This window comes from Phyllobates terribilis, unplaced genomic scaffold (assembly GCF_046119375.1).
Source record: "Phyllobates terribilis strain yellow unplaced genomic scaffold, ASM4611937v1 Scaffold_10__3_contigs__length_209671492, whole genome shotgun sequence".
Classification (NCBI taxonomy): Eukaryota; Metazoa; Chordata; class Amphibia; order Anura; family Dendrobatidae; genus Phyllobates; species Phyllobates terribilis.
Genome location: NW_027362770.1, coordinates 100,790,702 through 101,079,059, shown reverse-complemented (window position 1 = coordinate 101,079,059; position 288,358 = coordinate 100,790,702). Strand labels below are relative to the sequence as shown.

The 288,358-nt window shown below is 46.3% G+C and overlaps 1 protein-coding gene across 3 annotated transcripts; it reads left to right on the top strand.

Annotated features, from left to right (window-relative positions):
• Positions 1–93,425: 93,425 nt before the first annotated feature.
• LOC141164439 (protocadherin gamma-C5-like) lies at positions 93,426–285,705 on the top strand. 3 transcript variants are annotated; one of them, XM_073649672.1, is made up of 4 exons: positions 93,431–96,246; positions 269,144–269,202; positions 269,534–269,622; positions 278,560–285,705. In XM_073649672.1, the coding sequence occupies exons 1-4, from the start codon at positions 93,802–93,804 to the stop codon at positions 278,775–278,777; spliced, it is 2,811 nt and encodes a 936-aa protein (XP_073505773.1). In that variant the 5' UTR covers positions 93,431–93,801; the 3' UTR covers positions 278,778–285,705. The 3 variants fall into 3 exon arrangements, 1 of the variants encoding a protein (XP_073505773.1); XR_012250907.1 differs by lacking the exons at positions 269,144–269,202; positions 278,560–285,705 and having other exon boundaries at positions 93,426–97,771; XR_012250906.1 differs by lacking the exons at positions 269,144–269,202; positions 269,534–269,622; positions 278,560–285,705 and adding an exon at positions 116,545–116,694 and having other exon boundaries at positions 93,426–97,771.
• Positions 285,706–288,358: the final 2,653 nt, after the last annotated feature.

Genomic DNA, 288,358 nt, shown 5'->3' with positions numbered 1-288,358 from the left:
GGCTACAGCTGTCCCTGATTACCCCAGTCTCCTTCATGTCTCTAAGCATCCCCTTGGCGTGTTGGTAGTGTGCAGGGGGTACGGGTCGGTATCTCTCCTTTATGGGAGGATGGTCTCCCGTGGGGATGTGGTGTTCTACGCCCTTTACTCGCCCGAAGTCTAACGGGTGTTTACTAAACACTCTCTTGTACTCTTGAACCACCCGATAGACTCCTCGTTTCTGGTGTGAGGGAGTGGAGTCAGTACCCAGATGTAGTTGCTGACACCAGTCCCCCACTGGTTTCTTAGAGCCGTTACCTTCCTCTGGTTGAGATGGAGGCAAGGGTTCCATGGCCTGTACAGAATTCTGGTTTATGGTGAACAATTTAGCTAGCGTGGCATACCGGGGCAGGTGTACTTCTCTCTCACCGATATTTATGATGTGAACGGGCACCCTCCCATGGCGTACATCGACCACCCCCCGTGCTGTCAAAATGGTGGGCCTACTGTCTGAGTAGACGGGTTCTACCATTGCTTGGTAGTCTCTACCTCTTAGACCAATAGCTGCCCGGCACCAAATCATCATCTCACTTTTCGGGGGCATGGCAATAGGGAACGGGTCACACATTCTCACGCTACCTATCTCACCACCAGATAGTTCCACCTGTTGCCGCTTCATCAGTGCCCGGATCTCTTTTTGGAGCACACGCTGCTGGCCGGAACTGGCGTTCTTGGCAACCTGCTGTAAAATGAGAATCACCTCTGCAAGACAATTTTCAATTACATTGGTTCCCAGGGTGATTCTAGGGTGACTCTCATGACGGTCTATGTCCCCTATAATCAGTCCTTGTGCCGCCAGTTCGACTTTACCGATTTTAATGGTCACCTCCTTGAATCCCACCTGCGGCACGGGCTGACCATTGCTGGCGATGATACTCAGGTCGTCGTCTGGGTAGCGGGTTATGTCCGAATCATTCCAGTACTGCTTGAAGAGCACGTACGGGATGGTGGTGACCTGTGACCCAGTGTCTAGTAGGGCACTCATAGGAATGCCATCCAGTACCACAGGCAAGATTGGACGTCCCCCTACGTATTTATCACGCCAGTTTGATGGGCCTGATGGTCTTATGCCTGGGGGTTGGCCCTCTACCCCAGGTTCTGCCCGTTTAAATGACAGTACCTTGCCACATGTCCGGGTTGATTGCAGCGGCGGCAAATAGGTCGTCCGTCCTCGTTGTATCGATCGCTGGGTCTTCCTCTGGCCGGTGGGGTCCTCCTTGGTCGGCGCCACGGGATGTCCTCCGGTCCGGATGCCAGCTCAATCTTCCCTGCAGTAGAAACCTGTAAAGACTGCACAGTTCGGGTTAGCGCGGCAACGCTTTTAGTTAGCTCTTGGACCTGATGGTGCAGGTCTGTAGCCGGGTCACTGTTTAAAGCCTGCGCATCAGCTCCCACAGGCCCTGCAGACAAGGGCGCCGTCTCCTGGTGATAAGTGATAGCAGGGCGCCTGTGGGTCACAGCGCCACCTGGTGCCGGTTCTCGGAGCACCCGGATGGCTCTGTCCTTGAACTGTGCAAAGTCCAGGTCAGGGTCCTGTAAGGCCATTGCCCACAACTGGGTTCGGTGGGCATTGCACAGTAGACCCTCAATGAATTGTTCAGTCAACAGCTTATCTTCATTTCCCACGCTGTCAGGGTCTGCCTGCTTAATGGCTCTCAGGGCCTCTTGTAGGTTTAGAGCATAGTCTCTTATACTCTCATGTGCCCGTTGTTTGCACCCATAAAATCTTAGTTTTATTTCGGCTGAGGTGCGGGTGTCAAATGTGTCTTTCAGCCGGGTTAGTATGTCTCTGACAGTCCTCTTCCTCCCAGGTGGCCAGGACTTTACCTCCCTTTGGGCTGCCCCGATTAATTGGGCCACCAGGATGCTCACTTTTTGCGCCTCCGTGAGGGGATACACCTGGAAGAGGCTATCCAGCCTTTCTCTGAAGTCATTTAGGGTATGTGACTCCCCTGAGTACTGGGGTAGCCAGGCTGCCCCCGGGATATAGGGCATGGTGAAAGGCATGACCGCAGCAGCGGTGGCGCTGGCGGCGGCTGTGGCGGTGAAGCTCTCCTCCGTATCCGACATTCTCCTCCCCCCTAGTGGACCGTGGCCTACCTTGCGATGATCCTCTTCCGTAGGCCGCGGCTCCGCAGTGGATCGTCAGGGTTGAGGACCTTCCGTCGCGCTCCTGTGACGTCGGCGTCTGCTGGGCTCCTTCCAGGACCTTACGCAACGTCCGGACGTGAGGCGGGGCTTCAGTTCTCGCGGGCTTTCGGAGTCAACGCCCCTCTTCTTCCCGCGCGGCGCCCTCAAGATGGCGTCCAATGGCGTGAAAACTCCACGGATGGCGGGAAGAAGGCAGAAGATGGCGTCGGATGGCGGGAATCGGCTCCAGATGGTGGGAAACGACTCCGGACGGCGGGAAACTTCACCACAGGTAAGTATAAAAGTCTCTTTTTCAGGCACGCAGTACCCGGTGGTTGCGGGCACGGAATCCTGCCGACTACGCCAAAGTTGACTCACCCCCTGGGCCAGTGCTGTAGTGCGGCGCGCGTGCGCGCGGGGGATACCCGGAGCCGGATCTGATGGGGGTAGTAGTCTTCGTGTGGCGGTGACCCGGTCCGCGCCCAGGGTGGTCAAACTAAGTGGCGGTTATTGGTATGATGGTATTAGTGTCCGACTACGCCACCCGTTGAATGCAGTTATGAAACCGCCGCTGCAGGGCAGACCGCTGAGGCCGGTGGTATAGGTGTGCAGCAATGTTGATATAACCCCCAACGGGAGAGGTATGGCCTCAGGGCAGCGGATGTGGATGATGTTGGGAGTGATGGTGTGGATGTCCCAGCACTAACGGTGCGACAAGGAAGCACGGAAACGCGAGGGTACAGTTCAGGGCCTTTACTGATGGTACAAGGCAAATTCCCCCGGGAGTACTGGCTAGTAGTTGGGGCCTGGTTAGTCTGCGAGTAAGCCGGAGTTCTCCTGGCCAGGTGGAGTTGTAGGCCTCCCCGTTAGTCTGTACCCTTCCTGGCTACCCTGCTTTCGGCGGTTACAAGTAGCCCACGTCCCTGGGTATACCGTGTGGTGCTCACCCGTATGGCTGGTGACCTGGGGCCTCCTGTTAGCCTCCGCTCTGGGATGGCGGTGCTGGTCCCTTCGTTGTGACTGAGCCTCCGGGCTTTTATGGCCAGAGGACCTGGAATCCCCTGCCGGATGGATTCTGCTGCTGGGTATATCTTAGTCCCCACAGCCTCGGACTCCTGTGTCCGGTTTTAGTACCTTCTCCCAGGGCGAGCTCTGCACAGCTCCAGCCCCTGGCGCTTCTCCTTGGCTCCTACAGAGCTCCTGATGTCTAACTGTCCCTGTTTCTGCGTGTCCAGACCAGACTCCGTCTCTGTCTGGAACTCCTCCCTCTAACCCTGCCTCAGCCCCAGTTTATATAGGGGAAGTTCTTCCCCTCCCAGGACTGGGCAGGAGGTGTGGCATGCTTAGGATTCCTGCCCAGGAGACCTCCCACCTGCTCACAGACGTAATACTGTTATTACTGTGGAAACCAGACCCTGGGGTGCCACATATGCCCTCTGGAGATCCGGTAATCACCTAGAAACACTACACCAGCATTTCTACCTCCCTGCATGACAGACGGCAGGAGCTCCTTCAGTCCCTAGCAGTACAGATATTATTCATTCACTTCATTTTAGATTTTTTTAAAGACATCAGTATACAGCAACCTGCCAGAGGGTTGCTATATATTTTACTTTTGCATGTGATTTATAATTCTGAGTTTATTTTCAGTGCAATTGGTTCTGACACGTTTTCTTCAAAGCTTTTGTGTCCAATGTAGAAAGTACCGTATAACAGGCGTTTCCCAGAAAAATGAAAATCAGCAATTCTGTCAAATGATGCTCAGCTATTGCTAAACATTATAGTAATAAGTCAGAAAGAAAAAGGTGATGCTTATCCTTTGATTCATACGCAAGTGAATATCGTGTCCAAGAATGGCATTTTTTTTAAAAAAAACTTCTGAATTACAAGTTGAGTGTCACTGTCATCCTACTGACCTGTAGAATTATATTACCGAGTGATTTTTACCATACAGTGAATGTAATGAAAAGGAACCCTAAAAGCCAATGGAGAAATTCATTGCATGTTTATATTGCGCTCCAGGGAGGTGCAACACTTACATTTTTGCCTCAGTGAGCAGGAAAGCTAGAATTGGTGCTGCCAGCTGTCCTCACTGACACTTTCCACATCTTAGTATCACATTGCAGTCACCAACAAAATGATTCTGCACTGTGATCATAAGCACTATCCTCTCCTTTACTTTTACAAACTCCCAGAAGAGAAGAGGAGTGACATCAGACACATGGAGCAGATCCTGCCCACAATTACAGCAGCCGTAATGCGAGGTAACAGTAAACTAGGTTTTCAAGCATATGGAAGCAGCTTCTTCCCCTAGTGTTTAAGAATTGATAATGCCAAAACTTTTTACATCGTTCATATTTTATACCATTATGTTATTTAATATATGAAAAATGTAAAATAAAACATTAATACAAAATACATTTTTTTCTATTGTTGGCTTTTTAATGACGCATTAATTCTGAATAGCCACTTTAGATTTGCTACTTATTGTAAAATATGGCACAGAAAATATAAAAGATGCTAGAATGGCTTCCTACATCACAAGACTAGCATGTGTTTTTTGACCTTGCAAGTCAAAGTTGCAAACTTTTTTTCAAGTGGAAAATCAGAATGTGATTATTACTAGTGTTGAGCGAGCATGCTCGACACTGCTCGGTACTCGCCCGAGCATCTCACTACACGGGATGTTCGACGAGCACCGAGCATTTTCGGGTTACTCGGGCGGGAGCTCGGGTCTCCGCCCTGCATGTTTGGCGCTCTTTACAGAGCCAATGAACATGCAGGGATTGCCAGCCAGTCACTGTAATGTCGCAGCCATGTTAGTTGTGGACATTACAATGATTGGCTGGCCACACAGCGTCATCTCGAGTATTTAAAACCGGGCGCCGCCATCTTGGACACAGTCGCTCCGGATCAGACAGTGTAGGGAGAGTGCTGCTGAGCTAGGTAGAGATTTATACTGCAAAATAGGTAGTGTAGGGTCTCTAAAGCCTGCAAAATCAAACAAACAGTCCTTCTCAAGACTAATATCCATCCCAGATATCAGGCAGGCAGGCAGGCTGTATAGGAGACGCAGTAGTTATACCAGCAAACACTGCATTACAGTCCTGTGTGCTGCTGCTCAAATTGCTAGACTTAGCCCCAGGTCTCAGGGGCCAGGAAAAATCCTTTTTTTTTCATCTACAGTGGTGGCCAAAAGTATTGGCACCCCTGCAATTCTGTCAGATAATACTCAGTTTCTTCCTGAAAATGATTGCAATCACAAATTCTTTGGTATTATTATCTTCATTTAATTTGTCTTCAATAAAAAACACATAAAGAATTGTCCTAAAGCCAAATTGGATACAATTCCACACCAAACCTAGAAAAGGGGGTGGACAAAAGTATTGGCACTGTTTGAAAAATCATGTGATGCTTCTCTAATTCGTGTAATTAACAGCACCTGTAACTTACCTGTGGCACCCAACAGGTGTTGGCAATAACTAAATCACACTTGCAGCCAGTTAACATGGATTAAAGTTGACTCAACCTCTGTCCTGTGTCCTTTTGTGTACCACATTGAGCATGGAGAAAAGAAAGAAGACCAAAGAACTGTCTAAGGACTTGAGAAACCAAATTGTGAGGAAGCATGAGCAATCTCAAGGTTACAAGTTCATCTCCAAAGACCTGAATGTTCCTGTGTCTTCCGTGTGCAGTGTCATCAAGAAGTTTAAAGCCCATGGCGCTGTGGCTAACCTCCCTAGATGTGGACGGAAAAGAAAAATTGACGAGAGATTTCAACGCAAGATTGTGCGGATGGTGGATAAAGAACCTCGACTAACATCCAAACAAGTTCAAGCTGCCCTGCAGTCCGAGGGTACAACAGTGTCAACCCGTACTATCCGTCGGCGTCTGAATGAAAAGAGACTGTATGTAATATATAAAAAAGCCAGGCTGGAGTTTGCCAAAACTTACCTGAGAAAGCCTAAAACGTTTTGGAAGATTGTTCTCTGGTCAGATGAGACAAAAGGAGAGCTTTTTGGCAAAAAGCATCAACATAGAGTATACAGGAAAAAAAAAGAGGCATTCAAAGAAAAGAACACGGTCCCTACAGTCAAACATGGCGGAGGTTCCCTGATGTTTTGGGGTTGCTTTGCTGCCTCTGACACTGGACTGCTTGACCATGTGCATGGCATTATGAAGTCTGAAGACTACCAACAAATTTTGCAGCATAATGTAGGGCCCAGTGTGAGAAAGCTCGGTCTCCCTCAGAGGTCATGGGTCTTCCAGCAGGACAATGACCCAAAACACACTTCCAAAAGCACTATAAAATGGTTTGAGAGAAAGCACTGGAGACTTCTAAGGTGGCCAGCAATGAGTCCAGACCTGAATCCCATAGAACACCTGTGGAGAGATCTCAAAATGGCAGTTTGGAGAAGGCACCCTTCAAATATCAGGGACCTGGAGCAGTTTGCCAAAGAAGAATGGTCTACAATTCCAGCAGAGCATTGTAAGAAGCTCATTGATGGTTACCGGAAGCGGTTGTTCACAGTTATTTTGGCTAAAGGTTGTGCAACCAAGTATTAGGCTCAGGGTGCCAATACTTTTGTCTGGCCCATTAAGATAATAATACCAAAGAATTTGTGATTGCAATCATTTTCAGCAAGAAACTGAGTATTATCTAACAGAATTGCGGGGGTGCCAATACTTTTGGCCACCACTGTAAATCCTCTTTTTTTTTTTTTCCTCAGTCAGACAGTACAAATACCCGTCGTATTAACCTTTTGGTATTTTTCACCCCAAAAAAAATTGAGTATGTCTGTGAGTGTTCAGACACAAATATATCTGTTTAAAAGAGTCTGGTTTCGGCCAGATAACTAGAACTGTGGTTTTGCAGTTCCACTTTTCAAATCTCAGTATTATCCACTTTTTGCCTTTTTTCCATTAAAAAAAAACTGTTTGAGTGTCTCGCTGACTGTTCAGTCACGAATATATCTATTTAAAAAAGTCTGGTATATGCCAGGAAATTAGAACTGTGGTTTTCCTCTTCCACGGTTCAAATCTGGGTGTAATCCACCTTTTTGCCTTTTTTCCATAAAAAAAAAAACAGTTTCAGTGTCTCGCTGACTGTTCAGACACAAATATATCTGTTTAAAAGATTCTGGTGTAGGCCAGAGAAATAGAACTGTGGTTTTCCTCTTCCATGGTTCAAATCTGGGTGTAATCCACCTTTTTGTCATTTTTACATAAAAAAAACAGTTTGAGTGTCTCGCTGACTGTTCAGACACAAATACAGTACAGACCAAAAGTTTGGACACACCTTCTCATTTAAAGATTTTTCTGTATTTTCATGACTTTGAAAATTGTACATTCACACTGAAGGCATCAAAACTATGAATTAACACATGTGGAATTATATACTTAACAAAAAAGTGTGAAGCAACTGAAAATATGTCTTATATTCTAGGTTCTTCAAAGTAGCCACCTTTCGCTTTGATGACTGCTTTGCACACTCTTGGCATTCTCTTGATGAGCTTCAAGAGGAAGGCGACGCTGGCAATTTGTCACAAGAGGTGGACGATGACGAGACACAATTGCCACGAAGTGAGGAGGAGGACCGTGGTGCGGAAGTGGAAGAGGAGGAGGTGGTGGATGATCTAGTAACTGACCCAACGTGGCAGGAGGACACGCAGAGCGAGGCCAGTAGCACACAGGGGGAAGGAGGCAGAGTACCCCAACAGGCAGGAAGAAACAGTGTGGTGGCCGCACACAGAAGGTGGGCAACCGTTCCCCGTAACACCAACACGAGGAACGTTGCCAGTACAACCGGTAGGTCTTCCAGAGTCTGGAATTTCTTTAAAGACTCTGCTGATAACCCCAAAAAGGCCATTTGTACAACCTGCCATGCCAGCATCAGCAGGGGTGACAAAACTACCAGCCTGACCACCACCAGCATGATCAGGCACATGTCAGCAAAGCACCCGACTTTGTGGGGTGAACCCCAGGGTCCACGACCAGTGTCAGCGGGTGTCACCACTGCTTCTTCCGCTGTTGTGCGTGTAAGAGAACCCCCTGTTGTGCTTGCAAGGCAATCCACTGTCCATACTGCATGCAAAGATGCCCCCTCCTCTCAGTCTTCACTTGTTATGGCAGTTTCTCAAGAAACAGCATCAACGTCCACATCCACGTCCCACCGCAGCGTTCAATTGTCCATATCCCAGACCTTTGAATGAAATCGCAAATTCGCAGCCAACGCCCCACAGGCCACAGTCCTAAATTCGCACATTTCACGACTGCTTGCGTTGGAAATGCTGCCTTTTAGGCTGGTGGAGACGGAATCCTTCCGCAACCTTATGGCGGTGGCCGTCCCTCGGTACTCGGTCCCCAGCCGACACTATTTTGCCCGGTGTGCCATCCCCGCACCACACAAGCACGTGTCCCAAAACATCTGCCGTGCCCTCAACAATGCAGTTACTGGGAGAGTCCACCTGACAACAGACACGTGAACAAGTGCTTGTGGCCAGGGACGGTACATCTCCCTGACGGCACACTGGGTAAACATAGTGGAAGCCGGGACCCAGTCGGACATTGGGACGGAACACATCCTCCCCACACCGAGGATTGTGGGCACTATGTCAGTCAGAGTTGCCCCCACAGTGTACAGCTCCTGCGCATCATCCTCCTCCTCCTCCTCATGTTCAGCCTCCATCTCAGATTTCACCCCATCAGCTACAAGCTGGAAGCACTGCAGTACTGCCTCAGCCAAGCGGCAACAGGCTGTGCTGAAACTCATAAGCTTAGATGATAAACCTCACACTGCTTGTGAGTTGTGGACAGCTGTGAAAGAGCAGGCAGATCTGTGGCTGAGACCGCTGAACCTACATCCAGGCATGGTCGTGTGTGACAATGGCCGTAACCTTGTGGCGGCTCTGAGGCGAGGTGAGATCACACACGTACCATGCCTGGCCCATGTGCTTAACCTCGTGGTTCAGCGGTTTCTTAAATCGTACCCCGAGTTGCCAGATCTGCTCGTCAAACTACGCCGCCTGTCAGCTCATTTTCGGAAGTCGGCTACAGCTTCCGCCGCCCTTGCTGTGTTGCAGCAGCGTTTGCAGCTTCCTGCACACCGACTGATGTGTGATGTCCCCACACATTAGAACTCTACCCTCCACATGTTGCAAAGGAATTGTGAGCAGAAGAGAGCAGTTGTGGAGTACCAGCTGAAACAAGGCCGTCGATATTCAGGTCAGACTCCACACATAAGACCTCAGGAGTGGACCTGGATGTCTGACATATGTACCATCCTGACAAACTTTGAGGAGTCCACCAAGATGGTGAGTGGCAATGACGCCATCATTAGCGTCAGCATCCCACTTGTCTGTCTTTTTCAACGCTCTCTGCAGAGAATTAAAGAGGAGGCATTGCAGTCAGAGTATGATGATATGGATCAAGAAGCCGTAGCGGGTGATTACACACAGCCCAGGCTCATCTCATCCCAACGTACATTGGGGGACAATGAGGGAGAGGAGGAGGAGGAACAACAGGAGCTGGTATCATGCGCTGTAGACGGTAGTACCTGTACAACTGTCATAACGTCGGTTCAGCGTGGGTGGCCTGAGGACAGGAGGGAGGAGGAGGAGGAGGAGGAGAGCATGGTCTGTCGTCTTGGTGAGGACTCGGAAGTCTTGCCCGTTACCAGTCTGACACGCATGGCTGACTTTATGTTACGCTGCCTAAACCGTCACCCTCGCGTTGTCAAATTGTTGGGTGATAGTCATTACTGGTTGGTGACACTTTTAGACCCCCACTACAAGGAGAACTTTCACTCTCTTATTCCTGAGGTGGAGAGGTCTACAAAAATGGGTCTGTACCAGAAGGCCCTTGCTGCAGAACTGTTAAAAAAATTCCCATCTGAACACGCTAGCGGCAGAGGTCACAGTTCGTTGACCAACCAAGGCGTACAGGCGAGAGAGACGCAACTCCAATCCAGCAGAGGCAAGGGAACACTGTCAACATTCTGGGACAGTTTTCTGAGACCCGCCCAGCTTACAGGCCCTGAGGCGCGGGGTACTCTCACAAGGAGTGGAAAGTTTCAAAAGATGGTGAGGGAGTACCTTGCCGACCGTACCAGCATCCTCCGTGATTCCTCTGTGCCGTTTAATTATTGGGTATCCAATCTGGACACTTGGAATGAACTCACTCTGTATGCCTTGGAGGTCCTGGCCTGCCCTGCCGCTAGCATGTTATCGGAGCGTGTTTTTAGTGCCACTGGTGGAATTATAACTGATAAGCGCACTCGCCTGTCAACTGACAATGCTGACAAGCTGACCCTTATCAAAATGAACAAGGGCTGGATTGGGCCAGACTTCTCATCACCACCAAATGACAGCAAAGTAACATAAAGGGAGGTGTATCCCCATGCACCGCTTCACACCCACACATGGGTATACGCTTCCTCATTTCAGCTGCTTTTTGCTCTTCTCCTTGTCCTCAGCCTTCACCACCACTATACCACCACGGTGACTGTGGTCCATGTTGCCAGGATTGCAAGTTCCTCTGTCCTAATTTTTGGCAGCTTTTGCTTGGAAGGCATAGGCAAAGACTATGGGAGACCCACTCCCCAATAATGGGAATAATGTTTTTAATATGCTGTACTGCATGGCTCTTGTAAGGGGCATTGCAAGTTCCTCCGTCCTAATTTTTGGCAGCTTTTGCTTGGAAGGCATAGGCAAAGACTATGGGAGACCCACTCCCCAATAATGGGAATAATGTTTTTAATATGCTGTACTGCATGGCTCTTGTAAGGGGCATTAAAATCGTCTTGTTAAGCTACTGTGACCTCCACGTCTCTTCCAAGGGTTATTGATATTGTCTTTTTATTCTACTGGGACCTCCACGTCTCTTCCAAGGTGCATTAATATTGTCTTTTTATTCCAATGTGACCTCCACGTCTCTTCCAAGGGGCATTAAAACCGTCTTGTTAAGCTACTGTGACCTCCACGTCTCTTCCAAGGGGCATTAAAACCGTCTTGTTAAACCACTCTAGACTCCACGTCTCTTCCAAGGGGCATTAAAATCGTCTTGTTAAGCTACTGTGACCTCCACGTCTCTTCCAAGGGGCATTAAAACCGTCTTGTTAAACCACTCCGAACTCCACATCTCTTCCAAGGGGCATTAAAATCGTCTTGTTAAGCTACTGTGACCTCCACGTCTCTTCCAAGGGTCATTGATATTATCTTTTTATTCCACTGGGACCTCCACCACTCTTCCAATGCCATTGATATTGTCTTTTTATTCCACTGCAACCTCCACCACTCTTCCAAGGGGCATTGATAAAGTCTTTTTATTCCACTGCGACCTCCACCACTCTTCCAAGGGGCATTGATATTGTCTTTTTATTCCACTGCGACCTCCACCACTCTTCCAAGGGGTATTAATATTGTATTTATATTCCACTGTACCCTCCACCACTCTTCCAAGGGGCATTGATATTGTTTCTTTATTCCACTAGGACCTCCACCACTCTTCCAAGGGGCATTGATATTGTCTTTTTATTCCACTAGGACCTCCACGTCTCTTCCAAGGGGCATTAAAATCATCTTGTTAAGCTACTGTGACCTCCACATCTCTTCCAAGGGGCATTAAAACCATCTTGTTTTAAACCACTCTGAACTCCACGTCTCTTCCAAAGGGCATTAAAATCGTCTTGTTAAGCTACTGTGACCTCCACGTCTCTTCCAAGGGTCATTGATATGGTCTTTTCATTCCACTGGGACCTCCACCACTCCTCCAAGGGGCATTGACATTGTCTTTTTATTCCACTGGGACCTCCATCACTCTTCCAAGGGGCATTGATATTGTCTTTTTATTCCACTGGGACCTCCACGTCTCTTCCAAGGGGCATTAATACCGTCTTGTTAAACCACTCTGAACTCCATGTCTCTCCCAATGGTCATTAAAACCATCTTGTTAAGTTACTGTGACCTCCACGTCTCTTCCAAGGGGCATGAAAACCGTCTTGTTAAATCACTCTGAACTCCACGTCTCTTCCAAGGGGCATTAAAACCGTCTTGCTAAGCTACTGTGACCTCCACGTCTCTTTCAAGGGGCATTAAAACCGTCTTGTTAAACCACTCTGAACTCCACGTCTCTTCCAAGGGGCATTTAAACCGTCTTGTTAAGCTACTGTGACCTCCACGTCTCTTCCAAGGGGCATTAAAACCGTCTTGTTAAGCTACAGTGACCTCAACGTCTCTTCCAAGGGGCATTAAAACCATCTTGTTAATCCACTCTGAACTCCACAGCTCTTCCAAGGGGCATTGAAATGTTGTTTTTAATTACCTCTAACCTCCACGACTCTTCCAACGGGCATTGCGTTTCCTCCTAATTTAGTCAGGTTTTGCTTTTCAATGCATAGGCGAACACTAAGGGAGACCCACTCCCCAATAATGGGTAGAAGGTTTTTAGTACGCTGTAATCCACGTCTGTTTCAAGGGGCATTGCAGTTCCTCATAATTTTTGGAAAGCCTTCCATTCACTGCTTAGGCCAACAGTGTACAGGAGACCCAGTTGCTATAAATGGAAAAAACAGTTTAGTTAAGGCCCTCTGACCTCCATGTCACTTCCAAGGGGCATTGGAGTGCGTCGAAATTTTTGGTAGGCATTGCACTCACTGTATGCCCTATAACTGTGTAGCCGAACCACTCCTTTTGGTACAGAAACATATCCTACAAGACATGTGTGGTTGACTGGCCTGATATTGATGTGAATGGTCCCTGTTTCCTCCTGCTCTTTCTCCTTTGCCACCACCTCATCCATCATTCATCACCTGAAGCTTTGTTTTAACGGGAGTCATAGAACTGGGATAGTAGCAGGAAAACATCCAGCAATCCTCGGAGGAGGTAGGATATGCGCCAAAACACTGACCACCTCAGGCCTAGCCGCTACTACATACATGCACTTGCATTCCAAGGAACAGAAAGCTAAGGAGATGGATGGTCTCATGATCATGAATAATTTACTCGTTGTGTAGGAGGCCGACGACTGCTGCTGTCTACCTTATGAACTTTGAGTTGAAGCCTGATTGACCCAGGACCCGAAATCCTCTATGTCTGGAGGACGTGTTGCATCCCAGTGTCCAACTGTGTCCCGGCTTCCACAATATTAACCCAGTGTGAAGGCGTCAGTGAGATGGACCATCCCTGGCCACATTCACTTGTCCACGTGTTTGTGGTTAGGCTGTCCTTCCCACTAAATGCACTGGGGAGGGCACAGGTAATGTTTTGGTATGCGCACTGGGACAAATAGGGGCGGCTGGGGACCGAGTATGGACACGCGGCTGCCCCCTGGCGGCTGGGGACCGAGTGTGGACACCCGGCCGCCGGGCGGCTAGGGACTGAGTATGGATACCAGGCTGCTGACGCAGCCATAACATGGTGACCGGCATCTGCCTCCACAAGCCTAAAAGGCTTCATTTCAAGTGCAAGCAAGCTAGCAGTATGGTATTGCAGCCTGGGGGTGGGTGGGTGGCAGGCTGCACACTTACGCTTGCATTCCAAGAAAACAAAGCAGATGCTAACTTCTATCATCATCATCCTGCTCCTCACCTTGGCACTCTCAACTCCCCTGATGGAGAAGCCAGGGCCCACCGGAGGAGTCTGGTTGTCTGGTGGGCTCATCCAATGCTGCCCTAAAGCAGGCCAGGCTAAGAAAAGTGTGGGGAAGGTTCCCGGGACAAATAGTGGCGGCTGGGGACTGAGTATGGAGACCTTACCGCTAATGTAGCCATGAGGTAGTGGCCAGCTTCGGCCTCCTCCAAACTAAAAGGTCCCATTTCAAGTGCAAGCTAGCAGTATCGTATTGCAGCCTGCGGGTGGGTGGGTGGTTGGCTGCATATTTGTGCTTGCATTGCAAGGAATGGGGGTGGTACAATTGAACACTGCCCTGGGACAAGGACTTGCACGGGGATAGTTGCAAGTCTGCATCTTCAGATGTGGCAAGGATCATGGGCACACTTTTAGGCAGTGACCTGGGTGTCAGAGATGCTTCCAGGGGTCTTCCCCATGCTGCTCCCATGTCTTTTCAGCACTGTATGCATGTGTCACACAGCACATGGCCAGATAAGGTTGTAAAATGTTAAAATGACATTTCCCGGTGAATGCATTTGTCACTGTTGAAAGCAATACAAAAGTGCAAAAACGCATAAAAAATGCTACTTGTGAACATAGACCAAGGTGTGGAGGAGTATTTTTGTTTTTGGTTATTTCTTTTACCTTATACACAAGTATTTACCCTGGAAAGGATGTTCCTTAACATATTTCACAGGAAAACAGTTTCAGTTTAGTTTTTGAACATTTTAATGTGAGCCCGTAAAAGTGGCTTAATACCTCTGACCACGTTGTTGACAGCAGTGATCTGGGGGTCAGAAATGCTTCCTGGGGCGATCCCCATGCTGTCCCCTTGTCATTTGAGCACTGTCACTATCGTTTTGGGCACTTTTTAGACTTTCTACAGACTGCCGGGGGTGCCACCGCAAAAATGCTCGGGTCTCCCATAGACTAATATTGGGCTCATTGCTTGGGTCACCGTGAGCTCGGCCCAAGCTTCGAGCACCCGAGCATTTTAGTGCTCGCTCAACCCTCGTCATAATCATTACTGTGGCCCAGCTGTATGTGTCTTTAAATTGTTAGTGAGGTTTTTCCTAAATTTTGGCAGCCTTTTGACTCACTGCATACCCTATAACTGTATAGCAGACCCTATCCTTTCTAATGGGAACATGTCGTTACTGAGGCCCAGTTCTGTGTGTCTTTAAATTGTTAGTGGGGTTTTTCCCAAATTTTGGCAGCCATTGCATTCACAATATGGGCATTACCACTATAGGAGTCCTGCTCCCTTATAATGGGAACACTTTTTTACTGAGATCCTCCTCTATGTCTCTTCAAAGGGGTATTGAGTTGCGTCCAAATTTTTGGCAGCCCTTGCAGTCACTGCATACGCAATAACAGTATAGGAGACCTACTCGTTAATAATGGGAACAACAAAGCATAGCCGGCTGATGGCGCTCTAACAATAGCGAGGGCCGACTGCTTTCCCTTTAAGAATAGTAAGGGCCGTCTGATGGCCCTGTAAAAATAGGCTTTGTGACTTTCATAGTCCCTCCATAATAAATGAAACAGGATGTGTCTGATGATGTGTCACACACCACATGGCCAGATAAGGTGGTAAAATGTTAAAATGACATTTCCTGGTGAATGCATTTGTCTTGGTTGAAAGCAATGCAAAATTGAAAAAACGCATCAAAAATGCTACATGTGAACATAGCCCAAGGTGTAGAGGAGCATTTTTGTTTTTGTATATTTATTTTGCCTTATATACAAGTCATTACCCTGGAAAGGATGTTCCTTAACATATTTCCCAGGAAAATCCATTTTGGTTTCGCTTTTGTATGTGTTATTGTGAGTCCATAAAAGTGGTGTAATACCTCTGACAACATTGTTGACAGCATTGACCTGGGAGTCAGAAATGCTTCCGGGGTCTTCCCCATGCTGTTACCATGTCATTTGAGCACTGTTCCCATCGATTTGCGCAATTTTTATGCCCTCTACAGACTGTCGGGGGGAGTCGCTGGAAAAATGCTTGAGTTTCCCATAGACTTACATTGGGCTCGTTACTCGGACGAGCACTCAAGCATTTCAATTTGCTCAACTCGAACAACGAGTATCCGAATATTTTAGTGCTCACTCATCAATAGCTGTTATGTGATACAGTATCAAATGCCTTTGCAAAGTCCAGATAAATGACATCTGCATTACCAACATCCAGATTTGCACTTACCTTCTCATAGAAACACAAGATGTTATTTATACATGACTTTTCTTTCATGAATCCATATTGGTTGTCAGTTATTATATTATTCTCTGCAATATATTTCTGCAGGTCATCTCCGTCATGGACGGTAGTTGCCTGAATCCACCTTCTTACCTTTGTTAAATATCGGTACCACATCAGCCATCCTCCAATCCTGTGACACCAACCCTGTTACAAGAGAATTTAAGAAGACGAGATAATTCACTGGATAAATCGCCATCATAGAGGTTAGTAGCCATAACATGTAATATTATATTTTTCAAGAAAGGTATTGAGGCCCTCCGTGGAGATTCCGGAAGCCAATCAGGGCGCTGAAAAAATCCACAACGTCCAGACACAAGGGCTTGTGTCACTGGCTGCTGAAGTCACATGTCCCTCTCCATATAAAAAGTGGACATGTTGTTTTGGCACCATTTTGTCAGTGTAACAAACAGAGCAGAGAAGCTGCTCCTGCTGCTGCAAGTAGTGAGATAGTTTAGATAGATAAAATCTTGTGTGAAATGGACCTTCCAGTATATCAATCCTCTGTGCTAATAGTGTGGTCCAGACATCAGTCCACATTTCAGAATCGAAATCCTTTCTGCTAATAATGGTCCAGACACCTGTCCACATTTCAGAATCTAAATCCTTTCTGCTAATAATGTGATCCAGACACCAGTCCACATCTTAGAATCTAAATCCTTTCTGCTAATAGTGTGGTCCAGACACCAGTCCACATTTCAGAATCTAAATCCTTTCTGCTAATAATGTGGTGCAGCCACACTATCTCAGCAAATACATATTGATTGTTATTTTAGTGACAGGTGACTGACAGGTCTGGTCCTAGGGTTGTGAAACAGCTGATTAAAAGAAGGGAAGGTTACATCCAACATGAGTGGGAAAAAGCAAGGTCGTGGTTGATGGGGGAATAGGCTTGGTGTTCAAGGTATACGTAGGGTAGGTGATAATGTTAGTGAAAGATCTACAGAACAAACACAGTCTCATCCTATCCAAAAACAACTGACAACTTCTGTTACTGGACAGGCTACTCCACTCCCTTTCTTTGGCTGCCACAGAGCAGTACGACTTGTAGATGAGGGCCAGAAAGAGCATGTGCTCCAGTGGATGGAAAGCGCTGCATCAAGTAGCCTCTCCTCCTCTTCCTTCACCTTAACATCACACACAGTACAATCCTCAGAAGTGGCACCCCAATTACCCTTGTTTCCCCCATGTCTCAACTCTCCAACCAGCCAACTGACTGCGGGGAATAACAGATGGGAGAGTCTGCAGAGATGCTCACACATTTTATTCCATGGGCATCAGAGGTCTGCTTCAAAGATTCACAGACTCAAGAGGAGGGAAGCAGAATCCAGACCCTCATCATCTGACGTTATCCCCCTTGGGGTGGAGGTGATCCTAATGAGACTCAGATACCTGAGGCACATGCGGACTGTACTATGCTGTCTGGGCAGGAGAGGAGAAGGGTGGCTCTCAGGGTGAGTAGTGGGAGAACAAAGAGGCTGACGATGAGGTTGTAGATCCCACTTGATGTGAACCAAGAGGCATTCAGCTGAGTAGCTCAGCAGAGGAGGTAGAGGAGGAAGAAGACGAGGAGGTTATGTTGCAGCCTCCCACACAGACAAGGAGTGATGCAACCATGACAAACTGGGCCTTTTTTGAGACTGCAAAGGATGACTTAATTTAAGTTATCTGCCAATTTTGTAAAAAACTACTCAGTAGAGGCAAAAATTGCAATAATTTGACTAGTACATGCATGAAATGGCACATGCGCAATCAAAATGCGTTAGTCTGGGAATCTCACTGCACTTAAATGCGGCCAAGCGGGCCTCACTAACCAATGGCCACCCCGAGAACGTTGTCGTCAACGCAAAAACAGTAGCAGCAGCAGTGTAAGTGGCAGAATCAATTTCCACACATTTTTTAGACCAGCTCATGTACCAGCAGAACAGAGGATAAGTCTGACACATAGTGAATGACTGGAAAGGATGGTGCAGGAGTATCTCGAGCTCAATATCAATGCCATCAGGGGGAGTTTGGACCCTATGCATTTTGGTCTTCAAAAATGGAAGAGTGGCCTGGCCTCGCCTTTCACGCCTTGGAGGTTTTATCATTGCCGGCAGTCAGCATTCTCTCAGAACGTGTCTTTAGCGCTGCTGGTGGTGTCCTACGGATAAGCACAGCCGGCTGTCCCCTGAAAGTGTAGACCACCTAAATTTCATCAAGATGAACAAGTCATGGATGTCCAATGACTTTTGCACCCCAGTCGCAGACTGGGCAGACCAGGCAATAGTGTAGTATTTTGTGTGCTGCATTGATCTTGCATTATTTCAGTCTGTGACATCTTTGTCGTGGCTTCTGTGCCTGCTGTTGCTACTGCTGCTGATGTTACTAACAACTTTTTGAAATGTGAAGACTCTAAATTGGGTCTAAATTGGATCTCCATCTGGTGGGTTGCCGGTAGTGGAAGGGGTGTCAGAGAACCATTATACTATTTCTACTCTGGGGAAATTGATGCCACTTTAGTGGTGTGTGGCAATAAGTTTTTGAAATATGGAGACTCCAAATTGGGTCTGCATCTGGTGGGTTGCCGGTAGTGGAAGGGGTGTCAGAGAACCATTATACTATTTCTACTCTGGGGAAATTGATGGCCCTTTAGTCGTGTGTGGCAATCATTTTTTGAAATGTGGAGACTCCAAATTGGGTCTACATCTGGTGTTTTTCTTGCAGTGGAAGTGGTGTCAGAGCCCCATTATACTATTTCTACTCTGTGGGTCTTCTTTATGTGTGTTGCCTGTAGCAGTAGGGCTCCCAAACCAGTAGGAGTGCACTTACTTTCAGTTAACTACCTGTTACTATCATTGAATTTTTCTACCAATTGTAGTCTACGAAACTGATATTTGTGCCATCTGAGTGTGGCTAAGCAGAAAAGCAGTTTGAGCTGTTGCATGAGTTATCAGGGCTCCCAGCACAGCAGGCCTACACTGGTCCTTCACCCACCTCATCTTAATTTGAACTTAAATTCAAAGCTGTAAATGCTGGCCCAGACCCTGAAACCTCATGCATGGCCCATGCCTGACTACTTCTGTGCCATTAAAAATTTCTACTGTGGGTCAATTGATGCCACTTTTCCTGGTGTCTGCCCCTAATTTTTGGAAATGTTTGGACTCCAAGTTGGGTCTCCATGTGTGTTGCCTGAATTTGGCAGGGCTCTCAGAGCATCAGGCCTACACCTGTTACTCATCCACCTGTTACTGATCAATGTTTAAGCTAGAAATGCTGGTTCAAGCCCTGTCCCAGGCCCTGTCCCATGCATTCATGCTGCGGAATTATACTATTTGTACTCTGGATCAATTGATGTCACTTTTCCTGGTGTCTGCCCTTAATTTGAGTTGTTTTGGCAGCTTTTGGGCCCCCTGACGGTGTTGTCTATGCATTGGTTTTCCCTCCCATTGAATTCAATGGAGTTTGGATATGTTCAGCGAACATCGGGACTTTTGCCGATCCGAATCGAACCTTTAAAGGTTCGCTCATCCCTACTCAACACTAGTTGTCATATCGTCATCATTTTTTTTTTCACTTTTGAAAAAATCCTAACCCCCATCCCTAAACCCAACCCTAAGGCTAAGCCCAACTCTAACGGCAGAGAATGAAAGAAATAAAAATAATAAAAAAAATTTTTTTTATCTGATTAAGGAGATGACGAGATTTGCTAATTATTGGGCTTTTGATCACCGTGATAGGGTCTGGTCAGCTTCCAATTCCGGAAGTTGACCTGACACCACTGGACATCAGAGGCATATGCAGCTGGGGGTCAAGTGATGGGGATGAGAGGACAGCGATAGCGCCACTCACAGGCACATTTGGAAATGCAAGGTTTTTGAAAAAAGCCTTATTTCCAAAGTTGAAATCAATCTGTCCACTACACATTGTAGTGGACAACCACTTTAAGTATGATGGGCAGTGGACACAACACAGGGCAGCTCTCATCTTGCCCTGCTGTGGTAGCTCTGCACTTCGATATCCCTCACACTGGCTGACCAAACACTAGAGGCAGCTCTGCACACAGAGAGAACAGAAGAATGCCTGCTTGCCAAGTAAGTAACGCATGCTCCTCTTTTTTCTTTTTTTTAAAGTTATGTGTCGAATAGCAGAGCTGCTCCTTCTCCCCACTGCACATAGCTAAGGCTGGACACATCTCCTGCCATATGTACATTGCAACGTTCACAGAGTTCAGTTAATGAACGCTGCATGCACGTGCCCTACCCCACTCCTGGTGATGCTGCACCACCAGGTGCCAGAAAAATTAATGGGGCTGGCAGCTGAAAAAACAGGCTGGCGGCCTCCACATCGCGGCCCACCGGGCAAATGCCTGAAAGGGCAGATTAGCAATACGGGCTTGCATACACCGTAAATTAAGTGGGCTCTCATCGCTACAGAAATGCTAAACACATGGACCCTAAATGTGGTTTTGGCACACTGTGGAGCTCAGAAGGGAGAGGGGCATTTAAGTGTGAGAGTGCAGAATTTGTTGGGTTTCTTTTGGGAAAGCCCCCTATATTTCCATTGCCAGATGACAGACCTAAGTGGGGGACTTGCTTTTTTTGCAGATTGAGTTGAAGCTTTTATTGGGAACATTTTACATAACATTTTGGTTCACATTTATCTGGTGCTCTACACTGAGTACTTACTTTGGGGTTTCCATCTAAATCTCCAAGTGACATGATTCAGATTAAACCCCCAAGAGATCCATTCACTATAATGAGGCAGCAGAGTTACTGTGGACTCACACAAAACTTTTATGATATGGACACCGCCAGATCACAGGCCAGACGGAGTCCACAGTGCCTCCATCTGCCTCATTACAGGGAATTTTCTGCCGGGGGTTCCATCTGAATCATGTATTTCAGAGATTTACACGGAAATCCAGGTGTAAGTGCTCAGCGTAGAGTGCAGGATAAATGTGAGCCAAGCCTTACTGCGATCTTTGTGAGGTAGAATCAACAAATCAACAGCAGGTGAAGAATTGGTTTTATTTAATTTTTAGGCCATTCGTCGTGTGGTGTAAGTGATTACAGAACTTTATTCTTCGGTTCGGTGTGATTACAGCGATACCAGATTTATATAGTATTTTTATGTTTGGCTGCTGTCACACACTGAAAGACGCTTTAGTTTTTGCATCGCCATATTTTGAGAGCTATAATTTTTCCATATTTCTGCCGAAAGAGTTATGTGAGAGCTTGTTTTTTGTGGGACGAGTTTACGTTCTTATTGGTAGCATTTTCGGCGGCATTACATTTTTTGATCACTTTCAAGTACAATTTTTTGGAGGCAGAATGAACAAAAACAAGCAATTCAGGAATTGTTTTTTGTTTTTTATGGTGTTCACCGGGTGGTAAAAGTGATAAAACAGCTGTATTCTTCAGGTCAGCTTGATTGCAGCGATACCACATCTATATCATGTTTTTAATGTTTTTATAGAAAAATAAAATATTTTTGCATCGCTATATTCTAAGAACTATAGCTATTTTATTTTTCCGTGGACGGAAAAAAAAATGTTTAACCACGGCTTAGTCAAACTATTTTTAAACTATTAGATAATTCATTGCAGGATTAAATAAAAAGGAGGTCAGAGGGGAATGCTCAGAGATTAGTGGGAATTTTTTCAAACACGTTTCTCAAATCATTTTAGTGAAGGTTATTGGTCCCAACATGTGGGAGCTTAGTTTATTTGAGGTGGTCCCACTGAGATAAGAATTAGTGTGGATCAGGGCTAACCATAATTTTTCAACTTCCATCCACCTAGAGAATGCTCTAAGAGCAGGCCAGGCTCAAATGTGACAAAGGTGGGTTGCCAATAATATTTGATGACATCTGGTATGCCCAGTCAACCCCTTATTTTGCTTGTAAGTAGAATTTGGTTTTTAATCCTATGCCTTTTATAAGACCAAATTAATTTGAGAATGGATGATATTTCTGAGCTCTCTAAAGGGAATATAGAAGAGTTTCATATAGATATAGTCGCTCAGGAAGTTTTGACCGCTGAAATTCTCACGAATAGAGATAATGGAAGATTATTCCATTTAATAAGTAGCCATTTGTGTTCAATGAAGAAACAAGGGGAGTTATGCTGACATAACGATTTAAAACTGGAGATCAGTTGGACCCCATAATATGTTAAAGAAGTGTCTTTCCATCTGTAGTTATAATTTTCTTTTAATGAGCATAATGAAGTGTTGGAAATGTTGAGAGGGAGGGCTTCTGTTTTACTCTTACTCACCTTGTAGCCCAAGAGATAACTAAATTGTCCTAAGAGAGCATGTAGATTAGGGAGGGTAATATGTAGTTGGGTTAATGTTAATAGAACATCGTCCGCAAATAAAGATAGTTTAAATTCCTTGTCTCTCACCATGGATGTTTGGGTCTAGGTGCATGGCTGCAGTGAAAGGCTCTATACACATAACAAAAAGTAGGGGTGATATAGGGCAGCCTTGGCGAGTGTCATTATGAATTTGAAAGGCCTGGAATAATACATGGGGCAATTTAACAGTAGCCGAAAACTGTGAATAAAGACTTTTCAAAACATTAGTAAATGTTCCCAAAAGACCAAATTGGGTAAGGTTTCAATCACGAATGACCACCATAGGTGGCCGAAGGCCAGTGCTGAATTCTCTGTTTTATTTGCTACTTTTATGAAGACTATTACCTTTCTTGTGTTATCGTCTTCTAGTCGACATGGTATAAAGCCAAGTGGACAAACGTAGAGCTAGTATTTTGGTGAAAATTTTTAAATATACATTAAAAAGAACTATGGGCCTATAACTAGCACAGTCTAATGTGTCTTTTCCTGGATTTGGAATAAGAGTAATACAGTATATGAATGAAGCATAGTGGACAGTATCCGCATACCTGCAAGAAATTCATTAAATAAAGTGGTTATGTAGGGGAGTTAAGAGCGGTTTGAATGTTTTGTAGAAAAGATGGGTCAGATCATCTGGGCCCGGAGGTTTACCACCAGATAGTGATGTAAGTACAGTTATTTATTTCCTCTTGAGTGATCTCTTTATTGAGGGAGGCTATTGCCTCTGTAGAGAGAGCAGGAAGTTTAAATTGTTGAAGGAAGGTTTGAATAATTTTCCTCTTCTTATCTGAGTTGATGGATAGGGCATCAGGAAGAGAGTATAATTTGGATAGGTAGTCATGAAAGATCTTGGCAATCTTAGTGGGGTCATATAATATTGTCCCTTTGTTATCCCTAAGAACATATATTGATGACCAGCCTCTAAGTTGCCTCGCTAAAAGAGTGAGAGTTTCCCTTTTCATATTTTCTTGCTAGTGATGTGAACAGTATTTGGAGTGACCTATGTGTATTCAATGTAGCAAGGGATGGTGATTATGTGAATAACTATTGGGGACAAGCTACATAAAAAATTGGTGTGTGAAAAGTATAGAAATAAATTACCATGTGTGGAGACATGAGGGTCTCCCTGGGGCATAATACTACACAGACAACAGAGGGTGAGGGTAAAACAGTGTGGCAATACTTTATTGAACCACCAAACAGACAATAACAATAATAATAGAACAGACCCAGCAAATTACCCAAGATGGTGCAAAATTACAGAGTCTCACCCTTCCGCTGACTCACCGAGATTAGAGCAACTGTGACTCTGGGGCTTCCAGGGCCGAATACCCCTACCAGTGGCACCCCGCTTTTGGCGAGCACCCACAGAGAGGAGGTAACAACAAGCATAGGAAGCTGAAGTCCATTGAGGCACGTGTCCAGGTGACCAGATGGTCCCAACCTGGCTTTTCCAAACATCTCCATGGAGCCAGGCGACCGGATGGTCCCAACCTGGCTTCTCCAAACATCTCCATGGTGCCAGGCGACCGGATGGTCCCAACCTAGCTTCTCCGAATGTCTCCATGGGAACAGGCGACCGGATGGTCCCAACCTGGCTTCTCTGAATGTACCCATGGGGTGTGGTGACCGGAGGGTCATAATCCTAGCTACCCCAAGCATCGCCATGGGGCCAGGCGACTGGATGGTCCCAACCTGGCTTCTCCAAACATAACCATGGGTTCCAGATGACCAGAAGGTCCCAACCTGGCTACCCTAAACATATCCATGGGTTCCAGGTGACCAAAGGGTCCCAACTTGGCTACCCCAAACATCTCTATGGGACCTGGTGATCAGAGGTTCACCATCCTAGCTTCCCCAAACGTATCCATGGGTTCACTGATATTCAATGGAATAGATCTGTGTTCTTCCAGCTGGGACCATGGTCCCCTAAGCTGACATCCTGTAGAGTCAAATCTGTGTCACTCTTGATGGAGCCATGTGCTCTGGTTGCTGTTCTGAAGAGTCTTTCTGTGATTTTGTAAAGTCCCTCTCAGAAGGATAGGGGTCCTTTTTATATCTACATCTGTGGTCCATGTCATCATCTACAGGTCAGGGGAGAGGTGGGATGAGTTTAGCTCTCAATGTTTGAGCATTTAATCAATCTGCATAGTTCATCCTTCTCTGTTTTGCATGTCGACAAGCCACAGGGCCCACACAATGGTCAATTAACATATTTATCAAACATCCATTGTTTAATGACCCTCCGTCCCTGTTTTGCAAAGTTAGCAGACAATAAGTTGCAGTAAATATCAACTCAAGTGTCAACATTCAGTCTTATACAAATAGTAGTTTCTTGACCAACCAAAGAAAGACACATAAATTCAAAAGTCAACATAAACATAAAAGCGTATGTCTCCTGGCCTACTAAATTTACATCTTGATAATTAAGATTAAATGCTGTGTCATCACACCATGTAAATGAACATAAAAACTAATTGGAATAGAGAAAAATAGAGAAAAAGTAAAAAGACTCAAAAAGACATCAATGGGAGATTGACGGTGTGCAAATGGTAATTAAAACGGATGTATGATAAGTGTACAGTGGAGTGGTAAAGAAAATGGTGTAAGTGCAAAGGAGAGAATTAGAATTCACAAATATATGAAAAATATTTTCACTCTATTCATACATACAGCTGAAATCAGAAGTTTACATACACTATATAAAAAGACACACATGCATGTTTTTCTCAATATCTGACCTGAAATCAGAATAAACTTTTCCCTTTTTAGGTCAATTAGGATTACCATAGTTTTTAATATTTGCCAAATGCCAGAATAATGAGAGAGAATGTTTTAAGGCATTTTTATTACTTACTGCAAAGTCAAAAGTTTTCATACATTTCATTAGTATTTGGTACTATTGCCCTTAAACTGAATGACTTGGCTCAAGCATTTGGGATATCCTTCCACAAGCTTCTCACAATAGTTGGTCAGAATTTGGGCCCATTCCTCCTGACAGGTTTGATCCAGGTTTGTAGGTCTCCTTGCTCGCACCTGCCTTTTCAGCTTTGCCCATAAATTTTCAATAGGATTGAGATAAGGGCTTTGTGATGGCCGCTCCAAAACATTGACTTTGTTATCCTTAAACCACTTTGTTAGCATTTTGGCAGTATGCTTCGGGTCATTGTCCAATTAGAAGACGCATTTCCGCCCAAGCTTTAACTTCCTGGCTGATGTCTTGAGATGTTGCTTCAGTATTGCCACTTAATCTTCTTTTCTCATGATGCCATCTATTTTTTGAAGTGCACCAGTCCTTCCTGCAGCAAAACAACCCCACAAAATGATTCTGCCACCCCCGTGTTTCACAGTTGGGATGGTGTTCTTAGGCTTCCAAACTTCTTCCATTTTCATCCAAACGTAACGATGGTCATTATGCCCAAAAAGTTAAATTTTAGTTTCATCAGACCACAGAACATGTCTCCAAAAATTAAGGTCTTTGTTTCTGTGTGCATTTGCAAACATTAATCTGGCTTGTTTATGTTTCTTTTGGAGTAATGTCTTCTTCCAGGCAGAGTGGCCTTTCTGTCCATGTTGATAGAGTACTCATTTCACTGTGGATATTGACACAATCTTACCAGCTTCCGCCATCTTCACAAGGTCTTTTGCTTTTGTCCTTGGGTTGATATGTACATGTTGGACCAAAGCACGTTCATCTCTGGAACACAGAACCAGTCTCCTTCCTGAGCGGTATGATGGCTGGACATTCCCATCTTGTTTGTACTTGTGTATAATTGTTTGCACAGATGAACGAGGCACCTTCAGGTATCTTGAAATTGTACCCAAGGATGAGCCAGACTTGTGCAAGTCCACAATTCTTTTCCTGCTATCTAGGGTGATTTCTTTAGACTTTCTCATGATGCTACACAAAGAAGCAGTGTGTTTCAGGTGTGCATTAAAATACATCCACATGTGTGTCTCTACTTAACTCAAATGTTTCCAAAGAAACTATCAGAAGCTTCCAAACACATGACATCATCATATGGGCAGTCCATAATTGTTTAAAGGCATAGTAATTTTAGTGTATGCAAAGTTTTGACTTTGCAGTAAGTAATAAAAATGCCTTAAAACATTTTCTCTCTCTCATTACTCTGACATTATGGTAATCCTATTTGACCTAAAACGGGAAAGGTTTATTCTGATTTCATGTCAGATATTGAGAAAAACATGCATATGTGTCTTTTTATATAGTGCATGTAAATTTCTGGTTTCAACTGTATCAATAGCAGCAGTAGCAGGTGTGAGATGCCCAAACAAAAGTGCAAACAATAGGAACACCCACAGTGTGCACATAAGGTGCACCAGTGAAAGGTAAGTATAAAGTGCAATAGTGACTAGTGAATACGCAGACAAAATGAAGAACTAAATGTATAACTGATATATACACAGATCAATGTTCCAGGTAAGTAACCTAACCTTATCCAGCATAACACAGTGCAATGAAAATAAATAACTGAATATTTGTGAAATGACCACACAAATTACTAGCAAGATGGGTATCAAGGTATAACACACCCGGGTCTACCGGATGAAGGTCGTGTCAATGTCTGGGATCAAATGAAGATAAAAAATAAAAAGTTAGAAAATTAAAAACTTGATAATGCATACTGTGGCATGTAAAATTTTGATCACTCCTGGTCAAAATTACTATTATTGTGAACAGTTAAGCAAGTTGAAGATGAAATGATTAGTGATGGGCGAGCACTAAAATGCTCGGGTGCTTAATGCTCGGGCCGAGCACATTGGAATACTCTGGTGCTCGACCCGAGCAACGAGCCCAATGTAAGTCTATGGGAAACTCGAGCATTTTTCAGACGGCTCCCCCCGGCGGTCTGCAGAGGGCCTAAAAATTGCCCAAATCGATGGGAACAGTGCTCAAATGACATGGGAACAGCATGGGGAAGACCCCTGGAAGCATTTCTGACTACCAGGTCACTGCTGTCAACAACATTGTCAGAGGTATTACGCCACTTTTACAGACTCACTATAAAACATACAAAAACAAAACAAAAATGGATTTTCCTGGGAAAAATGTTAAGGAACATCCTTTCCACATGTAGCGTTTTTGATGCGTTTTTGCACTTTTGCATTGCTTTCAACCAAGATAAATGCATTCACCGGGAAATGTTATTTTAATATTTTACAACCTTATCTGTCCATGTGGTGTGTGACACATCATCAGACACATGCATACAGTGCTGAAAAGACATGTGAACAGCATGGGGAAGACCCCTGGAAGCATCTCTGACTCCCAGGTCACTGCCTAAAAGTGTGCCCATCATAAGTGTCGTGGCAGACTTTCAACAATCACCATCCACGTCCTTGTCCCAGTGCAGCATTCAGTTGTCCCTACCCCATTCCTTGGAATGCAAGTGCAAGTATGTAGCCATCCACCTACGGGCTCCAATACTATACTGCCAAATTTTTGACAGCTGCTTGCACTTGAAATGTGGCCTTTTAGGCTCGTGGAGGCGGAAGTTGTCCACAACCTTATGGCGGTGACCAGGTATCCATACTCGGTCCCCAGCCACCACTATTTGTCCCGGTGTCGTCACCGCCTTCCACAAGCACAGGTCCTACAATATTACCCGTGCCCTCTCCAGTTTACTTAATGGGAAGGACCGCCTAACCACAAACACGTGGACAAGTGAATGTGGCCAGGGACGGTACGGAGCCAGTCCACAGCTTGTCAGTGAGTTGTATTTCACCACAGTCATATTTTTTAGCTCGGTGAAAGGACTGACTTTTGGGAAACCGTATCTATTCCAGCGGTCATTTCTCCCAGGAAGTCCTCTAAAGCTTCTTGCACTTGAAATGTGGCCTTTTAGGCTCGTGGAGGTGGAAGCTTTTCACAACCTCATGCCAGCGGGGGCCGGGTGTCCATACTCGGTCCCCAGCCACCAATATTTCTCCCGGTATCGTCTCCACATTCAACAAGCACGGGTCCCACAACATTACCAGTGCCCTCCCCAGTGAACTTACTGGGAAGGACCGCATACCCACAAGCACGTGGTCAAGTGAATGTGGTCAGGGATCGCCGCTCACCATTTTGGTGGAGTCCTCAAAGTTTTGGAGGATGGTACATATGTCTGACATCCATGTCCACGCCTCAGGTCTTATGTCTGGAGTCTGAACTGAATACTGATGGCCTTGTTGATGCTGGTACTCAACAACTGCCCTCTTCTGCTCACAAATCCTTCCCAACATCTGCAGTGTAGAGTTCCAACGCGTGGGGACATCACACACCAGTCTGTGAGCCGGAAGCTGCAAACGCTGCTGAAACACGGCAATGGTGGCGGAAGCTGTAGGTGACTTTCTAAAATGAGCACACAGGCGGCGTACTTTAAAAAGCAGATCAGACAGCTCCGGGTAGGATTTGAGAAACTGCTGAACCACGAAGTTAAGCACATGGGCCAGGCATGGTACGTGTGTGAGCTCGCCTCGCCTCAGAGCCGCCACCAGGTTCCGGCCATTGTCACACACGACCATGCCTGGCTGTAGGTTCAGCGGTGTGAGCCACAGATCTGCATGCTCTTTCAGAGCTGTCCACAACTCTTCAGCATTGTGCAGTTTGTCACCTAAGCATATTAGCTTCAGTACAGCCTGTTGCCGCTTTGCCGAGGCAGTGCTGCAGTGCTTCCAGCTCGTGACTGATGTGGTCATTACGGAGATGGAGGCTGAAGAGTGGGAGGAGGCTGAGGAGGATGAGGTGCAGGAGCTGTAGACTAAGGGGGCAACCCTGATTGACCTAGGGCCTGCAATCCTTGGAGTCGGGAGGACGTGTTCCGTCCCAAGGTCCGACTGGGTCCCGGCTTCCACTATGTTAACCCAGTGTGCTGTCAGCGAGATGTACCCTTCCCTGCCTACAAGCACTTGTCCACGTGTCAGTAGTTAGGTAACTGTGTTGTTGAGGGCACGGCTAATGGTTTGGGACACGTGCTTGTGTAACGCGGGGACGGCACACTGGGAGAAATAGTGGCGGCTAGGGACCGAGGACTGAGGAACGGCCGTCGCCATCAGGTTGTGGAATGTTTCCATCTCCACGAGCCTAAAAGGCAACATTTTGAGCGCAAGCAGTCGCAAAATGTGGGGCGTTGGCTGCGTATTTGCGCTTGCGTTCCAAGGACTCGGGTATGGACAACTGAACGCTGCGCTGGGACAAGGACGTGGACGTGCTTCCTGATGCTGCTACTCGAGAGTGTGCAATGACAGGTGCAAGGCAGGAGGCATCTTCATATGCACTATAGACAGGGGATTGGCTTGCATGCACAACAGCAGAAGAAGAAGTGGTGCCACCCGCAGACACTGTTCCTGGACCCTGGGTTTCGGCCCACAAAGTTGTGTGCTTTGCTGCCATGTGCCTGATCATGTTGGTGGAGGTCAGGCTGGTTTTGCCACCCCTGCTGATGCTAGCCTGGCATGTGGTGCAAATGGCCTTTTTGAGGTTATCGACAGAGTCTTTAAAAAACAACCAGACTCTGGAAGACCTAATAGTTGTACTGGCAACTTCCTTCGTGTTGGTGTTACGAAGAACGGTTGCCTGCCTTCTTTCTGCGGCCACCACACTGCTTCTTCCTGTCTGTTGGGGTGCTCTGACTCCCTCTCCCTGTGTGCTGCTGTTCTCGCTTTGCATGTCCTCTTACCAGGTTGGGTCAGTTACTATATCATCCACCACCTCGTCTTCCACTTCCGCACCCTGGTCCTCCTCCTGACTTTCTGGCAATTGTGTCTCATCATCGTCCACCTCTTGTGACACTTTCCCAAAACATGCGCCAAACATGCAGGGAGGAGACCCGAGCTCCCATAGAGCAGCCCCAGAAATACTCAGCGAGCGCCAAGCATCTCGAGTAATGAGATGCTCAGCCGAACACCGAGCAGTAGCGAGCATGCTCGTTCATCACTACTAGTCATTAGTCTTGAGCGCCAGTGCTTGCTACTTGAGTTTGCATCGGGTACTCATGTATGCACCGTGTAACGCGGGTGCTCGAAAAGCCCCACAGGACACACTACTAAATTCCCACATTTCGCGACTGCTTGCGCTAGAAATGTTGCCTTTTAGGCTCATGGAGATGGAAGCACTGCCTCGGCCAAGCGGCAACAGGCTGTGCTGAAGCTAATATGCTTAGGTGACAAACTGCACAATGCTGAAGAGTTGTGGACAGCTCTGAAAGAGCAGGCAGATCTGTGACTCACACCGCTGAACCTACAGCCAGGCATGGTCGTGTGTGACAATGGACGGAACCTGGTGGCGGCTCTGAGGCGAGGCAAGCTCTTACACGTACCATGCCTGGCCCAAATGCTTAACCTCGTGGTTCAGCGGTTTCTTAAATCCTACCCGGAGCTGCCGGATCTGCTTGTTAAAGTACGCTGCCTGTGTGCCCATTTTAGAAAGTCACCTACAGCTTCCACCGCCCTTGCCATGTTTCAGCAGCGTTTGCAGCTTCCGGCTCACAGACTGGTATGTGATGTCCCCACGCGTTGGAACTCTACACTGCAGATGTTGGGAAGGATTTGTGAGCAGAAGAGGGCAGTTGTTGAGTACCAGCATCAACAAGGCCATCGGTATTCAGTTCAGACTCCACACATAAGACCTCAGGAGTGGACATGGATGTCAGACATATGTACCATCCTCCAAAACTTTGAGGACTCCACCAAGATGGTGAGTGGCGATGACGCCCTAATTAGTGTCACCATCCCGCTTCTCTGTCTTCTGAAACGCTCTCTGCTCACAATCAAAGAGGATGCATTGCAGGTGGAGCACGATGAGATGGAGCAAGGAACCATACAGGGTGATTACACACAGCCCAGCCTCATCTCATCCTCACGTGGATTGGGTGACAGTGAGGAAGAGGATGAGGAGGAAGAACAGGAGCTAGTTTCATGCGCTATAAACGGTACTACCTGCACAACTGTCATACCATCTGTTCAGCATGGATGGCCTGAGGACAGAGAGGAGGAGGAGGAGAGCATGGTCAGTCATCCTCTTGGTGAGGACACGGAAGTCTTGCCTGTTAACAGTCTGGCACGCATGGCTGAGTTTAAGTTGCGCTGCCTTTCCCATGACCCTCGCGTTCTCAAAATTTTGGGTGAGAGTCATTACTGGTTGGTGACACTTCTAGACCCACTCTACAAGGAGAACTTTATATCTCTTATTCCTGAGGCGGACAGGTCTACAAAAATGGGGCAGTACCAGAAGGCTCTTGTTGCGGAACTAGTAAAAAAATTCCCATCTGAAAACGCTGGCGGAAGAGGTCACAATTCGTTGGACAACCAAGGAGTACAGGCAAGAAAGACACAACTTCAATCCAGCAGAGGCAGGGGAACACTGTCAAAGTTCTGGGTGAATTTTCTCAGCCCCTCCCATCGCACAGTCCCTGAGGCGAGGGGTACTCTGACAAGGAGTGCAAAGTTTGAGAAGATGCTGAGGGAGTACCTTGCCAACCGTACCAACGTCCCCCGTGATTCCTCTGTGACTTATAATTATTGGGTATCCAAGCAGGATACGTGGAATGAACTGGCTCTCTACGCCTTGGAGGTCCTGGCCTGCCCTGCCGCTAGCGTTTCATCAGAGAGGGTTTTTAGTGCCGCTGGTGGAATTCTAACTGATAAGCGCATCCGCCTGTCAACTGTAAATGCTGACAGGCTGACTCTTATAAAAATGAACAAGGGCTGGATTGGGCCAGACTTCTCAACGCCACCGAATGATAGCAGCGTAACATAAACTCAAATCCGGTGTCTTTTTTTGGGAGGTGTATTCCCATGCACCTGTTCACACCCACACATGGGTATATGCTTCCTGATTTTGGCTATTTACTCTTGTCCTCCTCCTTCTCCTCATCCTCGTCCTCCACCACCATATCACCAGGGTGACCGTGGTCTGTGATGCAACACCCACATATTTTTTTTAAAGGGTGTTTATGATGCTCGTAAAAAAAAATTTTATACAGTATGTTCATGTATACCCCCCAGGGGTAAATGTTTGTCAGCCCATACACTTAGTGCATGGGCATTACAAGTAAAGGAGACCTGCTCCTTTCTAATGGGAAAAAATTTCCCAAGGGGCTAAGTCTCTTCCAAGGGGCATTGGAGTGCCTCGCAATTTTTGGCAGCCCTTGCATTCACTGCATAGGCCAACACTATGGGAGACCCACTTCCTAATAATGGGAACATTTTTTCATGAGGCCCTGTACGTCTCTTCCATGGGGCATTGGAGTGCCTCCCAATTTTTGACAGCCCTTGCATTCACTGCATAGGCCAACACTATGGGAGACCCTCTCCTTTCTAATGGGAATTTGACGTTACTGTGGCTCTGCTCTATGTGTCTGTAAATTCTTAGGGGGCTTTTCCTAAATTTGGTCAGCCATTGGACTCACTGCATACCCTATAACTGTATAGCAGACCCTCTCCTTTCTAATGGGAACATGTCGTACTCGTTACTGTGGCCCTGCTCTATGTGTCTTTAAATTGTTAGTGGGGTTTTTCCTACAACAGGTTGTCGGATTGGAGCCCATCTGCCCACCGGACAATAGGTCATCGCATCCAGTCCCGCTTTCCAACCGGACAACAGGTCATCGGATCGGGGCCCATCTGTCCACCGGACAACAGGTTATCGGATCCGGGCCCGTCTGCCCACGGGACAACAGGTTATCGGATCAGGGCCCATCTGCTCACCGGACAACAGGTCATCGGATTGGGGCCCGTTTGCCCACATGACAATAGGTCATCGGATCGGGGCGTATATGCCCACTGGACAACAGGTCATCGGATCCAGTCCCGTTTTCCCACCGGAAAACAGGTCATCGGATCGGGGCCCATCTGTCCACCAGACAACAGGTCATCGGATCGCCCGCCCCACAGGCACCAGAGGGTAGTTTTATGCCCACCCCACAGGCACCAGAGGGCAGTTTTATTACCGCCCCACAGGCACCAGAGGGTGGTTTTATGCCCGCCCCACAGGCACAAGAGGGTGGTTTTATGCCCACCCCACAGGCACCAGAGGGTAGTTTTATGCCCGCCCCACAGGCACCAGAGGGTAGTTTTATGCCCGCCCCACAGGCACCAGAGGGTAGTTTTATGCCCGCCCCACAGGCACCAGAGGCTAGTTTTATGCCCGCCCCACAGGCACCAGAGGGTAGTTTTATGCCTGCCCCACAGTCACCAGAGGGTAGTTTTATGCAGGCCCCACAGGCACCAGAGGGTAGTTTTATGTCCGCCCCTCAGTCTCTAGAGGGTAGTTTTATGCCCGCCCCACAATCACCAGAGGGTAGTTTTATGCCCGCCCCACAGTCACCACACTACCGTTTTATGCCCACCCCACAGTCACCAGAGTACCGTTTTATGCCCGCCCCACAGACACCAGAGGGTAGTTTTATGCCCGCCCCACAGTCACCAGAGGGTAGTTTTATGCCCGCCCCACAGTCACCAGAGTACCGTTTTATGCCCGCCCCACAGTCACCAGAGTACCGTTTTATGCCCGCCCCACAGTCACCAGAGTACCGTTTTATGCCCACCCCACAGTCACCAGAGTACCGTTTTATGCCCGCCCCACAGTCACCAGAGTACCTTTTTATGCCCGCCCCACAGTCACCAGAGTACCGTTTTATGCCCGCCCCACAGTCACCAGAGTGCCGTTTTATGACCGCCCCACAGTCACCAGAGTAACGTTTTATGACCGCCCCACAGTCACCAGAGTACCGTTTTATGACCGCCCCACAGTCACCAGAGTACAGTTTTATGACCGCCCCACAGTCACCAGAGTACCTTTTTATGACTGCCCCACAGTCACCAGAGTGCCGTTTTATGACCCCCCCACAGTCACCAGAGTACCGTTTTATGACCGCCCCACAGTCACCAGAGTACCGTTTTATGACCGCCCCACAGTCACCAGAGTACCTTTTTATGACCGCCCCACAGTCACCAGAGTACCGTTTTATGCCCACCCCACAGTCACCAGAGTACCGTTTTATGCCCGCCCCACAGTCACCAGAGTACCGCTTTATGACCGCCCCACAGTCACCAGAGTACCGTTTTATGACCGCCCAACTGTCACCAGAGTACGGTTTTATGCCCTCCCCACAGGTTAATGTTTGTCAGCCCATACACTTAGTGCATGGGCATTACAAGTAAAGGAGACCTGCTCCTTTCTAATGGGAAAAATTTTTTATGAGGCCCTCTAAGTCTCTTCCAAGGGGCATTGGAGTGCCTCCCAATTTTGGGCAGCCCTTGCATTCACTGCATAGGCCAACACTATGGGAGACCCTCTCCTTTCTAATGGGAATTTGACGTTACTGTGGCTCTGCTCTATGTGTCTGTAAATTCTTAGTGGGCTTTTCCTAAATTTGGTCAGCCATTGGACTCACTGCATACCCTATAACTGTATAGCAGACCCTCTCCTTTCTAATGGGAACATGTCATACTCGTTACTGTGGCCCTGCTCTATGTGTCTTTAAATTATTAGTGGGGTTTTTCCTAAATTTGGTCAGCCGTTGGACTCACTGCATACCCTATAACTGTATAGCACACCCACTCCTTTGTAATGGAAACATGTCATTACTGTGGCCCTGCTCTATGTGTCTTTAAATTGTTAGTGGGGTGTTTACTAAACTTGGTCAGCCGTTGGAATCACTGCATACCCTATAACTGTATAGCAGACCCTCTCCTTTCTAATGGGAACATGTCGGACTCATTACTGTGGCCCTGCTCTATGTGTCTTTAAATTGTTAGTGGGGTTTTTACTAAACTTGGTCAGCCATTGGAATCACTGAATACCCTATAACTGTATAGCAGACCCTCTCCTTTCTAATGGGAACATGTCATACTCGTTACTGTGGCCCTGCTCTATGTGTCTTTAAATTGTTAGTGGGGTTTTTCCTAAATTTGGTCAGCCGTTGGACTCACTGCATACCCTATAACTTTATAGCACACCCGCTCCTTTGTAATGGAAACAAGTCATTACTGTGGCCCTGCTCTATTATTATTATTTATTATTATTATAGCGCCATTTATTCCATGGCGCTTTACATGTGATAGGGATATACATAGCAAAAACATTTACATAATCTTAACAAAACGAGTCAGCGACTGGTACAGGAGGAGCGAGGACCCTGCCCGTGAGGGCTCACATTCTACAAGGGATGGGTGAGGATACAGTAGGTGGGGGTAGAGGAGGTCATGCAGTAATGTGGTGGAGCAGTGGTTACTGCAGGTTGTAGGCTTGTCGGAAGAGGTAGGTCTTCAGGTTTCTTTTGAAGGCTTCCTTGGTAGGCGAGAGTCTGATGTGTTGGGGTACGGAGTTCCAGAGTAGGGGGGATGCACGGGAGAAATCTTGTAAGCGATTGTGGGAAGAGGAGATAAGAGGGGAGTAGAGAAAGAGATCTTGTGAGGATCGGAGGTTGCGTGCAGGTAAGTACCGGGAGACTAGGTCACAGATGTATGGAGGAGACAGGTTGTGGATGGCTTTGTATGCCATGGTTAGGGTTTTGAACTGGAGTCTCTGAGCAATGGGGAGCCAGTGAAGGGATTGACAGAGGGGGGAGGCCGGGGAATAGCGGGGGGACAGGTGGATTAGTCGAGCAGCAGAGTTTAGGATAGATTGGAGGGGCGCAAGAGTGGTAGAAGGGAGGGCACAGAGCAGGAGGTTGCAGTAGTCGATGCGGGAGATGATGAGTGCATGCACTAGTGTTTTTGCAGAGTCTTTGCTGAGGAATGCATGGATCCGGGAGATATTTTTGAGTTGGAGTCGGCAGGAAGTGGAAAGGGCTTGGATATGTGGTTTGAAGGAGAGGTCAGAGTCCAGGGTTACCCCAAGGCAGCGAGCTTGTGGGACTGGGAAGAGTGAACAGCTATTGACGTTGATGGGTAGGTCAGATGGGGGATATGAATGAGAGGGTGGAAAGATGATGAACTCTGTTTTATCCATGTTGAGTTTTAGAAATCTGGCAGAGAAGAAGGATGAGATGGCGGACAGACATTGTGGGATTTTGGTTAGTAGGGAGGAGATATCGGGTCCAGAGAGGTAGATCTGTGTGTCATCAGCATAGAGGTGATACTGAAAGCTGTGAGACTCTATGAGCTGTCCCAGGCCAAAGGTATAGATGGAGAAGAGCAGAGGTCCTAGAACTGAACCTTGGGGGACACCGACAGATAGGGGGCGAGATGAGGAGGTGGTGCGTGAGTGGGAGAAGCTGAATGTCCTGTCTGTTAAGCATGAGGAGAGCCAAGATAGGGCTAGGTCCGTGATGCCAAGAGATGAGAGAATCTGTAGTAAGAGGGAATGGTCCACTGTGTCGAAGGCAGATGACAGGTCAAGAAGGAGGAGGATGGAGTAGTGTCGCTTGGATTTGGCGTTTAGTAGGTCGTTGGTGACTTTGGTCAGGGCAGTTTCGGTCGAGTGATGCGGTCGGAAGCCAGATTGCAGGAGGTCGAAGAGGGAACAGGAGGAGAGGTGGGAGGACAGTTCAAGGTGGACATGTTGTTCTAGTAGTTTTGAGGCAGTTTAGTATTGCGGCCTGTGGGTAAGTAGGTGGGTGGATGGCTGGCTGCATACTTGCGCTTGCATTCCAAGTAACAGAAAGCAGATGGTGGCCTCTCTCATCATCATGGCCTCAACTCGGCACTATGAACTCTCCTGAACGAGAAGCCAGGGCCCACCGGAGGAGTCTCCGGTTTTCTGGTGGGCCCGTCCAACCCTTCCAAGAAGCAGCCCTGGCTAATAAAGTGTGAGGGAAGGTTCCCGGACACTCTGTGGCTGCTTTTTTAATGTGGATCGGACGTGCTTATGCATGTTATTTCTCAAACCGCATTGCAGATCAGGCCATTGCCCAACTCTGTAGTTATGAAATTAAATGCGCAAAGAAAGATGTTTGTGTGTCAAAGCACCACCGACAAGTGCGAGTTGATGTTGGACAGGCTGCCATTGCTTCTGCAACAAGCTGCATTAGAGGACTTCTTGGGAGAAATGACACGCAGGGTAGATACGGTTTCCCTCTATGCCAGTCCTTTCACTGAGCTAAATACAACTCTCAGCAAAAAAAGTTGTGGACTGGCTCCGTACCGTCCCTGGCCACATTCACCTGTCCACGTGTTTGTGGTTAGGCCGTCCTTCCCAGTAAGTGCACTGGGGAGGGCACGGGTAATGTTGTGGGACCCGTGCTTGTGGAAGGTGGAGACGATACCGGGAGAAATAGTGGTGGCTGGGGACCGAGTATGGACACCCGGCTGCCGCTGGCATGAGGTTATGAAAAGCTTCCACCTCCACAAACCTAAAAGGCCACATTTCAAGTGAAAGCAGCTTTAGAGGACTTCCTGGGAGAAATGACAGCTGGAGTAGATATGGTTTCCCAAGTCCTTTCACCAGAATTATTAGGCAAATGAGTATTTTGATCATATGATACTTTTTACACATGTTGTCCTACTCCAAGCTGCATAGGCTTGAGAGCCAACTACCAATTAAGTAAATCTGGTGATGTGCATCTCTGTAATGAGGAGGTGTGTTGACTAATGACATCAACACCCTATATAAGGTGTGCTTAATTATTAGGCAACTTCCTTTCCTTTGGCAAAATGGGTCAGAAGAGAGATTTGACGGGCTCTGAAAGGTCCAAAATCGTGAGATGTCTTGCAGAGGGATGCAGCAGTCTTGAAATTTCCAAACTTTTGAAGCATGATCACCGAACAATCAAGCGTTTCATGGCAAATAGCCAACAGGGTCGCAAGAAGCTTGTTGGCCAAAACAGGCGCAAAATAACTGCCCATGAATTGAGGAAAATCAAGCGTGAAGGTGCCAAGATGCTATTCGCCACCAGTTTTGCCATATTTCAGAGCTGCAATGTTACTGGAGTATCAAAAAGCACAAGGTGTGCGATACTCAGGGACATGGCCAAGGTAAGGAAGGCTGAAAAACGACCACCTTTGAACAAGAAACATACGATAAAACATCAAGAATGGGCCAAGAAATATCTTAAGACTGATTTTTCAAAGGTTTTATGGACTGATGAAATCAGAGTGACTCTTGATGGGCCAGATGGATGGGCCAGAGGCTGGATCAGTAAAGGGCAAAGAGCTCCACTCCGACTCAGACTCCAGCAAGGTGGAGGTGGGGTACTGGTATGGGCTGGTATCATCAAAGATGAACTTGTGGGACCTTTTCGGGTTGAGGATGGAGTGAAGCTCAGATCCCAGACCTACTTCTAGTTTCTGGAAGACAACTTCTTCAAGCAGTGGTACAGGAAGAAGTCAGTATCGTTCAAGAAAAACATGATTTTCATGCAGGACAATGCTCCATCACATCCATCCAACTACTCCACAGCGTGGCTGGCCAGTAAAGGTCTAAAAGAAGAAAAAATAATGACATGGCCGCCTTGTTCACCTGATCCGAACCCCATAGAGAACCTGTGGTCCATCATAAAATGTGAGATCTACAGGGAGGGAAAACAGTACACCTCTCGGAAAAGTGTCTGGGAGGCTGTGGTGGCTGCTGCACGCAATGTTGATCGAAAACAGATCAAGCAACTGACAGAATCTATGGATGGAAGGCTGTTGAGTGTCATCATAAAGAAAGGAGGCTATATTGATCACTAATTTTTTTGGTTTTTGTTTTTGCATGTCAGAAATGTTTATTTCTAAATTTTGGGCACTGATATTGGTTTACCTGGTTAAAATAAACAAGTGAGATGGGATTATATTTGGTTTTTATTAAGTTGCCTAATAATTCGGCACAGTAATAGTTACCTGCACAAACAAATATCCTCCTAAGATAGCCAAATCTAAAAAAAAACACCCCAACTTCCAAAAATATTAAGCTTGGATATTTATGAGTCTTTTGGGTTGATTGAGAACATAGTTGTTGATCAATAATAAAAATAATCATCTAAAATGCAACTTGCCTAATAATTCAGAACACAGTGTAAACAATATGGCTGTGGTGAAATACAACTCAGCAAAAAAAGCTGTGGACTGGCTCCGTACCGTCCCTGGCCACATTCACTTGACCATGTGTTTGTGGGTAAGCGGTACTTCCTAGTAAGTTCACAGGGGAGGGCACGGGTAATGTTGTGGGACCCGTGCTTGTGGAAGGCGGAGACGACACCAGGAGAAATAGTGGCGTCTGGGGACCAAGTATGGATACCGGCTTCCGCCTCCACGAGCCTAAAAGGCTACATTTCAAGTGTAAGCAGCTGTCAAAAAGTTGGCAGTTTAGTATTGCAGCCTGTGGGTGGGTGGGTGGGTGGCTGGCTGCATACTTGCGCTTGCATTCCAAGGAATGGGGTAGGGACAACTGAACGTTGCACTGGGACAAGGATGTGGACGGTGATTGTTGCAGGTCTGCAATGACAGGTGCATGGCGGGAGGCATCTTCGTATGCGCCAAGGATCACTTATGATGGGCACACTTTTAGGCAGCGACCTGGGAGTCAGAAATGCTTCCAGAGGTCTTCCCCATGCTGTTCCCATGTCTTTTCAGTACTGTATGCATGTGTCTGATGATGTGTCACACACCACATGGCCAGATAAGGTTGTAAAATGTTAAAATAACAATTCCCAGTGAATGCATTTGTCTTGGTTGAAAGCAATGCAAAAGTGCAAAAACGCATCAAAAACGCTACATGTGAACATAGCCCAAGGTGTGGAGGAGTATTTTTGGTTTTGGTTATTTATTTTTCCTTATATACAAGTCATTATCCTGGAAAGGATGTTCTTTAACATATTTCCCAGGAAAATCCATTTTGGATCTGTTTTTATATGTTTTATTGTGAGTCCGTAAAAGTGCGTAACACCTCTGACAACGTTGTTGACAGCAGTGACCTGGGAATCAGAAATGCTTCCAGGGATCTTCCCCATGCTGTTCCCATGTCATTTGAGCACTGTTCCCATCGATTTGGGCAATTTTTAGGCCCTCTGCAGACCGCCGGGGGGAGCCGCCTGAAAAATGTTTGAGTTTCCCATAGACTTACATTGTGCTCGTTGCTCGGGTCGAGCACCCGAGTATTCTAAATTGCTCGACCCGAGCATCAAGCACCCGAGCATTTTAGTGCTCGCCCATCACTAATGACTACTTATTCAATATGATGACCTAATGTTATCAATTTCTGTGTCTTCCTGTGGGTTCAAAATGTTCACTATTCCCCTTGATAAAACCCTTGAAGGGTCTAATTTCCAAAATGGGGTCACTTGTGGGGGGTTTCTACTATTTAGGCACATCTGGGGCTCTCAATTCCAGCCAATTTTGCGTTTAAAAAGTCACACAGTGCTCCTTCCATTCTGAACCCTGCCGTGCGCCCAAGCAGTGTATTTTCCCCAGATATGGGGTATCGGCGTACTCAAGAGAAATTGCACAGAAGTTTTTGGGGTCAATTTTCTCCTCTTACCCTTGTGAAAATAAAAAAAATGGGGCAAAAACATCATTTTTGTGGAAAATTTAGATTTTTTTATTTTCACGGCTCCATGTTATAAACTTCTGTGAAGCAACTGGGGGTCCAGGGTACTCACCACCATCTAGATAAGTTCACTGAGGGGTCTAGTTTCCAAAATGGTGTCACTTGTGGGGGGTTTACACTGTTTAGGCACATCAGGGGCTCTCCAAAAGCAACATGGTGTCCGCTAATTATTCAAGCAAAATTTACATTCAAAAAGTCAAATGTCCCTTCTGAACTCTGCCATGCGCCCAAACAGTGGTTTTCCGCCACATATGGAGTATCAGCTAACTCAGGAGAAATTCCACAACAAATGGTATGGCACAATTTCTCCTGTTACCCTTATTAAAATGCAAAATTGGGGGCTGAAAAACATTTTTATGGGAAAAATGTGAAAATGTTATTTTTACGGCTCAATGTTATAAACTTCTGTGAAGCACCTGGGGGTTCAAGGTGCCCATCACACATGTAGATAAGTTCCCTGAGGGGTCTAGATTCCAAAATGGTGTCACTTGTGGGGGGTTCCACTATTTATGCACATCAGGGGCTCTCCAAACGCAACATGACGTTCGCTAATTATTCAAGCAAATTTTACATTCAAAAAGTCAAATGGCGCTCCGTCCCTTCTGAGCCCTGCCGTGCGCCCAAACAGTGGCTTGCCGCCACATATGGGGTATTGGCGTGCTCAGGAGAAATTGCACAACAAATTTCAGGGTCCAATTTTTCCTGTTATTCCTGCAAAAAAAAAAAATTGGTGTCTAAATTAACATTTTTGTGAAAAAAATTAATGTTAATTTTTTTCTTCCACATTCCAAAAATTCCTGTGAAGCACCTGGGTTAATAAACTTCTTGAATGTGGTTTTGAGCACCTTAAGGGGTGCAGTTTTTAGAGTGGTGTGATTTTTTGGTATTTTCTGTCATAAAGGCCCCTCAAAGTCACTTCAAATGTGATGTGGTCCCTAAAATATGGTTTTAGAAATTTAGTTGGAAAAATTAGATATCGCTGGTCAACTTCTAACCCCTGTAACTCCCTAACAAAAAAAAATTTTGGTTCCAAAATTGTGCTGATGTAAAGTAGACATGTGGGAAATGTTATTTGTTAACTATTTTGTGTGACATTTTTCTCTGATTTAAGGGCATGAAAATTCAAAGTTTGAAAATTGCAAAATTTTAACACATTTCATCAAATTTCCGATTTTTTCACAAATAAACGCAAGTCATATCGAAGAAATATTACCACTATCATGAAGTACAATATGTCATGACAAAACATTCTCAGAATCAGTGGATTCTATTGAAGCGTTTCAGATTTATTACCTCATAAAGTGACAGTGGTCAGAATTGTAAAAATTGGCCTGGTCATTAACGTGCAAACCACCCTCGGGTGTAAAGGGGTCAACATGCAAAAAAAAAAAAAAATTTGTTTAAAATAGTAAGGAAATCTGTCATCTTTAACTTTAGCCCTTTTAGAGATCATTTCATCTTCAACTTGCTTAAATATTCACAATAATAGAAATTTTGCCCAAACTTTTACATGCCAATGTATATGATCGATTCAAGGTTAATAATACATGGCCAATCAAGTCCAACACGCTGTAAAGGTATCTTCATGCTTTCAATATGTAGTGGCTGATGACAAATTAACTATATGCTAAGGCTTGTAATGCAACCAGCATAATTGGAATATCTGAGAAGTAATTTGGACCGGTCCGTCAGTGATGGTAATTATATAGAGACATTCAAGGAGGGTTCGATGTCATCACATACATATGTAGATAAAATTTAAAGGCTATATGAAGTAGACTATATGATCCAATTTCAGAAAATTTCAGGAAAGGGGTACCACATACGGAATTCGGGGTAAATCCAATTAGGATAAGCTATAATCAGAGACCAGGAAAACGTTGACGTAAAGTTTCGATACTAAAAACAAAATAAGCAGAAAAGTCAAACAAATATATGATCCTCATCATTAAATATGTAAGACCACAGGCTCTAATGGAACATGTAAGGTGGTAGATAATATAAAACAGGAAACAAACACTAAAATTTCATAATAAACAATTAGATAAACCTAACTCTAAATAGACCAATAAAATATAAACCCAAATAAAAGACTAGAAAAGCACCAAAATGAAAGTGTTCGTTAAGACCTGCTGGTGTCACCATGCCCAACCTGTAACTCCATTTAATTTCTAATTGTGCAAGAGCCTTACTTACGTTACCGAGTCAGGGGTCAGGTAAGATCTGGTCGATGACTTTTACCCTAAGTAATCTTGAGCTGGAATTGTGAAAGGCCTTAAAAGGCCTTAAAATGTCTGGGCATGGTCCTCAGGGGTTCATCCTCAAGGGATGTTCTTGGCCTTGTCGATATCCCTAGACATGTTCTCTAACTCTGGTTTTCAACTCCCAAGTGGCAAGGTCAATGTAGTATTTCCCGCACGGACACTCAGCTTGATAGATGACTGATTTGGATGCACAGGTAAGATAAGGACAGATGACATACTCATTGCATCCTCTCGCGCCTTTAAAGGATTTTGTCCCAGTCATATTTAAACAGGTTTTGCATAAACCACAAGGATGGAAGCCTTTGATTAGATTTTCAACACAAGAGGTTTTGAAACCCAAATAATGACTGTGGACAAGGATGTCTTTAAGATTTCTTTAATGTCTAGCAGTTACCAGAGGGCTTTTAAGAAGATAATTTTTTAAAATATGATCTACCAACATGACGGTTCAACATTGTAAAATTGTGTGAAGCACCTGTGGATTCAAGGTGCTAACCAAACGTTTAGATAAATTCCTTGAGGGGTGTAGTCTCCAAGCTGGGGTCACTTGTAGGGGTTTTCCACTGTTTAGGCACATCAGGGGCTCTCCAAATGTGACATGGTGCCTGTTGACCATTCCATCAAAGTCTGCGCTACAAAACATCACTCCTTCCTTTCGTAGCTCGGCAGTGTGTCCAAACAGTTTCCCATCATAAATGCGGTATTAGCGTACTCAGGATAAATTGCACAACAAATTTTGGGGTCCATTTTCTCCTGCTACCCTTGTGAAAATGGAAAAATTTGGAGCTAAAGCAACATTTTTGTGGGAAAAATCTATTTTTTCATTTTCACAATTAAACGTAAAATTGTGTGAAGCACCTGTGAGTTTAAGGTGCTCACCACGCATCTAGATAAATTCCTTGAGGGTGTAGTTTTCAACATGGTGTCACTTTTGGGGGAGGGTTCCACTGTTTGGGCACATCAAGGGCTCTCTAAATGCGACATGGCGTCCGCAGACCATTCCATCAAAGTCTGTGAACCAAAACGTCACTCCTGCCTTTCAGAGCTTGGCAGTGCGTCCAAACAGTAGTGTTCCACCACATATGCAGTATCTTCATACTCAGGAGAAATTGCACAACAAATTTTGGGGTCCATTTTCTCCTGTTACCCTTGTGAAAATATAAAATCTGAGGCTAAAGCAACATTTTTGTGGGAAATATGTGTTTTGTTTTTTTTCTCAGCTCAACATTATAAAATTCTGTGAAGCAACTGCAGGTTCAACGAGCTCACCACACATCTAGATAAATTTCTTGAGGGGTGTAGTTTCTAAAATGGGGTAAGTTGTTGGGGGGGGGGTTATTGTATAGGCATATCAGGAGCTCAACATACACGACATGGCGTCTACTATCAATTTCAGCCAATTTTGCATTCCAAAAATTAAATGGTGCTCCTTCCCTTCCGATCCCTGCCATGTGCCACTTTTCTGTCTAGGACGCTTTAACAACACTGACAGAGGGCACCTAGCTTGCTTTCTATGTACATGCAATAATTTGAAGAAGTCCAGAAGTGGCTTCAAGATTGCCACCACATTTCTCGAGCTAAATAATACACTGCTCAAAAAAATAAAGGGAACACTTAAACAACAAAATGTAACTCCAAGTCAATAACACTTCTGTGAAATCTACTTGTCCAGCTATGAAGCTACACTGATTGTGAATCAATTTCTCCTGCTGTTGTGCAAATGGAACAGACAGCTAGTAGAAATGATAGGCTATTAGCAAGATACCCCTATAAAGGAGTGGTTCTCCAGGTGGTGACCACAGACCATTTCTCTGTTATCATCCTTTTTGGCTGTTGTTTTGGTCACTTTTTCATTTTGCCATTGCTCTCACCCCTAGAGGTACAGTAACATGAGGCGGTGTCTACAGTACAACCCACAGAAGTTTCTCAGGTAGTGCAGTTCATCCAGGATGGTACATCAGTGCGAGCTGTGGCAAGAAGGGTAGATGTGTCTGTCAGCACAGTGTCCAGAGTATGGAGCAGATACCAGGAGATGTGGAGGGAGGCATAGGAGGGCAACAACCCAGAAGCAGGACCGTTACCTCCTCCTTTGTGCTAGGAGGAACAGGATGAGCACTGCCAGAGCCCAGCAAAATGACCTCCAGCAGCCCACAAATGTGCATGTGTCTGCACAAATGGTTAGAAACCGACTCCATGAGGGCGGCATGAGGGCCCGACGTCCACAGATGGGGGTTGTGCTCACAGCCCAACACCGTGCAGGACGCTTTGCATTTGCCACAGAACACCAGGATTGGCAAAGTCGCCACTGGCGCCCTGTGCTCTTCACAGATGAAAGCAGGTTCACACTGAGCACATGTAACAGACGTGACAGAGTCTGGAGACGCAATGGAGAGCGATCTGCTGCCTGCAACATCCTTCAGCATGACCGGTTTGGCAGTGGGTCAGTAATGGTGTGGGGTGTCATTTCTTTGGAGGGCCGCACAGTCCTCCATGTGCTCGCCAGAGGTAGCCTGACTCCCATTAGGTACCGAGATGAGATCCTCAGACCACTTGTGAGACCATATGCTGGTGCGGTTGGCCCTGGGTTCCTCCTAATGCAGGACAATGCCAGACCTCATGTGGCTGGAGTGTGTCAGCAGTTCCTGCAAGATGAAGGTGTGGCACCCCAGGGGTCTGGTTGCCACAGTAATAGAAATATTACGTCTGAGAGCAAGTGGGAGGTTTCTCTGGTCAGGAGCCCTAAGCATGCAACACTTCCTGCCCAGACCTGGGAGGGGAGGAATCTGCCCTTATAAACTGGGTCTGGGGCGGGATTAGTGAGTTCAGTCAGAGCCTGGAGACAGCTCCAGACACAGGGAAAGAAACAGCAGGAGCTCTGTAGGAGCAGTAGCAGAAGACCAGGGGCTGGAAGCTAAGCAGAGATATAGCTCGCCCTGGCAGAAGAATCTAGGAACCAAACACAGGAGTCCGAGGCTGTGGGGACTGATATTCACCCAGCAGCAGAAACCAGCCGGCAGGGGATTCCAGGTCCTTTGGCCATAGAAGCCCGGAGGCTCAGTCACAAGGAAGGGACCAGCACCGCCATCCAGGAGCGGAGGCTAACTGAAGGCCCCAAGTCACCAGCCATACGGGTGAGCACCACACGGTATACTCAGGGACGTAGGCTACTTGTACCCGCTTACAGCAAGGTAGCCAGAAAGAGTGCAGATAGACGGGGAGGCCTACAACTCCACCTGGCCAGGGGAACTCCTGTTTGCTCGCAGACTGACCAGGCCCCTTATGTTAGCCAGTACTCCCGGGAGGGTCTGCCTTAATATCACCAGTAAAGACCCTGAACTGCACTGCAAAGACTCTGAGTCGTTCCTGCTTCATCGCCGCACCAGCACTACTAGTGCTGGGACTCCCGTGCACTATCACCCTCACAATCAACTACACTGCCCTGGGGATCCACTCTTCCCGTGGGGAGTCACACTACCTCAGCTGCACACACCATCAGCCCCAGCGGTCTGCCTTGCAGCGGTGGTCCGCGCTGACCACAATCCACAGGTGGCGTAGTCGGACAATTAACCTAAAACCCCCACAAAATACCACCATCGGCCTGACCACCCTGAGCCACGAGACCGGGTCACCGCCACGGATTCTACAACCCCCAGAGACCCGGCTCCGGGTATCCCACACACGTCCACACTAGGCCCAGGGGGCGAGTCAGCTTTGGCGTAGTCGGCAGGATTTCGTGCCCGCAACCAACGGGTACTGCGTGCCTTCAAAAGACTGTCATACCTGCCATGGTGAAGGTGCCCGCCATCTGGAGCCGTTTCCCGCCATCTTCAAAAGTTTCCCGCCATCCGCAGTCGTTTTCCCGCCATCGGACGCCATCTTCGGGACGCCGCGCGGGAAAAAGAGGGGCGTGGATGCCGAAAGCGCGCAAGACCCGAAGCTCCACCTCACACATCGACGCTGCGCAAGGTCCTGGAAGGGAGGGAGAGCGACGCTGACGTCACCAGAGCGCGACACAAGGTCCTCCACCCTGACGATCGTCTGCGGAGCTGCGGCCTACGGAGAAGAAACCACAGAAGGTAGGCCACACTTAACTAGGGGGGAGGAAGATGACGGACACGGAGGGACCCTCAACCACCAGCGCGGCCGCTGCCGCAGTAATGCCATTTACAATGCCCTATATCCCCGGAGCGGCCTGGCTGCCCCAGTACTCGGTTGAGTCGCATACCCTAAGCGACTTTAAAGAGAGACTGTACAGCCTGTTTAAGGGGTACCCCCTGACAGAGGGACAAAAAGTGAGCATATTGGTAGGCCAGCTAACCGGGGCAGCCCAACGTGAAGTAAAGTCCTGGTCAGTCCGGGACAAGGAGACTGTAAAAGAGATCTTAACCCATCTGAGGGACACTTTTGATACCCGCACCTCAGCAGAGATCAAAATGAAATTTTATGGGTGCAAGCAGCGGGCCCAAGACAGTATAAGAGACTATGCTTTGAATTTGCAAGAGGCCCTGGGAGCCATTAAACAGGCAGACCCTGACAGTGTGCGGAATGCAGATGAACTGTTAACTGAGCAATTCATTGAGGGTCTGCTGTCCAACGCCCACCGAACCCAGTTACGTGCAATGGAATTGCAGAACCCTGGTTTAGACTTTCCAAAGTTCAAAGACAGGGCCATCCGGGTGCTCCGAGAACCGGCACCGGGTAGCGCTGTAACCCACCGACGCCCTGCTATTACCTATCACCAGGAGGCGGCGCCCTTGTCTACAGAGTCTGTAGGAGCTGGTGCGCAGGCTTTGGATAACAACCCGGCTACACACCTGCACCATCAGGTCCAAGAGTTAACCAAAAGCGTAGCCGCGCTAACCAGAACTGTGCAGTCTTTACAGGTTTCCCTGGCATCCGGACCGGAGGACGTCCCGTGGCGCCGACTGAGGAGGATCCCGTCGTCCAGAGGAAGACCCAGCGACAGATACAACGAGGACGGACAACCCATCTGCCGCCGCTGCAATCAACCCGGACATATGGCAAGGTACTGTCATTTAAACGGGCACAACCAGGGGTAGAGGGCCAACCCCCAGGCATAAGATCATCAGGCCCATCAAACTGGCGTGATAAATACGTAGGGGGACGTCCGGTCTTGCCTGTGGTACAGGATGGCATTCCTATGAGTGCCCTACTAGACACTGGGTCACAAGTGACTACCATCCCGTACATGCTCTTTAAGCGGTACTGGAATGACTCGGACATAACCCGCTACCCAGATGACGACCTGAGTATCATCGCCAGCAATGGTCAGCCCGTGCCGCAGGTGGGATTCAAGGAGGTGACCATTAAGGTCGGTAAAGTCGAACTGGCGGCACAAGGACTGATTATTGTGGACATAGACAGTCATGAGAGCCACCCTAGAATAACGTTGGGAACTAACGTGATTGAAAATTGTCTTGCAGAGGTGATTCTCATTTTACAGCAGGTTGCCAAGAACGCCAGTTCCAGCCAGCAGCGTGTGCTCCAAAAAGAGATCCGGGCACTGATGAATCGGCAACAAGTGGAACTATCTGGTGGTGAGATAGGTAGCGTGAGAATGTGTAACCCGTTCCCTATTGCCATGCCCCCGAAAAGTGAGATGATGATCTGGTGCCGGGCAGCTATTGGTCTAAGAGGTAGAGACTACCAAGCAATGGTAGAACCCGTCTACTCAGACAATAGGCCCACCATTTTGACAGCACGGGGGGTGGTCGATGTACGCCATGGGAGGGTGCCCGTCCACATCATAAATATCGGGGAGAGGGAAGTGTACCTGCCCGGTATGCCACGCTAGCCAAATTGTTCACCATAAACCAAAATTCTGTAAGGGCCGTGGAACCCTTGCCTCCATCTCAACCAGAGGAAGGTAGCGGCTCTAAGAAACAAATGGAGGACTGGTGTCAGCAACTGCATTTGGGTACTGACTCCACTCCCTCACACCAAAAACAGGGAGTCTACCGGGTGGTTCAGGAGTACGAAAGAGTATTTAGTAAACACCCGCTAGACTTCGGGTGAGTAAAGGGGGTAGAACATCACATCCCCACAGGAGACCATCCGCCCATAAAGGAAAGATACCGACCTATACCCCTTGCACACTATCAGCATGCAAAAGGGATGTTGCAGGACATGAAGGAGGCTGGGGTAATCAGGGACAGCTGTAGCCCCTGGGCAGCTCCACTAGTTCTAGTGAAAAAGAAGGACAACACCATGAGAATGTGTGTAGACTACAGAAAGGTCAACCGTATCACACACAAAGATGCGTACCCGTTACCTAGGATAGAAGAATCTTTAGCTGCATTAAAATCTGCTAACTTCTTCTCCACTTTGGATCTTACTAGCGGGTACTGGCAGTTTCCTGTAGCAGAGGCAGACAAGGAGAAGACTGCATTCACCACCCCGATGGGCCTCAGCGAATTCAACTGTATGCCGTTCGGGCTCTGCAACGCACCAGGAACCTTCCAACGGTTGATGGAATGCTGTCTGGGACACCGGAATTTCGAGACGGTCCTGTTATACCTGGACGATATCATCGTCTATTCCAAAACCTACGAAGACCATCTGAAACACCTGGCAGAAGTGTTTGACGCCCTGGCAAGCTACGGCCTCAAGGTGAAACCTTCCAAGTGTCACCTGCTGAAACCAAAGGTGCAGTACCTGGGACACGTGGTGAGTGCTGACGGAGTGGCTCCCGACCCCGATAAGATCACCGTGATTAAAGACTGGCCAAGACCCTCCAGCATAAAGGAAGTGCAGCAGTTTCTCGGGTTGGTAGGCTACTACCGAAGATTCATTCCCGGTTTCACCAAAATAGGTGGTGAAATCCAGGAAGGCCAAAAACCAGAAGCCGCCCTTCAGATGGGAAAAGCTGGAAGAAGAGTCCTTCCGCCAGCTGAAGATGGCCCTCACAGGGGACGAAATTCTGGCATACCCTGACTACAGCCAGCCCTTTATCCTCCACACGGACGCGAGCAACATCGGGCTAGGAGCCGTACTGTCCCAGATCCAGCAGGGGAAAGAACGGGTAATCGCTTACGCCAGCCGAAAACTACGGCCCACGGAGAGGAACCCTGAGAATTATAGCTCATTCAAGCTAGAGTTCCTGTCAGTGGTGTGGGCAGTGACCGAACGTTTCAAGCATTACCTTGCCTCTTCCAAGTTCACCGTGTACACGGATAACAACCCGTTGACACACCTGGACACTGCAAGACTTGGTGCCCTGGAGCAGAGATGGATGGCCCGCCTGTCCAACTATGAATTCACCATCAAATACCGGGCTGGACACTCAAATGCTAACGCGGATGCCCTGTCCAGAATGCCAAACTTACCGGACGTAGGGGAAGATCCAAAAGAACTGGAAGAAGTCGAACTCCCTGCGTTCCACCGTCATGGGATTACCCTGTATTCCCACCGTGAGAGGGACAGGCGCTCTGCTACGTTCAACCCCTTACCCCACTACAGCTGGGCAGAGACACAAGACAGTGATCCCGCAGTCCGTCTGGTGAAGGAAATGCTGACACAGGCTGATGCTCGCCTTGATCCAGACGCTCCGGAGGAGACCAAGCAACTGTGGAAGGAGAAAAGCAGGCTGTTTCTTTACAAGGAGAAGCTGTGCCGGAGAATGGTCAACTCTAGAACACATGAGCTGACCTGGCAGGTAGTGGTCCCAAGACGAGATGCGGCTATGGTTCTGGAGGCGTACCACGACGGAGCAGGACACTTCAGATGGAAAAAGCTGGAGTTCTTGTTGCGTGAACGGTTCTACTGGGTAGGCATGAGAGGAGCCATCGAGAGGTGGTGCAGAGACTGTGGCCCGTGCAACCTAAGAAGAAAGGACCGTGCCAGCCAGAAGAGTCCCCTGAAGCCCATCATCACCAGGCAGCCACTGGAACTGATAGCCCTGGACCATGTGAAACTGGCTCCAAGCAAATCTGGGTACGTCTACACACTCACCATCGTAGATCACTACTCCCGGTTCCTAGTGGTGGTCCCTGTCAAGTACTTAATGGCCCAAACAGCAGCCAGGGCCTTCCAGCTGCACTTCTGCCGTCCACACGGGTATCCGGAGCAAGTGCTGACGGACCAAGGACCAGCCTTCGAAGTGGAGGTCTTCCTGGAGTTCTGCAATCTGTATGGCTGCAGGAAGATAAGAACTACGCCCTATCACCCTCAGACCAACGGACTATGTGAGAAAATGAACCAGGTGGTGATAGACTTGCTAAAAACGTTGCCCCTGGAAGAACGCAGTCTGTGGCCTGAAAAGCTGCCTGATTTGGTGGACTTGTACAATCACATCCCCGTAGGCTCCACCAACTGTACCCCGGCTTAGCTAATGAGAGCAAGACCTGGTAAGCTGCCTATTGACCTGGATATGGGAGTCCTGACACCTGAGGACACCTCGCCAGAGGCAGACTGGGATACAGAATGGCAGCAGCAGTATCGGAAAGTACAGGAGAGCGTCGAGCGGAGTCTGTCTCAAGCAAGAGAAAGGCAAGAGAAGACTTATAACCAGCATGCTCCCGCTGTTCCCCTGGTACCTGGAGAGCAGGTCTTGAAGAGAAAGAGGCGGCTCCACAAGTTGGACGACTAGTGGGAGAAGGACCCGTACACCGTACTACCCTCAAGTCATGAGAACCCAAAAGTATGTATCATCAGTAAGGATGGAGGAGAGACCACAGCCATTGTCTCCAGAGACCACCTGAAGAAGTGTCCCGAGCAGCTGCAAAGCCCTGAAGAAGATCAAGAAAACCCTCAACCCGCAGAGGAAAGGGAAGAAATGATCAGTACCGTACTCGGAGACTTTTCCCGGTCCTGGACTCAGATCAACAACGCAGTCGTGGTACCCGTCCTCACCTTTCTCCAGCCAGCCCCTCAAGGACCTACAGAAGAACAGGTAGTGTCAGAAGAGCAGCCGGCCCAGGAGGCAGAAGAATCCATACCAGCAACCCAGGAGAATCAACCCTCTGCTAGTAGTGAGCCTGCCGTGCCCCTAGTGAGACAAAGAGTACGCAGAAAGCTGCCAGGCCTGCCCGTAACACCTTCTACACCCTGTAGTGCAGATAGTGGGTTACTTAGGTCCACCAGGAGCACTAGAGGACAGATGCCCGCTCGCTGGAGAATCTAAAATGTAATCTGTAAATTGCAAATGTTGAAAAAGGTTTATGTTTTTGTTACCTGGTTACTAATTATGTTTCTCTAGTTGCCCTTCAGGTTTATTTGGACTGACAGGTTATGGATGCTGAATAACCGCAACTACATGTAGATAGTTGCGCCTTGGTGCCTCTTGCGAAGATGGCACCAAGATGGCACCAAGAGAAAACCTGTCTGGCGTGGCCTCCTTGTGGCCCAAAGTAGCTAGCCTCAGCCTTGCAGCCACGCCCAGGGCCAACGCTTGGGGTTTGCTTTGGACAGGTCCCCTACTCTGTGCCAAGACTTCACCTTGTTGGGTGATATGGACACCCGGTTACGGACACGCCGTGACCTCTAAAGACTAAAGCTTCTTGTATATATGTTGTTGTATTATTGTTTATACCCTGTATTTGTGTTTTCTTAAAAATGTGTTTAGTCCCGGAGTACTAAAATTCACTAGGGGGGAATGTGGCACCCCAGGGGTCTGGTTGCCACAGTAATAGAAATATTACATCTGAGAGCAAGTGGGAGGTTTCTCTGGTCAGGAGCCCTAAGCATGCAACACTTCCTGCCCAGACCTGGGAGGGGAGGAATCTGCCCTTATAAACTGGGCCTGGGGAGGGATTAGTGAGTTCAGTCAGAGCCTGGAGACAGCTCCAGACACAGGGAAAGAAACAGCAGGAGCTCTGTAGGAGCAGTAGCAGAAGACCAGGGGCTGGAAGCTAAGCAGAGATATAGCTCGCCCTGGCAGAAGAATCTAGGAACCAAACACAGGAGTCCGAGGCTGTGGGGACTGATATTCACCCAGCAGCAGAAACCAGCCGGCAGGGGATTCCAGGTCCTCTGGCCATAGAAGCCCGGAGGCTCAGTCACAAGGAAGGGACCAGCACCGCCATCCAGGAGCGGAGGCTAACTGAAGGTCCCAAGTCACCAGCCATACGGGTGAGCACCACACGGTATACTCAGGGACGTGGGCTACTTCTACCCGCTTACAGCAAGGTAGCCAGAAAGAGTGCAGATAGACGGGGAGGCCTACAACTCCACCTGGCCAGGGGAACTCCTGTTTGCTCGCAGACTGACCAGGCCCCTTATGTTAGCCAGTACTCCCGGGAGGGTCTGTCTTAATATCACCAGTAAAGACCCTGAACTACATTGCAAAGACTCTGAGTCGTTCCTGCTTCATCGCCGCACCAGCACTACTAGTGCTGGGACTCCTGTGCACTATCACCCTCACCATCAACTACACTGCCCTGGGGATCCACTCTTCCCGTGGGTAGTCACACTACCTCAGCTGCACACACCATCAGCCCCAGCGGTCTGCCTTGCAGCGGCGGTCCGCACTGACCGCAATCCACGGGTGGCGTAGTCGGACAATTAACCTAAAACCCCCACAAAATACCGCCATCGGCCTAACCACCCTGAGCCATGGGACCGGGTCACCACCACGGATTCTACAACCCCCAGAGACCCGGCTCCGGGTATCCCACACACGTCCACACTAGGCCCAGGGGGCGAGTCAAAGGCATTGAAGCTATGGACTGGCCCGCCCGTTCCCCAGACCTGAATCCGATTGAGCACATCTGGGACATCATGTCTCGCTCCATCCACCAACGTCACGTTGCACTACAGACTGTCCAGGAGTTGGTGATGCTTTAGTCCAGGTCTGGGAGGAGATCCCACAGGAGACCATCCGCAACCTCATCAGGAGCATGCCCAGGCGTTGTATGGAGGTCATACAGGCACGTGGAGGCCACACACAATACTGAGCCTCATTTTGACTTGTTTTAAGGACATTACATCAAAGTTGGATCAGCCTGTAGTGTGTTTTTCCACTTTAATTTTGGGGGTGACTCCAAATCCAGGCCTCCATTGGTTAATAAATTTGATTTCCATTGATAATTTTTGTGTGATTTTGTTGTCAGCACATTCAACTTTGTATAGAACAAAGTATTCAATGAGAATATTTCATTCATTCAGATCTAGGATGTGTTATTCGAGTGTTCCCTTTATTTTTTTGAGCAGTGTAGTAATGACCCATTTAGATGAGTCGATAGCTATCTAACTTTCGTAAGAAAGCCGGTTCCTAATTATTACATCAAACACTGTGGATTTCTTCTGCTTCTTTGGTTTTGGTTCGTAACCCTATCGGCAATCACCCATCAAGAGAGCAAAACATTTGTTTTTTTGAGTTATTGGATAATTTTTGCTTTTTGACACCCGGCACCCCTCGCTGTTCAGCTCTTTTCTGGTGTCAGAGGCAACCAAAATGCTGTTGGAATTCAGCAGCTCTGTCAAAAACTACAGTGGCAGCAGCATCCCAGAACGTTCAGCTCAGGTAACAACTGATCAGCGGGGGTGCTGAGTGTCGCACCTCCACCAATCAGATATTGATGGCCTATCCAAAGGATAGGCTGTCAATAAAGAAGTAGACGCTAGCTCCTTTAACTTTCCCCTGGGCCATAACTTGTCTTAAACCAGCCCTGCGCCTATAATACACTAACTCTATAAAGCAACTTTGAATAAGACACAAAAGAACAAATTCAATAAAATAACAATAAATGCAAATGATAAAATATAAAATAAGAACAAAAAAAATCAAAAGTTCTTATTGTGTAGCAGATCACATTTTGGAGCAAAAAGCCTGCAAATAAAGTCTCTCCATAACAGGTAAAAGTTTATCTAGAAATAACCAAATAATATTGTAAGAGGATTCAATTGGAATGAGATCAACTCACAAACTACAAGGACCAAGCAGATTCCCAGAACTTTGATTGACAGCTGGCTCTGCAGCACATCTGTGTATAGCGAGCTATCAGTCCAAGTACCAGGGTGTGCTTAATGCCGCTACTCCTATTATAGTGAACTGTGCTGTCAGCAGTGATTGTAGCTGCTCCAATGATTGAGAGAGAAAATAATTTAATTTTCTCCCAGTAACCGCTCTTTCTGTAAGGCAGCCAGGCAGCACTGTAACACTATTTGCAGATAAACTCTATATCTGCAGGTAAATATCGTTTTCCTAAGTGCTGGGTTCTCTCTAAATATTTTTAGTTTAAGGGATGGTCCAAAGTCCAAATGAATTTTCCTCCTAAATCCCTATCTATTTAATGCAATAATTTAAACTATTTTCTAATATACTTGAATTAAAAAATTCCCTATCCTTCCCTAACCACGCTATCCAACTGCTTTTTTTTCCACTTCCTTTTTGGTGACTCTTCATTTCAGGGAGGGGGAAGACGCTGCGTCAGAGCCCACAGCCTCTGCCCCCTAATGACGCTTCGTTTGAGTATCTCAGTATCCACTGGGATTCAAGCATCATCTAAAAGGAAGTGAAAAAAAAAATAAAGAAAAGCATTTGGATAGCATAGTTAGGGAAGAATAGGGATTTTTTTATTCACGTATATCAGAAATTAGTTTAGATTGTGGCATTAAATAGATAGGGATTTAGGATGAAAATTAATTTGGACTTCAGACCACCCCTTTAAACATGGTGCAATGTGAACACTAACAGATTTTGCATTCCCAGGAGTGCTTTATCGCAAAGCACTCGGCCATGTTATACGCTCGTGTGAGTGAGCACTAAATGTGATGATCAACCCAAGGATCCAATTCAAAGTAAGTTTAAAATTGACTGTTCTTCAGTAAGGTGAAACAGAGCGAGCACAGTAATTACCACTACTTGCCAGATGAGGTCTCCTCTACCCTATTCATGTCTTTTGTTACCTTTGCAGTAGTATTTGTTTCCATTCTTTAGAAGTTTGTAAGATACATGCTTGCTCCATATCTAGATACATTTATTGATTACATTGTATGGAGAGGCAAACGAGAGTGGAATTGCTATTGCTTGAGAAGAGGTCTTTTAGAGAGGTAAAAATGGTAATTGTCAGTAGTAGCAAAGGTGGTAGTAACACTGTTCTAGATCAAAGGGTAGTATATGTCTAGAATAGCTACACATTCCCATAGTGTCTGTACATACTGTGGTAGATTGACTCACTTGGTTGCACATAGAGGTACACAGGAACACTGTCTCTTTAAATCTTCCGCTGAGTTTATTAAGAGCACTGTATACACTACAGCAGTGTTAGCAAAAACAAACACGCCCTTCCTGGCCTAACAGGAAAAACAAAACATAACCATAACGTATGGCACAGTCCTAGTTGCTACGGGTAACCACCCGCTTCAGGAACAAAACAACCCAAGGTTTAGCTTTCCTTAACATGAACACCACAGCTACAGAGCCTCCACCTCCAGGCCCACCCCACACCAAATACTTTGAAAGGCTGTGATTTTATCCTCTGAGTTCCTCACTTTCTACAGGTGTTTAATCACCCTAGCACTAAGATGGCTGATTAACCCCTTTCTATACTTCATGTGCTGGAACACTTTTTCTCTGTTTATATCACTGGAGCTAACAATCTTAGTGTTAGGCTGCGTTCACACATTGCGTATTTTCCTGCGTTTTTTTACGCTGCGTATTTTCCTGCTTTTTTTACCTGCGTTTTTTTACGCAGGTAAAAAAAGCACCTCCATTCACACACTGCGTAAAAAAGCGCAACAAAAAACGCAGTGTGAAAAATGAAGGGTGACATGTGTAATGTCACACTTCATTTCAGTGTGACATGTGTACTGTCTGTGTCTATGTGTCCTGTGTGTCTATGTGTCGTGTGTGTATGTGTGTGGATACTCACCTACCCAATGGATGAGAGACGCGTCTGCTCCGTCCCGCGCTTGCAGCATCTGCCGTGAAGCGATCAGCTGACTGTCACGTGACCGGATTGTAATCAGCTGACCGGAAGCCGGTTACAAGCCGGTTAGCTAACAGCTGATCGGCTCACCGGCAGATGCTGGAAGCGCGGGATTGGAGCCGACCGGACCGGACGCCTCTCCCCTGACATCGGGTAGGTGAGTATCCATCCTGCGCCTCCGTTAAAAGCGATGGAATTACGCAGTGTGTGAACACCGCTGCGTAATTCCATCGCTTATAATGGGCACAATAGAGAGAAGGCGCGGGACGCAGTTGCGTAAAGAATTGACATGCCAATTCTTTACGCAGCTGCGCTTTCCCACTGCGGCATCTCGCGAGACAGCCTGCGGTCACATGACCGCGACGTCATCTCAGGTCCTGGAAGGAGAAGCGCTGCCGGCAAGCAGAGAGAAGCCGCCGGACAGGTGAATATAAACTTTATTTTTTATTTTATTCTTTTTTTTACAGGTACAATGGTACCCAGGTCTGGATGAGAGTCTCCTCTCCTCCAGAACTGGGTACCATCCGCACATTGAGACGCATGATATCCGCTTGTACAAATGTACAGACGCGGATATTATGCGTCTCAATGCAAGTCAATGGCGGCGCTTCCGCTGCGCTTCCGCAAAATTAATGAACATGCTGCGGATTTATGAGCGCTGCAGAAACGCTGCGGAAAAATCCGCAGCATGTGCATTGACATTGCGGAATGCCATTGGGGACCATGGGGTGTGGATTACCATGCGTTTTTGAAGCGTTTCCGCTGCGGAAATTCAGCAGCGGAAACGCATGAAAAACGCATCATGTGCACGCAGCCTGAGAGAGAAGAATTTTGGAGTAACCTTTCGTTAGGTCCTGGGTGGTGATATACCTGGCTGACCTTAGCTTCTCTACTAGATCATCAATGTAGGGCATTGGATACACATCACATTTCAACATCACATTTAGTTTCCTGTGGTTGTTGCAGAAATGCGACTCTCCCGCAGGCATCCACACATGTGTTTCCATCAGGATTTTATATTCAACCACCTGCGTAAATCCTGGCAACTCCAAGAACAGGTCCCGGTTCTGCTGAAGTAGTTCTCTGCACTGTTGTTTCTGGGCCGGTGACAGTGTGTCTGCCACTGTAACATCCTCAGTGTCCCCTTCTGACTTGTCCAGCCCACATGAAGGTTCCCCACGCAGTATGATGGTCCCCAAACACAGCATGATGGACGGCCACAGCCCCAATATAGTATAATAGTCCACCAACAGTCCTCTATATAATATCATGGTCCCCCACAGCCCCACTACAATATGATTGTACCCCTACAGCCCCCATATAGTATGATGGTTCCCCTCAAAGCTGCAATACAGTATGATATTCCCCCACAAACCAAGTATAAAGTCCCCAACAACTCACATATAGTATGGGGGTCCCCTTCACAGCCCTATTAAAATATGATGGTCCCCTACAGCCTTTATATAGTATGAATCCCTTTACAGCCCCCATACAATATGATGATCCCCCTTGCATCCCCAATATTTTATGATGGCCTCCCATGGGCGCCACAGCTCACAAAAAAAAAAAAAACTTTATACTCAGCTAATCTAGCCTCCGTATCCACCGCAGCTCCGGTTTCCTATTTTATCGTGTCTTGCAGTGGATGGCAGTGGAGTGATGCAGTGACGTCACCCTGCCGCTGGTGTCACCTGTGTGGTGCTGGCCTACAGCAGGCCACGGGTCAAAAATATCCTGTGGCTTGCCCGAGTAAGTAATGCAGCAAAGGCACTGTTCTCTGCCCCAGCTGTTAACAATACGGGCATCCAGAGGATGTCGATGCCCTTAACAGTGTCGCAATTCATGCGGTTCATGGTGGGACCGGCCCATCAGGCATTTTACAGGATTGCCAGGTGACTAGTCCAGCCCTGGTGGCCACACATCTGTAGCGCCCCGAGGGTTCGGTTGCTACAGAGGTATTGCATCTCACCCAGAGGTGTGATATCTCACTTCCAGGTAAGGATGGAGTATGGCTCAGGACTAGTGTTGAGCAATACCTTCCGATATCGGGAAATATCGGATCGGATTGGATCGGACCGATACCGAAAAAGTATCGGATATCGCTGATTCCGATACCGGAAACCAATGCAAGTCAATGGGACATAAATATCGGAATTAAAATAAACCCTTTCTTTCCTTGTAGGTTAATTCTACATGAAGGAAAACAACTAAGAATAATGTAGAATGTATTGGGGGAGGTGGGGGAGACAATAAAGGCATAGAGGTTTAGCCCAGTCAAATGGAATAGCAGGAATTACTATTTTTTTAAGATGTTCTGAGTTACGGAAATATTAACTATGTTAAGTATTTTTATATTTTGTCAGATATTTATGTTTCACTACTTCCATGCTCTTCACCTTCTTTTTTACTTCTCCCACACTTTCTCCTTCATCATCCTCAGCATCTTTTTCATCCACTTCTTCTTCACCTTCTTCTTCTTCACCTTCTTCGTATTATTCTTTTTTTTACATTCTTCATATTCTACTTCTTCATCTTCTTCATATTCTTCTTCTTCATCATATTCTTATTTGTGACAGGCATTCCTGTAGTTGTTATCTATAAAAGGTTGGACATTACACCTTTCGTTCTGCCCGTCACAAAAGATTCACAACAGGATTTGTCCGCGTTCAGTTTGGCCTGCAGCAGCAGGTCTTTTCCTGGGGCACCACGAGGAGGAACGGACTCACCCCCATACACTGCTTAGTCATATTCTGCTTATAATTTAGATATTATCTTTTGCTCTGAATTTTAATCTTATGCTTAATGTTCTTCCGCTTTTTGTTCTGCAGCTTCTTGTATTTCTGCTTCTTGGTTTTCTGTCTCTTGTTCTTCTGTATCTTGGTACTTGTCTTCTCTTCTTTGTCCTCTTGGTTAACTTCTTCAGGGTCATCTTCTTGGTCTTCTTCAGGGTGGTCTTCAGGGTGGTCGTCTTCCGAGTCCTCGTCTTCGGGGTCCTCGTCTTCTTCGGGTTGGTCTTCTGGGTCCTCGTCTTCGGGGTCCTCGTCTTCTTCGGGGTGGTCTTCAGGGTCCTCATCTTCTTCGGGGTGGTCTTCAGGGTCCTCGTCTTCTTCGGGGTGGTCTTCAGGGTCCTCGTCTTCAGGGTCCTCGTCTTCTTCGGGGTGGTCTTCAGGGTCCTCATCTTCAGGGTCGTCGTCTTCGGGGTCCTCGTCTTCTTCGGGTTGGTCTTCAGGGTCCTCGTCTTCAGGGTCCTCGTCAGGGAGATCCAGAGTGATTACCAAGAACCATTTCAAAAAGCTTGAACTTGGAAATGTAGCAGAAAGTACAAGAAGGCTGAGGAACTACCGAGGACCAGCTGACGGTACTGGAACCCGGGTGGGTAGCAGAAGGTACAAGAGCCAATGGAACTACCGAGGACCAGCTGATGTTACTGGAACTCGGTTACTAAGCAGGAGGTACCTGTGCCAGAAAGCACTACCAAGGACCAGCAGACGTTGGTGGAACTTGGATACCGAGAAGGAGGCACCAAATCCAAAGGCACTGCCGAGAACCAGCTGACGGTACTGGAACCCGGATGGGTAGCAGAAGGTACCCATGTAAAAAAAAGTTCAAGGCCGCGAGCCGGCCGCAGTTACCAAAACCCACAGTCCTACAGGGGGTGCTTGTCCTATTGGCACTATGGAACCAGCCTTCATTGCCAGATCCCGCAGCCCACATAGGAGTCACCTAAACTGCAGGCACCATAGAGTCGGCTAACCCGACCGCAACATGACAGGACAACGCATTGGAGGCAAAGTGACGTTGACACTACCCGGAAGCAGCTGGCGTGCTGGAACCAGGCTGGGCAGGAGGGAGTACCCGTGCCAAAGACACTGCCGAGAACCAGCTGACGGTACTGGAACCCGGATGGGTAGCAGAAGATACAAGAGCCAATGGAACTACCGAGGACCAGCTGACGGTACTGGAACCCGGATGGGTAGCAGAAGGTACAAGAGCCAATGGAACTACCGAGGACCAGCTGATGTTACTGGAACTCGGTTACTAAGCAGGAGGTACCTGTGCCAGAAAGCACTACCAAGGACCAGCAGACGTTGGGGGAACTTGGATACCGAGAAGGAGGCACCTAATCCAAAGGCACTGCCGAGAACCAGCTGATGGTACTGGAACCCGGATGGGTAGCAGAAGGTACCCATGTAAAAAAAAGTTCAAGGCCGCGAGCCGGCCGCAGTTACCAAAACCCACAGTCCTACAGGGGGTGCTTGTCCTATTGGCACTATGGAACCAGCCTTCATTGCCAGATCCCGCAGCCCACATAGGAGTCACCTAAATTGCAGGCACCATAGAGTCGGCTAACCCGACCGCAACACGACAGGACAACGCATTGGAGGCAAAGTGACGTTGACACTACCCGGAAGCAGCTGGCGTGCTGGAACCAGGCTGGGCAGGAGGGAGTACCCGTGCCAAAGACACTGCCGAGAACCAGCTGACGGTACTGGAACCCGGATGGGTAGCAGAAGATACAAGAGCAAATGGAACTACCGAGGACCAGCTGACGGTACTGGAACCCGGATGGGTAGCAGAAGGTACAAGAGCCAATGGAACTACCGAGGACCAGCTGATGTTACTGGAACTCGGTTACTAAGCAGGAGGTACCTGTGCCAGAAAGCACTACCAAGGACCAGCAGACGTTGGTGGAACTTGGATACCGAGAAGGAGGCACCTAATCCAAAGGCACTGCCGAGAACCAGCTGACGGTACTGGAACCCGGATGGGTAGCGGAAGGTACCCATGTAAAAAAAAGTTCAAGGCCGCGAGCCGGCCGCAGTTACCAAAACCCACAGTCCTACAGGGGGTGCTTGTCCTATTGGCACTATGGAACCAGCCTTCATTGCCAGATCCCGCAGCCCACATAGGAGTCACCAAAACTGCAGGCACCATAGAGTCGGCTAACCCGACCGCAACACGACAGGACAACGCATTGGAGGCAAAGTGACGTTGACACTACCCGGAAACAGCTGGCGTGCTGGAACCAGGCTGGGCAGGAGGGAGTACCCGTGCCAAAGTCACTGCCGAGAACCAGCTGACGGTACTGGAACCCGGATGGGTAGCAGAAGGTACAAGAGCCAATGGAACTGCCGAGAACCAGCTGGCGGTGCTGGAGCCCAGGGTAAATACTAAAAACAGAGGAGCCAGAGGTGTATTTGGAGGAGGTTTTAAATCCGTAGTACAGTGGATGTGGACAAAGCAGGAGAATTTGCCGGACACACAGCTGGGGATCAGCTGACGTTACTGAACCCCAATAACACTGGAGCAAGCGTTGACTGTGCAGACGGCACTTCTGATCAGCAACTAGCGGTATTGGAGCCCAGGGTAAATACTAAAAACGGAGGAGCCAGAGGTGTATTTGGAGGAGGTTTTAAATCCGTAGTACAGTGGATGTGGACAAAGCAGGAGAATTTGCCGGACACACAGCTGGGGATCAGCTGACGTTACTGAACCCCAATAACACTGGAGCAAGCATTGACTGTGCAGACGGCACTTCTGAGCAGCAACTAGCGGTATTGGAGCCAAGGGTAAATACTAAAAACGGAGGAGCCAGAGGTGTATTTGGAGGAGGTTTTAAATCCGTAGTACAGTGGATGTGGACAAAGCAGGAGAATTTGCCGGACACACAGCTGGGGATCAGCTGACGTTACTGAACCCCAATAACACTGGAGCAAGCGTTGACTGTGCAGACGGCACTTCTGAGCAGCAACTAGCGGTATTGGAGCCCAGGGTAAATACTAAAAACGGAGGAGCCAGAGGTGTATTTGGAGGAGGTTTTAAATCCATAGTACAGTGGATGTGGACAAAGCAGGAGAATTTGCCGGACACACAGCAGGGGATCAGCTGACGTTACTGAACCCCAATAACACTGGAGCAAGCGATGACTGTGCAGACGGCACTTCTGAGCGCCAACTGGCGATGTTGGAGCCCAGGGATAAGAATGAAAACAGAGGAGCCAGAGGTGTAATTGGAGCAACTTTAAAATGTGTAGTACAGTGGATGTGGACAAAGCAGGAGAAATTGCCGTCCGCACAGCAGGGGAACAGCTGACGTTACTGAACCCCAATAACACCGCAGCAAGTGTTGACTGTGCAGACGGCACTTCCGAGCGCCAACTGGCGGTGCTGGAGCCCAGGGATAAGAATGAAAACAGAGGAGCCAGAGGTGTAATTGGAGCAACTTTAAAATGTGTAGTACAGTGGATGTGGACAAAGCAGGAGAAATTGCCGTCCGCACAGCAGGGGAACAGCTGACGTTACCGAACCCCAATAACACGGCAGCAAGTGTTGACTGTGCAGACAGCATTTCCGAGCGCCAACTGGCGGTGCTGGAGCCCAGGGATAAGAATAAAAACAGAGAGGAGCCAGAGGTGTAATTGGAGCAAGTTTTAAATAAGTAGCACAGTGAATATGGACAGAGCAGGAGAAATTGCCGTGAACACAGCAGGGGAACAGCTGACGTTACTGAACCCCATTAACACCGCAGCAAGTGTTGACTGTGCAGACGGCACTTCTGAGCGCCAACTAGCGGTGTTGGAGCCCAGGGATAAGAATGAAAACAGAGGAGCCAGAGGTGTAATTGGAGCAACTTTAAAATGTGTAGTACAGTGGAGGTGGACAAAGCAGGAGAAATTGCCGTCCGCACAGCAGGGGAACAGCTGACGTTACCGAACCCCAATAACACGGCAGCAAGTGTTGATTGTGCAGACAGCACTTCCGAGCGCCAACTGGCGGTGCTGGAGCCCAGGGATAAGAATAAAAACAGAGAGGAGCCAGAGGTGTAATTGGAGCAAGTTTTAAATAAGTAGCACAGTGAATATGGACAGAGCAGGAGACGTTACTGAACCCCAATAACACCGCAGCAAGTGTTGACTGTGCAGACGGCACTTCCGAGCGCCAACTGGCGGTGCTGGAGCCCAGGGATAAGAATGAAAACAGAGGAGCCAGAGGTGTAATTGGAGCAACTTTAAAATGTGTAGTACAGTGGATGTGGACAAAGCAGGAGAAATTGCCGTCCGCACAGCAGGGGAACAGCTGACGTTACCGAACCCCAATAACACGGCAGCAAGTGTTGACTGTGCAGACAGCACTTCCGAGCGCCAAATGGCGGTGCTGGAGCCCAGGGATAAGAATGAAAACAGAGGAGCCAGAGGTGTAATTGGAGCAACTTTAAAATGTGTAGTACAGTGGATGTGGACAAAGCAGGAGAAATTGCCGTCCGCACAGCAGGGGAACAGCTGACGTTACCGAACCCCAATAACACGGCAGCAAGTGTTGACTGTGCAGACAGCACTTCCGAGCGCCAACTGGCGGTGCTGGAGCCCAGGGATAAGAATAAAAACAGAGAGGAGCCAGAGGTGTAATTGGAGCAAGTTTTAAATAAGTAGCACAGTGAATATGGACAGAGCAGGAGAAATTGCCGTGAACACAGCAGGGGAACAGCTGACGTTACTGAACCCCAATAACACCGCAGCAAGTGTAGACTGTGCAGACGGCACTTCTGAGCGCCAACTGGCGGTGTTGGAGCCCAGGGATAAGAATGAAAACAGAGGAGCCAGAGGTGTAATTGGAGCAACTTTAAAATGTGTAGTACAGTGGATGTGGACAAAGCAGGAGAAATTGCCGTCCTCACAGCAGGGGAACAGCTGACGTTACTGAACCCCAATAACACCGCAGCAAGTGTTGACTGTGCAGACGGCACTTCCGAGCGCCAACTGGCGGTGCTGGAGCCCAGGGATAAGAATGAAAACAGAGGAGCCAGAGGTGTAATTGGAGCAACTTTAAAATGTGTAGTACAGTGGATGTGGACAAAGCAGGAGAAATTGCCGTCCGCACAGCAGGGGAACAGCTGACGTTACCGAACCCCAATAACACGGCAGCAAGTGTTGACTGTGCAGACAGCACTTCCGAGCGCCAACTGGCGGTGCTGGAGCCCAGGGATAAGAATAAAAACAGAGAGGAGCCAGAGGTGTAATTGGAGCAAGTTTTAAATAAGTAGCACAGTGAATATGGACAGAGCAGGAGAAATTGCCGTGAACACAGCAGGGGAGCAGCTGACGTTACTGAACCCCAATAACACCGCAGCAAGTGTTGACTGTGCAGACGGCACTTCCGAGCGCCAACTGGCGGTGCTGGAGCCCAGGGATAAGAATGAAAACAGAGGAGCCAGAGGTGTAATTGGAGCAACTTTAAAATGTGTAGTACAGTGGATGTGGACAAAGCAGGAGAAATTGCCGTCCGCACAGCAGGGGAACAGCTGACGTTACCGAACCCCAATAACACGGCAGCAAGTGTTGACTGTGCAGACAGCACTTCCGAGCGCCAACTGGCGGTGCTGGAGCCCAGGGATAAGAATGAAAACAGAGGAGCCAGAGGTGTAATTGGAGCAACTTTAAAATGTGTAGTACAGTGGATGTGGACAAAGCAGGAGAAATTGCCGTCCGCACAGCAGGGGAACAGATGACGTTACCGAACCCCAATAACATGGCAGCAAGTGTTGACTGTGCAGACAGCACTTCCGAGTGCCAACTGGCGGTGCTGGAGCCCAGGGATAAGAATAAAAACAGAGAGGAGCCAGAGGTGTAATTGGAGCAAGTTTTAAATAAGTAGCACAGTGAATATGGACAGAGCAGGAGAAATTGCCGTGAACACAGCAGGGGAACAGCTGACGTTACTGAACCCCAATAACACCGCAGCAAGTGTTGACTGTGCAGACGGCACTTCTGAGCGCCAACTGGCGGTGTTGGAGCCCAGGGATAAGAATGAAAACAGAGGAGCCAGAGGTGTAATTGGAGCAACTTTAAAATGTGTAGTACAGTGGATGTGGACAAAGCAGGAGAAATTGCCGTCCGCACAGCAGGGGAACAGCTGACGTTACCGAACCCCAATAACACCGCAGCAAGTGTTGACTGTGCAGACGGCACTTCCGAGCGCCAACTGGCGGTGCTGGAGCCCAGGGATAAGAATGAAAACAGAGGAGCCAGAGGTGTAATTGGAGCAACTTTAAAATGTGTAGTACAGTGGATGTGGACAAAGCAGGAGAAATTGCCGTCCGCACAGCAGGGGAACAGCTGACGTTACTGAACCCCAATAACAACGCAGCAAGTGTTAACTGTGCAGACGGCACTTCTGAGCGCCAACTGGCGGTGTTGGAGCCCAGGGATAAGAATGAAAACAGAGGAGCCAGAGGTGTAATTGGAGCAACTTTAAAATGTGTAGTACAGTGGATGTGGACAAAGCAGGAGAAATTGCCGTCCGCACAGCAGGGGAACAGCTGACGTTACCGAACCCCAATAACACGGCAGCAAGTGTTGACTGTGCAGACAGTACTTCCGAGCGCCAACTGGCGGTGCTGGAGCCCAGGGATAAGAATAAAAACAGAGAGGAGCCAGAGGTGTAATTGGAGCAAGTTTTAAATAAGTAGCACAGTGAATATGGACAGAGCAGGAGAAATTGCCGTGAACACAGCAGGGGAACAGCTAACGTTACTGAACCCCAATAACACCGCAGCAAGTGTTGACTGTGCAGACGGCACTTCCGAGCGCCAACTGGCGGTGTTGGAGCCTAGGGATAAGAATGAAAACAGAGAGGAGCCAGAGGTGTAATTGGAGCAAGTTTTAAATAAGTAGCACAGTGAATATGGACAGAGCAGGAGAAATTGCCGTGAACACAGCAGGGGAACAGCTGACGTTACTGAACCCCAATAACACCGCAGCAAGTGTTGACTGTGCAGACGGCACTTCCGAGAGCCAACTGGCGGTGCTGGAGCCCAGGGATAAGAATGAAAACAGAGGAGCCAGAGGTGTAATTGGAGCAACTTTAAAATGTGTAGTACAGTGGATGTGGACAAAGCAGGAGAAATTGCCGTCCGCACAGCAGGGGAACAGCTGACGTTACCGAACCCCAATAACACGGCAGCAAGTGTTGACTGTGCAGACAGCACTTCTGAGCGCCAACTGGCGGTGCTGGAGCCCAGGGATAAGAATAAAAACAGAGAGGAGCCAGAGGTGTAATTGGAGCAAGTTTTAAATAAGTAGCACAGTGAATATGGACAGAGCAGGAGAAATTGCCGTGAACACAGCAGGGGAACAGCTGACGTTACTGAACCCCAATAACACCGCAGCAAGTGTTGACTGTGCAGACGGCACTTCTGAGCGCCAACTGGCGGTGTTGGAGCCCAGGGATAAGAATGAAAACAGAGGAGCCATAGGTGTAATTGGAGCAACTTTAAAATGTGTAGTACAGTGGATGTGGACAAAGCAGGAGAAATTGCCGTCCGCACAGCAGGGGAACAGCTGACGTTACTGAACCCCAATAACACCGCAGCAAGTGTTGACTGTGCAGACGGCACTTCCGAGCGCCAACTGGCGGTGCTGGAGCCCAGGGATAAGAATGAAAACAGAGGAGCCAGAGGTGTAATTGGAGCAACTTTAAAATGTGTAGTACAGTGGATGTGGACAAAGCAGGAGAAATTGCCGTCCGCACAGCAGGGGAACAGCTGACGTTACCGAACCCCAATAACACGGCAGCAAGTGTTGACTGTGCAGACAGCACTTCTGAGCGCCAACTGGCGGTGCTGGAGCCCAGGGATAAGAATGAAAACAGAGGAGCCAGAGGTGTAATTGGAGCAACTTTAAAATGTGTAGTACAGTGGATGTGGACAAAGCAGGAGAAATTGCCGTCCGCACAGCAGGGGAACAGCTGACGTTACCGAACCCCAATAACACGGCAGCAAGTGTTGACTGTGCAGACAGCACTTCCGAGTGCCAACTGGCGGTGCTGGAGCCCAGGGATAAGAATAAAAACAGAGAGGAGCCAGAGGTGTAATTGGAGCAAGTTTTAAATAAGTAGCACAGTGAATATGGACAGAGCAGGAGAAATTGCCGTGAACACAGCAGGGGAACAGCTGACGTTACTGAACCCCAATAACACCGCAGCAAGTGTTGACTGTGCAGACGGCACTTCCGAGCGCCAACTGGCGGTGTTGGAGCCTAGGGATAAGAATGAAAACAGAGAGGAGCCAGAGGTGTAATTGGAGCAAGTTTTAAATAAGTAGCACAGTGAATATGGACAGAGCAGGAGAAATTGCCGTGAACACAGCAGGGGAACAGCTGACGTTACTGAACCCCAATAACACCGCAGCAAGTGTTGACTGTGCAGACGGCACTTCCGAGAGCCAACTGGCGGTGCTGGAGCCCAGGGATAAGAATGAAAACAGAGGAGCCAGAGGTGTAATTGGAGCAACTTTAAAATGTGTAGTACAGTGGATGTGGACAAAGCAGGAGAAATTGCCGTCCGCACAGCAGGGGAACAGCTGACGTTACTGAACCCCAATAACACCGCAGCAAGTGTTGACTGTGCAGACGGCACTTCCGAGCGCCAACTGGCGGTGTTGGAGCTCAGGGATTACAGTTCAGGTGGTAGAAACATGAACAGAACAGGAGACCTGGATACTGTTGCCAACCAATTATTTATTCTGGAAGAGGACTGGCAAATTCATGAGAGATCCAGGCCTTGTTCATTTTGAGAAAAGTAAGCCGGTCAACGTTATCGGAGGATAGTCGCATGCGACGGTCTGTTAGTACACCACCTGCGGCACTAAAGACGCGTTCCGATAATACACTAGCAGCAGGGCAAGCTAGCACCTCCAATGCATACTGACTAAGCTCTGGCCATGTATCCAGCTTACAGACCCAAAACTTGAAGGGAGAAGAGCCGTCTGGGAGTACACTAAGAGGGCAAGACATGTAGTCTGTCACCATCTGACGGAAACGTTGCCTCCTGCTGACTGGAGCCGTCTGTGATGGTGTAGACATTTGTGGCGGCGGGGACACAAAACTTTGCCACATTTCGGCCATAGTGGTCTTGCCTTGTGCTGAGGCGCTGCTTCTGCTCCCTCTTTGTGCAGAGCTTCCTCCACTGCCTCGACGCACTGAGCTGCTTTGTAAAGCACTAGCAGCACTGCTCTCGGTTGGAATGGAGAACATGATGGAATGCACCAGTGCGTCTTGATACTCCCGCATTTTACGCTCCCGGTTCAACGGTGTTATGAGGCTTTGTAAGTTGTCCCGGTAGCGAGGATCTAGGAGGGTGGACACCCAATAATCAGCCGTGTTGAGAATGTGGGCGATGCGGCGGTCGTTTCTCAGGCACTGCAGCATGAAATCAACCATGTGCTGCAGACTGCCAACTGGCCAAGAAACGCTGTCCCCTGCTTGAGGCGTGATCTCTGCCTGCTCTGCATCACCCCACCCTCGCTCTAGATACTGACTACTAGAGCATTGTGTACCTCCCTCCTCTGGACAGATGTCTTCCTCATCCATTGACTCCTCCTCATCCTCCTCAAAAGTGTCCCCTGCCTAGGCCTTTGTGAGGAACCACGTTGCGCAGACTGTAGAGAAGCAGATGGCATTTGTGACTCCTCATCCTCCACCTCTTCCAAAACCTCGTCCCTTAGTGCTTGCAGTGTTTTTTCAAGCAGGCAGATAAGGGGGATAGTCATGCTGACTAGTGCATCATCTGCACTCGCCATCCGCGTGGAATAATCGAAGGCACGCAAAACGTGGCAAATGTCCTTCATAGAGGCCCACTCAGTGGTGGTGAAGTGTGAACGGCGCGCACTGCGACTCGTTTGCGCCTGCTGCAGCTGGTACTCCATTACTGCTGCCTGCTGCTCACACAACCTCTCCAACATATGTAACGTTGAATTCCACCTGGTGGGTAGGTCACATATGATGCGATGTTCCGGAAGACGTAATCGGCGCTGCAGAGCTGCAATGCGTGATCTTGCATTGCTGGAACGCCGCAAGTGAGCGCACTCTATGCGGACCTTGTGAAGCAGTGCATCAAGATCCGGATAGTCCCTCAAAAAACTCTGCACGACCAAGTTGAGCACATGTGCCAGACATGGGATGTGAGTGAGGTTGCCTAGGCCCAGAGCTGCCACCAGATTTCGGCCATTGTCACACACTACCATGCCTGGCTGGAGATTCGCTGGCACAAACCACACGTCGCTCTGCTGCTTGATGGCATTCCAGAGCTCCTGCGCTGTGTGGCTTCGATTCCCCAAAGAAATTTATTTTAATACGGCCTGTTGACGTTTGGCCAACGGCTGTGCTCATATCGGTCATCATAACAGGTAACCGTTCACGGGTCGATGTGGAGGTAGACCGTGACGGCTCCTGCAGCGCTGATTCAGAGGAACTGGAGTATGAGGAGGAGTCAATGTGTACAGACTGGATTCCTCCAATCCTTGGAGTTGGCAGAACACGTACAGCGCGACTCTCAAGATTTGTACCCGGCTCCACAACATTTACCCAATGGGCAGTGAGGGAAAGGTATCGTCCCTGTCCATGCTTACTGGTCCACGCATCAGTGGTCAGGTGGACCTTGCTACTGACGGCGTTTTGTAGCGCATGTTTAATTTTTCCCTCCACATGATGTTGCAGGGCAGGGACGGCTTGCCTGCTGAAATAAAAGCGGCTGGGCACGTTGTATTGTGGGACTGCCAATGCCATAAAGTTACGGAATGTGTCAGTCTCCACCAGCCTGAATGATAGCATTTCAAGGGCCAGTAGTTTAGCAATGCCAGCATTCAGAGCCTGTGCTCGGGGTGGTTTGCCGAGTATGGGCGCCTTTTCTCCCATGCCTGTGCTAACGATGGCTGTAGACTGGCCTGGGAGTGTGAGGATGACTGGGAAAGTGGTGCTGTGGGTGGAATTACACTGTGTCTCTGTACAACAGTGCCAGAGATTCTTCCATGGCGATCCTGTGAGGAAGCCGAACCAGCTGTGTGTGAGCTGGAGGAAGAGGCTACAACACAAGCTGAAGAGGTGGTAGGTGGCGCTGTAGGTTGGCCTAGGTCTTCAGTGTGTTTTTGTAACTCCACCACGTGCTTGGTCCGCACATGTTTCCACATATTTGTGGTATTGAGGTTGCTGACACTTTTCCCTCTTTTCACCTTCTGATTACACAGCTTGCATTTGACAAAGCAAATGTCATCTGCAACTGTGTCAAAAAAGGACCAGGCACTGCAAGTCTTGGGAGCGCCCGCTTTGGATTTTGGAAGAGCCATGCTCCTAATGGGTGCCGAAGTGGAGGCTACAGGCAACCAAGTCTTCCCCCTCCCTCTCCCTCCTTTTTGGGCCGTTCGGGGAATCTCTTCCTGAGAGCTGCTCCCACCACCTTCCTGTCCCTCACGCCATGATGGGTCAAGGACCTCATCATCTACACCACCCTCTTCAAACAACTGCTTCTCCTGGGTAGTCTCGACAGCACAGTACGCACCAGAAAGTGGCACCTGAGTCTCATCATCAGATGCGTACTGAGGTGTGCTGCTGACCATAGGCACTGGCCCACCCGCCTCTTCAGATTCAGAGAGACAAAACGGTTGCGCATCACTGCATACTACCTCTTCTTCAAATTCTAGAATTCTGCTTGGCTGGCCCCCTCTTTCCAAGCCAAGAGATTCAGAGAACAGAAGTAGAGATGGCTCCTGTCCAGGGCTCTCTGACTGCCTGGGCAATTTGGCAGGTGGTGAAGAGACAGATGGGTGCTCTTCAGTGCTCAGGACCTGAGAGGATCTGGAACTAATTGAAGTCGATGCGTTAGCTGCCATCCATCCGACAACGGCTTCAATTTGGTCCTCGCGCAGCAGTGGGGTACGGCTAGCTCCTACAAAGCTGCGCATAAAGGACTGTTCCCTGGTAAAACTGGGGGATGCTGAGTCACTGGTGCCCGCAGCAGGCACAGAATCCCCACGTCCTCTCCCTGCAGGCACAGAATCCTCACGTCCTCTCCCTGCAGAAACTCCACGCCCACACCCACGCCCACGACCACATGCCTTACTCCCTGCCTTCTTCATCTTGGTAGACTGATAAAGATAGGCAGAAAAGTACTAAGGGCTTAGTGTGCTTATTCCTGAACAGCTGCTAACAGGTATAAGAAACACTAATTTTATAAAGTGTGGACTAGACTTTAATATGAGCTAATGTGGCCTACACAACTGTAAAGTGGAGTGTTTGGTGAACTTTATTTAGGTTTTTTTTTGTCACAAAAAGACACTGGATGTGCCTAAAGATGTAATAACGATAGTATCACAAACTTTTTGTAGCTATTACAATGTAGGAAGGTAACCTACAATGCAATAGATGAGGCTGCAAAAAATAGGCTAATACTAATCTGGCTGGGGCTGCAGGGCCCAATGCTGCAGAAAGGCTCCTCTATCTACTCCTATATAGTGTGTTTGGAATCAATTTAGCTGAATACGGATGGAACCACCACACTAATAGGAGATATCAGGAAAAATTATGAATTGGCAATAAAGGACAATGTATGAGGCAGTGACACACACTGAGTGCACTACAACCAGACGGGGTTGAAGCACACACTACAGGGTGAGCTGCACTCACACACCAGACCTTGCAGACAGCGGTGAACAGTACAGATGCAGAGCACTGTGCACTAGCGCTGCAAGATCAAAAAAATTTCTCTATCTACTCCTATATAGTGTGTTTGGGACCAATTTAGCTGAATACGGATGGAACCACCACACTAATAGGAGATATCAGGAAAAATTATGAATTGGCAAAAAAGGACAATGTATGAGGCAGTGACACACACTGAGTGCACTACAACCAGACGTGGCTGAAGCACACACTACAGGGTGAGCTGCACTCACACACCAGACCTTGCAGACAGCGGTGAACAGTACAGATGCAGAGCACTGTGCACTAGTGCTGCAAGATGGAAAAAAATTTCTCTATCTACTCCTATATAGTGTGTTTGGAACCAATTTAGCTGAATACCGATGGAACCACCACACTAATAGGAGATATAAGGAAAAATTATGAATTGGCAAAAAAGGACAATGTATGAGGCAGTGACACACACTGAGTGCACTACAACCAGACGTGGCTGAAGCACACACTACAGGGTGAGCTGCACTCACACACACAGACCTTGCAGACAGCGGTGAACAGCACAGGGAACTGTGCACTAGCGCTGCAAGGCACAGTGATTTAGAAAGTAGCTTGGGTAAAGCAGTATAGAGCAAATAGGTAGCTAAAACTGTCCCTCAGAACAACAGCGTCCTAACCCTAACTGAATTCACAGCAGAGTGAGCTGAAAATGGCGGCGGCGGCTTTTATAGTGCATCATGACATAATTTCAGCAGCCAATCACAGCCATGCCATTAGTTAAGATGCCTACATGCCTAACAGGATGTGCCCACACTTCTTAGGATCCTCATTGGCTGAATAAAATGAAAATGGCTCATTGCATTATGGGAACTTCCGATTCCGGTATACGATATTGCAAAAGTATCGAAATTAAGTATCGGAATTCCGATACCGCGAATATCGGCCGATACCCGATATTTCAGTATCGGAATGCTCAACACTACTCAGGACCCTAACACCCACATGCACTACACCACATTTCCGGGGGACAGGGCGACAATGCTCCAAAGAGTCAGCACAACTGTCCCTGTCCCTGGCTGGAGTGGGGGGAGGGAACACCTAGAAAGGGGGAACCCGGTAGTGTGTGGGTGTGGAGAGTAGATCCAGGGTGCACTGTATAGAGGAGTATATATGGGGGGCACCATCTTAGAGTCAGGCACAAAGAGAAAGAAGTGGAGAAGAGAGAGAGAAGGAGGCTGGGAGCAGAGGCTCTGCATGGGCTCTGCTCCGCAGGCAGGCCAAGTCTTAAGGCCTGAGCCTGGAGGGAGGAAACAGAAGGAGAAGGAAGGAAGGAAGAAGAATGGAGGAAGCTCTAAGAGAAGACTGAAGGGACCCGAGGGGTGCGGACCGGCCAGCCGCCACCGCACGCCCGCCGCTACCAGAGTAGGGGGTCAGGCCAAGAAAAGGGAACCGGATCCCTCATCTAGTGGAGGAGAGCAACTTCCCTCAGCTAGTAACAGGAGGCCGTGGCATTGTACATGCACGGCCCCTCACTACGCCCGTTAGGAAGGCACCATATAGGGCCCAGGGAAATGGAACATACGTTTGCCCGCCAAGGCCCGAGGCAGCTGGACAGAAACGTGGTCAATTGTGGGGTAGGCGAGAGAAAGGACACACGAAGGGGGTCCTGAAAAGCACTCCAAAGGTACCTGGGAGTTGGCCGAGCCCCTCATCTGGTAAGCTCAGTACAACGTGGGCAGCCATTACCTGCACAGAAGTGGCTTGGAGTGTAAAACTGTGAGTAAAGACCCTGGACTGCATCACTGGACTCTGAGTCATTACTGCTGCTCCCGCGCACCATCACCCCCACCATCTGCACTCACTGCCCTGAGGCTATACTCCTCCCGTGGGGAGTTATACTACCCCCTGCTGCGCACACAACATCAGCCTCAGCGGTCTGCCACGTAACGGCGGTTCTTAGTGACCGCAATTCACGGGTGGCGTAGTCGGACATTTGATCATAAAAACCACATAAATAGACTGCCACTGGTTTGACCACCCTGAGCCACGGGACCGGGTCACCGCCACGGAGACTACAACCCCCAGTATTACACTGAGACTCGGTTCCGGGTATTCCCCTTTCCCCACACGGCCCAGGGGGCGTGTCACATCCCCATAGAGCCACCCATTCCCATAGTCACCGAACATCTCCATAGTGGCTAATAGGGTTAATCTGCAGGTTAATAACACTGGAAAGTTGCCCAGCCGCAGTAATGAAAGTGCGGCACCGGGGAGAAAATAAACTTTATTCCTCCTGGAAGCTTCAGCTTTCAGTCATAGAGGTGTGCGGAGGGTCAGCATGGCGGCTCTAACCACGCCCCAGCACTTTCACTGAGAGCCGGCTCTGCACTGATGTACTGCACTGCCGGATGTCAGTGCTGGCTCAGTTACTGTAGCTGTGTGGGCACACCTGTATGACTGAAAGCCAGCAGCTCCCAGGAGGATTAAAGTTAATTTTATCCTGGGTGCCGAACTCTCATTAAGGCAGCTGGGCACCTTCCTAATGCTATTACCCTGCAGCTTAACTCTATATCTGCAGGTTAATAGTGTTATCCGACATGACAGGTTCTTTTTAGAGGGAACATGACAGCTGGTACATGCTTCCAGAGCCACATACAGCATATATCACGCACTGGCTGTATCATTCCAAACAGGTTTATTTTTTACGATGAAACGCTGTGGTGTTTCAGAGACATGCTACTACTCCAAAAGGTCAGTCTACCTGACCTGAATGATAAGTCTCTCCCTATACACATCAATAGGGAGACACCTGTTACTGAAGGGTAATGGGGCAGGGAAAAGCCACCAGAGACCACCCCTTTGGACTAGTCACCCATGCGGCATGGTTCCCGGCAGGCATTAAATGTATACATTTCTCTGAAACACCGCAGTCTTTTATAGAAAGCATGTCTGGCTAAAATGGTACAGCTAGTGCCTGATACATGCTGCCTACCATAGATTTGGAACAACAGTGACATGACCTAGAACTGGAAGTCCCTCAAAAATTGATGAAAATACTAGAAGAAGAAAAAAACGGAAGGCTGACAAGAAGCTTACAGCAACATTACAGGAGCTGCAGGAATTTCTGGAAAGTACTGGTTGTGTACTGCATGCGACAACAATCTCCTGTATTCTTCATATGTCTGGCCTGTGGGGAGGGGTAGGGTGGCAAGACATAAGACTTTTCTTACAAAGAAAAACATAAACGCTTCGCTATGTTTTGCCAAAATCTGCATCATGTCTGAAACTCGTGTTGGAAAACATGTTATGGTTTGATGAAACTGAGGTAGAACTTTTTGGCCATAATACCAAAAGGTATATTTGACACAAAGTCAACATGGCACATCACTAAAATAACATCATACCCTACAGTGAAGCAAGGTAGAGGCATGATTTTGCTTTGGGGGTGTTTTTTGGCAGCTGGAACTGGGACTTTAGTTGAAATGGAGGAAATTATGAACAGTTCCAAATATCAGTCAATTTTACAACAAAACCTTCAGATTTAAGCTAAAAAGCTGAAGATGAAGAGGAATTTCACATTTTAGCACACCGCTCTAAGCATACCTCCATATCAGCAAAAGAACAGGCTTTACCAGGAAAAAATTTGGCCTTTGGAATGGCTCAGCCAGAGCCAGACCTGGATCTAATTGAAAATATGTGGGTTGACCTGAAGAGGGCGCTGTACACAGGAGATGACCTCACAATCTGAAAGATTTGGAGCTACTACTAGGAAGACCGCTGGGCAAAGATTGTCAATTCTAGATGAGCCATGTTGATTGGCGTATAATAGAGATGACTGAGCACCAAAAAGCTTGGATGCTCATTATTCGAACCGAGCAATTCCTGATGCTCGTTTCAAGTAACGAGTATGATGGGAGTCAATGAGAAATCCGAGCATTTTTCCAGCAAACCCTACAAGGAGGTCTAGGGGGCAGTGAAAATGTTGAAATGGATGGAAAAAGTGCTGAATGAAAGAACAGCATGGGGAAGACCCGTTGAAGCATCTCTGACTCCCAGATTGCTGCTGAGAACAATGGTGTCACACTTTTATTCCACTTTAAGGACTTGACAATAAAACATTGAAAAGCGAAAAGAAATTGGTGTTTACAGGAAAAAAAAATGTTAAGAAACATTCTTTCCTGTATTATGACCTGTATATAAGCCAAAATTTAAAAAGGATTCAAAACAACAATAATAATTTAAGTACAGCAAAATTTAAATTTTTATTAAAAAAATTGGAAATTTCAGTGTAATTTATGAAGGATGAAAGAACTGCCAAAATTTGTTGTAAAAAAAGGAACTCAGACAAACCCTGCATTAGACATAAAGGAGGGCCTCATACACATTCTGTTCAAATTGTCATGTAGTGGTACTCCTAGACTCATAAAAGCTAGGCACTAATTGCAAAGCCTGACAAAAAATACAAGCATACACCATTGAAGACATCAACTGTAGTGCCTTTGTGAACAAAGTGTAGTTGTGATACTCCTACACTCATAAAAGCTTTGCACACAGTGCAAAGCATGCCAAGTATTACAAACAGGGTCATCCATACACCCTTAAAGGCACCAAATGGAGTGCCTCATAAAAAAAATTAAGAAAGTGCAGTTGTGGTACTTCTACACTTATAAAGGCTTTTCGCAGTGTGTGCAAAGCCAGAAAAAAATTATCAGCAGGGTAATCCATTCATTCTTGAAGGCACCAACTGGAGAGCTTCATAAAAAATTAAGAAATTGTAGCTGTGACACTTCTACGCTCATAAAGGCTTTGCAAATAGTGCAAGGCCAGGGAAAAATTATAAGGAGGGTCATCCAGTCACCCATAGACCCTTGAAGGCAACAACTGGGGGGCCTCATTCAAATATTGAAATTTAAAAGCACTTTATGTGCTGCTGTCATCTGGTGGTGTAGAACAGTTGGAGTTAATCCAGGCTTTATTCATTTTTATCAGAGTGAGCTTGTCAGCATTTTCTGTCGACAGGCGAAAGTGCCCTTCTGTAATGACCCCCCCGATGGCACTAAAACCCCACTCAGGCAAGATGCTAACGACAGAGCAGCACAACACCTCCAAGGCATAGAGGGACAGCTCATGCCAGGTGTCCAGCTTTGAGACCCAATAGCTGAAGGTCGAAGAGGAATTAGGGAGTACTCTGGTTTTGTCGGCCAGGTATTGCTTGACCATCTTTAAAAACTTTTCCCTCCTTGTCAAAAATACCCTATCATCAGGGCCTGGATGCTGGGAGGGTGGCATGAAATTTGCCAAGGCCTTTGAAAGTGTACCTCTACCTCTCTGGTACCTGGCGTATCTCCCTCGCCTCACCTGCTTGGTTGGGCAAGGAATCTTGCCCCCTGCCACTAGCATTATCTGATGGGAATTTTTTCAACATATTTTCCACAATGGCCTGCTGGTATAGCACCATTTTGGTAGACCTCTCCTCAAAAAGGAGAGATGCAAGGTTCTCCATATGGCATGGGTCTAGCAGAATGAACAACCAGTACTCTTTTTTGGCCAAGATGAATATAACGTGAGGGTCACGGGAAAGGCAGAGGTACTTAAAGTTGGCCATATGTGGCAAGGTCCCTACAGCCAACACTGCCCTGTCTCCACCATGATGACTACTTTCCATCTTCTTCTCCTCCTCCATCTCTTCCTCCTCATTCCCCTCATCAGCCCACACAGGAGAGATGGGACAAAGCTTCAGTGGGTACTAGCCTCTGTTGCGTTAGTAACCAGCTCCTGTTCCTCCTCAGCCTCCACCTCCTCATTGTTAAGCAATCCGCTTTGAGCAGATGAGATGAGGCTGGGTAGTATCTCCCTGTCTCATGTCTTCCTCTTTCCTCACCTGGTACGCATGCAAAGCTTCAGCTTTAATTGTGAGCAGCGACTGTTTAAGTAGGCACAGAAGCGGGATCGTTGAGCTGATTATGGTATCATCGCCGGTCACCATCTTTGTGGAGTCCTCAAAGTCTTGAAGAATCACACAAATGTCAGGCAGCCATGCCCACTCTTCAGTTGTTATGTGCAGAGGCTGCCCAGAATACCGATGGGCGTGTTGGAGCTGGTATTCGACAACTGGCCTCTGCTGCTCATAATGCCTTGCCAGCATGTGCAGTGTGGAGTTCCAATGCGTGGTGACGTCGCACACAAGTAGGTGAGCTGGCACTTGCATGCGCTGCTGCAGCACTGCCAGAGCACTGACAGCTGATGCCGACTTGCGTAAAATGGGTGCTGACGCGGCATACCTTGACCAGAAGCTCTGGCAAATCTGGGTAGGTTTTCAGAAACTGCTGAACCATCAAGTTGAGCATGTGGGCCAAGCATGGTACATGTATGAGCATGCCAAGCTTCACAGCCACCACCAGGTTAGGGTCAGTATCACACACGACCATGCCTGGTTGGACGTTCAGTGGCAAGAGCCACTGATCTGTCTGGTCTGCTATTCCTTTCAGTGACTGCTACGGTGTGCGGTTTGTTTCCTAGGCAAATTAGTTTCAACAGACCCTGTTGCTGCTTCACTGAGGCAGTGCTGCAGAGCTTCCAGCTGATGTGGACGACGTGCTCTGAGATAACAAATCGGAGATGGAGGATGAGGAGGTGCAGGAACTGGTGTAGGAGGTGGAGGAAACCCTGATCAAAGAAGGGCCTGCAATCCTCGGCGCTACATGTCCCGTGCCAGGGTGGGTCTCGGCCCCAGCCTCCACAATGTTCACCCAGTGTGCCGTCAGGGAAATGTAATGTCCCTGGCCACAAGCGCTTGTCTATATGTTGGTCATTAAGTGTACAATAACAATAACTGCATTGGTAAGGGTACAGAGTACAGACACGTGCTGGTACAAGACGGAGATGCCACACCGGAAGAAAAAGAGGCAATAGGGGAGAGAGTACCGAGGGACGGCTGCCGCCATGAGTTGGTGGAAATCCTCTGTGTTTACAAGCCTAAACAGCAACATTTCCATGACAAACAGCCTGGAAATATGCCCGTCTAGCATTTAGGTCTGTGGGTCAGTGGATGGGAACTTTCTTTTTTGTTCCAAGGCGTGGGGTAGTGACAGCTGAACGCTGTGCTGGGACAAGATTTTGTCAGTGCCTGATGATGGTGCCCCAGAATGTGCAAGGACAGGTGCAGGGCGGGAGGCATCTGTACCACTGTCATGGACAGGGGATTGGGAAACACCTAGCATAGGGGAACCTATGTGTCTTGGATGGGCGTGTTTCTTGTGCTCAAACAACAGACATAGTTGCACCTGCCCCACATCCTCAGCATCTGAGTGCACCATCTTCAGGATTTCCACTTCCCCGTCCGTTACCGAACGCATTACACATTCTCTAATTGCTAGTTCTCTTGAAACCAAGTTTATTTCTAATTAAAAAAAAATTTATCACCTTCAGCAGGCAATTTTTTGGAGTTTAATACCAACGTAATGTAACACAAAGCACATAAAAGTGTATGAATGACAAATTCAATCCAAAAAATTTTTTGAACACTTTTCAGGAGTGTTATATACCACCGAAATGTAACACAAACCACGTAGTATTCTATGGATGACTATTTGAATCTGGAAAAAAAAAAAAATGCTTTTTTGGAGTGTTATATAACACCAGAAATGTAACACAAAGTTTGTAATACTCTATGGATGACTAATTGAGTCCAGAAAAAATTTTGAATGTTTTTTTGGAGTGTTATATACCACCGAAATGTAACACAAAGCATATAATACTCTATGGATGACTAATTGAGTCCAGAAAAATTTTTGAAAGTTTTTTGGGAGTGTTATATACCACCGAAATGTAACACAAAGAATGTAAATTCTATGTATGACAAATTCAATCAAGAAACATTTTTGAATGCTATTTTGGAGTGTTATATTTTATTATTATTTATTATTATAGCGCCATTCATTCCATGGCGCTTTACATGTGAAAAGGATATACATAGCACAAACAATTACAATAAATTTTGAACAATAGAAGTCGGCGACTGGTAGAAGAGGAGCGAGGACCCTGCCCGCGAGGGCTTACAGTCTACAGGGGATGGGTGAGGATACAGTAGGTGTGGGTAGAGTAGTTCGTGCAGCGTATGGTGGAGCGAGGGTTACTGCAGGTTGTAGGCTTGTCGGAAGAGGTTGGTCTTCAGGTTCCTTTTGAAGGTTTCTACGGTAAGCAAGAGTCTGATGTGTTGGGGTAGAGAGTTCCAGAGTTGAGGGGATGCACAGGAGAAATCTTGTATACGATTGTGGGAAGAGGAGATAAGAGGGGAGTAGAGAAGGAGATCTTGTGAGGATCAAAGGTTGTGACGAGCCCCCTGGGCCGTGGGGTACTCGGTGCCGGGCCGGTCGTTGCTAGGGGAGATGTCACAGTGGCGGTGACCCGGTCCGTGACCCAGGGCAGTCAGTAGAAAGGGGATATTTATAGGGGATTTATAGTTTTTATTTACAGTTCATGACGCCACCTGTGGTATGCGGCTATATGCAGCCGCCGCTATGGAGCAGAACCTCTGGAGCTGGTGTGGATGCAGCAGAGTTGGTTTAGCTCTCCACAGGTAGAGCTTAGCTCCAGGGCAGTGTAGAAGTTAAAGATGTTGCAGTGTAGTGCAGGGGATGATGGCGCAGCAATAACTGACAGAGACGGTGGGGTGCAGTCTTCAAGGTTTTACTCACAGTTGTCAAGTTCCTCAGGTTGCACTGTCCAGCTTACAGCCTCCCACGTCGTGCTGCGTTCACCAGGTAGGGGTTCAACCAACCTTCAGGTACCTCCAGAGTACATAGCAGGACCCCCTTCTGTGTGTCCCTTCTGGCCGTCTCCCTGCACCTCACACCTAGTGTCCCAATCCAGTGACCACGGACCTTGTCGGGCGACGTCTTCTCTGTCCCCTGGGTCCTCTATGGCTACCTTCTTGGAGAGACAGATGTGGATTGTGGCTGCAGTACCTGAAATACTTTTGCCTCCGGTTTCCTAGTTGAGACTTGAAGAACTCTGCTAGTTTAGGGACCGGTCCCCTCTGTGCGACCTGACCCCTCCACCGCCTGGCAGATTCGGGCGTATGGGTGGCCTCCAGCACTGCCCATACCCCTGGGGTCCCTTCCTCATTCCTGGAGCCTTTCCTGCTCCTCTCTCTCTCTCTTCAGTCCTGGGCCTCTCCTCAGGCCCTCCTCCTGAGCAGAACTCCTACAGAGCCCCTGCTCCCAACTCCTCTCACTGAAGAACTGTCCGGACTGTCTCTCTCTAGAACGTTCCACCCTCTTTTTTATATCACTCCTTTCAATGCTTCCCTGATCTACGTCCTCCACCCACACCCACTACATGGTTCCCCCTTCTTTGGTTCCCCCCAACTCTAGCCAGGGACAGGGCTCAGCAGGAAGCGCGACACATCTTGCCCTTCCAGCTGGTCTGGAGTAGTGTAGTGTTGGATGCAGTTGTTAGGGTCCCAGGCTGTACTCCTTCCTTACCTGAGAGTGAGGCACCACACCTCTGGGTGAGATGCAGTACCTCTGTTGCGACCGAACCCTCAGGGGCGCCACAGTTGCGTGTAGGTAAGTACCGGGAGACTGGGTCACAGATGTATGGGGGAGACAGGTTGTGGATGGCTTTGTATGCCGTCGTGGCTAGGGTTTTGAACTGGGGTCTCTGGGCAATGGGGAGCCAGTGAAGGGATTGACAGAGAGGAGAGACCGGGGAATAGCGGGGGGGGGGGCAGGTGGATTAGTCGGGTAGCAGAGTTTAGGATAGATTGGAGGGGTGCGAGAGATAGATTGGAGGGGTGCAAGAGTGGTAGAAGGCAGGCCACAGAGCAAGAGGTTGAAGTGGTTGAGGCGGGAGATGATGAGAGCGTACACTAGTGTTTTTGCAGATTCGTGGTTGAGGAATGTGCGGATCCAGGAGATATTTTTGAGATGGAGTCGGCAGGAAGTGGAAAGGCTTGGATATGTGGTTTAAAGGAGAGGTTAGAGTCCAGGGTTACCCCAAGGCAGCGGGCTTGCAGGACTGGGGAGAGTGGGCAGCCATTGACTTTGATGGATAGGTCAGTTGAAGGGGTTGAGTGAGACGGTGGAAAGATGATGAATTCAGTTTTATCCATGTTAAGTTTTAGAAATGTGTCAGAGAAGAAGGATGAGATAGCGGACAGACATTGTGGCATTTTGGTTAGTAGGGAGGAGATATCGTGTCCAGAGAGGTAGATCTGTGTGTCCTCAGCAAAGAGGTGATACTGAAAGCCATGGGACTCTATGAACTGTCCCAGGCCGAAGGTGTAGAAGGAGAAGAGCAGGGGTCCTAGGACTGAACCTTGGGGGACACCGACAGATAGGGGGTGAGATGAGGAGGTGGTGTGTGAGTGGGAGACACTGAATGTCCTGTCTGTTAAGTATGAGAAGATCCAAGATAGGACCAAGTCTTTAATGCCAAGAGAAGAGAGAGTCTGTAGTAAGAGGGAATGGTCCACTGTGTCAAAGGCAGATGATAGGTCCAGGAGGAGAAGGACAGAGTAGTGTCGCTTGGATTTAGCAGTTAGTAGGTCATTGGTGACTTTAGTCAGGGCAGTTTTAGTGGAGTGATGCGGTCGGAAGCCAGATTGGAGGCGGTTAAATAGGGAGCAGGAGGAGAGGTGGGAGGACAGTTCAGAATGGACGTGTTGTTCCAGAAGTTTGGAGGCGTAAGGGAGAAGTGATATGGGGCGATAGCTAGACAGAGAGGATGGGTCAAGGGATGGCTTTTTGAGGATGGGTGTGATCGAGGCATGTTTGAAGCATGAGGGGAAGACACCAGCTGTTAGTGACAGGTTGAAAAGGTGGGTTAGGGTTGGGATGAAGACTGTGGTGAGGTTAAGGATGAGTTGGGATGGGATTGGGTCAAGTTCGCAGGTTGTGAGGTGTGATTTGGAGAGTAAAGAGGAGAGGTGATCATTTGTAATGGTGGAGAAGCTGGTTTTGGAGGAGGATGGTTGAGTAGTTATGAGGAGGGGTTGTGGGGACTTTAGGCAAACCTTTGTCTGATGGTGTCAATCTTCTGCTTGAAGAATGAGGCAAAGTCTTCGGCTGATATGAGAGGAGAGGGAGGCCTGGGGGACAGAGGAGAGAACTGAACATTTTGAATAGCTGTTCAGGGTTGTGTGACAGGGAGGATATGCGAGATGAGAAGAATGTTTATATACCACTGAAATGTAACACAAAGAACATAATTCTCTATGGGTGACTAATTGAATCCAGAAAAAAATTTGAATGCTTTATGGGAGTGTTATATACAACCGAAATGTAACACAAAGAACATAAAATTCTTTGGATGACAAATTCAATCCAGAAAAATTTTTGAACGTTTTTATTGGAGTGTTATATACCACCCTAATGTAACACAAAGCACGTAATACTCTACTCTACTCTTGAATTTTTTTTGGAGTATTATACAGTGGGTACGGAAAGTATTGAGACTAGTGATGAGCGAGCATGCTCGCAACTGGTCGGTGCTCGCCCGAGCATCTCACTGCTCGGCGGGAGCTCGGGTCTCCTCCCTGCATGTTTGGCGCTCTTTACAGAGCCAATGAACATGCAAAGATTGCCAGCCACTCACTGTAATGCCGTAGCCATGTTGGTTGTGGCAATACAGTGATTGGCCGGCCGCACAGCCATGCTCGTCACAGTCACTCCGGAATCAGACAGTGTAGGGAGATGTGCTGCTGACCTGGGGAGAGATTTGCTTGTTTCTAGTTAGTGTAGGTGTAACAAACTATATTAAAGACACATATCCATCTCAACAAACAGTCCTTCTGAGGACCAATCCATCTGCAGAGATATCAGGCAGGCAGTGTATATAGCAGACTGCAGTGCACATAGCACAAGAGGCTCCATTCCAGTTTTGTCTGCTGCTGCTGTTAGATATTTCTAGAACTAGGCCCCCCAGAGCTCAGGGGCCAGAAATAATTTTTTGGGGATCTTAATCCTCATTATTTACTTAAAAAGCAATCCAGAGAACACCGTTGCTCTGCGCCATTTGCTTGTTTGCACTGCAGAATACAGCCAGGTCCTTTCCATATTACAGCGCTAAAAATCCAGCTATTTAAAACTGTGGTTTGTCCGTCACATGAATCACATATAATTGCCCTGAAAATACTACCATTTCTGGCATCCATTAAAAATTTGTTTCAGTGTGTCAGTGAAGCAATTGACACCAGTTTGCTGTTCAAAATAGTTATCTACAAGCCAGGTATTTAAAACTGTGTTTTCTCCGTCACACGGATCACATATACATTTTCAGAAAATACTGCCATTTCTGGCCTCCACTAAAAAAAATTTTCAGTGTGTCAGCAAAGTTTTTGACACCAGTTTGCTGTTCAAAATAGTTACCTACACGCCAGGTATTTAAAATTGTGGTTTCTCCGTCACACGGATTACATATAACTTCGCTGCAAATTCAGTCATTTGTATTGAGCATGGAAGATATTGTCTTCCATTTAAAATGGGAAAGGCGAGTGGCAAGGGACGGGGAACTGGACGTGATGGTGATGGTGCATGCAGAGGCCGAGGCCGTGGGCAAGCTGAAATTGTGGCACAACAAACACCCACATCTTCTCGCCCGACCTTCCTGTCCCAATTCCTAGGGGACCGCAGCACACCGCTATTGAACCCAGAGCAGTGTCAAAAGGGTGTTGGTTGAATAGCGGATAATGCTTCCAGCCACTTTGCCACCACCACCACCACCACCACCCTGTCTTCCACACAGTCAAGTCTCAGTAGCACTTTGCCACCACCACCACCCTGTCTTCCACACTGTCAAGTCTCAGTAGCCGTGAGTCTGGACTGCATATTCATCAACCTGATCCTCCTTCCTCCCATCATGCCGAGTGCCCGGAGACAATTGATCCCACACTTGGACACTCTGAAGAGCTGTTCACTTTTGCATTTATAGATTCGGGCCTCTCGCCCGGTCCACTTGAAGCGGGGCAAGAAGAGATCACATGTAGCGATGCCCAAATATTTGAGCAGCCACGGTCACACGAAGGCAATGGTGGGAAAGTGTCACAAGAGGTGGACGATGATGAGACACAATTGCCAGAAAGTCAGGAGAAGGACCAGGGTGCGGAAGTGGAAGACGAGGTGGTGGATGATATAGTAACTGACCCAACCTGGCAGGAGGACAGCAGCACACAGGAGGAGGGAGGCAGAGCACCCCAATAGGCAGGAAGGAGCAGTGTGGTGTCCGCAGACAGAAGGCAGGCAACAGTTCCCCGTAACACCAACACAAAGGAAGTTGCCAGTACAACTGTTAGGTCTTCCCGAGTCTGTTTGTTTTTTAAAACTCTGCCGATAACCTCAAAAAGGCTATTTGCACCACCTGCCAGGCCAGCATCAGCAGGGGTTGCAAAACTAGTAGCCTGACCACCACCAGCATGATCAGGCACATGGCAGCAAAGCACCCGACTTTGTGGGCCGAACCCCAGGGTCTAGGAACAGTGTCTGTGGGTGGCACCACTGCTTCTTCCGCTGTTGTGCATGCAAGCCAATCCCCTGTCCATGGTGCATGCGTATATGCCTCCTGCACTGCACCTGTAGTTGCACATTCTCAAGTAGCAGCATCAGGAAGCATGTCCACGTCCATGTCTTAGCGCAGCGTTCAGTTGTCCATACCCCAGGCCTTGGAACGCAAGCGCAAATACGCAGCGAACACCCCACAGACCACACTACTAAATTCCCACATTTCACGACTGCTTGTGCTCGAAATGTTGCCTTTTAGGCTCGTGGAGTAGGAAGCATTCCGCAACCTGATGGCGGTGGCCGTCCCTCGGTACTCGGTCCCCAGCCGCCACTATTTCTCTCGGTGTGCCATCCCCGCATTACACAAGCACGTGTCCCAAAACATTAGCCGTACCCTCAACAACGTAGTTACCGGGAAAGTCCACGTAACCACGGACACGTAGACAAGTGCTTGTGGGCAGGGACGGTACATCTCGCTGACGGCACACTGGGTTAACATAGTGGAAGTCGGGACCCAGTCGGACCTTGGGACAGAACACGTCCTCCCAACGACAAGGATTGCGGGCCCTAGGTCAATCAGAGTTGCCCCCACAGTCTACAGCTCCTGCACTTTATCCTCCTCAGCCTCCTCCTCCTCTTCAGCCTCCATCTCTGAAATGACCACATCAGTCACAAGCTGGAAGCACTGCAGCACTGCCTCGGCCAAGCAGCAACAGGCTGTGCTGAAGCTAATATGCTTAAGTGACAAACCGCACAATGCTGAAGAGTTGTGTATAGCTCTGAAAGGCAGATCTGTGTCTCACACCGCTGAACCTACAGCCAGGCATGGTCGTGTGTGACAATGGCCGGAACCTGGTGGCGGCTCTGAGGCAAGGCGAGCTCACACACGTACTATGCCTGGCCCATGTGCTTAACCTCGTGGTTCAGCGGTTTCTCAAAACCTACCCGGAGCTGCTGGATCTGCTTGTTAAAGTACGCTGCCTGTGTGCCCATTTTGGAAAGTCACCTACAGCTTCCGCCGCCCTTGCCGTGTTTCAGCAGCGTTCGCAGCTTCCGGCTCACGGACTGGTGTGTGATGTCCCCATGTGTTGGAACTCAACACTGCAGATGTTGGGAAGGATTTGTAAGAAGAAGAGGGCAGTTGTTGAGTACCAGCATCAACAAGGCCGTCGGCATTCAGTTCAGACTCCACACATAAGACCTCAGGAGTGGACATGGATGTCAGACATATGTACCATCCTCCAAAACTTTCAGGACTCCACCAAGATAGTGAGCGGCGATGACGCCATAATTAGCGTCACCATCCCTCTTCTCTATCTTCTGAAATGCTCTCTGTTCACAATCAAAGAGAATGCATTACAGGCGGAGCACGATGAGATGGAGCAAGGAACCATACAGGGTAATTACACACAGCCCAGTCTCATCTCATCCCAACATGGATTGGGTGACAATGAGGAAGAGGAGGAGTAAGAACAAGAGCTAGTTTCATGCGCTATAGACGGTACTACCTGCACAACTGTCATACCATCTGTTCAGCATGGATGGCCTGAGGACAGAGAGGAGGAGGACGAGGAGAGCATGGTCAGTCGTCCTCTTGGTGAGAACACGGAAGTCTTTCCTGTTAGCAGTCTGGCACGCATGGCTCAGTCTATGTTGCGCTGCCTTTCCCATGACCCTCACATTCTCAAAATTTTGGGTGACAGTCATTACTGGTTGGTCACACTTCTAGACCCACGCTACAAGGAGAACTTTATATCTCTTATTCCTGAGGCGGACAGGTCTACAAAAATGGGGCAGTACCAGAAGGCTCTTGTTGCGGAACTAGTAAAAAAATTCCCATCTGAAAATGCTGGCGGCAGAGGTTACAGTTCGTTGGACAACCAAGGAGTACAGACGAGAGAGACACAACTTCAATCCAGCAGAGGCAAGAGAACACTGTCAAAGTTCTGGAAGAATTTTCTCAGCCCCTCCCATAGCACAGGCCCTGAGGTGCGGGGTACTCTCACAAGGAGTGAAAAGTTTGGGAAGATGCTGAGGGAGAACCTTGCCGACTGTACCAACGTTCTCCGTGATTTGTCTGTGCCTTATAATTATTGGGTATCCAAGTTGGATACGTGGAATGAACTGGCTCTCTACGCCTTGGAGGTCCTGGCCTGCCCTGCCACTAGCGTTTTATCAGAGCGGGTTTTTAGTGCTGCTGGTGGAATTATAACTGATAAGCGCATCCGCCTGTCAACTGAAAATGCTGACAGGCTGACTCTTATAAAAATGAACAAGGGCTGGATTAGACCAAACAGCTCTACACCACCGAATGATAGCAGTGTAACATAAACTCAAATCCAGTGTCTTTTTTTGGGAGGTGTATTCCCATGCACCTCTTCACACCCACATGTGGGTATACGCTTCCTGATTTTGGCTATTTGCTCTTGTCCTTCTCCTTCTCCTCATCCTCATCCTCCACCACCACATCACCAGGGTGACCACGGTCCGTGATGCAACACCCACATAATTTTTTTAAAGGGTGTTTATGATGCCCGTGAAAAAAAAATGTTATACAGTATGTTCATGTATACCCCCCAGGGGTAAATGTTTGTCAGCCCATACACTTTGTGCATGGACATTACAAGTATAGGAGGCCCACTCCTTTGTAATGGGAAAAAAATTTTATGAGGCCCTCCTCCACGTCTCTTCCAAGGGGCATTGGAGGGCTTCCCAAATTTTGGTAGCCCTTGCATTCACTGCATAAGCCAACACTATGGAAGACCCACTTCCTAATAATGGGAACATTTTTTTTCAGGAGGCCCTCCTCTACGTCTCTTCCAAGGGGCATTGGAGTGCCTCTAAATTTTTGGCAATCCTTGCATTCACTGCAAAGGCAAACACAATGGGAGACCCACTTCCTAATAATGGGAACATTGTTTTCAGGAGGCCCTCCTCTAAGTCTCTTCAAAGGAGTATTGGGGTGCGTCCAAATTTTTAAAGTGGTATTGGGGTGCGTCCAAATTTTTGGCAGCCCTGCCACTCACTGCATACGCAATAACAGTATAGGAGAACCACTCTTTAGTAATGGGAACAATAAAACATAGCCGGATGATGGCTCTCTAAGAATAGTGAGGGCCAACTGCTGGACCTTTAAGAATAGTAAAGGCCGCCTGATGGCCCTATAAAAATAGGCTTTGTGACTTTCAGAGTCCCTCCTTCATAAATGAAACAGGATGTGTCTGATAATGTCTCACACACCACATGGCCAGATAAGGTTGTAAAATGTTAAAATGACATTTCCTGGTGAATGCATTTGTCACGGTTGGAAGCAATGCAAAAGTGCAAAAACGCATTAAAAACACTAAGTGTGAACATAGCCCACGGTGTGGAAGAGTATTTTTGTTTTTGGTTATTTATTTTGCTTTATATACAAGTCATTACCCTGGAAAGGATGTTCCTTAACATATTTCCCAGGAAAATGCATTTTGGTTTCGTTTTTGTATGTTTTATTGTGAGTCTGTAAAAGTGCCATAATACCTCTGACAACGTTGTTGACAGCAGCGACCTGGGAGTCAGAAATGCTTCCAGGGGTCTTCCCCATGCTGTTCCCATGTCATTTGAGCACTGTTACCATCGATTTGGGCAATTTTTAGGTCCTCTGCAGACCGCTGGGGGGAGCCGCCTGAAAAATGCTCGAGTTTCCCATAGACTTACATTGGGCTCGTTGCTGGGGTCAAGCACCTGAGTATTCCAATTTGCTCGAACCGAGCAACGAGTACCCGAGCATTTTAGTGCTTACTCATCACTAATTCAGACCCCTTTAAATTTTTCACTCTTTGTTTCATTGCAGCCATTTGGTAAATTCTTAAAAGTTCATTTTTCTTTCTCATTAAAGTATACTCTGCACCCCATCTTGTCTGAAAAACACAGAAATGTAGTAATTTTTGAAAATTTATTAAAAAGGAAAAACTGAAATATCACATGGTCATAAGTATTCAGACCCTTTGCTCAGACACTCATATTTAAGTCACATGCTGTCTATTTCCTTGTGATCCTCCTTGAGATGGATCTACTCTTTTATTGGAGTCCAGCTGTGTTTAATTAAACTGATAGGACTTGATTTGGAAAGGCACATACCTGTCTATATAAGACCTCACAGGTCACAGTGCATGTCAGTCCAAATGAGAATCCTGAGCTCAAAGGAACTGCCCAAGGAGTTCAGTGACAGAATTGTGGCAAGGCACAAATCTGGACAAGGTTACAAAACAATTTCTGCACTACTAAAGGTTCCTAAGAGCACAGTGGCCTTCATAGTCCTTAAATGGAAAAAGTTTGGGACCACCAGAAGTCTTCCTAGACCTGGCCGTCCAGCCAAACTGAGCAATCGTGGGAGAAGAGCCTTGGAGAGAAAGGTAAAGAAGAACCCCAAGATCACTGTGGTTGAGCTCCATATATGCAGTAGGGTGATGGGAGAAAGTTCCACAAAGTCAACTATCACTGAAGCCCTCCGCCAGTCGGGCCTATATGGCAGAGTGGCCTGACGGAAGCCTCTCCTCAGTGCAAGACATATGAAAGCCTGCATAGAGTTTGCTCAAAAACACATGAAGGACTCCCAGACTATGAGAAATAAGATTCTCTGGTCTGATGAGACGAAGACAGAACTTTTTGGTGATAATTGTAAGCGGTATGTGTGGAGAAAATCAAGCACTGCTCATCACCTGCCCAATACAATCCCAACAGTGAAACATGGTGATGGCAGCATCATGCTATGAGGGTGTTTTTCAGCTGCAGGGACAGGACGACTGGGTGCAATTGAAGGAAACACTAATGCGGCCAAGTACAGAGATATCCCGGATGAAAACCTCTTCCAGAGTGCTCTGGACCTCAGGCTTGGCCGAAGGTACACCTTCCAACAAGACAATGACCCTAAACACACAGCTAAAATAACAAAGGAGTGGCTTTAGAACAACTCTGTGACCATTCTTGAGTGGCCCAGCCAGAGCCCTGACCTAAACCCAATTGAGCATCTCTGGAGAGACCTGAAAATGGCTGTCCACCAACGTTCACCATCCAACCTGACAGAACTGGAGAGGATCTGCAAGTAAGAATGGCAGAGGATCCCCAAATCCAGGTGTGAAAAACTTGTTGCATCATTCCCAATAAGACTCATGGCTGTATTAGCTGAAAAGGGTGCTTCTACTCAATACTGAGCAAAGGGTCTGAATACTTATGACCATATGACCATGTGATATTTCAGTTTTTCTTTTTTAATAAATTTGCAAAAAATTCTATATTTCTGTTTTTTTCAGTCAAGATGGGGTGCAGAGTGTACTTTAATGAAAAAAAAAGGAACTTTTTAGAACTTCCCAAATGGCTGCAATGAAACAAAGAGTGAAAAATTTAAAGGGGTCTGAATACTTTCCGTACCCACTGTACAATAAGTCTAATGACAAAACATGATCAATGGAGAGGCGATAAGGAGTTAAATAATAATAATAATCAAAAAAAAAATACCTGTGCCATCCCTCACCTGTTCTTACATCACCTCCACTGCAACAGTATGAATATTCAGTGTGAGTGCTCCACACGCCCATGGGCATGGGGAGTAGTGAATATTGATTTTCTTTTAACAGCGGACCTAGTGTGAGCCTCAACGGGTGGCTCCTTGTGCCCAGCTCCTCTGTCGCTGCCGATCCCCCACACCCTCCACCGTCCACAGCAGGACTGTAGATCAGGACTAAAAGACGCACCTCCCACTTTCCTCCAAAATTTTGGAGGAAAAAAGTGCATCTTATAGTCTGAAAAACATGGTATTTTATTATTTAAACACTCTCCCGGCCCTTAAAATTAGCAAAATGGAGCATGTCCACCATCAGGCTGGTTTTGTGCAAATCAAATTCCAAATTTTTGGATTCATCAGAATCCAAAATTTGGTGTAAATGTGTAACAAATTATATACATTATGGATCCTTTTACTCATCTCTATCCACAACACATTTGTTAACATGAAGATAAAGTAGACAACCTCTTCTATAAAGGTCCAGGCACTGCAAACACAAGGGTTGTACATTTTAATCAGGAGTGGACATATCAATGGCACAACCTGCGGGCCCAAGAGGTGAGGGGACCACTTCCATCTTCAAAGCAGGTGGAATTGTGCATTATGATGAGATATTGGAATGTAAAGGACACATAGCGCAGGGACCCTCTTCTTTCTGTGCTCGCCACTGATTTTATCCTTAAGAAATTCTAAACGTATACCTAAATGAGGCAATTATTTACAACATGAATCAGCACTGTGTGTACGAGTCCACATTTTTATCGGTAATAGATGAATACAGAAATGTGGGCAAAGGGGGGGGGGTAATACATGTATACATGTGTCTTTAACATACGAAATATGCACCGATCACTTGTTTTGTGCTAGTCTACACTGAGCTGATGGGTGCAGGGTCGAGGCATTGTGACCAATTCTCTTTGTTTCTTTCCCCCTCTGGCAGTGAATGGATGTATCCCTCCCCTCCTCTTTATTGCCATTTACACTGTCAAAGAACATCTACTCTAGAGAAACACAGTTGCTGTTTGAGAAGAGAAGTACAGGATTTAATAAGCTCCGTAGAACAATGCCGGGACCATACTCATCAAACTGTTTGGTTAGGTGGTACTCTGGATTTTTTTTCCTTTTATTTTCTGGATTATTATTTCTGGATATGCAGTCCCAAGGCTTCATGCATGATTAAAATGGCAAGTATTTTTAGGATTCTCTAAGCCACTGGCTGCTAAGTATTAACTCTACAGTATATAATCTTGCTGGGTTGGGTAAGAAAGCTCTGTAGTAATATAAGTCACTCTATGTTACCTCTATATGGACTTTTTTTTATCTTATGTGGAGCTTTTTCTATTGTAATATGCAGAGATGTGGAAAGACGGCTTTTTCCAAAGTTGATAATGTAACTAAGAATGTACAAGAACAGGAAGTTTAGTGTAAATTGTTGATCAATACGGTGAAATTGATGAATTGGTGGCTTTTTTATGGAAATGTTCCATATGTCTCCTGAACTCTTTGTGCTTTGTGTTGTCAAACTGTTAGCAGCAAGTGAAGAGCAGATATTAGTCATTTAAGAGATAGTCTGTTGCTGGGCTGACACTTGGAAAGTTCTTCCAATGTTATTTTAATTAGCTCCGAACACTAGAATGGCAGATTGTGTTGTGGGTGTAATGTTTTCTTCTGTTTCCCAAACACATTATAAATTATAAAGCCATCTCGTTTCCTTCCCAGCTCCTGCCTTCTTTCACTAGCTGTAGAGTTTATTTTTTTTTATATTTCACATATACTGCTTAAAAGACAATATTAGATCTAAGAAATGTTCCCATTCAGTATTGGCCGTATGCATTACAAGCCCCTTTCAGCACATGCATGCCTCGTGTGGGCATACAAAGGGTTACACTACAATCCATTCTGACGTGAATTTCTATTTTTGCCTTTTTTTGGCATACTAGGATTGCATTTTTTTGACATTCGCAATAATTAACATTTAAATTTGAATTTGCTTTCATGGAACGTCGGTAACTTATTTTAATACGTAGAAAATATTTTTCCAACCGGTGATTGGATATACTAAAACATATCTCGAGCCAATGCAGTGCTGCATACAATTCAATGGCTGCTATGTGCTTGCTCCTCCTTCGTTTCCTTTCTGTTGCCAGCTAGATTTTTACCTTAGCCTCTCTGTCTGATGGAAAAAGAAATTACAAAACAACCTTGACTGCATCCTTCTTTTTTTTTTCCAAAGGATTAGCTGCTCTGTATTCAAGATGTGCTGAGGGGAAAAAGGGACGGCTTTCAGACAAGGCTTTTCTGCAATGATTCATCCAGCAGGTTACCGTGTTTTGCAAGTAGGAATTCTGCATCTCTTTCCTTTGTGGCTGCTTGTAAACCTTACATATGCACAGTTCCGATACTCTATCCCCGAGGAGCTGAACAGGGGTGAAATTGTTGGGAATATCGCTAAGGATCTTGGAACAGATGTGGCAAAACTAGTAGCTGCTAACCTCCAGGTACTTTCTGATTCCGATTCCCAATATTTCTCTATAAATGTAAACAATGGAGCCATATTGGTGAATGACAGAATAGACAGGGAGCTGCTATGTGGTCAGAGTATTACATGTATTTTAAATCTAAAATTTGCTATAGAGAATCCAGTAGAAGTATACAGGATCGAGGTTGAGATATTAGATATAAATGATAATTCACCCCGATTCCAGAGCGAAGAGCTGACTTTAAAAATAAATGAGTTGGCTTCCCCTGGTGCTAGGTTTTTAATTCCAAATGCACAGGATCCAGATATAGGCTCTAATGCATTGCAGGAATACCATCTTAGCCCAAGTGAAAATTTTGCTCTCATTGTCAAAAAACGCACTGATGGTAGCAAATTTCCAGAGTTAGTATTGGAAAAGGCTTTAGATAGGGAACAGACAGCAGTCCACCATCTGGTACTCAAAGCAGAAGATGGTGGGGTACCATGTAGATCGAGTACCATGCAGATCACAATTATTGTCCTAGATGCCAATGATAATCACCCAGCATTTGATCAACCTTCTTATAATGTACAGCTGAAAGAAAATGCCCCAAAAAACTCTCTAGTTATAAAACTTAATGCCACAGACTTAGATGAAGGGCCTAATGGAGAAATTGAATACTTTTTTAGCAGCCACAATTCAGAAGCCTTAAGCAATATTTTTCAGCTTAATTCAGAAACTGGTGAAATCCGAGTACTTGGAAACTTAGATTTTGAAGAGATTTCAGTTTATGAAATTGATATTGAAGCTAGAGATAAAGGAAGCCCCATAATGGAAGAGCATTGCAGCGTAATTGTCCACATTATTGACGTAAATGACAATACTCCAGAAATGACTATAAGTGCATTTTCTAGTTCAGTTCCAGAAGACTCTCCAGCTGGGACAGTAGTTGCTGTAATCACTATCAAAGACAAAGATCATGGTGATAATGGACGAGTACAGTGCCAAGTAGACAAAAATCTTCCCTTTACCGTAAGGGAGGATTTTGAGCAGCAGTTTTCCTTGATTACAAGTGATAACTTAGACCGTGAAAGTGTTTCTGAATACCAAATCACCATTACTGCAAAGGATATGGGGAACCCCCCTCTTTCCACCGTGAAAGTTATATCAGTTGCAGTTTCTGATGTGAACGATAACACCCCTCAGTTTGTTGAACCAGTTTATGAAGTCTTCGTGGAAGAAAACAACAAAGCTGGTGAGTTACTTTGTACTGTTTCTGCTACAGATCCGGACTTGGACCAAAATTCACGCCTTTCTTATGCTATATTGCAGAACCCTAAAGAGGACTATGCTAGTTCATCTCATATATACATTAATTCAGAAAATGGACAGGTGTACCTTAAATTTCCTCTAGATTATGAAAGGATTAATTACTTCCAGTTCCAGATTGAAGTTTCTGATGCAGGCTCTCCACCTCTTAGGAATAAGACTGTTGTACATGTTTTTGTTCTAGATCAAAATGATAACTCTCCAGTAGTTGTGTTCCCTGTAATTGGAGCCAATTCTGTTGCCCAGTGTAAGATTCCACGTTCTACTGGGCCAAACGTTATGGTAAGCAAAGTATCTGCGGTAGACCATGATTCAGGACGAAATGCGTGGCTTTCCTACAACTTACTCGAAGCAACAGATCCAACTCTGTTTAGTATTGTTATGAGAACTGGTGAAATAAGAACTAAAAGAGCAATTCAAGATGTTGATCCTAATGTACATGAGCTCCTTCTACTTGTGAAAGATTCTGGAGAACCCTGTTTATCAACTTCAGTAACAGTAATGATGACCCTAGAAGACAAAGACCTAGAAGTCTCTCAAGGTGTAAAAGACCATTCAAAAAAAAGAAATATTTCTAGCCTCACCTTGTATCTTATTGTCTGCTTAATTGTGATTTCCGTCATCTCACTAATTGGTTTGGCAGCCCTTGGAATTAAAATTCACAAATGTGAGAACAAGAATTTTCCTCTCTGTTGTCGGCAAAACCAAAAGAAAGCAATGGTGGCAGGATCCAAGCTCCACGGAACTTTTCAACTACACCCCAGCCTTTGTAATACCATAATAGGTGTTCGAGTGGATTGTGCTGGAAATATTCCATCAAATCGAAGGGTCAGAACATGTTTCTCCCCAGTCTCAGATATTAGTGAGTTTATGTTTATGAGGCCACCTCATGTCACTGCTAGTTCCTCCTCCCCGGGAATACTGGTTCCAGATCCTAACTTCTCCATTGCTTCCAATGAGGTGAGCTCCCAGTATTTGCCATTACTTGAAACCAAAGTCAAACAAGATGAATGTCATTAAGTTTTCTATATTTCATCTTTCATGGCATCTGTGAGCAGTGTGGTGAACATATCTACAGCCCATTTTTATCATCACAGGTCATTATACCATAGTCTCCACCTTTTGAAAGAAAGGAAACATTACTACATTAACATTGAAGGAGAAATCCACTAATAATCAGATTAATGCTAAATTATCATCAATATGACTGAAATTAGAAGTTAATTTAATTTGGATGACAAAATAATGCACACATAGACATCAAGGTCTTTACATTGACATTAGGCATTAACTAGAACTTTCGGCATGCCAGGTACAGCCTAACATGGACAACTACCAAACAGGCAAAGGTTTCAAATTAATTGATAGACATTTTACTGTTAATTTTTACAATAGATGAGAGAATACAGAATGTATACTGTGTCTTAATCATTTTGATATAGGTGTTAAGGGTACAGCATAACATAATGATGTCAATTATGGTCTAAGCCAAAACTCTGAATGCATTCCAGATATTCTGCTCTAGGATCAAAGTGCCTGAATAAAAGATTAAGGAAATTTTAGGGACAAGTTCAAACGGAGTAAGGGTAATGCTAATAATCTTTTGTTAAATTTTAAAAGTGAATATTAATGGAGGCTACAAGGTTAAATTTACACAGAAATATATGGAAAGGGGAATTGTTATAGTGTAAGGAACTCACATTGAGTCTTGTAAAGCAAATATTAAATTTACAGGCCAAAATGTATTTTATCTCTTGAGAACACAGAAAATCCTAGAATTATAATATTTAAAGTCAAGTATAGTCTACTTAATCTCCGTAGATAGACAATAATGGATCTAGTTGCGAAATTAATGTAGGATAATATGATATTCGGAGCCCTACAAAAGCGGTAGTTTAGGGACTTTATGCTGTATAGTTTCTTCACATAAAATATGTTCATCCATTATAAATATTTAAAGATACAATTACATGTGATCAGCCCCAGGGATTCTCCAGGCAATGATATTTTCACAGCCCATAGTCATTTGTGTCAAACCTGACTGCTAAATATGTTCCTTACGGACAATGATACTTGCCAAGATGAAATCTAGAATTAGACTTTTCACTGCGGATTGTCAATCTGGAATATTGTACTTAACAAACTTCTTGCAACTTAAGAAGGATGAAAGTCCACCAGACCTTGTTGGGTTTTTGGATCTTGGTTAAACAACTAACTGACTGATGTGTCTTTACCTTCTATCTATAAACCTGCAGCACTTTTTAAAGTGCCTTATTAAAGTTGGTTCTGTATTGGATAAGAAAGTGACTTTTGAGGAATACACACCAGCAAAAAAAAACACGCCATAATTACAATGTAATCAACAAGGCGTACAGAAGTACACTGTCATGTGTTTCGGTCTGTTCTAACAGACCCAGACTTGTTTGTAAAGTTTTTAGTGAGTCCAGATTAATATACAAGCATCTATTGAAGACCATACGATGGGGTAAGAGACATCATGATTCATGAAATTCTAATTTATTTTGTCATACAAAAATCATTTCTGTGCTTTACATTTTCTTACATTCATAATAAAGCATTTTCATATTTCCTTTGTGTCAATTGAGTGTGTGGAACATCGTTTTTTTTCATCCTGTTTTACATATTTCTTATAATGCTCATAAATTATGCTACAATGATGCAAACATTTCTATGGAAAGTTGGATGACGGATATGAACATGAGGTATATTTTACCGGTCAATTGTTTAAATGCACCTGTACAATGTGGAGATAAACATTTTCTGAGTTTATCCAAGAGTCAAAATATAGTACTTCATGACTGAGGATTTCAGTACCTTAAAGAGGTTGGTCACATACTTGGTGGGGGTGCAACACCTGCTCCCCCGCCATTCAGCTGTTACTGAAAGTTCTCGAATGTTGTTGGAACACAGCAGTTCCATCATTTCTATAGTGGTTGTGCCCAGGTACTGCGGACCCAGCCACGACGGGGTGCATCTGCAGTACCCACAATAGTTTTGATGGACCTGCTGTATTCAGGCAGCATCGAAGAACTTCCGGCTGGCACCGATAACAGCCAATCAGGGAGGTGCTGGGTGTCACACTCGCATTGATCAGATATTGATGGCCAAAAAAAAAGTAGTGGCCAACCCCCTTAAAGTTATACTCAAAAGTTGAAAATACATCCATTGCCTGTAGAGTACAGTAACTACATACTGCAACTGCAGCTGAGCCCCACACTTCACCCATGTTGTCCCTTGCAAGCTCACTTCAAACTTTGTCATGACCTACCCATGAACCAGTATAGGAAAAGACTTACAGTGCATGCACACATAAACTTTACTGTAAGTCATTGCCTATACTGGTTCACAGACATTTTAAGCCAACCACTACCAATAAATAAAAAGGCAAGCAGGAGTGGCCTGCTAAAAACACTTGCAGATCCCCCAGAAGGTCATGGGCATGTATATGAAACATTGGAGATGATTCCAAGCAATTGCTGTATTTTCATCTTTTGCCCAAAGGGTCACTTTAAAGAGATTGTCTTTCTTTTTCATTTATGCTAATGGATGCTTGAATGGTGCCAAACTGAAATACCAGGCACAACTAATGGCAAAACTGGCACAGAACTTTACTAATTTAATACATTTATGTTACAACATGATTCCTTTACAGAATAGTGATGTCATCATAGCTAATTGATAGTGATGATGATGTCACTGCTCAGATTGTTTATATTTATAAAGATAATTGTAATAAATCTGTACAATATAATATAGATTTTTATCCTTAAAGAGGTTTTTCAGGCTTCAGTAAACCCCTGTTTTCAGGCCGTTTGTTTTAAAAAACTTCCTTGGGTCCAGCACTGAGTCTTCGACACTACTCCCAGTGTGTTATTGTCTGAAGCACTGAAGTCACTTTGACAGTGCTGCACCCAGAGAGCTCAGAGGTTCTGAGCGGTTCATGCTGTCTACTCAGGCAGCGCCACTGATTTCACTGATTGGCTGCAGTGCTGTCGACGTGACGTCAGCACTGCAGACAATAACAGACATTGAAAGTAATTGAGGAGACTCAGTGCCGGACCTTGGGAGGGGGGAGTAAAGTAAAGCAAAGTTTGTTTTTTTAAAACAAACTGCAGCAGAAAAACAAACTTTTCCAAAACCCGTTTAACGTTGGGGAAACATTAACACAAATTAATTTTTTATACTGTATATATCTAAATATCCAATGTAAACTATCAGGTAATTAGTGGAATGAATATAAAGGTGATATTTTATATTTGAAACTATTATTTTTTCAATCTGTGACCTAATGTAAACATCACATCATAAAACGCATACAAAAACGCATTATGCATTATCAGTATTTTAAAATGTCTTTTCATGGCTTTATTAGTTAGCAGTCTTTCTGTGTTTTAAAAAATGACAACAAGAAAGAGCAACTTATTTAAACTCCTAAAAGGGTTGTCAGTTAATTTTCCGACAGACCTTATTCAATGCAGTGGTGAAAGAGCGAACGAAGCATCAATATATCATATATTAAAATATTTATCCTCTCAAGAGTTTGGATATAATAGGTGATAATGTAACGTAACAGTTGAATAGCATCCTCTGTGAAGATGCCACTAATTGTCACCCTGGTCCAGTGGCCATGAACTACCGGGATGGGAGCCGCATGAGAGCTCTGTGAACCGCCTTCTTGCTGCTTACTTCCTATCTTTTGTCAAGCCACAAAAATAATGTCATACCAGGCCCACAAATCTGAAGAGATTCGAGCAGGTAGCCGACAGTTTGCAGGGCTCCCTTCTGGAGTTCATGGACTTCTGACAAGGTCATTGGATCAGGGTTCTGCAAATTTATTTGCTCATCTCTAGTGGCAACCAGGCTTGGCCTGGCCCACAGGAGAACAGGAGAATCCTACAGTGGGCCCCTGTGCAAGATTGGGTCACCACCCTCTTATAGTGGGGAAAATAAGTATTTGATATTTTTCTTTTTCATATAGGTAACGAGTTGAAACAGGTGCAATTAATACAGGTAATAAGTGCAGAGTAGGATGGCTTCTTAAAGAGAAGTAACAGGTCTGTGAGAGCCAGAATTCTTGCTGCTTGGAAGGTGATCAAATACTTATTTCATGCAATAAAATGCAATTTAATTATTTAAAAATCATACAATGTGATTTTCCGATTTTGTCTCTCACAGTTGAAGTGTACCTACGATAAAAATTACAGACCTCTCCATTCTTTGTAGGTGGGAGAACTTGCAAAATTGGAAGTGTATCAAATACTTCTTTTCCCAACTGTATATGAGCACTGCTTGGCACTATATACAGTACTTGAATCACTATGCACAGACAAAGGCAGTATCTTATTCATTTAACAATCTACCCAGTTCATTGTTATATAAATTTGTGATTGAGGATAATGTCACATTTACATGTAGCTGAAAAGTGGGGCCCTGGAGTTGGTTACTGGTGGGCCCTTGGCACCCCAGTCCGATACCATATTTTTTTGAATTATAAAATGCACTTTTTCCCTAAAAATTTTGGGGGGAAAATGGGGGTGGGTTTTATAATCTGGGGCTTACCGGAGGGGGGGAGGCTGCGGTGGAGCGGGGTCCCAGGAGGCAGGGGCACTGCTGCAGGAAGCTGCTGTGGCAGGAGTGAGGCTGGGAGGAGGGGATGTTCTGCAGTGCGATGCTGCGTGGGTTCTGGACTTTCACAAAATGTCAGGAGTCCCAGCAAATTCCCATCCTTTTAACTGCAGTGGACAGATAAACCTGCGCCTGTGTCGCCTCCGGCGGCCTTTTTCCCGGAGTCCACCGCAGTGAAAAGGATGGGAAGTGTGGGCACTCCCGACATTTTCTGAAATTACGGAGTCTGCGCAGTCTCGCACTGCCGAACACCCACTCCTCCCAGACCCTGACCAGCAGCATTGCCCCTCTCCTACCGCTTCCGCCAGCTTCCAGCAGCAGCACCTCTGCCTCCTGGGACCCCACTGCATCACACGTGTCCCCGGTCAGCTACTGTAAAAGCGGACTATAAGAAGCACCACCATTTTATTGAAAAAAAAAATTATATTTTTCTCCCCAAAATTTGGGGTGCATCTTATGATCCGCAAAATAACATATATGAGTTATGCAAAGCATCTTCACAAAGAAAAGGACAGGGTCTCTAATGCTACTTATTTACTTATTGAAGGTAGCAATCCTAGAAGTCAAAAATCAGGAACTGGCACCACGTGTGCTAAGCATACCTTTGCTGTGGGACACCAGGGACAGCAGCAGCAGCAATCACCCTCATCAGCAGGCGCAGCACCATCCACGATAAGAGTCCATAAGAATACATACGAGGAGAAATGCACGGGGTGGCACTGCGCTAGAGGTAAAATCTTCTTTTATTCATGTACAAATAAAATCATGGATGCGGGGATGTTGGCCCTTCACAGGACGACGGCCGTTTCACGTGGTATTCTACGTGTCCACCTGGACTCGTAGAAGCGTGTATACCATGAAAAATGGCTGTCGTCCTGTGAAGGGCCCGCATGCATCCATGATTTTATTTGTAGATGAATAAAAGAAGATTTTGCCTCTAGCGGAGTGCCAACCCTTGCATTTCTCCTCGTATGTAATTTTAGAAGTCAATATAGTCACTTTAAAGTCTTGTAACATGACATAGGATATAAAGCCAAACCATAATCTTCTCCAAAAGCAATTAAAGGAGTTGTCCAGTCCATAACAATTAGCATCTCCCCCAACCATCAGTCGGCCGGCACCCCCATACAGATTTGACTGTTGGCCAGATCCATCAATATTGGCTATTTTGACCGACATTAGTCTAAAGTATATGGGGGTCTTAAGTCTCCCTACATCCACTTGGTAGTCTCCTCAAGGACAAACTGTACAACTCAGAACTATATGAGTTGTAATGGCAATCATATTCTTTTATAATTAAAACTAGGAGATGGCTAAATTCTTAAAAACGCAAGGGAAAAGAATAATTAAGTTTGAAAGGGTTGTCAGAGATGTTTCAAATTACATTAAATACATATAATGTTATTAAAACAAAGGTGAATTTTATTCACTAAATCTAGATTCTAATTATAAGATGTTCCAAATGCTAAAATAAATTCTGAAATAGTTACTTACTTTTTTAATTTGTTGGCGTACCCCATGGTGTCATGTGATCACTGATTACTAGGGGGACATTAAAGTGATTACTGCGCTATAAAAATAGGAATCACCTGAAGATCCAAGATATCACCAACACTGGAATTGCACTAGTAGTATATTAGTTTTGGGGGTTTTTTTTACATTTTTTAACATTGTTTCTTTAGGGGGGAAAAAAACTCATTCAGCAAACAATGATATCTGTTTCTATCTTTTTTCCTCAGGAAAATTGCAATTATTTAATTAATTTAGTTCTTGATGTAGATGCTGAGACAGCCATACCAGTTTCCTTCATCTTAGGCAAATTTCATGGATAATTTTTACAAAGAAGCCACATGAATATTTATGGTTCATTTTTGCTATATACTAATAAGCCTTAGGACTACACTGTAGTTTTTCAACTATAAAAGCATGCACAGTATTTAGATTATGACATTACTATACATAGAACTCAATGGAGTTGCATTAAACTTACAATTTAATATCAACAGTACTCCTTCTCCAACAGTAAAATGGCGGATTACTCACAAATGTCAGGTTAGGGAAAATATGGTGAAAAACGGTTGTAAAATTGCAGTGACATTTTGATAGTATTCCTCCAGCAGATTCTGTATTACATGGGTATTGTCCCCTGGCGTCATTGCGTCTAAGAACATAAAGCACAGCACAGTGCACCATATGGAGGCATACTAGAGTATTTATGCCTCCAGACTCTTTGAGACACAATACAGCCACATGCACACAACAAAGTCTCAAAGCGGTTATCCACTACTATTTAATTTTTTTACTACGGGCCTAAGAACTAAAAGCCAGGTAGTTGCTAAAACCCAACCTGTTGTGCCCGGCACCGGTCTCTGCCAGCACAGAGCGATCACAGACCACTCATGCCGACGATTCAGCAGCTACCGTCATGGAAAACAGAGCAGTGGCTTCTCTTCCACTCTGTTAACAAGACTTTACTGCCAAAGTCAATCTGATTTACAACCTGCTCCCCACTGCCTAACTGCAGGGAGCAAGCTGTCAATCAACATGAGGTCGGCAGTCACACCCCATTGACAGCGCAGCCTGGAAGAGGAACAGTGGCTATGTTGGCGCGGAGCAGCTGAATCGCCCACAGGAGCCAGCGCTGGGTAGACCAGGCAGGTACAGTAGTTGCCTCTGTTAGCAACTACTTGCTGGTTATGTTTTAGACCCAGAGTAATAAAATAAAATAGTCCTGGACCACTCATTTAATGTACAAATATTTATGCACCCCATGTAAGCCACAAGCCACTTTTTTCCTTTCTGTAAGTAATTTAGTGGACAACACTAAATTTAGCTCAGACATTAATTTAATAGGAAAGTACAATAGTTTTTGGAAAGAGTAAAGATTCTGAAGTTGGGTTAGACACAAACACTCTATATATCTGTAGAGTTTCCATTATGTGATACCACTCAGCTAAAACTCTATGTAGGGCACCAGCCCCTGCAAATTGAAGAGCCTCTTCTTTTCCCTGGGTGTCTTGACTGAAAAAGATTCATGAGATTAAAGGGGTGTCCAGTACTTAGATATTGATCACCTATCAGGGGTGTCCAGTACTTAGATATTGATCACCTATCCCTAGGAAAGGTGATGGGCAGCAAGGTGGCTCAGTGGTTAGCACTGAGTTCAAATCCCTCCACGAACAACATCTGCAGAGAGTTTGTATGTTCTCCCTGTGATTGTGTGGGTTTCCTCCAGTTACTCCGGTTTCCTCCCACACTCCAAAGACATACTGATAGGGAATCTAGATTGTGAGCCCCAATTGGAACAGTAATGATGATGATGTATGGATAGCACTGTGGAATATGATGGTGCTATATAAGTGAGTGCAATAAAAAATCAATATCAGGTTGGTTTTGTACTGACAGCTCACCGATCAGATGTTTGCAGCTCTCGCCTTGACCAGTTGTAAACAGTTTATAAAGCTGGAACAGCACAGCTACATGCACTCTGTAGTAGCCATTCTCTGCAGCTCCACTTTTATTGAAGTGAATGGGAGCTGAGCAGCAGTACCAGAGAATGCCCATTACACAGACTATGGAGCTTTAAAGTTCAGTTCCAGGCTCCATACACTGTTTACATCCAGCCAAACAGGAGCTGCGAAGGAGTAGCTAGGGGTTCAGCTCGGGGAAGAGGGGGTGAAGGCAAGTCATCTGAGTTGGCCCCTAACCAGGTAACCCTGATTACAACTACAGTGGCTCAGTCTAATTGTGGGTATAGGGGAACCTCAGCAGATGACTATACGGTTATTGAAAATAAATCTCTATACTAAGACCAACACCGATATTGCCGCCATATGGTGATCATGTAGTTGTAGATATCAGTGCTGCAGAACATGCAAGTGATTACAGTACAGTTTTAGGTAGTGACTTACAGGTGACATTCTTTTCTATGGAGTCATTCACTTTTATCGACTTTGATATCTAGCCCAAACTGACATGACAACTTCTTCCAGCCACGACTCGGCTGCAGAGTTTAAAACAAAGACAAATTTGACTTCTCACATTTCCAGCACTTTCCCCATCTATTCACAACCTGCGCAAACTACTGAACCCAATGCTGAGCCACTTCTGCTATATGTGTCACTATTACTGGACCTGCAGTTTGGCACAGTAACAGTGCTCCTCTTAGTGCCCCACATAGTAATGCCCACCACTGTGCCCGGTACAAAGCAAAATACCTCTTTTGTGCCCTCTAAAGGGTAAAATTGTCCCCTAAAAAATATTAATGCCCTAGAAAACAGTGTCCACATTTTGCCACTAGAAAGTAATAATACCCCATGTGCATCTTTGACGGTCACAATACCCTGAGTGCCCCAGTAACAATGCTTTTTAAGTGCCCACTTAAAATTTAGTAATGTCCCCTGAGCTCCCCATGTGCAGAACCCCTATACACAGTATAGTGGGCCCCCAGCTCCCCTATACACAGTATGGTGGGCCAACAGCTCCCCTATATACAGTATGGTGGGCCCACAGCTGCCCTTTGCAAAGCATGGTGAACTCACAGCTCCCCTATACACATTATGGTAGACCAGCAGCTCCCCTATACACAGTATGGTGGGCCCACAGCTCCCCTAAACATAGAATAATGGGCCCACAGCTCCCCTATACACAGTATAATGAGCCCACAGCTCCCCTATACACAGTAAAATGGGCCCACAGCTTCCCTATACAAAATATGAAGGGCTCACCGCTCCTATATACACACAATGTATAATGGCCCCTACATTAGCCCTTACATTGTATAATGGTTCAAACAGTAGCCCTCACACTATATAATGACCCCCATAGTAGTTCTCACACTGTATGAGGGCCCCACACTATATGAGGACCCTGACAGTAGTCTCCACACTGTATGATGGCCCCCACAGTAGCCTCCAAACTGTGTAATGGCCTCCACAGCAGTTCCCACACTGTATGAGGGCCCACCACAGTAATCTCCACACTGTATGTATGATGGTCCCCACAGAAGACCCTACAATGTACTATTGCCCCCCAACCACACTGTATGATGCCCCCACAGACACATCACAAGTTTAATTAAAATAAAAAACATCTTATATTAATCCAAGATTCTGTCGAGCCAACCGGTAAAGCACGTACAGGACATGAGTCCGGGCTCGATGATGTCACCGCTCCAGGACTCTGGTGTCCTGTGCTCGCGCCTCAGCCAGTGTGTCACCCTGCCATTGTGTAGGCCGCATGCTTAAAGTGACCTGTGGTCTACAGAACAGGAAGTGGTAGTGCAGGTAGACCATATCTCCCTGCTCTACATCAGGTTTTAACTATATCAGTGTGCTACATAGGCCAATACAGCTAGGAGTGCAGTAGCTCTGGGTGGGCCCTTCGGTGTGGGGATCCCAGGACAATTAAAGCCTCTTCCCCACTGGTAGCTGCAAACAACTGATTGGTAGGGGTGCCATATCTAAGCACTGGACAACCTCTATAAGGTTAGTTTTACAAAAAAACTCCAGTATTTTGAGGAGCCAGAGCCAGAAGCAAATCCAAAAATAAGAGGAGCATAAATCCTTTGTTAATTTTTTAATATACCCTTGGAACTTAAAAATGCATCAAAAATGGTTTTCAAAAACTGGGAAGAAGTTTTCAATGGGATTCCATACCCCAATCTTAGACCAAAAGCTCACTTGAGTAAAGTGGGCAATTAATTAATTTGGTGCATTTTTGGGCTGTCTGTGTGCCAGAAAATGCTGGCATAGATTTAAACTATTATTTTTTTGCATAAATTGTAGTAAATATGTTGCAACAAGGTTTCTCACATTCCTTTTGCTAAGCCATGGTCATTGGGCGCAAAAAAGTCATATATTTGGGCAACAACCCTTTGCATCAAATTTTGTGACATTTTCAAGCTAGAGAAAATTAAAAATTCCCCCCATTGTGTGTAAAAACACTCTTACAGATGGGTTGGTTGAAGTTTCAACTCAAAATAGTTTTATTTGGAGCTTTTATACTTGGAATGCTATATGGTAAAACTAAAAAGTTTCCTATATCAAAATTTAACCATTATTTTGACTAGCCGATTACAGAAAGAGGTACATTATGTACTGACAGTTTAATAGTTAAAGACTTGAAAGTCCATTATAACAAGATTTGAAGAGTTCATCATCCAAACGAGTCTTCCTGAAAAACATCATTCATGTATAGAAGACATTGCAAAAACAAGCAGCAATCACGTTCCCATTATTTTATTTTTTGGAGGGAGAATTTCCAACCAAAATGTAAAACATCAAAAATTAGAGCCTTCGATAAAGTTTAGTATTTGTGTTTCTTTTACTTTCCATTTCATTTTTGATACGGAACAACAGGAAATGTAGCTACATATATTAGTGGTTAGTGGTTACGGTGAACACGTTGAGTATTTGGTGAGTTTTTCACCTCAATATTTGTAAGCCAAAACTAGGAGTGGAAAAGTAAGAGGAAAAGTATAATAGAAACACATGCACCACTTCTGGTTTTGGATTATAAATACTGAGGTAAAAAACTCAAATATTCAGTGTGTGCACGTGACCTAAAGCGTCTAATAGCATTTTGTTAGTTGTTTCCTGAGTGCTTTTTTGACATTTTTGACCACCAGCGGGATTTTTAAGCATCTTTCCATACTTTTTTTTGTCATCTTTTTACTGCCGTTTTCTGGACATTTTTTTATACACTGCTCAAAAAAATAAAGGGAACACTTATACAACAGAATATAACTCCAAGTATATCAAACTTCTGTGAAATCAAACTGTCCACTTAGGAAGCAACACTGATTGACAATCAATTTCACATGCTGTTGTGCAAATGGAATAGACAATAGATGGAAATTATTGGCAATTATCAAGACACCCTGAATAAAGGAGTGGTTCTGCAGGTGGGGTCCACAGACCACATCTCAGTACCAATGCTTTCTGGCTGATGTTTTGGTCACTTTTGAATGTTGGTTGTGCTTTCACACTCGTGGTAGCATGAGATGAACTCTACAACCCACAGAAGTTGCTCAGGTAGTGCAGCTCATCCAGGATGGCAGATCAATGCGAGCTGTGGCAAGAAGGTTTGCGGCGTCTGTCAGCGTAGTGTCCAGAGGCTGGAGCCGCTACCAGGAGACAGGCCAGTACACCAGGAGACATGGAGGGGGCTGTAGGAGGGCAACAACCCAGCAGCAGGACCGCTACCTCCGCCTTTGTGCAAGGAGGAACAGGAGGAGCACTGCCAGAGCCCTGCAAAATGACCTCCAGCAGGCCACAAATGTGCATGTGTCTGCACAAACGGTTAGAAACCTACTCCATGAGGGTGGTATGAGGGCCCGACGTCCACAGATGGAGGTTGTGCTCACAGCCCAACACCGTGCAGGACGCTTTGCATTTGCCACAGAACACCAGGATTAGCAAAGTCGCCACTGGCACCCTGTGCTCTTCACAGATGAAAGCAGGTTCACACAGAGCACATGTGACAGACGTGACAGAGTCTGGAGATGCCGTGGAGAGCGATCTGCTGCCTGCAACATCCTTCAGCATGACCGGTTTGGCAGTGGGTCAGTAATGGTGTGGGGTGGCATTTCTTTGGAGGGCCGCACAGCCCTCCATGTGCTCGCCAGAGGTAGCCTGACTGCCATTAGGTACAGAGATGAGATCATCAGACCCCTTGTGAGACCATATGCTGGTGCGGTTGGCCCTGGGTTCCTCCTAATGCTGGACAATGCCAGACCTCATGTGGCTGGAGTGTGTCAGCAGTTCCTGCAGGATGAAGGCAATGAAGCTATGGACTGGCCCGTCCATTCCCCAGACCTGAATCCGATTGAGCACATCTGGGATATCATGTCTCGCTCCATCCACCAACGTCACGTTGCACCACAGACTGTCCAGGAGTTGGTGGATGCTTTAGTCCAGGTCTGGGAGGAGATTCCACAGGAGACCATCTGCAACCTCATCAGGAGCATGCGCAGGCGTTGTAGGGAGGTCATACAGGCACGTGGAGGCCACACACAATACTGAGCCTCATTTTGACTTGTTTTAAGGACATTACATCAAAGTTGGATCAGCCTGTAGTGTGTTTTTCCACTTTAATTTTGGGGGTGACTCCAAATCCAGGCCTCCATTGGTTAATAAATTTGATTTCCATTGATGATTTTTGTGTGATTTTGTTGTCAGCACATTCAATTTTGTACAGAACAAAGTATTCAATGAGAATATTTCATTCATTCAGATCTAGGATGTGTTATTTCAGTGTTTCATTTATTTTTTTGAGCAGTATATTATAACTCCATTGAGCAACGAAGAAACAAGGGGCAGGTATATGGAACGGCGAAAACTAGATGGACTTGATAAGTACAGGCAAGCATAATGGGAGACACGGCAGGTGCAGGCAAGTACGGTTGGCATACAGACTGGCACAGCAGGTGCAGGCAGGTACGGCTGGTATACAGTCTAGCACGGCAGGTGCAGGCAGGTACTGCTGGTATACAGTCTGGCATGGCAGGTGCAGGCAGGTAAGGCTGGCATACAGACTGGCACAGCAGGTGCAGGCAGGTACGGCTGGCATACATACTGGCACGGCAGGTGCAGGCAGGTACTGCTGGCATACAGACTGGCACGGCAGGTGTATGCAGGTACGGCTGGTATACAGTCTGGCACGGCAGGTGCAGGCAGGTACTGCTGATATACAGTCTGGCATGGCAGGTGCAGGCAGGTAAGTCTGGCATACAGACTGGCACAGCAGGTGCAGGCAGGTACGGCTGGCATACACATACTGGCACGGCAGGTGCAGGCAGGTACTGCTGGCATACAGACTGGCACGGCAGGTGTATGCAGGTACGACTGGTATACAGTCTGGCACGGCAGGTGTAGGCAGGTACTGCTGGTATACAGTCTGGCACGTAAGGTGTAGGCAGGTACGGCTGGTGTACAGTCTGGCACACAGGTGCAAGCAGGTAAGACTGGCATACAGACTGGCACAGCAGGTGCAGGCAAGTACCGCTGGCATACATACTGGCACGGCAGGTGCAGGCAGGTACTGCTGGCATACAGACTGGCACAGCAGGTGTATGCAGGTACGGCTGGTATACAGTCTGGCATGGCAGGTGTAGGCAGGTACTGCTGGTATACAGTCTGGCACGGCAGGTGTAGGCAGGTACGGCTGGTGCACAGTCTGGCACGACAGGTGTAGGCAGGTACGGCTGGCACACAGACTGGCACGGCAGGTGTAGGCAGGTACGGCTGGTATACAGTCTGGCACGTCCGGTGTAGGCAGGTACTGCTGGTAAACAGTCTGGCACGGCAGGTGCAGGCAGGTACGGCTGGTATACAGATTGGCACAGCAGTTGCAGGCAGGAATTGCTGCTTCTACACAGACTGGCACGGCAGGTGCTAGCGGACACGGCAGATATATAGGCAGGCAGGTGTTGGTGGACACGACTGATATATAGGCAGGCAGTCCCTGCTGGGGGAGGGGGAAGCATGCAGGGATGCCGGCGCTACAATACCCTTACTTTGCTTAAGCTTGGACATACTGACAAAATTACAGTTGATCTAATTGGAGTTAATGAGGAACTAATTCCAAGATAACATCCAATATAATTGCATTTCCTATTGTTATTTATTTATTTTCAAAAATTGCCACCTAAATAAAATGGAAAAAAGTCAGTATTTCCAAAAAACAAGCCTTTTGAGTAAACTTCGACTGCGGTGCTGATTTGTTACTAATCTATTTTTAGTTTTGAATTTTTGTCAAAATCATCTTCACGACCATTGACGTATATTTACGTCAAAGGTCGCATCCCTGCCTTTGATGTGGGCTTGTACATCGAGCCCACATCTTTCCCCGCATATGACGACTGCTCTGCCCGTGGCTGTTAACCAGTTAAATCCTGCTATCAATCTCTGACAGCGGGATTTAAAGATGCACTCCCATCAAAGTTTTTATCGTCTTAATACATTACAATCATATTATACAGCACTCTGTACTTACAATTGCTCATTTTGCCCTTCTACCCGGTAAATTCTTCTCTTTTCCATTAGATCTATAACATCATGTGAATAAAAACAGACTAGCTGAATCCTTCTAAACTCTACATAGAAACAGTAGGTCAATTTTCCCCGGGCGCACCTTATTACAAAATAAATAAACCGCACTTTACTAACCCTCCACAGGTCCTCTGCTGAGTCTCTGCTGCTGCTCCTGGGATCTAACATTGGCTGCAGCGCTGACGTCATGTTGACAGCTAATTTGTGAGCTCAGCAGCTCTGAGCTGTGCTGTCGATGTGACATTATCAGATACCGGGAGCAGCGGCAAAGACTCACAATGGACATGGGGTGTAAAGCACTGTTTGATTTTTTTAAAACAAACTGCGCCCGGGGACCAAGATTTTCAAAAGGGGGTAAATCATTTAAGGAGCCACTGCCTCCCGACATTGTTTTCTCACCCCGCACCAGCTTTTTAGGGTGGTGCTACGTGGCAGAAGCTCGTTTAATGCTCTGTCACACTTAGAGCACTGAATGCCTCATTTGCATATGAAAATGTTAATTCCTCAGAAATGCAGCAACAGATAGAAGAGATAAAGATGTCGACATAAAGGGGTACATACTGTAGATCTACGTTTCGAAGTCCTGAAAGTCCGAATATATAGTTTGGAGAATGTAATGCAGCCTGTTTGGTAATGGAAACTGCTTTTTTTGTATTAAATGAAATTCTGAGAAAATTAAGGGTCAATAATTCCTTTATATTCAGTATCTTCATGTAGATTTTTTTCTACAAATATCAACAGGGCATAGACCGGAATAAAACAATATGACAATAATTAGCACAGCGGAATACAGCTTGTTGATGATACAGTATATGATTAGTTGGAAACAGAAGTGAGAAAACTGCTAGAAATAGAACTTGAAGTAATTATGTTAATATCTTTTCATAGTACTGAATCCATCATATGAAAGATTCTAGCAGTACCCAGCAGACTCATTTGGGGGTAGACAGTGGGGTCCTCAATGGCTCTGCCTTGATATCCATAGTTTTGACAAAAAGAAAAGTACTGCATGTGATGAAATTTGTAATGGAGACACACAACAAAGCCTCCAACACATATTTAAAGGGGGTTTAATCCATGATTGTGTAATTACCGAATCCCGACAGTGTGTAATTTACAAATTTTTTAGTTTTTGGTTTACAACATTAATGCAAATTACTGACCAGAATATAATCATGTAAAACTGACATAAGACTTTATTTTTAAAGGGAATCTGATAACAGGTTTTTGCCACCCAATCTGAGAGAAGCATAATATAGAGACACACACCCCAATTCCAGCAATGTGCCACTTACTGGGTTGCTTGCCATACTTCTGATAAAACCACTGTTTTATCAGCAGGAAATTGATACTAGATGACTAATAAACATGCTACCACTTAGTCCTTCATATTCACAAACTCTGTATAACCCTGCCCCACCACATTTCCAGCTTTCTGCCTATACACAGTGTACACATAAAGCTGCCAATCAGTGATGTGGGTGGGGTTATACAGAGCTCAGCATTCAGAGAACTGCCAGATATGTTACAAATAAAACTATGATTTTATAAAAGTTGCAGCAAGCAGCCCAGTAAGTGACACATTGCTGGAATCAGGGTCTTTGTCTCTACATCATGTTGCTCTCAGATGGAGTTTGCAATGTCATCTTTTAAATAAAACTGGACTTTACTTTGGATACTTTGTGCTACTTAGCTTTGATAAAACGTTATTGATAAAGTCATATGCGAACTACTTGAATTTTTAAGGCATTTCCAGAGCAGAAATGCACTAAAAATAAATATGTGTTTTTTTGTAAAAAAAAAATAAATAAATGAGAAATTGTTAACAAAAAAAACACTAAATATAGAACAGAAAAAATCCTGAAAAAATATCATGCCAAAAAATTAGCATTTTTATGTATAAACAAAACAAAAACACATTTTTGATTCCTGCATCCGGAATGACCCAATATTTAAGCCCTTCCTGACATGCGCCGTATATATACAGCGCCACGATCTTGCAGGCTCACGCTGAGCCCTACCACAATCGATTGCGGGTGTCAGCTCTTTGTGAGAGCTTACTCTACGCAGCAACGCCCATGATCGGTGCTAGCACCAATCGCGGGCGTTTAACCGCTGTGATGCCACTGTCAATAGTGACAGCGGCATCGCAGGGCATTGCACAGGGAGTGAGCTCCCTGTCTCCTCCCATCAGCACAATGCTATCCGATCGTGTTCTGCTGATGGTCTCCATGGTGACCCATGGTCCCAAGATGGCCGCAGGGTCCTTCAGCATCCTTCAGGCAGGTGTCCTTTCAGCACTTGCTCAGACAGCAGGAGCTAAGATGCCTCCTTCCGGTTTGTCAGACGCTGATCTAATGCTCTGCAGTGCAGATTCACTGCAGAGTATTAGATCAGTGACCAGAGCAGGAAAGTTGATGTCCCATAGTGGGAAAATGTAATAAAGTAAAAAAAATGGTTAATAAAAATTATAAAGATATTTAAAAAAAATCACAAAATAAAGAACAAAAAAAAAGAGCCTGCCTAATTTACGGGTGCATGTCTCCAGAAGCACAAGCTGGGCACAACGTACTGGTCACTACAACGTACTGGTCACTTCAATGTTTTTGTCACTACAGCAGCAGTTTGCAATCTTCACTTACCAACATCCACTGCTGCTTGTTTCTGGAAAACACCCATGGAGTCAAAATCGCCACTATAGCTGTATATAAATTCACAAAGGGGTATAATTTCCAAAATGGGGTCACTTGAGGGGAATTCTGCTCTTCTAGCACTTAGGGTCTCTTTACATGGAATTCGCAAACTATTCTAGAAAAATCTGCATTCCTGGAGGCAAAAAGCGCTCCGTCCCTCTCGAGTCTCACCGTATGGCTAAGCAGTACTGCACAGCCACATATGGGGTATTTCTTAATTCAGCAGAAATTGTGGGACAAATTTTGGTGCCATTTTTACCCATTTCCCTGTGAGAAAATGTAAAATCTGGGGCTAAAACAAAATTATTATTAAAATGTAATTATTTTTTCTTCACTGCCCAATGGTATGAAATGCTGTGACACACCTGTAGTCTCAATATGATCCCCTACATGAATTCATTGAGAGGTGTAGTTTGTAAAATGGGGTCACTTATGAGGGGTTCGGCTGATCTGGCACCTCAGGGGTTCTACCAATGTGACATGGCACCCTCAAACCAGTCCAGAAAGATCTGAACCCCAATATGGCGCTTCTTCCCTTTTGAACTTTGCACTGTGCATCAAAAGTAGTTTTCGACCACATATGGGGTATCTGCGTACTCAAGAGAAATTGCACAACAAATTTTGGAGTCCATTTTCTCCTGTTACTCTTGTGAAAATGCAAAACTTGGGGATAAAAAATATTCTTGCTGGAAAAATGTGATTTTTTTTATTTTCACGGCTCAACGTTATAAACTTCTCTGAAGCACCTGGGGTTTCAAGGTGCTCACCACACATCTAGATAGGAAACCCCGATGTAAGTGCTCAGCGTAGAGCACAGGATAAATGTAAACAGAGCCTCGAAAGTGATTTAAAATGTTACGTACCCTAAAATGATACCAATAAAAGCTTCAACTCAATCCACAAAATCAAGCCCCCACTCAGGTCATCTGTTAACGGAAATATAGGAGGTCACTAATGGTAGCACAAAGGCTCTGGGTGTCTGGCTACCGCCTCCCAAATGAAATCCAGGAAAATCTTCAATACCAAATCCATATGCCCCCCCCCCTCCCCAAAGTGTGGCTAAACTTAGCGTCCACATGTTTAGCATTACTGTAATGAGAAGGGACCACATAACAATTTATGGCGTGCAAGTCTCCAGAAGTACAAGCTGCGTACAATGCATTGGGCACTACATTGCCCAACGTATTTGCAATTTTCAATCTGCAACATCCATTGTGTGTTTGTTTCTGATAAATATCTATGAAGTGAAAATCTGCACTCATAGATGAATTCCCAGAGCGGTGTAATTTCCAAAATGAAGTCACTTGAAGGAGGGGTTCTGCTGTTCTAGCACTTAGGGGCTCTGCAAATTGAGTCTACAAACCATTCTAGTAAAATCTGAGCAACAAAAGTCAAATAGTGCTCCACCCTCCCGAGTCTCACCGTGTGGCCAAACTGTACTGTACAGCCACGTATTGGGTATTGCCAGATTCAGCAGAAATTGTGCTACAAATTTTGCGGGCCAGTTTTACATATTTATTCTTTTGAAAATGTAAAATCTGGGGCTTTAACAACATTTTAGTAGTAGAAATGTAACCAATTTTTTCTTTATAGCCCAATAGTATAACATTTTGTGGAGCACCTGTGGTGTCAATATGTTTAGTCCTCCCCTAGATTAATTCACTGAGGAGTGTGGTTTGTAAAATAGGGTCAGATGGTGGGTGGGGTGGGGGAATTCTGCTGTTCTGGCATCTCAAGGGCTCTGTCAATGTGACATGGCACCCGAAACTTATTGAAGCAAAATCTGCATTTCAATATGGCTCTCCTTCCTTTCTGAACCTTGCACCATGCCAGCAAAGTAGTTTCTATCCACATATGGAGTATTCAAAAACTCATGAGATATTGTATTATAAACTATGTGGTAAGTTTTCTCTATTAGCCCTTTTACAAATTAAATGATTGGGTCTAAAGCAACATTTTAGTGGAAACATGTATTTTTTTCATTTTCACAACCCATTGCTATAAAATACTGGGAGTCGTCAGTGGGTTTAAAATGCTCACTGCACCAATAGATGAATTCTTCTAGTTGTAGTAGTTTCCAAAGTGAAGTCATTTGTGGGGGATTCCTGCTGTTTTGGCATCTTAAAGGCTCTCCTAATGCAACATGGCATGATGCAATCTATTCTAGCAAAAATTGTACTCCAAAACTCAAATGCCTCTCCTTCCCTTTTGAGCACTGCTGTGCACCCAAACAGTGGTTGCCAACCACATATGGGGTATCAGCTTAATTAGGAGAAATTGTATAATAAATTAGGAGTCCATGTTCTCCTGTTACTCTTGTGAAAAGGAGAAATTTTGGGCTAAAGCAACATTTTCATGGTTAAAATAATATTTAATTTTCACAGCACAATTTTCGAAAATTCTGTGAAGCATATCTGGATTCAAGGTGTTCACCACACCTGCAGATGAATTCTTTGATGAGTGAAGTTTCCAAAAAGGAGTCACCTGTGGGGGTTTCCACTGTTTTGGCACCTTGGGGGCTCAGTAAATGTGACATGGCATCCACAATCCAAATTTAGCTGCAAAAATCAAACAGCACTCCTTCCCTTCCAAGCTCTGCCATGTGTCCAAATAGTAGTATCTGATCAGATATGGGGTATCAATATTCTCAAGTGAAATTGCACAACAAATTGCGGTGTCCACTTTCTCTTTTTACCATTGTAAAAATGAAAAAATTGGGCTAAAGCAGCATTTTAGTAAAAAAATAAAATTGTTCATTTTTTTCCTCTAGTTTGCAAAATTCTTGTGAAACACCTGAACAAACTTTTTGAATGCAGATATGAATGCTGTGAGGGTTGCAGTTTTTAAAATGGGGACTTTTTTTGCAGGTTTTCCGACATATAGACCACTCAAAGTTACTTCAATAGCGAAGAGGTCCCTAAAAATACAGATTTTGAAAATTTCATATGACCCCCTGAGGAAGGCATTCCCAGCCGAAACGCGCGTAGGGTTGAGGGTGGCGTGTTTGCGCTAGGCTTCGGCTACACTCTAATTGTAAGTATGTAACCTCACATGGTAGCTGTTATGTGTTTACAGATCTCGGGAAATCTTCCTATGATAGCTGCAATTGGACCTTATGGTATTACTGACACATAGTTGTCTATTTTTCCTCCCCTCTTCTCTCCCTATTTTGGGAGTTATTGGTTGTAGATCAGGGTGGGCACACCTGCAGCTTTCCCATTTGATATAATGACTACCATATTATTATTGTATGATATCTCTTCAGTGTTCACACTATCAAGTCTGCTATAGATCTCTAACTATACTTATCTCCATTTATGTTTCCTTTGGTTGGGGTAGTCCCCTTGGCTATATACTTGTCCAGAATACACTGTGATCTCTATCCAAAGCTTTGGGACCTTTTGTTATTGACCCCACTATGTGCATTTATCCATATATATTTTTTGTATATGTATATTTATGAGATTGTTTTTATCCTTAGTAGCCGTTTGTCCTTGTACTTACATGTATCTCCCTCCTCTTGTGTTTTTATATTTGCATTTGTGATCCATTTGTTTCATTCTCTTCTCTAATAAAGTATACAAAAAATCTTTTTCATCTATTGGACGTTCTTCGAAGTTTCTCTTCCCCCCTTATTTGTTTCTCCTTCCATGTGTCCAAATAGTAGTATCTGATCAGATATGGGGTATCAATATTCTCAAGTGAAATTGCACAACAAATTGCGGTGTCCACTTTCTCTTTTTACCATTGTAAAAATGAAAAAATTGGGCTAAAGCAGCATTTTAGTAAAAAAATAAAATTGTTCATTTTTTTCCTCTAGTTTGCAAAATTCTTGTGAAACACCTGAACAAACTTTTTGAATGCAGATATGAATGCTGTGAGGGTTGCAGTTTTTAAAATGGGGACTTTTTTTTGCAGGTTTTCTGACATATAGACCACTCAAAGTTACTTCAATAGCGAAGAGGTCCCTAAAAATACAGATTTTGAAAATTTCATATGAAAAATTGATTCAAAATGTTTAACCCTTCTAATATCTTAAAAAAATGTTATTTAAAATAATCTCAAAGGACTGAACATGTGAATAGGAAGTCATTTTTACATTAGAAAATGAATAGGTCCATTCTTTTAAGCATTTTGTCAATGCTTTTGGCAGCAGTTTGCACTTTAGAAAAATGACTGGATAAGGCAAAGTGTAAACATACCCTTAGGTAGTTTCCACAGATCCTCATACAGACACACAAACCTAAGCTTACAAAATGAGTTGGAATGACTTGTCTTGAATGGGACTGACAATTTGGCATTATCTAATGCATAGTGCTGCAGATGTGGCTGCAGAAGCTAACACAATAAATTAAAAATTGGTCAAATAAGATAAAATAGTTAACATGGTTAATGTATGACTTGTGATGACATTTACAATTATAGTTTATCAACATTTTCAGATTTTGTTTTTGTCTGGTTGCATATGCGTTTGTATAACACATCTACACTGACTGGCAGCTTTCCGACAACTATGAAGATAAAATGTCTCAACATTATTAGTCATACAGTATTCCCACGCACACACTCAGTTGTACGATGTAATATACTCTTTATAAATTTATACATATAGTCTTAATGTAAAAAAGTTTTGCGTGTTAAACATATGTAGCACCCTGAGGATTCGGCTGCTACAGGGGTATTGCACCTCAACCCAGAGGTGTGATATTCCACTCCCGGGTAAGGATGGAGTGTGGAACTGAGCTCGGTAGGCTGCATGCACTACACACATCCCATTTCCGAGGAGCAGACCGACGGTACTCCCACTTAGAAATGTGCAGGTACGACCGAGTCTGTTCCTGGCTGGAGTGGGAGGGGGGTGGTACATCCCAAGTAGTGTAGGGGCAGATAGGGGGAGCAGCCTGGGTAAAGATAGGAGCTCATTGGGTGCTGGTCACCTGAGCTCACACATAGAGGGTGTATATAAGGTGGGCACCATCAAAGAACAGGGTCAGTTGCAGAGAGAAAGTCAGCGAGCAGAGGAGAAGAGAGACCCAGAGTGAGAGAGGAGAAAGAGAGACCCAGAGGGGGAAACAGAAGAGAGGACTCTAAGAACCCAAATTAAATCCCCGGGTGAAGAGTCGGCATCAGGGTACCGGAACCCAAGCTGGTGGGGGCAAAAACACACCCCAGCCAGAGACCGGAGGCCGTGGGCAGCGTCTGCCACGGCCACCCACCACATCCACCACGAAGGCATACCACGTGGAGGGTCAGGGAACCCAAGGCCAAGGGTCTCCCAACAGAAGGCCCGAGGGAGCTGGACCTGGGTGGATCAATAGTGGGGACGGCCAGAGAAAGGACAGAAGGAGAGCTCAGGGTCACGCTCCGGACTTATTTGGGGGTTGGCTGGATCCAGAACCTGGTGGACGCAGCACGGCTCGGGAGGTCACTCGAAGCTGGAGTGACCGGAACATCAGCAGTGAGTAAACATCCTAAACTGCATAACCCGACTCTGTCTCTGATTGCCGTCTACACTGCATCACCACAACCCCTATCCTCTGCACCTGATCCCTCTGAGGCTATACCCCACCCGTTGGGGGTTATACCATAAAAAGCTGCACCAACACCATCAGCCTCAGCGGACCCTGCTGCAGCGGCGGCCATAGTGACCGCAATACAACGGGTGGCGTAGTCGACATTAAGAACTTAATAACATCAGTAGGACTGCCACATACAACTGAGTTTGACACCCTGGGCACGGACCGGGTCACAGCCACTCGGAAGACTACAACTCCCATCTGATCCGGCTCCGGATATTCCCCCTAAAGAATATGGCCCAGGGGGCGCGTCAACTTTGGCGTAGTCGGCAGGATTACGTGCCCGCAACACCCGGGTACTGCGTGCCTGAAGAAAAGAACAAGTTTACCTCAAAAAGAAGTCTCCTGCCGGTTCCGGAGGGTCCCCGCCATCGGACTCCATCACAGATCGATTCCAGCCGGTTGTCCGCCATTAACAGCGTTTTCCCGCCATCTGCAGAGTTTCCCGCCACTGGGAAGCGATTCCCGCCATTTCCAAAGGTTTCCCGCCTTGGAAGAGCGGACGCCATTATGGGCGTGCCAGAGGGTGGCGAGAGGCCACCTCCCATCGTGGGCCAGGACCGAAAATGGCGCCAAAAGTGGAAACCGCCCCCACCAACAGAGACTGTGATGCTAGAGGTGTCTGTCAGCGTGAAAGAACAGCCCCTGGAGCTGACAGTCACCAAGTGGTCCCGGGACCGCCCTCGAGAGGGGAGGAGACGAAAGGAGAGAACGAAGATGGGTGCCGCCTGGAGGAGTCTAGAGCGAGCGCACCCGGAGGCAAGAAGCCTGGAGAAGAGTATCGGAGGAGCTTACCCGGAGATGGCGAGAAAGCAGAGCAGCACCGGCCCGTTGGCCAGGAGCCTGCTAGAGACAGAGGAAGGAGAGCAGAGCAGCACCGGCCCGCTGGCCAGGAGCCTGCTGGAAGAAGAGCAGAGCAGCACCGACCCGTTGGTCAGGAGCCTGCTGGAAACCACGACCCCACTAGGCCTAGTGGAGGTCCTCGCACAGCTCCCCCGAGACCGGGAGTGTGCACAGACTGCCCTGGAGGGCCTCGCACGGAGGATGGCCCGGGTACAGCGAGAGACATTGGCGGAGTGGAGCCGAGAGATGGCCCAGCAAACCAAGACCCGGAGCACGCCAGCCAAGATGAGGAGACAGACCGCCTCTGAGGATGGCGCGGGAGGACCCAAGGCCGGAGACGGCGCCGAGAAGGGAGCCGAACGCATGGAGGCAGGTAAAGGGGACGTCTATACCCCAAACCGGGAAACCGCTTACCTGCCCCAGCTCCCCGTCGCAGAGCCCGAAAGTCCCCCTGCTGTGCCCGAAAACGCCATGTCACCGACGCAGACTAGGCCCCAACCGGAAGCCGCCGCCGCGACCCCTGTGACGCCATGCGCAACGACCCCGAGCGTGGCAAAACAGGAAGCAACACCAGCCTGGTCGCAGGGCCTAGAATTCCCGGGCGTCGCATCACCAACAGCGCCCCCTACCTCCGCGGAGCCTCCGGCCTGGCCGCAAGGCCAGGTAGCCCAGGGTGCCGCCGTCCTAACGGTGCCCTTCACCTTCCAGGTGCCCCAGGCCTGGCCGCAAGGCCTGGGCAACCCGGGCGCCACCACCACCGCGCCCGCGCCCGTAAAACCAAGGGTGCCGCGTCTGGGAGAGGACTTGTTTGCCCAGCACACGTGGCCGGACGGGCAGCCTTTCATCTGGCCCCAGGAATATTATGGACTGGAGCACCAGAGGAGGGTTGGGGCCATGTGTGCACCCCTGATTCCGGCTCCGAAGCCCGTGATAAGGATCTCGCCCCCGCTTGAAGAGACCCAATTTGAGTGGGACCCCACCGGAGAAGATCTAATGGGGTTCACTCAAGAAACCCGGGCAGCTGCAGCGGAGCGTGCTGAGTGCTGCCGACAGCAGCTCGAGGAGTTTGCGAGGGAGCGGAGAGAGAGGCGGGTCCGGGAACAACAGGCCCAAATAAGGAGCGCCGAGCAGAAGAGCCGGACCAGGAGGGACCCCCGTGCAGCGCACAGTCCCCGCACCACCGGGACTGTAATCAAGTTCAACATGCAGCACGGGTGGGGCTTCATCCGAGACCACAACACCCCCGGCGACGTCTTTGTCACGCGCAGAGACGTGGAGTCCCATCTGCCGGAGGGGCACAGAGGTCGTGACCTTTACATCGGGGACGAGGTCACCTTTACCCGGCACAAGTGTGCCAAAGGACCTTACGCCCTCCATGTGCATCGCCTGACAGAGGAGGAGCTGCGATGTGAGGAGGAAGAGCAAGAGGACCCGGACGGGTCTGAAGCTAAGATCACCAAAGAAAGAGCAGGAGGAAGACGTCGTTAAGTACAGCGGAGCAGGTGCTGTAAATAGTTACCCGACCGGGGTACAAAGAAACTGTTACTGCAAATATAGTCCCCGTTGGGACCAGCTGATGTGAACTGTTTACCCGTATTTCCCTTAATCCCACTGACCGAGGACTGAGAGCGGTCATTCCTCCCCAATACCTGGCCGAGGACTGAGAGCGGCCATATCCTTGTATATAGTTGCGCATCCTAAAGCGCCCCCTACCGGTTTTCCAGGAAAACCAGTTTTCCAGAAAGACTGTCGCACTTTACCCGGTCACGCGTTGCACAGTGACCGGAGGAGGAGCCAGAGGCGACGAGAATGTTTTATATATATATAATGTTTTTATATGTTTTATATGTTCATGCAAAAATTTGTATGTTTTTGGTGTTATGTCTTACAGCCCGAGGACGTGCTGTGATTTACCAGGGGGGATGTAGCACCCTGAGGATTCGGCTGCTACAGGGGTATTGCACCTCAACCCAGAGGTGTGATATTCCACTCCCGGGTAAGGATGGAGTGTGGAACTGAGCTCGGTAGGCTGCATGCACTACACACATCCCATTTCCGAGGAGCAGACCGACGGTACTCCCACTTAGAAATGTGCAGGTACGACCGAGTCTGTTCCTGGCTGGAGTGGGAGGGGGGTGGTACATCCCAAGTAGTGTAGGGGCAGATAGGGGGAGCAGCCTGGGTAAAGATAGGAGCTCATTGGGTGCTGGTCACCTGAGCTCACACATAGAGGGTGTATATAAGGTGGGCACCATCAAAGAACAGGGTCAGTTGCAGAGAGAAAGTCAGCGAGCAGAGGAGAAGAGAGACCCAGAGTGAGAGAGGAGAAAGAGAGACCCAGAGGGGGAAACAGAAGAGAGGACTCTAAGAACCCAAATTAAATCCCCGGGTGAAGAGTCGGCATCAGGGTACCGGAACCCAAGCTGGTGGGGGCAAAAACACACCCCAGCCAGAGACCGGAGGCCGTGGGCAGCGTCTGCCACGGCCACCCACCACATCCACCACGAAGGCATACCACGTGGAGGGTCAGGGAACCCAAGGCCAAGGGTCTCCCAACAGAAGGCCCGAGGGAGCTGGACCTGGGTGGATCAATAGTGGGGACGGCCAGAGAAAGGACAGAAGGAGAGCTCAGGGTCACGCTCCGGACTTATTTGGGGGTTGGCTGGATCCAGAACCTGGTGGACGCAGCACGGCTCGGGAGGTCACTCGAAGCTGGAGTGACCGGAACATCAGCAGTGAGTAAACATCCTAAACTGCATAACCCGACTCTGTCTCTGATTGCCGTCTACACTGCATCACCACAACCCCCATCCTCTGCACCTGATCCCTCTGAGGCTATACCCCACCCGTTGGGGGTTATACCATAAAAAGCTGCACCAACACCATCAGCCTCAGCGGACCCTGCTGCAGCGGCGGCCATAGTGACCGCAATACAACGGGTGGCGTAGTCGACATTAAGAACTTAATAACATCAGTAGGACTGCCACATACAACTGAGTTTGACACCCTGGGCACGGACCGGGTCACAGCCACTCGGAAGACTACAACTCCCATCTGATCCGGCTCCGGATATTCCCCCTAAAGAATATGGCCCAGGGGGCGCGTCACATACAGGTTGCCTTATGTACTTGTCTAACCCCCAGAATTAACGCGTTTTGAGAAGTGGAATAATACACAGACTACAATAGAAAAGATAAGATGTCAAAGGACTTCAGGGGAACAATGGTTATCCATTTTAGTGATGTGAATTTGTGGTATTAGTGATGAACAGCACTAAAATGCTCGCAAGTTCGGTACTGAAATCGAGTAGGTCGGATGCTCGGACAAGCTTGACTCAAGTACCGAGTATAATGGAAGTCAAAGGGAAACGCAAGCATTTTTCTGGAAGACCCCAACAGGAGGGCTGAGGAGGTAGGAAAATGAAATGGATGGAAACAGCGCTCAAATGGAATGGGAACAGCATGGGGAAGATGCTTGGACGCATCTCTGAATCCCAGGACTCTGCTGGGAACAATGCTGTCAAGAGTATTACTACACTTTTACAGACTGACAATAAAACATACAAAACCGAAGATAACATAGATTTTACAGGAAAAAGTGTTAGGAAACATTCTTTCCTGTATAATGACTTGTATATAAGGCAAAATTAAAAAGAGAAGAAAAAAAAACCTCTTCCTCCGCTCCTTAACTCCTTTACAACCCAAGGTGGTTTGCACGTTAATGACCAGGCCAATTTTTACAATTCTGACCACTGTCACTTTATGAGGTAATTACTCTGGAACGCTTCAACGGATCCCCCTGATTCTGAGACTGTTTTTTCATGACATATTGTACTTCATGACTGTTGTAAAATTTCTTCGATATCACTTGCGTTTATTTGTGAAAAAAATGGAAATTTGCTGAAAATTTTGAAAATTTTGCAATTTTCAAAATTTTAATTTTTATGCCCTTAAATCAGAGAGGTATGTCACACAAAATAGTTAATAAATAACATTTCCCACATGTCTACTTTACATCAGCACAATTTCGGAACCAACATTTTTTTTATTGGGGAGCTATAATGGTTAAAAGTTGACCAGCGATTTCTCATTTTTCCAACAAAATTTACAAAACCATTTTTTTAGGGACCACATCATATTTAAAGTCACTTTGAGGGGTCTTTATGACAGAAAATACCCAAAAGTGACACCATTCTAAAAACTGCACCTCTCAAGGTGCTCAAAACCACATTCAAGAACTTTATTAACCATTCAGGTGCTTCACAGCAATTTTTGGAATGTGGAAGAAAAAAATTAAAATTTAACTTTTTTCGCAAAAATGTTACTTTAGACCCAATTTTTTTTATTTTTGCAGGGGTAACAGGAAAAAATGGACCCCAAAATTGGTTGTGCAATTTCTTCTGAGTAAGCAGATACCCCATATGTGGGGGAAAACCACTGTTTGGGCACATGGCAGGGTTCAGAAGGGAAGGAGCGCCATTTGACTTTTTGAATGTAAAATTTGCTTGAATAATTAGCGGACGCCATGTTGCATTTGGGGAGCCCCTGATGTGCCTAAACAGTGGAAACCCCCCACAAGTGACACCATTTTGGAAACTAGACCCCTCAGGGAACTTATCTAGATGTGTGGTGAGCACCTTGAACCCCCAGGTGCTTCACAGAAGTTTATAACATTGAGCCGTAAAAATAAAATTTTCACATTTTTCCCACAAAAATGTTTTTCAGCCCCCACTTTTGCATTTTTATAAGGGTAATAGAAGAAATTTCACTATGCAGTTTGTTGTGCAATTTCTCCTGAGTTAGCAGATACCCCATATGTGGGGGAAAACCACTGTTTGGGAGCACGGCAGGGTTCGGAAGGGAAGGAGCCCCATTTGACTTTTTGATTGTAAAATTTGCTTGAATAATTAACGGATGTGCCCCTGATGTGCCTAAATAGTGGAAACCCCCCACAAGTGACACCATTTTGGAAACTAGACCCCTCAGGGAACTTATCTAGATGTGTGGTGAGCACCTTGAACCCCCAAGTCCTTTACAGAAGTTTATAACATGGAGTCGTGAAAATAAAAAAATCAAACTTTTTCCACAAAAATTATGTTTTAGCCCCAATTTTTTTATTTTCACAAGGGTAAGAGGAGAAAATGGACCCCAAAAACTTTTGCGCAATTTCTCCTGAGTACGCCAATACCCCATATGTGGGGAAAATACAGTGTTTGGCCGCACGGCAGAGTTCAGAAGGGAAGGAGCACTGTGTGACATTTTGAGCGCAAAATCGTCAGGAATCGAGAGCGGACGCCATGTTGCGTTTGGAGAGCCGCTGATGTGCCTAAATAGTTGAAACCCCCAGCAAGTGACCCCATTTTGGAAACTACACCCCTCAAGGATTTTATCAAGGGGTATAGTGAACATTTTGAACCCAGAGGTACGACACAGAATTTGATGACATTTGGTCATCATATTGAATAAGATGTCATTAGTCTTGAGCGCAAGTGCTCGCTACTTGAGTTTTCATCGGGTACTCAGGTATGCACCATGTATCACGGGTGCTCAAGTGAAATGCTCGAGTCCCCGCCCGCATGTTTCACGGTTATTAGACACCGCCAAATAAACATGAGGGGATCGCTCATGCATGGCAGGCAATCCCTGAAAGCATATGGGGCGGAGACTCGAGCACCCGCGATACTCAATGCATACCCGAGCACCCAATGCAAACTCAAGTAGCGAGCACTTACGTTCAACACTAGTTGCCATATCGTCATCTTTTTTTTTTTTTACTTTTGAAAAAAAAAACAACCCTAACCCCAACCCTAACATTAGCACAACCCAAACCCCAACCCTAACATTAGCACAACCCTAACCCCAATCCCAGCCCTAGCGTTTATTTTTTACGCCGTTCCTAGTGCGGTATAAGTGATTAAACGACCTTATTCTTCGGGTCGGTGCGACTACAGAGATACCAGAATGATATCGGGTTTTTATGATTGACCGCTGTCACACACTAAAAGACACATATTTTGTAAAATCTAGTTTTTGCATCGCCATATTTTGAGAGCTATAATTTTTCCATATTTTGGCCAACAGAGTCATGTGACAACTTGTTTTTTGCGGGATGAGTTGACGTTTTTATTGGTGCCATTTTCAGGCAGGTGACATTTTTTGATCGCTTTCTATTCCAGCTTTTGGGAGGCAGAATAAACAAAAACCAACAATTCAGGAATTGTTTTTTTTTACATTTTTTTATTCTACTCCGCGTGTGGTAAAATTGATAAGGTAGCTTTATTCTTTGGGTCAGTACGTTTACAGCGGTACCACATTTATATAGTCTTTCTACATTTTGACGCTTTTACACATTAAAAGCTATTTTATAGAAAAAAATATTTTTTTGCATCGCTTTATTCTGAGAGCTATAACTTTTTGATTTTTCGGATGATGGAGCTGTATGGTGGCTTGATTTTTGCGGGACAAGATGACGTTTTCAGCAGTACCATTTTTATTTATATTCATCTTTTTGATCGCGTGTTATTCCATTTTTTGTCTGGCAGTTTGATGATAAAGCATTGTTTTTTGCTTCGTTTTTTTTTTTTTTTTTTTTTACCGTGTTCACTGAAGGGGTTAACTAGTGGGACAGTTTTATAGGTCAGGTCGATACCAAATATGTGTACTTTTATTGTTTGTTTGTTTTTTCCATAATAATATTTATTAATGGGTACATTATATTTTTATTTTTGGTGGATTATTTTTTTAATTTTTTTTTAATATTTTTACAAAAAAAATTTTTTTTTTCACTTTCTGAGAGTTTTTTTACTTTTTTACTTTGTCCCACTCTGGGACTTTCACTTTTTTTATTCTGATCGCCTGCATAGCATAGGGATGGAGCACCATCCCTGTGCTATGCAGGCAGTCAGCGCTGCACAGTGAGAAGATTGTTTGGTCATGCACTGCGCATGACCAAAAAATCTTCCTGCTGTCTGGTGACCCGGATGTTGTCATGATGACATCGGGTCGTCATGGCAACACCCGGTACGCCGCGGCAGACAGCGCTGGAGGCCGGAAGAGGAGGTGAGTATTGCAGGGGTTAATGTGCTGGGAGCGGTGCGGGACCGCTCCCTGCACATAGTACCGGGTGTCAGCTGTGACAATCAGCTGACACCCGGCGGCGATCGCGCCCGCACAGCCTGTGTGCGGGCGCGCGATGACGTACTAATACGGGTCAGGCTCTTAAGTCCCAGGGCACAGACGCGTATTAGTATGTCATGGGCTTTAAAGGGGTTAATAGCCGGGCCATCTCTCACCATATTTCCTCATCGCTTATGACAACAGTACATGACATAGTAGAGAGAGAAATAAAACTACACCCGCCGGTAGTCACCAGTAAATGTAATTTTAACATTTTACTACCTTTTCTGGGCATGTGATGTGTGTGACATGGTCAAACACTTCCTGTTTAATTTATGAGAAGGGACTCTGAAATTCACAAAGCCTATGCGGACAATGCAAGAACTGCCAAAATTAGAAGGAAGAGGGACTGCGATACACTCTGTATTAGGCATAAAGGAGGGCCTCATACACATTCCGTTAAAATTGTTAGGTAGTGGGACTCCTAGACTAGTAAAGGCTATGCACTAAGTGCAAGTCCAAAAATTAGAAGAAGGGATTACAATACACCCTGAACCCTGGAAGACATGTAGAAGAGAGCCTCAGAAAACATTTTTTTCCCATTTTTAAGGAGTGGGACTCCAAGACTGGTAAAGCGAATACACTCAGTGCAGGGGTTGAAAAAATTTACCCCTGGAAGCTATACATATATGTATATGACTCGCCCCCTGGGCCGTGGGGCACTCGGATCCGGGCAATAGGGGAACGATGGGGGTAGTAGTGGCGACCCGGTCCGTGGTTCAGGGTGGTCAGACCAGTGGTAGTCCCTTTATAAGTTTTAAGTGATGTCCGACTACGCCACCCGTGGATTTGCGGTCATTAGGAACCGCCGCTGCAGGGCAGACCGCTGGGGCTGATGGTGGGTGCAGCTGAGGTGGTGTGACTCCCCACGGGAAGAGTGCAGCCCCAGGGCAGTGTAGTGAATGGTGGGAGTGATGGTGGTGAGAGTCCCAGTACCGGTAGTGCTGGAGGCGCGAAGGAGCACACAGACAACAAGTTACGGTCCAGGGCCTTTACTCACAGTTCATTTGTTCCGGGTCACTTCTGTCAGCAGTGACCGCCCGAGCCGTGCTGCGTCCACCAGGTGTGGGGCTCGGTCAACTCCCAGGCAGCTCAGAAGTATGGCCCAGGACCCCCTTCAATCCTTCCTCTGGCCTGCCTCACCAGTGACCCACTTTTGTCCAGCTGCCGCGGATCTGCGCGGGTAAACGTGGGCCCCGTTCCCCGCTGTCCTTTATGGTGCCTTCCTAGCTGGTTTGATGAGGTGCTGCACCAATAAATGGTCACAGCCTCCGGTCTTTGGCTGAGGGTTGTTTCTCCTCACCAACTTGGGATCCGGTACCCTTAATCTGCCTGACCCTTCACCCGGTATTCTCGTGGGTTCTTAGGGTCCCTTCCACCTTCTTGTTCCTGAGCCCCTCTGTTCCTCTGTCTCTTCTTCTCCTCTTTTCTGTTCCTCCTTCTTCTCCTTTCTCGTGGAGCTGGGCTGAGAAGGAACCACAGCTCCCCTTCACCTCCTCTCTCTCTCCACTCTCCTCCTCTGCCTTTCTCTAGGCTCACTCTGGAGTAGAGCTCCTACAGAGCCTCTACTCCCTGTCTTCTCCTCTCTCTGCACAGACTGACTCACTGTCCTAAGATGGTGCCCACCTTTTATACCTCCCTCTAGCCATGAGCCCAGGTGACCAGCAACCAATGGGCTCCTACCTACGCTCAGGAACCAACCCCTATCTGCTCCTACATCACTGGGTATTCCTCCCCCCTCCCCACTCCAGCCAGGGACATGGTCTGTCGTACCTGCATTTCTGTCTAATGGGAGTACCGTTGAGCTGTCCCTCGGAAATGGGGTGAGTGTGCTGTATGCAGCTAACTGAGCCCTGGTCCATACTCCATCCTTACCTGGGAGTGGAATACCACACCTCTGGCAGAGGTGCAATACCCCTGTAGCGGCCGAACCCTCGGGCGCTACATATATATATATATATATATATATATATATATATATATATATACACACACATATATATATATACATATATATACATATGTAAGAGAACTGTAGAGGTATGTCTTATACACATCCTGTAAAAACTTATGAAGGAGAGCATCATACACACCCTGGAAAAATTGTAAGGGACGCCTGATGACCCTCTAAAATTTATGAGTGAGTACCGCATGAAGACCCTCTAAAAAATTGGAGTGAGGGCTGCATGATGACCCTCTAAAAATTTGGACTGAAGGTTGCATGATGACCCTTTAAACATTTGGAGCGAGTGCCACATGATGGCAATCTAAAAATTTGGAGGAAGAGCCGCATGCCTTACGCATTTTAAATTTGGTATATAATGTATGCCTGCAAACTTTCCAGAAATAATAAGAAAAGAAAATAAGCCCTGAAAAGGACTTTTGTTTTTAGGCTGCAGTAGAAGTTTACCTATAGAAGTACTGTAAGGCAAAAAACCCTGCCTATAGGCCTCTAATCCAAAACTATCCCTCCTCCACCAGCTATCCCTACACTGAATGCAGGTAACAGCCGTTTTACTACAGAAAGGACAGCATGTAGACCTATAAATGACTTTTGTTTTAATGGTGCAGCAGAGGTATACAAGTACTGCAATAGCAATAGCAATTAAACACTGCCTATATGCCTGCTCTAATATAAGCACTCCCTCCTAAATCAACTCTCCCTGAACTTCTTCCATAGGACAGTGTGCCGAGCATCAAGTCACTGGCTCTTATATAAGACCCGAAGACGCAATGCGGCTGGCCAATCACAGTAATGCCAGTAGCCAACATGGCTATGACATTACCTGTATGGCAGGCAATCCACTCATGTTTTTTGCCATACTCAAGCACTCGCAATACTCGATAGAGTAACGAGTGCACCGAGAACCCCGATGCTCGAATATTGAGCAATGGTGAGCACGCTCGATTATCACAAGTCTTTATGATATCATGGAATGTAGGGTTGTGGCTATGTGTTCTTTCATCTACAGATTCACTTTTCTACCCCAGTCCTGTATTTACCTGTATTTAAATACTCTGGGCAACACATTGGGGTTGATTTATTAAGACTGGCGTAGCATACGCTCGCGCTACGCCAGTCTTGCTGGAGTACAAGCGTCAAATTCATTAACAGACGCACACCACTTTATGAATTTGAGTACAAAAAGCAGGCATGTTTAATTAATTGGATGGGCATGACCATTCCCAGTCCCTCCCCAGTTACACTCATTTCAGCAGAGCTGATTCAAACAAGTCTAAAAATGGCAAAAGTCCAAAAACTTCTTGCCGAACTACACGTTGTACAAAAATGTATCAATTTTTCCAAGCTTATACAACAGTTTTCTGGCATTTTGATGAATTGGCCCCAATAGCTTGTTGCCAATCCCCCCCACCTCAGTCATAGAAGCAGAAGACAGTAAATAGTATATTTAGACTTTTTTTGGGCTCTAATTAAAGGGAATCTGACAGTAGGATCAACCCTCCTAAGCTGTCTGTATGGGCATGTAGGTCATAGGAAGCTGAATAAAATGACACCTTATTATCTGTGATTCGATGTCTTATTCCAGAGATATCCACGTTTTTCTTATATGCAAATGAGCTGTTAAGATGTATGGGCCGGATACAGTTCTCACTGCCTCCAGTGATTATTTTAAACAAAAGGGGGAGTTACCAGTGTGACACATGTAATGGGTGCTCTCTTCTTTCCTGATTTTACTGCAGAGCTGTGTGTGATTATAACTGACACATCTGCAGGTTCCACTCAGTGCTTCAGCATCCATCTCACAGGCAGACAAGGTTGCAATATTATTGCAATACAGCAATTGTCACGGGTGTGTCAGAAGTGACAGTCGCTCTGCAGTTGGTTGCAGGAGGGATCTACGTTTGGCATTACAGACACCTTCTTAGAGGCTGTCTCTCTAGGACCCAGTGGCTACCTTCCTCTATCTAATTAACACCCTGGCCTGGGTGTATAAATACCTGCTGTCTGCTAGAGGGAGGTGTCGGCGATACTCACATTACCCCTTCTGAAGGCTCAGAGCAAGTGCATTACTTCTTCTCTGGAGCTATGAGGATGCGTATTCATCTCTCTGAAATCGACTAAAGCTAAGCTATCTTCCCTTGTTTGTTCCACCTTGTGAGAGCTGCAGCACATGTGTTTGTAAGAAGGCAAAGTTCAGTTCCACTGTCCTGCGTTAGTTACAGGTTTCACACTGGTAACGCCTCCTTTTATTTATAATAATCTGGAGGCCGATTCTCATGCAGATCAGTGTCCTTTCCATAGTCCCCAACAGCTCATTTACATATAGTAAAAGAAAAAATGAGGATTTCTCTGGACATCAGATCGCAGATAACAAGGTATCAATTTATTCAGCTTCTTATGACCCACATGCCCATATGGACAACATAGGAGGGTTGATCCTACTGACAGATTCCCTCTAACCACTTCACCCCTGAGCCTGTTTTCACCTCATTGTCCAGGCCAAATTTTACAATTCTTACCAGTGTCATTTTACGAGGTAATAACTCGTGAACGTTTCAACATATCCCAGTGATTCTGAGATTGTTTTTCATGACACATTATGCTTTATGTTAGTGGTAAATTTAGGTAAAAAAATGTTTTGCGTTTATTTGTAAAAATATCAGAATTTTGGGAAAAATTTCACAGTTTTCAAACTTAATTTTTATGCCCTTAAACCAGATAGTTATATAACACAAAATAGTTAATAAATAACATTTCCACATGTCTACTACTTTACATCTGCATCATTTTTTAAACATAATTTTTTTGTTAGGATGTTCGAAGGATTAAAAGTTTATCAGCAATTTCTCAGTTTTCCAACAAAGTTTACAAAAACATTCGAAGTAACTTTGAGGGGCCAATATGACAGAAAATACCCAAAAGTGACAACATTTTAAAAACGGCACCAGTCAAAGTGCTCAAAATCACATTTCAGATGTTTATTAACCCTTCAGGTGCTTCAGAGGAATTAAATCAATGTGAAAAAAAAAAAGAAAATTTTTCCTTTTCCCACAAAAATGTTGCTTTAGCCCCAAATTTTGCATTTTCAGAAGAGTAACAGGAAAAAATGGACCATACAATTTGTTGTTCAATTTCTCCTAAGTACACAGATACCCCATAAGTGGTGGAAAACTAGTGTTTGGGCACACGGCACGGCTCAAAGGGAAAAAGTGCCATATTGGAGTTAAGGTTTTATTGGAATGGCTTTGTTGAAGGGTTCCATGTCACACTGGCAGAACCCCTGAGGTGCCAGAACAGCGGAACCTCCTTTTAAAAATCAAAATTCACTGGAATAAATAGCGGACGCCATGTTGCGTTTGTTGAGCCCCTAATGATTAACAGTGGAAACCCCCCACAAGTGACTCCATTTTGGAAACTACACCCCTCAAGGAATTTATTTAGAGGTGTGGTGAGCACCTTGATCCCATAGGTGCTTCACAGAATTTGATAATGTTGAGCTGTGAAAATGAAAAAATACATTTTTCCTGCAAAAATGTTGCTTCAGCCCCAAATTTTTCATTTTCACAAGGGTAACAGAAAAAAAAACGGACCATACAAATTGTTGTGCAATTTTTCCTGAATATACCGACACCAAATATGTGGTGGAAAACTACTGTTTGGTAACACGACAGGGCTCGGAAGGAAAGGAGCGGCAATTGAATAATGTAGCGCAATTTTGGCTGGAATAGATTGCAGATGCCATGTCACATTTGAAGATCCCCTGACATGTCAAACCAGCAGGATCCCCCACAAGTGACCCTATTTTTGACACTACACCACTTGAGGAATTCATCTAGGGGTGTAGTGAGCATTTTTAACCCTCAGGCGATTCACAGAAATGTACAACATTGGCCTGAGTAAATGAAAAATTACCTTTTTTTCCAGTAAAATGTTGCTTTGGCCTCAAGTTTTTAATTTTCAAAGGGGTAAATAGGAGAAAATGAACGGTATACAATTTGTTACGCAATTTCTACTGAGTATGCAAATACCCCATATGTGGTCAAAAAACTTTTGAAGCACAATGCAAAGCTCAGAAGCGAAGAAGCGCCATGTTGCAGTTCAGTGATTGCTAGAATGGTTTGAGGGTGCCATGTCATATTGGCAAAGCCCCTAAGGTGACAAAACAGCGAAAAAGAACATAAATGATCCCATTTTACATGTGCAGTGAGCATGTTGACACCACATGTGCCTAACAGAATTTTATACCATTGTGCTGTGAAGAAAGAATAATTACATTTTTACCACTAAAATGTTATTTTAGCCCCAAATTTTTAATTTTATCTTTGGGAGGTAGAAAAATTAAATCAACAGCAGGTCAAGATTTTGTTTTATTTAAGAAGATCAAGAAGGTTACTGCGTTTGGCATTACAGACACCTTCTTAATCCTTCTGACTTTTGGACCCAGCGGCAACCTTCCTTCTGCTCTGATTGACACACCCTCATCTAGGTGTTCATAAACTGTCAGTCTGCTTCAGGGAGTCACCAGTGATATTCTCATTTTCCCTTGTGAAGGCTTGGAGCTATAGCAGTCGGCTAGCTTCCTCTCTGGTGCCCTTGGAGGACGTTTGGTGTTATCCCTCTGGTGTCTGCTCAAGCTAAGTTTTCCCCCTTTGTTTGTCTCCCTTGTTGTCTTTAGTTTATACAGGGGACTGACCAGTGCTAACCCCCCTCCCTATCTAAGGCCTAGCTCTAGGGATATACAGGGCTTAGGTTTCCTGCTCAGCGATTGGTGTGGAACCAATATAGGGACGGTAGGGTAGGCAGGGCATTATTAGATCTGCCTAGGGTTCTCCACTCCCCCTTTCCCTAGTGTCTGGGCTTCCTTCACCTCATCCCTTCATGTTGCACTTAGTCTTTCCCACACTGTGTGTGACATTATCACTGGCCGTGCATATATATATATAAAAAAAAAAAAAACTGACACGTGAGTTTTTTTGTGTGTGTTTTTTATTCGGGTGTTTTTTTTCATTGGTTCATGGATCCCAATCCTGAGCTGTCAGAGCAGCTGCACAGGCTGTCTCCGGAGGTGACTGATCTCCGCTATGAGGTTCAGCAGCAGCAACAGCGGCTGCAGGTCCCTAATGTTAGAGTCTCTGCAGGTAGGCGGGTCCAGCTTGAAGCTAAGGTTGCCCTCCCAGACAGGTTTTCAGGAGGTAGGGACAAGTTTTTTTGTGTTCAAGGAGGCTTACAAACTGTATTTTAAACTTTGTCCTTCTTCCTCCGGAGAGGAGGAGTAACTAGTGGGAATTGTGATCTCACTGCTGCAAGGAGATCCTGTATCCTGAGCTCTCTCTTTGCCGCAGGGTTCGGTTTGTCTCCTGTCTGTGGAGGGGTTTTTCGGGGCTCTAGCCCTCATTTATTATGACCCTGACCGAATCTCCTTGGCTGAGTCCAGGTTGCGTCACCTTCATCAGGGGAATTAGTCAGAGGAGATGTACAGCTCCGAATTCTGCAGATGGGCAACTGACACAAAATGGAATGATACAGCTCTTAGAAGCCAATTTTGTTAGGGCCTTACTGAAAAGTTGAAAGATGCCTTAGCAGGGTATGAAACCCCAGAGTCCTTGGAGGCTGCCAACGACATGGCTATACGTGTTGATATATGCCTTCGGGATAGGTGGGTGAGACCACCTTCTCCGGAGCCTTCTTTTCGGGGTAATACTCCTTTGCTGGGGGGAAGCGGTCTGGCAGTCAACCAGAACGGGGGGAGGTGGAAGAACCCATGCAGTTAGGGGATGCCTCTGCATCGTACATTTCCCTGGAGATCCGCAGAGAAAAGGGCATGTGGTTTTTTTGTGGAAAAAAGGGCCATTTTATTGGGGCCTGTCCTTTTACACCTAAGCAAAAGGAGACTCTATTAACCCTTGGTAGTCTGGAGTTGGATAAGCAAGGGGTAAATTTATTGTCAACTTGCAGTTCCCGGAATGTCTTGACAGCAGAGGTGCTACTATAGAGCAAAACCGAGAAAATTTCTGTGCTTGTTGACAGTGGTGTGGAGTCAGCATGGTTGATGCTGAGTTTGTGAGAACTGATGGTCTTGCTTGCTGTACTTTAGCTAAGCCCATTCCCATCTTCGCCATCGACTCAGCGCCACTTGCACAGAGAGCTCTGACTCAGATTGTACATGGTGTAAAACTGAGGGTGGGGTCAGTCCATTGTGAGATAATTCCATGCTATGTCCTGGACGGTCTTCCCACCCCAATTGTTTTGGGTCTACCCTTGTTGGTGAAACATAATCCGTTGGTGGATTGGCAATCCAGGGAGATCATTGAGTGGGGAGATTACTGCCATGACAACTGTTTAAATATTTTCCTTTCTACAGTCTCTACAGTGACCTTACCTGCATGTTTGTCTGGTTTTGAGGATTTTTTTTCTGAGAGGGGGTATCAGGATTTGCCTCCTCATCGTGCATATGACTGTCCTATTAACCGCACCCCCGGTGCTAAACTACCAAAGTCCAGACTGTATAATCTTTCTGGCCCTTAGAGACAAGCCAAGAAGGATTTCATTGCAGAAAGTCTGGAGAAGGGACATATCAGACCCTCATCTTCGCCCGTGGTGGCAGGGTTCTTCTTCATGAAGAAAAAGGATCGCAGTCTACGTTCCTGTTTAGTTTTCCAGGAAATAAATCAAATTACCATCCGGGATCCATACTGTCAGGACTGCAAATATTTTTAATTACATTTTGGCCCTTTTTGCCCTCTTTCAAGATGGTGTCTTTTGTCTCATGTGCCCCTTGTCATCCTGCTTTATAACTCCACCCCAGCCTCTAATCAGTGCTAGAGTATTCTGTCTGTGATCTGCTCCTGGTGGTTTCCTAGTTTCCTGCTCTGCCCTGCAGACTTGTTTGGATCTTCTGTTACCTGCTCTCAGAGACTCTGCTGCATTCAGCTGTTACCAGTATTCCTCCTTCTCCTGGCTGCTCCTGCTGCTACCTCTGAGCCTCAGTCTTCACCTGCATTCTGCTAACAAGTAAGCTGGTTTCTGCTCTGACTCACCTGATTTAGATAGCTGCAGAGCACGGGACTGTGCTGCACTATCAGGGACTTCCTACCCAGGCCTCCCTGGATTATCTAAATATTGTATGGACTTCCTTGCATGGACTTGATAAGGACTTCCTTGTTTTCTAGCATCCTCTAGTGTGAATTGTGCTTTACAGATTGCTTTGCTGATTACTTTTAGAGCAAGGGACTGTGCAGCATTATTTGGGACTTCCTACCCAGGCCTCCCTGGATTATATAATATATATTGTTTGGACTTGATAAAGACTTTCTTGTTTTCTAGCATCCTCTAGTGTGAACAGTGCTTTACAAACTGCTCTGCTAATTGCATTTTCCCCTGAGTGTTTATGGACTTTGTGTTTTCGTCTGCACTTGTTTGAATCACCGTGTGTTTATAATATACACTTTGACACCTATAAGTTGTGTTCTGTTGTATCTTTGTTCCAGGCAAAAAGACTCCTGTGGTATCCATTATAATTATTACACATACCCTCTTTTTCAGATTCCAGATTTGTTTAGCCAGGTTGTGGGAGCTAAGATGTTCTCCAAGTTGTATTTAAGGGGAGCCTACAATCTGGTTAGAATCAGAGAAGGGGACGAATGGAAAACAGCATTCAATACCCCTGAAGGGCATTTCGAGAGTCTGGTTATGCCTTTCGGTCTGACCAATGCACATGCGGTGTTCCAGCATTTAATTAACAATATTTTCCATCATTTGGTGGGCAGGTTTGTGGTGGTGTATCTGGATGATATTTTGGTTTACTCATCTGGTTTTGAGACACATCGGGGGCATGTTAGAAAGGTGCTTCAGGGTTAACAAACTATAAGGGATAACAAACTATATGGCAAATTAGAAAAGTTTGTTTTCGCCATCCAGGAGGTGCAGGTTTTGGAGCACCTGTTGTCATCTTCGGGTTTTCGGATGGATCCGGAGAAGATCTGAGCTGTCCTTCATTGGGACCATCCCAAGAACCTGAAGGCTCCACAACGTTTTCTGGGCTTTACTAATTTTTACCAGAAATTTATTCAAAATTATTTTGTGAAACCCCTCACTGACATGACAAGGAAGGGGTCTGAGTTTTCCAAATGGTTGGATGCGCCTCGCAAGCTGTTTCCTCCCTAAAGAGCTGTTTTGCCACGGCACCTATACTCAGTCAGATGTTTCCCAATCCTTTATTGTGGAAGTTGTTGCATCGGAGGTGGGGGTTGGAGCTGTGTTGTCTCAGTGTCCGTCTCCTGGTAAATGGCGTCCATGCGCTTTCTTTTCTAAGAAATTATCTTCGGCTGAGAGAAATTATGATGTGGGTAATAGGGAGCTTTTGGTGATTAAATTGGCGTTCAAAGCAGGGCTGTGGAGTTGGTAAGTCACACCTCCAACTCCTCAATTTCCATGACACCGACTCCGACTCCACGACTCCGACTCCCTCATTCATGGCTCATGTTAGAGTGATAAATTTACTCTAGCACAGATTCATCTTAGCTAAAAGTCTAGACCCTTAGATCAGGAATAGGACAGACATTTATAGGACATTTCATAACTTTCCCAAATTTTTATGAAAAAATATTCCCCACAAACTGCCTTGAACTACTGTACCCAATTTATTATATATTTTAGGAGCTGGAGTCGGTCCATTTTATACCGACTCCACCAAAATGGACACCGACTCTGACTCCACAGCCCTGGTTCAAAGAATGGTGACATTGGTTGGAGGGGCTGTCCATCCTATTACTGTTATCACTGACCATAAGAACCTGTCATATCTTCAATCGGCTAAATGTCTCAACCCTAGGCAAGCTCGATGGTCCCTTTCTTTTACTAGGTTCAATTTTGTTGTCACTTTCCTTCCAGGGGTCAAAAATGTCAAGGCTGATGCTTTGTCCCGGAGCTTCCCTGGTGGTGGTGACCATGAGAACCCTGCCCTGATTTTACAGAAACGGGTAGTCATTTCGGCATTGTATCCTGAATAGAAGGGTGAGGGGGGGACGCCCCTGCCTCCTGTCCTTCAGGAAAGTTATTTGAACCATCTAATCTGCACCGCAAGTTAATTAAGGAACATCACAAGTCTGTGCTTGCTGGTCATCCAAGTGGTAAGGCAACTGCGGCCCTCCTTTCTCATAGTTTTTGGTGGTCAAGGGTTGCATTGGGATGTGGTTGAACATGTATCTGCTTGTAGTATTTGCCCGCGTTCTAAAGTATCGCATACCCGTCCGTCTGGTACTCTTCTTTCGCTACCTATTCCTAGCAGGCCATGGACACACTTGTCCATGGATTTTATTACTGACCTACCGGTATCTGCAGGCCAAACTGTGGTTTTGGTGGTTGTAGATAGGTTCAGTAAAATGATTCACTTCTTCGCATTACTGGCACTTCCAAATGCCAAGACTCTTGCTCAGGTGTTTATAAATGAGATCGTAAAGCTTCATGGGGTTCCCTCCGATGTGGTGTCAGATCGGCGGACCCAGTTTGTTTCCAAGCTCTGGAAAGCATTCTATTCTCAATTGGGGGTTCATCTGTCCTTTTCCTCTGCCTTCCATCCTCAGTCGAATGGACAGACTGAGCGCGTTAATCAGAATTTGGAGATTTACCTGAGGTGTTTTGTCTCAGAAAATCAGGAGGATTGGGCATGCTACTTACCGCTGGCAGTATTTGCTGTTAAAGGGGTTTTCTCACGAACAAAAGTTAATTTTAAAAATTTTCTGCTCTGACTGTGTACAGAACATACCACATCTCCTGGGCAGGGAAGGAAGCAAAAGACAATGTTATTATTATAGCGCCATTTATTCCATGGCGCTTTACATGTGAAAAAGGGGTATACATAGCAAAAACAATTACAATAATATTGGACAAAACGTGATGGCGACTGGTACAGGCGGAGCGAGGATCCTGCCCGCGAGGGCTCACAATCTACAAGGGATGGGTGATGATATAGTAGGTGAGGGTAGGGCTGATCCTGGAGCGGTATGGTGGAACGATGGTTAATGCAGGTTGTAGGCTTGTCGGAAGAGGTGGGTCTTCAGGTTCCTTTTGAAGGTTTCCACGGTCGGCGAGAGTCTGATATGTTAGGGTAGAGAGTTCCAGAGTAGGGGGGATGCACGGGAGAAATCTTGTATGCAATTGTGGGAAGAAGAGATAACAGGGGAGTAGAGAAGGAGATCTTGTGAGGATCGGAGGTTGCGTGGGGGAATGTACCGGGAGACTAGGTCAGAGATATATGGAAGAGACAGGTTGTGAATGACTTTGTATGCCATGGTTAGGGTTTTGAACTGGAGTCTCTGAGCAATGGGGAGCCAGTGAAGAGACTGACAGAGAGGAGAGGCCAAGGAATAGTGGGGGGGACAGGTGGATTAGTCGGGCAGCAGAGTTTAGGATAGATTGGAGGGGTGCGAGAGTGTTGGAACGGAAGCCACAGAGCAGGAGGTTGCAGTAGTCGAGGCGGGAGATGATGAGGGCGTGCACTAGTGTTTTTGAAGATTTATGGTTGAGGAATGTGTGAATCCGGGAGATATTTTTAAGTTGGAGTTGGCAGGAAGTGGAAAGGGCTTGGATATGTGGTTTGAAGAAGAGTTCAGAGCCCAGCGTTACCCCAAGGCAGTGAGCTTGAGGGACTGGGGAGAGTGGACAGCCATTGACGTTGATAGACAGGTCAGTTGGGGGGGTTGAATGAGATGGCGGAAAGATGATGAATTCTGTTTTGTCCATGTTAAGTTTTAGAAATCTAGCAGAGAAGAAGGATCAAATCCTGGACAGACATTGTGGGATTTTGGTTAGTAGGGAGGAGATATCGGGTCCAGAGAGGTAGATCTGTGTGTCGTCGGCATAGAGGTGATAATGAAAGCCATGAGACTCTATGAGCTGTCCCAGGCCTAAGGTGTAGATGGAGAAGAGTAAGGGTCCTACTGAACCTTGGGGGACACCGACAGTTAGGGGGTGAGATGAGGAGGTGGTGTGTGAGTGGGAGACACTGAATGTCCGGTCTTTTAGGTATGAGGAGATCTAGGATAGGGCCAAGTCTATGATGCCGAGAGATGAGAGAGTCTGGAGTAAGAGGGAATGGTCCACTGTGTCGAAGGCAGATGACAGGTCCAAGAGGAGAAGGACAGAGTAGTGTCACTTGGATTTGGCAGTTAGTAGGTCGTTGGTGACTTTAGTCAGTGCAGTTTCAGTAGAATGGTGCAGTCAGAAACCAGATTGTAGGCGGTCGAAAAGGGAGCAGGAGGAGAGGTGGGAGGACAGTTCAGAATGGACGTGTTGTTCCAGTAGTTTTGAGGCATAGGGGAGAAGTGATATAGGGTGATGACTAGACAGAGAGGATGGGTCAAGGGACGGCTTTTTGAGGATGGGTGTAATCGAGGCATGTTTGAAGCATGAGGGGAAGATGCCAGTTGTTAGTGACAGGTTGAAAAAATGGGCTAGGGTTGGGATGAAGATAGTGGTAAGGTTTGGGATGAGGTGGGACGGGATTTGGTCAAGTTCACAGGTGGTGAGGTGTGATTTGGAGAGTAATGAGGAAAGTTGATCTTCCGTAATGATGGAGAAGGTGGTTATGGACGAGGAGGATTGAGTAGGTGCGAGGAAGGGCAAAAGCTTTGTCTGATCGTCTAAATCTTCTGCTTGAAGAATGAGGCAAAGTCTTTGGCTGAAATAAGAGGGAGGAGGCACTGGGGGACGGAGTAGAGAATTGAAGGTGTTGAATAGTTGTTTGGGGATGTGAGACAGGGAGGATATGAGAGATGAGAAGTATGTGTGTTTTGCTTCAGTGAGTGTGGACTTGAAGGTAGTGAGGGACTGTTTGAACGCGATGAAGTGCTCATTGGATTGGGACCTTTTCCATAAGCAACCCTGGAGGCCTGTCGCAGTTTTTTAGTTAGGCTGGTGTGCCAGGGTGGTTTGTTGATTGTGCGAGCTTTGGTATGTGTGACAGGGCGACCGAATTGAGAGCTGCAGCTGTTGTGGTGTTGTATAAAGTGGCAGCTACATCTGCATCATGTAAGGAACTAATGTCTGTAAGAGGGAGAAGGGATTCAGAGAGTGAGTGTAGGACAAGGTGTTTCAGATTTCTGCGAGGGTGTGCAAGTTTGTTGAGTGGGGATTGTTGCCCTGGAGAGGAGAGGGTAGAGAATGTAAGTATATTGTGGTCAAAAAAAGGGAGAGGTGAGTTAGAGAGGTTTGATAGTGAACAGAGGCAGGTGAAGATGAGGTCCAGTGTGTGGCCATCTTTGTGCGTGGCTGCGGAAGACCACTGAGTAAGGCCGAAGGAGGAAGTGAGGGATAGAAGCTTAGATACAGGTGAGAGGGAAGTGTCAATGGGGAAGTTGAAGTCGCCCATGAGGATAGTGGGGATGTCAACGGAGAGGAAATGAAGTAGCCAGGTGGTGAAGTGGCCAAAGAAGGTGGTGGCTGATCCCGGGGGGTGATAAATGACAGCCAGTTGGAGGTTGGAAGGGGAGCAGATGCGCACACAGTGCACCTCAAAAGAGGGGAGAGTAATGGAGGGCGGCAGTGTGATTTGGGTGAAGGAGCAGTTATCTGATAGGAGGAAACCTATTCCTGCACCATGGTTGCCATTGGAGTGGGGGGGGGGGTGGGAGAGGTGGAATCCACCACACAAAAGTGTAGCAGGAGAGGCCGTGTCACAGCCATGTTTCAGTGATGCCGAGGAAGGAAAGCTTGGTAGTGATGAAGAGATCGTGAATGTAGGAAAGTTTGTTGCAGAAGGAGTGAGCATTCCATAAAATTCCTGTTAGAGGGACTAGGGAAGTGGGGGCTGGGCGGATGGGCATAAGGTTAGAAGGGTTACGAGAGTTTGGGATAGATCGTGGGTAGGAGGTGGAAGTGATTGTAGGGATGTGGTGAGGAGGGCCAGGATGTGGAGAGATGTCGCCGGCAGTGAGGAGGAGCAGAGAAAGTGTTAGTAGTGGGAGCAGGAGAAAACATGAGGTGGCTGTCTGTGTTTGGAGACACAGAATTGAATGTTGAGGAATAGTTCTGAGGAGGAGGTGAGATGAATGGGGAGGATGGAGGGAGAAATGAAGAGTTCATTACTAGGTGTAGGGATTAGGGGTGGTTGGAAAAGGTGAAGGATTAAGGGGGTGAGAGTAAAAACAAAGACAAACATTGTTTACTGTGACTTAGTATCCAGTTACCTTCAGTTCACTTCAGGTTCTATTCAGGATTAATTCATATTTCTCACACTTAAGCAATGGACACACTTAATGTGATGGACACAGACTAAAATCTAACAGACTCCTACAGACATTACAGCAGGGGATTGCAGAGGATTAGTTTTGTGAGGTAAAACATTTCATTGCCTGTTTTTAACCCCTTTACCCCCGAGGGTGGTTTGCTGACCACTGTCACTTTATGAGGTAATTACTCTGGAACGCTTCAGCGTATCCCCCTGATTCTGAGACTGTTTTTTCGTGACATATTGTACTTCATGACTGTGGTAAAATTTCTTCGCTATCACTTGCGTTTATTTGTGAAAAAAACGGAAATTTGGCGAAAATTTTGAAAATTTTGCAATTTTCAAAATTTGAATTTTTATGCCCTTAAATCAGAGAGATATGTCACACAAAAGAGTTAATAAATAACATTTCCCACATGTCTACTTTACATCAGCACAATTTCGGAACCAACATTTTTTTTTGTTAGGGAGCTATAAGGGTTCAAAGTTGACCAGCGATTTCTCATTTTTCCAACAAAATTTACAAAACCATTTTTTTAGGGACCACATCACATTTGAAGTCACTTTGAGAGGTCTTTATGACAGAAAATACCCAAAAGTGACACCATTCTAAAAACTGCACCCCTCAATGTGCTCAAAACCACATTCAAGAACTTTATTAACCCTTCAGGTGCTTCACACGAATTTTTGGAATGTGGTAGAAAAAAATGAACATTTAACTTTTTTCACAAAAATGTTACTTTAGCCGAGAAGAAGTAAATTTGTGCTAGTGGTAGTGAACAGAAGGACAGCACGAGAGATTTTGAGTGCAAGGGATAATTTTATTTAATCGAACATGTGCTTAAAAAAGCTAGTTAAAATGATTCAGACTCAGTGAGGTCACTGGGTGGGATATAAGAATAGGTATTAAAAGTAATAAAAGTTATAAAATCGATAAATAAATCGGTGTCCACTGATACAAGGTAATCACTGATTGATAAAAATAGGCCTTTTTCCCTCGTAGTCTGAGGATGTTCGGTTGCAGTAGATGTATAAGGAGGCAAAGGCTTGTAGACCTGGTGGGATAGAATAGGAATGTATAAATATGGTATACTAATGAGCGATGGGGAAATGGGTGGGTATCTGTTTGTCTGTGGTTACCTGATACTGGTGCCTCGTATGGGGTATGGAGGTTCACTGGTGGCACGTGTTTGTGCCTGGGAGGGAGGACGAGGGGTACCTAGAGTGGGGTACACAAAAAAATGTATGGATAAGTGGGGGTGGAACTCGACAGAGATGTCTCTGCTGGACTCTGAGTTGGGTCGTGAGTTACCTGTTCTTGGTATGGTACTCAATAGACTGTGGTAGTAGTTGGCTGTTGTTCCACAGTAGCACTGCTACTGGTGTGACAGTCAGCAGGCTGTGTAGATAATATTGGATTCACCGGAGCAGTACTATAGGGAGTGAGAGGAGACAAGTATTAAGAATAGGGTGCAGGGCTCAAGGGTTAAGGTACGGGGTTCGAAGAGGGTAGTATTTGGATTAGTTACCTTCTAGAGGGTAGCGGGGGTGTCCTGTTTATTTTGGATGACTAGGAGGTATCGGTCCTGGTCCTTCTTGGAGAGAGGTAGAGGATATGTCACACAAGGCTGTGGGTTGATGATCTGAGTTAGATCTGCAGGGGGAAGGGATAGGGATAGATCATCAATTAACTGATGTAGCTGTGGTACAAGTCTTGGAGACAAGAGGTTTGAGGTTACCTGTAGGTAGGTACAAGGGGCATCCAGGGAGTTCTTAGAATGAGCTGGAGGTAGTAGTCCTGGTCCCTTGTTGAGTGGAGGTAGCACGAGGAGGTCAGAAGTAGGATGCAGCAAGAGGCTTGTACTAGCATGTAATGCTTCTGTTCGCTGTATAGAGATCTGTAGGGAGGGGGAGGGGGTGTATCTGTTAGGGTATCACTGGGTTGTGGCTGTAGCCTCCAGTTTTTACCCAGAGATCGTGGTTTACCTGCTTCGTAGGGATTAGGGTGTCAATAGTAGATGCTGGTTCAGGTCTCCGTAATGTAGATACAGCAGGGTGCTGTAGTAGGAGGCTATAGTTATGTCAGAGGTGACCAGAGATAGGATACAGCAGGAGGCTTATGTTTTCCTATGTTGGGTGCACCAGGAGGCTCTGGCTGGAAAAAATGGGTGCCAGATTCAGCAATAGGGAGGGTGGCTGGTGCAGAGCCCAACTGAAGGGGTTGATAGCAAGTACTGCGGGGAACAGGGAAAAACCGTTAGAGGGTCAGCTGGGTACAGTATGGACTTGGTGGGGCAGGGACCCGTTGTTACTTACGGTCTGTAGAGGGCTTCACCGTCTGGGGGTGGTCGAGGTCCGGAGCGAGAGCGGAGTCCCGGCCGGTGACTGCCGCGTGCTCGCTACTTCTGGGTAGGAGGAGGAGAGAGAGAGTATGTGGAGAGCGCGAGAGAAGGTGCGCGTCTCCAGGAAAGCGCGCGAGAGGGGGGGGCAGCGTGACGTAGGGTCACGTGGTGTGCAGCGTGCACAAGGTACGGAGGCCTGTGGGCGCCTCTTTAGCTGGGTTAAGGGTCAGTCCGACCCGTTTCAACAGCTGCGGCTGTCTTCCTCAGGGATGGCTTAACCCAGTCAAGTGGTGTCCTTATATATGCAGGGCTGGTGACGTCATAGGTCAATTTGTTAGTCATTAAATGCAAAGAGCTCTATTTCGCTGTTCAATCCTCTTGGTCTTAAGGTGTTCAGTTTAAAAATCCACTCACTTTCTTTCCTGGACATGCTCTTAATAAAATCTCCTTGTCTCCAGTTCTTGTGGACGATTTGTATACCTACTATTTTAATTCCTTTTATTGACCCATTGTGTTTTTTTATAAAGTGTTTTGAGAGAGGGTGGCCCATGTATTTATTTTGGATGTTCCTTAAATGTTCGTTGATCCTGATGTTCATAGGTCTTTTTGTTCTGCCTATATATAATTTGCCACATGGGCAATATAGCCCGTATATGACCCCTGTGGTGTTGCATGTTATAAAATCTGTGATGGGGTATATTTCTTTTTGGTGGCTGATGGTGTGTTGTTTTGGTGTGCTTAGGGTTTTGCATGTCTTACATTTTTTGCATGGAAAGAAGCCTTTTAGTTTTTGATGGAATGGGGTTTGAGGTTTTTGAGAACTGGTATGTATCCTTACTGTGGGGGCTATAATTGATCCTAGGTTACGTGCCTTTTTGAAGATGAATTTGGGTCGGTTTGGGATTTTGTCCCCGATTATCTTGTCATCTTTTAGTGTGTGTCAGTGTTTTTCTACTATTTTCCTGAAGATGTGAGTATTGGCAGAGCAGGGTGTGATAATAGGGACAATAGTATTGAACCTAGAGTCGTTTTTTGGTTTGATTGTGTTTGTTTCAGTTAGGAGGTGGTGGCGCGGTATTGTAGCTATTTGTTCTTTTGTGTTGGTGAGGAATTGGCCGTTGTATCCCTTCTCTAGGAATTTATTAGTGAGGAGTTCTGCTTCCATATTGAAATCCTGCGGTTTGGAGCAGTTCCTATGTAGTCGTAGATATTGACTCCGGGGGACGTTAAGTAGCCAGGTGGGAAGGTGGCAACTGTCTATTGGGATATAACCATTAGCATCAGTAGGTTTGTGATATGTACGTGTACGGATGCAGTAATCCTCAATGTAAATATTGAGGTCTAAAAAGTTGACTGTAGTGGTACTGGTAGTTGATGAGAATTCTAGGAAGAATTTGTTTTTATTAATTTCTTCTATGAATGAGTTTAGTGAGGATTGGTCACCTGACCAAATAAATAGAATATCATCTATAAATCTTCGCCATAGGACCAGGTTCTTATGCAGGAGGCCTCCAGGGTATATGGCTATTGTTTCCCAGCGGCCTACATAAAGGTTTGCATAACTGGGTGCGAACCTGGTTCCCATGGCGGTCCCCCACTGCTGGGAGTAGTAGTCCCCCTCGTACATGAAATAGTTATGAGTTAATATAAATAGCATACAGTCTGTGATAAATTGGCTTTGTTCTGGGGGCATTTTTTGGTTGAGAAAATGGGAGGCAGCTTCACAGCCTTTAGTGTGTTGTATATTGGTGTAAAGGGATGTGATATCCATGGTTCCCATGATGTAATGATTTTCCCATAGGGTGTTATTCAGTATCTGGATAGTATGTTTGCTATCCTTCAGGTGGGAAGGAAGGTTAGGGACTAGGTCCTGCAGATGGTGGTCAACTAGTCTGGATAAATTGGCTGTCAGGCATTGTATGCCAGAGATGATTGGTCTTCCCGGTGGGTTTTCATGGTCCTTGTGTATTTTGGGCAAATGATAGAAGGCGGCTATCCTGGGGTGTTTAACGTTAACGTAATCATACTCGTTCTCATTAAGGAAGCCCTCTTGGAGTCCTTTTTTGGTTAATAGTCGTAGTTCTTCTTGATAGGTGTTTGTTGGATAAGAGGGGATGATTAGGTATGTTCTAGGGTCACCCAAGAGTCTTAGTGATTCTTTGTGGTAATAGTCCAGGTCTAGGATGACTATGCCCCCCTCTTTATCGGCTGGCCTAATCACTATGTTTTTATTCACTTGTAATTGTTTCATGGCAATCATTTCTGATTTTGTAAGGTTGTTCCTAAATTTTTTGCATGTTTTGTTATTGAGTCTACGGATGTCGTCTGTTACATTTTTCTCAAAGGTGTTTAGGGCTTCTGAGTATTCTTGGAGGGGATGAAAGGTGGATTTGTTTTTGAGGGCAGTGTGGGTATATTTAGGTGATTCTGCTAGGTCTGTTGTTTCGATTCCGCCTTCTTTTTTGATGTAGTACTTTTTAAGAGCCAATTGGCGCATGAATTTTTTTGATGCCGATGTAGGTTTGGAACTTGTCTAGTTGGGTGGAGGGGGCGTATTTAAGTCCTTTATTTAGTAGAATAGTTTCATTGATGGTTAGGGGGTGTCTGCTAAGATTAAAGATGGATTTTTTACTAATTACTTTTTTTGTGGTGTTCTTTTTCTTTTGGGCGAGTTTCTCTCCTCTAGTGCCTCTTTTGCGTTTTTTCTTTTGGCCAATTGAAAAAAATTAGTACTGCTAGTATGTTTTCGTATGGAAGGGCGTGAGGTGGTAGCTCTTGTAGGAGTGACTGGTATTAGGGGGGGTATATTGGTTGGTTGGGAGGAGCACCTCCTTGTTGTTGATGGTGTTATTGGTGGATTATTTAGTTCTTCAGAGGTATTTACTAGTGGTAAAAATCTATTTTGGGTGTCAGTGGGAGTAATGAGATTGTCCAGTATAGGGTTGGGTGGATTTGGGTTAGGTTCATATTGAATTGGGGGAGAAGGGGTATTGGACGTAGGGTGGAGAGAAATGTTGCTAATAGAGATAACAGAGTTATCTGGACTACCGACTACCTCGTCCAAGGTTTCAAAGAAATTTAGTTGTTCTCTCCGGGAGGGGTACGGCATCTCTACCAAATTTTGCCCGTTTCCTTTCCATTATCTCATTTTCTTTTTGATTAATTCTGTTCTTAATGCTGTAGGTAAGGCTCAGGATATCACTGTGGTTTTGGTGTGGTTTGATTTCATTAAACAGAGTGTTAATTTTACTTTTATTTTCCAGAAGTTGCTTAGTCCATTTCTTTATTAGGAATTGGACAGTTTGTTTGGAAAAGTCATGGAACATGGAGTTCCATTCTTCCAGGGTGGTGGGTTCCCCTATGTCTCCTGATAGTGCCTTTGTTACTACTAGGCCAGATGGTACAATGTTGTAGGCTAGGTAATGTTCAAGGGTGGCGACTTCCCATAGGTCCCTCATCTCTTTCAATAGTAGTTGTTTTAGGGTTCTAAGTGAGTCTTTTATTGTTTGGATGGTTTCTGGGTTAGTGGTAGTAGGTTTCTTTTTGGTGTTATTGAAGAATATTTGTATATTTTCTATTCTTTCTTTTCTATCATACCAGAGGTCTCCCATGATGCCTGAATTGAACCCAGCAGCCTTCTTTATGGTTCAAGTGATAGTGGTTAGTACAGTTATATGAAAAAGTTTGGGCACCCCTATTAATCTTAAGCTTAATGTTTTATAAAAATTGGTGTTTTTGCAACAGCTATTTCAGTTTGATATATGTAATAACTGTTGGACACAGTAATGTTTCTGCCTTGAAATGAGGTTTATTGTACAAACCGAAAATGTGCAATCTGCGTTCAAACAAAATTTGACAGGTGCATAAGTATGGGCACCCTTATCATTTTCTTGTTTTAAATACTCCTACCTACTTTTTACTGACTTACTAATGCACTTTTTTTGGTTTTGTAACCTCATTGAGCTTTGAACTTCATAGCCAGGTGTATGCAATCAAGAGAAAAGCTACTTAAAGTGGCCACTTGCAAGTTGTTCTCCTGTTTGAATCTCCTCTGAAGAGTGGCATCATGGGCTCCTCAAAACAACTGTCAAATGATCTGAAAACAAAGATTATTCAACATAGTTGTTCAGGGGAAGGATACAAAAAGCTGTCTCAGAGATTTAACCTGTCAGTTTCCACTGTGAGGAACATAGTAAGGAAATGGAAGAGCACAGGGACAGTTCTTGTTAAGTCCAGAAGTGGCAGGCCAAGAAAAACATCAGAAAGGCAGAGAAGAAGAATGGTGAGATCAGTCAAGGACAATCCTCAGACCACCTCCAGTGAGCTGCAGCATCAACTTGCTGCAGATGGTGTCACTGTGCATCGGTCAACTATACAACGCACTTTGCACAAGGAGAAGCTGTATGGGAGAGTGATGCGAAAGAAGCCGTTTCTGCAAGCACGCCACAAACAGAGTCAGCTGAGGTATGCAAAAGCACATTTGGAGAAGCCAATTTCTTTTTGGAAGAAGGTCCTGTGGACTGATGAAAACAAGATTGAGTTGTTTGGTCATACAAAAAGGCGTTATGCATGGCGGCAAAAAAACACAGCATTCCAAGAAAAACACTTGCTACCCACAGTAAAATTTGGTGGAGGTTCCATCATGCTTTGGGGCTGTGTGGCCAATGCCGGCACCAGGAATCTTGTTAAAGTTGAGGGACGCATGGATTCCACTCAGTATCAGCAGATTCTTGACAATAATGTTCAAGAATCAGTGATAAAGTTGAAGTTACGCAGGGGATGGAGCTTTCAGCAAGACAATGATCCAAAACACTGCTCCAAATCTGCTCAGGCATACATGCAGAGGAACAATTACAATGTTCTGGAATGGCCATCCCAGTCCCCAGACCTGAATATCATTGAACATCTGTGGGATCATTTGAAGAGGGCTGTCCATGCTCGGCGACCATCAAACTTAACTGAACTGGAATTGTTTTGTAAAGAGGAATGGTCAAAAATACCTTAATCCAGGATCCAGGAACTCATTAAAAGCTACAGGAAGCGACTAGAGGCTGTTATTATCGCAAAAGGAGGATCTACTAAATATTAATGTCACTTTTCTGGTGAGGTGCCCATACTTATGCACCTGTCAAATTTTATTTGAATGCAGATTGCACATTTTCTGTTAGTACAATAAACCTCATTTCAAGGCAGAAACATTACTGTGTCCAACAGTTATTGCATATATCAAGCTGAAATAGCTGTTGCAAAAACACCAATTTTTATAAAACATTAAGCTTAAGAATAATAGGGGTGCCCAAACTTTTTCATATAACTGTATATGGGTACAGGAGGCGCTGTGGGCTCGTCACTACTAGTGGCAGCAAATTTGTGGACAGGGAACCAGGGTTGTCCAAATAAGTGTTGATATAGCCGAGAAGAAGTAAATTTGCGCTAGTGGTAGTGAACATAAGGACGGCACAAGAGATTTTGAGTGCAAGGGATAATTTTATTTAATCGAACATGTGCTTAAAAAAGCTAGTTAAAATGATTCAGACTCAGTGAGGTCACTGGGTGGGATATAAGAATAGGTATTAAAAGTATTAAAAGTTATAAAATCGATAAATAAATCGGTGTCCACTGATACAAGGTAATCACTGATTGATAAAAATAGGCCTTTTTCCCTCGTAGTCTGAGGATGATCGGTTGCAGTAGATGTACAAGGAGGCAAAGGCTTGTAGACCTGGTGGGATAGAATAGGAATGTATAAATATGGTATACTAATGAGCGATGGGGGAAGGGGTGGGTATCTGTTTGTCTGTGGTTACCTGATACTGGTGCCTCGTATGGGGTATGGAGGTTCACTGGTGGCACGTGTTTGTGCCTGGGAGGGAGGATGAGGGGTACCTAGAGTGGGGTACACAAAAAAATGTATGGATAAGTGGGGGTGGAACTCGACAGAGATGTCTCTGCTGGACTCTGAGTTGGGTCGTGAGTTACCTGTTCTTGGTATGGTACTCAATAGACTGTGGTAGAAGTTGGCTGTTGTTCCACAGTAGCACTGCTACTGGTGTGACAGTCAGCAGGCTGTGTAGATAATATTGGATTCACCGGAGCAGTACTATAGGGAGTGAGAGGAGACAAGTATTAAGAATAGGGTGCAGGGCTCAAGGGTTAAGGTACGGGGTTCGAAGAGGGTAGTATTTGGATTAGTTACCTTCTAGAGGGTAGCGGGGGTGTCCTGTTTATTTTGGATGACTAGGAGGTATCGGTCCTGGTCCTTCTTGGAGAGAGGTAGAGGATATGTCACACAAGGCTGTGGGTTGATGATCTGAGTTAGATCTGCAGGGGGAAGGAATAGGGATAGATCATCAATTAACTGATGTAGCTGTGGTACAAGTCTTGGAGACAAGAGGTTTGAGGTTACCTGTAGGTAGGTACAAGGGGCATCCAGGGACTTCTTAGAATGAGCTGGAGGTAGTAGTCCTGGTCCCTTGTTGAGTGGAGGTAGCACGAGGAGGTCAGAAGTAGGATGCAGCAAGAGGCTTGTACTAGCATGTAATGCCTCTGTTCGCTGTATAGAGATCTGTAGGGAGGGGGAGGGGGTGTATCTGTTAGGGTATCACTGGGTTGTGGCTGTAGCCTCCAGTTTTTACCCAGAGATCGTGGTTTACCTGCTTCGTAGGGATTAGGGTGTCAATAGTACAGTCATGGCCAAAAGTATTGAGAATAAGACAAATAGTTATTTTTCCAAAGTTTACTGCTTCATTTTTTGTAATGGCAATTTGCATATACTCCTGAATGTCAAAGAGTGATCAGCTTAACAGCAATTACTGTACTTGCAAAGTCAATATTTGCCCAGAAAATGAACTTTAACCCCCAAAACACATTTCAACATCATTGCAGTCCTGCCTTAAAAGGAGCAGCTAACATCGTTTTAGTGATTGATCCATTAACACAGGTGTGGGTGTTGATGAGGACAGGGCTGGCGATCAATCATTCATGATTAAGTAAGAATGACATCACTGGACACTTTAAAAGGAGGCTGGTTCTTGGTATTATTGTTTCTCTTCAGTTAACCATGGTTATCTCTAAAGAAACACGTGCAGCCATCATTGCACTGCACAAAAATGGCCTAACAGGGAAGAGTATTGCAGCTACAAAGATTGCACCTCAGTCAACAATCTATCGCATCATCAAGAACTTCAAGGAGAGAGCTTCCATTGTTGTCAAAAAGGCTCCAGGGTGCCCAAGAAAGACCAGCAAGCGCCAGGACCGTATCTTAAAACTGTTTCAGCTGCGGGATCGGACTACCAGCAGTGCCGAGCTTGCTCAGGAATGGCAGCAGGCTGGTGTGAGTGCTTCTGCACGCACTGTGAGGCGGAGACTCTTTGAGCAAGGGCTGGTTTCAAGGAGGGCAGCAAAGAAGCCACTTCTCTCCAGAAAAAACATCAGGGACCGACTGATATTCTGCAAAAGGTACAGGGAGTGGACTGCTGAGGACTGGGGCAAAGTCATTTTCTCTGATGAATCCCCTTTTCGATTGTTTGGGACATCTGGAAAACAGCTTATTCGGAGAAGAAGAGGTGAGCGCTACCACCAGTCTTGTCTCATGCCAACTGTAAAGCATCCTGAAACCATTCATGTGTGGGGTTGCTTCTCAGCCAAGGGAATCGGCTCACTAACAGTCTTGCCTAAAAACACAGCCATGAATAAAGAACGGTACCAGAATGTCCTCCAAGAGCAACTTCTCCCAACCGTCCAAGAGCAGTTTGGTGCCCAACAATGCCTTTTCCAGCATGATGGAGCACCTTGCCATAAAGCAAAGGTGATAACTAAATGGCTCATGGAACAAAACATAGAGATTTTGGGTCCATGGCCTGGAAACTCCCCAGATTTTAATCCCATTGAGAACTTGTGGTCAATCATCAAGAGACGGGTGGACAAACAAAAACCCGGCTCAAATTGTTAGCAGACACCATGTTGCGTTTGGAGAGCCCCTGATGTGCCTAAACAGTGGAGCTCCCCCACAAGTGACCCCATTTTGGAAACTAGACCCCCCAAGGCACCTATCTAGATGCATAGTGAGCACTTGGATCCCCCAGGTGCTTCACAAATTGATTCGTAAAAATGAAAAAGTGGAAAAAAAAACACATTTTCATTTTTACGAATCAATTTGTGATGCACCTGGGGGTTCCAAGTGCTCACTATGCATCTAGATTGGTGCCTTGGGGGGTCTAGTTTCCAAAATGGGGTCACTTGTGGGGGAGCTCCACTGTTTAGGCACATCAGGGGCTCTCCAAACGCAACATGGTGTCCGCTAACAATTTGAGCCGATTTTCCATTCAATTTGTTAGCGGACACCATGTCGCGTTTGGAGAGCCCCTGATGTGCCTAAACAGTGGAGCTCCCCCACAAGTGACCCCATTTTGGAAACTATACCCCTCAAGGATTTTATTAAGGGGTATAGTGAACATTTTGAACAGAGAGGTACGACACAGAATTTGATAACATTAGGTCATCATATTGAATAAGTTGTCATTACTCTTGAGCGCAAGTGCTCGCTACTTGAGTTTGCATCGGGTACTCAGGTATGCACCATGTATCACGGGTGCTCAAGTGAAATGCTCAAGTCCCCGCCCGCATGTTTCACAGTTATTAGACACCCCAAAAAAAACATGCGGGGATCGCTCGTGCATGGCAGGCAATCCCCCCGAGGTTTTTTTTGGCCGCGAAGCATATGGGGTGGAGACTTGAGCACCCGCGATACTCAGTGCATACCCGAGCACCCGATGCAAACTCAAGTAGCGAGCACTTGCGCTCAACACTAGTCGCCATATCGTCATCTTTTTTTTTTTTACTTTTGAAAAAAAAAAACAACCCCAACCCTAACATTAGCACAACCCCAACCCCAGCCCTAGCGTTTATTTTTTACGCCGTTCCTCGTGCGGTATAAGTGATGAGATTACTTTATTCTTCGGGTCGGTGTGATTACAGCGATACCAGAATCATATCGGGTTTTTATGATTGACAGCTGTCACACACTAAAAGACACATATTTTGTAAAATCTAGTTTTCGCATCGCCATATTTTGAGAGCTATAATTTTTCCATATTTTGGCCACAGAGTCATGTGACGGCTTGTTTTTTGCGGGATGAGTTGACGTTTTTATTGGTGCCATTTTCAGGCACGTGACATTTTTTGATCGCTTTCTATTCCTATTTTTGGGAGGAAAGAATAAACAAAAACCAACAATTCAGGAATTGTGTTTTTTTACATTTTTTTATTCTGCTCCGGGTGTGGTAAAATTGATAAGGTAGCTTTATTCTTCGGGTCAGTACGTTTACAGTGGTACCACATTTATATTGTTTTTTATGTTTTGGCGCTTTTACACAGTAAAAGCTATTTTATAGAAAAAATTATTCTTTTGCATCGCTTTATTCTGAGAGCTGTAACTTTTTGATTTTTTAGATGATGGAGCTGTATGGCAGCCTGTTTTTTGCGGGACGAGATGACGTTTTCAGCGGTACAATTTTTATTTATATTCGTCTTTTTGATCGCGTGTTCTTCCATTTTTTGTTTGGCGGTATGATGATAAAGCATTGTTTTTTACTTTGTTTTTTTTATTTATTTTTTTACCGTGTTCACTGAAGGGTTTAAGTAGTGGATCAGTTTTATAGGCCAGGTCATTACGGATACAGCGATACCAAATATGTGTACTTTTATTGTTTGTTTGTTTTTTTCTTCATAATAATATTTATTGATGGGTACATTATATTTTTATTTTTAGTGGATTATTTTTTTTATTTTATTTTTTTTTTTTTTCACTTTTTGGGAGTTTTTTTACTTTTTACTTTGTCCCACTATGGGACTTTCACTTTTTTTATTCTGATCGCCTGCACAGCATAGGGATGGAGCACCATCCCTGTGCCATGCAGGCAGTCAGCGCTGAACAGGGAGAAGATAGTTTGGAGATGCACTGCGCATGTCCAAACAATCTTCCTGCTGGCTGGTGACCCGGATATTGTCATGACGACATCGGGTCGTCATGGCAACACCCGGGAAGCCGCGGCAGACAGCGCTGGAGGCCGGAAGAGGAGGTGAGTATTGCGATCACCTCCCCTTGCCACCGCAATGCTGCGATCGACTTCGATCGCAGCATTGCGGGGGTTAATGTGCTGGGAGCGGTGCAGGACCGCTCCCTGCACATAGTACCGGGTGTCAGCTGTGACAATCAGCTGACACCCGGTGGCGATCGCGCCCGCACAGCCTGTGTGCGCGCGCGATCGTGATGACGTACTAATACGGGTCAGGCTCTTAAGGCCCAGGGCACTGACGGGTATTAGTATGTCATGGGCTTTAAAGGGGTTAAACAATATTTATCTCACAAAATGAATCCTCTGTGATCCCCTGCTGTCATTTCTGTATTGTCTTTTGCTTCCTTCCCTGCCCAGGAGATGTGGTTTGTTCCGTACACAGTCAGACACAGCCAATTTTTAAAAAATGAACTTTTGTTCGTGGGAAAACCCCTGTAATGATCATAGTCAAGAATCTACCGGCAGGTCACCGTTCTTTGGTGCATACGGGTACCATCCATAGTTTGGTACTTTTAGTGGGGCTTCGGGAGTTCCTGAGGAGGAATGTTTTGCTTTGTCGCTCTCTTCGGTGTGGAGGGGGGTTCTGAGCAAATTGAAGATCATGGGAGACAGGTACAAACATATGACTGAAAGGAAACGCTTGCCTGGTCCAGACCTAAATGTGAATGACTTTGGGTGGTTGTCTACCGGGAAAATCAAGTTGAAGGTTCCTTCTTGGAAACTGGGACTGAGATTCATTGGTCCCTATAAAATAACCGCCGTCATAAACCCAGCAACGTTTCGTCTTGAGCTACCTCAGGCCCTTAAGATCCACAATGTCTTTCACAGATCTCTGCTCAAGAAATATGTGGAACCTCTTGAGTCCTCACACCTACCGCCACCCCCAATAATGGTTGATGGTAATCTGGAGTTTCAGATTATGAGGATTGTAGATTCTAGTCTCCAGTGTCGTTCCCAACAATACTTGGTGCAGTGGAAGGGTTATGGTCCAGAGGAAAGGATGTGGGTTAGGGCATCAGAGGTGAATGCTCCCAGGCTGGTTCATTTATTCCACACCTCTTATCCTTAGAAACCTGGTCCTGAGTGTCCGGAGGCCATAGAAGGGGGGTACTGTTACAGGTGTATCAGATGTAACAGACAGTCACTCTGTGCTACGCACACGCCCGGGCAGACTGGCATGAGCGTGGTTAGTGATCCCACTGGACCATGAACTGAGGAGTGCCTGGAGGGGCGTGACTAAGTATCAACTCGGTCGGACCAAGGTCACAAGGCAGCTCAGTCGACTCCATGAACCAGGGAGGAACCGAGCAGAGGGACCAGGTGCTACTCCAGGTCAGACCCCGGTCACAGCTGTTGACCCACACCGGGGAATGCAGGAACGGGCAGGCACAGCTGGTATGCAGACAGGTGGGTACTGGCAGGCACGGCTGGTATGCAGACAGGCGGGTGCTGGCAGTCACGGCTGGTATGCAGACAGGCGGGTGCTGGCAGGCACGGCTGGTATGCAGACTGGCAGATACTGGCCGCTATGAACGCAGGCTGGATAGGGACCAATACAGACTGGGATACAGGAACAGAGCCGCGGGTGCGGCGAACTAGCAGAGCAGAACCACAGGCACGGAGGACAAGCGGTGCAGAGCGAAACCGCAGGCGCGGTGAACAAGCAGAGCAGAGCGAAACCGCAGGCGCGGTGAACAAGAAGAGCAGAGCGAAACCGCAGGCGCGGTGAACAAGCAGAGCAGAGCGAAACCGCAGGCGCGGTGAACAAGCAGAGCAGAGCAAAACCGCAGGTGCGGTGAACAAGCAGAGCAGAGCGAAACCGCAGGTGCGGTGAACAAGCAGAGCAGAGCGAAACCGCAGGTGCGGTGAACAAGCAGAGCAGAGCGAAACCGCAGGTGCGGTGAACAAGCAGAGCAGAGAGAAACCGCAGGTGCGGTGAACAAGCAGAGCAGAGCGAATCCGCAGGTGCGGTGAACAAGCAGAGCAGAGCGAAACCGCAGGTGCAGTGAACAAGCAGAGCAGAGCGAAACCTCAGAGCAGAAGGTACAGGCAGGCAGGACAGGGCTCTGTTCACATGGAACAGACTGGGAAACACAGGAAGATAGTTAGAACACTGGAGGTAGATACGGAGGCAGGGAAACGGGACAAGCAGAACCAGATACACACAAGGTACTTACAATGCAGTAGAGAGTGGACACAAAACTCACAAACAGAAGTACAGAGACAACGAGTTGGAGTTAGGTGCAGGTTCAGACTCTGCAGGAAAAGGGCAGGTACGGACATAGAGACAAACAGGTAACGGGCTAGGACACAGTTCAGACAGGAACTGAACCCGGAACAAGATACAGGAACGAGCATGTAACTCAGCCCCCAGGGTGGCGAAAACAGACTAGAATTCACAGATACAGGTAACGGGCCTGGGTATACAGCCCCCAGGGTGGCAGAAACAGACAAGATACTGGACAGGACCTGGCAACGCAGTTGCACAGAACACACTGAAAGAAAGTGTTGCTCAGGCATCTCCTACTGCGTGGAGGGGGTTTAAGTATCCTGTGACTCACAGCATTAGGCTAGGGAGGCATTAGGAGTGCGCACGCAGTAACTATAAGAATCAGGCAGTAACCGCGCCGCCGCCCTAAGCAATCAGACAAGAGACACAGCAGGTACTGGAGCAAAGTGTGCAGCCTGGACTGATAGGTAAGATGGTGGTCTTGCATGGTGGGAGGTGTAAGCCATACCAGCACGCCGCCAGGGATGTTACAGTACCCCACCTTTATTCCCCCTCTTCTTCAAGCCTGCAAGGATTTTCTGTAGAGAATTTGGAGGCCGATCTTTCTCTTCAAGAAGATTACCTCTTCAGTCCACTAGCGGGAACGAAACTGGTCTCACCATCTTGGTGACTAGGATGCTTCCTCCCATCGAGCCATCCTCAGCAAGAGATGAAGTGAGTGAAGTACCAGGAACAGGACACAGAAAAGTCTCTCTCCATTTGTTAATATCGGATACCCCAAAGGATTCACAGGACAACTGGAGATCCTCCACTGGGTTGGAGGGGTGCAGAGACTCGGGGGTAACCACCGCCTTGACATACACTTTGCCAAGCTTACTGGATGAAGTGGGCGAAGTACCAGGTACAGGGTGCAGAAAAGTCTCTCTCCATTTGTTATCAGGCAGCACCCCGGAGGATTCAGGAGACAACTGGAAGTCCTCGGCCAGGTTGGAGGGGTGCAGAGACTTGGAGGTAGCCACCGCCTTGATAGACTTATTGCCAGATTTATTAGAGATGGCGGATCATTGCTTAGGGACCAACTTCAGTCTGGTTTCTGAGATGACACGTCTGTGAAGAAGGGTGGTACCTGAAGCCAGATCATTGGTAAAATCGTCGAGACTGAGTGGGGACAATGCCTCCGCTTCCCTTCCTTCGGAGACGTCAGCGCACAGCGAGTCAGCGACTAGCAGATCTGGTGAAGAAGAAGAAGACACTGCTGACTGTCCTGAAGATATTGGGACTGGACACTCCTTGTACCTCAGCAGTCCCCCAGGAAACACCATGCAGGTTCTCCAGACCTGAGCGGGCACTAGATCTCTCAGCACTGGACGACCTGTGGGTAAACCAGACAGCACCTGGAATGTGAACTTCTTCATGTGTAATGCTCCAATCTGGAGCTTAATTTGTACAGACATATTTTGACTGTTTCTGAGTAGGGCTCGTCCTTCCGCTGACAATGCCCAAACCGGATTCTGGTTGTTACACTTTGCATCTGGCTGCAGAAGGTCACTGCATTTGGCATTGCAGATGCCTTCTTAATCCTTCTGACTTTTGGACCCAATGGCAACCTCCTTCCTGCTCTGATTGACACACACCCTCGTCTGGGTGTTCATAAACTCTGTGTGCTTCAGGGAGTCACCGTTGGTATTCTCATTTTCCCTTTTGAAGGCTTGGAGCTATAGCAGTCAGCTAGCTTCCTCTCTGGTTCCCTTAGAGGATGTTTCGTGTTATTTGGTGTCAACTCAAGCTATGTTTTCCCCCCTTTGTTTGTCTCCCTTGTGGTCTTTAGTTTATATTGGGGAATGACCAGTGCTCAACCCCTCCCTATCTAGGGCCTAGCTCTAGGGATATACAGGGCTTAGGTTTCCTGCTCGGCGATTTGTGTTGAACAGTAGGGACGTTAGGGTAGGCAGGGTGTTATTAGATCTGCCTAGGGGTCTTCACTCCCCCTTTCCCTAGTGTCTGCTCTTCCTTCCCCTCATCTCTTCCTGTTGCACTTAGTCTTTCCCACACTGTGCGTGATGCATAGCCTCCTAAATGTTGCGATCGATATCGATCACGGCATTTAGGGGGATAAATAGCCAGGGGTGATGCAGGTTGGAGCTCGGCTATCACGTAAGCTGAGCTCAGGGCGACGATCGTGCTGGCATAGCTCCTATGCCACGCATGATTACCATGGCATACCTATACATCTTTGGTCGGGAACCCCCATCCAACCATGACATATAGGTACATCAAAAGTCGTGAATCGGTTAAATGGGTTTTCCATGTCTATGGGCTTGCTTCAGGTAAAAAATAATAAACCCGGCATTACTCACACTCCTCTGCTCCAGCGATGCCTCTCTGCTACTGCTATCGGTCTTAGGGTATGTGCATACGATCAGTACTGTGCGCTTTGAACGCAGCATACTTTGTGTTGTGTCCAAAGCGCTGCACGCAGCTGAATCCGCATGTGTTTATTGAACAATGTGGATTCACCGCATCCTATACATTACACTGATCTAATTTCTCTTGCGGAGACTAGCGACTCCGCAAGAGAAATTGACATGCTGCGGTCTGTAAAGACGCATCGCATGTCCGTGTCCGCAGGTGATCCGCAGGAGCATGAAGACACATAGTGGGCATGGAATTTCTTGAAATCCCATCCACTATGCTGTAACATCTGTCCGCTGCAAGTGCGCTGCGTCCAATCCGCAGTGATTACTGATCATGTGCACATACCCTCAGTTGACAGGTTAGAGTATTGACAAGTCGACTACCAGTAATACTTGTGGCTCACTGTGTTTCCATGCTCAGTGACACTCCAAGCCATTGTCACGCTCCACTAGGGAGTCAGACGGTGCATGGCAAGACGGATGTGAAGGGAAGCACTGCAACTAGGGAAAGATTAGAGGACATCCCAACTCTTGCCCTGCGCAACCCTGAGCTCCCTGACGTTCCTACGTTCATTAACCCTGTGCGGCGATCACGTTCCTAATACTCATCTTGCCCTAAGCACAGACAAGGCTAGTGCATGCGACTGTAGGAACGCTAATCCTGCTCTATAATACAGACACAGAGGGAAAGACAAAGGTAAAGAAAACAGCAATCACTCTTAGCGCCCCCAGACTAAGGAATGGTATAGAGAGAGAGGAAGGGTCAGGCAAACCAAAAAGGGAGATAAGGAGAAGGAAAACACCAGACAAACGTCCAAACAGCAATCTCCGGAGATGTCTCCTAAACGGCTTCTCTTTCCATGGCTCACATATTCCAAACCAACTCCAGGGTATAGCAAGCTATCACTGGCAACTACTCATGCTAAGAGGTGAGCATTTATACCTGAAGGGAGTGGGGAAATAAGAACAGCTGAGACAACTCAGCGCAGAAAGCTGTAGGAGACAAACATAACTGCTTAACCCTTACAATAACAGAGCAAGGCAAATCTGCACAGCTAACTGGAAAGCAAAGCAGATCCAACCAGTGCAGGTGCACGTGTAGCCAGACGCCGCAATCTTCTGACCTGTCTCTGTCGCGGTATCCACATGACAGCCATCTGCTTTTCAGAAATTGTATTTGTATACTTGGTACTTGCCTATAGATACAAATTTTAGAAAAACTAGTCAGAGAGTTGTGTTTTGCTTTCTATGGGATCAAAGAGCTCACATACTTGCTGTTAATCAGGAATGAGCTCATTTACCTATTTCAGCCCTGACAAATGAGCAAAACGATGTTCATGAGCTGGAAACATTTTTAAGTGCTGAAGCCCTGCTACGTATAGCACAAGTGATCTGACGATTGCAGCTTCAAGTCCCCTAAGGAGACTGAAAAAAAAAGAAAAGTTTTTAAGAATATGAAAAAAAAAACACAAAAGTTTAAATCACCATTCTTTTTCCCCATTAAAAATAAAACAATTGAACAATTTAAAAAAAATACAAATATTTGGTATTGCTGCATTTCTAATAGTTCAAACTATCAAAATATAAAATAAATTCATTTAATCAGTAACTGCTTAGCGAGAAAAAAACATCAAAATGCCAGAATTATGTTTTTTTGGCTGCGTCAACATTGCAATAAAATGCAATAAGAGGCGATCAATACATTGTATCTACCCTAAAACGGTATCAGTAAAAACGTCAGCTCACAGTGTAAAAAATAAGCCATCACACAGCCCCGTATCCTGAAAAAATGTAAACATTCTGGGTCTCAGAAAATGACAACACAAGCAAAAAAAATTTCTGAATTATTTTTCACCACTTAAAATGGAAAAAACCATACATGTTTGGTATTTGCGTACTCTTACTGCCCTGGAGAATCATATTGCCAGATCAGTTTTACCATATAGTAAACATCGTAAATAAAGAAAAACAGAAAACAATTTTGGAATTGCACTTTTTTTTGCAATTTCAACGCACTTGGAATTTTTTTTCCTGTTTTCTAGTGCATCACATAATAAAATTAATGATATCATTCTAAAGTACAACTCGTCTCACAACAAACAAGCTCTTAGAAGGCTCTTATTGACGAAAAAATAAAAAGGTTACGGCTCTTGGAAGAAGGGGAGGAAAAATGAAAACGAAAAAACTAAAATTGCAAGGTCATGAAGGGGTTAAAGTAAGCTCTGGAGAAAAATTCTCAGGGGAATCTGTGTCTGAACCATAGATCTTAACAGCTCATTTACATACATAGAAAAACATGTATTTCTCAGGAATGAGACAACGGATCTCAGATATCAAGATATCATTTTCCTCATCTTTTATGACCTGCATGTCCATGTAGACGGCTTAGGAGGGTTGATCCTATTTACAAATTTCCTTCAACGATAGTTCTGTGAGCAGGGGAGTGCAGTCCGTCTGTCTAAACAGTCTATTAAACGATCACCTATCAGCTTTCGCGTAGTCAATGGACAGTCGTTTAACAACCACAATCAGGCTGTCTAAATACAGCCTACATCTCATTTATGGACCTTGTTACTCTTATGAAACTTTGTATATGTGTGTACATGCTCATCTATCTCCCCAAATAATGGCCATGTGACCTGATTAGGTAGCTGCTTCATTCAATAGTTCCAGAATTGGTAATATTTTTTAATGGATAAAGTGTAAAATCATAATGAATGATTGAAATGATGAATCTGGCCAGAATACTACTGTTACAGATTGTCCAGGAATTAAAGGACAGTTGGCAATCTTGAATATGCCACAGGCTGTGTTTTTTGTGAAATATCTTCCTTTTACCTGAGCTGTTGTCCATATAGTAAGCAGTGTGAGGATTGGTATGCCCAGAGCTAAGTCCCGGCCGGATGTAAGGAGGATGTCAGCAGTAATAAAGGGCACAATACTTTTAGTAAAAAGTTACTGTAAAGTTATTATTTTTCTTGCAACAAAACAACTTATTGCAAATACAAATATGTAATGGAATTGTCTCAGACAAGGAAAAATTATTTCCTTTTATTTTAGATGCAGTGCCAAACTTGTCCATAGGGCTTATTCAGACAAATGTACTTTGAATTCCTGTGATGTCCCCATTCACAACAGATTGCACATGGACATCAAAAGGAATAACTTTCCACAGTGGAGAATGTAAAAAAAAATCATACCATGAATTATAGGACTCCCACAAACCAAGAGTTGGATTAGATGAATTGGGCCAAATGACACACCGGCACACTGTCACATGAATGGGGGCCCGAATATCCAGTGTTTGCCATGCTGTCATGTGCCATGGATATTGCCCCCCGCCCGAAGCCTAAAAATAGCAGCCGCCCCAGAAAAGGCGCATCTATTATATGCGCCAATCCTGGCGCTTAATCGGCTCTCCCCACTGCCCTGTGGTGGTGGCAAGTGGGGTAATATTTGTGGGGTTGATGTCACCTTTGTATTGTCCGGTGACATCAACCCCATCATGTCAGGTTACACCAATTCCACGCAGCAGCTCATTCCTCAGTGGTTTTCAGCCGGGACCGTCGCAACTTGGCACCATCCAGGTTGAAAACTATTTATCCCAGACATAGATTACGGTGTGGGACACAACTTCGGACAGGTGAGGGATATTGCTGTTTTTTATTTTTTATTTTTTTACAGGAGACATTGGCTTCAGTGGATTGGGTGTTAGGTAAGTATAATTGTTTTTGGTAAATTAAGAATCATAAATAAATGCATCTGCTACCTATAAATCAGTCGGCTCAGTGATTTGAACACTACTGAACATTTATATGACTGATCTGAACATTGATATAAGCAATTCAAATTGCTGTATATACAGGGTGGTCCAAAAGTAGGTGGCCAGAAAATAATAACATTTATTTTGATTTATATATAAAATTATATTTACTAACACAAGCATAACATTGACAATTAAATTTTATTCTGAACAATAATACAAAAGCCCTTAAATTTTATCAACGCAGGTGCTCAAACTGTTTTCCATTACAATTTGCACAGCTTTGAAGTCAGCCTCTTACGCTTCGACAAACTTTTTTGCACAAGTCTCTTTGGGTATTAATTTCTTGAAATGCATCTCTTATGTCATTTTTCAAATCACTGACACTTTTTGGATTTCGACTATAAACTTTGTCCTTGAGTACTCCCCAAAAGAAAAAATCCACTGGGGTCAAGGCTGGTGAAGGCCGGCCAATCAAGTGGGCCTCTTCGGCCAATCCATTTATTAGGAAATGTTTCATCAAGATACTCGCGGACTACTCTTGAATAGTGTTGAGTGAGCATGCTCGACACTGCTCGGTACTCACCCGAACATCACGCTACTCGGGATGTTCGGCGAGCACCGACCATTTCCGGGTTACTCGGGCGGAAGCTCGGGTCTCCGCCCTGCATGTTTGGCGCTCTTTACAGAGCCAATGAACATGCAGGGATTGCCAGTCAGTCACTGTAATGTTGCAGCCATATTGTTTGTGGGCATTACAGTGATTGGCTGGCCGCACAGCGTCACCTCGAGTATTTAAAACCGGGTGCCGCCATCTTGGACACAGTCGCTCCGGATCAGACAGTGTAGGGACAGCGCTGCTGATTTAGGGAGAGATATATCCTGCGAAATAGTTAGTGTAGGGTGTGTAAAGGCTGCCAGATCAAACAAACTGTCCTTCTCAGGACTAATATCCATCCCAGATATCAGGCAGGCAGGCAGGAAGGCTGTATAGGAGACGCAGTGGTTATACCAGCAAACGCTACATTACAGTCCTGTGTGCTCCTGTTGCTGAAATTGCTGGACTTAGCTCCAGGTCTCGGGGGCCAGGAAAAATCCTTTTTTTTTTCGTATAAATCCTCTTTTTTTTCTTCCTTCACACTGTACAAATACCCGTCTTATTAACCTTTTGGTGTCCCCCCCTCCCCCCAAAAAAAGTGTGTCTCTGATTTTTCAGACACAAATATATCTGTTGAAAATAGTCTGGTGTAGGCTAGAGAAATAGAAGTGTGGTTTTGCAGTTCCATGGTTCAAACCTCTGTATTATCCACTTTTGGGCAATTTGTATCTAAAAAAAACAGTTTGAGTGTGTTGCTCACTGTTCAGCCGCAAATATATATATGTAAAAAAGTCTGGTATACACCAGTAAATTATAACTGTGGTTTTGCTGTTCCACGGTAAAAAATCTCTATTATCCTGCTTTTGGCATTTTTGCCATGAAAAAAAACAATAGTGTCTCCTGATTGTTCAGACACAAATATATCTGTTGAAAATAGTCTGGTGTAGGCCCGAGAAATACAAGTGTGGTTTTGCAGTTCCACTGGTCAAATCTCTGTATTATCCTGATTTTTTGCATTATTTGCCGTAAAGAAAAACAGTAGTGTCTCCTGATTGTTCAGACACAAATATATCGGTTGAAAATAGTCTGGTGTAGGCCCGAGAAATACAAGGGTGGTTTTGCAGTTCCACGGGTCAAATCTCTGTATTATCCTGCTTTTTTGCATTTTTTGTCATAAAGAAAAACAGTAGTTTCTCCTGATTGTTCAGACACAAATATATCTGTTGAAAATAGTCTGGTGTAGGCCCGAGAAATACAAGTGTGGTTTTGCAGTTCCACGGGTCAAATCTTTGTATTATCCTACTTTTTTGCATTTTTTGCTGTAAAGAAAAACAGTAGTGTCTCCTGATTGTTCACACACAAATATATCTGTTGAAAATAGTCTGGTGTAGGCCCGAGAAATACAAGTGTGGTTTTGCAGTTCCACGGTCAAATCTCTGTATTATCCTGCTTTTTTGCATTTTTTGCCGTAAAGAAAAACACTAGTGTCTCCTGATTGTTCAGACACAAATATTTCTGTTGAAAATAGTCTGGTGTACGCCAGATTACTAGAACTGTGGTTTTGCAGTTCCACGGGTCAAATCTCAGTATTATCCTTATTTTGGCATTTTTTGCCGTAAAGAAAAACAGTAGTGTCTCCTGATTGTTCACACACAAATATATCTGTTGAAAATAGTCTGGTGTAGGCCCGAGAAATACAAGTGTGGTTTTGCAGTTCCACGGGTCAAATCTCTGTATTACCCTGCTTTCTTGCATTTTTTGCCGTAAAGAAAAACAGTAGTGTCTCCTGATTGTTCAGACACAAATATATCTGTTGAAAATAGTCTGGTGTAGGCCCGAGAAATACAAGTGTGGTTTTGCAGTTCCACGGGTCAAATCTCTGTATTATTCTGCTTTTTTGCATTTTTTGCTGTAAAGAAAAACAGTAGTGTCTCCTGATAATTCACACACAAATATATCTGTTGAAAATAGTCTGGTGTAGGCCCGAGAAATACAACTGTGATTTTGCAGTTCCACGGGTCAAATCTCTGTATTATCCTGCTTTTTTGCATTTTTTGCCGTAAAGAAAAACAGTAGTGTCTCCTGATTGTTCAAACACAAATATATCTGTTGAAAATAGTCTGGTGTAGGCCCGAGAAATACAAGTGTGGTTTTGCAGTTCCACGGTTCAAACCTCTGTATTATCCACTTTTGGGCCATTATTATCTAAAAAAAAACAGTTTGAGTGTGTCGCTCACTGTTCAGCAGCAAATATATCTATTTAAAATTTTCTGGTATACCCCAGTAAACAATAACTGTGGTTTTGCCATTCCACGGTAAAAAATCTCTATTATTCAGCTTTTGGTATTTTTTCCGTAAAGAAAAACAGTAATAGTTTCTCCCTGATTGTTCAGATTGTTTAAAAGAGTTGGGTGTAGGCCAGAGAAATAAAACTGTGGTTTTCCTCTTCCACTGTTCTAATCTACTTTTTATTACCCTTTTTCCATTGATAATGCGAGTGTAAGCTATTTTACTTCCTTTACAATGGGCAAGGCGTGTGGCAAGGGACGTGAAAGTGGACGTTCTGGTGATGGTGCGTGAAGAGGACGGGGCCGTGGCCAAGGTGAAAATGTGCCACAACCAACAGCCACATCTTCTCGCTCCCACTTCTTGACCGAATTACTAGGGAAGCACAGAACAACACCAGTATTGCGAACTGATCAGTGTGAACAGGTTATTAATGGGATAGCAGATAATACTTCCAGTTACCTGGGCACCACCACCTCCGGTCTGTCTTCCACATGGTCAACTCTTAGTAGCCGTGAGTCTCGACCGCATACTCCTCCTCACCCTGATGCTCCTTCCTTCCACCATGCCGAGTGTCGGTGTGGTGGCCACACACAGAAGGCGGGCAACAGTTCCCCGTAACACCAACACGAGGGACGTTGCCAGTACAACCTGTAGGTCTTCCAGAGTCTGGAATCTTTTTAAAGACTCTGCTGATAGCCCCAAAAATGCCATTTGTACCACCTGCCATGCCAGCATCAGCAGGGGTGACAAAACTACCAGCCTGACCACCACCAGCATGATCAGGCACATGGCAGCAAAGCACCCGACTTTGTGGGGCAAACCCCAGGGTCCACGACCAGTGTCAGCGGGTGTCACCACTGCTTCTTCCGCTGTTGTGCATGCAATAGAACACCCTGTTGTGTGTGCAAGGCAATCCCCTGTCCATACTGCATGCAAAGATGCCCCCTCCTCTCAGTCTTCACTTGTTATGGCAGTTTCTCAAGAAACAGCATCAACGTCCACGTCCACGTTCCACCGCAGCGTTCAATTGTCCATATCCTAGACCTTTGAACGAAAGCGGAAATTCGCAGCTAACGCCCCACAGGCCACAGTCCTAAATTCGCACATTTCACGACTGCTTGCGTTGGAAATGCTGCCTTTTAGGCTGGTGGAGACAGAATCCTTCCGCAACCTTATGGAGGTGGCCGTCTCTCGGTACTCGGTCCCCAGCCGACACTATTTTGCCCGGTGTGTCATCCCCGCACTACACAAGCACGCGTCCCAAAACATCTGCCGTGCCCTCAACAACGCAGTTACTGGGAGAGTCCACCTGACAACGGACACGTGGACAAGTGCTTGTGGCCAGGGACGGTACATCTCCCTGACGGCACACTGGGTAAACATAGTGGAAGCCGGGACCCAGTCGGACCTTGGGACGGAACACATCCTCCCCACACCGAGGATTGCGGGCCCTATGTCAGTCAGAGTTGCCCCCACAGTGTACAGCTCCTGCGCATCATCCTCCTCCTCATGTTCAGCCTCCATCTCAGATATCACCACATCAGTTACAAGCTGGAAGCACTGCAGTACTGCCACAGACAAGCGGCAACAGGCTGTGCTGAAACTCATAAGCTTAGGTGAGAAACCTCACACTGCTTGTGAGTTGTGGACAGCTGTGAAAGAGCAGGCAGATCTGTGGCTGAGACCGCTGAACCTACATCCAGGCATGGTCGTGTGTGACAATGGCCGTAACTTGGTGGCGGCTCTGAGGTGAGGCGAGATCACACACGTACCAAGCCTGGCTCAAGTGCTTAACCTCGTGGTTCAGCGGTTTCTTAAATCGTACCCCAAGTTGCCAGATCTGCTCGTCAAAGTACGCCGCCTGTCAGCTCCTTTTCGCAAGTCGGCTACAGCTTCCGCCGCCCTTGCTGTGTTGCAGCAGCGTTTGCAGCTTCCATCACACCGACTGGTGTGTGATGTCCCCACACATTGGAACTCTACCCTCCACATGTTGCAAAAGGATTTGTGAGCAGAAGAGAGCAGTTGTGGCATACCAGCTGCAACAAGGCCGTCGATATTCAGGTCAGACTCCACACAGAAGACCTTAGGACCTGGATGTCTGACATATGTACCATCTTGACAAACTTTGAGGAGTCCACCAAGATGGTGAGTGGCGATGACGCCATCATTAGCGTCAGCATTGCACTTGTCTGTCTTTTGCAACGCTCTCTGCAGAGAATTAAAGAGGAGGCATTGCAGCCAGAGTATGATGAGATGGATCAAGAAGCCGTAGCGGTTGATTACACACAGCCCAGCCTCATCTCATCCCAACGTGCATTGGGGGACAATGAGGGAGAGGAGGAGGAGGAAGAACAGGAGCTTGTATCATGCACTGTAGACGGTAGTACCTGTACAACTGTCATACCGTCGGTTCAGCGTGGGTGGCCCGAGGACAGGGGGGAGGAGGAGGAGGAGGAGAGCATGGTCAGTCATCATCTTGGTGAGGACACGGAAGACTTGCCCGTTACCAGTCTGGCACACATGGCTGACTTTATGTTACGCTGCCTTAACCGTGACCCTCGCGTTGTCAAAATGTTGGGTGACAGTCATTACTGGCTGGTGACACTTTTAGACCCCCCGCTACAAGGAGAACTTTAACTCTCTTATTCCAGAGGTGGAGAGGTGTAACGGGTCTGGAAGGCGGAACCTCTGAGCTACTATACAAGGGGGCGGTCCTTGTAAGGGAGCGGGTGGCGACCAGGGAAGACGGGCAGGAAGTCACAGCAGGTGACCGGGACAGTCTCTGAGTGAACGGGCTGGAGGTCACGGCAAGTGACCGGGGCAGTCTCTGGATGAACGGGCAGATGGTCATGGCAAGTGACCGGGGCAGTCTCTGAATGAACGGGCAGATGGTCACGGCAAGTGACCGGGGCAGTCTCTGAATGAACGGGCAGATGGTCACGGCAAGTGACCGGGGCAGTCTCTGAATGAACGGGCAGATGGTCACGGCAAGTGACCGGGGCAGTCTCTGGATGAACGGGCAGATGGTCACGGCAAGTGACCGGGGCAGTCTCTGGGTAAAGGGTTGGTACGACCTGTGGCGGCTGATGATAGACGTGAGCTCCCAGGTGAGCAGGCGAGAGTCTCTGGATGAACGGGTGGTCACAGCATGTGACGGCGGAGCCTCTAGGAAGACCAACAGACAGGCGGCAGATGAGCGCTCCCAGGTGAGCGGGCAGAAGTCTCTGGACAGGCGGGTGGTCACAGCACGTGACGGCAGAGCCTCCAGGTAGGCTAGCAGACAGGCAGCAGATGAGCGCTCCCAGGTGAGCGGGCAGGAGTCACTGGACAGGCAGGTGGTCACAGCACGTGACGGCGGAGCCTCCAGGTAGGCTAGCAGGCAGGTAGCAGATGTGTGCTCCCAGGTGAGCAGGCAAGCTGGTCCATAGACAGACTGACAGGAGTTGGAAGGCAGACCGTCGGACCTCAGGCAAGCAGGCAGGTGGCTGAAGTGCGCTCCCAGGTGAGCGGACAGGCTGGTCCTTAGACAGACTGACAGGACTAGTAAGGCAGACCGTCGGACCTCAGACTAGCAGGCAGGTAGCAGATAATCAGGCAGGAATAAGACAGCAAGCTGGCAGGAATCTGGCAGGTATCTGGCAGGTAACTGGCAACGGGACCTGAGGGCTGAAGCAGAGTAGTGAACAGTGCAACAACATTGCTCGGGCACCTCCATTTTGGAGGAGGTGCCTTATATATGGTGAAGTCCTCCGGCCATTGGCCGGGGACTCCTTAGGACGGCGCGCGCGGCCCCTTTAAGAGGGAGGGAGAGCGCGCGCGCCCTAAGCACAGTGGCCGGGAAGGAGCGCGCGCTGCCAGCAGAGCGGGAGGAGGACGCCGGGCACGGAGCAGAGAGGTGAGGGGAACAGCGTCCCTGCCTAGCAGAGGGCAGGGACGCCGGCGCTACAGTACCCCCCCCTTTAGGCCCCCCCTTTTTTAGGCCAGACAGAAATTTAGCAAGGATAAGAGGGGCATGGATGTTCTCCCGGGGCTCCCACGTTCTCTCCTCAGGACCAAACCCCCTCCAATCTACTAGAAAAAAGGTCTTTCCTCTTACCCTTTTGGTGGCAAGAATGTTCTCTACCTCAAACTCGTCCTCAGCAGAAACCGGAGCAGGAGGCGTACCTGTAGACTTGGAAAAAGAGTTAAGTACCACAGGTTTGAGGAGAGATACATGGAAGGAGTTAGGGATCCGTAAGTTGGCCGGGAGTTTCAATTTATAGGCCACCGGGTTGATCTGACTGATGACCTCCAGAGGACCGATGAACCGAGGCCCTAACTTGTAAGAAGGTATCTTGAGTCGGACATATTTAGATGAGAGCCAGACTTTATCTCCAGGACGAAATTGTGGAGGATCCAGGCGTTTTTTGTCAGCGTGTCTTTTCATCCGTTCGGACGACTGAAGGAGTGCGGATCGGGTATTCTCCCAAATGGAGGAAAATTTGCTAACGAGAGATTCCGCAGCCGGGTTGTCCACAGAGGTGGAGACAGGAAAAGGAATCCGAGGATGCTGACCGAAGACTACAAAAAACAGGGATTTGGAGGAGGATTCGCTCTCGTGATTGTTATAAGAGAACTCGGCCCATGGTAGGAGATCCACCCAGTCTGAATGATGAGCATTAACGAAGTGCCGGAGGTAACTGGTCAGGTTCTGATTGATCCGCTCCACTTGACCATTGGACTGAGGGTGGTAAGCGGAAGAGAAGTCCAGGGTGACGTCTAGCAGTTTACAAGTGGCTCTCCAGAAGCGTGAGGTGAACTGTACCCCACGATCCGACACGATGTGGAGGGGCAGGCCATGAAGACGAAAGATGTGACGAATAAAGTCTTTAGCTAGCTCGGGTGCAGGCCTGGCAGGGGAACGAAATGAGCCATCTTGGAGAAGCGGTCAGCGACCACCCAAATGACCGTACAACCGGCAGAGACTGGGAGGTCAGTTATAAAGTCCATTGCTATATGCTGCCAGGGGGCAGCAGGTACAGAAAGCGGAAGGAGGCGACCGGCTGGCAGATGTCTCGGAACCTTGTTGCGGGCGCAGGACACACAGGCAGAAACAAAGTCTATTACGTCCTTGTGCAGGGTAGGCCACCAGTAGTGCCGGGTAATAAGCTGGAGGGTCTTTTTCTGACCGGCATGGCCAGCCAGTTTAGACGAGTGACCCCAGTGAAGGATCTTCTCCCGATCAGGTACTGATACGAACGTCTTTCCGGGAGGGAGACGATTTAGACTCACGGGAGCCACCTGCATTACTCTGGCGGGATCGATGATGTGTTTCAGATCTTCCTCGAGATCAGACACCAGAAAGGATCGAGACAAGGCGTCCGCCTTGACGTTTTTGTCAGCCGGGCGAAAATGAAGAACAAAATCAAAGCGAGCAAAAAACAAGGACCACCGGGCTTGGCGCGGGTTAAGTCTCTGGGCATGCTGGAGGTAAGCCAAGTTCTTGTGGTCAGTGTAAATTATTACCGGGTGAAGAGCCCCCTCGAGCAGGTAACGCCACTCCTCCAATGCCAGTTTGATGGCCAATAACTCTCGGTCTCCTATGGAATAATTGCGCTCTGAGGAGGAGAAGAGTTTAGAGAAGAAGCCACAAGTTACCATCCTCCCGGAAGATGATTTTTGAGTAAGTACCGCTCCGGCTCCAGAGGAGGAGGCGTCAACTTCCAGGAAGAACTGCTTGTTGCCGTCCGGGCGATGCAGCACCGGGGCTGAAGAGAAGGCCTGTTTTAAGGAAAGAAAGGCCTCCTCTGCTTCGGGCGGCCACTCTTTGGGATTAGTACCCTTACGGGTGAGCGCGGAAATTGGGGCAGTCCGGGAAGAGAAGTGTGGTATGAAGAGGCGGTAGTAGTTGGCGAAGCCCAGGAACCGCCGAATGGCCTTCAACCCCTCCGGTCGAGGCCATTTCTCGATGGCAGATAGTTTCTCTGGATCCATTCGTAGGCCGGTCTGAGAGATAATGTAGCCCAAAAACGGAAGCGAGGTCTGCTAAAAGAGGCACTTCTCGTATTTAGCGAAGAGGTGATTCTGCCTGAGCCTGAGCAGGACCTGACGAACGTCCCTCCGTTGAGTCTGGAGATCCGGAGAGAAGACCAAGATGTCGTCCAGGTACACCACTACGCAGGAGTAGAGAAGGTCCCGGAATATGTCATTGACCAACTCTTGAAAGACGGCAGGAGCGTTACAGAGACCAAAGGGCATTACCAGATATTCATAGTGGCCGTCCCGGGTGTTGAATGCCGTCTTCCATTCATCCCCCTGACGGATACGAACCAGGTTGTACGCCCCACGGAGGTCCAGTTTGGTGAAGATTCTAGCCCCCCTCAGACGATCAAATAACTCCGGAATGAGCGGAAGGGGGTACTTATTCTTCACCGTGATCTGGTTAAGGCCTCTATAGTCTATACAGGGACGGAGAGAGCCGTCCTTCTTTTTGACGAAAAAGAAGCCTGCTCCCGCCGGGGAGGTAGATTTCCGGATGAATCCCCTGGCCAGATTCTCCTCAATATATTCGGACATCGACCGGGTCTCAGCAGCGGATAATGGATAAATACGCCCACGGGGAGGAGTAGTACCGGGTAACAGGTCGATAGGGCAGTCGTATGGTCTATGAGGGGGTAGTGTCTCTGCCTCCTTTTTATTAAAGACATCAGCATAAGACCAATAAGGAATCGGAAGTCCAGGTAGATTAGCTGGGGTAGGAGAAGGACGGACGGGATGGACGGGAACCAGACAGGTCTTATGGCAGTCCTGTCCCCAGCGAAGGACCTCTCCGGACTGCCAGTCAAGCACGGGTGCATGTCTCTGGAGCCAAGGTAGACCTAGCAAGAGGGCGTGAGAGAGTCCAGGCAGAACATGAAAGGAGATACTCTCAGAATGCAGCATTCCCACCTGCAGAGTAATGGATTCGGTGATGAGTTGGATGGGGCGTGGTAAGAGACCCCCATCCACGGCAGCAACAGACAAGGGTACAGCCAGAGGTTTGGTGGGGATGCGGTATTTCTCTACCAGGGACTGTGAAATAAGATTCCCGGCTGCTCCAGAGTCAAGTTGGGCTAGTTCGAAATAACGGTTCTCCCCGCAGACGATTGAGACTGACAGCAGCAGAGATGGAGAGGATTTATTCTTGTCTAGGTCGACCGCTCTGAGCGAACCTAGACACAGGCGTTTCCCGACCTCTCCGGGCAGGCACGGATCCGGTGCTCCTTACTGCCACAGTAGAAGCAGCTCCCCTCGGCACGGCGTAAGTCCTGACGGGTTTTGACCATCTTGGTCTGCTCGACCTGCATAGGCTCAGGAGAGTGTACCTGGGGAGAGACGGAGGGAGTGACGGGTTTCTGAAGAGTAGGAGCTAGACGTGGAAACCTCCTCTCACGGGTGACCTCTTTGGCACGCTCCTGGAACCGTAGGTCAATCCGGGTGGCAAGAGTTATTAGGTCATCGAGAGTGGTAGGAATGTCCCGACTGGCAAGTTCATCTTTAATACGGCCGGACAGACCCTCCCAGAAGACGGATACCAGAGCGTCGTTATCCCAGGCCAGCTCCGAGGCAAGGGTACGGAACCGTATGGCATATTGGCCCACGGTGAGACTTCCCTGACGGAGGCGTAGCAGTGATGATGCGGATGAGGTCTTCCGTCCGGGTTCGTCGAAAACTTTCCGGAAAGCCGTGAGAAAGGCAGGCAAGTCGGACACCAGGGGGTCTCCTCTCTCCCATAGAGGATTTAGCCAGGCCAGGGCCTCCCCGGTGAGATGGGACATGATGAAGGCAATTTTGGCCCGGTCGGAGTTAAACTGGTGGGACAATAGTTCAAAGTGCAGGGTGCACTGATTTATGAAGCCCGAGCCTGGGCGGAGTCGCCTCCGAAGCGAGGAGGTGCAGAAAGCCGGGGTCCGGGGTAGGATACCATGGTATTAGTGGGCAGCGGAGCTGCCGGATTGCGAGTCATGGCACTGGCGGAGGTTGCTGGCGGAGCAGTCAGAGTGTCCAGGCGAGAATTGACATTCCGCAGGTGACCCAGGATGGACTCCTGTTGGGACCTCTGACGGGACAGTTCATGACACAGGTCCGAGAGCGAGGGAGCTTGGGTGCCACCGGGTTCCATGGCCCGAGCAAACTGTAACGGGTCTGGGAGGCAGAACCTCTGAGCTACTATACAAGGGGGCGGTCCTTGTAAGGGAGCGGGTGGCGACCAGGGAAGACGGGCAGGAAGTCACAGCAGGTGACCGGGACAGTCTCTGAGTGAACGGGCTGGAGGTCACGGCAAGTGACCGGGGCAGTCTCTGGATGAACGGGCAGATGGTCACGGCAAGTGACCGGGGCAGTCTCTGAATGAACGGGCAGATGGTCACGGCAAGTGACCGGGGCAGTCTCTGAATGAACGGGCAGATGGTCACGGCAAGTGACCGCGGCAGTCTCTGGATGAACGGGCAGATGGTCACGGCAAGTGACCGGGGCAGTCTCTGGGTAAAGGGTTGGTACGACCTGTGGCGGCTGATGATAGACGTGAGCTCCCAGGTGAGCAGGCGAGAGTCTCTGGATGAACGGGTGGTCACAGCATGTGACGGTGGAGCCTCCAGGAAGACCAACAGACAGGCGGCAGATGAGCGCTCCCAGGTGAGCGGGCAGAAGTCTCTGGACAGGCGGGTGGTCACAGCACGTGACGGCAGAGCCTCCAGGTAGGCTAGCAGACAGGCAGCAGATGAGCGCTCCCAGGTGAACGGGCAGGAGTCACTGGACAGGCAGGTGGTCACAGCACGTGACGGCGGAGCCTCCAGGTAGGCTAGCAGGCAGGTAGCAGATGTGTGCTCCCAGGTGAGCAGGCAAGCTGGTCCATAGACAGACTGACAGGAGTTGGAAGGCAGACCGTCGGACCTCAGGCAAGCAGGCAGGTGGCTGAAGTGCGCTCCCAGGTGAGCGGACAGGCTGGTCCTTAGACAGACTGACAGGAGTAGTAAGGCAGACCGTCGGACCTCAGACTAGCAGGCAGGTAGCAGATAATCAGGCAGGAATAAGACAGCAAGCTGGCAGGAATCTGGCAGGTATCTGGCAGGTAACTGGCAACGGGACCTGAGGGCTGAAGCAGAGTAGTGAACAGTGCAACAACATTGCTCGGGCACCTCCATTTTGGAGGAGGTGCCTTATATATGGTGAAGTCCTCCGGCCATTGGCCGGGGACTCCTTAGGACGGCGCGCGCGGCCCCTTTAAGAGGGAGGGAGAGCGCGCGCCCTAAGCACAGTGGCCGGGAAGGAGCGCGCGCTGCCAGCAGAGCGGGAGGAGGACGCCGGGCACGGAGCAGAGAGGTGAGGGGAACAGCGTCCCTGCCTAGCAGAGGGCAGGGACGCCGGCGCTACAAGAGGTCTACAAAAATGGGGCAGTACCAGAAGGCCCTTGCTGCAGAGCTGTTAAAAAAATTCCCATCTGAACACGCTAGCAGCAGAGGTCACAGTTCGTTGACCAACCAAGGCGTACAAGCGAGAGAGAGGCAACTCCAATCCAGCAGAGGCAGAGGAACACTGTCAACGTTCTGGGACAGTTTTCTGAGACCCGCCCAGCTAACAGGCCCTGAGGCGCGGGGTACTCTCACAAGGAGTGGAAAGTTTCAAAAGATGGTGAGGGAGTACCTTGCCGACCGTACCAGCGTCCTCCGTGATTTCTCTGTGCCTTTTAATTATTGGGTATCCAAGCTGGACACTTGGAATGAACTCACTCTGTACGCCTTGGAGGTCCTGGCCTGCCCTGCCGCTAGCGTGTTATCGGAGCGAGTTTTTAGTGCCGCTGGGGGAATTATAACTGATAAGCGCACTCGCCTGTCAACTGACAATGCTGACAAGCTGACCCTTATCAAAATGAACAAGGGCTGGATTGGGCCAGACTTCTCATCACCACCAAATGACAGCAGAGTAACATAAAGTCAAATCCACTGTGTTATTTCGGGAGGTGTATTCACATGCACCGCTTCACACCCACACATGGGTACATGGGTATACGCTTCCTCATTTCGGCTGTTTTAAGTTCTTCTCCTTATCCTCAGCCTCCACCACCACTATACCACCAGGGTGACCGTGGTCCGTGTTGCCATTATTGAAAGTTCCTCCGTCCTTATTTTTGTCAGCTTTTGCTTGGAAGGCATAAGCAAAGACTGTGGGAGACCCACTCCCCAATAATGGGAATAATATTTTTAAGATGCTGTACTGTATGGCTCTTGTAAGGGGCATTAAAAGCGTCTTGTTAAGCTACTGTGACTTCCACCACTTTTCCGAGGGGCATTAAAAGCGTCTTGTTAAGCTACTGTGACCTCCACCACTTTTCCGAGGGGCATTAAAAGCGTCTTGTTAAGCTACTGGGACCTCCACCACTTTTCCGAGGGGCATTAAAACCGTCTTGTTAAGCTACTGGGACCTAAACGTCTCTTCTGAGGAGCATTAAAAGCGTCTTGATAAGCTACTGTGACCTCCACCACTTTTCCGAGGGGCATTAAAACCGTCTTGTTAAGCTACTGGCACCTCCACCACTTTTCCGAGGGGCATTAAAACCGTCTTGTTAAGCTACTGGGACCTCCACGTCTCCTCTGAGGGGCATTAAAAGCGTCTTGTTAAACCACTCTGAACTCCACAGCTCTTCCAAGGGGCATTGAAATGTTGTTTTTAATTAACTCTAACCTGCACGACTCTTCGAACGGGCATTGCATTTCCTCCTAATTTTTGGCAGCTTTTGCTTGGAAGGCATAAGCAAATACTATGGGAGACCCACTCCCCAATATCGGGAATGTTTGTAATATGCTGTACTGCATGGCTCTTGTAAGGGGCATTGCAAGTTCCTCCGTCCTAATTTTTGGCAGCTTTTGCTTGGAAGGCATAAGCAAAGACTATGGGAGACACACTCCCCAATAATGGGAATAATGTTTGTAATATGCTGTACTGCATGGTTCTTGTAAGGGGTATTGCAAGTTCCTCCATCCTAATTTTTGGCAGCTTTTGTTTGGAAGGCATAAGCAAAGACTATGGGAGACACACTCCCCAATAATGGGAATAATGTTTCTAATATGCTGTACTGCATGGCTCTTGTAAGGGGCATTGCAAGTTCCTCCGTCCTTATGTTTGGCAGCTTTTGCTAGGAAGGCATAAGCAAATACTATGGGAGACCCACTCCACAATAATGGGAATAATGTTTGTAATATGCTGTACTGCATGGCTCTTGTAAGGGGCATTAAAACCGTCTTGTTAAGCTACTGCGACCTCCACAACTTTTCCGAGGGGCATTAAAACCATCTTGTTAAGCTACTGTGACCGCCATATCTCTTCCAAGGGGCATTCAAACCATCTTGTTAAGCTACTGGGACCTCCACGTCTTTTCCGAGGGGCATTAAAACCATCTTGTTAAGCTACTGAGACCTCCATGTCTCTTCAAAGGGGCATTAAAAGCATCTTCTTAAGCCACTCTGAACTCCACAGCTCTTCCAAGGGGCATTGAAATGTTGTTTTTAATTACCTCTAACCTCCACGACTCTTCCAACGGGCATTGCATTTCCTCCTAATTTTAGTCAGCCTTTGCTTTTCAATGCAAAGGCGAAAACTAAGGGAGACCCACTCCCCAATAATGGGTAGAAGGTTTTTAGTACGCTGTAATCCACGTCTGTTTAAAGGGGCATTGCAGTTCCTCATAATTTTTGGAAAGCCTTCCATTCACTGCTTAGGCCAACAGTGTTCAGGAGACCCAGTTGCTATAAATGGAAAAAATGGTTTAGTTAAGGCCCTCTGACCTCCATGTCATTTCCAAGGGGCATTGGAGTGCCACATTCCCCCCTAGCAAAGCTCAGCACTCCCGGGCTGAAGTACATTTTATAAAACAAAAAACATTAACAATCTTCCCTTTATGGGAGGCACATTTCTTAAACGTTGCATAACAAAAACATTATAAACATATAAAACATTTTCAGCAGTTCAATAATGGTGCTCCTTCCGGGGAAGCACCTGTCCATGATAGGCTGGCCCAGCCGGGTCATCAGCCGTAGATGGCGGGGGTTTGCTCTCCTCCCCCACCTTGTGGACATTCAGGGCCATGGGTATGACAGGGGTTACAGGTCCTGCTGAGGCGGCTGCCGCTTCGCCCTGCTCGGTGCTGAGCTCGGATTGAACATCAGGGCGGTGAACCGGTGCTCCGGTGCTGTGCTGTTCCTCGGACATTCTGGTGCCCCGCTAGCAAACCGTGGCCTACCTTCTTTCCTTTTCTTCTGGTAGGCTGCAGCTCCGCAGGTGACGGTTGTCTTCAGGACCTTGCGTCGCTTGCGTCCTACGTCAGAGTGTTCAGCGACGCTCCTTCCAGGACCTGGCGCATCCTGGTTTGACGTAGAGGCGTAGGGCGTGTCCGGGGCTTTGCGCGCTTTTGCAGGTACGCCCCTCAGTTTCCCGCGGTTACGCCCTTCTTCCCGCTCGGCGGCCCAACAATGGCGGCAATCTTCACCACAGTCAAAACACACAGTTCTTTTGATTAAAGGCGCACAGTACCCGGTGGCAACGGGCAAAACACTCCGTCATTGCAGCGGGCACGGGATCCTGTTCGTGACGCCAGAAGTTGTCGGGCCCCCGGGGCCATGGGGTACTCGGCAGCCGGGCCATCAGATGCTTGGGAGATATCACGGTGGCTGGCCCGGTCCGTGGCCCAGGGCGGACAACTGCAAAGAGGGGAATGTATATTGGGATAATAGGTTTGTAAATGTTCGTGACGCCACCTGTGGTGTCTGGTGAGGATCACCAGCACTGCGGCAGTCCACTGAGGCCGGTGTTGTGGCAGCTTAGAAGGTATCGCACCCCACAGGTGGAGCAGGGCCTCAGGGCAGCGTAGGAGGGGGGATGCAGGACTGAGGGGACCCAGGCGGGTCAAAGCAAGAATGGGAGCACACATGAAAGCCACTTCAGTACCTTACACTGATGGAAATTCAGGCACGTCCCGGAGCACTGTAGGGTGAGGGGTGCACGTCCGGATTCTCCCCAGTGAGCGGGTGTAGGGCCTCCTGTTTCTTGCCTCTCTGTAGTAAGCTTCTGACCTGCCTGGAGCTAGGCCTAACTTGGTTTCTGTTCTGCACCTGCTGACTTGGTGATAGGGCCTTCTGTTGGAGATCACTCTCCCTATTCTCTGGGGTCTCCATGATTCCTGACCCTGGTACATATCAGCTCTTGGTGATCCTGGGACATGTAGTTCGCCAGGGGTTCCGGTTGTTTTCCACTGGTCATAAAGATCCACGTAGACTCGAACCCGGTGTCCGGTATATGCTTCTGGGGTGAGCTTGTAAAGCTCCTCGGCCCCCTATGTTACTTTTTTCCTCTTGCCTTTGGCCACGCTTGGGCCCTCACTAGGCTGCTCACACTAACGGCAGCTTGCCGCGCTTCAGCGATCTTATGGCGCCGGCACACCTTAAGCTCTAACTGAGCTCCCTGAATCTAGCTACCAGGAGCCTTGTGCTCCACTGCTGAACTATTAGCCGAGTTCTCTAAACTAGACTGAGCTCCACTGAAGACTAACCTCTCTCAGGCTTCTCTACTGCAGGAACTCTTCAGAGGAACTGCTGAATCACTGAGCTGCCTAGCTCCACCTTCCCTATTTATATCCCTATTGGGCTCCCTCTGGTGGTCTGAGGTGGAAGGTGGAGGTGTGTGTGTATGCTGTGGGGGCTTCTTGTGGAGAAATCCAGTAATGTACCCCTCTAGGATCTGTGGTACCAAGCGCAGCTGGGCGCCACACTAACTTCTATCATCATCATCATCACGCGCCTCACCTTGGCACTCTCAACTCCCCTGATGGAGAATCCAGGGCCCACCGGAGGAGTCTGGTTCTTTGGGGGGCTCGTCCAATGCTGCCCTAAAGCAGGCCGGGCTGGGGACCGAGTGTGGACACCCGGCCGCCGGACGGCTGGGGACTGAGTATGGATTCCAGGCCGCCAATGCAGCCATGACGTGGTGGCCAGATTTCACCTCCACATGCCTAAAAGGCCCAATTTCTAGTGCAAGCAAGTAAGCAGTATGGTATTGCAGCCTGGGGGTGGGTGGGTGAGTGGCAGGCTGCACACTTACGCTTGCATTCCAAGAAAACAAAGCAGATGCTAACTTCTATCATCATCATCATGCTCCTCACCTTGGCACTCTCAACTCCCCTGATGGAGAAGCCAGGGCCCACCGGAGGAGTCTGGTTCTCTGGTGGGCTCGTCCAATGCTGCCCTAAAGCAGGCCGGGCTAAGAAAAGTGTGTGGGGGGAAGTTGACAGGAGAAATAGGGGCGGCTGGGGACCGTTTATGGACACCTGGCCGCGGGGCGGCTGGGGACCCAGTGTGGACACCCGGCCACCGGGCGGCTGAGGACTGAGTATGGATTACAGGCCGCCAACACAGCCATGACGTGGTGGCCAGATTAAGCCTTCACATGCCTAAAAGGCCCAATTTCAAGTGCAAGCAAGCAGTACGGTATTGCAGTCTGGGGGTGGGTGGGTGGTTGGCTGCATATTTGCGCTTGCATTGCAAGGAATGGGGGAGGTACAATTGAACAGTGCCCTGGGACAAGAACTTTCATGGGGATAGTTGCAAGTCTGCATCTTCTGATGCGGCAAGGATGACTTCTGAAGGGCACACTTTTAGGCAGTGACCTGGGTGTCAGAGATGCTTCCAGGGGTCTTCCGCATGCTGTTCCCATGTCTTTTCAGCACTGTATGCATGTGTCACACAGCACATGGCCAGATAAGGTTGTAAAATGTTAAAATGACATTTCCCGGTGAATGCATTTGTCACGGTTGAAAGCAATACAAAAGTGCAAAAACGCATAAAAAATGCTACTTGTGAACATAGCCCAAGGTGTGGAGGAGTATTTTTTTGGGGGGGTTATTTATTTTACCTTATACACAAGTCTTTACCCTGGAAAGGAGCTTCCTTAACATGTTTCACAGGAAAGCAGTTTCAGTTTCGTTTTTGAACGTTTTATTGTGAGCCCTTAAAAGTGGCTTAATACCTCTCACCACGTTGTTGACAGCAGTGACCTGGGTGTCAGAAATGCTTCCTGGGGCGACCCCCATGCTGTCCCCATGTCATTTGAGCACTGTCACTATCGTTTTGGGCACTTGTTAGGCTTTTAAAAGACTGCCGGGGGTGCCGCCGCAAAAATGCTCGGGTCTCCCATAGACTAACATTGGGCTCGTTGCTCGGGTCAAGCACCCGAGTATAACGGCGAGCTCGGCCCGAGCTTCGAGCACCGGAGCATTTCAGTGCTCGCTCAACACTACTCTTGAATAATGTGGAGGGGCCCATCTTGTTGGAAATAAAGGTCATTTGAATTAGGCTGTTGCTGTAACTGGGGAACAACTTGATTCATTAGAATTTCGAGATACTTATCTCCTATGACTGTTCCATCAAAAAATATTGGTCCTCAAACACCAGAACTTGAAATACCACCCCAAACATTGACACCAGGCTCATTTAATTGTTGCTCTAATGTTAAATGCATGTTCTCATTATACCAGTAAATGCAATTATGTCTGTTAATATGGCGGGATAATTTGAAAGAAGCTTCATCACTCCACATAATCACTTTACACCATGTTTGATAACTCTCCCCCTTCATAACCTTATTACACTTTCTGTCCACCTACTTTTGGACAACCCTGTATATAGTATGAATTATCATAACAGCATAACCTCTTACATCTAAGCTTTTTATAATTAAGCTCTTTCGAGTGAGTTGAATATCACTTATATTGGGTGTTGTTACCCTGGGGGTCAACAAATGCCAGTGGGCTTTATTTGAGTGGACAAAAGGCCAGTTAAAACAATACTTACCATCTGACTGCCATAACGTAAGCACAAGCACTTTAATAGTTGTTGAACACTAATTCACTACTGAATTATTATTAATATCCAGCACTATGTGTTTTTAGAGTGTGTGTTATTCCTTCCATTATTTACATTTAAAAATAAAAGTTATGTTTTATTTTAAGGCCTTTATTAAGGGATCTCTATTCGCCTTTGGCAAATTATCTGTATATTAACCCAACCCTAAGCTGACCTTTGAACAGAATTGACCTTGCGTTAAACTCCCATAAAACACAATGAAAGCATGAAATTCTCCTAAAATGAGTTTGTCAGCACAGAATGACTGTTCAAATCAAGTATTGGCATTTGGTGCACACTTAGCATAGCCATACATTTGGGTGCACTTTTCCACCTGTTTGTTTTCCATCTGTCCCCATGCTTCTCTGGCTCTTTTAAGTCAGAACTGTCAATCAAAGAAGGGAGCGGAGATTGAGAGGAAACAAGTAGATGGGAAGGTGCACTTAAGTGTTTGGCCACACCAAGGGTGCACCGAGCGTCTGTACCATGTACTGTTATTATGTGCAGACAGAATCCCTTTAAAACACATCAGATTTTATCTGACTAATTCTCAGTCTGTGTCTGGTATTGAACCTCTTTCTTATTCAAGTGAATGTTGCTGAGGTGTAAAATCAGACACGACCAATAAACCAGACTAGCACTGATTTTTTAATCCTGGACAACCCCTTAAACTGGACAATGCCATTCGACGTTCATTTCTGTTGGAAATTGAAATACGAAATGGCATTCTCCTAATATTACATAGAACTTATGTATATTACCAGATTTCTGTAACACTATATAACATATATTCGGTCTTGTACGGCTCCCACATCCTTCTCCTAGGACATCTGTTCGAAGGGCTGTTATACATCATGCAAACATGAAGCATATTCTTTCAGAGTTTCGCTTCAGTACTTTTTCTCTCTAGAAATATAAATTGATTTTCATATCAGTGACAGACTAATATACAATATACCGGTGAGAACCTCTAAAATATGTCCTACTGTGTCTTTTCCGCTAGCTAGCCAAGAATTCAGCTCTGTATGCAGTTTTTCGATGAGTAGTATCAGTGGACTGATGCTGGATTTTTACTTTGAAGGTTTCGTTATAACACAGAAGTAACAGGGTTCCAGTTTTGTTGGCTCACACTAGCATTCGGGGTTCTTTTTTTTTTGTTGTGTTTTAGGAAGAGAATAACAGAACTCCCGTAAAAACATATCCTTATTAAAACAGATACAATGGCGCTAGACAACCTCCTTTCACTATAATGGGGTCTGTTTCGATTCATCTATGCATCAAGACACTCTCCTTTATTTGGATGGGATTTCTGAAAATTGCTCAGCACATTAGCTGCATCTGTAGCACCCTGAGGATTCGGCTGCTACAGGGGTATTGCACCTCAACCCAGAGGTGTGATATTCCACTCCCGGGTAAGGAAGGAGTGTGGAACTGAGCTCGGTAGGCTGCATGCACTACACACATCCCATTTCCGGGGAACAGACCGACGGTACTCCCACTTAGAAATGTGCAGGTATGACCGAGTCTGTTCCTGGCTGGAGTGGGAGGGGGGTGGTACATCCCAAGTAGTGTAGGGGCAGATAGGGGGAGCAGCCTGGGTAAAGATAGGAGCTCATTGGGTGCTGGTCACCTGAGCTCACACATAGAGGGTGTATATAAGGTGGGCACCAACTAAGAACAGGGTCAGATGCAGAGAACAAGTCAGCAAGCAGAGGAGAAGAAAGACCCAGAGTGAGAGAGGAGAAGAGAGAGAGAGACCCAGAGGGGGAAACAGCAGAAAAGGACTCCAAGATCCCAACTTAAATCCCCGGGTGAAGAGTCGGCATCAGGGTACCGGAACCCAAGCTGGTGGGGGGCAAAAACACACCCCAGCCAGAGACCGGAGGCCGTGGGCAGCATCTGCCACGGCCACCCATCACATCCACCCCGAAGGCACACCACATGAAGGGTCAGGGAACCCAAGGCCAAGGGTGTCCCAACAGAAGGCCCGAGGGAGCTGGACCTAGGTGGATCACTGGTGGGGACGGCCAGAGAACGGGACAGAAGGAGAGCTCAGGGCCACGCTCCGGACTTGTTTGGGGGTTGGCTGGATCCAGGACCTGGTGGACGCAGCACGGCTCGGGTGGTCACTCGAAGCTGGAGTGACCAGTACAACATCTGCAGTAAGTAAACACCCTTAACTGCACAACCCGACTCCGTCTTCATTGCCGTCTGCACCGCACCACCACAACCCCCATCCTCTGCACCTGTCCCCCCTGAGGCTATACCCCTCCCGTTGGGGGTTATCCCACCAAGCTGCGCACCCACCATCAGCCTCAGCGGACCCTGCTGCAGCGGCGGCCACAGTGACCGCATCACAACGGGTGGCGTAGTCGACACAAAAGAACTCTTAATAACATCTGTAGGACTGCCACATAACACTGAGCTTGACGCCCTGGGCACGGGCCGGGTCACAGCCGCTCGGAGACTACAACCCCCCCATCTGATCCTGTGCCGGGTATTCCCCTCAAAAAGGAATATGTCCCAGGGGGCGCGTCACATCCATGAGCCTCCATATTTTTTCTCTAAAAAGTATTGTACAATACCTCTGTTCTATGCAATGCAGTGCTGCGTGCTTCATGGAATCCATGCAAAATAACACTAATTTCAGAGCCACTCAGAAGTAGAATATTGGTCTGTAGACTATTATGGGTGCCCAGGGGTTCCTTTGAAATCTGATCAAAGACTACATCTGCATAGAGTTTGTACATTCTTCACATATTTGCACGACTTTCTTAAGGGGATATCAGTTTACTCCCACACTATAAAAACATACTGATTACTGATAGGTTAATTGGGTTCCCATCAAATTGGCCCTTTTCTGCTTGTCTGATGTAGGTAATGCCCATTGGAAGCCCCATTGGTAACAGTGAAAACAAGAAGACAATGCCCCAATTCATCAAGACCAACATTTTTAATTGATGAGGGGGTGGGGTGGAGTACGAGGCTCCTGATTCATTAAGAAACACACACCTCTTAATGAATCAGGTGAGGTATGAAGTGGCATGAAAATCCGTGTTTGCCTCTGCCCAATTTGTCAAAGCTGGACAAAAATGGCGTAAAAACAGCAAAAGTCACAATTTTTAGCACAATCTATTCTTGCAGAAAAAAATTGCAACTCTTCAAAGCTTAAAGTTTTTTATGCCAGAATTCTGGAGACAAGCTTTGATGAATCGAGGCCAATGTGGGTATTGCGTAAAATGTGTTAGTTCATTTTTCCATTAGTATTAATAATATTGTTGATTTTTTTGGCTTTACCTTTTTTAGCGCAAATCTACCCCAATTTGTATAGTCTTATTTGATAATCTCATTTTATACACATTTACACAGGAAATTCCAGAAATGTATACCGTAATTGAAGTGGGTACCACGTATGGGATTCTCACTTATCAGGAGAATGGTCACATCATACCCAGACACCAATTTGCAAAGGAAGTTATCCCTGAGATCCACTTGGACCCGCTCCTATCATGCATTTAGGCATAATATGCTATGCAAAAATTGTATTTAATAAGAACATAGCTAACATAAGCCCAAACATAGCTAACATGTCCTCTCTCCTCCTGTACCAGTCGCTGACTTGTATTGTTCAAAATTATTGTAATTGCTTGTGCTTTGTATCCCCATTTCACATGTAAAGCGCTATGGAATAAATAGCGCTATAGTAATAAATAATAATAATGTAACCTGTAATATTGTATTAATATATAAAGTGCAAGGAAGCTCCAGGATCTCTCAGAGTTTAACCCCTTCACGATCTATGACGTGTCATAGATATGTCATAGGTCGGATCTCTCCATTTGATGCGGGCTCTAGCACTTTCCCGATACATGACAGCTGTATTGATCAACTGACATGTGCCCCTAACGGCCGTGGATGGAATTGGGATCCACCCGTGGCTGCTAATAAGTTAAATGCCGTTGTCAATATCTGACAGCAGCATTTAGCTCTTGCTCGCCAGAAGCGCATCATAAGAGACGCCCATTGGCGCCCCTGTCACATGATCACAAGCCGCCGATTGGTTGTTATGACAGCCAAGGGTCTGCAGAAAACTCCCGTGCTTGTCATTGCAGATCTCCTATGAACCCAATGGCCGGCGTTCATGGGAGATGATGATTTCTGCTACAAATAGCAAGGCTGAAACCCTGCTTTGTGATGCACAAGGGATCAGAAGATCATAGCTTCAAGTGTCCTAAGGAAACTATTGAAGCAAGTAAAATGTAGAAAAAAAATGTTTTAAAAAATATTTAAAACATTAAAAAATATATAAAAGTTAAAATCACCCCCCTTTTGCCCCATTCAAAATAAAACAATAAAAAAATACACATATTTGGTATCGCCAAGTTCAGAATGTCCGGTCTATCAAAATATAAAAAAATTAATCCGATTGGTAAACTGAATAATGAGAAAAAAAATCAAAAATTACAGAATTACGGATTTTTGGTTGCTGCAACATTGCAATAAAATACAATAACAGGCGATTAAAACATTGTATCTACCCCAAAATGGTATCAATAAAAACATCAGCTCTGCGCGCAAAAAATAAGCCCTCATTCAGCCCCAGATCCAGAAAAATTGAGACGCTATGGGTCTTGGAAAATGGTGCCATTTATTTTTTTCTTACAAATTTGGGATTTTTTTTCACCACTTAAATAAAAAGGAACCTATACATATTTGGTATCTACAAACTGGTAATTACCTGGAGAATCATAATGGCAGGTCAGTTTTAGCATTGAATGAACATGGTAAATAAAAAACCCAAAAAACAATTGTGGAATTGCACTTTTTTTGCAATTTCACCGCACTTGGATTTTTTCCCCCCTTTTTCCAGTACAGCATATGGTAAAATCAAAGGTGTCTTTGAACAGTACAACTCGTCCCGCAAAAAAATAAGCCTTCACATGGCCATATTGAAAGAAAAATAAAAAAGTTATGGCTCTTGGTAGAAGGGGAGCAAAAATGAAAACGGAAAAACAGAAAATCGCAAAGTTGTGAAGGGGTTAAATATGTAACCAGGTTAGCTTCTTCTTTTTTTTCCCCAACTTGTTTTTATCATGATGATAAATTAAGTTTTATTTGGACCCAATGTAAAAATTTGCTTGCATAGTTTTAGACTCCATGGAGCTGGACTCCTTGCAAAAAGTCGTTAGTAGTGTTGAGCGATACCTTCCGATATCAGGAAATATCGGATCGGATTGGATCGGACCGATACCCAAAAAGTATCGGATATCGCCGATTCCGATACCGGAAACCAATGCAAGTCAATGGGATAGAAATATCGGAATGAAAATAAACCCTTTCTTTCCTTGTAGGTTAATTCTACATCAAGGAAAACAACTAAGAATAATGTAGAATGTATTGGGGGAGGTGGGGGAGACAATAAAGGCATAAAGGTTTAGCCCAATCAAATGGAATAGCAGGAATTAATATTTTTTTTAAGACGTTCTGAGTTACGGAAATATTGACTATGTTAAGTATTTTTATATTTTGTCAGATATTTATGTTTCACTACTTCCATGCTCTTCACCTTCTTTTTTACTTCTCCCACACTTTCTTCTTCATCATCCTCAGCATCAGCATCTTTTTCATCAACTTCTTCTTCACCTTCTTCATCTTCTTCTTCTTCTTCGTATTATTCTTTTTTTTTTACATTCTTCATATTCTTCTTATTCAACTATTATTCTTCTTCATATTCTACTTCTTCATCTTCTTCATATTCTTCTTCTTCATCATATTCTTATTTGTGACAGGCATTCCTGTAGTTGTTATCTATAAAAGTTTGAACTTTACACCTTTCGTTCTGCCTGTCACAAAAGATTTACAACAGGATTTGTCCGCGTTCAGTTTGGCCTGCAGCAGCAGGTCTTTTCCAGGGACACCACGAGGAGGAACGGACTCACCCCCATACACTGCTTAGTCATCTTCTGCTTATAATTTAGATATTATCTTTTGCTCTGATTTTTAGTCTTATGCTTAATGTTCTTCCGCTTTTTGTTCTGCAGCTTCTTGTACTTCTGCTTCTTGGTTTTCTGTCTCTTGTTCTTCTGTATCTTGGTGGTTGTCTTCTTCTTCTTTGTCCTCTTGGTCAACTTCTTCAGGGTCATCTTCTTGGTCTTCTTCGGGGTGGTCTTCAGGGTCGTCGTCTTCAGGGTCATCGTCTTCGGGGTCCTCGTCTTCTTCGGGGTGGTCTTCAGGGTCCTCATGTTCAGGGTCGTCGTCTTCGGGGTCCTCGCCTTCTTCGGGGTCATCTTCAGGGTCCTCGTCTTCAGGGTCCTCATCATCGGGGTCCTCGTCTTCTTCGGGTTGGTCTTCAGGGTCCTCGTCTTCAGGGTCCTCGTCTTCGGGGTCCTCGTCTTCTTCGGAGTGGTCTTCAGTGTCCTCGTCTTCAGGGTCCTCGTCTTCGGGGTCCTCGTCTTCTTCGGGTTGGTCTTCAGGGTCCTCGTCTTCAGGGTCCTCGTCTTCGGGGTCCTCGTCTTCTTCGGGGAGGTCTTCAGGGTCCTCGTCTTCAGGGTCCTCGTCAGGGAGATCCAGAGTGATTACCAAGAACCATTTCAAAAAGCATGAACTTGGAAATGTAGCAGAAGGTACAAGAAGGCTGAGGAACTGCCGAGAACCAGCTGATGGTACTGGAACCCGGATGGGTAGCAGAAGGTACAAGAGCCAATGGAACTACCGAGGACCAGCTGACGGTACTGGAACTCAGTTACTAAGCAGGAGGTACCTGTGCCAGAAAGCACTACCAAGGACCAGCAGACGTTGGTGGAACTTGGATACCGAGAAGAAGGCACCTTAGCCAAAGGCACTGCCGAGAACCAGCTGATGGTACTGGAACCCGGATGGGTAGCAGAAGGTACAAGAGCCAATGGAACTACCGAAGACCAGCTGACGGTACTGGAACTCAGTTACTAAGCAGGAGGTACCTGTGCCAGAAAGCACTACCAAGGACCAGCAGACGTTGGTGGAACTTGGATACCGAGAAGGAAGCACCTAAGCCAAAGGCACTGCCGAGAACCAGCTGATGGTACTGGAACCCAGATGGGTAGCAGAAGGTACCCATGTAAAAAAAAGTTGCAAGGCCGCGAGCCGGCCGCAGTTACCGAAACCCACAGTCCTACAGGGGGTGCTTGTGTTATTGGCACTATGGAACCAGCCTTCATTGCCAGATCCCGCAGCCCACATAGGAGTCACCTAAACTGCAGGCACCATAGAATCGGCTAACCCGACAGCAACACGACAGGACAATGCATTGGAGGCAAAGTGACGTTGACACTACCCGGAAACAGCTGGCGTTCTGGAACCAGGCTGGGCAGGAGGGAGTACCCATGCCAAAGACACTGCTGGGAAACAGCTAGCAGTGCTGGAACCCAGGGTAAATACTAAAAACAGAGTGGAGCCAGAGGCGTAATTGGAGCAACTTTAAAATCTGTAGTAGTGTGAATGTGGACAGAGCAGGAGAATTTGCCAGACACACAGCTGGGGATCAGCTGACGTTACTGAACCCCAATAACACTGGAGCAAGCGTTGACTGTGCAGACGGCACTTCTGAGCAGCAACTAGCGGTATTGGAGCCCAGGGTAAATACTAAAAACAGAGGAGCCAGAGGTGTAATTGGAGCAAGTTTTAAATCAGTAGTACAGTGGATGTGGACAAAGCAGGAGAATTTGCCGGACACACAGCTGGGGATCAGCTGACGTTACTGAACCCCAATAACACTGGAGCAAGCGTTGACTGTGCAGACGGCACTTCTGAGCAGCAACTAGCGGTATTGGAGCCCAGGGTAAATACTAAAAACAGAGGAGCCAGAGGTGTAATTGGAGCAAGTTTTAAATCAGTAGTACAGTGGATGTGGACAAAGCAGGAGAATTTGCCGGACACACAGCTGGGGATCAGCTGACGTTACTGAACCCCAATAATACTGGAGCAAGCGTTGACTGTGCAGACGGCACTTCTGAGCATCAACTAGCGGTATTGGAGCCCAGGGTAAATACTAAAAACAGAGGAGCCAGAGGTGTAATTGGAGCAAGTTTTAAATCAGTAGTACAGTGGATGTGGACAAAGCAGGAGAACTTGCCGGACACACAGCTGGGGATCAGCTGACGTTACTGAACCCCAATAACACTGAAGCAAGCGTTGACTGTGCAGACGGCACTTCTGAGCAGCAACTAGCGGTATTGGAGCCCAGGGTAAATACTAAAAACAGAGGAGCCAGAGGTGTAATTGGAGCAAGTTTTAAATCAGTAGTACAGTGGATGTGGACAAAGCAGGAGAATTTGCCGGACATACAGCTGGGGATCAGCTGACGTTACTGAACCCCAATAACACTGGAGAAAGCGTTGACTGTGCAGACGGCACTTCTGAGCAGCAACTAGCGGTATTGGAGCCCAGGGTAAATACTAAAAACAGAGGAGCCTGAGGAGTAATTGGAGCAAGTTTTAAATCAGTAGTACAGTGGATGTGGACAAAGCAGGAAAATTTGCCGGACACACAGCTGGGGAACAGCTGACGTTACTGAACCCCAATAACACGGCAGCAAGTGTTGACTGTGCAGACAGCACTTCCGAGCGCCAACTGGCGGTGTTGGAGCTCAGGGATAATACTGAAAACAGAGGAGCCAGAGGTGTAATTGGAGCAACTTTAAAATCTGTAGTAGTGAGAATGTGGACAGAGCAGGAGAAATTGCCGTCCGCACAGCAGGGGAACAGCTGACGTTACTGAACCCCAATAACACGGCAGCAAGTGTTGACTGTGCAGACGTCACTTCCGAGCGCCAACTGGCGGTGTTGGAGCTCAGGGATAATACTGAAAACAGAGGAGCCAGAGGTGTAATTGGAGCAACTTTAAAATCTGTAGTAGTGTGAATGTGGACAGAGCAGGAGAAATTGTCGTCCGCACAGCAGGGGAACAGCTGACGTTACTGAACCCCAATAACACGGCAGCAAGTGTTGACTGTGCAGACAGCACTTCTGAGCGCCAAATTGTGGTGTTGGAGCTCAGGGATTACAGTTCAGGTTGTAGAAACATGAACACAACAGGAGACCTGGATACTGTTGCCAACCAATTATTTATTCTGGAAGAGGACTGGCAAATTCATGAGAGATCCAGGCCTTGTTCATTTTGAGAAAAGTAAGCCGGTCAACGTTATCGGAGGATAGTCGCATGCGACGGTCTGTTAGTACACCACCTGCGGCACTAAAGACGCGTTCCGATAATACACTAGCAGCAGGGCAAGCTAGCACCTCCAATGCATACTGGCTAAGCTCTGGCCATGTATCCAGTTTACAGACCCAAAACTTGAAGGGAGAAGAGCCGTCTGGGAGTACACTGAGAGGGCAAGACATGTAGTCTGTCACCATCTGACGGAAACGTTGTCTCCTGCTGACTGGAGCCGTCTGTGATGGTGTAGACTTTTGTGGCGGCGGGGACACCCAAAATTTGCCACATTTCGGCCATACTGGTCTTGCCTTGTGCTGAGGCGCTGCTTCTGCTCCCTCTTTGTGCAGAGCTTCCTCCACTGCCTCGATGCACTGAGCTGCTTTGTAAAGCACTAGCAGCACTGCTCTCGGTTGGAATGGAGAACATGATGGAATGCACCAGTGCGTCTTGGTACTCCCGCATTTTACGCTCCCGGTTCAATGGTGTTATGAGGCTTTGTAAGTTGTCCCGGTAGCGAGGATCTAGGAGGGTGGACACCCAATAATCAGCTGTGTTGAGAATGTGGGTGATGCGGCGGTCGTTTCTCAGGCACTGCAGCATGAAATCAACCATGTGCTGCAGACTGCCAACAGGCCAAGAAACGCTGTCCCCTGATTGAGGCGTGATCTCTGCCTGCTCTGCATCACCCCACCCTCGCTCTAGATACTCACTACTAGAGCATTGTGTACCTCCCTCCTCTGGACAGATGTCTTCCTCCTCCATTGACTCCTCCTCATCCTCCTCACAAAGTGTCCCCTGCCTAGGCCTTTGTGAGGAGCCACGTTGCGCAGACTGTAGAGAAGCAGATGGCATTTGAGACTCCTCATCCTCCACCTCTTCCAAAACCTCCTCCCTTAGTGCTTGCAGTGTTTTTTCAAGCAGACAGATAAGGGGGATAGTCATGCTGACTAGTGCATCATCTGCACTCGCCATTTGCGTGGAATAATCGAAGGCACGCAAAACGTGGCAAATGTCCTTCATAGAGGCCCACTCAGTGGTGGTGAAGTGTGAATGGCGCGCACTGCGACTTGTTTGCGCCTGCTGCAGCTGGTACTCCATTACTGCTGCCTGCTGCTCACACAACCTCTCCAACATATGTAACGTTGAATTCCACCTGGTGGGTAGGTCACATATGGTGCGATGTTCCGGAAGACGTAATCGGCGCTGCAGAGCTGCAATGCGCAATCTTGCGTTGCTTGAACGCCGCAAGTGAGCGCACTCTATGCGGACCTTGTGAAGCAGTGCATCAAGATCCGGATAGTTCCTCAAAAAACTCTGCACGACCAAGTTGAGCACATGTGCCAGACATGGGATGTGAGTGAGGTTGCCTAGGCCCAGAGCTGTCACCAGATTTCGGCCATTGTCACACACTACCATGCCTGGCTGGAGATTCGCTGGCACAAACCACACGTCGCTCTGCTGCTTGATGGCATTCCAGAGCTCCTGCGCTGTGTGGCTTCGATTCCCCAAAGAAATTAATTTTAATACGGCCTGTTGACTTTTGGCCACGGCTGTGCTCATATCGGTCATCATAACAGGTAACCGTTCACGGGTCGATGTGGAGGTAGACCGTGACGGCTCCTGCAGCGCTGATTCAGAGGAACTGGAGTATGAGGAGGAGTCAATGTGTACAGACTGGATTCCTGCAATCCTTAGAGTTGGCAGAACACGTACAGTGCCACTCTCAACATCTGTACCCGGCTCCACAACATTTACCCAATGGGCAGTGAGGGAAAGGTATCGTCCCTGTCCATGCTTACTGGTCCACGCATCGGTGGTCAGGTGGACCTTGCTACTGACGGCGTTTTGTAGCGCATGTTTAATTTTTCCCTCCACATGCTGTTGCAGGGCAGGGACGGCTTGCCTGCTGAAATAAAAGCGGCTGGGCACGTTGTATTGTGGGACTGCCAATGCCATAAAGTTACAGAAGGTGTCAGTCTCCACCAGCCTGAATGATAGCATTTCAAGGGCCAGTAGTTTAGCAATGCCAGCATTCAGAGCCTGTGCTCGAGGGTGGTTTGCCGAGTATGGGCGCCTTTTCTCCCATGCCTGTGCTAACGATGGCTGTAGACTGGCCTGGGAGTGTGAGGATGGCAGGGAAAGTGGTGCTGTGGGTGGAATTACACTGTGTCTCTGTACAATAGTGCCAGAGATTCTTCCATGGCGATCCTGTGAGGAAGCCGAACCAGCTGTGTGTGAGCTGGAGGAAGAGGCTAGAACACGAGCTGAAGAGGTGGTAGGTGGCGCTGTAGGCTGGCCTAGGTCTTCAGTGTGTTTTGTAACTCCACCACGTGCTTGGTCCGCACATGTTTCCACATATTTGTGGTATTGAGGTTGTTGACACTTTTCCCTCTTTTCACCTTCTGATTACACAGCTTGCATTTGACAAAGCAAATGTCATCTGCAACTGTGTCAAAAAAGGACCAGGCACTGCAAGTCTTGGGAGCGCCCGCTTTGGATTTTGGAAGAGCCATGCTCCTAATGGGTGCCGAAGTGGAGGCTACAGGCAACCAAGTCTGCCCCCTCCCTCTCCCTCCTTTTTGGGCCGTTCGGGGAATCTCTTCCTCAGAGCTGCTCCCACCACCTTCCTGTCCCTCACGCCATGATGGGTCAAGGACCTCATCATCTACACCACCCTCTTCAAACAACTTCTTCTCCTGGGTAGTCTCGACAGCACAGTACGCACCAGAAAGTGGCACCTGAGTCTCATCATCAGATGCGTACTGAGGTGTGCTGCTGACCATAGGCACTGGCCCACCCGCCTCTTCAGATTCAGAGAGACAAAACGGTTGCGCATCACTGCACACTACCTCTTCTTCAAATTCTCGAATTCTGCTTGGCTGGCCCCTTCTTTCCAAGCCAAGAGATTCAGAGAACAGAAGTAGAGATGGCTCCTGTCCAGGGCTCTCTGACTGCCTGGGCAATTTGGCAGGTGGTGAAGAGACAGATGGGTGCTCTTCAGTGCTCAGGACCTGAGAGGATCTGGAACTAATTGAAGTCGATGCGTTAGCTGCCATCCATCCAACAATGGCTTCAATTTGGTCCTCCCGCAGCAGTGGGGTACGGCTAGCTCCTGCAAAGCTGCGCATAAAGGACTCTTCCCTGGTAAAACTGGGGGATGCTGAGTCACTGGTGCCCGCAGCAGGCACAGAATCCCCACGTCCTCTCCCTGCAGGCACAGAATCCTCACGTCATCTCCCTGCAGAAACTCCACGCCCACGACCACATGCCTTACTCCCTGCGTTCTTCATCTTGGTAGACTGATAAAGATATGCAGAAAAGTACTAAGGGCTTAGTGTGCTTATTCCTGAACAGCTGCTAACAGGTATAAGAAACACTAATTTTATAAAGTGTGGACTAGACTTTAATATGAGCTAATGTGGCCTACACAACTGTAAAGTGGAGTGTTTGGTGAACTTTATTTAGGTTTTTTTTGTCACAAAAAGACACTGGATGTGCCCAAAGATGTAATACCGATAGTATCACAAACTTTTTGTAGCTATTACAATGTAGGAAGGTAACCTACAATGCAATAGATGAGGCTACAAAAAATTGGCTAATACTAATCTGGCTGGGGCTGCAGGGCACAATGCTGTAGAAAGGCTCCTCTAACTACTCCTATATAGTGTGTTTGGAACCAATTTAGCTGAATACGGATGGAACCACCACACTAATAGGAGATATCAGGACAAATTATGAATTGGCAAAAAAGGACAATGTATGAGGCAGTGACACACACTGAGTGCACTACAACCAGACGTGGCTGAAGCACACACTACAGGGTGAGCTGCACTCACACACACAGACCTTGCAGACAGCGGTGAACAGCACAGAGAACTGTGCACTAGCGCTGAAAGGCACAGCGATTTATAAAGTAGCTTGGGTAAAGCAGAATAGACCAAATAGGTAGCTAAAACTGTCCCTCAGAACAACAGCGTCCTAACCCTAACTGAATTCACAGCAGAGTGAGCTGAAAATGGCGGCGGCGGCTTTTATAGTGCATCATGACATAATTTCAGCAGCCAATCACAGCCATGCCATTAGTTAAGATGCCTACATGCCTAACAGGATGTGCCCACACTTCTTAGGATCCTCATTGGCTGAATAAAATGAAACTGGCTCATTGCATTATGGGAACTTCCGATTCCGGTATACAATATTGTAAAAGTATCGGAATTAAGTATCGGAATTCCGATACCGCGAATATCGGCCGATACCCGATATTTCAGTATTGGAATGCTCAACACTAGTCGTTAGTACAGAGTTGAAAGACCTCTGTAGGTTTTAACATATAGGATGTGGTGGAATGTCAAATGAGACAACTTCCAGATGCTGGAATTATGTTGAACTGATCCTGTAAAACACATCAGGGAAATGTATGCAGGTGGTTCTGTGCTGCATAGCGAAATACACTTAGGCACTGCATGCTTGTTTAAATTTGGCATTAAATGATACAGTTCTAGATAAAACTATTGTGTTATTTTGTGCTCAGTGTAACGTGGAGTGGGGCAGTACCATTGGTGAGGCACTCGTCTCTTAGGTCCCGGCTCGTTACATGACAGTGGGGGTCATGGCTGGGTGTGTGGACTTGTGCTATGGGGGTGCTATGTCCTCGCAGGCCGCATGTTACCAATGACTTTGGTTGGCCAGGACCAGATGTTGGGCACTTCAATGAGGGAGGACATAAGTCAAAAATAAACTTTTTACTTAATGATAACATTGTGGGAATTATGTAGGTAGCAAGTACACAACTTTATGAACATTCCCTTCACAATACGAAGCATTTTTTTATTTTTACAGTCTCAATTCCTTCCTCGTTACTCATTTGTTTTCTATCTCCACCGTTTCACTTTCATTCACCACTCCATAACCTAGCTCAGTACAACAGTCCAGTTAGCAAGAGTCCTATTCTCAAACTGCGGTTCTGAATCTTCTTTCCGCTCAAGGGAACTATGTTGCCAATATGGCCGGTCCTTAGCTTCTCTGCTACTGACACCTTGGAACTCCCGCCTGGGCCACACTCTTTGTCTCATGTACGCTATCCTTTCTTGGTCCATTACCTCTCCAAGTTATAAACTCGGAGCTGTACGTCTAGGCATTCTCTCCCAGGACCCGTCTCCGAATTATCACTTTGTCCTCGTGTTAATTTTCCTGTCTTTTACTCCTTTTCACACTAACCACTGTCTTGGTCTCTCCTCACTTCGGAACACTCACGTCATGCGGCACTGCTTACTGTCCAGACCTTTTCACGCTAACCACTGTCTTTGTGGCACCCCAGGGGTCTGGTTACCACAGTAATAGAAATATTACGTCTGAGAGCAAGTGGGAGGTTTCTCTGGTCAGGAGCCCTAAGCATGCAACACTGCCTGCCCAGACCTGGGAGGGGAGGAATCTGCCCTTATAAACTGGGTCTGGGGCGGGATTAGGACAGTCAGAGCCTGGAGACAGTTCCAGACACAGGGAAAGTGTCAGCAAGGAGCTCTGTAGGAGCAGGAGCGAGTGCCAGGGGCTGGAAGCTAGATAGCTCACCCTGGCTGAAGACATTAAGACCGGACACGGAGTCCGAGACTGTGGGGACATCCAGGTCCAGCAGCAGAATCCAACCGGCAGGGGATTCCATGTCCTCTGGCCAGAGAAGCCCGGAGGCACGGTCACAAGCAAGGGACCAGCACCGCCATCGTTAAGCGGAGGCTAACAGGAGGCCCCAAGTCACCGGCCGTACGGGTGAGCACCACACGGTATACTCAGGGACGTGGGCTACTTCTACCCGCACACAGCAAGGTAGCCAGGAAAGAGTACAGATAGACGGGGAGGCCTACAACTCCACCTGGCCAGGGGAGATCCTGCTAGCTCTCAGACTGACCAGGCCTCTACTGCTAGCCAGTACTCCCGGGAGGGTCTGCTTTATAACATCAGTAAAGACCCTGAACTGCACTGCACGGACTCTGAGTTATTCCTGATGCGCTCGTGCACCATCACTCCCATCATCCACACTAACTGCCCTGAGGCTATACTCCTCCCGTGGGGAGTCATCCCGTTCTTAGCTGCACACACATCACCGGCCTCAGCGGTCTGCCTTGCAGCGGCGGTCCCCACTGACCGCAATCCACGGGTGGCGTAGTCGGACTATTATCTCACTAATAAGACTGCCACTGAATTGACCTCCCTGGGCACGGACCGGGTCAGCGCCACGGAGACTACAACCCCCAGCGATCCGGCTCCGGGTATTCCCTGCACAACACAGGCCCAGGGGGCGCGTCAACTTTGGCATAGTCAGCAGGATTCAAACCAACCCGCCCCAACGGGTATTGCGTGCCTGAAAAAAGACTTTTGCACTTACCTGAGAGAAGTTTCCCGCCGTCCGGAGTCGTTTCCCGCCATCGAACGCCATCTTGGGTCATTTCCCGCCATCTTCTGCCGTCTTCCCGCCATCGGCACCTGCTTCCCGCCATCGGACGCCATCTTCGGGACGCCGCGCGGGAAGAAGAGGGGCGTGGACGCTGAAAGCGCGCGAGATCCGAAGCTCCGCCCCACGCGCTGACGCTGCGCAAGGTCCTGGAAGGGAGAGGGAGCGACGCTGACGTCACAGGAGCGCGACGCAAGGTCCTCAACCCCGACGATCGACTGCGGAGCCGAGGCCTACGGAAGAGGATCATCACAAGGTAGGCCACGGTCCACTAGGGGGGAAGGATGATGTCGGATACAGAGGGAAGCTCCACCGCCACAGCTGCCGCCAGCGCAACCGCTGCTGCGGTCATGCCATTCACCATGCTCTATATCCCAGGGGCAACCTGGCTACCCCAGTACTCAGGGGAGTCACATACCCTAAGTGACTTTAGGGAAAGACTGGATAGCCTCTTCCAGGTATACCCGCTCACGGAAGAGCAAAAAGTGAGCATCCTGGTGGCCCAGTTAACCGGGGCAGCCCAAAGGGAGGTAAAGTCCTGGCCACCTAGGAAGAAGAGAACTGTCAGCGAAATACTAGCCCGGCTGAAAGACACATTTGATACCCGAACCTCAGCCGAAATAAAGCTCAGATTTTACGGGTGCAAACAACGGGCACACGAAAGTATAAGAGACTATGCTCTAAACCTACAAGAGGCCCTGAGAGCCATTAAGCAGGCAGACCCTGACAGCGTGGGGAATGAAGACAAGTTGTTGACCGAACAATTTATTGAGGGTCTACTGCGCAATGCCCACTGAACCCAGTTGCGGGCAATGGCCTTACAGGACCCTGACCTGCACTTTGCACAGTTCAAGGACAGAGTCATCCGGGTGCTCCGAGAACCGGCACCAGGTGGCGCTGTGACCCACAGGTGCCCTGCTATCACTTATCACCAGGATGCGGCGCCCTTGTCTGCAGGGCCTGTGGGAGCTGATGCGCAGGCTTTGAACAGTAACCCGGCTACAGACCTGCACCATCAGGTCCAAGAGCTGACTAAGAGCGTTGCCACGCTAACCAGAACTGTGCAGTCTTTACAGGTCTCTTCTCCAGGAAAGATCCAGCTGGCATCCGGACCGGAGGACGTCCCGTGGCGCCGACTGAGGAGGACCCCACCGGCCAGAGGAAGACCCAGCGACCGATACAACGAGGACGGACAACCCATCTGCCGCTCCTGCAATCAACCCGGACATATGGCAAGGTACTGTCATTTAAACAGGCACAACCTGGGGTAGAGGGCCAACCCCCAGGCATAAGATCATCAGGCCCATCGAACTGGAGTGATAAATATGTAGGGGGACGTCCGGTCTTGCCTGTGGTACTGGATGGCATTCCTATGAGTGCCCTACTAGACACTGGGTCACAGGTGACTACCATAACATACGGGCTCTTCAAGCGGTACTGGAATGACTTGGACATAATCCGCTACCCAGATGACGACCTGAGCATTATCGCCAGCAATGGTCAGCCCGTGCCACAGATAGGATTTAAAGAGGTGACCATCAAGGTCGGTAAAGTTGAACTGCCGGCACAAGGACTGATCATTGTGGACATTGACCGTCGCGAGAGTCACCCAAAAGTAACCCTAGGTACTAACGTAATCGAAAACTGTCTTGCAGAGGTGATTCTTATTTTGCAACAGGTTGCCAAGAACGCCAGTTCCAGCCAGCAGCGTGTCCTCCAAAAAGAGATCCGGGCACTGATGAAACGGCAACAGGTGGAACTATCTGGTGGTGAGATTGGTAGCGTGAGAATGTGTGACCTGTTCCCTATTGCCATGCCCCCGAAAACTGAGATGATGATTTGGTGCCGGGCAGCTATTGGTCTAAGGGGTAGAGACTACCAAGCGATGGTAGAACCCGTCTACTCGGACAGTAGGCCCACCATTTTGACAGCACGGGGGGTGGTCGATGTACGCCATGGGAGGGTGCCCGTTCGCATCATAAACATCGGGGAGAGAGAAGTACACCTGCCCCGGTTTTCCACGCTAGCCAAATTGTTCACCATCAACCAGAACTCTGTAAAGGCCGTGGAACCCTTGCCTCCATCTCAACCAGAGGAAGGTAAGGGCTGTAAGAAACCAATGGGGGACTGGTGTCAGCAACTGCATTTGGGCACTGACTCCACTCCCTCACACCAAAAACAGGGAGTCTACCGGGTGGTTCAAGAGTACGAGAGAGTGTTTAGTAAACACCCGCTAGACTTCGGGCGAGTAAAGGGGGTAGAACATCACATCCCCACGGGAGACCATACAGCATAAAGGAAGTGCGGCAGTTCCTAGGGTTGGTAGGCTACTACCGAAGATTCATTCCCGGTTTTACCAAGAAGGCAGCTCCTATGCAGGACCTCCTGATAGGCCAGTCCAGGAAGGCGAAAAACCAGAAGCCACCCTTCAGATGGGAAAAGCTGGAAGAAGAGTCATTCCGCCAGCTGAAGATGGCCCTCACGGGGGATGAAATCCTGGCGTACCCTGATTACAGCCAGCCCTTTATCCTCCACACGGATGCAAGCAACATCGGGCTAGGAGCCGTACTGTCCCAGATCCAGCAGGGGAGAGAACGGGTAATTGCTTACGCCAGCCGAAAACTGCGACCCACGGAAAGAAATCCTGAGAATTACAGCTCGTTCAAGCTAGAGTTCCTGGCAGTGGTGTGGGCGGTAACCGAACGTTTTAAGCATTACCTTGCCTCTTCTAGGTTCACCGTGTACACGGACAACAACCCGTTGACACACCTGGACACTGCAAGACTGGGTGCCCTGGAGCAGAGATGGATGGCCCGCCTGTCCAATTATGAGTTCACAATCAAATACCAGGCAGGACGCTCCAATACCAACGCGGACGCCCTGTCCAGGATGCCAAACCTACTGGACGGAGGGGAAGATCCAGAAGAACTGGAAGAGGTCGAACTCCCTGCGTTCCACCGTCATGGGATTACCCAGTATTCCCACCGTGTGAGGGGCCAGCGATCCGTTACGTTCAACCCCTTACCCCACTACAACTGGGCGGAGACGCAAGACAGTGACCCCGCAGTCTGTCTGGTGAAGGAGATGCTGACCCAGGCTGACGCCCGCCTGGACCCAGACGCTCCGGAAGAGACCAAGCAACTGTGGACTGAAAAAAGCAGACTGTTTCTCTACAAGGAGAAGTTGTGCCGCAGAATGGTCAATTCCCGGACATATGAACTGATCTGGCAGGTTGTGGTACCGAGACGGGACGCTGCTATGGTGCTGGAGGCCTACCACAATGGGGCAGGGCACTTCGGATGGAAGAAGCTGGAGTTCCTGCTGCGTGAACGGTTCTACTGGATAGGCATGAGAGGAGCCATTGAGAGATGGTGTAGAGACTGTGACCCGTGCAATCTAAGAAGGAGGGACCGTGCCAGCCAGAGGACTCCCCTGCAGCCCATCCTCACCAGGCAGCTGCTGGAACTGGTCGCTCTGGACCATGTTAAACTGGCTCCAAGCAGAAGCGGGTATGTCTACGCCCTAACCATCGTGGATCACTACTCCCGGTTACTGGTGGTGGTCCCTGTCAAAGACTTAATGGCTCAGACAGCAGCCAGAGCCTTCCAGCTGCACTTCTGCCGCCCACCCGGGTACCCGGACCAAGTGCTGATGGACCAAGGACCAGCCTTCGAAGCGGAGGTCTTCCAGGAGTTCTGCAACCTGTATGGCTGCAAGAAGATAAGAACAACGCCCTATCACCCCCAAACCAATGGATTCTGCGAGAAGATGAACCAGGTGGTGATAGATCTGTTAAAAACATTGCCCCTGGAAGAACGCAGTCTGTGGCCTGAGAAACTGCCCGATCTGGTGGACCTGTATAACCACATCCCGGTAGGTTCCACCAACTGTACCCTGGCTTACCTAATGATAGCAAGACCTGGTAAGCTGCCTGTTGACCTGGATATGGCAGTCCTGACATCCGAGGACACCTCGCCAGAGGCAGACTGGGATACAGAACGGCAGCAGAAGTACCGGAAAGTACAGGAGAGCGTCGAGCGAAGTCTCTGTCAATCAAGAGAAAGGCAGGAGAGGACTTATAACCAACATGCTCCTGCTGCTCCCCTGGTACCTGGAGAGCAGGTCTTGAAAAGAAAAAGGCGGCTCCATAAGTTGGACGACCAGTGGGAAAAGGACCCGTACACCGTACAGCCCTCAAGCCACAATAATCCAAAGGTGTACGTCATTAGCAAGGATGGAGGAGAGACCACAGCCACTGTCTCCAGAGACCACCTGAAAAAGTGCCCCGAGAAGTTGCAAAGCACGGATGAAGATCAGGAAGACCCTCAATCCGTAGAGGAAAAGGAGGAAATGATCAGCACCGTACTCGGAGACTTTCCCCGGTCCTGGACACAAGTAAACAACGCTATCGTGGTGCCCGTCCTCACATTTCTCCAGCCAGCGCCTCAAGTGCCTACAGAAGACCAGGTAGAGCTGGAAGAGCAGCCGGCCCAGGAGGCAGAAGAGTCCACACCAGCAGCGCAGGAGGATCAACCCTCTGCTAGTAGTGAGCCTGCCGTGCCCCTAGTGAGCCAAAGAGTACGCAGACAGCTGCCCAGCTTACCCATAACACCTCCTACACCCTGTAGTGCAGGACCAGTTAGTGAGCTCCGTAGGTCCACTAGAGTCACTAAAGGTCAGATGCCCGCTCGCTGGAGAATATAAAGTAATGCACTGTAAATTTACCTGTTTCTTGAAGATGTTTACGGTTTTTGTTGTTGCCTGTTATTAATTATGTTTCTCAGTTACCCTGCAGATTTCTATGGATTAACAGGTTATAGACGCTGGATAACCGGAACAATTCTTGTAGATAGTTGCACATTGTGCCTCTTGCGAAGACGGCCGCGGAAGAGAAAACCTGTCTGGCGTGGCCTCCTTGCGGTCCAAAGTAGCTAGCTTCAGCCTTGCAGCCACGCCCAAGGCCAACGCAAGGGGTTTTCTTTGGACAGGTCCCCTACCTCGCTTAAAACTTCACCTTGGGTGATATGGACACCCGATTACGGAAACGCCGTGACCACAAAATGTACTTTTTCATGTTGTCTTGTTATTGTTATACCCTGTATTTATGTTTCTTTAAAAATATGTTTAGTCCCGGAGTACTAAATTTTACTAGGGGGGAATGTGGCACCCCAGGGGTCTGGTTACCACAGTAATAGAAATATTACGTCTGAGAGCAAGTGGGAGGTTTCTCTGGTCAGGAGCCCTAAGCATGCAACACCGCCCGCCCAGACCTGGGAGGGGAGGAATCTGTCCTTATAAACTGGGTCTGGGGCGGGATTAGGACAGTCAGAGCCTGGAGACAGTTCCAGACACAGGGAAAGTGTCAGCAAGGAGCTCTGTAGGAGCAGGAGCGAGTGCCAGGGGCTGGAAGCTAGATAGCTCGCCCTGGCTGAAGACATTAAGACCGGACACGGAGTCCGAGGCTGAAGGGACATCCAGGTCCAGCAGCAGAATCCAACCGGCAGGGGATTCCATGTCCTCTGGCCAGAGAAGCCCGGAGGCACAGTCACAAGCAAGGGACCAGCACCGCCATTGTGAAGCGGAGGCTAACAGGAGGCCCCAAGTCACCGGCCGTACGGGTGAGCACCACACGGTATACTCAGGGACGTGGGCTACTTCTACCCGCACACAGCAAGGTAGCCAGGAAAGAGTACAGATAGACGGGGAGGCCTACAACTCCACCTGGCCAGGGGAGATCCTGCTAGCTCTCAGACTGACCAGGCCTCTACTGCTAGCCAGTACTCCCGGGAGGGTCTGCTTTATAACATCAGTAAAGACCCTGAACTGCACTGCACGGACTCTGAGTTATTCCTGATGCGCTCGTGCACCATCACTCCCATCATCCACACTAACTGCCCTGAGGCTATACTCCTCCCGTGGGGAGTCATCCCGTTCTTAGCTGCACACACAACACCGGCCTCAGCGGTCTGCCTTGCAGCGGCGGTCCCCACTGACCGCAATCTACGGGTGGCGTAGTCGGACTATTATCTCACTAATAAGACTGCCACTGAATTGACCACCCTGGGCACGGACCGGGTCAGCGCCACGGAGACTACAACCCCCAGCGATCCGGCTCCGGGTATTCCCTGCACAACACAGGCCCAGGGGACGCGTCATCTTGGTCTCTCCTCACTTAGGAACACTCACGTCATGCGGCACTGCTTACTGTCCAAACCTTAGGTCTACTTCAGACGCAAACTGGGTTCCAACTGACGTCCTGACAGGAAACTGTCTCTGTCCCTCCACCTTAGCCCCTCCCACTCTGGGCTAGTCTTAATCATTAACGCTAACTCTCGTGCAGTACACAATATCAACACTTTTAATGCATGACACAGTTCACATTACACAATACAACGATACGTGTGTTCTTCAAGGGGGAACGTGGGCAATATGTCCATCTCCTTATACACAGCATGGCATTGTTATTTGCCCACTTTACTTGGAAGTACTAAGTAACCATTGTGTGAATATTTGAGCTTTGAATGACACTATAGTTTCAGCACAGTATGGCTGTATTATTTGGGCACTGTATCTTAGTATTTTTGAACACTGTATAACATTATTAGCTGGATATTGTGTGTTAGTAGTATGTGTGCATTGTATGCTGCTATAAATTCTCTACCGTGTAGCATACGTATTTCTATGAATACCTCAACATTTGTGAGGAAGTCAATTTAAATGGTCACTTTCATTTTGACTAATTTTGAATAAGTCAATAGTACAAAAGAAACGTAAGAAACTTTGTAATATATTTTATTTGAGAAATATGCTTCTATTTCCACGTATGAGCCACTATTTCCCCTTCTGCCTGCTTCCTGAACTCATCATCAGTGGCGGAACTTGAAACTCATGGTTCCCAATTCAAAATTTTTAACAGAGCCCCTAAGTATCATGGGTCTGTAGTAGTATTGATATTCTTATATGGATCAAAGGGATTGTTTTGGCACCTTAAGGCTCCAGGGCTCGAGTGAGATTGCAACCACTGCACATATTATATTTACACCCCTGCTCATCATCCTTTTTGAAAAACAGCTTATAGCAGCACTCCAGTGTTTTTTTTCATATCTCACCCCCAGTGTTGAATCAGTGTGCTCCCTGCTTGTAGTAAAACACTTACCAGTTGCTGTCTTCTGCTGCTCTCGGCACCGCTCCGGTCCTCTTCTGCTAGTTTTGACAAGCTAGACCACTCCAGTGTTGGCCTGGTGGACCGAAAGTCACGTATCAATTTAAGTCTATGAGAGCCAGAACGAGGATCTCATATACTTACAATAAAAGCAAGTGACCATTAGTTTTGACTTCCGGTCAGTCAGGAGCTTAATGATGGAACCGGACGGTAGCGACACCAGGAAGAGCAGAAGACAGCGGATGGTAAGCATTTTACTACAAGCAGGAAACAGACGTTAGGGATAGCACTGCAGGGATGAAATAAAAATAACATGCCGAAATGGTGCTTTAAATCCATCTTAATCAAAGGAAGATGAACTGATAGCTTAGCAAAGTGAAATGTTACACAGCCTTTTGAAGTCTATGGAGAGGGGATGGGGAAGTGTAGCAGGGAAAGACACCAACAAAGGTAGAGAAACAGATTTGCGCTGCAGTTTCCAGCAAGTTATTTATCTGGCTCTAGAGCTGGATGCACAGCCACACACGCTAGTACAGCAATACAATGTGTTTCTGTTGTTTCTCTCTGTGTGCCATAGAAAAGAAGAGAAGAAATTCATATCTCTGCATGTGCTGTGTATAGGAAACACCATAGCAGTTAGTTTACACCAAGTAGCTCAGAAAAATAGAAAAAAAAATCAGAGATAGAGCCTGCACAAGGGAAAGCTGGAGAAATATGCAGGATACAAGTTATAAAATGGCTATAAATAGTGTTATTGGTAATGTACACAAATGACAGCTATGCTTTAAGTTTATTGAATAGGGTGTGGCTGGTAAGGTGCAACAATTACACATATATCCTGTGCATCCCATCTGAAGATAGTAGCCTATATGAGGAACAAGTGTTAGATATTTGTACCTGAAAAAAAATTGTTATAGGTACTTATATTTTTCAATCAGCTATGAGAGTTTTGTCTGTCATAATCGCATGTAAAGTTGTGCATCCATGCAACATAGTTTTTCACAATATTACCTAAAAAGATGGCTTGTAAGGTATTCTTCAAATGAAATGTTTGACACAGTTTTGTCACTTTTTTTCTGAAATTCTGCACAAATAATCTAGAAATATGCCATAAAGGGGTTGTCTGGGACTAAACAATTAATGTTCTATCAATATGATAGGTCATCAAGAAGATATTGGAGGGGGTCTGACACACGGCACATTGCTTACGTCCAGCCATTGTCGAGGCAGTTTTCAGCTGATTGCTGTGGGTGCGAAATGATGGACCCCCACTGATCTCAAACATACAGCAGGTGAAATAAGTATTGAACACGTCATCAATTTTCTAAGCAAATACATTTCTAAAGGTGCTATTGACATGAAATTACCACCACATGTCAGTAAAAAAACATCCAATCCACGCATGCAAAGAAATAAAACAGTTGATATCCATAAATTAAAAATTAATTTATATGTAATAATAAGAAATGACACAGAGAAAAAGTATGCTTACTGAAATTTAATTAATACTTCATACAAAAGCCTTTGTTGGTGATGACAGCTTCAAGACGCCTACTGTGTTGAGAAATGAGTCATATGCATTGCTCAGGTGTGATTTTGGCCCATTCCCCACACAAACACTCTTCAAATCCTGAGAGTTTCGTGTGCTCCTTCTACGAATTCTGAGCTTTAGTTAGTTCCCTAAATTTTCTATTGGATTCAGGTCAGATGATCGGCTGGGCTATTCTAGCTGCTATATTTTCTTTCTCTGAAACCAATTGATCGTTTCCTTGGCTGTGTGTTTGGATCATTGTCTTGCTGAAATGTCCACCCTTATTTCATCTTCATCATCCTGGTAGATGGCAGCAGATTTTTTTCAAGCATGTCTCAGGACATTTGTCCATTCATCCTTCCTTCAATCATATGAAATATGCCGGTGCCATATGCTGAAAAACAGACCCACACCATGATGTTCCCACCTCCAAACTTCACTGTTGGTATAGTGTTTTTGGGGTGATATGCAGTGCCTTTTGGCCTCTAAGCGTGGTGTGTATTATGGCATCCAAAGAGTTCAATTTTAGCCTCATCTGACCAGACTATATTCTCACAGGCTTGTCTAAATGTTGTTGAGCAAACTGTAAACGCACTTGAACATGCTTTTTGTTTAGTATTGGAGTCTTGCGTGGTGACCGTGCTTACAAGTCATGAAGATTGAGTGCATTACTTATAGTTTTCTTTGAAACAAATGTACCTGCTGATTCCAGGTCTTTCTGTAGCTCTTCACAGGTGGTCCTTGGTTCTTGGACAACTCGTCTGATAATTCTTATCACTCCTCTGTTGGGGAGCTCCTGATCGCGGCCGGTTTATAGTGATGTTCTTTCCACTTCTGGATTATGGCCACAACAGTGCTCACTGGTACCTTTGGTAGTTTAGAAATTCTTCTGTAACCAAGGGCATCAGTAAGTTTTGCAACAATAAGGTTGCAAAGCTCTTGAGACAGTTCACTGGCTTTACCCATCATGACATGTTTCTTGTGTGGCACATTGGTAGACACCATTTTGTAGGCCATTAGTTGAACCAGCTGATATTATTTTTCACTAAGTGTCAGGATTGCTTTCTAATTACTGAGTCATAACTTTCTATTTTGGACCTCTCTTTCTTCATGTGTCCAGTACTTTTTTCCCTGAGTCATTTCTCATTATTATGTATAACTTATTTTATAGAGATCAATTGTTTGATTCCCTTGCCTGTGTGGATTGGATTGGTTTTTAATGACATCTGGTGAGAATTTCATGTCAATAGCACCTTTAGAAATAAATCTATTTATTTAAAAAATTGGTGACTTGTTCAATACTTATTTCAGCCGTTGTATTGATGACATATCCAGTGGATAGGTCATCATTTGTTTAGTCCAAGGCAGCACCTTTATTACTTTTTTGATTTCAAATGTAGCAGTATTTGCTTTTGTCTGTGGCTGTGTTCAAATTGTATTGGAACCTTCCATTGGTCATATAAATTTGGAAGATTTCCTAATACACACTTCCAACAGAAGGCTCTGACATATAGACTTCAATATTTATTTGAGTCTCCCAGGTCAAAAAATAGTATAGATGGAAGGTAGTATTACTGTTGAATCACACGTCACAAAGTTTGAAAATCTTAGTCCTGTGTAAGATGTGGCACAAAAGAATTCAAAAAGTGAGTCACTGTCATTTGCTGAATATTGCTGGGTGCAGATCCCTCAAAATGAGGTGACTGGGAGCTATACAAGAAAAAGCTAAATGAGTGTTGTGGCACCTTCATCCTCAGGATCAGGGGAGGTCCCCAAAGACAGGGCTGTTGAGTCAGTAAACCAAACTTCCGACTCCTACTCCTCAATTCCCCTGACTCCGACTCCACGATTCCGACTCCACAGCACTGGAGGAGGAGCTTCACTACTGAGCATGTACATAAAGTGCAGCACAGATTAATCTCAACTGAAAGCTGAGATCCTTAGATCACGAATAGAACAGACATTTATAGGACCTTTCATAACTTTCCAAAATTCTTATGAAAAAATATCTAGCACATCCTGTATTGTACTACTGTACCCAATTTATTATACTGTATATATTAGGAGTCGTCCATTTTATACCAACTCCGATTCCATAACTCCGATTCCACAGCACTGCTCAAAGGTCGAATCCCTACCAATCATAAATTGACGGCATACTTTAGGGACATGCTTACAGGTGGGAATACTGTTTTAATACAGGTAAGGGGAAAGTATGCAAATTGCTTCTTCAGAGAGGAAGAGGACTTGAACTCTAGCGCCAATATCGATCCTTTCACTAGACTAGACTTAGGATAAAGTTTTGGCTTCTATTGTAAGTCATATGGCAAGGCTCATTATAGGGGCGATATTGAGTTTTAGAATTGCTACTTCCAATAGGTGGCACTACAGTTCGAGTCCTCTTACACTCTGAAGAGGCTATTTGCTTAGTTAATTTCCCATCAAAGCATTGCATGGCTTATAAGTCTCCTTATACTGGTAATTCTACAGTACAATTGATGTTAGTTAATTCATGAGTTGGTTTTCTGGGGATTGTTTTTATCAGTTCTCTTTTCTTATGCCGCTCACATTCCTCACTTTGCCTGCTAGCTGTGTTGCTGATTTAACCCTTTTCCTCCCATTTAGACAGCTTGTTATTTCATTCACTAATGAGTGCACCTATTTCTGGATGGTGGCTTACTAGCCCTATATATGTGAGTTGCCTATTTTTGACTATAGATCATGAATAAGACTCATCTGAGTTGAAACGTGTCGATTTGACTGATGTAATTCCTCACTGGAGCAGATTGATGTGATGCTTGTATTTCTCAGATGAACTCAAAGATTTTTTTATCTTGGACTCAGTAAATTAGGCTATGTGCCCACGATGCAGAAATGCTCCGGATTTTTCCTGAGCGTTTCTGCATCTCCCTGGCAGGAAAAAACGCATGCGGATTGTACATGTGGATTGTACATGCGGATTGTACATGCGGATTGTATATGCGGATTGTACATGCGTTTTCCTGCCAGGGACATGCAGATGTGAAGCGTTCTTCACTTGCATTTCCGCATGCGGGATTTTAGCATCACTTGGAAAGTGCTTGTCAACTTGGTCACACTATATAAATCCGTGCAACCGGCATGGATTTATATACTGTGACCGAAAGAATGGTAAAAAATAAAAAAATATATATATACTTACCTTTTGATGGCCCCCGCAGTCTTGCTTCCCTCCGTCCTGGCTGCTGGCAGATCGCGGTATACTGAAGGACCTGCCGACGTCAGCGTCGCGTGACTCATCACATGACTATGACATCAGCGCAGGTCCTTCAGTCCATCACTAGCTGCCGGCATGAAAGGACGCGTGCAGCGGGGGCCGTCAGAAGGTAAGTATATTCTTTATTTTTTATTTTATTCTTTTTTTCACAGGTACCCGGGTTCGGAGGAGAGTCTCCTCTCCTCTAGACCTGGGTACCATCCGCACATTGGAATGCATGCATTCCGCAAGTCCTTATCTAGTGAAGCGGAATGCATGCGTTCTAATGCAAGTCAATGGCGGCGAAAACGCAGCACTTCCGCAAAATAATTGGGAGTGCTGCGTTTTTTTCCGCAATGATAATCCGCAGCGGAAATTTCCGCAGTATGTGCACAGCACATGCGGATTATCATTGGGGACCATGGCAGACCTTCTACCATGCGTTTTTTATGCGTTTCTGCAGCGTTTTTGCCGCTGCGGAAACGCTTAAAAAACGCATCGTGGGCACACAGCCTTACTATGTTTTAACTTTATCCTACGCTGGAGATTTCCTCTTTTCGCTCCACAAGGAGAAACGTTACCCCTTAGACCTCAAAGGGAAAGTGATATAATGTAATACACAAGTCCTGCAACAAAAATACACACTCTATTACCCAGGTTTTCACTTATAACAGGGGTGGGGAACCTCAGGCTCGCGGGACTTTTAAGGCCCTCGATGACCTTTTATCTGGCCCCTTGGCAGATTCCCGGGGACCTTGGGCTGTATTTTGATGGCTGCCAGACCTTTAATTTCCTCTCGCTCTGTGAGGACGCGCACACGGTGTTCACTGCTGAACCCTGAGGCGCGTGCAACGAAAGATTAAGTCCAGCGAAAGGACGTACTTTGTGGGTGGAATTAGTGCAATTTGTACGACCCTGAAGGATGGTAGAAATATCCAAATGGCCCTTGGCAGAAAAAAGATTCTCCATCTCTGACTTATAAGAACATTGATATTTTCTTAGATCTGCCCCAGTGTGTTTTCGATATTATTTCCCTTGCGCATTTCCTCTAGTTTCTTGCTGGTTTCATTACTCCATGCTTAGCTGTTATATTTTAACACCCACTTAAAGTAAAAGCACATCCCCTCGGTGTTGTTCCTGCCCAGCGCATGCAGTGCCATGTAAACAAACTGGCAATAGGTCGCCATAGCAACTGTGACTGCAGACATGAGAACTGAATACGCAGCTCTTCAGGCCGGCTCTGCCTTCATTCAGCAGCCTGCATTGATTTGTGAAGCATAAAAACCTATATAAAGATTGCTGACTATTTTAGTATCAGCAAATGCAAAATGAGGCCAGAGATAAATCACACAAACGGGAGAGATGTGTTAGTATTCAAGAACAAGAGATCTTTTGTAGCAATCCCTTCATCTTAATTAGATGCTTACATTATTGGTATCTGTGTCACAGTGAGCAGCATTTTAATGCGGCTTGCAGGAGAGCAGGGGACGTGGAAGGCATGTGGTATAAATACATTCCCTCATCCCTTTATTATAGCAAGGGCCAGGCCTCGAGGGCGTACAACCTGTGCGTTCAGTCAGGACGCAGCAACCTGCCGAAGGGGTCACTACGGGTGACCAGGCATCTGACACTTGTGACCCTCAGCAGTTATTAAAATGACAACGGTGGAATGATATGTCACTATTGTAGCGTGCCAACGCAAACTAAGTAGTGTGGATGCTCATGTACTTTGCATTGGATCAGCCATGCTGCGCAGTTTGAGTAGGGACGATCAGTAAGCCAAGCGTTACTGGCATTCCCATTGCCCGGTAAATCTTTGCTATATGTTGTAGGATGGCCACTGGACATGTCCTTGAGGGGAGATATGTATCACTGAGGTTGGTAGCTTCATTGATGTAAAACCAGGAAAGCATGCTCCAGCACACATAGTGCTGAGAGGGTTAATAGGGCGTGCCAGGGCCGGTTTTCTCGAGCAGTCATAAGAGACAGGTGGCATTGGCTGCTCACATATCCCCACCCCAGGGTGTGTGTATAAAATGGAGACCGAGTGTCTCATTCAGTGTCTGTGGCTGGAGGTGTGGAGACCTCCAGCGTGTCTGTGCTAAAGGACACTGATAGTGAGCGGGAGAACCCGCAGTACTATATGAACTGTTTATTTTCCTGTTTCGTTACTTTGTGCCGGACAAGGCTGTGTTGTATTTACTTTGAAAGTGTGGTTTATGAAGCCTGAATAAAGCTGCCTTGGACATTTTAAAGAGACAGTATCCTGTGCCTACCCCTAACACGGCTGAGTGAGTACAAAACCCTACAATGTGTATGTGGCACCCCAGGGGTCTGGTTTCCACAGTAACAGCAATGTTATGTCTGAGAGCAGGTGGGAGGTCTCTTGGTCAGGAATCCTATGCATGCCACACCTCCTGCCCAGTCCTGGGAGGGGAAGGACTTCCCCTATATAAACCTAGGGCTGAGGCAGGGTTAGTGAGTAGAGAAGAAGTAGAGACAGAGAAGAGAAGCAGATATAGGAAAAGAACATCAGGAGCTCTGTGGGAGCAGTGCTATAAGGAGTCAGGGGCTGGCAGCTGCAGAGCTTGCCCTGACTGAGAAGCTATCACCGGACCCGGAGTCCGAGGCTGTGGGGACTAATCTTTACCCAGCAGCAGAAACCGCCCGGCAGGGATTTCAGGTCCTCTGGCCAAGAAACCCGAAGGTACGGTCACACGCGTGGGACCAGCACCGCCGTCGTGGAGCGGACGCCACTAGAAGGCCCCGAGTCACCGGCCATACGGGTGAGCACCACACGGTACACTCAGGGACGTGGGCTACTTATACCCGCCTCTAGCAAGGTAGCCAGAAGAGTACAGTCAGTTTGGGAGGCCTACAACTCCGCCTGGCCAGGGGAGATCCCATCTGCTCAAGGACTGACCAGGCCCCGATCGCTAGCCAGTACTCCGGGAGGGTCTATCTTTATCACCAGTAAAGACCCTGAATTACACCGCATCGTCTCTGAGTGATTCCTGCTACCCCATCATCCACGTCGGCTGCCCTGAGGCCATACCCCTCCCGTTGGGGGTGATACTATCACGCTGCACAATCCTACCACCGGCCTCAGCGGTCTGCCCTGCAGCGGCAGCTCCTTCGCTGCATTCAACGGGTGGCGTAGTCGTCCAACATCTACCGCTAATACAGCGCCACTTAGTCTGACTCCCTGGGCACGGACCGGGTCACCGCCACGAGACTACAACCCTCAACAGATCCGGCTCCGGGTAAGCTCCCGCGTGCGCAACGCTGCGCGACACAGGCCCAGGGGTGCGTCAACTTTTGGCGTAGTCGGCAGGATCTCGTGCCCGCAACCACCGGGTACTGCGTGCCTGAAAAAGACTGTTCAAACTTACCAGTGGTGAAGATTCCCGCCATCCGGCGCCATCTTCTGTCTTCTTCCCGCCATCCGCGAAGTTTTCCCGCCATCCAGCGCCATCTTCTGCCTTCTTCCCGCCATCCGTGGAGTTTTCCCGCCGTTGGACGCCATCTTGAAGACGCCGCGCGGGAAGAAGAGGGGCGTGGACTCCGAAAGCGCGCGAGAACTGAAGCCCCGCCTCACGTCCGGACGTTGTGTAAGGTCCTGGAAGGAGCCTAGCAGACGCCGACGTCACAGGAGCGCGACGGAAGGTCCTCAACCCTGACGATCCACTGCGGAGCCGCGGCCTACGGAAGAGGATCATCGCAAGGTAGGCCACGGTCCACTAGGGGGGAGAAGGATGTCGGATACGGAGGAGAGATTCACCGCTTCAACCCCCGCCAGCGCCACCGCTGTTGCGGTCATGCCTTTCACCATGCCCTATATCCCGGGGGCAGCCTGGCTACCCCAGTACTCAGGGGAGTCACATACCCTGCATGACTTTAGAGAAAAGCTGGATAGCCTCTTCCAGGTGTATCCCCTCACAGAGGAGCAAAAAGTGAGCATCCTGGTGGCCCAATTAACCGGGGCAGCCCAAAGGGAGGTAAAGTCCTGGCCACCTGGGAGGAGGACTGTCGCAGAGATACTAACCCGGCTGAGGGACACCTTTGATACCCGCACCTCAGCCGAGATCAAGCTTAGATTCTACGGGTGCAAACAGCGGGCACATGAGAGTATAAGGGACTATGCTCTGAACCTACAAGAGGCCCTGAGAGCCATTAAGCAGACCGACCCTGACGGCGTGGGAGACGAGGACAGGCTGTTGACTGAACAATTTATAGAGGGTTTATATTGCAATGCCCACCGAACCCAGTTGCGGGCAATGGCCTTACAGGACCCTCATCTGGGATTTGCACAGTTCAAGGACAGAGCCATCCGGGTGCTCCGAGAACCGGCACCAGGTGGCGTTGTGACCCACAGACGCCCCACTACCACTTACCACCAGGAGGCGGCACCCTTGTCGGCAGGGCCTGTGGGAGCTGATGCGCAGGCTTTGAACAATGACCCGGCTCCAGACCTGCACCATCAGGTCCAAGAGCTAGCTAAAAGCGTTGCCGCGCTAACCCGAACTGTGCAGTCTTTACAGGTTTCCACTCCAGGGAAGATCCAGCTGGCATCCGGACCGGAGGACATCCCGTGGCGTCGACCAAGGAGGACCCCACCGGCCAGAGGAAGACCCAGCGACCGATACAACGAGGACGGACAACCCATCTGCCGCCGCTGCAATCAACCCGGACATATGGCAAGGTACTGTCCTTTAAACTGGCACAACCTGGGGTAGAGGGCCAAACCCCAGGAAAAAGATCATCAGGCCCATCGAACTGGCGCGACAAATATGTGGGAGGACGTCCAGTCTTGCCCGTGGTACTGGATGGCATCCCCATGAGTGCCCTACTGGACACCGGGTCACAGGTTACCACTATCCCGTACGTGCTCTTCAAGCAGTACTGGAATGACTCGGATATCACCCGCTACCCTGACGACGACTTGAGTATCATCGCCAGCAATGGTCAGCCCGTGCCACAGATTGGATTTAAAGAGGTGACCATTAAAATCGGTAGAGTCGAACTGGCAGCACAGGGACTGATCATTGTAGACATTGACAAACACGAGAGTCACCCAAAGATAACTCTAGGAACTAATGTAATTGAAAATTGTCTTGCAGAGGTGATTTTCCTTTTACAACAGGTTGCCAAGAACGCCAGCTCCGGCCAGCAGCGAGTGCTCCAGAAAGAGATCCGGGCACTGATGCGACGGCAACAGATAGAACTCTCCGGTGGTGAGATTGGTAGCGTAAGAATGTGTGACCCTTTCCCTATTGCCATGCCCCCAAAAAGTGAAATGATGATTTGGTGCCGGGCAGCTATTGGTCTGAGAGGTAGAGATTACCAGGCAATGGTAGAACCAGTTTACTCAGACAGTAGGCCCACCATTTTGACAGCACGGGGGGTGGTCAATGTACGCCATGGGAGGGTGCCCGTTCGCATAATAAATATCGGGAAGAGGGAAGTGTACCTGCCCCGGTATGCCACGCTAGCCAAATTGTATACCATCAATCAAAATTCCATACAGTCCGTAGAACCCTTGCCTCCATCTTCCCCGGAGGAAGGTAACGGCTCTAAGGAAACAATGGAGGACTGGTGTCAGCAACTACATTTGGGTACTGACTCCACTCCCTCACACCAGAAACAGGGAGTCTATCGGGTGGTTCAAGAGTACGAGAGAGTGTTTAGTAAACACCCGTTAGACTTCGGGCGAGTCAAGGGGGTAGAACACCACATCCCCACGGGAGACCATCTTCCTATAAAAGAGAGGTATCGACCCGTACCCCCTGCACACTACCAACACGCCAAGGGGATGCTTAGGGACATGAAGGAGGCTGGGGTGATGAGGGATAGCTGTAGCCCCTGGGCAGCTCCACTAGTCTTAGTCAAAAAGAAAGACAACACCATGAGGATGTGTGTAGATTACCGGAAAATTAACCGTATCACACACAAGGATGCGTACCCCTTACCAAGGATAGAGGAGTCTTTGACTGCTTTAAGATCTGCTAACTTCTTCTCTACCTTGGATCTCACTAGCGGGTACTGGCAGGTTCCTGTAGCAGAGGCGGACCGGGAGAAGACCGCATTCACCACCCTGATGGGACTTAGCGAGTTTACCTGTATGCCGTTCGGACTCTGCAACGCACCGGGAACCTTCCAACGATTAATGGAGTGCTGTCTGGGCCACAGAAACTTCGAGACGGTCCTGTTGTACCTGGACGATGTCATCGTATATTCCAAGACTTATGAGGACCACCTGAAACACCTGGCGGAAGTGTTCGAAGCTCTGGCAAGCTACGGCTTAAAGGTAAAACCCTCCAAGTGTCACCTCTTGAAACCAAAGGTGCAGTACCTGGGACACGTGGTGAGCGCTGACGGAGTGGCTCCCGACCCTGATAAGATCACCGCAATTAAGGAATGGCCAAGTCCCTCCAGTGTAAAGGAAGTGCGGCAGTTCCTCGGGTTGGTAGGCTATTACCGCAGATTCATCCCCGGTTTCACCAAAAAGGCAGCTCCTATGCAGGACCTCCTGATAGGCCAGTCCCGGAAGGCCAAGAACCAGAAGCCGCCCTTCAAATGGGAGAAGTTAGAAGAAGAGTCCTTCCGCCAGCTGAAGATGGCCCTCAAGGGGGATGAAATCCTGGCGTACCCTGATTACAGCCAGGACTTTATCCTCTACACCGACGCAAGTAACATCGGGCTAGGAGCCGTACTGTCCCAGATCCAGCAGGGGAAAGAACGAGTAATCGCTTACGCTAGCCGAAAACTGCGATCCACCGAAAGAAACCCTGAGAATTACAGCTCATTTAAGCTAGAGTTCCTGGCAGTGGTGTGGGCAGTCACCGAACGCTTTAAGCACTACCTCGCTTCTTCCCGGTTCACCGTGTACACGGATAACAACCCGTTGACCCACCTGGACACGGCAAGACTCGGTGCCCTAGAGCAGAGATGGATGGCCCGTCTGTCCAACTACGAGTTCACAATCAAATACCGGGCAGGACGCTCCAATACCAACGCGGACGCCCTGTCCAGGATGCCAAACCTACCGGACGTAGGAGAAGATCCAGAGGGACTGGAAGAAGTCGAACTCCCCGCGTTCCACCGTCATGGGACTATCCAGTATTCCCATCGGGTAAGGAGTAAGCAAGCCGCTACGTTTAACCCCTTGCCTCACTACAACTGGGAGGAAACGCAAGACAGTGACCCTGCCGTCCGGCTGGTGAAGGAGATGCTGACTCGGCCAGAGGCTCGCCTTGACCCAGACGCTCCGGAGGAAGCCAAGCAACTGTGGGCTGAGAAGAGTCGACTGTTCCTTTACAAGGGGAAGTTGTGCCGCAGAATGGTTAACTCCCGGATGCATGAACTAATCTGGCAAGTAGTGGTGCCATGGAGAGACGCAGCCATGGTGATGGAAGCATACCACGACGGGGCTGGACACTTCGGATGGAAGAAGCTGGAGTTCCTGCTGCGTGGGCGGTTCCACTGGGTAGGCATGAGGGGAACCATCGAGAGGTGGTGCAGAGACTGTGGCCCGTGCAACCTAAGAAGGAAGGACTGTGCCAGCCAGAAGACTCCCCTGCAGTCCATCGTCACCCGGCAGCCGTTGGAACTGGTAGCCTTGGATCATGTAAAACTGACCCCAAGCAGAAGTGGCTACGTCTACGCGTTAACCATTGTGGATCATTACTCCCGGTTCTTGGTTGTCGTCCCCATTAAGGACTTAACGGCTCAAACAGCAGCTAGAGCCTTCCAGCAGCACTTCTGCCGCCCACACGGGTACCCGGACCAAGTGCTGACGGACCAGGGACCTGCCTTTGAAGCGGAGGTCTTCCAGGAATTCTGCAATCTGTATGGCTGCCGGAGGATAAGGACGACACCCTATCATCCGCAAACTAATGGACTTTGTGAGAAAATGAACCAGGTGGTAATGGATCTCCTGAAAACGTTGCCCCTGGAAGAACGCAGTCTGTGGCCTGAGAAGCTGCCCGATCTGGTGGACCTATACAACCACATCCCGGTAGGTTCCACCAACTGTACCCCGGCTTACCTAATGAGGGCGAGACCTGGTAAGTTACCTGTTGACCTGGAAATGGGAGTCCTGACACCCGAGGACACTTCACCAGAGGCAGACTGGGACACAGAGAGGCAGCAGCAGTACCGGAAAGTACAGGAGAGCGTGGAGCGAAGTCTCTGTCAGGCTAGGGAAAGACAAGAGAAAACTTACAACCAGTATGCTCCCGCTGTTCCCCTGGTACCCGGAGAGCAGGTCTTGAAGAGGAAAAGACGGCTCCACAAGTTGGACGACCAGTGGGAGAAGACCCGTACACCGTACTGCCCTCAAGCCACGAGAACCCGAAAGTCTGTACCATCAGTAAAGACGGAGGGGAGACCATAGCCATTGTATCCCGGGATCACCTGAAGAAGTGTCCTGAACAGCTACGGAACCCTGAAGAGGAACAAGAAGACCATCGACCCGTAGAGGAAAGGGAAGATATGGTTAGTACTGTGCTCGGAGACTTCCCTCGGTCCTGGACTCAAGTCAATGGTGCAGTTGTGGTACCCGTCCTCACTTTCCTCCAACCAGCATCCCAAGTGCCTACGGAGCAACAGGTAGAGCTGGAAGAGCAGCCGGTCCAGGAGGCAGAAGACTCCACACAAGCAGAACAGGAGGATCAACCCTCTGCTTATAGTGAGCCTGCCGTACCCCTAGTGAGCCAAAGAGCCGGTAGACAGCTGCCCAGTTTACCCTTGACAGCTCCTACACCCTGTAGTTCAGGGCTAGACAGTCAGCTCCGTAGGTCCACTAGGGCCACTAGAGGCCAGTTACCCGCACGTTGGAGGATTTGAAGTGTATAAACTGTTTTATTTGTGGTTACCTGTTTTTCTTGTTGCTTGTGTATAATTATGTGTTTCTAGTTATTTATAGGAGTCCTTGGTGGATTTACCGGGAATCCTTGTACATGGTTGGAGCGTAACCTAGGAATGGACTAAAGACTGTTAAGGACTCGGGGCAGGACAGACCCCTACCTGGTTACGTCTCCCTGTTTTGGTGAAATGGACACCTTGCTTTTCTTCAAAAACTGCACCCGGTTGCGGACACGCCGTGACCATCTTTATATGTTTTTCTTATTGTACTATTATTGTTTATACCTTGTTATGTTTAAAAATATGTTTAGTCCCGGAGTACTAAATTTCACTAGGGGGGAATGTGGCACCCCAGGGGTCTGGTTTCCACAGTAACAGCAATGTTATGTCTGAGAGCAGGTGGGAGGTCTCTTGGTCAGGAATCCTATGCATGCCACACCTCCTGCCCAGTCCTGGGAGGGGAAGGACTTCCCCTATATAAACCTAGGGCTGAGGCAGGGTTAGTGAGTAGAGAAGAAGTAGAGACAGAGAAGAGAAGCAGATATAGGAAAAGAACATCAGGAGCTCTGTGGGAGCAGTGCTATAAGGAGTCAGGGGCTGGCAGCTGCAGAGCTCGCCCTGACTGAGAAGCTATCACCGGACCCGGAGTCCGAGGCTGTGGGGACTAATCTTTACCCAGCAGCAGAAACCGCCCGGCAGGGGATTTCAGGTCCTCTGGCCAAGAAACCCGAAGGCACGGTCACACGCGTGGGACCAGCACCGCCGTCGTGGAGCGGACGCCACTAGAAGGCCCCGAGTCACCGGCCATACGGGTGAGCACCACACGGTACACTCAGGGACGTGGGCTACTTATACCCGCCTCTAGCAAGGTAGCCAGAAGAGTACAGTCAGTTTGGGAGGCCTACAACTCCGCCTGGCCAGGGGAGATCCCATCTGCTCAAGGACTGACCAGGCCCCGATCGCTAGCCAGTACTCCGGGAGGGTCTATCTTTATCACCAGTAAAGACCCTGAATTACACCGCATCGTCTCTGAGTGATTCCTGCTACCCCATCATCCACGTCGGCTGCCCTGAGGCCATACCCCTCCCGTTGGGGGTGATACTATCACGCTGCACAATCCTACCACCGGCCTCAGCGGTCTGCCCTGCAGCGGCAGCTCCTTCGCTGCATTCAACGGGTGGCGTAGTCGTCCAACATCTACCGCTAATACAGCGCCACTTAGTCTGACTCCCTGGGCACGGACCGGGTCACCGCCACGAGACTACAACCCTCAACAGATCCGGCTCCGGGTAAGCTCCCGCGTGCGCAACGCTGCGCGACACAGGCCCAGGGGTGCGTCATGTACACAATGGTGTAGCAAGTTGGGGGAGTAAGGTAGAATATGGGGTCACAAAATTTTGCCTGCCACCCTTCTCCCCCACATATACACACACTGTTGAATGAGCGGTGTAGGTAAGCGCCACTTCCTAGAGCATTGCAGTGAGTTTCCTCCCAGCGCTGCTATGTGGAACACAGCTCTGGAGATGAATTTATCATCCCTTATTGCCCTCTGCATAGGAAGTGTCCGAGATGGAAAAACGCTCAGCATAGGCAGATATACCATTGGTGCCAACTGTGCAGCTGCATGCGAAGCCAAAGGGTCTGGAGAACTTCCTCCACCTACACAGCAGCAAGCAGCTTCTGTAAAAATTCAAGGAGTGCATTATGATGAACTATTGGACCGTGAAGGGCCCATATACTTTTCTTGCACAGCAGCCCTCTTATTTCTCTGTCCGCCCCCAGTCTTCAGTATAATTAAGTGAGCTGTGTCATCTAAGTCGGGGCCTATGCAGAGAGCAGCTGCCAATAACAAACTCATCTCAGCTACTGCACTCTGCATACTGTAGTTAGGAACCAAGATCTAGACTAATCAGCTAATGAATGAAGACAGTACTGAATCATATGCCTGATTATGGTTTATTACTGTCTTCATTCTTGACAAACTCATCTCAACAACTACACTCTGCATAGTCAGCAACTGAGATGAAAGAGGCTAAGCTGCTAATGATTGAAGACACTGTTGAATCATATGCCTGGCTATGGTTCATTACTATCTTCCTTTTATGTTTTAACACTTTTTCTAGCTGTAATAAATGTTAGGCTTAGAGCTAGAGTCAGACTATCTGTCGTGGAGCATGTTGGAGTGCATGGAGTAGGCTCAGGAGCTGAGCCTGCTCCACAAGTGGCACATACTGTCAAATACTGTTAGTGGGGCCATGGCCTTAGTGTTGAAAATCCTTATGTTCTCTAAATGATAAGCCTCCAGAGATGTCTGGCAGCGGCTCTCTTAGACTACGGCCCCACTATCAATATTTGGTCAGAGTTCGGTCAGTATTTTTTCTCAGGAGTGGGAGCTAAAACTAGGAGTGGGTGATAAATGCTGAATTGGTGCATTTGTTTCTATTATACTTTTTCTCAGACTGTTCCTCACCTGGTTTTGTCTCCCACTCCTGAGAAAAAATACTGACCGAATACTGATAATGGGGCTGTAGCCTTAGGCTACATCCCTACAATGAGTTTTTAGTGAGTTTTTACGCTGTGGATTTTCAAAAAATGCAATGCAATGCAATGGGTGCAGAAATGGTGCAGAAAATCTGAAACATTCAATTCTCAAAAAAAGCTCATCGTGGGAACACAGCCTTATAGAGAACACAGAAACGTTTGGCATAGTGAGCACTCCTGTATGAGAGAGTTGGGGTGAGATAGCTGCCGGCAGTGATCAGACAGCGGTCTATAATGTATGGGGCATTAAACACTTGTTCAGCTGACAAATACGGTCTAATTCAGATGGCTGTATTATCAGTCCCGCACACTAAACCTATAATGATCAAGTATCATGTCTAATAAATTAAAGATTGCAACATCTACATTGATAAATCACCAGATCCACCATCAGTACCCAACTACATTACCAGAAACATTACCAGCAAATAAATACAATCATCAGAACTACCGTCAGTAGATAAATACATCACCAATATTAGTACAGCAATCACTTGCAATGTCAGGTTAGCCACCAGTTATACACCATCGTCGGTACATGAGCACATAATTTTTATTTCTATAGCGCCAACTTATTCCGCAGCACTTTACATTTTAGAGTGGACTTGTACAGACAATAAAGGCATTACAGAGTAACACATAAATCAGATACCAAAAGGAGTGACGTCCCTGCTTGCAGGCTTAAAGTCTATGATGAAATAGGGGAGACACAAAAGGTGAATGGTAAAAAATGCTTGTATTGTATGGTGCGGCCATCAATAAAATACATAGGGGGATTCAAATAACGCTGCATGAACCGGTCACCAGCAAATATCAGTACAAGTACAAGTGTAGCACCCTGAGGATTCGGCTGCTACAGGGGTATTGCACCTCAATCCAGAGGTGTGATATTCCACTCCCGGGTAAGGATGGAGAGTGGAACTGAGCTCGGTAGGCTGCATGCACTACACACATCCCATTTCCGGGGAACAGACCAACGGTACTCCCACTTAGAAATGTGCAGGTACGACCGAGTCTGTTCCTGGCTGGAGTGGGAGGGGGGTGGTACATCCCAAGTAGTGTAGGGGCAGATAGGGGGAGCAGCCTGGGTAAAGATAGGAGCTCATTGGGTGCTGGTCACCTGAGCTCACACATAGAGGGAGTATTTAAGGTGGGCACCATCTAAGATCAGGGTCAGTCAGTCAGTCAGTCAGTCAGCCAGTCTTTGCAAAAGAGAGCAGAGGAGCAGAGCGGCCTGAGCCAGAGTGAGAGAGGAGAAGAAAGAGAGACCCAGAGGGGGTAAAAAGAAAGGACTCTAAGAACCCAAATTCAATCCCCGGGTGAAGAGTCGGCAATAGGGTACCGGAGCCCAAACTGGTGGGGGCAAAAACACACCCTAGCCAGAGACCGGAGGCCGTGGGCAGCGTCTGCCACGGCCACCCACCACATCCACCCCGAAGGCAGACCACGTGGAGGGTCAGGGAACCCAAGGCCAAGGGTCTCCCAACAGAAGGCCCGAGGGAGCTGGACCTAGGTGGATCACTAGTGGGGACGGCCAGAGGAAAGGACAGAAGGAGAGCTCAGGGTCACGCTCCGGACTTGCTTGGGGGTTGGCTGGATCCAGGACCTGGTGGACGCAGCACGGCTCGGGTGGTCACTTGAAGCTGGAGTGACCGGAACATCAGCAGTGAGTAAATACCCTAAACTGCACAACCCGACTCGGTCTTGATTTTACATCTACGCTGCACCACCACAACCCCCATCCTCTGCACCTGACCCCCTGAGGCTATACCCCACCCGTTGGGGGTTATACCATCAAAAGCTGCACCAACACCATCAGCCTCAGCGGACCCTGCTGCAGCGGCGGCCATAGTGCCCGCAATACAACGGGTGGCGTAGTCGACATTAAGAACTTAATAACATCTGTAGGACTGCCACATACAACTGAGTTTGACACCCTGGGCACGGACCGGGTCACAGCCACTCGGAAGACTACAACTCCCATCTGATCCGGCTCCGGGTATTCCCCCTAAAGAATATGGCCCAGGGGGCGCGTCAACTTTGGCGTAGTCGGCAGGATTACGTGCCCGCAACAACCGGGTACTGCGTGCCTGAAGAAAAGAACAAGTTTACCTCAAAAAGAAGTCTCCTGCCGGTTCCGGAGGGTCCCCGCCATCGGACTCCATCACAGATCGATTCCCGCCGGTTGTCCGCCATTAACAGCTTTTTCCCGCCATCTGCAGAGTTTCCCGCCACTGGGAAGCGATTCCCGCCATTTCCAGAGGTTTCCCGCCTTGGAAGAGCGGACGCCATTATGGGCGTGCCAGAGGGTGGCAAGAGGCCACCTCCCATCGTGGGCCAGGACCGAAAATGGCGCCAAAAGTGGAAACTGCCCCCACCAACAGAGACTGTGATGCTAGAGGTGTCTGTCAGCGTGAAAGAACTGCCCCTGGAGCTGACAATCACCAAGTGGCCCCGGGACCGCCCTCGAAGTGGGAGGACTGAGAAGAAGAGAGCAAAGATGGGTGTCGCTTGGAGCAGTCTGGAGAGAGCGCACCCGGATGCAAGAAGCCTGGAGAAGAGTATCGGAGGAGCTTACCTGGAGATGGCGAGAAAGCAGAGCAGCACAGGCCCGTTGGCCAGGAGCCTGCTAGAAACAGAGGAGGGAGAGCAGAGCAGCACCGGCCCGCTGGCCAGGAGCCTGCTGGAAACAGTGGAAGGAGAGCAGAGCAGCACCGACCCGTTGGTCAGGAGCCTGCTGGAAGCAACGACCCCACTAGGCCTAGTGGAGGTCCTAGCACAGCTCCCCCGAGACCGGGAGTGTGCACAGACCGCTCTGGAGGGCCTCGCAAGGAGGATGGCCCGGGTGCAGCGAGAGACGTTGGCGGAGTGGAGCCGTGAGATGGCCCAGCAGACCGAGACCTGTCAGCGGAGCACGCCACCCAAGACGAGGAGACAGACCGCCTCTGAGGATGGCGCGGGAGGACTGAAGGCCGGAGACGGCGCTGAGAAGGGAGCCGAACGAGTGGAGGCAGGTAAAGGGGACGTCTATACCCCAAACCGGGAAACCACGTACCTGCCCCAGCTCCCCGTCGCAGAGCCCGAAGTCTATCCTGCCGTGCCCGTCGCCGCAACGTCACCGCCACAGACTAGGCCTCAACCGGAAGCCGCAGCCGCGATCCCTGTGACGTCACACGCCTCGACCCCGAGCGTGACCAAGCAGGAAGTACCACCAGCCTGGTCGCAAGGCCTAGTACCCCCGGGCGCCGCAATACCAACAGCGCCCCCTACCTCCGCGGAGCCCCCGGCCTGGTCGCAGGGCCAAGTAGCCCAGGGCGCCGCCGTCCTTACGGTGCCCTTCACCTTCCAGATACCCCAGGCCTGGCCGCAAGGCCCGGGCAACCCGGGCGCTAACACCACCGCGCCCATAAGACCAAGAGAGCCGCACCTGGGTGAGGACCTGTACGCCCAGCATACGTGCCCGGATGGGCAGCCATTTATATGGCCACCGGAGTTTCACCATCCCCGACTCCGGAGAGAGAGACCCCTGGATGAACCCCTGATCCCGGCTCCAAAGCCCGTCAAGAGGATCTCGCCCCCGCTAGCAGAAGCGCAGTTTGAGTGGGATCCCACCGGAGAAGATCTCATGGGGTTCACTCAAGAGACTCGGGCAGCTGCAGCGGAGCGTGCAGAGTGCTGCCGCCAACAGCTCGAGGTCTTCGAGAGGGAGCGGAGAGAGAGGCGGGTCCGGGAACAGCAAGCTCAAATAAGGAGCGCGGAGCAGAAGAGCCGGGCCAGGAGAGATCCCCGTGCAGAGCATAGTCCCCGCACCACCGGGACTGTGATTAAGTTTAACATGCAGCATGGGTGGGGTTTCATCAGAGATCACCGCACCCCAGGCGACGTCTTCGTAACCAGGAGAGACGTTGAGTCCCACCTACCGGAGGGACACCGAGGTCGTGACCTTTACATCGGGGACGAGGTCACCTTCACCCGGCACAAGTGTGCCAAAGGACCTTACGCCCTCCATGTGCATCGCCTGACGGAGGAAGAGCTGCGGTGTGAGGAGGAAGAACAAGAGGACCCGGATGGGTCTGAAGTTAGAGGTAACCATAAAGAAAGAGCAGGAGGACGTCGTCGTTAAGTACAGCGAAGCAGAAGCTGTATATAGTTGCCCGTCGGGGCACAGTGAACTGTTACTGTTGCTAATATAGTCCCCGTTGGGACCAGAGAAGTGAACTGTTTACCCGTTTAACCCCTAAATCCCACTGACCGAGGACTGAGAGCGGTCATTCCTCCCTAGTACCTGGCCGAGGACTGAGAGCGGCCATAGTCCCTGTATATAGTTGCGCGTCCTAAAGCGCCCCCTACCGGTTTTATAGGAAAACCATGTTTTTAAGAAAAGACTGTCGCACTTTTCCTGGGCACACGTTGCACAGTGTCCGGAGGAGGAGCTAGAAGCTACGAGAAAGTTTTATATGAAAAGTTGTATTGATATATATATATATAATGTTTTATATGTTTATGCAAAAATTTGTATGTTTTGGTGTTATTTATGTCTTACAGCCCGAGGACGTGCTGTGATTTACCAGGGGGGAATGTAGCACCCTGAGGATTCGGCTGCTACAGGGGTATTGCACCTCAATCCAGAGGTGTGATATTCCACTCCCGGGTAAGGATGGAGAGTGGAACTGAGCTCGGTAGGCTGCATGCACTACACACATCCCATTTCCGGGGAACAGACCAACGGTACTCCCACTTAGAAATGTGCAGGTACGACCGAGTCTGTTCCTGGCTGGAGTGGGAGGGGGGTGGTACATCCCAAGTAGTGTAGGGGCAGATAGGGGGAGCAGCCTGGGTAAAGATAGGAGCTCATTGGGTGCTGGTCACCTGAGCTCACACATAGAGGGAGTATTTAAGGTGGGCACCATCTAAGATCAGGGTCAGTCAGTCAGTCAGTCAGCCAGTCTTTGCAAAAGAGAGCAGAGGAGCAGAGCGGCCTGAGCCAGAGTGAGAGAGGAGAAGAAAGAGAGACCCAGAGGGGGTAAAAAGAAAGGACTCTAAGAACCCAAATTCAATCCCCGGGTGAAGAGTCGGCAATAGGGTACCGGAGCCCAAACTGGTGGGGGCAAAAACACACCCTAGCCAGAGACCGGAGGCCGTGGGCAGCGTCTGCCACGGCCACCCACCACATCCACCCCGAAGGCAGACCACGTGGAGGGTCAGGGAACCCAAGGCCAAGGGTCTCCCAACAGAAGGCCCGAGGGAGCTGGACCTAGGTGGATCACTAGTGGGGACGGCCAGAGGAAAGGACAGAAGGAGAGCTCAGGGTCACGCTCCGGACTTGCTTGGGGGTTGGCTGGATCCAGGACCTGGTGGACGCAGCACGGCTCGGGTGGTCACTTGAAGCTGGAGTGACCGGAACATCAGCAGTGAGTAAATACCCTAAACTGCACAACCCGACTCGGTCTTGATTTTACATCTACGCTGCACCACCACAACCCCCATCCTCTGCACCTGACCCCCTGAGGCTATACCCCACCCGTTGGGGGTTATACCATCAAAAGCTGCACCAACACCATCAGCCTCAGCGGACCCTGCTGCAGCGGCGGCCATAGTGCCCGCAATACAACGGGTGGCGTAGTCGACATTAAGAACTTAATAACATCTGTAGGACTGCCACATACAACTGAGTTTGACACCCTGGGCACGGACCGGGTCACAGCCACTCGGAGACTACAACCCCCATCTGATCCGGCTCCGGGTATTCCCCTAAAGAATATGGCCCAGGGGGCGCGTCACAAGCACAGAGGGCTAATATGACGCGCCCCTGGGCCTGTGTCGCGCTGCGTTGCGCACGCGGGAGCTTACCCGGAGCCGGATCTGTTTAGGGTTGTAGTCTCGTGGCGGTGACCCGGTCCGTGCCCAGGGAGTCAAACTGGACGGCAGTCTGTTAGCGGTAGAAAATGGTTGATGACTACGCCACCCGTTGAATGCAGCCAGGGGGCTGCTGCTGCAGGGCAGACCGCTGAGGCCGGTGGAAGGATGGTGCAGAGTGATAGTATAACCCCCAACGGGAGGGGTATGGCCTCAGGGCAGCCGACGTGGATGATGGGGGTAGCAGGAACCACTCAGAGACGGTATGGTAGCGTTCAGGGTCTTTACTGGTAACAACGATAGACCCTCCCGGAGTACTTGCTAGCGAACGGGGCCTGGTCAGTCCTTGAGCAGATGGGATCTCCCCTGGCCAGGCGTAGTTGTAGGCCTCCCAAGCTGACTGTACTCTTCTGGCTACCTTGCTAGAAGCTGATGTAAGTAGCCCACGTCCCTGAGTGTACCGTGTGGTGCTCACCCGTATGGCCGGTGACTCGGGGCCTTCTAATGGCTTCCGCTCCACGATGGCGGTGCTGGTCCCACGCGTGTGACCGGGCCTTCGGGCTTCTGGGCCAGGGGACCTGAAATCCCCTGCCTGACGGATTCTGCTGCTGGGTAGAAGTTAGTCCCCACAGCCTCGGACTCCGGGTCCGGTAAAGAATCTTCTTAGTCAGGGCGAGCTCTGTAGCTGCCAGCCCCTGACTCCTTGTGACTCTGCTGCTTCCTATGCTGCTCTTGTCTCTACTCTTCCTGGACTCACTAACCCTGCCTCAGCCCCGGGTTTATACAGGGGAAGTTCTTCCCCTCCCAAGGCTGGGCAGGAGGTGTGGCATGCACAGGATCCCTGACCAAAGGACCTCCCACCTGCTCTCAGACGTAATATCTCTATCACTGTGACAACCAGACCCCTGGGGTGTCACACTCCCCCCTAGTGAAATTTAGTACTCCGGGACTAAACACTTTTTAGAAAAATATAACAAGGTATATCAAAGAACAATAAAATACAACAAGGAAACACAATAAGATGGTCACGGATGTCCGCAACCGGGTGCAGTCTTTGAAGAAAAGCAAAGGTGTCCATTTCACCAACACAGGGAGACGTAACCAGGTAGGGGTCTGTCCTACCCCGAGTCCTTAACAGTCTCTAGTCCATCCTGGGTTACGCTCCAACTATATACAAAGGATTCCCGGTAAATCCACCAAGGTTTCCTAAAAATAACTAGAAACACAAAATTATACACAAGCAACAATAAACAGGTAAACATTGTAAAACAACTTAAACATTTAGATCCTCCAACGTGCGGGTAACTGGCCTCTAGTGGCCCTAGTGGACCTACGGAGCTGACTGTCTGGCCCTGAACTACAGGGTGTAGGAGCTGTCAAGGGTAAACTGGGCAGCTGTCTACCGGCTCTTTGTCTCACTAGGGGTACGGCAGGCTCACTATAAGCAGAGGGTGGATTCTCCTGTTCCGCTTGGGTGGAGTCTTCTGCCTCCTGGACCGGCTGCTCTTCCAGCTCTACCCGTTGCTCCGTAGGTTCTTGGGATGATGGTTGGAGGAAGGTGAGTACGGGTACCACAACTGCACCATTGACTTGAGTCCAAGACCGAGGGAAGTCCCCGAGCACGGTACTAACCATATCTTCCCTTTCTTCCACGGGTCGATGGTCTTCCTGTTCCTCCTCAGGGTTCCTCAGTTGTTCGGGGCACTTCTTCAGGTGGTCCCGGGATACAATGGCTGTGGTTTCCCCTCCGTCTTTACTGATGGTACAGACCTTCGGGTTCTCGTGGCTTGAGGGCAGTACGGTGTACGGGTCCTTCTCCCACTGGTCGTCCAACTTGTGGAGCCGTCTCTTCCTCTTCAAGACCTGCTCTCCGGGTACCAGGGGAACAGCGGGAGCATACTGGTTGTAAGTCTTCTCTTGTCTTTCCCTAGCCTGACAGAGACTTCGCTCCACGCTGTCCTGTACTTTCCGGTACTGCTGCTGCCTCTCTGTGTCCCAGTCTGTTTCTGGTGAAGTGTCCTCGGGCGTCAGGACTCCCATTTCCAGGTCAACAGGTAACTTACCAGGTCTTGCCCTCATTAGGTAAGCCGGGGTACAGTTGGTGGAACCTACCGGGATGTGGTTGTATAGGTCCACCAGATCGGGCAACTTCTCAGGCCACAGACTGCGTTCTTCCAGGGGCAACGTTTTTAGAAGATCCATTACCACCTGGTTCATTTTCTCACAAAGTCCATTAGTTTGCGGATGGTAGGGTGTCGTCCTTATCTTCCGGCAGCCATACAGATTGCAGAATTCCTGGAAGACCTCCGCTTCAAAGGCAGGTCCCTGGTCCGTCAGCACTTGGTCCGGGTACCCGTGTGGACGGCAAAAGTGCTGCTGGAAGGCTCTAGCTGCTGTTCGAGCCGTTAAGTCCTTGACGGGGACGACAACCAGAAACCGGGAGTAATGATCCACGATGGTTAACGCGTAGACGTAGCCACTTCTGCTGGGGGTCAGTTTTACATGATCCAAGGCTACCAGTTCCAACGGTTGCCGGGTGACGATGGACTGCAGGGGAGTCTTCTGGCTGGCCCGGTCCTTCCTTCTCAGATTGCACGGGCCACAGTCTCTGCACCACTTCTCGATGGTTCCCCTCATGCCTACCCAGTGGAACCGCTCGCGCAGCAGGAACTCCAGCTTTTTCCACCCGAAGTGTCCAGCTCCGTCGTGGTATGCCTCCATCACCATGGCTGCGTCTCTTCGTGGCACCACTACTTGCCAGAGTAGTTCATGCGTCCTGGAGTTAACCATTCTGCGGCACAACTTCCCCTTGTAAAGGAACAGTCGACTCTTCTCTGCCCATAGTTGTTTGGCTTCCTCTGGAGCGTCTGATTCCAGGCTAGCCTCCGGGCGAGTCAGCATCTCCTTCACCAGTCGGACGGCAGGGTCGCTGTCTTGCGTTTCCGCCCAGTTGTAGTGAGGTAAGGGGTTCAACGTAGCAGCCTGCTTACTCCTTACCCGGTGGGAATACTGGATAGTCCCATGACGGTGGAACGCAGGGAGTTCAACTTCTTCCAGTCCCTCCGGATCTTCTCCTCCGTCCGGCAGGTTGGGCATCCTGGACAGGGCGTCCGCGTTGGTATTGGAGCGCCCTGCCCGGTATTTAATTGTGAACTCGTAGTTGGACAGACGGGCCATCCACCTCTGCTCCAGGGCACCGAGTCTTGCCGTGTCCAGGTGTGTCAGCGGGTTGTTATCCGTGTATACGGTGAACCGGGAAGAAGCGAGGTAATGCTTAAAGCGCTCGGTGACTGCCCATACCACGGCCAGGAACTCTAGCTTAAATGAGCTATAATTCTCGGGATTCCTTTCGGTGGGTCGCAGTTTTCGGCTGGCATAGGCGATTACTCGCTCTTTCCCCTGCTGAATCTGGGACAGTACGGCTCCTAGCCCGACGTTACTGGCGTCGGTGTAGAGGATGAAGGGCTGGCTATAGTCCGGATACGCCAAGATTTCATCCCCCGTGAGGGCCATCTTCAGCTGGCGGAAGGACTCTTCCTCTAGCTCTTCCCATTTGAAGGGCGGCTTCTGGTTCTTGGCCTTCCGGGACTGGCCTATCAGGAGGTCCTGCATAGGCGCCGCCTTTTTGGTGAAACCGGGAATAAACCTTCGGTAGTAGCCTACCAACCCTAGGAACTGCCGCACTTCTTTTACGCTGGAAGGGCTTGGCCATCCTTTGATTGCGGTGATCTTATCGGGGTCGGGAGCCACTCCGTCAGCGCTCACCACGTGTCCCAGGTATTGCACCTTTGGTTTCAGGAGGTGACACTTGGAGGGTTTCACCTTTAGGCCGTAACTCGCCAGAGCTTCGAACACCTCCGCCAGGTGTTTCAGGTGGTCCTCATAAGTTTTGGAGTATACGATGACATCGTCCAGGTACAACAGGACCGTCTCGAAGTTTCTGTGGCCCAGACAGCACTCCATTAATCGTTGGAAGGTTCCTGGGGCGTTGCAGAGTCCGAACGGCATGCAGGTGAACTCGCTAAGTCCCATCGGGGTGGTGAATGCGGTCTTCTCCCGGTCCGCCTCTGCTACAGGAACCTGCCAGTACCCGCTAGTGAGATCCAAGGTAGAGAAGAAGTTAGCAGATCTTAAAGCAGCCAATGACTCCTCTATCCTTGGTAAGGGGTACGCATCCTTGTGTGTGATACGGTTGATTTTCCGGTAATCTACACACATCCTCATGGTGTTGTCTTTCTTTTTGACTAAAACTAGTGGGGCTGCCCAGGGGCTACAGCTATCCCGGATTACCCCAGCCTCCTTCATGTCTCTAAGCATCCCCTTGGCGTGTTGGTAATGTGCAGGGGGTACGGGTCGATACCTCTCTTTTATGGGAGGATGATCTCCCGTGGGGATGCGGTGTTCTACCCCCTTGACTCGCCCGAAGTCTAACGGGTGTTTACTAAACACTCTCTCATACTCTTGAACCACCCGATAGACTCCTTGTTTCTGGTGTGAGGGAGTGGAGTCAGTACCCAGATGTAGTTGCTGACACCAGTCCTCCATGTCTTTCTTAGAGCCGTTACCTTCCTCCGGGTGAGATGGAGGCAAGGGTTCCACAGATTGTATAGAATTTTGATTAGTGGTATATAATTTGGCTAGCGTGGCATACCGGGGCAGGTACACTTCCCTCTCCCCGATATTTATTATGCGAACGGGCACCCTCCCATGGCGTACATTGACCACCCCCCGTGCTGTCAAAATGGTGGGCCTACTGTCTGAGTAAACTGGTTCTACCATTGCCTGGTAATCTCTACCTCTCAGACCAATAGCTGCCCGGCACCAAATCATCATTTCACTTTTTGGGGGCATGGCAATAGGAAAAGGGTCACACATTCTTACGCTACCAATCTCACCGCCGGAGAGTTCCACTTGTTGCCGTTGCATCAGTGCCCGGATCTCTTTCTGGAGCACCCGCTGCTCGCCGGAGCTGGCATTCTTGGCAACCTGCTGTAAAAGGAAAATCACCTCTGCAAGACAATTTTCAATTACATTAGTTCCTAGAGTTATTTTTGGGTGACTCTCATGTTTGTCAATATCTACAATGATCAGTCCCTGTGCGGCCAGTTCGACTCTACCAATTTTGATGGTCACCTCTTTAAATCCGATCTGTGGCACGGGCTGACCATTGCTGGCGATGATACTCAAGTCGTCGTCAGGGTAGCGGGTAATATCCGAGTCATTCCAGTACTGCTTGAAGAGCACGTACGGGATGGTGGTGACCTGTGACCCGGTGTCCAGTAGGGCACTCATGGGAATGCCATCCAGTACCACAGGCAAGACTGGACGTCCTCCCACATATCTGTCGCGCCAGTTCGATGGGCCTGGTGATCTTTTTCCTGGGGGTTGGCCCTCTACCCCAGGTTGTGCCCGTTTAAAGAACAGTACCTTTCCATATGTCCGGGTTGATTGCAGCGGCGGCAGATGGGTCGTCCGTCCTCGCTGTATCGGTCACTGTGTCTTCCTCTGGCCGGTGGGGTCCTCCTTGGTCGACGCCACGGGATGTCCTCCGGTCCGGATGCCAGCTGGATCTTCCCTGGAGTGGAAACCTGTAAAGACTGCACAGTTCGGGTTAGCGCAGCAACGCTTTTAGCTAGCTCTTGGACCTGATGGTGTAGGTCTGGAGCCGGGTCATTGTCCAAAGCCTGCGCATCAGCACCCACAGGCCCTGCTGACAAGGGCGCCGCCTCCTGGTAGTAAGTGGTAGTGGGGCGTCTGTGGGTCACAACGCCACCTGGTGCCGGTTCTCGGAGCACCCGGATGGCTCTGTCCTTGAACTGTGCAAATTCTAGATGAGGGTCCTGTAAGGCCATTGCCCGCAACTGGGTGCGGTGGGCATTGCAATATAAACCCTCTATAAATTGTTCGGTCAACAGCCTGTCCTCGTTTCCCACTCCATTAGGGTCGGTCTGCTTAATGGCCCTCAGGGCCTCTTGTAGGTTGAGTGCATAGTCCCTTATACTCTCATGCGCTCGCTGCTTGCACCCGTAGAATCTAAGTTTAATCTCGGCTGAGGTGCGGGTATCAAAAGTGTCCTTCAGCCGGGTTAGTATCCCTGCGACAGTCTTCCTCCCAGGTGGCCAGGATTTTACTTCCCTTTTGGCTGCCCCAGTTAGTTGGGCCACCAGGATGCTCACTTTTTGCTCTTCTGTGAGGGGGTACACCTGGAAGAGGCTATCCAGCTTTTCTCTAAAGTCATGCAGGGTATGTGACTCCCCTGAGTACTGGGGTAGCCAAGCTGCTCCCGGGATATAGGGCATGGTGAAGGGCATAACTGCAACAGCGGTAGCGCTGGCGGGGGTTGAGGCAGTGGAGCTCTCCTCCGTATCCGACATCTTCCTCCCCCCTAGTGGACCGTGGCCTACCTTGCGATGATCCTGTTCCGTAGGCCGCGGCTCCGCAGTGGATCGTCAGGGTTGAGGACCTTCCGTCGCGCTCCTGTGACGTCGGCGTCTGCTGGGCTCCTTCCAGGACCTTACGCAACGTCCGGACGTGAGGCGGGGCTTCAGTTCTCGCGCGCTTTCGGAGTCCACGCCCCTCTTCTTCCCGCGCGGCGTCCTCAAGATGGCGTCCAATGGCGGGAAAACTCCACGGATGGCGGGAAGAAGGCTGAAGATGGCGCCGGATGGCGGGAAACTTCACCGATGGCGGGAAGAAGGCTGAAGATGGCGCCGGATGGCGGGAATCTTCACCGATGGCGGGAATCTTCACCACTGGTAAGTTTGAACAGTCTTTGCTTTTCAGGCACGCAGTACCCGGTGGTTGCGGGCACGTGATCCTGCCGACTACGCCAAAATTGACGCGCCCCTGGGCCTGTGTCGCGCTGCGTTGCGCACGCGGGAGCTTACCCGGAGCCGGATCTGTTTAGGGTTGTAGTCTCGTGGCGGTGACCCGGTCCGTGCCCAGGGAGTCAAACTGGACGGCAGTCTGTTAGCGGTAGAAAATGGTTGATGACTACGCCACCCGTTGAATGCAGCCAGGGGGCTGCTGCTGCAGGGCAGACCGCTGAGGCCGGTGGAAGGATGGTGCAGCGTGATAGTATAACCCCCAACGGGAGGGGTATGGCCTCAGGGCAGCCGACGTGGATGATGGGGGTAGCAGGAACCACTCAGAGACGGTATGGTAGCGTTCAGGGTCTTTACTGGTAACAACGATAGACCCTCCCGGAGTACTTGCTAGCGAACGGGGCCTGGTCAGTCCTTGAGCAGATGGGATCTCCCCTGGCCAGGCGTAGTTGTAGGCCTCCCAAGCTGACTGTACTCTTCTGGCTACCTTGCTAGAAGCTGATGTAAGTAGCCCACGTCCCTGAGTGTACCGTGTGGTGCTCACCCGTATGGCCGGTGACTCGGGGCCTTCTAATGGCTTCCGCTCCACGATGGCGGTGCTGGTCCCACGCGTGTGACCGGGCCTTCGGGCTTCTGGGCCAGGGGACCTGAAATCCCCTGCCTGACGGATTCTGCTGCTGGGTAGAAGTTAGTCCCCACAGCCTCGGACTCCGGGTCCGGTAAAGAATCTTCTTAGTCAGGGCGAGCTCTGTAGCTGCCAGCCCCTGACTCCTTGTGACTCTGCTGCTTCCTATGCTGCTCTTGTCTCTACTCTTCCTGGACTCACTAACCCTGCCTCAGCCCCGGGTTTATACAGGGGAAGTTCTTCCCCTCCCAAGGCTGGGCAGGAGGTGTGGCATGCACAGGATCCCTGACCAAAGGACCTCCCACCTGCTCTCAGACGTAATATCTCTATCACTGTGACAACCAGACCCCTGGGGTGTCACAAATACATCACCAGAAACACCATCAGTACATGAATACATCACCAGAACAATCATCAGTACAGAAATACAACACCAGAACCACCATCGGTAGATAAATACATCACCAAGATTAATAAAGAGATCACTTGCAATGTCAGGTTAGCCCCCAGTTATACAATTGTATCGCATAAAACAGTAACTCCCAGTATGTCCTTAACAATGGGAAAGAGATTATTCGAGTTGTTGTTACCAACCATCATCAAACTACGGACCATACAGGAACCACAGTATTAATTAGATGCAAGCCGAAGAACCAGTAAATATCTAAAGAGTAGCTTTAAAGGGGTGGTCTGAAGGCAAAATAATTTTCATTCTAAATCCTTAGATATTTAGTGTCATAATTTAAACAATTTTCAAATAAGCTTATATTAAAAATTCCATATCCATCCTTAACTACACTATCTACTTTTCTTTCTTTTTTTATACTTCCTTTTTAATGATGCTTCGTTTGAGAATCCCAGTGCATGCTGGGATACTCAAACAAAGCGTCATCGGAGGCAAAGGCTGCAGTCACTGCCGCAACCTCTTCCCCTCCCTGCAATGAAGTGTCATCAGTGACGCTCATTTCAGGGGCTGGGCTAGTCCCTGCATGCTGTGTGATGTGAACAATGACAGTGCACCTCTGATGCCAGTTTAGATCAGTGGTAATGAGCCAGCAACAGAGCGCTGTCAGAATACCAGGCGTGCAGGGACCAGCTTCGCCCCCACAAGTGATTGGTCTCTGCCTGCTGGGTATTCTAACTTTTGGGAGATATCTTATATGTTTTGGGTCCATTAATTCTGAGCAGGTTGGTGCAGCAATGTGTGTTGAGACCCCCACTGATTGCTCAAAAGACCTCTTAGAAGTGCACAGCTCAGGAGACAGGACTACGACTTTCTACTGCATCCATTCTGCTATGTGTGCACTCCTGTCTCATGAGCTGCGCTTTTCTAAGGTTTTTTGATCGATTGGTGGGGGACTCGGGACGATGTTCCCCACAGATCTGCTCAGAATTAATGATCCTAAAACTTACAAAATAATCTCTCAAACGTATACTCTTTAAGGTGCATTTACACTGCAGCCGATTATCGGTCAACCTAAACAGGCTGTCAAATCACCTGATGCAGGAGCAAAACACTTGTTCTTAGGGTGAAATTTTTTAACTTACTTAAATGGAGACTGCCACCCACAAAATGCCAATTAAACTGCATAAACATTTATAATAGGGAACGTAGCACATACAAAAATCATACCAGGTGTATACAGTTTACCTTAACATTTACTGAAAAATCCACCTTTATTTAATAAGCTTCAGTGCACCCTTGGCGCGGTCTAGATGCCTAGGTGCACTATTATGCCCTAATATTTGCATATTAAAGCTAGTCCCTTGTATTGACAGCAGTCTGTTGAAAACAGTGAGTGTTCCAAGTGACATTGCGGGTGTGCACAAAATGTGGCTACAGACGTGCTCTGATGCGTGGATCCTGCCTGTCCGTGGTCACTGCTCAATGCAGCTTGGAAGTGTAGTGAGCAACTTCAGGGAGGACAGCACCATGTGACGTGTATATGCGGTCTGCTCACGTAAACACCCCTCATCCTCCTCATTGAAGCTGCTTGAGCGGCAGCCAAAAACCAAAAATAAGAACGCACCGGCAGCCACATTGTGTGCGCAGCCACAATGACACTTGGAGCGCAGTGATTTTAGGAGGCTCTCGCTCCTACCATTAATATGCAATTAGAAGGGTGTAATATGCAATTAGAAGGGTGTAATATGCAATTAGAAGGGTGTAATGGTGCACCAAGGCATAGGCCACGCCAAAGGAGCACCGATGCGCCCTCATTTGCATAAAAAAAAGATTTTTCATTATTAGGTTAAACTGTATATGCTTGGTATGATTTTTATATGGACTATGTTCCCTAAATAAATGGTTATGTAGTTTGTCATTTGGGGAGTGACAGACGCCCCCTAAAAATATCATCTTTCTTGGCAGCACATTGTCCTGTGATCACATGCTGCCAAGAACAATACTATTCTATGTGCATAGGACGATCATGTAAAGATCGTCCTGTGCACATGCAAGTGCTGTCACAGACTGTCTAAACAGGCTATTGAACGACTGACAATCTGCTTGATATAGCAGCTCAGCGGTCATTTAAAACCTGCAATTATCGAATGTATTTAGCCACTCTTAGATCTAGGTACTTCCCAGGTCCTGGTGACATGACGACTTTTCCAATCCACAGCTCATCTCTCCAGACTTCCATCTTCTCTGGTTTTCTTCTGCAGCACATCCCGACACGGTGCCCTTAAAGATAGTAGTGTCAGTATAATGCTCCTGAATAAAAAGAACAACAGATGCTGTGCCCCAAATAAATATCTGCCCCTCGCTGTGATCCCTGCACAAAAAGTGACCCAACACTGTCCCTCTGATAGTACATTCCCAGGATACCGTTCCCCGTTCTACACTATGAGCACCACGCCATTCCCCTTTCTACAGTATGAGCACCACAGCTTTCCCCCTTCTAAACTATGAGCACCACGCCGTCCCCCTCTCTATACTATGAGCACCACGCTGTCCCCCTTTCTATAAGATGAGCACCACGACGTCCCCCCTTCTATACTATGAGCACCACACCGTCCCCCCTTCTATACTATGAACACCACGCCATCCTCCCTTCTATACTATGATCACCACACCGTCCCACCTTCTATACTATTAGCAGCACACCGTCCCCTTATATACTATGACCACCACGCTGTCATCCCTTATATACTACGCCCACCACGCCATCCCCCCTTATATACTATGCCCACCACGCCATCATCCCTTAAATACTATGACCACCACACCATCCCCATATGAATTCTACCAATCACACCCTCCTCATTTATGAACTAGTTTCCATACTGTCCTCACCCCATGCTGCCCCCTCCATACTGAGCCCATATCCCTATACTGAACCCCCAACGCTACTCCTACATACTGAGCCCACCCCACACTGTCTATTTTTCCATAGACATCCCATCCCACCTCCCCCCTTCTCCATAGTGATCCCACCCTATGCTGCCCCTTCTCCATTGCGATCCGCCCATGTGGCCCCCTTTTTTAGAGATGCCCCTTTTTCACAGACAAACCCCCCTCCCTTGCAGCCCTCTTTTTCACAGACAACCCACCCTCCCATGCGGCCGCCTTTTTCAGAGACACCGCCCATGCGGCCCCCTTTTTCACAGACACCCTCTGTCCCTTGCAGCCCCCTTTTTTACAGACAACACCCCCTCCCTTGCAGTCCCGTCCTTTACAGACAACCCCCTCCTTTGCAGTTCCCTTTTTCACAGACAACCCCCCCTCCCTTGCAGCCCCCTTTTTTTGACAGACAACCCCCCTACCTTGCAGCCCCCTTTTTCACAGATAACCCCCCTCCATTGCAGCCCCTCCTTTTTTAAACAGACAACCCCCCCTCCCTTGCAGCTCCCTTTTTCACAGACAACCCCCCGCAGCCCCCTTTTTCACAGACAACCCCCCTACCCTTGCAGCCCCTTTTTCACAGACAATCCCCCCTTCCATGCAGCCCCCTGTATCTTCGGCTCAATGAGCACTTACCTGGCTGCTCCCGGCTCCGGCAGCGTCTCCTCCTCTGGGGCAGTCAGTAGTAACATCGGCAGCGTGATGAGGTAAACTCATCGCGCTACCCTGACGTCAGGATGATACCCATGCCGCATGCCAGCTGGGTCAGGAGCTGATTAAAGCTCCTCTGAACCCGGAAGCGCCGAAGCGCTTGGACTTTCATTGACGCTAATACAAACAAATACAGTGACCCTCTCCACCCCCCACCCCGCCCGCAAAAACTCCGGTTTTCATATGGGGATGGGGGTGAATTTTTTAAAAAAATTGTAAATCCTGAGCCTGGCGCAGCCCTTGACCCCCCGATGCCTACTGGCAAATACATGCCTGGGGATAGGGCTAATGTAATAAAATAGTTACATGAAAAATTATTAAAAAAATAAAATATAAAAAAGAATATTATTACAATGTATACATTTTTATCCATTTTTTTATGTGGATTTCAGCAAAAAGTAAAAAACTAGAGGGTCATAACGCAAACTATAATTCCATCAGTATTTTCCTCAAATTACAATGCATGTGCTTAGTTGATAGGGGGTTCAATACTGGACTGGTAAAAGGGACTCCGTGCTAACAGTACACAAGTTTAGGACGTGCAAAATACTTGCCTTGCCCTGGGTGCTTGCAACCTATGCCACGCCGCCGTTTGTACATAATGACATGCTATTTGGTCATTGTATGTTGATATACAGTTGAGCACTGTATGGTAATATTTAGGCAATTCTTTATGTTATATGACATCATACCATAAGAGCAGTGGTGAGCCAGCAAGAGAGCGTTTTCCCACTGGCTCGTCACTGACAGTTTGCTTCCTCGTATACCAAAAGCTAAAATAAACCCCTATAAAATAATCTTTATTAAATTCTATTAAAATACTAGAATAAAAGACATCACGGGAAAAAACACACATATTAAAAATTGTATATAGGTCATAGGATAGGAGGGATTTAGGTTCAATGGCCCCTAATTTAACCCTGAGGTAACCAGACCTGTCCGCGGAGGCTGGCACCCTAGTGTAGACAATATGGCATATGGGTCAACGTGGAATGACCATAATTCGTCCTTAAGAGACCCTATCTCCTTATTTAAAGGGGTATTCCCATCTCCAAAATCCTATCCCAATATGTAGTAGGTGTAATAATAATAATATTAGCAAATACCTACAATTAGAAATGTAGTATAGTATTTTTGATTTGCTGTGTCTCTTTCCTCATGTGCAGACATTGCAGGACCTTAGGTATCCATGGTTACGTCCACTGATAAAGTGACAGTTAGTTAGCTAGCTGCTAGTGGTCATAACCGTGGATACCTAAGGTCCTGTATTGCCTGCGCATGAGGTAAGTGGCATAGCGAATCAAAAATACTATACTACATTTCTAATTGGAGGTATTTGCCAATATTATTATTACACCTACTACATATTGGGATAGGATCTTGGAGATGGGAATACCCGTTTAAGTACCAAAAAACACCCAGTGAAAAATATCACAAATCCTATAAAGGTAGATAGTGAGTGGACATTAGCCCTTTGATAGAGGTTATTAATAAGGACATAAATATAAATTATAGGCAAGTAAAGGTTGTAAATTAGTACATATGTCCATCTGTGTCAATATATATTATGAATAAAGTCAATATATATCATCAATGGCATTCATAAATTGCTCCCATGCTCATAATATTTACAATATCATAATGTCCATGATGCTAAAATTGAAAGCCAGATGAGGGAGATAATAGGGTTTTATCCCTCTATGACACCAGTATTACATATACACAGCCCACCATAGGGAGATAATGTTTCTCCATTCGCAGCAGTTTTTCTGATAATACAGTTACATATTTATACACAGTATATGAGCCACACTTATCTGTATCTTATCTAAAATTAGCCCCGGATTTCCACTCACTATCTACCTTGATACGATTTGTGATATTTTTCACTGGGTATTTTTTCGTGCTTAGAATCTGTCACCACATTTGACCTATGTAAACTATTAATATGGAAATACAGGTTATAGACTGCTGAGGAGTGATACCTGTATTCCTCATATCAGATGCCTTGTTGTGAATAAATCAGCTTTATATAAATGAGCTCTTCCAGGCTCTGGGGAGGACATCTAGGTCACCAGGCACTAGTAAGTTAGTTAGATCATGCGCATTGCATGATCTACCGTAACTAACTCGAGTCAGTGCAGCACGGACAGTTATAAAGCATAGCAATGATCCTGCATTGCTATTCCTTGTAATTGTGATCAGAGTGTTGAAAGTGAAATTCCCATAGTGGAATTAAGTAAAAAAAAAGTAAACAAAAATTGTTAACATATTTTTTAAGAAAATCACAAACTAATAATAATAATAATAATAATAAATAATAAAAATACACTGCTCAAAAAAAATAAAGGGAACACTTAAACAACAGAATATAACTCCAAGTAAATCAAACTTCTGTGAAATCAAACTGTCCACTTAGGAAGCAACACTGATTGACAATCAATATCACATGCTGTTGTGCAAATGGATTAGCCAATAGATGGAAATTATTGGCAATTATCAAGACACCCTCAATAAAGGAGTGGTTCTGCAGGTGGGGACCACAGACCACATCTCAGTACCAACGCTTTCTGGCTGATGTTTTGGTCACTTTTCAATGTTGGTTGTGCTTTCACACTCATGGTAGCATGAGACGGACTCTACAACCCACAGAAGTTGCTCAGGTAGTGCAGCTCATCCAGGATGGCACATCAATGCGAGCTGTGGCAAGAAGGTTTGCTGTGTCTGTCAGCGTAGTGTCCAGAGGCTGGAGGCACTACTAGGAGACAGGCCAGTACACCAGGAGATGTGGAGGGGGCCGTAGGAGGGCAACAACCCAGCAGCAGGACCGCTACCGCCGCCTTTGTGTAAGGAGGAACAAGAGGAGCACTGCCAGAGCCCTGCAAAATTACCTCCAGCAGGCCACAAATGTGCATGTGTCTGCTCAAACGGTTAGAAACCGACTCCATGAGGGTGGTATGAGGGCCCGATGTCCACAGATGGGGGTTGTGCTCACAGCCCAATGCCATGCAGGATGCATGGCATTTGCCACAGAACACCAGGATTGGCACCCTGTGCTCTTCACAGATGAAAGCAGGTTCACACTGAGCACATGTGACAGATGTGAGAGAGTCTGGAGACGCCGTGGAGAGCGATCTGCTGCCTGCAACATCCTTCAACATGACCGGTTTGGCAGTGGGTCAGTAATGGTGTAGGGTGGCATTTCTTTGGAGGGCCGCACAGCCCTCCATGTGCTCGACAGAGGTAGCCTGACAGCCATTAGATACCGAAATGAGATCCTCAGACCCCTTGTAAGACCATATGCTGGTGCGGTTGGCCCTGGGTTCCTCCTAATGCAGAACAATGCCAGACCTCATGTGGCTGGAGTGTGTCAGCAGTTCCAGCAAGATGAAGGCATTGAAGCTATGGACTGGCCCCCCCGTTCCCCAGACCTGAATCCGATTGAGCACATCTGGGACATCATGTCTTGCTCCATCCACCAACGTCACGTTGCACCACAGACTGTCCAGGAGTTGGTGGATGCTTTAGTTCAGGTCTGTGAGGAGATCCCACAGGAGACCATCTGCAACCTCATCAGGAGCATGCCCAGGCGTTGTAGGGAGGTCATACAGGCACGTGGAGGCCACACACAATACTGAACCTCATTTTGACTTGTTCAAAGGACATTACATCAAAGTTGGATCAGCCTGTAGTTTGTTTTTCCACTTTAATTTTGAGGGTGACTCCAAATCCAGGCCTCCATTGGTTAATAAATTTGATTTCCATTGATGATTTTTGTGTGATTTTGTTGTCAGCACATTCAACTTTGTACAGAACAAAGTATTCAATGAAAATATTTCATTCATTCAGATCTAGGATGTGTTATTTGAGTGTTCCCCTTATTTTTCTGAGCAGTGTATATTGTACCCATAAATAAATATTTTAATGAAAAAAATAAACAAAAAAAGTACACGTTTGGTATCGCGGCATCCGGTACGACCCGCCCTATAAAAATGTTCCAATAGTTAACCCCTTCAGTGAACACTGAAAAAAAAACAAAAAAAAACGCTTTATCCTTATACCACCAAACAAAAAGTTGAATAAAATGTGATCAAAAAGACGAATGTAAATAAATATGGTACCGGTGAAAACATAATCTTGTCCCACAAAAAACTGGCCGAAATACACCTCCATTTGCGGCAAAATAAAAAAGTTACAGCTCTCAGAATAAAGCAATGCAAAAATAATAAATTTTTCTATAAAATAGTTTTTATTGTGTAAAAGGGACAATTGAATAGCAACAACCTGCTTAACATACGGTAGGGAAATACCTCATAATCTGTAACCACAAACCAGCCATGAGGATTCTCTTAAAACTTAGCATTTAATTATACCTATAAAAACATTGTATCCTCCATCAGCATAAATCGGATAAACATATCAGAATATCCCCCTATTAACATCAGGACACAAAATTGTTACAGATATTAATCGTATTTGGATCTCATTCCCATAAAATTAGATCTCTTTATACATATACCTTGTCCTAATTGTTAAGCACTTTTTTGTGACTATTGAGTTTATTTAAGTGCATTATAGAAAGAAATTGTGTGGATCTCACCCATTTTGCATGCAGACACCATCAGGAAATTTCCATCCATATATATACGTCTTGTTCTTGGACTAATGCTACCCTGTCGTGCCCCTGGTGGTAACTCCTTCCCTAACAAGGGGACAGGGCCGTAACTACAACCGGGGCAGCCGGGGCACTGCCCCGGGCCCCAACCACCCAAGGTGCCCCAAACTGATGGTAAAAAATTGTATTTTAATACTTTAATTTCTCATAAAATACCCAGGTCCTATATTCCTGTCAGACACTGTCACCCAAAGGACAGGAGAGACTATCATTTCAATCATTTCCAGGAGCTCTGCCAGCTGTCAATGAATGGAAACCTGCACTGGCCTGGAGAGTCTCATAGCACAAGATTTGTAACAATATGTTAGTCTGGGGATCACAGAGCGTTGCATCATGCATCATGTATTTGACTGTTCCTGTGACTGTGTCTAAGGCTGAACGATCCTTCTCTAAGCTTAAACTCATAAAAAACTACTTGAGAAGTACTATGGCTCAAGAAAGACTCAGCAGCTTAGCTTTACTTTCAATTGAGAATGATCGAGCTCAACAGATCAACTTTGACAAAGTAATTGATGAATTAGCTTCTCTGAAAGTTAGGAAACAAATGTTTAAGTAGCTGTTTAAAACTGAACAAATTGGTAATGTTCAAGTAATGTTATGTTTAAGTGAACAAAGTTTAAATATATACTGTTTAAAACTACTTAATATTTAATAAACATATACAGTTATTTGAAAATTGTGCAATATTTGGAATTATTCACCTTATTAATTTTCCAAACATATTCACTGAATATTTAACTTCTAAAACTTGCATCATAAACATCAAAATCTATTAAAGGTCTTGCGGAATGTGGTGAAGCCTGTGTGTTGTATACAACAATGCGTAGCAGGCTTCACCACGTTCCGCACAACCTCTAGTGATTGAAATGTTGAGGGGCCCCACTATGAAGTTTTGCTCCGGGGCCCCGAAGTTTATAGCTACAGCACTGCAAGGGGAGTACCCAATTGTATCTTATATCTTATCCCATAAAAATCCCTCCCGACACGATTCTTTCTCCCTTCGAAGAAGTCATCAGGGGAGCACTTTTGGTATTTGGGAAGGCACAGATGCTGCATAGAAAATAGTGACCCTGTGCTTATAAAGTGCTGAAGTGATTAAAAACTAAAAAATTCCTTTAATGAACTTCACAGTGGTGATTGTCCGTTCCTGGTGGTGCAGAGTGCTGCCACCACTCTCCAGCAAAAATATAAGGGGAGATGACCCACACATTAGCTTTCTTCATTTAAATAGGTTTATTTTACCTCCTTTTTAGGCATTCTATCTCATTTCCGGGTTGGAGCTTAGATCATTCTTATGTTTATTAAGTTACTATGGCCAACATTTCAAGGGCGCATCCTTTTAGCGCCCGATCACTTTGACCATGTTACAATACTTACGTCATTCTTTTAATACTCCTCCAACTTTGTCCGCCCCGTATGAATCAACTCCCTCACTGGTCACATAACACTTCCGCCCGCGTGACACCTTGCGATAACGTGACATGGCAGAAACACGTGGCCATCTTTCACCACACAATTCTCTGTGTGACTTATTGTGTAAAAGCGACAAAACATAAAAAAATATATAAATGTTGTATCGCTGTAATCGCACCGACCCGAAGAATAAAGCTGCCTTATCAATTTTACCACACGCTGAACAGGATAAAGAAACCCTCAAAAAAACAATTCCTGAATTGCTGTTTTTTGTTCATTTTGCCTCCCAAAAATCAAAATAAAAAGTGATCCAAAAATGTCATGTGCCCAAAAATGGTACCAATAAAAACGTCAACTCATCCCGCAAAAAACAAGCCATCACATGACGCTGTTGGCTGAAATATAGGAAAATCACAGCTCTCAAAATATGGCGATGCAAAAACTTGTTTTTGAAAAAAAAAAAGCGTCTTTTAGTGTGTGACAGCAGCCAAACATAAAAACCCAATATAAATCTAATATCACTATGATCGCACCGACCCAAAGAACAAAGTCGTCTAATCACTTATACCGCACGAAAAACGGCGTAAAAGATAAAACCAATTCTTCACCTGCTGTTGTTTTGTTCATTCTGCCTCCCTAATCATAGATGAGAAGGAACCAAAGAGAATGAAACAAATACTAACATCTTTTATGAGCAGCTGGCATGTTCAAATTTATAGTGGTATATAGCAATGAACTTTTCCTCCCTATATCAATGATGTTACACCAGGGAGCACAAAAAAATGTTCAGACAGTCAGTAGTAAATTTAGAAAAAATATTTCAGCTCACCTGGGTCAGCCTACTCGGTCCACTTTCTCATGAGGCACGGTGCTCAGATTGTAAAGATCCATGTCTGGGAGACATTAGACAGTGATGAAAGGGTAGTTATCCAACAACTGGTGAAATTGACTTAAATAGCCTTTATTTTGAAAAAATTAAAACCATGAGACCATAGTGCAAATAAAAGCGTACAGAGGCTTACGCGTTTCGGATACGTAGATCCTTACTCATAGCATAATACAATGTTGAAGTGGAAAAACTTTTAAGGCATATGTATTTGTATTAATATTCCGTTATTTACACTTGCACTATTTTACACTAGCTGATTTCCTGCTATATTCATTATAATTGTCTGTTTCTAGGTTGATATTATGTGACTTATATTTAGCGAGTTATATTTATTGAGTTTGTAATTATTTTGTCAACCTTCCATATATTTTTTTTTTTTAAATAGAAACAGTCAGTTCACTTAGGTTTAAAACGGAGTTTTCTGAGACTCTGGACTCATGTGTAATTGAGCTTCTGAACAGGTGATGTCGGTGGGCAGCTACTTTCTCCATATGCCTTAAAAGTTTTTCCATTTCAACATTGTATTATGCTATGAGTAAGGATCTACGTATCCGAAACGCATCAGCCTCTGTACGCTTTTATTTGCACCATGGTCTCATGTTTTTAATTTTTTCAAAATAAAGGCTATTTTTTAAGTAAATTTCACGAGTTGCTGGATAACTACCCTTTCATCACAGCCACATATGGGGTATTTCTACATTCAGCAGAAATTGTGTGACAAATTTTGGTTTCATTTTTAACCCATTTCCCAGTGTGAAAATGTAAAGTCTGGAGCGAAAACAACATTTTGGTGCTAAAAATGTAATTATTTTTTCTTCACTGCCCAATGATATAAAATGCTGTGATCCACCTGTGGTATCAATATGATCACTGCACCCCTAGATGTATTCATTGAGAGGTGTAGTTTGAAAAATGGGGTTACTTATTGGGGGTTCTGCTGTTCTGGCACCTCAGGGGCTCTGCTAATGTGACATGGGACCCTCAAACCATTCCAGCAAAATCTGAATTCCAATATGGCACTTCTTCCCTTCTGAGCTTTGCACTGTGCCTCAAAAGTAGTTTTTGACCACAAATGGAAAATCGGTGTACTCAGGAAAATTGCACAACAAATTTTGAAGTCCATTTTCTCCTGTTTCCCTTGTGAAAATGAAAAAACATAGGGCTAAAACAACATATTTGTGGGAAAAATATTTTAGTTTCATTTTCACAGTTCAACTTTGTAAAATTCCTTGAAGCACCTTTGGGTTCAAGATGCTCACCACATGTCTAGATTAATTCCTTAAGGGGTGTAGCTTCCAAAATGGGGTTACTTGTTGGGGGTTTCCACTGTTTAGGCACATCAGGTGCTCTCCAAACATGACATGACACCCGCAGCCCATTCCATCAAAGTCTGCGTTCCAAACCATCACTCTTTCCTTTCCAAGCCCTGCCGTGCGTCCAAACAATAGTTTTCCCCCGCATATCACTAACAAGCTTTTTTCATTAAAATTGGTGATAATATAATGAGTATAAAGAATTTTAAATATTTATATCCTACCTGCTCATTTTTAGCCATAGGGGTGTGATTCTCTGATTCAGTCAGGGGTGGCGCCACATTCAGTCAGGGTTGGCGCCGCCCACGTTTTTGAATTTTGCTCCCTGCTAGTGCTAATATAAGTGGGGCACATGTGCAGTTTTACATCGCCAGCCTCGGCTCCCTGTGTGTGCACAGTGAGGTTGTGTAGTTCACAGCTTCACTGCGCATGCGCTGTGACAAGTGGCTCCGTCCACACACAGTGAAGCTGGGAACTTCACTGTGCAAGCGCACATGCGCGGGGAGCTGCTCATCACAGCGCATGCGCAGTGAAGCTGGGAACTACACAGCCTCACTGTGCACGTGCGCGGAGCCGCGCGGCTCATAGTGCATGCGCAGTGAAGCTGTGAACTACACAGCCTCATAGCGCATGCGCAGTGAACTGAGACTGGTGATGTAAAACTGCATATGCGCCCTACTTATATTAGCGCTAGCCAGGTCAAAATTCAAATACGTGGGTGGCGCCAGCCCTGACTGAATACCAGGATCATACCTATGTCTAAAAATGAGCAGGTAGGATATAAGTATTTAAAATGCTATATACTCATTATATTACCACCAATTTTAATGAAAAAAGCGTGTTAGTGATGCATATTGCACCACTAACAACGCTATGGGAGCAGCGTAGACAGTAGATAGGACATGACAGGTTCCCTTTAAGTGACCCCATTATACAAACTACATCTATCACTGAATTCATCTAAGGGTGCAGTGTAGTGTTGCACGAACGTGCTCGGACAGGGCGTTATCTGAGCATGCTCGAGTCCTAACTGAGTATCTTCAGCAAGCTCACAAGATATGTTTGCGTTACCGCGGCTGCATGTCTCACGGCTGTTTGACAGCTGCGAGACATGTAGGGATTGCCTGACAAACAAGCTATCCCTGCATTTGTTGAAGCTGTTTAACAGCTGTGAGACATGCAGCCGCGTCAACGTGAACATATTTTGGGAATTTATCTACAGGTGTAGTGACGATTTTGACTCCATGGGTGTTTTCCAGAAACAATCAGCAGTGGATGTTGCTGGGTGAAAATTGCAAATTTGCCAGTGTAGTACCCAGTACGTTACACCCAGCTCATGGTTCTGGAGATATGCACCTGTAAATTAGGCGAGCTCTCATCACTACAGAAATGTGGACACTAAATGTGGTTTAGGCACACTGTGGGTCTCAGAAGGGAGAGGGGCATTTGGATTTCCGAGCACAAAATTTGCTGAATTTCTTTTGGGGGGCGAGGAGCCATTTCGCTTTTCCAGAGCCTTTGCACTACCAGTAACATGGAAGCCTCCTATATTTCCTTTAACAGATGATGGACCTGAGTGGGCATTTGCTTTTTTTGTGGATTGATTTGAAGCTTTTGTTGGGAACACTTTACATAACATTTTGGATCACATTTATCCTGTGCTCTACACTGAGCACTTACTTTGGGGTTTCCATTAGTGATGATCAAGCACTAAAATGCTCGATTACTCATTACTCGGGTTGAGCAAATCGTAATGTTCGGGTACTCGACCCGAGTAATGAGTATAATTGAAGTCAATGGGAAACTAAAGCAAATTTCTGGTGCCCCCCTCCCCTGGAGGTCTGGAAGGGTCTAAAAATTGCTCAAATTGATATAAACGGCACTGAAAAGGCATGAGCACAGCATTGGAAAGATCCCTGGAAGCATCTCTAAATCCCAGGTCGCTGCTGGGAACAATGTTGTCAGAGTATTACTCACTTTTACGGACTGACAATAAGGCTATGTGCCCATGATGCAGAAATGCTCCGGATTTTTCCTGAGCGTTTCTGCATCTCCCTGGCAGAAAAAACGCATGCGGATTGTACATGCGTTTTTCCTGCCAGGGCAAAGCGGAAGTGAAGCATTCTTCACATGCATTTCCGCATGCGGGTTGTCAAGCGCTTTCCAAGCAATTTTAGCATCACTTGGAAAGTGCTTGACAACTTGGTCACACTATATAAATCCATGCAACCGGCATGGATTTATATAGTGTGACCGTAAAGAATGGTAAAAAATAAAAAAATAAATCTATACTTACCTTCCGATGGCCCCCGGTGTCTTTATCCGATGCGTCTCTACTTGCCGGCAGCTCGCGGTACACTAAAGGACCTGCCGACGTCAGCGGTTGCGTGACCCGTCACATGCCTAAATTACGTCATGGCAGGTCCTTTTCAGACCATCGCGAGTTGCAGGCAAGCCAGGACACATCGCTAAGGACACCGGGGGCCATCAGAAGGTAAGTATAATATTTATTTTATTCTTTTTTTTACAGGTACTATGGTACCCGGGTCCGGAGGAGAGTCTCCTCTTCTCCAAACCCGGGCACCATCTGTACATTGAAACGCATGGATTCCGCATCTGCAGTGATGCGGATTCCATGCACTCCAATGGAAGTCAATGGCGGCGAAAACGCCGCATTTACGCAAAATAATTGGTAGTGCTGCGGATTTTTCCGCAATGATAATCCGCAGCGGAAATTTCCGCAGCATGTGCACAGCACAAGCGGATTATCATTGGGGAACATGGCAGACCTTCTACCAAGCGTTTTTTAAGCGTTGCCGCTGCGGAAACGTTTAAAAAACGCATAGTGGGCACACTGCCTAAAACATACAAAACTGATAAAATAAGATAAAATGGATTTTCCTTGAAAAAATGTTAAGAAACATTCTTTCCAGGATAATGACTTTTATATAAGGCAAAATATATAAGAGAAAAAAATGCTCCTCCACACCTTAGAGTATGTTCACATGTAGTGTTTTTGCACGTTCGCATTGCTTTTAACGGTGAAAAAAACATTCACCAGTAAATCTATTTTACATTTTTAATAACTTATTTGGCCATGAGGTGTGTGAGACATGATCTGACACATTCTGTTTAATTTATGAAGGAGGAGAGTCCCATTTTTTTTCAGGGCCATCATGTGGTCCTCGCTATTTGTAGAGGGCCATCAGGTGGCCCTTACTATTGTTAGAGGGTCAGCATGTGGCCCTTACTATTGTTAGAGGGCCAGCAGTCAGCCCTCACTAAGCATTTTTGGAGGGCCAGCAGCCGTCTATGCTTTGCATAGCCGTATATTGCTACTGCAATATAATGTATCCATCTGAGGTGGTCAAACTTTCTTTTTCGTATATATTCTGTAAAGTTTGAAACTTGGAATGCCAGCAGGTGGCATCACAATTTATAGAGTGCCAGCAGGCGCCCTCCACTAGTTTTAGAAGGCCAGCAGGCATCTTGTGGACAGATGAGACCAAGATAGAGCTTTTCGTTAAAGCACATCATTCAACTGTTTACTGTAAAGGGAATGAGGCCTACAAATAAAGGCACTGGGTGCCTTGACTGTGTGCAAGGCATAATGAAATGTGAAGATTCCCAAAGGATTTTGGGTCGGAATGTAGTGCCCAGTGTTAGAAAGCTGGGTTTGCATCCTACATCATGGGTTTTCGAGCAGGACAATGACCCCAAACATACTTCAAGAAGCACCCAGAAATGGATAGAAACAAAGCACTGGAGAGTTCTGAAGTGGTAATTTCAGCTCCATTAGCGTAAAGTCTCCCACCACTACCTCTTACATACATAAGCCACAGAGAAACTGCGAATGGACACATTAAATCAGTTAATTTTGCCTGCTTTGATGAATTTGTGTACAGATCACTGTAAAAATGTTGACTCTGTTAATGAGTTTTTTGAAAAAAAGCAATCCAGTTATAGACAGTGGAAGAGATGTATGTGACCACAATGAAGACTCATTTCCAGCAGATGATACCTAACACATGTCCCTATACTAAATGCAGCTAACAGCGGTATTTATAGGGAATAGAATATTTTTTTTCCGTTGCAGCAGCAAGGACTATAAGGCAATAATCTCTGACTAGATGCCTGTAATACGCTATACCTAGTGTGACAGCTCACTGTACAGGAATTGTAGATAAGAGAGGTAATACTGTAGAATATAAAATCGATTTGAATTGGCCCTGAAAAGAGTTTTTTTGGTATGTGGCAGCACAAAACTGTGGAGTAACGCAAGCAACCCTGCCTGATTTGATGAATGTATGAGTGCAGATCACTGTAAAAAACACGAATCTCTCAATGAGTGTTTTGAAAAAATCAAGTTATAGACAGTGTAAGAGATGTATGTCTCCAGTATGAAGACTCATTTCCAGCAGATGATACCTAGCATCTGTCCCTATACTAAATGCAGCTAATGTTATGTTCTGCTACCAAAGCTAAGGAAAGAGAGGAGATCTGTCCCTACTATAGGACTCAGCTGAATCCCTACGATGTAACAGGGAACCTGATCCTGCGATCAGACCTGCTAAAGTCCTAATCTAGTCTGTACGGAGACCTATAGATGTGGGGAGGGAATCCCTACAAGTACTAAGGACTGGGAGGAATATGGGACACCTCCTAACAGAAATAGTAGCAGACAGACGAACAAACAAAATAGATAGAACATAGAGGTCCGTAGACCAAGCAAACTAACAGAGCTAGATACAGAGCACAGGCTAGCTAGAAAGTAGATATACAATGAAGTCCAGCAAAGCCAGAAGGGCGGAGCAGGATTAAATAGGCCAACAAGGTCATGTGACCAGCAAAGGAGAAAAAAACCTAACAGCAAGGTTCTAACAGTACCCCCCCTTCTAAGAGGATCCTCCGGATCCCCTAGGACCAGGCTTATCAGGAAATCTCCTGTGAAACGCTCTGATAAGTCTGGACGCGGAAACATCATCTGACCTCACCCAAGAGTTATCCTCGGGTCCGAAACCTTTCCAGGCCACAAGATACTGCAAACTACCTCTATACCGTCTAGAGTCAAGGATGCGAGAAATTTCATATTCCCCGTCCTCCACCACCAGAGGAACAGAGGCAGAGGCGTCACCATCCGACACAACAGCTTTTTTTAAATTAGAGACATGAAAGACCGGATTAATTCTCCAGGAGGTAGGAACCTCCAACCTAACAGCAGATTGGTTGACAACCTGAAGCACCTTAAAGGGCCCTACAAACTTGGGACCCAATTTCTTAGAAGGAATCCTCAACCGCAGATTCCTAGAGGACAACCAAACCATGTCACCAACAGCGAACAAAACCTCCTGTCGTTTCCTATCAAAGTAGTCTTTAGATTTTCTGTTGGCCTCCTGAAGATTACCACGCACATCCGTCCAAACTCTTTCCAAATCACCGGAAAAATTCTCCTCCTCAGGCACGGCAGATCCCAACTTGGAGAACGACCCAAACGACGGATGTCTCCCAGAACAACAAAAAAAAGGCGAACAACCAGCAGAAGAAGATGTATGATTGTTCAGAGCAAATTCGGCAAGTGGCAGAAACTCAGACCACCCCTCTTGATTGTCTGCCACAAAACAACGCAAGAACTGCTCAACATCCTGGTTTTTCCTTTCTGTCTGGCCATTAGATTCAGGATGATATCCGGACGAAAACGACAAATGAATTCCCAACCTGTCACAAAAGGCACGCCAAAAACGAGCCACGAACTGAGGACCCCTATCAGAAACAATGTCAGTAGGAACGCCATGAAGTCTGACAATTTCCTTGACAAAGGCCTTAGCGAGAGTTTTAGCGCAGGGCAGTTTGACGAAGGGAACCAAGTGACACATCTTGCTAAAACGGTCCGCGACCACCCAGATGACAGTAAAACCCTCAGAGGGGGGAAGGTCAGTTATAAAGTCCATAGCCAAATGTGTCCAAGGAGCACTGGGGACCTCCAAAGGACAAAGTAACCCTGCAGCAGGAGTATGTGAGGACTTAGATCTAGCACATATAGTACATTGGCGCACCCACTTAATGACTTCCTTCTGCCATCCAGGCCACCAAAAACTGCGACCCACCAGTCTCTTGGTCTCAGAGATTCCGGGATGACCTGCCAACCGAGATTCGTGACACTCAACAAACAAATCTCTCCTAAAGGTCCCAGGCACAAACAACCTCCCATGAGGAGTGTTAGATGGGGCATTCTCTTGAGCTTTAAGAATCTCATCTTCCAAAACGGAGTCTAAAGCAGCTATCACAACACCTTCTTGTAAAATGTTTTCCTCTTTCTCAGCACCGACTATGGGAGAAAAACTGCGAGACAAGGCATCCGCCTTAACATTCTTAGTACCAGGGATGTAAGTAACGGAGAAATTAAACCGCGAGAAAAACAGTGCCCACCTAGCCTGACGGGCATTCAGGCGCTTGGCAGCATCAAGATATATCAGATTTTTATGATCCGTAAGAACCTGAACGGGAAATTCCGCACCTTCCAAGAAGTGGCGCCAGTGTTCAAATGCGAGTTTAATAGCCAATAATTCCCGATTACCAATATCGTAATTCAATTCAGTCTCCGAAAATTTTTTTGAAAAAAAGGCACAGGGATGTAATCCATCCCCGTTATCCTGAGACAATACTGCGCCAACCCCCACAGAGGAAGCATCAACCTCAACCAAAAACGGCCTAGTAACATCAGGCTGCATAAGGATGGGAGCAGAGGTGAACCTCTCCTTGAGATACACAAAAGCTTCAATGGCCTCAGAAGACCACTGAACCGCATCAGCACCTTTCCTGGTGAGATCAGTCAGAGGTTTGACAATACTAGAAAATTTTTTTATGAATTTTCTATAGTAATTGGCGAAACCCAAAAACCTCTGTATCGATTTCAAACCAATAGGCCTAGGCCATTCCTGCACAGCCTGAACCTTAACCGGATCCATCTCAAAACCTTTGCTGGAGATAATGTAGCCCAAAAAACTAATTCTCTGTACAGCGAACTCACATTTCTCCAGCTTAGCAAAAAGCGAATTGTCCATTAATAACTGTAATACCTCACGCACGCTCCGCCAATGAGACTCCAGATTTGGCGAATAAATTAAAATGTCATCCAAATACACAACCACATTTTTACCGATCAAAGGTCTAAGGATGTCATTAATCAGATTCTGAAAAAATGCAGGAGCATTAGTAAGACCAAAAGGCATAACCAGATTCTCAAAATGACCCACAGGAGTGTTAAAAGCAGTCTTCCATTCATCACCCTCCTTCATGCGCAACAGATTGTATGCCCCCTTAAGGTCAATTTTAGAGAACCACTTGGCCCCCAATAACTGGTTAAACAGATCAGGAATCAATGGCAGTGGGTAAGGATTGCGTACCGTAATTTTGTTAATCTCACGAAAATCCAGACAAGGACGTAAACCGCCGTCCTTTTTTTTTACAAAAAAAAATCCAACCGCCACAGGAGACTTAGAGGGCCTAATGTGACCGGCGGCCAAACTTGTCTGTATGTATTCCTCCAAAGCCTTCCTCTCAGGAATAGTAAGGTTAAATAAACGACTTTTAGGAAGAATCGCTCCAGGGACAAATTCAATAGAACAATCATAGTCTCTATGGGGAGGCAAAACCTGCGATTCTTTCTCAGAAAAAACTCTCCAAAAATCCTGAATAGGAACAGGCAATTCTCCCCTATCCAAAGCTGCAATACGCCCGTTACAACACTTGTCATAACATTTATGGCTCCAGGATTTAATTTCACTGGTAGACCAATCCAGTACAGGATTGTGAAATTTTAACCAGGGCAAACCCAATATTACTGGAGAAGGCAAGTTATTCAACACTACCAAATCCAATTTCTCATGGTGAACACCATTAATAGTGAGAGGAAATTCACTGACCTTGAGAGTAATATTCTTCAAAGGGGAGCCATCCACAGAAACCACAGCAATGGGGGATGATAAAGGTTCAGGTTTTAAATTGAGTTTTTCCACGAATCCCCCATCAATTACATTCAGTGTAGACCCGCAATCAACAAACACCCGAAATTCCATTAATTTTTCCTGAGCAATCGTGGAAGCAGCTAAAAATATACCCTTGGAATTTAAACAGGCAATACGGGCGTGACTGACCATTTTTTTTTCTTTCTTCATACGAAGCTCACAGCCTTTAATCAAATGACCAGATTTTCCGCAATAGAAACACAAGCCTTCCGAAAAACGACGGTCTTTTTCTTGAGAGCGAGGTGCCACCGATCCAATCTCCATCGGTTCACCACTGTTAGTACACACATTATCATAACCAGAAACTGACATAGCAGAGGATTTGCTCTCATTAACCCTAGCACGCAGTCTTCTATCCACCCGTATAGCTAATTGCATAGCCTGTTGCAAATCCTCAGGTGTAGGATAAGCAATTAGCAGGTCTTTAACCCTTTCACTGAGCCCAGCAAGAAATAGACTTTTCAGAGCAGAATCGTTCCACCCTGTTTGAGTGGACCAACGACGAAAATGAGTACAATATTTTTCCACATTACCTGATCCTTGTTTTAAACGTCTCAACTCAGTCTCAGCTGATGCCACACGGTCATGATCATCATATAATAATCCTAAAGCAGAAAAAAAACTATCCACTGATCTGAAGCATGTATCACTAGGTTGCAAAGAAAAGGCCCACTCCTGAGGCTCTTTGCGCAAAAGTGACATTATGAACCCTACGCGCTGGGATTCATCCCCAGAGGACTTGGGTCTCAAACGAAAATACAATAAGCAAGCATTTTTAAATGAAAAAAATTCTCGATGTTCACCAAAAAATAAATCCGGCAAACATACCTTAGGCTCCAAGAAATATGCTCCAGGACAGTTACTCACGTGCTGACGGAGCTCGGCCACTTCCAGAGAGAGTCCCTGCAGGTGTTTAGCCAAATCCTGAACCGACACCATGATGGAACAAAAAAAAAAAAAAAATCTTTCCTTAGAGAATTTGCAGGCTGGACTTACTGTTATGTTCTGCTACCAAAGCTAAGGAAAGAGAGGAGATCTGTCCCTACTATAGGACTCAGCTGAATCCCTACGATGTAACAGGGAACCTGATCCTGCGATCAGACCTGCTAAAGTCCTAATCTAGTCTGTACGGAGACCTATAGATGTGGGGAGGGAATCCCTACAAGTACTAAGGACTGGGAGGAATATGGGACACCTCCTAACAGAAATAGTAGCAGACAGACGAACAAACAAAATAGATAGAACATAGAGGTCTGTAGACCAAGCAAACTAACAGAGCTAGATACAGAGCACAGGCTAGCTAGAAAGTAGATATACAATGAAGTCCAGCAAAGCCAGAAGGGCGGAGCAGGATTAAATAGGCCAACAAGGTCATGTGACCAGCAAAGGAAAAAAAAACCTAACAGCAAGGTTCTAACAGTACCCCCCCTTCTAAGAGGATCCTCCGGATCCCCTAGGACCAGGCTTATCAGGAAATCTCCTGTGAAACGCTCTGATAAGTCTGGACGCGGAAACATCATCTGACCTCACCCAAGAGTTATCCTCGGGTCCGAAACCTTTCCAGGCCACAAGATACTGCAAACTACCTCTATACCGTCTAGAGTCAAGGATGCGAGAAATTTCATATTCCCCGTCCTCCACCACCGGAGGAACAGAGGCAGAGGCGTCACCATCCGACACAACAGCTTTTTTTAACAGAGAGACATGAAAGACCGGATTAATTCTCCAGGAGGTAGGAACCTCCAACCTAACAGCAGATTGGTTGACAACCTGAAGCACCTTAAAGGGCCCTACAAACTTGGGACCCAATTTCTTAGAAGGAAAGGTTCTAACAGCTAATAGCGGTATTAATATGGAATTGAAAATAATTTTCTATACGGTGAGCTATCCCTTGTGCGATAGCTCACCGTACACAAATTGCTGACTAGAGATTTAATATAGTAATATTGAAGAAAATAGAATAGATTTGAATCAGCCCTGAAATTTTTTTTCTTTGTACGTAGCAGCACTAAGGACTATTATTTCATCAATCCTGCTGGGGAATATAGTGGAGCGTTTTGCATCTACTCAGCCTGATATGGAGGAGACCTTCTTACTGTAATTACTGCCCAAAGTCTCCTGTCCCGGCTGTGAAATACTGTATGCAGTGTGAGAATTCCATATGTGACGACCACCTGACAGCCCACAACAAGGCAATGGATCATATTCTAATAGAACCCACCAGCTTTTTAGGTTTCCAATATGTTCCCGCAACTAGAAGGTGGAGCCTCAGAAAAGCTTTTATTCACATTAACAAGCAGTGGGTCTCCTAGACTGGTAAAGCTTATGCACTAAGTGCAAGGGATGGCAAAAATTAAAAGGAGGCACTCCAATACCTCTTTGAAAAGACGTTGTGGAGGGCCTCAGAAAGCAGTTTTTCCCATTATTAAGGAGTGAGTCTCTTAAACTGGTAATGCGCATTCACTAAGTGCATGGGCTGGAACACATTTACCCCTGGGGGGTATACATATCTATAAAAGAATATTAGAGGTAGGCCTCTAAAAATTATTAATGCAGGCATCATAAATACCGTTCAAAAATTGATAGCGAAGGTAACATGATCACCCTGTTGATATAGTGGTGGAGGAGGAGAAGGAGAAAAAGGAGGATAACAACACAAAAAAAGATGAAATCCTAAAGCGTACACCCATGTTTGGGTGGTAAGGGGTGCATGGGAATATACCAGAAAAAAAAAAAAACACTGGATTTGAGTTTGTGTTCCGCTGCTGTCATCCTGTGGTGTTGAGAAGTCTGGTCCAATCCAGCCCTTATTCATTTTGATGAGTCAGCCTGTCAGCATTTTCAGTTGACAGGTGGATGCACCTATCAGTTATAATACCCCCGGCGGCACTAAAATCTTGCTCCAACAAAACGCTAGTGGCAGGGCAGGATTTCCAAGGCGTAGAGAGGCAGTTCATGCAACGTGTGTAGCTAGGATACCCAATAACTGTAAGGCACAGAGGAATCAAAGAGGACACAGGTACGGTCGGCAAGGTACTCCTTCAACATCTTCCAAAACTTTTCCCTCCTTGTCAGAGTACCTCGTGCATCAGGGCCTGGGCTCTGGGGGGGTCTGAGAAAACTGTCCCAGACCTTTGATTGTGTTCCCCTGCCTCTGTTGCATCTGGTTTATGTCTCCCTCCTGTCTACTCCTTGGTTGTCCAAGGAACTGTGACCTCTGCCTCCAGTGTTGTCAGATGGTAATCTTTTTACTAAATCTTTGTGACGAATGGCACCAGAGAGATCCCGCAGAATCCCACTGCTGCCACCACATGTGAAGGATTCACACCTCGCCACCAGCCTGACGTCACGAATATGTCAGATGGATCACTTGATACGGACCTCCCCTTTGCACTAATGTGACCTTCCGCACCCCCTCGTGGACGCGTAAGGTCAGATTGGAACAGTTCTACACAGACATCCCCTATCCACACGGGTACAGGAAGGCACTGGGAGTGAGAAGAGGTGGCCCACTCCGTAACGGACGTGGCACCACACATGCTCACACCCCTGACAGGCTGAGAGGCTCCTTCACTAGCCCCAGTGAAGCACAACCTTGTCGGCCTCGTAGAGCTGCCACCAGTTCCAATTAAATATAATTCCCGCTAGCAGACTGGGGGATTATATCGGGCCAGGAACCAGCCCCAGTAGCGTGTTCGTTGGACCGAACAACTGACGTGAGGATTCATGTATCGAGATAAAAGAGCAACCCAAGGTTAAATTATATATTTAATCGCCTTAAGGGCACACTAGACAATACACTATATACATAAGGGTTATACATACATAATGGTCAGAGATACAAACACAATAGTAGTGGTACAAAAGATATAAGCAGTTATTGAGAGTCAGTTACCAGTCAGATGGAAGGCCTGGCTTGCGGGGGAGGGGCTGCCCCATGGGAGGCTTGTGGTCCCCTTTGTTGCCAGACTTCTCCCACACGATGCGTCGCTGCGACCTCACAGGAAAAAGACACTGGGCTCTAGCTGCAGGAGCTCTTAACCTCTCTGGGTTACTCCCCTTACTGCCCATGGCTGGACCTAAATCTCCACCCCTGGCCTCTCTCAGCTATACACTCCAAAAACTAAAATGGGCTATACTTTCTTAATGGACGGTCCTAGGGAGCCGGTTCTGGTGTCATCGAATCCAGCCGGGCCTCTGGTACACGTGGAGACCAAACAGAGTGGCCCTAGGACTTTCTGAAAGGCTGTACCATGTATCTCCCTATCTCTACGCGCTAGACTGCCAGGGTGACATTCCTCATGTTTCTGTGATTCCAAAAATCTATTTGGTTTATCACTGGGATGTATCGTATTCCACAATGGGAAGGAGAAACGGAAAGTTCTCCTTGTAGTGTGGTCCTAGAAGGGTGACCAACCAGTCATTAGTGTTGGCCAAAATGTGTACAACACGAGTATCACAGGAAAGGCAGTGGAACCTAAACTCAGCCATGTGTGCCAGACTGCCAACAGTCAAGACTTCCCTGTCCCCACCAAGAGGATGACTGTCCATCTCCTCCTACTCATCCTCCTTATCATCCTCCTTCACCTGCTTGCCTTCATGGTGTGGGTAGTACCATCTCTAGCACAAGCAACAAGCCCCTGTTGACTCCTCCTCATTATCACCTAATCCACGTTGAGAAGATGAGATGAGGCTGGGCTGTGTAGCATCACCCTCTATAGTTTCTTTCTCCATCTCAACTTGCTCCACCTGCAAAGCCTCTTTATTTGTGAGCAGTGAGCATTACAGTAGACTGAGAAGCAGGATGGTTATGCTGATTATGGTGTCATCGCCGCTCACCATCTTGGTCGAGTCATCAAAGTTTTGGAGAATGGCGCAGATGTCCAACATCCATGCCCCCTCATCAGCTCTTATGTGTGGAGGCTGACCGGAATACCGACGAGCATGTTGGAGCTGGTATTCAACTACTGCCCTCTGCTGCTCACAAAGCCTTGCCAACATATGCAACATTGAGTTCCAGTGGTGACATCACACACCAGTCGGTGAGCTGTAAGCTGCAAATGCTGCTGAAGCACTGCCAGGGTGGCAGAAGCTGTAGCTGACTTGTGGAAATGGGAACACAAGCGTCATACTTTCACAAGCAGCTCAGGCAAGTGAGGGTAGGTTTTGAGAAACCGCTGAACCACTAAGTTGAGCATGTGGGCCAAGCATGGTACGTGTGCGAGGTTGCTAAGCTTCAGAACCGCCACCAGGTTACGGCCATTGTCACACACGACCACGCCAGGCTGTAGGTTCAGGGGCGAGAGCCTCTGATCAGTCTTGTCTGTTAGACCTTTCAACAACTCTGCGGCGGTGTGCGGTTTATCACCAAAGCAGATTAGCTTCAGCAGAGCCTGTTGTCAGCTTGCGATTGATGTTGGCGTTTCAGAGATGGAGGGTGAGGAGGAGGAGGTTCAGTAACTGGTGTAGAAGAAGGACATTAGTAGCATGTGTTCCGTCCCAGGGTCCCGGCTTCCACAATATTCACCCATGGAAATGTAGAATCACTGGCCACAAGCACTTGTCCACGTGTCTGTGGTTAAGTGGACCTTCCCAGTAACAGCGTTAATCAGGGCACGGCTGATGTTATGGGATACGTGCTTGTGTTAGACCGGGATGGCACACCAGGAGAGACAGTGTCGACTGGGGACCAAGGGACGGCAACCACCATGAGGTTTCAGAAAGCCTCCATCTCTACAAGCCTAAATGGCAACATTTCCAGTGCAAGGAGTCCGGAAATGTGGCCGGTTAGTATTGTGGCCTGTTGGTTGGTGGCTGCGTATTCACGTTTGCATTCCAAGGACTGGGGTGGGGACAACTAAACGCTGTGCTGGGACAAGGACATGGACGTGGTTGCTGATGGTGGTTGAGTGAACATATAAATCCTTTAAAACCAATAATTTTATTAGATTCTCTAAAAATAGCTATAAATTGAGATATAGCTAATCATAAATGCTATATGACACATCCCCAAAAGAGCAGAAGAAAAATGTGACTTCCTAATCTAACACAACAGTTTTCCTAGCATAGGTGTAATGAAAATCTTACAATAAACCCAGATACACACAGAGTAAATTGATAGAACTTATCTCTGATTATGCAATCGCCTCGACGCATTTCCCCAGAATCAGGTTCATCAGGAGGCTGATATGAAAAGCTATGTATAGGATCACTCAAGATACATGTTGCAGGATGGCTGGCTGCAGCCAGCCATCCTGCGGCATGTATCTGGAGTGATCCCCTGCATAGCTTTTTATGTCATATTATTGTAATATTTTCATTACACCTATGATAGGAAAACTGTTGTATTAGATTAGGCAGTCACCTTTTTCTTTTGTTATAGCTCACTTATGTAGGCCATTACAGGGATAGTTAGGGGCAGACGCCATGGAGTGGGGGCAACAAATTCGCTTTTTAGGGTGCCAACCCCTGCCATAAGCAGGACTTTTGAAGAGCTTATCAGGGCGATTTTAAGTCCGTCCTTCACAGTAATAATGCTCTTTTGGGGATGTGTCATACAGCATTTATGGTTAGCTATATCTCATTTTAAAACACATGGGTATTGATGTTTTTTGAGAATCTAATAAAATTATTGGTTTTAAAGGATTTATATGTTCACTCGATAATTCTACTCCTTTGGGTCTATCACCTATGTTATTCTTGCTGACGGTGGTTGCAAGTGTGCAACGACGGGTGCAGAGTGGGAGGCATCTTCGCCTGTGTCATGGACAGTGGATGTATGCACGTACAACAGCGGAAGAAGCAGTGGTGTCACCCGCAGACACTATTTCTAAACACAACTAGTCGGGTGCTTTGCTGTCATGTGCCTGAGCATGCTGGTGGTGGTCAGGCTGGTAGTTTTAAGGCCCCTGCTGATGCTGGCATGACAGATGTTGCAAATGGCCTTTTTTGGGTTAACTGGACAGTCTTTAAAAAATCGCTAGACTCGGGAACACCTAACCCTTGAACTGGCAACTTCCCTCGTGTTAGTGTTCTGGGGAACAATTGCCCACTTTGTTTCTCTGGCCACCCCACTGCTTCTTCCTTTCTGTTGTGGTGTTGCGGATCCCTTCCCCTCTGTGCTGCTATCCCCGCTCTACATCTTACCTTGCCAGGTTGGGTCAGTGATTTCATCGTCCACCACCTCGTTTTTCACTTCTGCACCCTGTTCCTCCTCCTGACTTGATGGCAATTGTGTCTCCTCATCATCCACCTCTTGCTACAGTAATTGCACTTCCCCACCATCGCCTTCTTGTGACCGTGGCTGCTCAAATATTTGGGCATCGCTACATGCGATCTCCTCATGTCCTGCTTGAAGAGGGCAGGGAGAGAGGCCAGAATCTATAAATGGAAATGTGAAAAACTCTTCGGAGTGTCCAAGTGGGGAATCACTTATCTCTGGAACTCGGCATGGTGGCGGGAAGGAGAATCAGGGTTAAGACTATGTCGTCCAGACTCCCGGCTACTGAGACTGGACCATGTGGAAGACAGGGTGGTGCTGGCAAACTGACTGGAAGCATTTTCTGCTATCCAACCAACAACCTTTTCACACTGGTTTGGCTTCAAGAGTGGTGTTCTGCGCCCCCTAAAAAGTGTGACAGGAAGCTAGGTCGTACATATGATATTTCCCTGCTGAAAAAACTGTGCAGCATTTTTATTGCAGGAAAATTTGCCCACATCAGATGGACTTATTATAGTGCAATAGCAATATAGCGATGCTACTAGTTACTGGCCAAATCTGGATTTATGTTTTGAATGCACAACTGCTGCAGTTTAAATAGCGTCAAATTTTTTGATGCTGATAGAACTGTGCAGTATTTTTATCGCTGTAAAATTTGCCCACCTTAGAATGACTTCTTATAGTGCAATAGCAATATAGCTATGATACTGGTTACCAGCCAACTCTGGAATTAAGTTTAGAACGCACAACTGCCGCAGTTTAAATCGCATAGAATTTTTTGATGCCGATAAAACTGTGCAGTATTTGAAATTTGCCCACCTCAGAATGACTTCTTATAGTACAACAGCAATACAGCAATGCTACTGGTTACCGGCAAAGTGTGGAATTATGTTTTGAATGCACAAATGCCGCAGTTTAAATATTGTCAAATTTTTTGATGCTGAGAAAACTTTTCAGCGTTTGTATCACAGAAAATTTAGTACAACTTAGATGGACTTTTTCCACTGCTTGCACTATATAGTGATGCTATTCCAATCAACCAAGTCTGGCTGTATGCTTTTAACGCACAACTTGAGCTGTGTAAATGGCATATAATATGTCTTTTCACAACAATTTGCAGAATTAAGAGCAAAAAGATTATTAGTAGCCCACAGAAGGGCTATTAGATATGAGTTTCAGCAGCAGAAAGGACATGCAATGAACCCTATCCTGTCCTACACTATCCCTCCACAATCTCTCTCTAACTATTGCTAACAGCAGTATTAATATTCATTAGAATGAGCCATAATAAGGGCTGTTGTTGCAGATTTCAGAAATAAAAGTGATTTGGAATCCCTGCCAAAATGCAGCTAAAATTTTCTCCCGCACTCAGCAGCATCTCTCCCTACTCTGCCTGTTCCCGGGGTAGACTGTGAGGAGCATAGGGTTCCGGGTCTTATATAGACCCAATGATGCTATGTGGCCAGCCAATTACAGTAATGCCACTACCAACATGGCTGCGGCATTACAGTGACTGGCAGGCAATCCCCACATGTTATTGGGCTGTCTAAAAAGCGCCAAACATGCGGGGTCTCAAGCTTCTGCCCAAGCTTTTAAAAAATACTAGCCGAATAACAAGAATCACGAGAACAGTGACGGGTGAGTAACGAATAATGATGAGCATGCTCGCTCATCACTAGTTTCCATCTAAATCTCTGAGTGATGTGATTCAGATGAAATCCCTGAGGGATCCATTCACTATACAGCAGAGTTACTCTGGACTCTGTCTGGCCTCTGTTCTGTGGTGTCCTTTTCAGAAGTGCACAAAACTGTGGCGGACCGCACTTTTATGTACTCCTACAAAGACGGACAGCACCAGATCATAGGCCAGATGGCGTGCACAGTGTCTCCATCTGCCTCATAATAGGGAATCTTCTGCTGGCGGTTCCGTCTGAACCACGTATTTCAGAGATTTACACGGAAACCCTGGTGTAAGAGCTCAGCGTAGAGCGCAGGATAAATGTGAGCTAAATGTTCATTCTGCCTCCCAAAGATAGCAGTAAAGCTTTACTGCTATGTTTGGGAGGCAGAATGAAAAGATCAAGAGCAGGTGAAGAATTGGCTTTATTTATTTTTAACACCATTCCTCGTGCGGTAAACTTGATTATAGCACTTAATTCTTCGGGTTGGTGCGATTACAGCGATGCCAGATTTATATACTTTTTTTCAGTTTGGCTGGTGTCACACACTAACAGATGCTTTTTATTGCAAAAACTTGTATTGACAAAATTTTGAGAGCTATAATTTTCCTAGATTACAGCAGACAGAGTCATGTGAGTACGTGTTTTTTGAGGGACGAGTTGACGTTTTTATTGGTACCATTTTTGGTCATATAACCTTTTTTTGATTGCTTTCTATTCCGATTTTTGGGAGGCAGAATGAACAAAAACCAGCAATTCGGGAATTATTTTTTGGGGGTTTTTTTACGCAGGTCCGCTTGTGGTCAAATTGATAAAGCAGCTTTACACTGTGTTCCAAATTATTATGCAAATAATATTTTCTCACATTTTCCCAAATTACCTATATGAATTGCAGTCATTGTAATTTTCTAGTCAAATAACTATTAGAGTACAATTGAAAGGTTTTTGTACAAACTGCCTATGATAACAGTATATTTAAAAAAACAATAAACTCAAACTGCACTTAAAATGCATGTTCCAAATTATTATGCACAGCAGAGTTTTCAACCTTTTTCATTTGAATAAAGAACAAAAAAATGGTCATTTTTGAAATTATAAGCTTTAGCAGGTTATTACAAACTGAAATCAAACAGTTTTCAATTCAAAACTTTATTCTAGTTGATGTTACATTTGCACTTAGGACCCCTTGTTCGAAAGGAGCTTCAGAACTCTCTCGTCCATTGAATTTGTCAGGTTTTGGATGGTTTCTGCTTCAATTGTTTTGCATGAGGACAGAATACCCTCCCAGAGCTGTTGCTTAGATGTGAGCTGCCTGCCGCCATCATAGACACTCCGTTTGATGATGCTCCAGAGGTTCTCAATGGGGTTGAGGTCAGGGGAGCATGGGTGCCACACCATAAGTTTGTCCCCTTTTATGCCCATAGCAGCCAGAGATGCAGATGTGTTATGTGCAGCATGAGACGGGGCATTATCATGCATGAAATGATCTCGATGGTCCAGATGGATGGAGTGGAGGATGGCTGGTTGATGGACACCGATGCAAACACGGCTACGGCGCTAACAAGGAGGAGGTGGAGTAATGTTTTGGGCTGGAATCATGGGGAGAGAGATTGTTGGCCCCTTTAGGATCCCTGAAGGGGTAAAGATTAACTCCATAATGTATGTGGAGTTTCTCAAACAGCACTTCCTTCCATGGTTCAAGAAGAAGAACCGTGCATTCCGCAGCAAGATCATTTTCATGCATGATAATGCCACGTCTCATGCTGCACATAACACATTTGCATCTCTGGCTGCTATGGGCATAAAAGGGGACAAACTTATGGTGTGGCACCCATGCTCCCCTGACTTCAACCCCATTGAGAACCTCTGGAGCATCATCAAAAGGAGTGTCTATGATGGCGGGAGGCAGTTCACATCTAAGCAACAGCTCTGGGAGGGTATTCTGTCCTCATGCAAAACAATTGAAGCAGAAACCATCCAAAACCTGACAAATTCAATGGACGAGAGAGTTCAGAAGCTCCTTTCGAACAAGGGGTCCTATGTGCAAATGTAACATCACCTAGAATAAAGTTTTGAGTTGAAAACTGTTTGATTTCAATTTGTAATAACCTGCTAATGCTTATAATTTCAAAAATGACAATTTTTTTGTTTTTTATTAAAATGAAAAGGTTGAAAACTCTGCTGTGCATAATAATTTGGAACATGCATTTTGAGTGCAGTTTGAGTTTTTTATTTTTTAAAAAATATACTGTTATCATAGGCAGTTTGTACAAAAACCTTTCAATTGTACTCTAATAGTTATTTGACTGGAAAATTACAATGACTGCAATTCATATAGGTAATTTGGGAAAATCTGAGAAAATATTATTTGCATAATAATTTGGAACACAGTGTATTCTTCGGGTCTGTAAGATTACAGCGATACTACGTATGTACTTTTTAAAAAAAAAAAATGTACATAAAAATACAAATTTATGGGTACAATATTTATACAGTTAAAACCAGAAGTTTACATACACTATATAAAAAGACACATATGCATGTTTTTCTCAATATCTGACATGAAATCAGAATAAAACTTTCCTGTTTTAGGTCAATTGAGATTACCATAATTTTGAATATTTGCCAAATGCCAGAATAATGAGAGAGAGAGAATGTTTTAAGGCATTTTGCAAATGCACACAGGAACAAAGACCTTCATTTTTGGAGACACGTCCTGTGGTCTGATGAAACTAAAATTTAACTTTTTGGGCATAATGACCATCGTTATGTTTGGAGGAGAAAGGGAGAAGCTTGGAAGTCTATAAACACCATCCCAACTGTGAAACACAGGGGTGGCAGCATCATTTTGTGGAGTTGTTTTGCTGCAGGAGGGACTGGTGCTTCACAAAATAGATGGCATTATGAGAAAAGAAGATTATGTGGCAATACTGAAGCAACATCTCAAGCCATAAGCCAGGAAGTTAAAGCTTGGGAGGAATTGGGTCTTCCAAATGGACAATGACCCGAAGCATACTGTCAAAAATGGTAACAAAGTGGCTTAAGGATAACAAAGTTAATGTTTTGGAGTGGCCATCACAAAACCCTGATCTCTATCCTATTGAAAATGTATGGGCAAAGCTGAAAAGGCAGGTGCGAGCAAGGCGACCTACAAACCTGGATCAGTTACACCAGTTTTGTCAGGAGGAATGGGCCCAAATTCCGACCAACTATTGTGAGAAGCTTATGGAAGGATATCCCAAATGTTTGACCCAAGTCATTCAGCTTAAGGGCAATGGTACCAAATACTAATGAAATGTATGTAAACTTTTGACTTTGCAGGAAGTAATAAAAATGGCTTAAAACATTCACTCTCTCTCATTATTCTGGCATTTGGCAAATATTAAAAATTATGGTAATCCTAATTGACCTAAAACGGGAAAGGTTTATTCTGATTTTGTGTCGGATATTGAGAAAAATATGCAGATGTGTCTTTTTATATAGTGTAGGTAAACTTCTGGTTTCAACTGTATATATATTTTTTATTACTATTTTGTGATTATTTTAAAAATATTTTTACAATTTTTTTTACTATTACTTTTTTACTTAGTCCCTCTGTGGGACTTTCACTTTCGACAGTCTGATTGCTGTTATAAAGCATTGCAATGCTTCATAACTGCCAGCGCTGCACTGACACAAGCCCCTTAGACCATCCTCTGCGCATGGTCTAAGGTGTTTGCTGTTACCTGGTGACCCGGATGTCATCATGGCAACCTCAGGTCACCATATCAACAATCGGGCCCTCATGATGACGTCCAGGGGACGCTGATCGGAGGGGAGAGGGAGCCCCCTCCCTCTCCCTGCCTTCTAAATGCTGTGATCGATATCGATTGCAGCATTTAGGGGGTTAATCTGCCGGGAGCTGTGTGGGCACCGCTTCTGGCAGTGAGAGCCAGGTGTCAGGCGTGATGTCAGCTGAACACCCGGCGGTGATCGCGCACGCACACCTCCTGTGCACGCAAAATCGCCAGGAAATATCCCATACGTCCTAGGTCGGGAAGTCCTTCTCTTTCATGACGTAAGGGACACGTCCAAGGTCAGGAAGGGGTTAAAGCAATGCTTATTTTTGTATGTATAGTGCAATGTAGGCTATTATTAAGGAATAATCAGTACCATTATAGTCAATGGCCCCGTCGGCGCATACACTCGAATTCCGTTTTGCAGGGGGTTTGGACATAAGCCCTGACAGGAACAACGAACATAGGACAAAGTGCAGCGTGAAAGCACTATAAGGAGTAATATAACATCTGAGTGTGGATTGTATATGCACTAACATAACCCTCACATAGTTGGTGCTCCCATAACTGTCACAACATGTATGCACTTATTGTAGGCCAGTGATGAATAATACAAGGCACAATACTATTATTGCTTGACCTTCCAAAATGAAATAAGTAAAAATTAAAAGCTAACCTACAAAATGGTTTGTGTGGAAAGTACTGTACGTCGGCAAAAATACAAGACCCCATATTTTTCCTTTGATGAAAAAAAGTTAGAAATATGAAAAATTCTGAAAATATTTGTCATACTGGAAGCCAAAGTGGCTGCTCCGAAAGGGGTTAATCAGTTAAAGGCTAAATTCACACTGTATTGAGGCCACCAAATGAATGGACAGACATAGGCAACTGAATGTGTACTTATGTCTGGCACAGATTGCCATTATTAAAAAAAAAAAAAAAAGTATACTGTATGGTGTAAAGAACTGGGTGGTGTCTTGACCTATTAGGCCACGTTCACACGTTCAGTATTTTACATCAGTATTTGTAAGCCAAAACCAGGAGTGGGTGAAAAGAGCAGAAGTGGTGACATGTTTCTATTATACTTTTCCTCTGATTGTTCCTCTCCTGGTTTTGGCTTACACATACTGACGTAAAATACTGACCAAATACTGAACGTGTGAACGTGGCCTTAAAGGGAACCTGCCGGCTGATACATCATGCCTATACTGCAGGCATCATGAATCAGATCCCGACTGCACAATTGTGGCCAGGTGTATTGTTCTCTGAAATGCCCCGGGGTTTCAGAGAAAATATTTTAAAGATTCGTCAGGGGACCAAAACCGGAGACTGGACTTGGCTCCTCTTCACCCTGAACTGCTGCTGGTGATTTTACAGGGACCTCTCTCAACCAGCTACAGTGGCATCGGGAAAGCCATCCAGGAGCAGAGCTGGACTTGTCCCAGCTCTGATTTTGGTCCCCGGCCGAATCTTCAAAGTATATTGTATCTGAAATTTCAGAGAAAAATACGCCTGGCTGCAATCGTACCGACAGGATCGGATTCATTCTACTGAGGGATTGGCCAGCATGAGTACAATTACAGGTTCCCTTTAAAGTCAATGGACATATAGGTGTATAAGTTGCTGATACTTTGCTTGCGGACAGTGCACCACAAGTGTTCAGTGAATTGGGCAAGTAAACATATTGATTATTTTATTATGTCAAATATTCTACACATATTTTCCCTATTTTTCTTCCTTTTTTAGCAAGCACAGGTCAACATGGACTGGCACTTCTCACAGGCGCAGAGACCTGGGACCAGCGGGTTAGTAAATAAAGATTTTTTCTTCTAAATTTCCAACATAAATCTGATCCATATCTACCCTGATATGTGAGATGCATTTTACATTAGGTCTGCACAGATGTAAACTAGAATGTTTCCTTCCACTGACGGAGATCTTCCGCTATATTGAAAATACCGACGAATTGGATCTAAATGTATTTCTAATCACTGTTCATTATACAATGGTTCAACTTTACTTTACATAAAATTGAACAACCTCTTTAAATTATTGAGAAAGCCATTCAAAGTTATTTGGCTATGAATTAACATTTCTTTTTCTATTATATCTCCTACATAATAATTCATTCCCCAGCGCACAACCTTCAGAGGAGGCCGGCATCTGGCCAAATAACCCTGTGGAAACAGAAAGGCTTCAAGCAATGATTTTGGCATCGGCAACCGGTTAGTTACCTTTATAAACATCATCTACTTGTCCCACGGGTAAGGCCTCGATCAGACGTCCGCTGCAGTCGTATATGTTCTATGTGTGCGTTTTCCGGATAGAACACATAGCACTTAAAGGGGTTGTCTGGTCCAAATTGATAAGTCTGTAGTCATTCTGTGTGACTGCAGACTTATGAATCCCCCCAGCGCAGGCACTGCATGCTGCGGGGATTCGTAGGTTTCTGAGCTGGGACCAGAGGGTATGTATGAGTTATACATACTCCCGGCCAGAGCCCGTTCAGTCGACCACGCCCTCTGGAAAGCCGCATCACTATTCGGGGGACGGGAGGCCGCACCCACTGGCTGGGAGTATGTATAACTCACACATATACTCCGGTTGTGGGTCAGAAACTGGCAAATCCCCGCAGCGCACAGTGCGTATGCTGGGGGGATTTATAAGTCTAATGACTGCAGACTTATCGATTTGGACCGGACGAACCCTTTAAGCGAGATCACATCTGGTTTTTGGGGGGGATTTTTGTAACAGAGAAGCAAAATTAAAAAAAAACAAAAAAACTTTTTATTCCACTCAGCGGCAACTATTATATGGTTAGTCCAGTTCAACATGAAACATTTAGGGAAAGGTCTTCTTTTCACCCACAATGAATATTTGTTATGTTTTTCCGCTGCATTTGTCCATGTGCAATAAATTTAGGATATTGCAATTTCAGCTAAGTGTATGGGAATTATATAGATCTCATGCCTGCTGTGATTTTTTTTATATGCTCCAGAAACTGACCTGCGGTATGATTTTGAAATCCAAGTAGGTAAATTTCTCTTGCGGCAAATCCGTGTTTTATTTGCAGATTTTCCCCACAGACTTGAATGAGATGTGAAAAATCCACAGATAAAAAACACACATGCAATGCACCCAATAGTACATGGTAACTGCACTTAGACAGATCCTGGCTGATGACCGGATCATGCAACTTTATATGAAAACTCCCATTTATTATAATGATGGCTTGACTATATATGACGAGCACTTTTTCCTATTGCGTCCCCCCATTTTCTTATAGATTGTAAGATTGTGAGTAGGACCCTCACTCTTCCTGTAACGGGTGAACTATGGGTTACTTTGTATTGTTTCTATTATCTGTACATGTCCCCGCTTAATTGTAAAGTGCGGCGGAATATGTTTGCGCTGTAGAAATAAAATTTTTATGATAATGTTTTCACAGGGGATACTCAGTAACAGCGCATGTAATCTGCACACATGACTTTATCAATATAATTTTATGAAATCCAAGTTACTCAGCAAACAGAAAGTTTACAACATATACTAGTTTTATTGAAAACATGACATATCAAAAAGTTACAAAATCCACAGCAGAAAATAAGCATGTAACCTTAAGTAGCTAATTTGTGCAAAAATGCTGCATCACAAATGTATCACATACTCACCAGGGGAACTTTGCCTGAGGAGTTTTGAGATTTGGAGGCGCATTTGGAGAGTTTCCACATAGTTTCTACTCAAAAAACCCTCCAAAAGCTCAGTGAGCAGATAGTCTTGATAGGGCTTGTTCACACATTGCTTTTTCCCCCACTTTTGATTCTGCACGTTTTTTGTAAGAAAAAAAATGCAGCACTTTACAGTATCAGCAAAGTGAATAGATTTCTGAAATGTCAGGCACACACTGCTCATTTTTTCCTTGAACATTTTTTCAAATCTGCAGCATGTCAATTCTTTCAGCGTTTTTGAAACATTTTTTATCCAATCAAATGAATGGGATAAAGCGCAGACAAAAACATGGCAAGAAGGGCATATTTTACAGTGTTTTTCCTAGTAATAAAAAATGGGCACATATCACCAAAAATTGTAAAACATAAGATAAAAACGCTGATTAAAAATTGATGTTTTTCTCATACACAAAAAAAAAGAAACAGATGTCTGAATGAGGCCTAGTGCAAGTGTTTTGTTTGTAAAACTGGTGTACCGGTAGCAAAGACAGTATGCAAATTTTGCATTTATAGCTTTTAACCCCTTCCCGACATGCGTCGTATATATACAACGCTGCAGGAGCTGCATTCCCGCAAACTGGGGTCCATTTTCTCCTGTTACCCTTGTGAAAATGCAAAATTTGAGGCTAAAAAACATTTTTGTTGAAGCACTTCTGTGAAGCACCTGAGAGTTCAAAGTGCTCACCATACATCTAGATAAGTTCCAAAATGGTGTCAATTGTGGGGGGTTTCCACTGTTTAGGCACATCAGGGGTCCTCTAAACGCAACATGGCATCTGCTAATTATTCCAGCAAAATTTGCATTCAAAAAGTCAAATGGCGCTCCTTCCTTTTTGAGCCCTGCCGTGTGCCCAAACAGTAGATTTCCTCCAAATTGCACAACAAATTGCATGGTGCAGTTTCTCCTGTTACCCTTATGAAAATGCAAAATTTCAGGATGAACAAACATTTTATTGGAAAAATTTGATTTTTTTATTTTCACGGCTCAACGTTATACACTTCTATAAAGCACCTGAGGGTTCAAGGTGCTCACCACACATCCAGATAAGTTCCCTGAGGGGTCCAGTTTTCAAAATGGTGTCACTTGTAGGGGGTTTCCACTTTTTAGGCACATCAGGGGCTCTCCAAACACGACATGGTGTCTGCCAATTATTGCAGCAAATTTTACATTCAAAAAGTCAAATGGTGCTCCTTCCCTTCTGAGCCCTGCCGTGCGCCCAAGCAGTAGTTTTCCCTCACAAATGGGGTATCAGTGTACTCAGGAGAAATTGCACAACAAATTTCATGGTGCAATTTCTCTTGTTACCCTTGTGAAAATGTAGAATTTGCTGCTAAAAACATTTTTGTGGGAAAAATTTGATTTTTTTTTCTTTTCATGGCTCAACATTATAAACTTCTGTGAAGCACCTTGGGGGTTCAAGGTGCTCACTACACATCTATACAAGTTCCCGGAGGGGTCTAGTTTCCAGAATGGTGTCACTTGTGGTGAGTTTCCATTGTTTAGGCACATCAGGGACTCTCCAAACGTGACATGGCATCCCCAAATTATGCCAGCAAATTTTACATTCAAAAAGTCAAATGGCGCTCGTTCTCTTCAGAGACCTGCCGTGCACCCAAACAGTGCACCACATGTTGGGTATTGGTGTGCTCAGGAGAAATTGCACAACGAATTTTGCGGTCCATTTTCTCCTGTTATCCTCGTGAAAGTAAAAAAAATTGGGAATAAAGTAACATTTTTGTGAAAAAAAGTTAACTGTTTATGTTTTCCTTCCACATTTCATTAATTCCTGTGAAGCACTTGAAGGGTTAATTAACTTCTTGAATGTGGTTTTGAGCACCTTGAGGGGTGCTGTTTTAGAATGGTGTCACTTTTGGGTATTTTCTGTCATATAGACGCTTCAAAGTCACTTCAAATGGAATGTGGTACCTAAAAAAATGGTTTTGTAAATTTTTTTGTAAAAATGAGAAATCGCTGGTCAACTTTTTTTTTACCCTTATAACTTCCTAACAAAAAAAAATTGTTTCCAAAATTGTGCTGATGTAAAGTAGACATGTGGGAAATGTTATTTATTAACTATTTAGTGTGACATGACTCTGATTTAAGGGCATAAACAATTAAAAGTTTGAAAATTGCAAAATTTTCTAAATTTTTGCCAAATTTCTGATTTTTTTCACAAATAAATGTAAGTCATATCAAATAAATTTTACCACTATCATGAGGTACAATATGTAAGGAAAAAACAATCTCAGAATCACCGGGATACGTTGAAGTCGTCCAAAGTTATTACCTCATATAGTGACATTAGTCAGAATTGAAAAAATTGGCCTGGTCTGGAAAGTGAAAAGAGGCTTCGAGGTGAAAGGGTTAAAGAGTAGCCATCGTTTTAATTTTTATTTTATAAATCAATAGTACACATGAAAGAGAAGTAACTTTGCAATATATCTTTTCAGAGTAATCTGCTTCTTTCTCTTCTTGGACTAATCTTTCACTTTAATGGGTAAAATCTCTAAAATGTGTATTTATTTGTTTTACTCACTTATATAGCGCCATTAATTCCACAGCGCTTCACAGAAAATATCAGCACTGTCCCCCATCGGGGCTCATAATCTAGATTCCCTATCAATATGTCTTTGGAGTGTGGGAGGAAACCAGAGAACCCGGGGGAAACCCACACAGAACATACAAGCTACTTGCAGATGTTGTCATTGGTGGGATTTGAACTGAGGACCCCAGCACTGCACGGCTGACAGTTGGTGCTTTTAAAATTCTAAGGAGTTGAGAGGGAGGAGGGAGAATCTAGAGGCAGATACAGGCATTCTGCTGAAGGTTCCATAGAATCTTATCAGTAGCAGCTCTCATCTCCTATCTCATTGATGTAACATTCTGTCTTCACTGAACACAGATTTTACCCATAATTGCCCACGATGCAGATTTGAAGCAGAAATTTCCTGAGCGTTTTTCTCTCTCCCTGGCAGAAAAAAACGCATGCGGAATTACATGCGTTTTTGACGTGTTTTTGACACGTTTTTACATGCGTTTTTTGAAGCGTTTTTGAGCATCAATCAATGATTTTTGGAAGTAAATAAAGTTGGTGGGACATTGCTTAATCCCTTTGATTACCATAAGAGCTGGGGTGAGTATATTGGTTCATTTAAATGATTAAAGAACATGTCTATTGTATTTCAAATAAAGTGTTTACACCTTGTGTCTGTTTCTTTACTTTGTTTGGTCATGAAAAGGTCTGATTGACACTTGACATCACCAAACAAAAGAGCTGGGTGTCAGCTAGTCCCATTCACCCAATCTTCATTAGTATTTCTATTCACGTAATTTATGCGACTGCTGTGAGAAGTTTTTTCTTAGCCTGGGAAGGTGCCATTAGGCAAACATTTCCCTGGCCATAATTAACATCTCACAGCTGTTTTTTTAGCCGCTATGCCCCCCCGATCAACACAACGTATTTATGTTGCATCCAAAACGCGGTGTTCTAATGCTGCACTTTTGTTGTCATTACATGCGAATCCACAGCTTAAAATGACACTTCAATCGGTCAAAATCTGCAGCGGAGACTAGCGTGTCCGTTACAGAAATTGATACGCTGCGGGTGAGTTTGGGTACGTGGCCACGGTCAGGAGTGCTGCTTCTCCCATCTACGCTGCTCTCGCTGTTATCAGCCAGAGCAGCGGTCGGATGAGGGGAGTAGCAGCCTCCTCTCCCGACCCGGGTAGCAGTCGCGGCGCGATTTTGCGCCTATTGTTTTACATTGAAACGCAGCAAATCCGAATGTATAGATATTATACATGCAGGTCTGCTGCGATTCAATGCAAGTCAATGGGGGCGATTTCACCGCAAAATCGCGCCTAAATTGGTGGTGTTTCGGTTTGTGCTGCAGCGAAAATTTCCGCATCATGTGCACAGCACAATCGGATTATCATTGCTGTACATGGCAGACCTCTTACCAAGCGGTTTTAATGCGTTTCCGCGTCATAAAAACTGCCACAGAAACGCATTAAAACCGCATCGAGTGAAATCAGCCTGAGAATGAAAGATCAGTCCTGGCAGAGAAAGAAGCAGATTTCTCAGTTAAGCTATATTATAAAGTTTTTTATTTTCATGTGTACCATTGATTTATGAAAAAATCTCACTCATATGTTGTGGAAAAAATCCCTACATAAGTTCACATGTGGTGCAGATTTAAATCTGCTGAATGCCAAATGGTTCTGTGGATTTTCACAGCAGATTTCATCCTTAACTATTCTAAAACTTTATTAAAGGGAATCTGTCACCAGGGTTTCGCTACCCCTTCTGAGAGCAACATTTTGTAGGGGCAGAGCCCTTGATTCCAGTGATGTATCACTTGTAAGGGTCGCACCGGTCAAGGTGGAGTGCTGCGTCCCCAGGCACCAGTGAAAGGGATTCCTCTGGATGTGTTTGTTTGGTATCCCTCACTCACATCACATAATGGATGATCACATAGGAACCATCGATTTATGCAGTAAACAAGGAAGATCTCAGTCCACTTAAAAGAGAATATTCTTTACTGTTGAAACTGGCATATCATATACAGTATATAGTATACAGTAGGTAGTTCCATTTTTTGTTATGTTCTTTTGTCACAGATGGAATATATTTAATTATAGCCCATTGATTGAATCTACACCGGAAGAAAGGCCCTCATATTTGAGGGGGGTCGTGCCATTTTATTAAACTCATTTTATCTTAATTATTTTTATACAATCTTCCCTACATTTAAATTATATACATACTGTATATATTTTTACGTATCTAAGGGTCAATTATACAGAACATGCATATATTTATGAATGAATATGAAGCAATGGGGAATGCAAATTTAGAACCAAAAACCACAAATGGTTCCTATATAGACCTATTATATTACTCCAACATATTATATCAAGTTGTGAGAATCTCATTTTTTTTTCCCTAGTCGTTCTCTTAGTTTTATTTCTATATAGAACTCTATTAATTAATTATATATTTTATATGTATGTAAATTGGTTTTGGATATTAGTAAGCTTTTTTTGTATGTATTATTTTTAAATATATTTTGGATGAAGTGTTCATACAACTTATGTGCAAATGAAAAAATATCAGCTGTTTGTCATAATGAAATTCAGCTCAATGCAGACAAATAGGGTATTTAAAGCTTGTATATTGTATAACTCTAGATGCTCCTGATAAAGGCTCCTTAAGAGCAGAAACGCGTTGTGCCATTATATGCCAATCACTCATCCCTCGAGTGGTTTTTAATCCTAAATAAATGTTTCATCTTGTACTCATGCGCTTTTGAGCAGTCACCTGCGAGCCCATTCGAACGTTCCCATAGAACCCAGTGGAGTCTCTTCCATCTTCCACAGGAGCGCCTCCGGTAATCTCTTGTCACGTCACATACTGTATGATCACATTCCTCTTGGCCTTAACCCCGTAGAGAATCTATGGGGTATTGTCAAGAGGAAGATGAGAGACACCAGACCCAACAATGCAGACGAGCTGAAGGCTGCTATCAAAGCAACCTGGGCTTCCATAACACCTCAACAGTGCCACGCCGCATTGATGCAGTAATTAATGCAAAAGGAGCCCTGACCAAGTATTGAGTGCATTTACTGAACGTACATTTCAATAGGCCAACATTTCAGATTTTAAAAACATTTTTCAAGCTGTTGTTATAAAGTATTCTAATTTACTGAGATAATGACTTTTGTGTTTTCATTGGCTGTAAGCCATAATCATCAACATTAACAGAAATAAACACTTGCAATAGATCACTCTGCTTGTAATGACTCTATATAATATAGAAGTTTCACTTTTTGTATTGAAGAACTGAAATAAATTAACTTTGTGATGATATTCTAATTTAGTGAGACGCACCTGTATGTCTTTATTCTGAGCTCCTGATAACCACAGATCACATCAAAGTTGAATGCGCAGAGAAAAAAAAAAGAGTTTGTAAAAGTAAATTTGTGCAAATTTTTTAAAGAAATCCAATTGCAAAAAGAATCTGCAGCCCCAAACATATATATTTAAGTTTTAGAAAAAAAATTCCACAAAGGTGGACAACCTCTATAACAGCATAATAAAGCAAGAAAATGGCTTGGATTAACTAAGCAGCATCCAATGTCAGGCAGCAGCTGCAAGAGCGCAGACTTGTCCAGTGTGTAAAAAAAGAGTATTTTACAAGAGATCCAGATGTATTTATGGTTCTCTGGATTATATGTAATGCCTCATATTAAATAAATGCTTACAGATCTGAACTCTGAATAGAATATAGGAAAGATAGATAGGATTCAAAGACGGGGGTGAGATGGAAGACTAAAAAAATCTGCTTATTTAGCTTAAGAAAATGTCCATTTTATTACCATGGGCTGTTGCTAAAAAAAAAGTTGCTTGTGATTTATGAATTCAAGCAACTGTGCAGAGAACCTGAAAAGTTAATTTATGTGCGGGGAGAAGATGATTTTAGCACAAGTAATGGAGAAGAGCAACCAGGCACTTTTGACCTTTTTGTACCTCCCCACTCCCCTGTGATGGTTATGGTTTTGGATGTCCGGTAAGAAGCAATAAAGAAGGTCAAAATTGTCTGAAGAGTTCTACTTCATTTTTTTCCATTAATTGCTGAATTATTAGGCTTTGGCCAGTGAGTAGAAAAATTCCTAGCCTATCTGATCAATGGTCCCCCAATCAGCACTGAAGTATCCTTGCTTGAGTGGAGTAGTGCCGGCTGCATCTGTTTTTTTTTTTTTTTTTCTCTCTCAAAGAGGACTGATTTTAGCACAGGGTTTCAAACAGTTTGTACATTTCTGGACAGTCCATAAAAAAATAGGGTCCTTTTTTTGACCCACCACAAATGTAAGCTGAGCTGCAGTACCCAGGAGCGACCACTAAGCAGTGTTTGGAGCTGTGGTAATCCTTTTTACTATGGGAAATGCAAGCAGGTGATCGGTTGGGGCGTCTCCACATACGGCAGATACTAGCTATATTAAATAGCCAACATCTGTCTCTAACAGCTGCAGCCGAGTTCCATCTGTGGCCGTACGTTTCCAGGTCATTTTTACCATACAATGAATGCCATAAAAAAAAAACTCCAAAAAATTATTTTTTTTGACCATTTCATCATACCTGGAATTTATTTGTTGTTTTTCAGCATATTGCATGGTAAAACGAACGGTGCCATTCAAAATTACAACACGTAAAAAACAAAACAAAAAAAACCCCTCATATGGCTACATTGACAAAAAAAAAATGATGGCAAGGAAAAAACGAAAGTGCAAAAACGAAAAATTTTCGGGGCCTTAAAGGCTTAAAATACCAACATAAAACTATATCTGCTTCTTGTATCGTCCATAACTATGCAAAAAAAAATCATGTAAAATGAACATGTATAGGTAAATATTATTTTTTATTTTATTTTACAGAAGCCGCTGAAAACTCCAATATTGGAGGTGGAACAGGGACGATGGGTCTTGGTGCCTGCTATGGTCCCCAGTTTACTCTGCAGCATGTACCTGATTACAGACAAAACATATATATCCCAGGCACTGCTACTCTTAACGCTGCCATAAAACAGGAAGGGAAAGCCCCTGCACCTTCAGGAGGGAACAAGAAAAAAGCAGCCAAAAAGGAGAAGAAATAACATTCTGCGCCAGCAGAGCAAAATCCTCTAAGCACTTAACCCCAGCCAAATCATATTGAATGTCATTGTTGCAATGAAAGGTTAAAAAAAAAGAGAAGGGGGATGTTCATAACTTATAGGAAGCAAGTAGATGATGCTAGTAGATCTTACTTTGGAGCCATTAACAAAGTTATTTTTAATACATGCGATGATAATTTGTATAAGCCAATGTTTTAATCTTTTTGCCTGTCCTATAAAATTCCCCCTTTCAAAAATCGTAGTAGGAAACACGTAAAATTCTGTTAAAAAAAGTGTCAATCAGTGACGAAAAAGCAGAAAGTCAATTGACTCTAAACCTTTGCACTTAATATTTACTTTTTACAATGACATTTTTTACACTGATATAGAGAGATTAGGAACATCATAGAATATTGGGTTATGTAAAAGAATAGGAAAAATCTTGCTAAGAACAGAGCACATTTTTCTTCTTTACGGACATTACTTTCTGAAAATTTGAGCTATCAGAGCCCTTATCTAGCCAAAGCTCCTGGTGTACAAGCTAAACCTATAAAATGAGATATTTATTCAATCGCAACTGAAATCACTGGCTGTCACTGTTACAAAAACAAAAAGTTTAGCCGAACGGACATGTATCCAAAAAGTGTGTGCAGTATGTGATACACATTTATCTAGCAGGTAAAGTTGTGATATATGGGCCTGGCTGTGAAGGCAATGAGGATTATCTAGAGAATGGATCTTGATCAAAAGAGTTGTCCCTTTAAAATACAAAGTGATTGTAATAACAAGGATGGAGCGACACAAAAGAAGGCAAAGTCCAGGAAAAGTGATACAAACATTCTATATTTTGATATTCAAAGAGTTGCCCGGTTGGTATCTACAGTCAGTACTGTGCCCGATTCTTTCTATACCTGTGAAACTGAAGCAGCATCAACGTAACAGAAAGACTGCATATGGGGAAAAAAAGAAAAAAAAATCTGTTTATTCCAATGTAAAGAATGTATGTTGTGATTGTAATAATGTATAAGCGATTGTGTAGCAAATAATCTAGTACTATTCATTGTGTTATCTTGATTTTGATTCTGATGGGACTATAGATTACATTTACAATCCGATCTGTAAAATGCACCTGTCCTTGCTAAACATTGAACACGGACTTCTGGATGAACTGATGCCTAACTTTAATACATATTACAAGTATCTCTACAATCTGTGTATATTTTTCTTTTTGGAAATCTGAAGGGTTTTGTAGCTTGAATGTATGTAGGTAAATTTTCTGAAGTATTTAAAAGAGTTGTCCACTTGGAATTAAAAATGTTTTGATGTGTCTGAAATATAAATGTATAGATCTTACAAATATACTTACATTATGAAAGGTTTCCCGGTCTTCAGATACAAGCAGTGGCCCCGTGTCTTGTCTGATACACAGTTTACTGGGTCATCATGTCAAAAGTGCTCTGTATATTAGAGACATCTGACTGACTCATTTTGACAGCTATGCCAAGCCACTTTGTTTTTTATACATTGGCTGTGACAAAGAGGGGGCTGGCTAAGATGCCAATCAGTGGTGGGGCAGGGTTACACAGATTAGCTGGACTGCTGCACACGTGAGACCTAGTCAGGCAGTGATAATCTCCAGCTGATAATACACTGATTGTATTGAAAATACAACACACAGCCCAGTAAGTGACACATCCCTGGAATCAGGAGCTCATTATATTGCTCTCAATATACTGCTGTCAGATTCTCTTTAACTCTGCGCCATTGAAATTCAACAGGCCTGGTCCCGGTTCCTTTCTCTCTAGACATTATCTGTCAAGGGGCAGTCAGGAGGCCTCCATACACATTAGGCTGTTCTACCAATATTGGTGGGTTTGGCCAACTTTAGTCTCATGTGTATATGGGGCCTTAAATGAATGTAAAAGTGGAGATGCTGGGGTCTAGAACTGCTGCTGATATCTAAAGACTGGGTCACTTGCCAAAAAAACAAGTATATTAGAAAGTTCTATATATTTACATGTCAAACACACCTAAACATTTTTTTTCAAGTGAATAACCCCTTTAAAGGATGTATCTTCTATTATCTCCCTATCACACAACAGCAAGCTGAAAAGATTGCAGAAAAGATTATGCAGCTTTAGGAATTAGTACAGGAACAAGAAAGATTGTGAGTTATGTTGTACCTGTGTACCAGGGGTCAGGATGGTGGGAGACACTGTATAGCAAAATTACATTTAAAATTCTGTACTCGGTCCAGTAGGATTTCATTTCAACACCGTTTGAATTAATAGAATAAACAGCACATAAAAGATCAGATCACAAACCGGCCATCTCCATTGTGTAAAGGCAACAGGTCCTGGTTAACGAGAAACCATAATCAAATTGTTACATTGTCAATTAATTTATTTTATTTGAAAAAATGCTTAATAATCAAAATGTAATATTTGGGCAGCATGACTTTGACATTTTATCTTTTGAGATACAGCTACAACCCAGAGATGGCCATAGATAACAATAGAGTAGATAATAGATAGTACTATTCTTTAAAGTGAATAATCATTATTATGACTATTCACTATTATTAAGTAACTTTATAATAATAATAATTTTTATGAATATGTTGGCGCTATATAAATAAAAATTATTATTATTATAAAGTGACTACGCCCTTGCCTTGCCCTGGTTGCACATTCACTATGTTGGTCAGTTCTTATACATTCTTTTACTGAATACTGCTATCTGTTCTTAATGATAGACATATGGAGACTAAGGGTCCCCATACACATTAGATGGCTGTCGACCGAATGATGTTTGGCCAATCGTTTGGCCAATAGCCATCTCAGCCGACTCTCCTATACACAGGAGTGCCCGTTTGGCAGAGTTCTCCTGTGTTCTCCATGAGAAAGTTGGCGACTGACACATTGATCAACGGCTTATCTCCAGGAGAACAATGCAATCAGCAGTCCAAAATCGGATATGTGTGATCACATCTCCCAAAACCATCCGTCAGCCTGTTACCCCATACACATTAGATTGTTGGCCAAACTTGACAATATCGGCAGGTTCAGACAAAATTAATCTAATATGTACGAGGGCTTTAAGGGCACATTTACACAAGCTGAATATACACACGGCTGTTAAATGATCGCCGACTAGCTCCTTGCAAGCTGATAAGCGGTCATTTAATGGCAAGTTTAGACAGGTTGATGAACTTTCTATTTGTACAGAATGATCATTAATATAATGGTTCTGTATCACATAGACCATCATTTTGTGGGCTATACGTCTCCTATTTATACCAGAAAATGCACAAAATTATTTCACCCATAGATTGCCCCCCTGTTTACATGACGCAGTAATTGGGGAACACCAATATCTAAATAGGCTTTAATCTTCCATCTAAAAGCCCATCATAGTAAACAGCACTATATTCTCCCAGGACATAGCTTTACATGCATGAAAGGGTGCAGTTTCTTCTTATATAAAAAATTACAAATGCTATTAAATTCACATAAGACAATGAAAATAAAATCTGATTATTCTCGTTAAAATGTTTAGCCAATTGCAGGCCGAAAACACAACTTGACAAGCGACTGATGTATCTCTATATACATCCATTGTTTGAGGTTAAGAATATGATTACATAGCTGTATAGAAATCTGCATGTTGACAATCCATACGGTATCCGGAGGTGCATTGGGAAAAGACCATATGTGCATGTCCTATTCAAGCATGGGGTTTATTTTATTTCTGCATTTAGAAAAGTAAAAAAAATAACAACAAATTGACAAAAGGAAACTATTTTGCACCTCTTATTAAATGAGGCAGCAATATTGATGGTTGAATTACTACTGAACTGCCTCTTGGTTTTCATTATTTGCTGATAAACTGATATGAAAAACATTTTATAAAATTCTTAAGGGCATCAACAAATTCACAACTAATTCATTTTGATTCTTATTTTCTTAATGCAACAGAGATAAAACAAAGCAACAATTGTTATATGTCTTACCAATCTGTCTCCATGGTAACAGGCTACAAACACACATTGTGTAATCTGACAACAGTCTTGATAAAAAATGTCTTACCATTTTGTGTCCACGACTATGTGTCTCCATGGTAACAGACTACAAATACACTGTGTAGTCAGATTCTACAGTCACGCTCCCTTTCATCTGCCACTATTTCCTGCTAACCTATTGAATGTATTTTATCAAGAAGTAGGGCAGGATCAGTCTATATGGGATTTTTTTTTGCAGTCTGTTACCTTAGAGAAAATCTTTTAAATCAAGACTATTTGCAAACTTATTTTTTTTTTATTTCAAATGCAGTGGGTCAATATTTATATTTTATAAATTAAAAAAAATGGTTACTACTCCTTAAGTCATAAAAACAGCTGTCCTAAGTCTGTGGCCATTAGGTACAATTTAAACACGAACGCTCCTCGAGAGACAACTTAGGGTGTACATGTGTGTCTATTAGGAGAGCTCTACATTAGGTTCTTAAATATAAGATTCTGGGTTTGGACATTGTATGAAAATCCAGGTAGTTTCTATAAGATAGGATTTACTGCAATGGTGTGCGGAGGAAGCATATATTGATTATGAGCTAGGCTGTGTTCACACTGTTTTTGTAGTGTATGTGTAGGGCATAAATTCTTACCATGTATATGATAAAAGCATCTATAGAATTGTATCATCTTGGCATATGTTTAATCAGTCTGCATTACTTTTTTTAAAGTGAACCTGTCAGCTGATGAACCTGTGAGCAGTAGGTATCAGGAATACCAGGTATATTTGACTCTGAAATGCTGCGGGTTTCATAGAAAAACATACTTTAAGAGCCGCTGGGAATCAAGACCGTGCTACAGACAAGTCGGACAGGCAGATCCCCACTGCCATGGATTGACAGCTCTCTGCCTATATGCCCACATAGACCTGTCAATCCAGGACAGGAGGCGGGGTGAAGCCGCCGCGGACCCGCATGTCTGACTAGTCAACAGCACGGTCTCAGACCCCGCAGCATGTCAGAGTCACACATACCTGGCAGTACTGGACATAGTCAATGATGTTTTCCATTACAAAAGCATTCTACAAGACAGACAGTATTATTTTTACAAATGCAGTTGCATAAATACATTGAAAATAGGGAGTGAGGTACCAGTGATGCAGCCTTTGGGCAGTGGTAAGGAGGCCACTTCCACCTCCAAAGCAGCAAGCAGCTTCATTGACAGACACATAAAGGGGTGCATTATGATGAGCTATAGGACTGCAAAAGCCCATATTCTGTTCTTGCACAGGGGCCCTTTTCTGTCTGTGTCCACCCCTGGTTGAAAGTATAAATTGGGAGATTTTCCCCGCATAAACAAGGGATGTGCATTACAAAGTATAGTGTGAATTGAGCCTAAAAAAAAGGCCCTTGATTAGTTCAGTCAGTCATAGGGCATGTTCACATATCTCCAGCGCTTCACCACAGTTTCCTCTGTCCTTTTATATAATAGTTGGAGAAAACTGATACCACAATTTTCAGTGGGCAAATTTGTACCTATTTTTTTTTTTTTTTTTTGCAAAAATCTGTTCTACATGAAAGAGACTTGCAAGCTTGCTAATTCTTGCTATGTTCTTTAACAATGTGAAATGACTCTTATGAGAACCTGAAGAAGGGCTCACATTACTATAACCTAGTTAAACACTTCTATGTTTTACTTGGATATTTGGCACCACATTTTCCTAGAATAAGGTAGTTAACCTATGTGAAAAGTTGACAAAACATCAAATTTAATAAAAAATGTCTTCTACTTTAGATGTCATTGTGAACCATACAAGTGCATACATTTGCCATGGGAAGCTGACAACTATAGCCTGGAGTTAGAACAAAGGACATTGGAGTTATATAGAAACGTACTATTGATAACTTATAAATGACCGGCTCTTGCTCATTCTGCAGAATAGTCATAATGATGAACGCTTGATGCAGAGCTAATCATTTTCAATAGTCACAAAGACCTTTATAACGTCTCAATATTAGCCCTCTTAAGTCATAAAGGCCATAGCAAGTCCTTCCCACAGACCAGCTGATATATAGGACATGGAGCGCCAATGACGTGGCATCTATGGAGTGGTCATTTTCAACTAGAATTCATGGAAAATGATCCATTGACATCACAACTCATCATAGACAGACATGATATACAGGACTAATGCATTAACATCATTTCTGTATTGTATATTAAGTAACACGGATAGTTTAAAGTGCCTATCTTCAGTGTGCCAGCATACAGGAAAGGTAATCAGTACATTTCTTAGATATACTATTGCATGTTATGTATATGATTTTTGAGAAATTTTTTTTTTTGGAAGATTTTAGCAATGTTCATTATTGTATGTCAGGTTTGTAACAACTCTACTGCATCTGTGTTGCATATTTGCCAGACTGTGGCTCAGGACTGTAAGCATCCCAGCCTATAACTGACAGGACCTAAGCATAGTGCACTTACGTACATGTTGAACTGAATGACAATTTATACTACTCTGTCCTTGGGGAAATATCCTACTGTACAGTTACCCTTGGGAATGTTAAACCGTATTGAAGGTCTACTCCAATAATTCATTTTTTTCATCTTTTTAGCAATGCTTGTCTTGTGAAGAGAACACCATTGTGTATTAGTGATTTACTCTTTTATGCTATTAACCTGTAGATATCAGTTACCCGACCTTCCTTTCAATCCTTCTGTGTGGCTTGTGATGTACATGTCCATTCTACCAATGCACCCGTTACGTCGCGTGTGTCATACTATACATTTATCTCTGCATTATATTATACACTATGATCCATTTAATCCATTGCTGTTGTATTACATGCAAGTTTTATACTCTAATATTTATATTGCTTTTTTTTTTCCTCTGGGGAAAATAAAACATTTTCTTCAAAACGAGTTGGCTGTTTTGTTATATGCATTAGGTTTCCATTATTTAAAATATATACATTAACATTTAATATTTTTTCACATTGGTCCGGTGTCTTGGGCGGCTCGTGGTGGTGTAAAAGGACCTTCCATGACGTCATTTAGTCATGTGACAGTTCACGCGACTGCCGACGTCAGCGGTTGCGTGACCTGTCACATGACTAAATGACGTCATGGAAGCCAGGATGCACCGTACAGGGGTCCATCAGAAGGTAAGTATAATGTATATTTTTTATTTTAAATTCTTTTTTTTAACAGGTTCTATGGTAGCCGGGTCTGGAGGAGAGTCTCTTCTTCTCCAGACCCGGGTGCCATCAACACATTGAACCGTGTGATATCCACATGTGCAAACGTAGTCATGCGGATATTATGCGATTCAATGCAAGTCATTGACGGCAATTACGCTGCGTTTAAGCAAAAATAATAGACATGCTGCGGATTTTTCCGCAATGATAATCCGCAGCGGAAATTTCCGCAGCATGTGCACAGTGCATAGCACATGCGAATTATCATTGGGGACCATGGGGCAGGTATTACCAAGCGTTTTTAAGCATTTTCGCTGCGGAAATTCGGCAGCAAAAACGCTTGAAAAACGCATAGTGGGCACGCAGCTTTACCAGATGAGATGAGCCTGCGACATTATGTCATGATGTTGCAAAGCCTACCAAGCAACAGAGGCACCCAGGAGATGCTTGGCCTAGGATGCTAGCCCCAGACATCCAAAACCAGGCAAAAATGTCAAATAAGTCACTTTATTGGTTAAAAAAGAATGACATTACAAAATATATAGAACACTAAAGACAAGATAAAAAGAGGGGTTTCATAAGAGGGTGTGTCATGATGAAAAAAGATGGTATTATACAGCTTCAATTCAGATACATAAAGTGCGCTGTGCATAAAAAATTCATGAATATAAAAAATAAGTATGAAGTATAATATCCAGCGATATGAACAATAACAAACAAATAAATATTGAGCAGTGCCAAAGACAATATTAAAGTTCCATTACAGGGAACTAAAGAAATCCAGTGGACCCATCAGGGGTTAAAAGATTGATACTGATCAGAGAGACACACCACAACCCCCTGACATCACTCCAATGCACGTTTCGCTTCCGCTTTTTCAGGGAGTGACGTGGAGAAGTTGCTGGTTTAGATAGAGCATCAATAGTTGTGAGAACTTACAATCAGGGCCGTCATGTTACCGGGCGCCGCTGAAATAAAAATGTGCATGACACAGTTTCCTGGCCAGGCGCACGTCACTTAAGTGCGACGTGGGTCGCAGTTCATGACGCGACGCCAAAACAGCAGGCTTGCGCACAATGACTTCGCAACCATCTTTGAAGAGGAAAGTATATCACTAATGAGCCTGGCAAAACAGTAAATCAGAGAACGGGACATGTGCATGCGCTCAGAGGAGCACAACGACCCTGAAGCCATATTGAAAGAGGGAAATATATTCCCATAACCCGGCCAGATACAATATATGAAACCAAACAATATAGATGCAAGGGTTTTGTTTGTGAAAAAGTCATACAAAAACTAGAAGAGCATGTCAAAGACCACCAAGGATGGTTAAAATAACACAATATTATAGAAACAATTGTGAAAAATGTGTATTAAAAATGAAAAATATAATATATAAAAAATAAAAATAATGCTTGAATAATATGATATTATAGAGTGTAAAAAATGCAAAAAGGTGAATGATCACATCAGTTCACAAAATGAAACAGTATAATAAATACGAAATAATACTGATGGAAGAATAATGTGAGATGACTGAAAAGGTGAGATTGTGTGTGATGTAAAAAATGTGAATATACAGTGTGAATGGTGCTGTGAAAACCATAAGATGTGAAAAAGCTGTCTCCCCTGCCGCTATTTCTCATGGTGGCTTGCATTTTTCCCATTCAGCGAGACCTGCGAACAGACTTGGTGGTGGAGTCGGCATATTCCCGTCCCCACAATGCACCTTCCAGGTCACCCCCACAGTTCCATCACTCTCATTCCCTTCTTTTGAGGTCCACACAATCAGGCTCTTCCATCCCCTCTCCCTCAGAGTAGCGGTCGTATACCGTCCCCCAGGCTCACCCACCCAGTTCCTTGACCATTTTTCTGCCTGGCTGCCGCACTTCATGTCCTCAGATTTACCAACCTTTATCCTGGGAGACTTCAACATCCCCATAAACAGCCCCACCTCCCCATCCGCATGCCAGCTTCTATCTTTAACCACTTCTCTTAGCCTCTCACAGCTTTCAACCTCTGAAACACACAAAGACGGAAACACCCTTGATCTGGTCTTTGTCCAGCTTTGTTCAATCCCCCACCTAAATAACTCCCCTCTTCCCCTCTCTGATCATAACATTCTCTCCTTCACGCTCACAAATCCTCACTCACCCCAGCACACTCCTACCTATTACACATTCAGAAATCTAGAAGCCATTAACCCTCATACACTCACAGACTCCCTTCACTCATCACTGTCTCCAATGTCCTCCCTGTTCTGCCCTGATCTGGCTGTAAACCACTACAATGACACTCTCAGAAGCAAGCTGGACCAAGTAGCTCCCCTCAACCTCAGAACCTTTAAACACAGAGTAAAACAGCCCTGGCTCACA

Bases quoted from the DNA above. Each gene is read 5' to 3' on its own strand.
- LOC141164439 (XM_073649672.1), top strand. From the start codon at position 93,802: ATGATTCATCCAGCAGGTTACCGTGTTTTGCAAGTAGGAATTCTGCAT. The intron at 96,247-269,143 runs GTGAGCTCCCAG...TTCCTTTTTTAG, and splicing joins TCTCCATTGCTTCCAATGAG to CAAGCACAGGTCAACATGGA. The intron at 269,203-269,533 runs GTTAGTAAATAA...TTCATTCCCCAG, and splicing joins CAGAGACCTGGGACCAGCGG to CGCACAACCTTCAGAGGAGG.